The following is a 286,925-nucleotide window of genomic DNA, read 5'->3' on the forward strand; positions in this document are numbered from 1 at the left end:
TTACAACAACACAAAACAGTTTATTAGATATCTGATATCTTCCAACATCGGGGAAGTTGTAAGGTAGGAACATGTGTTGTTAGATTGTTTTGTAGGATCAATAATAAGTGATCGGTTTAAGCGAGACAAAAATTTGTCTCTAAATTTGTTTCTAAAACATTACTGTTGTGTGCTAAGTTTTGGCGCCAAGCTGGCTTACTTCCATGCACTTTATGTTAGATATCTCTACTGACATGAGTAAGCTTTTAGCGTTAAGCTTAGATTATCTCTTCTTTAGCTTCGTGCATTGTATGTTTACCTTTTTCTATATAGCATATTTTTAACTGCTGCTCTGGGAATGCCGGAAGCGTTGATACCAGTACAATTGTTATGGGTAAATCTCATGACAGACGGTCCACCAGCTACTGCACTCAGTTTCAACCCACCTGAAGTGGACATCATGAAGAAGCCGCCACGAAGAGCGAAGGAGCCGCTGATCAGCGGATGGTTGTTTTTTAGATACTTAGCGATCGGAAGTAAGTCTGTTTGTTGCTCTGTTGTCTATCTATTTGTAAACGAATGATGACGATTCAACGACTGGAGTCATCTGATCAGCATAATTCAGAAATATTCGAGTAAACACGGGTTTTAATTCCGTGTGTCTAAGAAAAATACGTTTGTTGCATCTACCAGCTACTTGAGTTCACCAAGAGTTCTTGATTACAGGGTCTGAATTTGCGTTTGGTTAGCGTTACTTCATAATGAGACCACGTGTGTAGCCATATAACGTGATTTTTGAAAAAAAGAACTGCACTTTTACATTTTTTCACTATTTGCTCGAGAAGACTGTTCTTTTTAAACATTTCCTGCTACCTAGGAGAATAGCTCCTAGCTGCTAGCCATCTGTAATTGCTCTGGAAATTTTATGCTATTTCATTAACACTACCACAAAATTAGTTTTGTATGAAGAAATTTCTTTTTTTTTTTAGTTTATGTTGGTATGGCGACCGTGGGTTCATCAGCGTGGTGGTTCATGTATTATGAGGGCGGTCCACAGATGTCTTACTATCAGCTCACACATCACATGCAGTGTACAACCGATCCAGAATCATTTGTAGGAATGTCTTGTGATATCTTTAAAGACTTGCACCCCATGACGATGGCGTTATCTGTTCTTGTGACAATTGAAATGTTGAACGCCCTAAACAGGTTTGCCACACCATCGCATTTTTTTGTCTATTGTCCATCAATATGATTTTAATCTTTTCTATAATACATCCATTACAACAGGAGATTGAGTATCCACAGATTTCTAAAATAGTATGTTCTCCCAAAATGTGAGTGGTTAAATTTTCTTAAAGATGGACATTTGAAGTGAAATTGCAGTGGAGTTGGGACAAGAACATAATTGGAGATGTATGAAAAAATACAAAAAATCACGTTACTGAGTAGTTATATTCTTTATTTAGTGTGAGCGAAAACCAAAGTTTGTTGGTGATGCCTCCCTGGAGAAACTGGTCTCTCCTTACAGCTATCACAGCTTCGATGTTGCTTCATTTCTTGATCCTCTACGCTCCTTTCATGAAGGTATGGTTCTGACGTGTTCAGGACACCAAATTATTTTTAATTATGAAATTTTGTTACTGTTTATATTGTTGTTATTTTCATGCTATTTACAGGATGCTGTATGAGCTAAATAATGTTATCAAAGGTTTTGCGTGATAAAGTTCTTGAATAAAGGCAGGATTTCGCTTAATTTGATCGATTCGACCATTTTCGTTCTAGTGGAAACTAGCCTTAAGACACCAAGATAGTATGTGGGAGTTCTTCAAGTATATATAGTAAATAAATATTCGACCTCATGTTTAGGCCATTTTTCGTGTAACGCCATTAAACTGGGTGGAATGGAAAGCAGTAGTATATTTCTCCGTCCCAGTTATATTTTTGGACGAAATTCTCAAGTTTGTCACGAGAAACTTCATGGAACCACTCGGTAAGTCGTGTTTTTGAAGCCAATTTTTTTACTACAGTTGACTTTGAACTGTAATTGACGAAGATTCTCTTAAGCCAATCAAAATCTTCAAAGGTTTTCTGCGCTTGAAATTTTGGTGGAAATTTGACTAGTTAAGTAAGGTCAAACTATGTGGCTATCCAAGGCGTACTAAACGACTAAAAAAGCTCTATCGTGGGCACACTTACTACAATTTCCTAAAACTATCGCACAAATTGTGTTTTTATAGGTCAACCAAGCAAGGATAAAACTGATTAAACCGGTCACGATGTTGGTTGAAGTCGAGTTATGTTTGTCACGTGTTCAATGCAGTTGTTTGATTGGCTAACGGGATGAAAACGAGAAGTTTGTTCCGATCGCTTGTTGTTATTATATATGTCACATTTACAAAAAAAAGTGTTATGAAATATATAAATTGTGAGTGTGCAAGCGACTGTCTGATTATACTAGCTACACATCAACACCTCTCTTGTCAGTGTTAGCTTCGTGTCATTTATTGGTGTTGCTTTTTCACCGGCACACGATCTTGTATAATCTGTAGTCACGTGCACAACATTTATCCAATCCTACAGTTTATTTTACTAAATTTTAGTTATTTTTCAATTTTCTCTTCGTGTTTTTCTTCTTGATGCACTACGACAACTAAAATTATTATTTGTCTCTTTCATTTCTAACGAGCGGTTTTCATGAAATAATGCGTTTTAAAATTAAACGGTAAACACGTGTGTAACGTCAGCATTTATTGTATCTTAGCGACCACACACTTTTAATATAGCGGCATAGCTTTCATGTTTTAAAAGATATTATTAGCACGTATTTATATGAAACAATTTTAAGAACATCGTTTTACAAAGTTGATTTATTTTAACCTGATTCCTAACGTATACATTTTTTTTTCGCTGAAACTGTACGAATTAGGCCGAAAGGAAACTTTAATATTACCTCAAACATGAAAATCCATTCACCTGTATTTTTGTCGTCTCATAAGGAATGGCTGCATAGGCGAACCTGCGCTTAAATAGAATTGACTTCAGGGCGTCAAGGCGCGAGAATTTCAGGTCGACCAGACCGCGCAGTAAAATTGAAAGTAGCTTCCAATATAGAGTGATGTAAGCGTAAGCACGAAATTGTGTGCATTTTTTAGAACATACTACTCGCTCACAACTTTTCTGTGTGATAATGGTTGTGTTGTGCACGATGATCAATGGCTGACCAGTTGCGGGATGTAAGCCAGGACTAAGTTGTATCTATATGCTAGTAGCCAGAACTGGTTTAAGTTTGTGGAAAATCCCCCATTGCTACTCATAGCTACCATAGTTGATTTACCAGTAAACACTTATGTAATATATGCTACAGAAAAATAGGAAGCCGTTTTATGTCCTAAAACTCAATAATTCGGGAGTAGCAGACGTCGATACAAGACCAGCCTGTTTAGATTTTGATATTCTTATATACAAACGTGTTTAACTTTACAATTTAGTTTGAAACCTATAAAATTAAATATTTTAGTTACTCTCAGTTTCTAGAATAGCAGTGCGATTTAAATATTTTTGTTTCTGTCGTCTGTCTGTCTGTCTCTGCACAAAATGGTACTGCAAGCAGTGAGACACGGAAAATCCCCGCAGCACTGCAGCTTTATTTTGAATCTTGGTAGACCCAGTTTCTTTAGCGCCTTTGTTTTGATCGCTTTGTCGTAATAGACCATCACGAGACTTTTCGTAATGTTAGCTGCATTAACTTCAAATGAAAAATAATTCGTTTTAGAGATTCTTTGAATCCCAAAAAAGACAAAAAAGCTGTGATAATCATTAGAAGGATGACAAATTTAAGAGAATAAATCGAAGAATTGATGACATGGTCGCAAAAGTAGAAGAAAGGGGTACAAAGATAGAGGAATTGCAAGAAAAACTTGTTAAAGTTAGCAACAAACTTCATTCTAAGGATGCTAAAAAACAGAGAGAAGTGGAAGAAGTAAGAAAATTAGAAACAAAATGTGCTAACTGTGATTTAATTATCAGGGAAGCGCAAGAGTTTTTTTTATTTCTCTAACATCTAGCAATCTGGTAAATGCTGTTTTAAAGAACGCTCTTCAAGAGAACGTTTGCCACTTAAACAAACAGCTCGCAGATTCGCAAAATGAAGGGGAAAAGGCCATAGACGAAATTGTAATTCTCACTGCTTCCAATTTTTCAGCACAAGCATCAAAAGAAATTTGGGAAGAAGAACTTGTTAAGCTTAAGGATATATTTGCTGACTGAAAATCAAGTTCGTCAAATGTAACATAACAGAGCTGCAGAAAGGTGTTCAGCAGAAGGTGTTCTAGATGTCAGTTTGAAATAGATAAATGGCGAAGTAACGCAAGGTATATCTAGTGCAGATTTCCACGACAGAATATTCTAAGAAGATGCTTTTGTATTGATGGAGTAACTGATGTCAATGGAAAAGATTGGTAGTGGTGGATTCTCTTGCAAACTAGAATGCGCAAATATCAACAACGAGTTGATAGTGAACTTTGAAACGTTCAAGATCGCGTTTTTCATGCTTGCTAAAGAATGGCAGAGAAAGATTAAACATAATCAAAGTCGACTCAAGATGACGTGATGTTTCAACGGCAGAGATCTGACATGGATGTGTTTATATACAATGGTTTGTGTGGACTGCAAGATAAGTTTACGAAAAAGGAAAGTTGTTTCAGAAGAAGATCTAAGAAAGCAAATGTTGTAGATATGTTAATAGATGCAGTCTGTCGCAAAGCTGTTATTTTTTTTTTTTTTTTGTTTGCTTTTGTCTCTTTGTTTGTTTGTTCATTTGTTTGTTGTTTTTACCTAGGACTATTTCCCGTGTTTTTGTTTATTCTTTTATTTTTTTCTCCTTTCATTTTCCGTCCACAGCAGGAGATTAGCAAAAGCAAAAAAATGGACACCAATGGACATGTAATATCCTGCTCATAGCCAATGGACATGTATTTTCCTGCTCATAACCAATGGACATGTATTATCCTGCTCATAGCCAATGGACATGTATTAATCCTCTCAAAGCCAATGGACATGTAATATCCTACTTATAGCATAGTTTAATGCTAGATGCTGTATGAGCTAAATAATGTTATCAAAGGTTTTGCGTGATAAAGTTCTTGAATAAAGGCAGGATTTCGCTTAATTTGATCGATTCGACCATTTTCGTTCTAGTGGAAACTAGCCTTAAGACACCAAGATAGTATGTGGGAGTTCTTCAAGTATATATAGTAAATAAATATTCGACCTCATGTTTAGGCCATTTTTCGTGTAACGCCATTAAACTGGGTGGAATGGAAAGCAGTAGTATATTTCTCCGTCCCAGTTATATTTTTGGACGAAATTCTCAAGTTTGTCACGAGAAACTTCATGGAACCACTCGGTAAGTCGTGTTTTTGAAGCCAATTTTTTTACTACAGTTGACTTTGAACTGTAATTGACGAAGATTCTCTTAAGCCAATCAAAATCTTCAAAGGTTTTCTGCGCTTGAAATTTTGGTGGAAATTTGACTAGTTAAGTAAGGTCAAACTATGTGGCTATCCAAGGCGTACTAAACGACTAAAAAAGCTCTATCGTGGGCACACTTACTACAATTTCCTAAAACTATCGCACAAATTGTGTTTTTATAGGTCAACCAAGCAAGGATAAAACTGATTAAACCGGTCACGATGTTGGTTGAAGTCGAGTTATGTTTGTCACGTGTTCAATGCAGTTGTTTGATTGGCTAACGGGATGAAAACGAGAAGTTTGTTCCGATCGCTTGTTGTTATTATATATGTCACATTTACAAAAAAAAGTGTTATGAAATATATAAATTGTGAGTGTGCAAGCGACTGTCTGATTATACTAGCTACACATCAACACCTCTCTTGTCAGTGTTAGCTTCGTGTCATTTATTGGTGTTGCTTTTTCACCGGCACACGATCTTGTATAATCTGTAGTCACGTGCACAACATTTATCCAATCCTACAGTTTATTTTACTAAATTTTAGTTATTTTTCAATTTTCTCTTCGTGTTTTTCTTCTTGATGCACTACGACAACTAAAATTATTATTTGTCTCTTTCATTTCTAACGAGCGGTTTTCATGAAATAATGCGTTTTAAAATTAAACGGTAAACACGGTAAACGGTAAACATAGCGGCATAGCTTTCATGTTTTAAAAGATATTATTAGCACGTATTTATATGAAACAATTTTAAGAACATCGTTTTACAAAGTTGATTTATTTTAACCTGATTCCTAACGTATACATTTTTTTTTCGCTGAAACTGTACGAATTAGGCCGAAAGGAAACTTTAATATTACCTCAAACATGAAAATCCATTCACCTGTATTTTTGTCGTCTCATAAGGAATGGCTGCATAGGCGAACCTGCGCTTAAATAGAATTGACTTCAGGGCGTCAAGGCGCGAGAATTTCAGGTCGACCAGACCGCGCAGTAAAATTGAAAGTAGCTTCCAATATAGAGTGATGTAAGCGTAAGCACGAAATTGTGTGCATTTTTTAGAACATACTACTCGCTCACAACTTTTCTGTGTGATAATGGTTGTGTTGTGCACGATGATCAATGGCTGACCAGTTGCGGGATGTAAGCCAGGACTAAGTTGTATCTATATGCTAGTAGCCAGAACTGGTTTAAGTTTGTGGAAAATCCCCCATTGCTACTCATAGCTACCATAGTTGATTTACCAGTAAACACTTATGTAATATATGCTACAGAAAAATAGGAAGCCGTTTTATGTCCTAAAACTCAATAATTCGGGAGTAGCAGACGTCGATACAAGACCAGCCTGTTTAGATTTTGATATTCTTATATACAAACGTGTTTAACTTTACAATTTAGTTTGAAACCTATAAAATTAAATATTTTAGTTACTCTCAGTTTCTAGAATAGCAGTGCGATTTAAATATTTTTGTTTCTGTCGTCTGTCTGTCTGTCTCTGCACAAAATGGTACTGCAAGCAGTGAGACACGGAAAATCCCCGCAGCACTGCAGCTTTATTTTGAATCTTGGTAGACCCAGTTTCTTTAGCGCCTTTGTTTTGATCGCTTTGTCGTAATAGACCATCACGAGACTTTTCGTAATGTTAGCTGCATTAACTTCAAATGAAAAATAATTCGTTTTAGAGATTCTTTGAATCCCAAAAAAGACAAAAAAGCTGTGATAATCATTAGAAGGATGACAAATTTAAGAGAATAAATCGAAGAATTGATGACATGGTCGCAAAAGTAGAAGAAAGGGGTACAAAGATAGAGGAATTGCAAGAAAAACTTGTTAAAGTTAGCAACAAACTTCATTCTAAGGATGCTAAAAAACAGAGAGAAGTGGAAGAAGTAAGAAAATTAGAAACAAAATGTGCTAACTGTGATTTAATTATCAGGGAAGCGCAAGAGTTTTTTTTATTTCTCTAACATCTAGCAATCTGGTAAATGCTGTTTTAAAGAACGCTCTTCAAGAGAACGTTTGCCACTTAAACAAACAGCTCGCAGATTCGCAAAATGAAGGGGAAAAGGCCATAGACGAAATTGTAATTCTCACTGCTTCCAATTTTTCAGCACAAGCATCAAAAGAAATTTGGGAAGAAGAACTTGTTAAGCTTAAGGATATATTTGCTGACTGAAAATCAAGTTCGTCAAATGTAACATAACAGAGCTGCAGAAAGGTGTTCAGCAGAAGGTGTTCTAGATGTCAGTTTGAAATAGATAAATGGCGAAGTAACGCAAGGTATATCTAGTGCAGATTTCCACGACAGAATATTCTAAGAAGATGCTTTTGTATTGATGGAGTAACTGATGTCAATGGAAAAGATTGGTAGTGGTGGATTCTCTTGCAAACTAGAATGCGCAAATATCAACAACGAGTTGATAGTGAACTTTGAAACGTTCAAGATCGCGTTTTTCATGCTTGCTAAAGAATGGCAGAGAAAGATTAAACATAATCAAAGTCGACTCAAGATGACGTGATGTTTCAACGGCAGAGATCTGACATGGATGTGTTTATATACAATGGTTTGTGTGGACTGCAAGATAAGTTTACGAAAAAGGAAAGTTGTTTCAGAAGAAGATCTAAGAAAGCAAATGTTGTAGATATGTTAATAGATGCAGTCTGTCGCAAAGCTGTTATTTTTTTTTTTTTTTTGTTTGCTTTTGTCTCTTTGTTTGTTTGTTCATTTGTTTGTTGTTTTTACCTAGGACTATTTCCCGTGTTTTTGTTTATTCTTTTATTTTTTTCTCCTTTCATTTTCCGTCCACAGCAGGAGATTAGCAAAAGCAAAAAAATGGACACCAATGGACATGTAATATCCTGCTCATAGCCAATGGACATGTATTTTCCTGCTCATAACCAATGGACATGTATTATCCTGCTCATAGCCAATGGACATGTATTAATCCTCTCAAAGCCAATGGACATGTAATATCCTACTTATAGCATAGTTTAATCTTCTTGCAAATTAAACCGCAGTCAAATACACAGAAAATTCTCTCTGCATCGATTCACTATAGTCGACATAATAAAGTCTAAACACGGTCCTACTAGCCACTTCGTTTTGAGGCTTGTTCATACGTGAAATACAAAAGAAGTAAGGAGTGAAATTATTTGGTTGCACCAGTGACACTTATTTCGCAGGAGTGAGTGCGCATGTTTAAAAATCAAAAACACAAACAATTCGGCAGGATATTCTTAAAATTAAATTCAACCCAATGTGAAACACTTTTCACTGCAGTGTGGAATTTCACTTTGGTTTTTATTTAACAAACATTTTACTGAAACTCCTTATTTTTCCAAAACTAAAGCTATTGTTTCTAACTTCGTATTCTTATAAAAAAAGTGTGTAATTGTTGCAAAAGGGACCAGTTAAGAGAGGCAACTACGACGTTATTTAATGTTGCACTTAAAAAATAAGCTTAGCTATCAAGCCTGACGATTAAGCTGGATCAAAAGTAAAAACCTGAGACGAAAATTATATTACAGCTTCTTACCTTATAGCTACACATATTTAAGAACACCTGTGGCCATATTTTGTTGGTATATGCAAAATGGTAGCAGCAGCCTTTTTCAATCTAGGATAAATAAAATATGGAGGACGTAAGAAAACAATTCCCAAAGAAAACTTTTGCAATATTTAAAAACTAAAGACCTTACAAGGATGGACCTTTTTCATTTTTTTTTTTTTTAATTCTTTTAAATTCAACGCTTATAAAATTTTTAGGTTTGAAACAGACATCCTACACAGAGGAAGGAATTTTCGTTTGGACCCTTAGTCAAAAATAAGCTGGCGACAGCTTCTTTTTTAGTTTACACTACTCTCAGTACGACAGGTCAAACGTCAATGAAGGTTTTGGGAGTAAGAACATTGAACGGCTCTCCACTATGGTATAATAGTTTCTGAGTTCGGGAATATTGTATATATACCTGTACTTTACTCGTGCTTTACTCGGATGTGATGTGGTACAGTTTACCCCGTATAAGTATTCAACCCGGAGAATTTCGCTACCATAACAATGCCCAAAAAAAGAGACTTGAAAATCTCAGAAATTTATTTATAAAAATCAGGTTTCTCTTTGATGAAAGAGAGATTTGCAGAAGGGTTCACTGCGACAACATTTTTGGCCAGCATACCTTCCAAGCTATATACTCAAGCCTTGACTGTTCACTGTTATGGGAAGATTGCAAAAAGTCCACATAACTAGATACCATATTATTAAAATTACAGAATTTCTCTCAAAATTATGCTAGCTAGCTACATTATCATGTATAGAGCTACTTGTACTTTAAACCATTATTTTAAAACAAATGTGCCTCTGGAATGGTACCATGTGGCTTTGAATCTCAAAATAAATATTATATCCAATGTAAACACCCCCATCATCAGATAGCAGAAAGGGGTCTCTGTTCTAAATTATCATTCTGGGTTGCCTCAAAATCCTGTAAATCCAATCGTTTGATTGTTCATTAAAACTCCCTCTTCTTTCACGTTTACTACTCATGACATTTATTTGCATTATCTCCAGCTGGAAGTCCTTATTTCTTAGCAAACCGTGAAGTTCAGCTGCGTCGCTTTCACAAGTATCAACGATAGCTAAGTATTGTGAACAACGTCGCAAAGCCCTGGGTAATTTCGAAAAAAATGTGGTTCTGCGTTATGATTCACAGATTTTTGCTGCTGTTATCAGTATATTTTAGCCCTCGAGTCGGCATAACAGGAAAAAAATCGTCAGCTGTTGAACAGTTCAACAAAAAAAATTTATCAGAACTAGGATCCGGGAAACAAAAAAGGAGTAAAACATAGTATGCGTATCAGGAAAGAATATTTACAGTATTTACAAACGTGTATTTATAAAATACATTAACCGTAAAAATTCGAACAAACACCAATGCTTAAAGTTTTTTTCCGATGGACATACAAATAAAAACTTAGGGTGTTTGCTCAAACTTTTACGGCATCAACAATGTGCAATAAAAAAGCGTATAATATTTCTCGTTATCATACTATATACCGTAAAAAAATTCGAATGTACAATAAAGAAAATTCAGGTATAAGACTTTTGTGTACAATAAAAAATAATTCTGGTAAAGTCTTTTGGTCATTATACTATATACCGTAAACACCTGGTGAGAAAGTTTAACTTAGTGTCCAACCGTCACAACAACGCTCACTGGAGCATTTACGGTGAGTACTATCTACAAACAAGCAAAGCAAATTTTGTATTTAACAGGTCCAGTCTGATGACATGCCAGTCAAATGCAAGAAAAGAGACGTATAACGAAAGAGAAGTAAACAAAAGCTTCATCAAACAAAAACGTGTACGCAACAAGCGGAAAGATATGTGGTCTAACCGGTTAGCGCTTCAAGTATTTATGTTTAAAAACCTAACACAACATGGTATTTCACCTTACCTAACTTTACTCTGGCATCCTCATCCATGTTGAAAATGCCACTATGTTAGATGAAAAAAAACAATAAGCTTTTTCCGATAAAACTAGACTCGCACGCTTATGTACACAATGTCGCCAATAAGAAGTCTTACCATAATTACCAACGAAAAATTTGCATTTTCAGAGACGGTACAAATCCAGAAATATTTGCATATTTAAAGATAGAAATCACTCATGAGAAGACTTCTTGTACTAGATCTTACAGTAACTGAAAATATTTGTATTTTTAAAGGGGAATCACCAAAAAAATGTATAGAAAGGAATCACTGACAAAAAGAATTTCTGCAGTTGAAGACGGTGCAACGACAGGAAATTTTTTCGTATGTATAGAAGGAAATCACCGACAATAAAGAATTTCTGCAGCTGAAGGCGTTGCAGTAACAGGTTAGCATCTGCAAAACGGAAATATTCGACAAGAACAATTTTTGTATTGATGATGCAAGTACTGAAAATATTTGCTTTGCATCGAAAAGAAAACTTCATGGATTTAAAGGGGATGAAATGACAGGAAATATTTGCATATTTAAAAACGAGAATTATCAACAAGAACAATTTTTGTATGTCAAGGTGATGCAACTACTGGAAATATTTCCATCTGTAAAGGGGGGTCATCGAAAAGAAAGATTCTTGAATTTAAAGGCGATGAAATGACAGGACATAATTGCATCTTCAAAGACGGGAATTATCAACAAGAACAATTTTTGTATGTCAAGGTGATGCAACTACTGGAAATATTTCCATCTGTAAAAGGGGGGTCATCGAAAAGAAAGATTCTTGAATTTAAAGGCGATGAAATGACAGGACATAATTGCATCTTCAAAGACGGGAATTATCGACAAGAACAATTTTTGTATTTTAAGGTGATGCAACTACTGGAAATATTTCCATCTGTAAAGGGGGGTCATCCAAAAGAAAGATTCTTGAATTTAAAGTCGATGAAATGACAGGACATAATTGCCTCTTTAAGGACAGGACAGTAAAAGTAAAAGCTCTAACTTCTAATATTTTTGTTCTCTTTAAACTTTTAACATGAGTTTTGCAAATCATATAAAGCTTTGAAAAGGTGCGCAATTTTTTTGTTTTTAAATAGTTTTCTTTTGACAACGGCTAAATGCAGCATAATATGGTAATGAGATTTCTTTCAAAAAAGCCTTAAGACCAATATTTTACAGAAATAATACAGAAAGTTCGTATTGATAATTCACTGACTAAAAAATCCATCTGTTTGAATGGCTAACAAAAGTTACAGCCACCTTAATAGTTAGCGTTATAAAGTCTATCCCAATCCAGGCACTGGATTTGCTATTGCAAATTCAAGGGAAAGTTTAAAGATGAAAGCCTAAAAATAAGTGCAACTATTGAGCACCTATCAGTTTAACTATCACCAGTTAATCTCCACCCTAACCCAATTATATGTATACTGACATCCATCCCTTGCATGCACAGTTATTTAAAGCCTCAACCAACAAACAGCTGGCATTACCTTTCTCATGGACATATGGCTATGTACTTATCTTAGATACTTACCTATGATGTTTTCCTATGTTCAAAATTGCATTCCTCTAGCCAACCTGTGTGATGCTAACTCTTTCCCAATCCCCAGTAGGTTACCATTGCTTTACAAAACATTAATAAAAAACTAAACCTAACTAGACAAATAAAAAACAAAAATAAAAATTAAAGGTTAGGTAAGATGCTGACGTTAAGTGAGACACTAAAAAGGAGAAGTTTAAAACCCGACCTTCTGCTGATTGCCTCATGCGAACAAATCTCAGCGGTTTAGAACATTCTGTCGACCATTATCATTTTAATTTTCTAACGAAAATAATTTAACCTTCTCTTAAATATATCTAGCAATTGCCTTTTTTTACACTATGACAGAAATATTTTGTGTATCAAAATGAGTGAATCTATTTTGTTATAAACAAACGAATTATCATAACTTGGAGTAGCTTTCCTGTAGATACTTGTCAGGCTTTAACTTCTTTAAACAAAGGGTACTTTAATGTTAGAAACTAGTGTATTCGATAGAAATTTTTTATTTACAAAATCAGAGTTTCCTTGACACAACATAGACAGTAAGGCAGCAAAAGAAACAACAAACAACAACAACCACAGAGATTTGCAAAGTTTCACAGCTGCAGTGTTACCTCATTTACAATTTTAAGATTTTTTGGTAACGCACAAAGCTTAGAATTTTCTTTTTCACACGAGAGCATCCAACATTAAAGTACGATATAGTTCAATATAGTGAGAAAATGCTTGTCGTGTATTAGATGACTGAATAAGTGTTCTATTTGCTATAAACATCAGTTCCCTAGTAATTCCATCACAAACGAAAAATCAAAAAACAAAAACAAAAAAAACACACGAAGCATGTCTCTATTTCATGTGTTGCGAGAAGCTAAGTTACATCGAATTCCATCGCAAAACAGAGATTTATCGAATTCCATGGCAAAACACACGTTCGTCGTTTCTATCGCAAAACACACATTCGTCGTTTCAATCGCAAAACACACATTCGTCGTTTCCACCACAAAACACACATTCGTCATTTCCATCAAAAAACACATGTTGTCGTTTCTTTCGCAAAACACACGTTCATCGTTTCCATAGCAAAACACACGTTCGTCGTTTATTTCATTAATTTGTATTGTTTTAATGGTTGACAAATAAATGGCCTGCCTGCCACATTACAGTTGGAATTTCTAACAAGAATCCTGAAACACTTATTCATTTACCGTACTCAAACCTGTGAGTTTTGATCCAAGTATATGAAGTTTTTCTTAAAAAATAGCTGATAAAAAAAAATTATTTTATTCTTAATGCTTTCCTTAATCTTTCAAATAATAAAACTTTCCCTGTTGCCGGTTAACTATGTAGTCTTGTAGTTTAATCTTAAACACGATTATATTATAGTGACTTGTTGTCATATGAGGTACCGATTTTCATGCGCTGTCCTGTATACATGGGTAACTCTCCAGTCCTTTCGCTTTTACATGAAATAGGTCAGTCACCTCTACCTTCTCGTTTTCCTTGGCATAGAAAGCATCCAGACGTTTTGCTTTTCTCAATTATTTCATGTCTACTTAATTTCACGAATTTTATTAAAACTCGCGAAAACCGCCATACGCTCTTGTCTTTAGTCGGACGAATGTGACAATTACTTAGGCAACAAAAGTTTTGGAAAACAACTTAAAAAACACCCAGTTTTATGGTCAATTTTTTGTGGCAGTTTGCTTGTTAACTGATTTCAAAGCAACAGAAAAAAATGAGTTTTAAAACTTGACAAAACAGACCACACTTTAGAAATATTATACAATCCATTTAAAAAACGCTACAGAGAATTGTAAACATAAAACGAGTTTATACAATCAGAACGGTTGCCTTTTCCACTTTAAAGTATACTGCATTGTTCATTCATCAACAAATGCTTTATATGCAAAAACGTAGTCGTCGGTGAAACACACATGTTTGGCCATTATATACACGTCGTTTGCCACTCCTAACGTCTTCTGGGAAAGAAACCTCTTCCACCTCTTCCTCTATCGGTGCCACGCCCTCTAGCAGCAACTAAAATGATAAAGTATCACATGTGAATGTAAGATTACAAATGTCTTGTAAAAATCGACTTTCTGCATGCAATGCTTAGCATCAAAGCTCAGAGAGGATGAATCACACATGGAAATATGTGAAGGGGAATCTTTCTCATCATCGCTATGACATATTTTCAAATTTTGTGTGGAATTATTTGGTTGTGATGTTTTTCGAGCGAACATCTTGCAATTATAAAGTTTGGAACAAGGAACAACAGTTGGTGCTACAAAAAATGACACTAATCATATTCAAATGTGACAATGATATGGCATCTTCCAAAAACAGGCTTTAAATAAGGTTACAAAAATTTCGTTAAGCTAAAACAATGGAAATTAGTAGAAGGATGTTCTAACGTGTGCAGTCAAATGCATGCTTTCAGGTGTGCCTCCTTTGTTAAATTTTTGTAAAACACTGATATGTTGCATCTATCGTTAGCACATCCTAATCAATTTGTGTGTGCTATCCAACACACAATTATTCCGAAACATCCATAATAACCCCATTATGTTGTTTTATATGCCAAGCAATTTTAGGTGGTCATATTAGATGTTTTCAGATTAGTTTACAAATGCCCACATTGGCTTATTCAAGCATTCCAAAAGTATGTTTCAATGTACAAAAATTTACATACCTTGTGCTTTCAATAAAGCAGATTTTCCACGTCCAACACCACCTGTTTTCTGTGTCAACATTTTCTTAAACATAGGTGCATTTTTTAACATGTCTGGTAGTATAACAAACCGAATTTTACTTCCACGAATAAATATCTGTTCTAATTGTGAAACTCGACCATCTCTAGCCGTCATTGTAATTTGAGTCAATTGACAGTTCATATTGTCCTCTGCTTCTAACAATTTGCCTCGATATACTTCACCTGTGAGTGTTTCCAGTGTAATGATGTGCCCTTCTGCTTCATGAAGTACTTTAATTGGAACACCTATAGAAGCTGACATTTTAGGCTTAGACAAGTTCCGTGTAGAAGTAAAGAAATTCTAATATTTACTTTTTAATGTCTAAAGAAAAAAATGAATATCATAAATAAACCACCAAATTAGCACCAAAAAGTAAACTTAAAATTGAAATGCAATGGCTTTACTAATTATAATTAGCATAAAATGACTTTCTTCTTTCTTCTGCAACATATATCTAAGGTTTATTTCAGTTCACCAACATTGCAAAACTTACCTAATGTTATTCAGTGAAGTTTTTTGCTGAACAATAGCCAATTCATGTTCAGTAATTTGACTCTCACCTAAATCACTCCACTTTACCACCCTTAAACCTCTAAATGAATAAAGTGGTTTTTATGGAATAAACTGTGTCCGCTAACCTAACTGCATACACATCACATACATAGGTAACATAAATGTAATTATTGTGATCCGATATGAGCCAGAAGCTTAAAGGGAACCTGAGGCATAAAATAATGTTAGACTTATGTTATAGAGCTTAAAAGTTAGCTAACAAATCTTTTTAAATTTTTTTAAAAAGCACCTTTTGTTTTCAAGATATTCACATTTAAAGAATTTCAGATTTAATTATGCTGCATGAAATATGTCATATTTCAGTAATAGCAAATTTAGACATTTTCTTTCATCAGTAATTTTAGACCTGTTACTTTATCAATGCATAGATATTATAAAGGTTAATTGATTAACATAATTTTTTCTGCAAAAATGACACTTGTTTGCTTGTCCAAGGCCTCTTAATTTTGGCTGACAAACTCATAACTTGGGATCTGCATGTCGGTTTGCAATAAAATTTTGTGAGTAAACATATAGGGCTTATATAAGCTTACATGGTGGTGGACCAACAGTTCACCACATGTTAATTGCGATTCCTGAAGTAAGTACTTATACCTTGTTGAGAGGCTTAGCTTTGATTGCATTGGGTATTCAAGTGTCAACAAAGATGGCTACTAGCATCATTAAAGGATATAAGGGCATGAACACTAGGGGCCCTCAAGGTAACTATAACCAATACTGTTGTAGATCCAGGCCCCTAAGATTGCCTTTCCTACCTATAAAGTGGGAGCAGCTAAAGTCAATTAGTTTCCATCATCACATTTTGCCAATATTTTGGTTTGTCCACCCACCCACCCTGTTATTATATATTTTTATTTTTCTTCTATGTACATCAATCACTTCATGTACTGGCATCAATGTCCACAACTGTCACCATATTAACTAATCCTACAATCAACCACGACCCTTATGTTAACCTGATAACCGGACTATCATCCGACACATGATGAGTGCATACGATACCAATTGATGTAGCCCCAGAGGGTCTTCTACATCGAACTATAACATGCAACGATACTACGAACTACAACACGCAACAATCTACAATGCAAGATGAAGGTGCTTTCACCAGTGCTCTTGCCTGAAGGTTTTCTTGGTGATCCAAATTTGGCTACTTGCGATTGACAAGTTTTTTGTCCAGAGGTAGAAGCACTGTTGACCCGCGCTGGTGGGGATGTCGGGCTTCCTTTGTCAGCCAAATGGAATGAAGATGCGTTTGTTTCACTAACAAATGAGGTGCGTTTCCACTAGATACACCATAGCAGGTAGTAGGCAATTTCCAAGCGAGTTGCTGAGGTGTAGGCAATTTCCAAGTGAGTCGCTCAGATGTAGGCAATTTCCAAGTGAGTTGTTGAGGTGTAGGCGATTTCCAAGTGAGTCGCTCAGATATAGGCAATTTCCAAGCAAGTTGCTAAGAAGTAGCAATTTCTACGATATTTGCTGAGTGTAAGCGTTTTCACGAGATAGCCAGGTGTTTCCACGAGATACACCCCAGGTGAGTTAGCGTTTCCATGAGATACGCAGACGTTTCCACGAGATACGTTTTACGAAGGGTAAGGATGGAAACACACGCATCTGGTTTGGGCCTCCCCGATACCCCCCCCTTTCCCCAAACTCAAGTGTAGTTATGACATGAAACAAGAGAAATATACTTCTAACATTAGCTGTCATTGTTGTTGTTTGCTTTCGTGTTGTTGCGTCAGAACCATAGCAATTAACCACAAAATTTGATTGCAAACCAAGTTGCAGATCCCGAGTTATGAGTTCGTGTTAGGGAGGGGTAGTTGTCAAAAATCAACTCTGACTTGCTATGGTGAATATGACAGGATTTTAAAACAATGTTTAAACAACGTTTAATACCATGAACTTTTTCTTCTTCGTGATACCACATTTTATAGTGCCCTAGAAATATTAACAAACTACGTAAACTATATTTTGCTAATTCTCAGCCTTTTTCATTATTATATTTTTATTTAAAAGTAACTCTGTGTTTGTGTCTCATCAATTCAAAAGGACATCATGTTCTTAAGTAAGATTATATTTATTTTATGTTTTAAGGCTGCTATCAAAAATATGTTTTGTTCGCGTCCTCAGACCGACTCACTTTTGGTGACAAAAACCCAGGCCCGATCCAAATGCAATAAGGTCACAAAATTTGGGTTACCCCAACTCTAAAATAGCGTCAACGACTTCATACTTTTCCAAAAAAATATATTTTCAGGATTTACTTACAGTCATTGTACAGAAGATAAAATTTGCTTCACAAGAATTCAGTGGTGCAGCAATTTCATGCTGCCATGTTTTAGTAATTAAGATAATTTTACGTGACTGACATTAATAGTGTGATACAGGTCCGATCTCGTCCCCAACAATATCGAAAAAATGTATTCCTTTAGGGTACTCCCTGTGCTGCTGACAGTGGCGCTATACTGTTTTTTGGCCCTGGGAACAAATTTACTAGCTCCGATGTAAAAAACCTCAGGAAAAAATACACCCGACTGACCGATCAACTCATTTTTGCAGGGTCTTTAGGACGCGAACATAACATATTTTTGATGGTGGCCTACGCATAGTAAATAATTAGTTTTTGTGACTATATTCTTGTGCACAACCAGAAAGCCTTATATAATGGTTGTTTTTGTGTATATAGTTTTTATTCCACCTGTACATTATAAAAAAGAAAATATATTACTTACTTACTTACTTACTTACTTACTTACTTACTTACTTAATTTATGGAGTCGTGTCAGTCCAAGAGATTAGCTATGATAAAAAGATTTTTGAGCACATTAAATATGCATGTTGACAGAAGAAGACTATTTTTTACTGTCAACCTACTTGTGTTTATCTAATATTAAAGGCACATAGTCAAAACAGAAAGCAACAGAAAACAATTTTATCAGACGATGCAAAAGATATTTGCGGATAAAGTTAAATATTACTTCAACCTACAAACGCTCGCAGCGGTTACCGCCATTATGGAAAACGTATTTTGGTCGTATTGCGTATCGTGTTGCTTGCATGCAGAAAATAGTCGCATATCATGTACGCAATACTAGACACGACATGATAATCAAAGAGCTAAACATGGTTAATTTAACGTAAAATAAGAAATAAAATATTAATTTCTTTGGGTGCCACTACTTTTTCGATCAAGATTATCTTTCTGTTCTTCCATTCATACATACATCTTTTTTGCGGGAATTTCTTAGAAAATGACGTAAACTAAAGTCAAGGTTTACCGTGCTTACAAACTGTTTTGAGAAAATATATTTTCTTTTTGAAATCTAGAAACTTTACTCTTATTATTTGCAAGAAAATATTTAAGTAAATTTACATGAAAATAGACATTTATTGAGTGATAGCATATTTGATGAAAAGAAATATGTTTTCAATAATCAAGTATTGAATTGCGTATTATGTTTTTGGAAGCTTACACATTCTCCTAACATTGATGTTCGCGCTCTCCAGGGGCAAAGTTGTCGTGCGGGAAATGTTCAACAATCGCGAAGTAACTAAAATGGCTGCTGCAAAAAATATTTTTCTTCCATAGTATGATCAAATTGCAGCTAGCTAGCTAGTAAACAATATTCTTAGCTTTTAACTTGGTCATATTATGATAATTTAATAAGAAAGGTTGTGGTTAGAATAAACTGTATCAAATGGTGGAGAAAGGTTCAGGCAATCAAAGCAGAATGAACAATAACTCTAAAAGAAGAGGAGGAAGAGGGTCAAATTCCTCAAACAGGTTAGTTTACGAAAATTTAACTAGTAACAGATCCTTATACTGTAAGTATTTTTCATACTGTGGTGCGCATATTTACATAAAGAAAGAAGGTCTAGCTGGCTAGCATTATAGATGACTTGCCAATGTATTCCTGCGGCTGGAATGTTCTCCTTTGTTGTTTTCTGATAACGGTAAAAGTGGACTTTTCACGGTCAAACCTTCATAGTAAAATTCTTAATTAAACAGAATTTACAAGTGAAAGGGCGTTAAAATGTCCCAAAATGGCAAAGATTAAGCAATATCTAAAACATATCTAAAAAATTGACTAACAAAAAGAAGAATTCCTTGAAAAATCCAGGCTGGTATTAATGAAAGTTTTACCATAAAAACATTATGATTACGGCATTTGTCTATCATTTCATAATGGCTGCTTAATCTGAATACTGACCCGTGATTGGTTCAAGCAGTATTATGACGCGAACCCAACCGCAAGAATTACAAAAGTTAAAAATTGTGTGTTTTTTGCATATAGCATTTCTATAAGTAAACAATATAAATAACAGACCACAGTAATCAAAGAAATCCATTCAAGAAAAGAAACTTAAATTAGGGAATTTTATTTAAGAAGAATCAAAGAATATTCTCTTGGTCAGAATGTCACGTCAAGTAACTTTTGGTTGAGAGAAAACACAGACGTTTCTCGGACAAATTCTCACAAAAGAAGCTTTGATTAAACAAGAACTACTTTTATCTGAATTAAAGTAAAGCTGAATTAGCAAAAACTCACCTAAAACTACATAATTGACATTTTGAAGTTAGAAAGCAAAGATTCTATGAAAAATTCATCCCCTATTTATGAGGAGGTAACTGCGTGAACAACCTTAAATGATAATGGTTGCCCTGTAATACATTGGCATTGCCTACCCAATTTCCTTCACAAATTCCCTAACTTCTGCCAGGATTTGAACCTGGATCTCTAATGAAAATTCTCCACTATAATAACTATACTTTTCGCTATAATAATACAGAGCTTCTGTCTGTCTGTCTGTCTGTCTGTGACTTATAGTGGATTATATTCTTCAAAATTTTCTTTGATTAAGTCTATAAAACATCACCTATAAATTTTTTCTGTAATTTACCAAAATTCGATGTTAAAATAATAATATTGACGTCAAAGGAAAGTTAATTATGATTTGTGAATGAAGCCATTATAGTGCACTTAAAACTTTAAGGCTAAATAACTTCGAAACGAGGTGGTGACGTCAATGATTTTTCACTGCGTGGGTAACTAGGGTTCACCTAGGACCAATTGGGTAATTTTCCCAAACCTGGGTCCCCAAATCCGTTTCGGAATGGGCAGGTTGATAACGTCATCAAAAAAGTTTAAACCCTTATATCTCTGCAACCATTTGTCAAGATACATGATGTTATACATTTCATCACCATTTTAAGATCTATACAATGAAGGCAACATGTATACAAATTTCCTAAAAAAAATTGCTTTTGACAAGTAATTGCTGACGTCAGCAAAATTTTTAAGCCCTTATATTTCATTTACCAATCATTAAAACCACACGATCATATACATCTTTTTTGACCACCAGTGTAACCTCTACACAATGGAGGAAATATGAAGAAGAGTTTTTTCATTTTATATATCTACATTATAATACCCGTATACGTCTGTCCGTCCGTCCGTCTGTCTGTCACGCAAAATGGTAGCTTAGCTGCGCAGGTAGCGAGATGCACGCAATGCAGCATAAAAAGGATGGGCAAACCCATGGCAGGCCATTTCGTAAGATTTCAGGCAGGCATCGTCGATTACAACTACTTCAACTAATTACTACTACTAATTTATTTCATAAATCAGGTTTACATAAACGTCAGCATTAGCTGCTGTGGACACTCACAAAATAAAATTTAATAAATAAACAAAAATTAAAGACCTTGATGGAAGGAAATTAAGTAGTTTATATAAAAGTTATGAATAATAAGGAAATAAAAAAGAGGTAAATGTACAGTACTGTGAAAAGGTTTGTTAACATCGTGTTCGTGTAACGAGCATGGTGCACACAAATCACAATAAAATCGTGGTCTTTATGTATAAAAAACATTCTATCATGGCCACCACGCAAATATTATTATCTCCACGAAGGATCGTGTGTCCCACGATCATTTTCGCGAGCTCCACGATTTTTATAGCCAGTATAATTTAATTTTTTTCTTTTCAAAAACGTCTTTCATTAAAGTTAATTTGTTTGTTTCAGGTTTTATCAAGTTAAAAAAGCACATTCGTAGTTTTTGCATGGTGTATACTTTTTCGTCATGGACGCGATCGTATTTTTACGAAATTTCATTTGTCTAGAAAAGTTAAATTTGTCTGGGCCGATAGAAATGCTTTTTTAGATTGCATTTTAAACGTTTAAAAACGAAAAGCTGCAATAGAAATGTTTTTTAAGATCGCATTTTAAAAGTTTATAAACGTAAAGCGCTGATAGAAATGTTTTTTAGATCGCATTTCAAAAGTTTATAGACAAAAGGTGGCGATAGAAATGTTTTTTTACATCGCATTTTGATTCACGAACGATTAAAATCTGTTATGTAGCTAGCTTTATGACAACGAGTTAAAACAAATGTTATTTTATTTTTTTGCCGTCAATTTTTGATTTAATTGATAAGCTAATCAGTCTTTGTTGTTTTACAATAGAAGTTATCTATTGTGGATACCGCGGTGTAATGTTTAATCTTTGTTCGTGTAGTCCACAAAACATGATTGTGAGGTCCACAATTGTTAAAAAATACGCATCATTGGCTATCGTGGTTCGTGCGTAATATGAAATAAACATGAACCACAATGTTAACAAACCTTTTCACAGTACTGTATACAATAAAATCTTGAGAAGACAAGAAAAAATCATGATGACTTCCTTGCCTCTTTAAAGAACTAGCCAAATAATAAAATGGCTGTGCAACAAGACACCTACAAATAACTTCCCAGAAAACTACAGAATTACAGATTAAAGAAAGTGGATTTCAATCAGTTTTTCTTTAAATAACTCACATTTCAAGTTTAAACTGATTTCGACTGGAAATATGTGTGCTTGGTTTTTTAAAATTATTTGATATGCATACGTCCATTTCTCCATAATATATGGAATGCATAAGGCAAAGTAGTCTCCTTTTAAATATGTATGATAATGGGTACCAATTTACTTGCTCTATTTGTGATCAAAATATATGGCTGGAAGGTGGTACATAACTCTTGCTGCTTTTGCATGAATTTTCTGCAGATTACTAAACTTATAAAAGGAACAGTTACCCCATACAGAAATACCATAACAAACACTCGATATGATTGCCATAAATGATTCAAAAACCAAAACGGGATAGTAGAAATCTAAAAATATTACTGTAGTTCATTTTAAAACCATTTAAATAGGATAATCGTACAAGGCAAAACATCACTAGGGATCGTCCAAAGTCTCAAAGTTGGTTTCGAAGCTATGCATATCCAATTTTTCCAGTCCATTCAAAGAAATAATCCTTCTCCTAAAAATTATAAGAATTCTGGTTAAGTGAGAAAGAAATTTCAAAATAGTTTGACGTAATAAATTTATCACGTTTTTAATTGATTTGATAAAACGACTTGTTTAGAATTCATTTTGAACTTTGTTTTAAAATTATTTCTACAATCTGGGCGAAATATATGGAACTTTGACGGAAATCCTCTTCTTGGCCACCTTCCCCTGTGAAATCTGGCCCTGTTTTTCAAAAAATTTGCTATTGGGTTATGTGAGTAAACCAAGTCAAAATAAAGTGTGGAATAAATTACGATTGATGTACACAAAATTTATGTTCACCATTTTTGTTTTTGTAAAAGATTCCGTTCTGATGTGCTCAGAAAATGACTTTCTGTGCCTTAGACTCTGGAGGTGTTAAATTTACTTAACATTACTATTGTGTTTGGTAAGTTTTAGAAACAGTGTGAATGTAAAAGCTTCAAACTTTTTTGTTTTTGTTACTATTGGACTAGAAATGGATATGTAAGTATACATGTCGATCAGAAGGCCGAAAATAGTGTTATTGAAAAAACTTGGAGGGCAAATTAACAAAGAGCATCTGTAGAGCAGAGTACATATGGCATGTTTTTTTCTTTTGATTCTCCAGTGTATCTAATTTATTGTATAGTACTGGAAAAAGGTTGTTTAACATATCGAGCGCGCAACTTGATACACGATGTACCGCGTTTATAATAATAAGAAACAATTAAAATAAATTGTCGCGATCTATCAAGAATGTAGTATCGTGACAAAATCTGTCTCGATGTGTCGCGATGGTAGATGAGAATGAGAATAAAGAGAAAGTTTTTTAATGAGAATAGAGAGAAAGTTTTTTTTATTTCAAACACATCTCTGCTTTATCTTTTTTTTATTTTTAATATATAGGTGTATAAAATTCGATCTCTAACGAAGCTTTTTTTGTCGCTGCTTCTCGTTCTTAAACTTTTAAAATGCGATCTAAATAACTTTTCTATTGCCGTTCTTTGTTCTTAAATTTTTACAATGTGATCTATCAAAGCTTTTCTATCGCCGTTCTTCGTTCTTAAACTTTTAAAACACAATCTAAAACAGCATTTCTATCGCCGCTTTTTGTTCTTAAACTTTTAAACTTCAATCAAAAAAACATTTCTATCGCTGCTTTTTGTTTATAAACTTTTAAATTGCGATCTAAGAAAACTTTTCTATAAAAATATAACACGAAGGAAGTATAATTATATTTAAACATCCGCGATCATTGTTGAATACACTCTTATTTTTAAAATAGTTCTATTATGCAAAAGTGTTAATGGCCTCAATAGCTTCAAGAATGACATCGAGACAGATGCATCACAAAGCCCTCTCGATACAATTTGAAAGTAAAAAAACGTCTATCACGGATCAAGAATACAGTCGCGATACGCGAAGCGCGATGTTAAACAACCTTTTTCCAGTACTGTAATAGGGGTTTGTTATTATTTGAATTATTAAAAAGATAAAAATAGATTAAATTGGCACACTCCACCACATTACAAATTTGCATGTTGTTTAGGTCGCCTATTTTGTAAATTATACAAGTCAGCATTAGTTAAGTAGGTGTAATGATAGATCCTTCATTCAAAGCCAATATTATTGGAAAGCATTCAATGCTGCCAGTAACACAGGAATATCACAAAAAGTGCATGAAGATTGATTACCCAAAAAATGTTGTTGAAAATGTAATGATTTTTTTTTAAATATATCTATGCATTAATAAAGTTTGAATGCACATCCCTTATAGGTCTCAAATTACTGATGACAGAAAATGTCAAAATTTGCTTCTGCTTAAATATGACATCATAATTTACGCAACATAATTAAATCTGAAATTCTTTAACCCTGTATATCTTAAGAACAAAATGTGCTTTTTAAAAAAAATTGATTGAGCTGAAAAAGACTTGTTAACCAACTTTTTTTAGCTCAAACATAAATTTAAATTTTGGGTTCCCTTTAAACCTTAGAAAACTACTTAGAAAAACTTTTAAAAAATTTGTTGTGCTATGAATGATTGTTCTTAATTTCATTAAAAAGAGTACAATTAAAACGAATTAAACAACAACGATAACAATCTCCTCTCACTTTTCTTGCACATTAATATATGTCTTAAGACAATTAGACCCTGCATTTTAAAACTATCACAGTAAATTAAGATTAGCATACAATACAATTCCTAGCTAATCAAAAGCCTATATTTTTTAACATTAGAGGTTCTTTTAAGGAAAATTGCAGAAAATTTTATCTACGTTGCCTGTTGCAGACCAACAAGCCAGTTAAGCGTTATTAATTAGATAATTTAACAATAAAAACCTCCAAAGCATGTCAAGTTAAACGAGGTATAAAGTTACCTTGATTGATGTAGTTAGCAAAGCAAAGCAGTGAAAACAAAAAGGCTTTATATACATTTTTGTGAGCAAACCTCTTGGTATTATCATGTTATAAAAGCTTCAAATTAATTTAGTTTATATAGTGTAGATTTTTATTCACAAAAGTTTGAAATGTAGTTATTAAATTCTAATGTAAACTCTCATGTTTTATTTACCTGATGACCAGATAAATGACATGTAACCTTCACAATTGATTGTATGTTTTTAGAATCAAGTACAGTTTTAAAACTACTTGAAATTTGAGATTATGTGTTGCAACAATATTGTCTTTACTGTATCTAAGCAACAAATTATATTATTAATATTAATAGACAATAGATAATCTTTTATGAGCTGTGGAGGTTTTAAAGTGTGACACGATGCAAGTGCATTGCAAATAAAAACATTTATGATATGGTTGTAGCCCTGCTGTTTGCTTCAAGGTTTGTGGTTGCTTGAATTTATTTTGGTAACTTCATTCATGGTAGAAATGGGTAAATTAGATTAACAAATAAATTTGGATGACAACAGTTTGTAAAAAAGTGTATATGACAGATTTCTTATCCACCATGCAAAGATGCTTTAGTTTTTGCTCATGTTAAGTTACATTTCATATAAAATTGTTATGATTCTTGTAATAGTTAAACTGCAAGGGGTATATTGATATTTGTATTTGCAAAATGCACATAAATAAATATGTGACTGCATTGTTGTTGCTTTTTTTTCCATAAATTGGTTTAATTTAAACTAGCTATATTTTGTAGACCTTGCAACTTACCCTATTTTTTTCTACACGTAATAAAGGCAGGTGGTTATGGGTTTGTTTTATGTGTTTGTTATCTTAACTTGATTGCCAATTGAAAGCTAGGATTAGTCTGTAAGTGATAGCTAGCTAATTTGAAAGTTTATTCATCATCATTTTTTGCTTCAAACACAGGTTGCAATGGATATGTGGTTATTTTGCAAATAAAATAAGTTTTTTTCCTCCTGTTTTCTGTTTTTTTTTTTACTTGTATTACCCATGTTTGTTAAGGACCAAACTCAGCCTCTGTCGCAAAACTGAGCAATACCTAGTGGTTTTTCCAACTTGTTAGATGTAATGTGCACTGTAGTGTGTTAGTCGTCTAGCTACAGACTCCATATTTAGTTTTTCAGTTAACTTATTGGAAATGTAGATTTTTATTTCTCTTGTTTTGCTATGTAACTTGTAACCATGGTTTAAGTAGCGTTGTTGTATAAAGAAATAAGTATCAATATCTATTAAAAGAGAAATAATTAGCTTTTTTTTTTTTAGACATTTACGAACAAAAGGAACGCCTTTTAATGCTGGCGGTTCGAGTTCTCTCAATTGGCGTAATGAATATAGCAAGGTGAGTGCTTTACTGGTGATCTAATTCCAAATGTATGGGAATACAGGGTCTGTTAAAGTTGGCTAGAATTTGTGATTTGTCTCGAAATTTAAATTTTTGAAGAACGTGTCTGGAAAGTGTCGAGAAGTTACATGTTTTGATATAAATCTAAATAACATTCTCTTTCTGTGATTTCCATTCATTAGAACCAAGAGTAAACCTGATATTTCTGTTGTATACAGGGAATTCCATGAGACGCGTGCGATCGCACGCGCACGCGCCCACACACGTGCAACAGCTATTCAGGCGTGCGATTCATCGCACGCGCTAATTACGCTCTTTACTCTCGTAAAAAAAAAATTAACGAAGGAATTATAAAAGTTGATTTTCTACAGCGTAGTTAATGTCGCCGTTTAAGGCTATGCTTTAAGTATTTAACTATTAAAAACTGTATTCCAAAAATCAATCGTTTTACATCGACAGCTTCAACTGTATCATTAAAAACAATTAATAACCACTTGTGGTTAAATTAAATTTTTTTAAAAACGTTAATTAAACGCAGTGTTTTTTTCCCGTGTTTAAATTAAATGTGTTTTTTTCTGCCTGTGTGAAATTAAATGTATGTTGAACATTTTATTTTAAAATTCCTAACTGTATAAAAGAACATAACATACTTGTTTCACTTTTAAAAATCTAAATAACAACTTTAAATTTAAAAACAACTTTAAACTATTCCAAACAAGCTGTCTCCCAAAATCTAACAAACAAAACTTGAAACCTCAATAAATAAAAAATGACTCCCATTTTTACCATTTTTATAGATAATAGATAACCCACGGAGAAAATATAACCCTGGGAACAAGGTTGGGGATAAATAGCACTACAAACAAAATGGCAGACCATTGCAGTAAGTGCAACGTGTGGCACGTGTCAGCGTCTCTTCGTCCACTGTTTAAATTTAATTATATGTTATTTACCTATTATAAATTACTTCCTACAACGAACTAAGGTGTTTTGTTAATATATTTAGCACTTTTACACCACTTAACACTCACGGGACTGATAAGAGTGAAATAAACCAGGAAAAAAATCGAAAAAACGCACGCGCAAATTTTCTAAAATAGATTTACGCGTGCGATGTGTAGCACGCGTGTTGTTTTCTTCGTGGAATTCCCTGGTATATGATTTGTGCGTTATCTGTGTTTTACTGTGTTAACAAAACATTAAAGTTATCTGAGTGAACATACAATAGGCCATTGTATAGAAATTTAGGTACGTACGCCATGAGTCACATTGCTCAATGATTTCACACGTGCAGTGTGCATGCGTTTTAAAACAATTAAACTTGCCAGAGGTAAAAGTTAAAACAAAATATCTTTTTCCCCAGTACACCGCTGACGGGTTATTGTTTTGAGGTGAGGAACATTTAAAGAGCGAGTTCCATCAAAATTCAAAGCCTGGAATTTAAACCCATGTATAAAAAATTGTAAGTGAAATGAGTAGTTCAACTTTGTAAGTACTTGTGGAACAAACAATATTACAGGAAGTAAAACGGCTAACTATATTTGACATTGATCATGAAAATCATTACTTAAAATAATGTTCCGTTATTGTCAAAAAATTTTTTTTACTTATTTTAGTTGTTTTAAGTTAAGTTTAACTCTCGAAAAGATGTTCATAAAAAGATAAAAATATTGTAGTAAGTCAGTGTGGTAAGTCAAACATATATTGCAAGTTACACACCTTTTTAATTTAATTTTCTCAGGCATGAAATGCTAAATGTTGTTTGCCTACCTATTCTGTTAGTACACTAGCAATCTTGTTTGTCAATTGTGGACTGCCTAGTGTTTTTTAAGTGAGTAATATGAAGACAAACTGAATTTTAAAGTCAAATAATTTCCTTGGTACTTTTATCTATTTTTTTGCAACACCCGAAATTGTTTGTCTGTTTAAGGGAATGTTTCCGTGGACCATATACAGGATAGCCACTTATTTCTGAAAACACCTTGAAATTCCTGAAAATGGATATACTCCTGAAAAAACCTCCTGAAAAATTGCAATAAAAAACAATTCCAGAATTTAAGTTGTTTTTTCTTTTTTTTGGTATCAGTGGTTCTTTTTTTTGTTTCTCATGGAAATTTCTGTTTTTTTCGTACAAGATTACTCTTGGAAAACAAGTGATCACCCTGGAAACAACTAGTCTCTCCTAATAATGCTCTGTATCTGTAACACAAAGTTGATGTTGTGATGTCTTATTTGCTATGCAACAAGCCATTAAGTTTATTGTGCAAGATTCATGTGTTAACTTTTATAGTCGCCTATTTCACTTGCAGCTTCGGCTGATATTAACAAATTGATTAATATAAAAGTAAAGAAAGTAAATTTTTTGTATTTTGAAATTTGTGTTATGATCAAAATGGTTAACAATCTCTTCCACTGAAGCAGTAATATAGTATTACGTAACTGTGTGTATATGTCTATAACAGGCAAAGTAGATACGTTGTTTTTCTTTAAAAAAAGCTGCAAGTCACGTTGGCTACACCATTATTTCTGTTCTGTCATTTGTATGCTCTTGCAAAATTTTAAATTTTTTTATTCAAAATAAAATGTTATATGGTAATGTGTTTTTATTGTGTACAATTGTTTTGCGGGTGTTTTTTAGACCAACTTGAATAATGAAGCAAACAATTATGGCTATAACAACCACCATTTGACAAGTGCTTTTTATATGCTTATTGTAAGTAGCAGAAAATTGAATTTCTTTTATACCTACAGCAGTGGTTTTGTGGATGTTTATTAACGTGGCCTTAGAAGATAAAGATGCCACAAAACATTTTTTAATGACAGCATTGTTTTTGTTGCCAGTAACAAGATCTTTTTAGTGGTAATGTTAGTGATAATGAGAAAACATTATTTTAAAAAGTTGTTTTTAAAACATCTGGTAATGAAAACTAGAGAATTTTCTTTTAAGAAATTTGTTATGAAGTAAACCTAATAGCGTAGAATGGATGTCATAAAAGAGTCTTAAAGTTAAAAGCTTTTATTTTGACAGTCCTCTCTTGGCAATAAATTTGTCCATTTTTTATATAACACAACTTCTTAGATAAGACTTTTGGATAATAGAAAAAAATACCTCCCAAGTTAAACCTCACCATTATGCTTAGTATATTCCTTCAGTCTGTTTTTTCCCTTTTAACACCATACAGTATTGACTATTTAGATTTTAAACTGGGATATATAAATAGTCGAAACAACAAAAAAAGTATTTTTTTTAAAAAATATGGGTTTCTGAGCAGGCTAGAACAGACACTAACATTGTGTAAATGTTTTATGTCATTGTAAAACTAAATTGGGTTTGTAATAGCTTGAAGTTAATCATTTTTAACTCTTTTTTCACCTTACTTGTTAACAATCTAGAACTTTACAGTTATTTCAAAATAATAACATTTTGTTTATAGGGTTTGAAAGTTCAAATACAGAAAAGAGATGGAAACATTTATGAAGGAATTTTGGAAACTGTGTCAAGCAAAGTAAGTAGCCTAGGGCAGTGAGGTAGTTTTTCGGGTTATTTGGTTAAGCCACAATAATCATGTGTCCTAATAAAAAACTGTTATTTTAATATCCGTCCTGAAAAATGTTTGTTATGAAAAATGTAAGCCACACACATGCAAAACCTTTGAAAAAACTACAGTTTCAGAGGTCTTCCTAAGCATTAAAAAAAAACATTAAAATGGAGGACAGTGTCACAACAACCATATTTTGCCTGTTTTAAATATATAGTGGCTTATTAAATCACGAACCATTAAAACAGACAAGTCACTGGTCTTATTTTTAAATGACATAATTTTTATTTGTTTCTTGTGTTTGTTTTTTTCAACTTTAAAATCTATATTTTTATTTTATGGTTTTTCGAAAAAATTCAGTTTTTGAGGGCCTATAGTAGAAATAATAAGTTGCCAAAACCTAATGGTAACAAAATCACCTGAATGTTCACCATACTTTTTATAATACAGCTGTAAAGGTATAGTTCATGATTTTTAAATCATTAATTTACATTTATGTTAAGGTGGCAGTAACCCCTTTTTAACCTCTCAAACAGATAGATTTTTGAGTTGGTGTGTTATCTATACAAAATTTCTTTGTTATTGCCGGAAAATGTTGACCTTCACATAGAAGGCACATAGAAGCAGTTTTGTATAATTCTTTATTTTTTCTGAATCAGCAGATATACTTTTCTAGAAATATGCAATAAAAAAAGAACGAAAGAGCTTTCACAAGCTCAACCTTTTTACAACCTCATGATTTTTTATTTGCTGGTCTTGTCAGAACTGGTTGTATCAAAAGTGTGTGCGGAAAACATTTTGTTTTTTTATATTTTTCTTGCAATAGCCTTTTGTTTGTTTTTTTGAAAGAAATCTTATCAGCATATTATGCTGCATCTAGCTGCACTCAAAAAATTTTTTATAAAAATCAAAAAAATTCCATGCACCTTTTCAAAGCTGTATGACTTACAAAATGTTTGTTAAAATTTAAAAGAGAAACGAAAACGCTATCAGAAGTTAGAGCTCTCAGGGTGAGGCTCTATGAAGATCGGAGTTTATTTCTACTATATGCGCCATCTTTGTTTTTATTATTCTTGAAATATATGAAACATTGCCTCGTGATAAAATGCTTTGAGCATTTTATTTTTAATAGATAGGTTTAATAGATGTTCTATTTTGGGTATTTCACATTACCTTTTTTGTACCTATACATTTTTATTGTGCATTATTCAGAACATGAAATATTGCAATAATTACCGTATCAAATTATCATTTTATATGATCTATTTTGTCAAGAATAGAAGAATTTGTATGTTTTCGAGATAAGTGGTCAAAATATTTTCATGTACACATAACACGAAATGTATAACTGTAATTACAACATAAAGGTACAAATTTTCAGCTGGCATACATTACTTCTGTTATTTTTCATAGAATGATTTTTGCTTAAGCCATGTGACGAAACCACCTGGCAATAATAACGAGAATGGCGACGTCTCTAACTCGCAAGACCCATTTCAGAAAGCAACTTTTCTATTCCCTGACATAGTTTATTGTAAAGCTGTGGATGTGGATTTAGACTTCGCCAGACGTGATGTTCTTTTAACTGACTCAGCTATCAGTGGTTCTAATGGACCTGCAGCACAGCGTGAATTAGTTATGTGGAAACCAGATGAAGGATTGGCACTATCAAGTGAGGCACTGGATTGTCTCGATACGGTTAGTATACAAGCTAAGGCTCCCTCTTCTAAGTTGTTTTTTGCATGCTATCACAGACTTCTTACTACTGACTGACAGGAAAATAACACATCGCTATAAGGTTCTAAAAATGTTGGAAGTTAGAATGCATCCATTTTTAATTATTTAGTTTCTAAGTTTGGTCAGGCATTTATTTTTCCATTGTATTTAGAATGATGAATCGTGGGGATTTGATGACATGATCAGTGCACATGAAGAGAAACATGGTGTTACTTCAACTTTTGACAGTTCTATGTCTAACTACATGTAAGAAGTGTTATTGTTGTTATTGTTTCATACTTTGTGTAACAAATTTTTATAATTTGGATGAAAATTCTGATAAACAATCTTTGTATTTCATGTCAGCAGAAATTGCTGATATTAACACTATTCAGGCCTGGGGTGGGGCTAAATTTGTTTGTTATAACTTTTGAAGCCCACTGCTATAGTGATTAAAATTTCGTAACTTTTCGTAATTTCTTAATTTGCTTTAGGATAGTCAATAATTTTTGGTTTATTTTAACGTCATGTCATGGTGACACATTGGTTAACAAGTGCTCTGAAAAAGTCAGACAAAAATTAAGCAACAGTTCCAAGGTCATATTTAAGCCTTTTTATGCTTCTATGAAGTAATGTTACATATTTAACATCCCCTCCGAAAAGCCTGGACTTAATAGTGTTAAGTGGTGTTTTTCTACTTCACACCTACCATGCCAGAAATAAAATTAGGAAAAAAGAAATTCTCCTTTCTAGAGCATAAGTAAGATTTTTTAACCATAAAATTTCTAGGTAAAACATCAAACAGAACTATAATCTTCCACTGCATTATTTGAAATTGTTTACATTCCCTCCTTGTGGTAAATTAATGTGAAAGACACTATATGTATTTAATTAATATTTATACTTTCAACATTAAGACTTTTTTATGCATTGGAGTTGACATATATTTTTTTTCATATAATTTGTTTATATTAATTTATTTTCTTACTTGACAATTTTAACAAAGTGTGAACCTTTTTTTGTTTGGTTGCAGGACACCTATTGAAAAACGTGACGATGAAGAATATAAAGAACAAGAAAGACGAGCTGAACAGATAGCTCGTGAAATACAAAATAGTGCACATCACAAAGAGCTGGAAATGGCTGACAGTGGTGCTGGAGAAGAAGAAATGTTCAGCTCTGTATCTCGACTATCAGCAAACAATAAACTCAATACTGTAGCCAATGATGTGATGTTTACATCTGCTACCCGAAATAATACGAACAACAACAACAATACTAACAATGAAGGCATTCCCAGTTACAATCGGTCTTATAATCAAAGAAGAGGTGGAAAAGCTCAAAATACAGTTGGTCCTAGGCTGCAACGTAATAACAGAAACCAAGAAGGATTTCAGAATGGTCCTAACGGCAGCAATGTGTCTAGTAATCGTAGCGCTCTACCTCCAAGATCACAAAATGGAAATGCTTCAAGGAACAATGGTATGTGTGTATATGGTACATATTTTTTAGGAATCTGGGCATATGAAATGTTATTTCACACCATTAAACTTAGTAAAATCTCTTGTTGATTTAGCAAGTCAATCAACCCAACTCTAACGCGCTGTTACAGTGAAAATTCAAACAACTTTCCTAATCTGTTTAAACGTTTTCTCTTATCACTGGGAAATACATTTTGTTTTTTTCTGTCCTAGTTCTTCCAACTTTGTTTAGTCAAATTTCTGCCCTCCCCATGTAACCTCACTTATCAATCTGTACAGTCCTGTACTGTACTGTACAGTCTCTCAACTCACAAAATTTCGAATCGCATAAAGGCCCTGCATTTGGAAATGAAAAAAATACTTGCAAAATTTTTTTCAGCCCTCTCCACTTTAGGTATAAAAATTCCTCCAATTTTCCAAAATATTTCCAATTTATTTAATGTGAATGTGTGGCTGTCAATTGCTAGCTAACTACCATCTGTGGCTCACAGACAAAAATAGGTATGTCAATAAGCCAGTGGATAATTCACGAGTTATTCGGCCTGAAAGTTATAAGCACAGCGGCTTCACTAATCTTATTAAACGTATTAATAATGCATCCACGTTTTGTGTCCTAATGTCAAAAAATTTAAAGTGAGACATAATTTTTTCGGCTACATGAAAGAAACATGTCCACTTTGGGCGTTACAGTCTTCACTGATGAATGTGAGGGATTAGAAATATGTATTTTTCTGCAATATATCCTTTTTATACATCAGGTTACCAGCATCCACAACAAATTGACCATCATAAAGCACCTGCCGACAATGTTTATGTGAATTCTGCTCAAGCAACATTGTCATATTCTGCTGTTGCCATGAAGACACAGCCAGTACAAAATAATAGGGATAACCCAAGACAAAAAGTTACCAGGCCGCCTCAACCATTAATGCAACAACAAGTGACTGCACCAAGTCAACAGACTGCAGTCCAAGGTGGAATGGTACCTGCCAATTTAAAATCATCCCAACTTCCTGCCATGTCAGAAGCCCTCGCTGCTGCCAAGGAGCAGGTAATAAACAACTCTAGAAATTATGCTAGTATGACACAAAGTGGGCTGACACATCCTCAAATTTCAACACAAGGTCAACATACCACCCAAATGAGCACATCGCAAGGACAAAACACTACCCAGATCAGTACATCACAACATGCTGTTCAAGGTAGAGCACCTCAAGCTGTAGAGGACCATGCAACACATCAACACCTTCATACAACAGAATCATCACCAGAAAGGCAGCGATTGGCTCATGGAAAGGAGGCCGATAAAAAATTATTACTTGAACAGAAATGCGATACACGTGATTTCCCCTCTAAAGGGTTGTCCAAATATGGAAAAATAAACCCTCCAGTTGGTGGAGAGGAAGGTAATTTCATAGATTTATGTTATTTTGATGTAGCTGAATATGTATAAAAGTTACAAATTTATTGTCTTTTAGAAAAAAAACCAAGTATAAACGAATTGAAAGATTTCAAGAACAATTTCCAGGTATAACATTCTCCATAACAATACCTTAAAGATAAGGTGTTGGCATATACCAAGCAGTGTTTACAAAATTCTAAGGAATAGAAGTTTAGATTGTCTCTGTGATCAGCAAACATTGACTTCTTCTGGTAAAAGCAAAAATCAGTGAATGTGTTAGAATTCCAATTCATATTTGTAAGATTGTATCTACCAGGTGATATCTACCAGTAAGCCCAGAGAGGATACCAGAGAAGTTTTTTGAATTTTATAGAAATAATTGCTCTCTTAAGTTCTCTTTCTCCAGATTTCAGATATAAAACAATGTATTCTTTTGGTGTAAAAATTTGATGTAATATTTATGTTGTTCATCAATTTATTGAAGCTTTGTTTGTTGTTTTTGTTTCAGCTGAATGTCAAGACAGCTAGCTCAAGCAATTCGCCTGTGAAATCAAAGTTTGACGAAAAAGAGCCTGTATCCGAAGTTGTTTCTAAAAGCACGGCACTTCTCACTGAATCAAGTAACTGTTTGTCTCACTTGTTCCATATTTTTTTTAAAAAACCTTCTTACCCCATGTCTTTATTATTGTCGGTTGTTACACATGAAAAATCAGCTTATATTGGCTACTGTTTAGCCAAAAAGTGACATATCTTGAGAGGGTAGTAGAACAAAAAAATATGACAATTCAGCTAAACGTAACGTGAAAGAACTTTCTAGCCAGCAATATACCAGCAAGGAACTTTACTTTCCGGCCCTGAAAAAGGGCGTACGGACTGAGCCATAGAAATATATTTGATTTATTTATTGATATTCTATTGTTAAAAATACATGTGGCTTAGTTCCCAGGACCTTTTCATGAAAATAGATTTAGGAACGAGTTATTAGCCTGGATACCAACAACCCTGCGGTGTCAAGGCTCTGTGCATTCCCTCTCTATCTATCTATATATCTTCCATCAGGCAATTTTAAAGATTCTGCCTCGCGTGGCGCCGGCGGAAATCAAAAACCAAAAAAAACTGTCATTTAGTGCTATTTACAATTATTTAAATGTTTTAACTTATTCCTGGTAAAATTATACCAATACGACATCAAGAAGAACGATTTTAGTTTCATTGTTGTGTTATTTTTCTTTATTCTAGTTGCGAACACCTCCTTAGTCGACTCTGTTACACCTTCAAGAACAGTAGTGTCAACAGCATCGTCTACTTCAACCACTTCTGCACCATCAACCACTGCAACTACAAGTGCACCATCTCAACCATTGTATGTTAATTTAAACTCCTGATGACTGATGAAGTTTTTTTATTTTCCATATTTGATTGTTTGTAAAAGAAGTCTTTTACATGATTGTTTATCAGCGTTTCCGAAGTAAGTAAGTTACGGGAAGTTCTAATGTCCTTCGGGATTCCATAGATACGTTTACTGATTACAAGAATGCGCTACCAATGTACCATCTCCGCAGTAGCAATAACAAACTCCAAAATATTTGATTTGATCTCTGATTTTTTACTACTCTGTATTAAAAAGAGCACTTAATAAGTTTTGTGTTAAGTATCCGGTCTTGAAAGAGGATGCTCTTTTAGCATGCCTCTTGTGTTAATTCAGACAAAAAAGCTTTGGGCTCATGTTTTTTTGTTAATAAAAACAGTTGAAAATTAACAAAATGGAATTTCTCCTTTTGAGATGCCATTAAATTGAAAAAATTGTAGTGTTCAGATATAGAACTTGTGTCCACGATTCCTGTGCTTTAGAATTCACAATTGAAATCGTTACTTTTAGAAAATCAGCACTAAATCCCACTGCGAAAGAGTTCAATTTTAATCCAACTGCTAAAGAATTCACGCCTGGAACGGCTGGTAAATCAGGCTTTGTGAAACAATCATCTTTTCCTACGGTAAGTTCTCTTCACTATGTATGAGCACTACTTCATGTTGTCAACAGAACAGTTTAAAAAATGCACGTGGTAAAGAAAGGCGTGACATGGATGAAGTGAAAAATTGTGTGACGTAATGTTTTAAAGTTAGCTTGCATTTAAATTATGCTAGTATTTTGTGTAAGAAACACAAGAGTTTAGTTGAACATTACTCTACTTTAGGAAGTCTATAACGGCGTGCATCCTCCACAGTATGTACAAACGCATCCTGGCACAGTTGTTGCTAGTCCACACCCTGGCGAGGTCATGCAACAGCCACAAATTATGAAACAAGCACAACAAATATATCGATGTAAGTTAACAAAGATTTGATTTCGCATCTTCTTAGCTTGAGGTGATGGATAATGAACTTGATTTAGTATGTGTCAAAGAACTTACACTATATATACCAGTTAATATTTTATTAGCACATACGTTTTGCACAGCTGAATCAAAGTTTTGTGGAAATAATGATAATAAAGCTGGTCTTTACTTAAATTAGTCAACTAAGGTCTTTTTTTTCTATAATGTTTTGTATGCTGTGTGCTCTGTCTAGACCCAACAGTGTTCAGCATCCATGCAGGAGATTATGCAAATCAAGGTGGAGGGCAAATAATCCAACCTGGTTACATTCAAAACCAAGGCATGCCTAATCATCAACCGCAAGTGGTTTATTTTCAGGGTGGTTATCATCAGTCTGTATGTTTTTACTCTCCATAATTTATTGATTTTATGTTCTAATTCTATTCTCAACTAGGGTGCATCTTTAAACACACAATACCATGTCTTTTAATTCGTGTCCTTAAAAATTAATTAAAAATTATGCAAATAGACCCGTGGAAAATTATTATGAAAAGTAAAAATTTAAGGCAAAATGTAGAGGTCGATAAATAAAATTATGACACCGGACTGTGTTAGGACATGTGCCTCCCCCGGGTGTTAGCGCAGTCGGTAGAGCATTCGCCGGCAAGCGAAAGGTCATGCGTTCAAGCTCCACTCGATCCTTCGCAGTACTTTGGAAGCTGATGTGCACGTTTGCTTATACTTATAAATTTATATCTGTAAATGGAAATATCAACATTACAAATAGTGGTTTAATATCTTCACGTGCGTGTTGCTTTTATTCGAATCTGGAAGGACAATGTCTTCTGTGTGGTAGAAAGTTTTAAAGTCACCAAAATGTGAAGAGGTGTCTGTATTTCTTATTCCAAGGATAAAATCAGTGTCTACGTAGGGACGGTTACCTATTAGTGAGTGTTCATGTGAATAATCTTAACCTTTTTCAAAAGAAAATGTCCTTATTAACCAATTTTTATAGTTGTACTATTATCAAAGACGGATAATGTCCACATTATATTGTTTCCATGCAGATTAGTCTCTAAAATCTCTGCATTGATTGCTTTAGGTTGTTCCCGGTCCTCAAGGTTCTATGCAGTCTCTAATACCTATGCAGTCTCCAATGGTGCGTTACATCCCACCACAACATGCAGGAAATGCTGTACCGCAAGCGTCCAATCGAATTCATCACCCAGAAGGAGTGCAAGGCGGTTACCTTATCGCAGGTAATCTTCTGCAGATTTTTGTACCGTAGTGTTAGTCATTGTCCGAACCGCTTTATTTATAAAAAATTTTAGATGCTCCTATTTCTCACAACTCTGACCACCATACCTTATCGGCAAAAAATTAGTCGGCAAAAATAAAAACGGCAAAAATATTAGTCACTTAAACACAATTTAGTCACTTTTTGCCGACTAAATCTATGAATTTAGTCACTTTTTGCCGACTAAATTTTTAAATTTAGTCACAAATAAAGAATAATTGCATAAAACTAAAAATTAGCAACAAGGAAGAAAACAGCAAAAACATGGTCGTAAGAAAAAGTCGTAAAAAAAGTTAGGCGGGAAAAAAATGTCGGCAAAAAGGTTTGGTCGGTAATAAAAAAGTCGGCAAATATTTTACTCACCTTGCGAAAATGTAGTCATTTTTTACCGACTTTTTTTTACCGATAAGGTATTACTTGTGTTTTTTCTTTATCTAGCTAACCAACACGGCGGTATATTGTCGACACAACCTGTGGCGTCTAACCAGCACAATTTTTCTACTCCACCATCGCCGTCTCCGCATATGCAGCAACAACAACAATATGTGTACTCAGCTAATAACTATTCTCAACACCAGGTCGCATCGCCTATCAATCATCCGCAAGGTAAAATGGTTATTTCTATCGATTTTGTATTCCTTCTCGGTATAATGAGTTATGAAACTTGAATTTTGTAATGTTTACTGGTAAAGAAACGCACATGAAGTGAAAAAATGAGGTATGCGAATATGGGATTGTTTTTCTTTCGCAAGAATTCCTATCGCCAATTCGAACACTTCAGTTACTTTTTGATTATTTATACGGGACAGTCACTTCAATGCTCGCAATATTGTTATTGTTTTTAATAAGGATTCATTGTTCCGAAGGTATACATTATTAGATTGGTGTCTAATTTCCCTCACATAGCATGTCTTAGGACTTGCTGGGGATGTAACCACCGGTCCTGTTATTTACGTAGCAAACCAATAACTCACCCTCACACGCTGACAAGCCAATTTATTTGCTTTTTCACTTTAAGCAATTCAGTGTATATTTTTAAAACACGTCTTTCTACAAAACTCTTTGTGTTGTGTACAGGAGGCGGGCCGCCGAACTATCGAACAACAGCATCGATGCAATCTGTATCAAGTCATCCTCCTGGCCAACAACTCGTAATGATGGGACAACACGTACCAGGTGTTGCCATGCAACCAGGCCAAGGTTTTATGCAAGGTAATAATTTAGCAATCACAACATTCATTGGCGCCATCTTAGTTGTAATGTTGTGAAGGTGTATTTGCAATGTTTAAACATTTTTCTAACTTATCGTCACCACCTGTAATTGAAAAATATATTTTTAACCATGACCAATTTTTTCTCTTTTTCTTTTCCAATCAAAAGTTTTGGCTGTTTAAGACTTACTTCGAGTAAATTCATCTTTTTCAACAACTAGGACTCAAAAGCAATATAATCACCACTTTTAAAGGCTGTTAAAACATTTTTAAACCATCTGTAATTTCTAGTCACCGCGCGATATTATAATATGTTTATCCCTTCTCTACAGGTCACATTCATTAAATACGGAAGAAATTGAGAACTCTCAAATAAGGTAAGCCTATAAAATTTTCTAATGAATTCTGTTACCATTGTTAAAACCTCATCAACTTTGATGCCAGTCATAAGTTTACCCATGAATGGTTATGATGTAATTTTTTTAATTACATGTTACTTTTTAGTTTACAAAGTTTCTCGAAGAAGCACAGCGAGGAAGTACCTTCACAAGTAAACACGTTCGGAGGTGCACACTGAAGCAAACGAATGAAAATATTACTTTCAAATAGAAAAAAAAGGAATTCGTTTGCACTTAAAAAAATAAAGAATTTATCCAGAAGAATTTTTAATGAAAACACTATTGGCATTTTTTATGTTTTTTTTTTACATTTCCCACAAATGCTACAGTCTTCTATAAAAAATTTCAAACGTGATATTACCGCAAATTGAAAGCAGATACCTTTGTAGATCAGTATGATTAAAAGACTTCAGTAGGATATGAATATAATGCACAAATGTCATCTTTATTGACTGTACGGTGAACAAATAAACAGAAAATACAACCAATAGACAAGATAATGGAAAGTTACAAAAGGAAAAACTGGAAAAATATTTTGAGTGTGTTTTGTTTCGGCCTTGTTAACCCTTTGACGACCACAGATCACCGTGACCCGAACTCAGTACTAACCCTTTAACGACTGTAAAGCTACGGGGACACGGTCAACAATTTTCATGCGAATGCTACAAAAAAAATTTTGTTGCAATCGCATGCAAAGATGTTTCCGTGTCGCATGAGTTCCAGCACGTGAAACAAAATTTATGAAAGTGAAACCAAAACATGTGTGACAGTGATTAATGATGGCCGTCGCAGTTGATCGAAGTATAATAATCGCTTCTATTGCACTTCTTCTTGATGAAGAAGAAACAAAGAAAAAACAATCCATACGATCTATTTGAACAAGGCCATGGTTACAACGATTTGCTTTCGGTATAAAATTTAATAAGTTCATTTTTTCTTTTTTCGAAAGTTTTTGCTTCGCTTGATCTTCCGCCATGTGGAAGTCTTGTCTAGTCTTGTCTAATTTGTTGTGATTGAAAAACTTTTGTTTTGATTTGTTTTTAAACGAATTTGATTGGTTAAAATAAAAAATGTTGCAAAAATTCTCCTCAAAGTGCGGGGACACGAGAAATTTCCTGAACCTCATTTGCAACATGAAAATTTTGTTGCAGCAACAAAAAAAATCCAAATTGATTTGAATTTTTTTTTTGTTAGAGCAACAAAAATTTTGAGCGAAAAATGTTGCAGAATGAGGATATTTGATGTGGGGACACAGTGAAACATTTTCATGCGATTGCAACAAAACAATTTTTTTGCTGCAATCGCATGAAAATTGTTGACGTGTCCCCGTAGCTTAAGGTTTAAAAGTTTCAAAATTTTTGAGAATTCCATTGCAAATATCTCCAGATGCAGGAGTTAAGCATTTCTTTTGTTCTCGTTGGATAGCTAATTTTATTTTCTTAAAAAAAGTCACAATTTTCTAAACAATTCTAGATTTCCTTTTGGTTATGCATGCGCAGTTGGGCTTAAATGTGCCATGCGTATAATAGATGAATGAAATGAATGCATCACGTCGTCGTTATTTTTGCCTAAGTTTTTCCTTGTTATCTTTTTATTATTCGTTTCTTTCTTAAATACTCCCAATCAAAAATCAGGTGTATCATATCCCTAAAATAAGCTGTAATAGAGGGTGTAAATTCTGTAACATGATGTCGAGTGGTTTGTAGCCAACCTTAAACAGTGTCAGCCAGAGAAAATTATTAAACAGTCGACAGAAGTAAATATTTTTCGCGAACGCATGACGTGTAGTGTTTTACGTATTGTGTCACATGCGAGGTGTTTGCTGAATGTACATGAGAAAGAATTAGTTATAAATCGTTAATCAAATTCTCTATTCAATTTTTCTGTCCGTGGAAAGCAAAATCACAGGGAAGTTATGTAAGCGGCTTTGACATCAGCAAACAAACCCTGGGAACGAGAATATGTTTAAAAAAAATTATCTATCATCAAATTAAAAGACTGAATTTTATCCCGGCATGAGTGCAAGATACACTTATCCAAATCTGATATCTCTGATATCAGAACCATTTTAAAACATATTCTACAAATTTATGTACACAAAATAAATTAATGTTGTTTATGGTTGATTTGCTGACGCAGAAAAGTGTTTTGGTCTCGATCAATCATCAGCGAGTTTATTTTAACTTCGATCTCCTCTTCCAGGTTCAGTTGTTGTCTGATCAAACCCTTTAACGAAGCTTCCGATTCTTGAAGCATTTCTCTTAATCTGTCAACGTTGTGAGAAATTTGTCCAACCTGAAGAAGAAAAAACAATTTTTTAGTTAAACATGTTTCTTTTTAACCACCTCTATACATGTAACAATCTGCTGCTGGAAAGGGGTAAATATATAGAAGAGAAAATATATGACATAAAAACACCTTTCAACGTTTTCTGCTTCGCGTGATTTGTTTATTTTAACTCCACGATTTGCAATGATTGTCAAGGTTCATGCTGATATGTTTAAAATACCAACTTTGTTTGTTTTTCTGTCAAGTAAACAAGTACATTGCTCTCACTTACCTCGTTGACGAGTTTATATTGTACACGATCCCGACAAAGTTCAACATTAGGACGATGGGTGCGAGTGTCTAGGCGAGTTTGAGCGACTTGCATTGGTGGTTCTTTCTCAGCAATGGCTTGCCGTAACAAGTCTATGTTTTTCTCCATGTCATCTATCTCACCTTTTACCTAAAAGAAATATTCGTAAATCATTTTTTCCTTACCGAAAAAAATAGTTAGGGTTATGGTTCTCTCTCTGATTAGATAACAAAATTACGCCCTAATATCCCCATATCGTCGTAACATCTACAATCCTGGTGAAAGTTTGTTAAGACAAAACAGCTAATTTTGAAATTCGCCACCACAAGTAATTGCGTGGGTTATTCACACATTTACACATGTGCAATAGCAGTGGTTTTGCAGGCTACCGGCTGCACATCACTTAACGTGCGACGCTTTATATTTGAGAATGACTTAAAAACTGCCTTTGTCTCAATATTCTTGTCCAGGATTGTAGATGGCATTGTTGTAGACATGTCATACACAAACCTTCTCTAGATGATCCTCCAGTTTTCTTTTAGCTTTCTCCGTTTCCTCGACACGTTTTGCTAAGGCTAGATTCACATTATCACATTGTTTGCTTTGATCGTCAAAACTTTCTTGCAGAATCTCATCTATCATACTGCGCAAAGTTACAGATGAGTTTCTTTCTTGTTCGCCTTTTAAAACATTTTTATTGGAAAACTGTTCCCACTCTTCAGGTGTTACTGAACTACACAACAAAACAAATTAATAAAAGCACAAATGCTTCAGGACAAGTCACATCTTGACAGGAATGAACAAGAAGAAAAATAAACAAGTTTCCATCAGGAAGTTGGTCTCCGTTTTTGTTTTATTCTGCTAGTAATGCCTTGCTGAAAAAAAAATTATAAGGTCAAAAATGTTTTAGAAAGAAAATTTCATGATTTGAGAAAGTCAAAAACTTTTGCATTTTCGTGGAATTAATTTTTTACAGTTGACTTTCAATCAAGTTTAATTCATTTCGCGATTATTTATTTCGGTAGACAATAAAAAAATATTGTTTTTTTCCAGTAATTTTATGAAATTTCTCATTTTCAACATTGAATACCCACTTAAAGATTTTTAGTGGTGCTTAGTGAAATAACGACTTTAATTAGCAGAAATTTAAAAAAATAAAATCTAGAATCAAAGAATACTGCAAAATTTATTTTCGTGATTGAAAATTTTAATTGTCTTTCTTCTTTTTTTGCCAAATCAAATTTCGCAGTTTAAGACATTCAAAAGTTTTGTGGAATTTATTTTCGTGGTTTGCAACAAAGAAGAACTTAATTCAAATTTAAATCTAAGTCTATATACAATGCTGAACAAACATTTTTTCACATTACAAGTCTTTTAGATGCTGAGCATACTGCATGAGAACACGTATAATAGTGAAAAAACTTACTTAGCTTGAATCTTGACAGAATTTGGTGCATAGTATTTATCAGGAGATGTATTTTTTAACGAAGAACACCTATCATCAATCTTCAATGCATAAAATTTATCTGTGATATCTTTACCCAAGTAATAATTTGCAGATCGTAGTAACCTAGAATAAAATGACATGAAATAAAATATTTTGATATTTGATAGATAATTTATTTTCTTCGGTTTGAATACCTAGTTACGCCATACTCAGATATTGTCAATGATCACACAAAATGTTGAAAGGTTCTTCTTGAACCTATATGCCAACACATCATTTCTCTTATTGCATAAGTATAGTGGATCATATATTTTATGTAAATATGGAGCTAACCAAAGTTTGGTTGATAGCGCTCCAGATGTATAGTAGGAAAGATTGCAATTATGTAACAGGAAGTAAAGATTGTGTTTTTTCTCTCTCCAATCTAGCATTCTTCCCCCATTTCGTCCAAATTGTTCTAAAGTTTGTGTTTTTGCTTGGAATGACAGAAATTAATCAACTCGATGTTTAATAAACATGATAATATTTTCAATAAAGTTTTATACAAAATCATAAACATATCAACTTTTCACTACATGTTTATGAAAGGTTCAAAAAATGAAACAATTTTACCTTATTTGTTCTGTTGCTTGCTCCAATGTTCTTTTTAACAAAGCTTGAACACCTTCTATCACTTCAACTTCCTACAACAACAAAAATGTAAGGAAATAAATCACAAATCAAAAAGTGTATGATGCTCTTGAGTATTCTCATTTTTCCACCAATCTTTTTCCATAGATTTGGCAACTGTTTTTGCTTCGTCTATTTTCCCCTTTTTGTACATCATTACAATTAAAAGCTTTGAAACTTCAGTGAGTTCGTCATACATGAATGGCAACATTGATTTTTTGAAAAATAGTTGTTTTATGAGGAATCACTTGAAAATGTAGCAATCTGAAAAAGCTTCAATGTTAGCATATAAGTGACTGTAAAAGGAGATGTTTCCCTTAACCTTAATTCCAGGTTTCAGAGCTACATCATGATGTTATATTATTTCCACTGAATATAATAGTATAATAAAATGTTATGAATGTAATATTTCAACTGAGTATAAATATAACTCATAGAACAAAACTTTCTAAATAAGGTTATATTACTTTCCTTGAATTCTGTCACATATAACATTATTGCAAACTGAAGGATAAATATTTCTCAGGGTTTTACGGGTTTTTTGCCTATTTTTTTTGATATTCAGGGCTTTTAGGGCCACCTAAATAAATTCAGGTCCTTTCAGGGTTTTTAGGGTTTTCGGGGTCTGCTAAACACCCTCTAGATATAGATATAAATATGTTTAGGTATATATATGGGGCCTTCGAAAATATTTTTTGGGCCCCGTTAGCAGGATATCGCCGCTAAGATTCAGGCCCCTCCCCCCTCTTTTAGCGGACTTCCGTCTGTGAATTACACACATTTGGATAAATCTTGGAAGGCTCAGGGGCATGTTTTGTAGATAAAAGTTGAAATTGATAAGAAGAGGAATCATGCTCATGAACGACAAAGAATTTTTAGGCCACAAACAAATTTTTAAAATTTCACAGTACAGTATTCGGCAATTCAGTTCAGCTCTGTTGCCCTAGTGATGATTGACATTTTGCTTAATTGATGAATCACTTTTGTGCTACATCTGCCATTTTTAAAATTTCGCAGGTTGAAAACAAACCTATTTTGTAGGAGAAAGAATGTGGAAATGAAAGAATAATTAGCTAACGAAAGGTAACCACAATAAAAATCTGTCTGGAAATGATGCTTAGCTATATCTTGATTTTGCTCTAAAAATTATCTGTGCTCAAACTTCCTAACATTGTTCTAAAACTCCAAAATGTGTCTAGCTCTACACTCTCTTCACTTAAAATACGGAAACTTTTCATCTCCAAAAAAATTGTTATGACGTTATTCTGACCCAACTTAGAACACGGCTTGTCTTAATACGGGACAGACCATCTTTTGACACAGTGGCCCATCTTTTGACACGGTGGCCCATCTTTTGACATGCTGGCCCGTCAATTGACGGGCCAGGACCAACTTGCGACATGACCTTGTATTTAACGTAAACTAACTCCAATAAAGTGAAAAACTGAAATGCTACAACTTTTGCTGAGATATTGCTGTATATGGCTAGCTGATATTAAATCGAGTTATGCATTTTAAGATTGTTGTGGGTAGAAAAATCAACACTATTTGGCAACTCTTGGTGCAAGACCATATCTGCGAACGCATTTTAAAAAGCAGTTAGCTAGAGACTTCCTTGTTGAATAATTGGAGATTTTTATGTGCATAATAACTAGCTAAATAATTATGACTCTTATATCAAAATATAACATTTAGCTCAGTGTAATCTCATATTATATATATTCACAGCAGGTAGCTTAGCTAAGCTGTTGTTTAAGCTATTTTGCTTTGTTTAATTTTCAATACAATCTTTGATGGAATTATTGCAACTTGACCTATTACGTAACTTGAGAGCGAGAATCGTTTTGGCTGGGGCATCCATGATTGAAATATTTTGTTATATATTCAAGAAATAGAAAGACTGACTATGATTTAAAGAAATATTATAAGTTAATTTATATTTTATGTGATCAGTCCTTAAGCTCCCATTTGAGAAATCTTTTTTGAAATTCTTGCCCAACTGGACAACAGCATTATGTGGGGATCAAACACACAACCACTTAGAAATGAGACGTACACTTTACCGACTGTGCTACTAATATTTGTAAATTTATGTCTGTGTTTGTTTAATTTTTAAGGTAAAAAGTTATGACATTGTATTTGTGTTGCTCATTACTTTAGCTATATTTGTAATATATTGTATTTAGAGAATTCATGATTTATTTTCCTCTGTATATATTTTTTTCCTTTGTCCTTTCCTATAGACACTGCATTTGTCCACAGTTGGGCCAGACCTGTCTTCAATTTTTTTAAAATTTGAAACAGTGTGTTTCCCATGTTACAAGGCTTAACTTTAGTCTGGGAGTCTTCAAACTGACCAATGTTGTAGCTGTTTCTAAAAACTGTCAAAAGTTGGATCTGTATTTTTGAAAACACAAGTGTCCTTTGTCAATAGTTGGGCCTGTCCCATCCTATGACACAGTCTTCCAAAAGCATGGGAATTGTTTGTCAAAAGTTGGGCCTGTCCCATCTTATGACACAGTCTTTTAAAGGCATGGGAATTGTTTATCAATAGTTAGGCCTGTCCCATCTTATGACACATTTTCTAAAATTGCAAGAGACCTTTGTCCCGTCTGATGACACGGCTTTTAAAAGCAAGAGATTCCTTCGTCAATAGTTGGGCCTGTACCAACTTAAGACGTATTTGCATACATTTGTCCAAAGTTAGGCCAGGCCCGTCAATAGATGGTTCATCCCAATTGCAAACGCCGACCCGTCTTTTGACGGCCCAGCCTGCCTAAAGACACAGGCACTTAGGTACCTTTTTAATGACATACCTTTAATAATTGAACTTCAACATCATCATGAACTAAATCAATTCCTATCCTCTTCTCCCTATTTCGAAGACATTCTTTTGCTATGTGAAGAGGAATTTGTGTGGCTTCTAAAGCTCCCTCAAGCCTCTTTTTGTATTCTAGCATATTTTTAATTTCATCTTCTGTTTCTTGGTATTGTCTATCTAATTCAGATTTCCAAAAGTTAATATCATTTAATCTCTGTTCCAGCTTTTTGTTCACATCACTTTGCGTTTTCATTGTTGTAATATGAGTTTCGTTGGCAAGTCTAACACTTTCATCTCTAATCATTTCACTCACTTTACGATCTTGCTCTGCCTTTTTATAGTTAAGATCGTTTGATAGATGCCATTCTTGAGAGGTATATTTTGTTGGAGCTTCAATAAGTTTTGCCATTTTTTACTTGGTAATTCTAATTCCTTGTTTATGTTTTAGATATCAAGGCTTTAGCCTGGTCTTATGGTAAAAAAGGTTGACCTCGGCTGACCTTTTACACATGTGTTTATGTTTCTAAGTTTACGCAGCCAGGCAACGGTGCTTCATGATGGCGGCTCTGTTTACATTAGACCCGCGTGTGTGAGACCCGCCAGGTATACAGGTCAAGAGCGATTCAAAACACCGTTGATAATTTAACAGATTTAAAATGACTGAAAATGACTTATGACTTAAACCTTTGTATTTTCCTTTCCTTATTTCGAATCTCCCTAATTCGAAAACTTTCAAATTTTAAGTTAAGAACCTTGTAAACTATCATCGAATTCTGAATGCTTAGCTTTGGCATTTTGTTTTTTTATCAATATGCCTAAACAACACAAAAATGCGCTGCAAGTAATTTCATGGATAAACAATTGTTCATTTCGTTTCAATTTCGCAATTTGACGAATAGTATTTAGAAAAGGCAACTTTGTGATTCAAATCTCTCTATATTTTCAATTTTCACGTTAGATTCCATCTTGGCGGCGATTCAGTATTGAAGAGTAAATGTTACCATAGCCCCGGGTTAACCCAAGATATGTAAAGTAAATTGGGGAGATAACACTGTGTGGGCCGTGGACGTAGCAGGGAGTTAATAGAGCGCGGAGCCTAGTTGGCTATGCGTAGGCTTAAAATGAGGATTACATACTCTAGGACTCCTTATCTAAACCATTGAATCTCCAGGAAATAATAGACAGGGTATACCCTTTGGTATTTGTGAAGCTAGGCATGTAAAATATGCACTTTTATTTATAAAACAGTCCCGTTACTTAACAGGCATTACAAGAAACATTTAGCATCCAATAGGTTCGCATTTCTCCATTTCAAGCTTTCGATATGCGTACTTTCATTAACTAACTTTCGTTAGGCTGCGGTACGATTTTGTGGATTCTTTGGTAGGAGGTATCTAATTTTAGCAACGCACGATGTCCAATAACATTCTATGCAAGGTTTTCATCAAAAGCGTTGGAGGTCAATGGATTTCAAGAGTATATTGGTATTTACGCTAACATGGAAACCACAGTCCTTATTCTATGACCTAAACTTGAATAAAAGCTTGTAATGTCAACGAATTTTAGTCAAAAAACCCTTTAATAAATCATACATCATAAAAAATATATTAATAGACAAAAAACGAAGAGTGAAAATATCTCTCAGACCATCGCAAAAGGGAGAAAGAAGGTGGCGTTAATATTGCATTTACCAGATAACTACTTTAAAAAAGTGAAATTTTTATTTTAAAATAAATACTGTACATATCTTTGTTACACGTATTCAAACCAAATATATACAACGACAATAACAATAACAACAAAATAACAGTTTCAGTTAAATGATGATAGACATACAATCGCATACCTAAAAACAAAAAAGACATTTGTTTTAAAAATAACATTAGATTGTTAAGATTTTCATTTAGGATTAATGTACCTGTAAGACATCCCTACAAAACAACCATGTCAGCACATGAAATTGTTAGCAAAGCCTGATACTTTATAAATTCTGAACACAACTAAAAAACGAGTATTTTTAGGCCACAACGCTGAAATATATGTATCTACTAAAAAAATTTCTAGGCTATAAAGCTTCGTAGTGTTAGAATATCCATCACCCATTGCGCTAACAAAGATGGAAGATTGAAAACAGGTTAATAAACCTACTCGACAAGTTAGCATCAAGTTTTTCATGTCATCCAAACCAGTGTAATCAACAACAACAAATTCTGGTTCCTGAGAACATGTGGAACTGTAAAAAACCAAAATAAAAGAGATAATGCAAGATTCCTTTCTCTGTGTGTAGCCACCTAAGCATTTATATTTCAACCCAAAAATGTATTTTATCAAAACAGGCAATCAGAAAGAAAAAATATCGAGAGAAAAAGTTTAATACCTGTGTGCAAGGATTGCATCTGATAATTGAGACTGCACATACTTTAGATCAATAGCATCATGCTAAAATTAAAATACAGATGATTGTTTAAATGTCATTTTTTGATAGAGATTGTAAAAAATTTTACCTTGATAATATTTTAATATTATCTTAGAGCAAATTTGTCTTTTAGTAAACGGTCATTATCATTTTGTTTTGCCCGATGATGGGAGAAGGATCTCCCGAAACGACCATTTTTATGCAATACCCCACGTATAAGCAAGAATAAACTAATAAACAAACAAACAAATTAAACATATACATACTTGAGTGTCAATGCGTAATCCACACATACAAAATATCACACTTTCATTCTGAAGAAGATTATTTCTAAATTGCAACGAAAAACATTTGTGAAGTTGCAAGGTCGTTCATACAGCAAGTCAACAATATTACAACCATTTCCAAATAACAAACACACAAATAATACCTCTTACAAACAGGACATGTAATAGCATCTGTAGATAATAAATCAATTGCAGCACAGAGACATTGTTCATCAAATGCGACCAAATCTTCATATTCGACCAACAAACGCTGTTCTAAATACAAACTAGTCATGCATGAATATATTATTTTCTGGTGTAGCAGTTGATCCTTCAAATATAATCTCGATTAAAGCACCTTATTTTAATCGGCCTTTTCATCAAACACATCAAAATTTTTTAAGGATTGTCGCATTTTGTATAAAGTGAAATTTAATGACTTTAAATGAGAATTTTAAACCTCTTTTGATAAGATAATAGTACTTTCATAAAAAAGAAATTAAGGAGATTTGAGGACATTTTCATATTCCTCCAAAGAAATTGAAAATATTTGAGGAGAGTTTTTAAGAGGCGTTTCAACCTTGTTTTAATAAACGTGTTCCTTCTTCAAACACTTTCTTCCAACAAAAACTCTTACATTAGCAGGGTGCTTATTAAAATCCACAGCAAGTGTCAGTGACTAACTGATATATGTTATTAACACAGAAGGTTTGCAAATAATCACACCCTCAAAAATGCTCAGACAATTAAAGAAGAAACATACTTAGTTAAACAAATTGAGCTGGTTTTATGTTTATACCTTCTTTCAAAAGCTCCTGCTGTACACTTTCAAAGACACCAAGAATTTCATCAAGTTCAAAACTATCAAGATCATCAAATTCCTAAAGATACACTATCATGTTTACGACACAATGCACAAATACACACAAATAGCAAACTTTTTAACCAAATTTTTTGACAAATTTAACCATAGAAGTATTTATTTGGTATTCATTGCTGTTAACACAATGGCTTTTGTGTTTACCATTCCTGAGTCTAAATATGAATTATGTAGAAAGGCTGTTTTAGGGAAACCTAAAGTATTAGTATCTAAATCTCTTTTAAAAAAATAATGGTTAAAAACATGTTTTTCATTGTAGAAAGAATGTGAGATTTTGCATTCATTAAACATAAATTGAAGGGAGTTGCTCACAACATGTGGCTTAATGAAAATTGATGTAGCATGTATTTACATATTTTAGGTGCAGTTCTATGTGTACATGGGTATTAAAAAGAATGTACATTAAAAATAAAACTCTTACATACAAAATTTTCCTTCGCTCCCCTTCTGCAATGTGGTAAACTCGATAACAAGGGACTTTCAAGTTTCATTTTCTTCCATTCATCAGTCATCAAATTGCTTACAAATTCTTGTGAAGAATGAGGAGAGTAAACTTTTTCTGAAGCTTGACGGATGTTGCTAACAAGTTCATGCCGTTTGCTTTTCAAACGATTCAAGCAACCCTTAATATGCAAAATGTGTATATTTATTTAAGGAATTTACATTTCCCTTAACACGATTTTAAATTCAGCCTCTTGAGTAAGTGTATTTTAATTTCTTACTGGTGTTAATTAAAACTACAATAATTAAGTTAGATGGTAATAAAATAATAATTTCTACAAATTACAAAACTAATAAAAACAGTTGTGCCAGAGTAATATCATATTTAACACTTGTATTACACCAAACAAAAACCTTGCATAAGAAAGACTAAAAATGTTTTGTTCTTACATTTTATCTTTTACATTGCTAGAAGAGTAGTTGTCTTGTATTTACTTATTAAATCTTTATGCTCTGTTCTTAGTAGTGTAAATTAAGTTGGCAAAAGACCTTTAACTTTTTTTTACCATGGTCATTCGATTGACTGCTATTTTGGAGGATGTAAATTTTTTGAAACAGTAATTTCCTATAATAGGATAATTGGTTTAATGCCTGTACCTGTCGAAATCTCTCTCGCCATGCACCTGTAGGAGTTCGATCTTTTAAACCAGTTCTTTTTTTTCTTTCAGGCGTTTTCTCCATTAAAATCTCTATCTGTGATAATATGAGGTAAATTTTGTGTTACAAAAAAGTGCGTTACAACATCATTAATAAAAAATTACAGAAATTAAGACATAATTATAATGAATGATAAACAGTATATAGTACGAGGTATATAACAATGTATTTAAGTATTTCTAATGTTGCTAACTGCAGAGTTTTTTATAGTATTAATAATTTTTTAAAGATTTCTTTTACATGCAATCTGTAGTAAAAATATAAGAGAAAAAAAAATGTTATCATTTGAGAAAACCAAATCAAGTCACTGTGTCAAATTACAAAAAGTAAAGCACTGGTTGGCTGAGAAAAATCAATACAGCCTTTTGAGTAAATGATTTGAGGCATTCATAATGATTTAAGTCACAATAGCTATCATCTATGGTAAGGAATTGTGTAAAAACATCATATTGTTTACACGCCACACTGCCAAGACTGTTAAGATCAATGTTTTTGTACTGGACTAAATTGATAAACAAGATATATCTGTGTCTGTGTGTCACAATCACATTCACACTCACATCAAAATATTTAGAAACTTTCACAATTTTGAAATTTCACGTCAGGCCCCACAAAATATAAGGCTAGTCACAAGTCAATTCTCATTGTTTTTTCTTGCTCTTTAATTTCTCCTGATGTGTAATAGTCATTGAAAAAACTCTTTTGAATCAATCCAAAATCATGTATTTTTACACGTAGAGTGCATGGAGCTCATGATAATTGCAGTTCCCAAATAATGATGTTTGTTAAAATCAAGCCCAACATGACATATGTGTAACAATATAGGTACAAACAACAGTCTTATTTACCAAAGCCTAACCAGGTAGGAAAGTGTCACTAATCACACAAAACTTAGGTCTAAATTAATTTTGGTCAGTTATCCTACCCAAATACTACCAGCCATAACAATAGTAGAAAAAGTGTCATTTCTTAAAAGATTGTTGGGCCATAGTTTAAAATAAATGGGTACCATGATTACATGATTATATATATAATGGATAGGGAAAAAATGTGGTGGTACTGGTTCTAGATTTTGCAGGTTCACTTCAAAATATTAACTGTTTGATACAAATAAATCAAGTTTTTCGTTTTCTAAAACGGTTGACAGACATTTTAGGGGATTACCAACACCCAAAGTAATTTCCTGGATTAACCCCTGAAGTACAGATTTGCAGTTTTGACAGTCTTACACATTCCTACAAGTATTTGCCTACTCAAAGCAACAATTTTTCCACCAACCCTTCCCAAATTTATTTATTTATTTTTTATGATACACCAACAATACATTGACATGCCTGTTTGATTGGACTTAATCCAATTGGTTCATCATTTATAATGTATAACACTGTTGAGCCTTCTAAGATGTCTAATTGATTTAACGTTTTATTTGGATGTCTAATTGCTCAAATATATAGAAAAATATAGTTAAAATGTAATTGCAGTTCCTCTTGGATCTTAAGCTACCCAAAAAATCTCTAATCTTCATTCAGGCTGACCACTAATAAAATTAGAACAAAAGTAAGGATATTAAGGAGAATTAAGGGGAAAATCTCACATTTTTTAAGGATATTTTGCTGCAAAAGAGAATAAAAAAGTAAGAAAATAAGGATAATTAAGGAGAAAACCAATTTTAGTTCTCTATCTTTAACGTTGCATACTATGTTCTATGATAAGAAAATTATACATATTATACAATATACATATGAATTATGCCCTGAAAGATAGAAAATATAGGATTTCAGGTAACAGAGAAATATGTCTTATTTTACTGGTGATGAACAATCCATGAACACATTTCCAAAAAAGTTAAGATCAGAAAAATAAGAAATAAGGAGAAATTAAGGAGAATAGCTAAAATTTGAATTTTTTTAAGTATACTTAAGTACTTTTAAGGAAATTTTCTTTTTCTAAGGTTATTTAAGGAATGTAACTAGTCAACTCCCGGCAACATCCAACAGCCCACACAGTGTGCCATCTTCCCAATTTACCTCACATGGCTTGGGTTAACCTGGGGCTATGGTATCATTCACTCGCCCATTTTGAATCGTTGTCAAGAGGAATCGAACCCCTGTCTCCCGCACAGAGTACGAGAGCTATAGCTAGCTAACCACTAATCTACGGTGCCACAAACTACTCAAAATTGTTCGCAGGCCCATTGTTTTCAAAATAAAATCAAAAAAATTACGTCACACAGGTCTATTTGGCTTAGAACCAACAGGGTTAAGTTCAGTGACGAAAGAGTGGATTTATAATGCAAACTGCACCTGAGTTTGAGATAGTATATCCTTGGATCCAGGTTAACATCATCATTTTAAAAAGAAAACAAAAGAACTTTTGAGGAAAATGGAGTGGCATATTTAAATTTATGAGCAAGAATTATATAAGATAGGAAACTTGGAATTTTCACAAGAGTTTGACCGTAATATTTAACAGCATTGAAATATTTTTACTGATACCACAGTTGATTTGTGTGGTCGTTTCTTGAAAAAGCTTTTAAAGTTTGGCTACATTTTATTGTTAAATTTAAATATGCTGTTCATTTTTGTTGGCTGGTGGATAACTTTATTAGTTTTGAACGACATCTAAAAATTTTGTCCCTTTTCTGTTTTTCCTCAGCAGACTTTGCAGCCGTGATGCCATATTACCGACTCCACTAAAACATTCAGTGAAATCACAGGGTCTTAGAAAGCTGTGTAAAAAAACAAACTTTTTCTTTTTTTTATTACCTCCCCCCCCCCCCTTACCGTAACGCTGTCGTTATAACAAACGCGAGCTGTATGTTTACATCAAGACGGGGGACGTGTCTTCCTGCAGGCCAAAGACGAAACAACATGGCGAACCTGAAGTCAGTCCTAAAATGTTGGATAGAGTTTAATTTGCCCGCGCTTCAGGTATAGCTAAATCTTCTACTCTGTTTTCAACAAGGAAACTAGTAAAATAACCACGAACTATCTGATTGATCACACGTCAAGCAAAAATTCAGAACAAGAGACTTTAGTGCAGGAGAAGTTTCTTTCTTTACACTACCATCATTAAGCCTAGCTAGTGTGTCAAACGTGTGTCGTGTGTTTATTTCATGCAGATATGTGATCGCACCTGCATCCAGTGGGTGACACCCGCAATCACAGTGTCCTCACCTGACTGAAAAGTTATAGATAGAATCACCTGCATCCAGCAATTTAACCTGCATTCAGAATGATATTTGGTCGAAGTTACGATTAGAAAGTCTAAAGTTTGACGTCAGTTTGACGTCATAACGATTTTTTTGGAGGTGAAAAGTTTCCGTATTTTAGGTGAAGAGAGTGCACAGCTAGACATATTTTGGAGTTTTAAGAACAATGTTAGGGAGCGAAGATTTTCGGAGCAAAATCTAAATAGCTAAGCATCATTTCCAGACAGATTTTTATTGTGGCTACCTACATTTTTTAGCATTTTTCCCACTACGAACTAGGTTTGTTTTCACCCTTTTTAAAAATGGTGGATGTAGCATAAATGTGATTCGTCAATTAAGCAAAATGTCATTCATCACTACGGCAACAAAGCTGTACCGAATTGTCGAATGTATTTCATTGCTTAGTTGCTTTGCGACTTTTGAGGAAGTTTCAAACTGTTTTAAATAGAATAATACTTTTATTGCACCCACAAAATTGCAAACAGATTACGAAATATTTCAATATATAGCGGCTATTTGTGATAAAGAACAAATTAATATTTAACGAACTTTTTTTAAAACAAAGGTAATTAATGTTTCGTCTTTTTCGCTACAACTTGAGATAGCATGGTTTCTATTATCATTAAATATATAAAAGAAATGCTTTTTTTTTCGAAATGTGTTCAAATTAGAACTTCAAATTCAACTTTCCTGAATTTATTTTCTAGCTTTATCTAAAATTTTAGTTGGGTAGTTTAAAGGGTGCGTCCGAAGGAACCCTTTGATTTCCTCGATTGATCAAAATTGTGAGGCTTATTCTTACAATACCACACTCAAACGCTGAAGAAGAGAGAGTATTTTAATCATACGAAAGAACAAAATGTGTTTCAGGCCTAAGTTAGATCATGAAGAAACTCTTGGGAGTATTGTCACAGTGAAACTAGCTATGGAATCACAGGCTGTACAGCGATTTAAGATTTCTAATGATGTTCTCACAGCTGCAAAAATTGATGCATATCAATACAAGTTGCAACACCCATCAAAAAGTACATGAACAATGTTTATATTTATACTTGAAAATAATATTTCATGTCTCCGTAGAATTAAAGATGTTATCCAGATAAGAAGATTGAATTGGCTGGGGCACTTGGAAAGAATGGAGGAGGATAATTGGGTAAGAAAGTGTAGAGACTTGATAGTTCCTGGGGCAAAGCCCAGAGGCAGACCGAGAAAGACTTGGCAGGAGGTTATAAGGACAGACTTGATTCACAGGAAGTTGAGTTTAGATCTAACACAGTCTAGATCAGATTGGAAGAGGGTCATTAATATACCCCGTCCAACCCATGCTAGCATGGAAAACGGACGTTAAGCCGAGAATGATGAATGATGACTTAAATAGGACCAGGGCATCTCAATTCTCTCATACACCTGACGCTCAGGGTGTGAATAAAAACACTATAATTAGCATTTTCCTGACACTCAGGACATGCTGATGCATTGGACACTCAGGGCATGAAGACGCCTATAATGCATATCCTGATGCTTAGAATATGCATGTTTGTGCATGTGACAAAGCATGAAGGAGACACCTGCATCCCCCCATTCTTCAAAATTTCTATAAATACACGCTTACTGAACAAGCTTGCTGAATTAGTATAAGGTCATCCCCAATCATGTGCCTCCTACATAGCAAAATCACTTTACAACTTAGTAACAACAGAGCTGTAGAAAATAATACCTTTCCTTGACCCCAAATGACTTTAAGGCGAGTGTAGAGGAAAAAAATGATTTTTTTTCGTGAAATTGGGGCAAAATATACTAAACTTTTTAATTATGAAATTTTTTTTCAAAAATTCCATCTGGATCTCTGTTTATTTTGTTTGTTTATGTTTACTCGCTAATAACGCTGTGATGATCTTTATAACACTTTTTCTGTGTCATATGTGCTCACTTGTGCATATTTCCTTCAAAACAAAACAAAATTTTGAAGAGCTGATATTTTTCTCACTTTCCAAAGAGAAAAATATCACGCTTTAAAAATGGAAAACCTGTCAGTGTAATTTCAATGCCGCAAGTAGCCGCATGTGAGTAAAAAATTAAAAACTTTAAAACTCTTTTTCTCAGTGTTTATTTTTTAATAAAATGGTATCGACATCTGAACTTTCTCTTACAAAACTAAATAACGTTTGTGTAGGAGAGCTAGTTTGAAATAAAGCTAAATAAAAGAACTAAAAAGGGTTTTTTTTATTTTTTTTGTAAAAACGTGTTTAATTTTTTTTACAGCCGTCTATGTGAAAGAAAACAAGTTGAAAAAGTAGCATTTGGAAGAATATGAAATAGTAAGAACACTATAAAATTTTGAACAAAATAGTAAAAACCCTTTTTAGATACAGCCCAGCTGGGAAGAATAGTCAAAAAATTTTTAAAAAAATCCAGCCATTTTGTAAGAGAAACATCAGTTAGGAGAGACTGGGGTAAATTTTGTATACACCTAAACCTCAAACGACCTTAATATTTTTCCAAAAAAAATATATCACTCAATTGAGAAAAATAAGAGCTTCCAAAATATCTACATATCAGGTTATGAAAATGTTATTTAGAGATGATATTTGGATTATAAAAATCATGCGCACTTTCCTTTACACTCACCTTAACCAAATATTGAATGTCTGCTTCTGTCATGTCTGTTCCTGTATTGGTTATAAGTAGCATCTATCACTGCTCTAGCTTCAAATACTATAACCTTGAATTGTCTGAGAAATATGATTTTATAACATTTTCTTTTTTAGAAAAGCCTAGATGAAACTGCAGCAGAAACAGCTCAGAGACAAGATGAGGCAGAAAAAGCTAAGAAACTTTTAATTGAGTTAACAAAAGAGTGGAGACGAGGTGCTGATGAGGTAATAAACTATGCGCTTTATGATTTTGTGTTAACATTCAAAATGATATATAATAATCATTGTGATATTGTGATTTAACAGTTTTTCAACTCAAGTTTTCTCCCTCTCTCAGAAATCAAGTGCTTTTGGATTTTTTTAATATCTATCTAAAGTAAACTTAAGAACAACTGATACTTTTTGCCATTATTCAAAATTAATAAATGATATCAGCTGGTCATTGTGTAAACTCACTTTTTTCCTCATTTTTTTTTATGCTTTGGTTCAATGTTTTCTTTTTTCAGAACAAAATGAGACGATCCTTATAACTTATTGCATTGCTTATTGCATTATTTGGAAACAAAACATCAATTTTCCACTGTGTATTCCTGTCTTTTTTCTCCTTTAAAATCAAAAAAAAAAATGGTGATGTTATATTTTAGGAAATGAAAAGTAAAGTTTCACCATTGATTAAAGCCTTTCAAAAGGAGGTTTGTTTGAATTTCAACATTATTGCATACCTTAACCTTACATACAACTTTGTTAGCAACTTGTTTTAATGCCATCTCTTTTTGATAAATATAAAAACAGAAAAATATGGGCTAGCAGGCCTATCAATAAGAAAATAACACCAGAGCAATAAATCGCTCCCCCAAGGTTACAATAATTTATACTTGGCGAGCAATCTGAATAAATAGAATAAGTTTGTAAACGCATATTTTATCACAAAGTCTTTTTATCTATTTTATTTTATTTTTTTTTTTATATATTTTGGTTCTTTTTTACTTTAATTATAAGAAAGAGAACATTGATTTCCATGTGAGATGAATTGATATTGCTCAGCCAGAAAAACTTTTTTTGGAATTGGGGGAGCAATTAATGGCTCAGCTAGTTTCTCATTTCTTAGAATTGGGAGAGCCTTTGCGTGAGCAAGAGCAATTGCTCTCCCCTTATTGATAGGCCTGGCTAGTTTTTTGTCTGAGCTGGATTTGTAATGCATTCAGGATGAAATAAAGGTAGTCAGAATGCCATCAGGAAGAGAAACATATTAAACTGATAAAAGACGTATCAAAATATTTGAAGGTTGATATGAAAGGCTTATCATAGTTTTTATAAATAAAGAAAAACATTTTGGAATGAAATCCAGCCTGTTTTTTACAAAGCACTATCAATCAACTTAAAATGATTTTGAATTCTAGGTTGATTCGCTAAGCAAAAGAAGCAAGTCTGCAGAAAGTACATTTCTGATGTTGTACAAGAACCTTCTAGAAATACCAGGTTGCTATTTCAAGTTTGATCTACCTAGGCCTATCAATATAGGGCGAATGATTGCTGTTGCACACTCCAAGGCATGCCTAATTTTGAGAAATCAGATAATAGCTAAGCCCTTAACTGTCTCCAGTTTGACTAGCTAAAGAATATATATTTCGGAACTTGTTACTCTGAATTTTTCTTTTTGAATAATTAACATATTAACACTCTGTCTTTCTCAAGTGATACTTTTAGCTATATAACTATGGCTTATAATTTATCCTTTTTATGACATGAAATAAAGTAGACATAATGTAATCTAGACCTCTAAGTTATGAGTACTAATGTTTCTGCTTCTTTATCGCAGCAGTACAAAAACAACTGAGATTTGAAGAAAACGTTTTCCTTATAAAATTAAAAAACAATTTTAATGCAAGCGCAATTATGCAGGCCTGGCTTATCCGTCTCTTCACTTTTGTACCAGGGCTAGGTATCAGCTGTAATCAGCAGTTACCAACTACTATATTTTTCTTTTGCAATACACATGCAAGAGAAAAATAAATAAACTTGGTCATGTTACATAGTTACACTTTATCGTCTTTGTAGATCCTGTCCCTTCATTGAAACAGGCAGAGAGTATTAAGAAACAGTTGGATAAAGCTAAGGTATTCATGATTTATTGAATCTACTTTTATTATCATTAAAAGACAAAGTTTTTAATTGATTATCTGCATTTGTTGTATATTTTTATGTAGGACCTTGAATTAGAAAATCAAAAATTACGTGAAACTTTGGACGAGTATCACAGTGAATTTGCTGAAGTTAAAAACCAAGGTATTTCACGCCTTTATTAGTATTGTTGTTGTCCTGTGGAAAATTAACTGGAGTTTGTCTGTCATAGCAAAGTGAAAAAACTATGTTGCATTTATTACTTGTAGCTTGAGTATTTTGTGCGTAATTAAAACAACCCGCCCTCAGGTGACAGGCAAAATGTGGCTATTATTATAGTAATAATTATATTATACTGGTTGATTTCTATCATTTGGTATTAAATAATATTGTTTTATATTTTTGTTATTATTGTAGAGGTAACTTTAAATAAATTGAAAGAAAAGATAAAAGAGTATGAAGAAGAAGCAGAAAAGAAGCTCAAGGTATACAACTTCTTGTCATTCTACTCTTCAAAATAAAATAAACACCTGAGTTTTTATAGAGCCATTTCTTTTTTAATTTCTTTAACTCTTTGCCAAGACATTCCAATCAATTGTATTACTTCAGGGAAGCTAAGGTGCAGAATCTCAAAAATACACCACTGTTCCTATAAAATACCACTTTAGTTATCTTATCTGCAAAAATAAGAACGTAGGTACTTCAAGACTTATTTAAGTGCCACCTTGATCACGTTATAAGGGCCTTACTAAAAAATTTCATATTTTAATAAGCACCACTCCTTTTTATACAGGGTGTTATCCAGAAATATAAAATAAGGGTTGCTTTATAACAAATGGGGATTTCATCTAGGTGGTCTTAGGTATTATTGAAATTTATTCCTTCACAACTTTCATAAAATGGGCTTTAAGTCCCGTATTTTGTAGTGAATATAATTAGCTCTTCTAATAAATAGGAAATTTGAAATAAATTTCAATTAGAAAATAGCCTTTTATTGGGTACTGAGAACGCTGGATTACCCTTGTAATAAAGGTAGGGGGCTTTATGAAGTCAGAGAACTAGGCTCAATTCTGCTAGAAGCAACAAATAAAAAAAGTTATGTATTGCTAGTAACTAGAAAATTTTTAAACTTGTTTTTAAATTATATATATTAATGTGTTTTTTTTTTTTTTTAGTTTTAGACCTCCTAAATAATTAAATTTGCACCAAAATATTAATTCCTACTAAAGTTGTTTTTACATTTAAGAGTAACCTTTTCTTATTTTCCTTTACATGATAAAAAGTTAGGTGTATATGAATTATACTTATTATGACTGTAATTTAAAACATAATGTTTTGCAAAATCTCCTGAAATATCGAATGTTTATTATGCATTTATTTAATGTTTTCTTCTGAAATTTTCTTTCTGTTCTAACCCTTGTCTTGAGAACAAATCTCCATATAATATTCAAAGGAGATTTTATGTCTTCAATTTTCTTATATAATGAAAAGCATACTGAAAAAAACCCTGAAATCTTAACAACACTGAAAATTAGTTTCAACAACTGAGTGTTTTTAAGATTCACCAATATACACATTAAAAAGAGGTGTTGATCTTCATTAATGTTAGAAGAAGCTATAGCAACTAATGTCTTGAACATCTACATGTTTTTTCTTAGCTTCTGCTATTAAGCCTTGTTTATCATAATGTGATTTTCTTGTCTTAACAATTGAGTTAGTTCAAATTTGATTTAAAAAAGCCATTAAAATTGTGTTCTTTCTATAGACAATGCTTGAAGAAAAGGAAAAAGAACTTCAAATGCAATTTGTTGATCGTGAAAAGTAAGAAAGTATTATTTGCCTGTCGTATGAATGCTGGGCATCTCTTTTTATGTAGCCTTGGCACAAAGTAGTGATTGGTAGAGTTTAAAACAGTCTATGTTAGAATTCCATTGCTTGATATTCAAATTATGGAGAAAAAACTAAATACGAAAAAAATTATTGGAATCTGTGTTTTTTTTCCAATGATAGTACATATTAGATTTTTGAAGACCAATAAGCTTACCTTTGCCTTCTCATTTTCTAAAATGTGTATTTGTGTTTTTACAAATGTTAACTACTGATTTATCTTAGACAAGTAATTGAGTCCAAATTGGAGCTCGCAACAAAATTGGGTGATATGGAAGCAAAATTAAAACAATACACACAAGGTATTATTATTGTTCTGAATATTTATACAGGATATAGACACTTCAGTGTTGGAAACACTGTTGTTAATGTGGGTCCTGTGTTTGAAATGTATACATTAAGTATACACCAGTAATACCTACCCAATTTCCCTCACATGGCATGGGTTGACTCGTAGCTGTGGTAAAGGCACTTCCAAACTTGCCCACGCTGTGGACCGAACCACAGATCTTGTGATTACGAAGCAAACTCCATAACCATGCATCATTTATTAATATTCTTTCAATTATAAGTAGTGATAATGAAAATCGCTTTCCCAAAGCAGGGCTAATAGTATAACTTTATTAAAAACAAAAAGTAGTTTTCTATTTTAGCCTTAGAATCTTCTACAGCGGAGATATTTGACCTAAAGGCCAAGCATGAGGAAGAATTATTGGCTCGGTAAGAATACTTGGTGCTTGATTGGTTTCTGTATTAATCTCAAATTGGCTGAAAATATTTTCAAGGACATCTGCTAAACATGTTTGAAAAAGGTCCTGGCGTCAAGATAAACAACTTTGGACGTCATAGTTCATTGGGACTGAAAGGACTAGATTGATGGCTACCTGCCTGGGTGCTATCTTATTGTTTTCTTTTTTCTAGTACATCAGAAATCGAACTATTGGAGACTGACCTAGAACGTGCCAACCAGGTGATTAAACAAACGTCTTACATAAGCCTACCCTTGCAGATTTCAGTATTCTGTTTTTCACAAGTAAACTTATGTCTATTTGTTTCGTAGAATCTGCTTACTGTAGAAAAATATGCTGAAAGTTTGAAGGCACAGTTTCAAAATGAAGCCTCCTCAACAAATGTAAGTAATATTGATTGGTTGAAAGATAAAATTATTTTCAATTTTTTCATTCAAGAACATATCTTAAATTTTTAAACACTGGAAGTTTAGTCCCTGTTTTAAAACGTTAGTAAATATAAGTATATACATTGATTTCATTATTACTTCTATTTTTTAGGCAGATGGTTTTTCTACAGTAAAACTTGAGGTGTGTTGTGGTTAAATATTCTATATTAATCTTTTTTGTGTTATACAGATGTCAAAGAGGCTGCTCTAATCAGCAGAAGAATTTTGTTAATAAAATTTGAGCTTTTTTTAAAACAATTTAATCTGTTTTCACATATTTCACATAATGTTTTTATTCTTTGGTGACAAAAACTGAGGACATCACTTCACCTTGCATGAATTATACTGCTCTCATGCAACAACAAACTTTGAAGCAGAAATGATTGTATCATACATAGCATCTCATTTGTAATCAAAAACTCAAAAGTTTTTGCTCATTGACTTTTTTGCAGGTAACCACCTTTTCTGACATTGATACACATTCGTTCACAAAAAGTACTTTCACAAAATTTTATTTTAAATAAATTTGCGATTAAAAGTATAGGGGCATTGCTACTATAAAATAGAGCACAATGTCTGCCAGACCGGGAAAACCTTGAAATCAAACTAGGTGATTGTACCTTGAGACTATGCCACGTGTGCAAACCTTAAACTATGGTAAAAATGGTAGCAAACAACTTGATATACTGCTAAAAAAATGGTAATAAGATGTGCAGACACTCTGGAGATACGTACCAGTGCAAATATGCATCATTGTTTCTTTTATCTAGCATTTTGATGTTTTAAACCACAGAAATCTAACCATTTTTATAATCTTGATAAACAAAACAATTATTTTGTGTGATATTTTCTTGTTTTTCTCCAGTCTAAAACCACAAGAATATGTACCCAGGCCACTAAGCCCTAATCTCTCCAAGTAATTGTACCAAGGGAAAATAGAAAACCCTAGGTATATATCATATGTGTGTAGCTATGTATTTTGTTGTATTTATGTTGTTGATGTTGATGTTTTATTTATTACATCATTTTAGGTTTATCCATACATTATTGCCATCTTTTTTAATTTCCATTATTATTTTTTTATGGTAGAGTGACACTGAAACAATTCATGCTTTGGAATATCAACTATTATCAAAAGAAAGGGAGGTAATTCTGATGTGTTATTCTATTTGCACCTAATTTCGACCGCCAAATTATCTTTAAAAACTATTTTAAATTTTACCAGATATTGTGTCTGGACTAAAAATGTTTTTGAAAGTCTAAATTTCTTGAATTAACAAGAGAATTGTATTTTTTTAGCATTGTATTATGATGGTTTAGGAGAAAGAGTAACAACCTAATACCAGTAATGCCATAGTATAATAGCATCCAGTGTTGCACTATGAATATTCAATTACTGTTAAACAGTATTATATTCATATCCAGCTAGACAAAAGATTAAACGTCTTAGTATCTACAAGCATTAAGAGCATGTCAGAGACAGTTTTCCATGTATATGTTATTGTGTGTAGTTAACAAGGACAGTATTATAAAAACATCAAAAGGTTTTAGATCATAGCCTGTCCATTACTTTATCAAGACGACGCTAAAGATGCTGTTGTATCTATCCCTGCATCATATAATATATTTGCATTGTATTAAGTTACTAGTGTTTACATCAAAAACACAACTTGTCTGTGACTCAAAATGGTATCTAAGTAGTATAAGTTACCTATGCAGAATGAATGTGTGAATGTTAATATTACCAAGGCCATAGGTATTTTACATGTGGCACATTATACAAGTCATATTTTATTATTTTTTTGAATTACTTTTTCGGGACATTTTGACAAACTTTTGGTACATAGTATTCTGTGGAAATTAAGTTTGATGGGGTATTTTCTGGAAATTAACCCTATTCGTACCGATTTGTGGAATGTGCCTATAATTTTTACGATAAGCTCATTCTTATTTATGTCAACTATTACAGCCAAGCTTTTATCGTATTGATTGGTTGATTGTTTGTGAGAATTTATTTTGTGCAATAGTGCAATTTCCTGTTCTTCTATATCCAGTGTGGGATGTTGAACCTGTAAGCTTTTTTGACAGTAATTTTTTCTGTATTTATATAAATACAGAAATATAATTTTTCAGCGCTCATGATCAGTGTAAAATTAGTGTTGTCTAAGGTGTGCGTATGTTGTACTTTTCACCTTGGGATAATAATGTAAGTACAACAAAGCAGGAGAGTGAGTGCAAGATTAAAATTGAAGGTAAGCTGGATAAATTTTTTAAATTTATTGTCTAGCATTTTTGAGATTTTACAAATATTCTAAAATTTTAGATGCAACAGAAGAGTCTAACAGCTCAAAGCAAGTTGAACTACCATAAATGGGTGCTAGGTTTTGCCACTTTTTCTACAATAAATATAATTTGCCTTGAATTCTAATTCTGACATGGCAGCAGTAGTACCTGAAGGCAAAGATACACTGAAGTTATATTTTTCTTTCCTAGATTTTCAAGGTTTCACATTTGTGGAATATCAAAAGTACCGAAAACAACATCATGGTCCTCTGAGTAGGACAAGCTTTAGATAGTGGGCAAAAAATGGTGGTCATGACATAGATGGCTTTAACTGGGCCACAAAAAAGAGAAAGCGCACACACAAGCACAACAGAAATAACAAAAAGTCAACACTTCTGAATGAAATACTATCTGGTGTACGGAATGTTGTGATTCAAAATTTTTATGGACAACAAACACCTTATCAGTCATTTTAAGGTTCTATGCTTCCACTATGGTATATGTTATATAATCCACTTTATTTATGCTGGAAAATGCTAAATATTCAAATTAAGTTTAGCGTGGGAGAATGAAAACTATGGTATTATTTAGTGTGGGGGGTTTCTTTAACGTCGTTTTTTTACATCAACATAGTTTTTAGCATGAAATAAAACATTACTGTTGAATTAAATCCATTATAAGACAGACAAATGTTCAAAGTCTAGAAGTTTCTGTTAAAATAATATTTCTAGTGTACAAAGTTTACCTTCCCAAAATGAATCGCTGAATTGCAAAAGAAAGTTGAGTGAAATGAAAAATTATGAAATGAAAAAAATGCTTTTTGCTCTTAAGTGACTTTAACAAATGAATTCGTAATATGTACTGTGTTCTATTTAGATGTTTGTTTCTTTTATCTAGCTAGTCGTATCTAATTTTTTTTATAACTTCTTTGTGCATTCCTTCAGCAGAAGATATTAATGTATATAAAATGTTTTAATTATAATAAATAGCTGGCTGTCATGTTGTATATAATATTTTTTACGAAAATAAAATGTTAAATCATTATTTTGAATTTTTTTCTTATCAATGTTTTGGGTATATAACCTCTTAAAGGTGTAAAAAATTAACAAAGACCAAAAGACCTGACCATGCTGCCTATGCACACTGTTTTCCTGAATTGTTATCGTTGCATTAAACAAAATTTTTACTTCTAAAAGGCGATTAGTTAATAAACTCATTCATTTCAGACACGAGGTCTGAACATATATAGTGATAATCCTAAAGCATGAATAATAATGTAGTAGAACAATGTAAAAAAATGATCACTCAAGCTGCAGCGATACTTTTCTGGGTTTTTTTTTGTGTATCGTATGGACTGTAAATTATAACACTATCTTGCTGGATAAGCGACGATTAAAATGGCTGCAGTGCATTGTTTACTGTAAGATTGAGTGGCAATCATCACATTTAAGGTAAGAAATATATCAATAGTACTTAAGATTTTTTTTTCAGGTATTATAGGTTATAGGTTGTTACCCTTTTTTCAGAACTGTCATACATCTACGGTATTAGTTTTAAAGTGAGATTTCATGCTCTGTTACTTCACAAAAGCATGGTCTTTACTTTTAAGACCACATAAGCCAAATAGGTTGTATGTCTGGATTATGGAAAATACTGATCAAAAAATAATAAAAGGACAATAGAAAATTTTTTTATATTAGATGCTTTGTTTTTTTCCAAATTGATAGCATATCCAGTTTGGTCAAAGAAAAAGCATGGTTTTTTTGTAAAGAAATTAACGTTTACTCCGTTGCTGTATTTAGATGGCAGTACCTACTCCTGCATGATATAGCGGAATTGCATTATACCCAATTGTACCAAACTAATTTAAAATACAGAAAAACTGATTGTTTCCTTTTTATTTGTCAAATTCCAGCAAGATATTTTTTTAAATTGATTGGCATCAATGCTGTATAAGGTGTACATACTTTTCACCTTAGGATACTATTGTAAATGCAACAAAGCAGGAGAGTGAGTGCAAGATTGAATGTGAGGGTAAGTTGAATAAATTCTTTAAATAAATTGTTTAGCATTTTTGAACTTTTACAAATAGTAAAGTCTAACAACTCAAAGCAAGATGAACAATCAATAGGAGAAGTTATAACCTAAAATGAGAGCTCACTTCTTTATTTCGTTACTTTTTCTACAATAAATATAATTTGCTTTCAGGTAATCCTGACATGGCAGCAGTAGTACCTGCAGGTGCTTCTAAAGGGAAAAGTAGTAAGTTTTAATAATTTAAAAATAATATGCTATGCTAAGATTTCTTTTTCTTTTTCAGAGTGTAAACGTTTATCATTTATGGAATATAAAACATACAGAAAGGAGCATCCTGGTCCCAAGAGTAAAAGGAGTTAAAAATGGTGGTTGCGATGTTTAGGGATTTCAATGGGTTTCCAAATCAAAAGTAAAAAAATCCAGAAAAGTTTTCAGAAAAAAAATGAGAAATCAGCAAGTGAAATACCATCTGGTGTACGAAATGTGGTGATTCAGAACTTTTATGGACAACAAACACCTAATCAATCCTTTTAAGCTTTAAAATTTAAGTTAGTTTAGCTGGAGTAAAAAAAGTTACTAAATTCAAGTAAATATAAAATGATATTATCCAGAACATTGTTTTTTTTTAAATTTTGAGGGAGTGGTAATTGAAGTATTACTGCAAAATATATATCATCCGTTTCAAAAAAATGAATTTACTATGTACTCTGTTTTATTTGTACGTTGTTGTTTGTTTGTTTTTTGCTAGCAACTAGTTGTATCTAATTATTATTATACCTTATTTCTTGCGGCAGAAGATATTTAATGTATATAAATTTTTTTATTGTAATAAATAGCTGGCTGCCATGTTGTATATAATTTTTAAGAAAACAAAATACTACAATCATTTTTTTAACTGCTTTTTCTTTTTCATGTTTTGATTGCAAATAGACACACAAGTGAAAAAGTGAAGTATAAGTGAAAAACAAATTATACCAATAAAAAAAGCTATGAAAGATAGATGTTCTCCTGCAACCTGCATGTTCAATGATTAGAAATAACAAGACCATACCACACCATTGTCATAATTTACTAAAGCAGAATATTTTATTTTCTAAAGTGGCATTTGTTAATTTTTTCTCCCATTCGGGAATTATAGACAGGTAGTTTAAACAGGTAGAATAGTTTGAATAATAATCAATCCAGTTGCATTGATACTTTTCTGTTTTTTGGAGTATCTTATGGATTTTGAATTTCAACAGTAACATGGTCTTGTAGCATGAGTATTTTTTAAAACCATGATATGATGGGAAAACAAATGATGACCAATGACTAGTACTATGGTGGTAAACAATTTTAATAACATTGGGATATTTTTTTCTGTTATTAAAGGTTGTTACTCTTTTTCTAAAACCGTCATACATTTAAAGATATTAATTTTAAAAATGAGATTTTATGCCCTATAACCCGCAAAAGTACACTCCTCAACAGCACACCTCGCAAAAGCGCACACCACTGCAGCTTATGCTATTGAGCTTATGTTTCAGATATGTCTGGCCTATAAAGAACATGAATTCAATAAGTATTTTCTAAATAGAAGGACAAATGAAATAGAAACAAAAATTATAATTAGATACTTCCCAAATTGGTATGAGGTCTTGTTTGTGGAGTACTAGTATAGGGCAAGACGTGTTGCCTTCTATTACTTAGAGCACAGTGCTATTTTGTGGGGTTATTGGGCAATAATTGATTTCACTAAGTTGATAGATAATATGAATACAAAATTAGTTATTAATGTTCTTTAGCTTGATTTCCAATAACATAAATTGTATTTAGCGACTGTTGTTGTTACAGTTTTATCGGAAACGATTGATATACAACAAAATTGTACAAAAACTCTTGCACAAACTGTCTTTATTGTATACCAAACTTTATGTATACATCTATGTTGTGTATTACGAAAATATTTTATAGTTGTCTCAGTTGATGGAAGAAGTACATTACCAGCAAAGTATATCAGCTAAAACGAAAGATGCTTCAGAGAGAGAGGTAAAGGTTATTAAAACTTAAAGTCAACTCAACAGGCACGGTTTAAGATGGGAAGTCGCTTAAAACTTATAGAAAGGAACCAAGTAATCGGGAGTAAATGCATTTGAGATAAAGGCACATAGAAAATAATAATAAAAAAATGTAGTCCATAAAAAAAATCCATAAAAAAATAATTTTAATTTGATTTATTAACGCTCCAATATCCAATTTTGTTCACTTCTAAACAGAATTTTTTCAATGCAGAAAGTAGCACAGCTTCGGTTTGGTACCGAATTATACTTGCCCATCATAATTAAAGATCTGTCCAGGGTGAATTTTTTAATCCTGATAAACTATTTGCAAGTGTCGTTAAAATCTTGCCGTGCATAGTATAATTAGTTTGTTTGTGGCTCATAGTTCTGGTGATTGTGGGTTGAATCCAGTCCACTGCCTGCCATGCAGAAAGAAGCACTTTCAATTTCAAAATATGTTAACAATAGGTCATTTACTTGATTTCTAATCATTCAAATTGAGGCTTGTGATTTTGGTAATAATCTATTGCACTTTTTTCTTGTCTATTGAATCAATATTCATCCACTTGTAATATCTTTTACAGATTGCTTTGCTGGAAAAGACAATAGAGGACAAAACAAAATTGGTTGAATCACTGGTATGATTATTCAGTTGGTTTGGGCTAAAAAATAATAAAAAAAGTGGTTTTGTGTACTATTTATTTTTTGTGTTTATTATATATATATTTGTATATATATTTGTATATTTGCATTGCAGCACCATCAGTTAAAGCAGCAAGAAGACTATGCTGAAATTAAAAGAGAAATCAGGTTATTTTGCACTTTCTCCCTCTATATTATCATATCCCTCCTAATTGTTCAATATTCTTAAAAGTACATGTGAACCTGAGGAAGAATTTGTAAGCGATCACTAAACAGCTATCATCCTGATATTCAAGTGAATCAAATCTAGTGTTTGATCGTAAATATGTTTTTTGATTTCTTAGTGTGCTCAAGATGATTGAATTTTCTGGTATTGAAGGATACACAGAAGGAGAAGTAAGGATTCATTGTTCTTTATGTTTAAATCTATATTATAATGCCCAAGTATCTGTGGGCCAAGGATGCCAGAAAGGAGTAAGTGACAGGTGAATTTTGTGGATTTTTGTGGGCTTACAAGAAAATGAGAATGTTCATGAATTGCCACATTTTACTCATTGTGGCAATGTTACAACTCTAATTTATATTTTATATATATAAAAAGATCAATATTTTTCATTCTATTTAGCCATCTTGTGCCAAACCTTTAGAAAAATTATTGGTAGAGAAGAACAAAAGTAAGATTGTGGAACTTTCTGTATCAACATGTGTTTTAATATTACAGTAAACCTAAGTCCCTACTAAAGGCGCTCAACAAAAAACAATGGGAAATGTTTTGTCATCTTGTCACTTTTCTTTATCTACAATTCCCAAATGTTATTGTAATTTTCAATTTACAAAACAAACAAGAAAATACTGAAAACGATAAACTCAAGCCTAATACAATAATAACTGATTCAACAGAGCTGTACCGCAAAATCCTGTATTGCTTACCTGCAAAACCAGATGGTTAACAAAATAAACAAAAGAATCAGGCGAGCTAAAATCATTGCCTCATAATCTCTTATGTGAAGACAAACTAATAAAAAATGGATTTCGTAAAAAAAGTAAAGTACTTGCAGATCAACTGCTAATTTTTGAAAAACGTCTTAAAACGCCCTTGTAATATTACATCGCAAAAGCAAAGGCAATTTTTCAAATATTTTTTCTTCTTGTCAGGTTGGGCAGGAAACATGCTCTTTAATCTTTTACAATATGGATCATAAATTTAAAAATTCATGTGTAAAAACAAGATGTGGTGTACCAAGAATACTTACTTTTTTATGTCAAAACAAACTATTATATTTTATTATTGCATATATGATATTTTAAAAAATGTTTGGCTTTTTAATTGGAGGATTAATCTATTTACTTAAAAAAGACAACAAAGAGGAGTGGTGAATGCCAAAATATTCAAAAAGAAATGTACCGCTCTTTTACCTATTTTTGGCAATTAGCTTTAAAATCATATCGTTGTTAGTTTCCATTACTTTTGCGAAGCAAAATGAAGGTTATGAGAGTTTGTTGCATTATTTAAATGTAGCCAAACATAACAGTATGTGTGACAACCATTATGTGGCTTATACTCAGTTACCTTTTTTTATAGCTTTGCAATCTGAATGTACCTTCATGAAAGTTAGAAATGCCGAATTGACTGGTAAGGTCACCTGAAACTCTCAACTATCTGTCTAACTGTATTTCTTTCTAATTTTTTAATTGAAATTATACCTATGTTACCCCCTTGGCATTCTAGTTTTAATTTTTATATAGTACTTTGGAGATTATCTGTACTTTCTGTTTTAAGTCATAATTATGTAAATTCTTTATTTTGCATTCTAAGAATCAAAATATTATTTAAAAGGCTTACAAAAGTTCAAGTATCCTGGTGTCACTAAGACCGATAGTGGTGTTTTGAAATTTTCCTAAACTTTTTGCTAACATTGGTTCTGAAATGGTTCTGAAATATGTATTGCTCATTGTTTTTTTTAAAGCAACCAAATTTATTGCTATTCTATGAACACTTAGGTAAATTTGAGGAGCTGCAGAAGAACTGTTCAGATGCATACAGAACTTTAAAAGATCAAAAGGTGTTGATCACACAATTGGAAGGAGATCTCATGAATGTGAGAGGGCTACCATCCAGTGTTTATCGAGGTGAAGGGGTTGGAGCTCCTTCGTCTGATATCAATGCTGAGCTTGTAAGCAAAGCTGTTCAAGATCTAAATGTCAATGAAGGTATTACTCAGCACTTTGTACAAAAATTATAGTTGAACGATAATCAGCTTTACAATATTGACTCCGAGGATCAGTAAGGCTTCTTCTAAGTGATTGAAGGCTTCTTCTAAGTGATCGTTACTTCACGCAAACCCACTTGTTTTATTTTTGTGGTTGTCGCTTGTTGTCGCCGTTTCTGTTTTTGTTGTTGGCGAGCCCATCCATAAAAGTCTTTGGTTGGCCTAATCCGACTAAAAACCAACCTAAAGCAGTTCTAGGAAAAACATAATAAATAAATTTGTCCAAATTTTGTCCTGATCTTTTAATTGACAGGCCATAATGTCGAAAGATGGGGAAATACATTTAAGATTGGACACCATTTTTATAGTTTGACTAGGCCATCTATAGATAGGTTTTTATTAAGTTTTGCTGCAGGAATATTGATTAACTCCTATTTCCAATGTATTAAATTTTCAATAAATTTCCGTACTGTTTTCCTGACAGAAAGTCTTCTACGAAGTAATTGAGCTCATAACTTCTCGACACTGAAATGCTCTATCCTCGAAATTTAGGATATTTATAAACAAGCCGTTCAAAACCATAGTAAAAAAAGTAGCAGCTACTTTTATATATAAAGCTGTTTCATCCTACAGAGTAGATCTCATCGTTGTGTGTGTGGTAAAGATGAATTCTTTAAACGAATTACTCTTGCAAATGTTTTTGCTGTTGTATTTGAAGTTAAAGAATAGTTTTTTTATAGTTGATGAATTAGAAAAACATAACACAGACTCGCTGCTACCAATCATATCAAGTCAACGTGAAAGACTGCGAGAGAAGAATTTGGAACTTGAATCAGTAATACTTTAAATTGATTATTCCTGTGTTCTTTATGTTTTCTCTTATTGGTTTTGCATCGAAAACTGAATATCTTCTTATATACCCAGATTATCCTTTTTCGTGCACAGTAATTGATTTTTTGGACGTTTTTTGTCCAGCATACAAGTTCACTACCCTTTTTGAGAGGGATGGTATATATTTATCAGAAATTCCGTGGATTATTTCAGTAGAGCAATATTTTGATTTTTATTTTAAAGTTTCAAAGGAGCTGCTAGATTTTAACTTGATATAAAAATACTTTTATATACTGCTTGTTAGTTTCAGTTGCTTAACTGTTGAGTCTGGCCAATTGCTTACTAGTGTAATTGCTTAGGTTTTGACCCAAATCTCAGCCTTAACCCTTCACAATGTGGTTGCTTATTAAAAACATATTCCACTTTCCTAGCAATTAGGTTCAAACTCGTGTCGCCGAAAGTTCATTAAGATTTTGATTTCTTTTTAGCAAACACGACATCAATTACGACAGATAAATATGCTTCAAAACGAAGTGGATACAGTAAAACAAGATAATGTGAAATTATATGAAAAAATCAAATTCCTGCAAAGTTACCCAAGCAAGGTAATTATTTCTTCCCACAAAATCAAAATAAGGTAGTATAATTTGATTTGCATTTGGAGCAGGAGGATTACCTTTTTTGAAAAACTCACGAAAACATGTTTTAGCAAGGGAAGAATCGGGAAAGAGATTTTATAGTAAACGAAAGTAATATTATCTTTATTTGCTTTTGATTAGATAAAAGTATATGTTTATAAAGATGTAACTTTGAATAAGAAGAAGAATTCTTATAATTTTTGCAGTAATGATTATAAATTGTTTGGCAAATTACCCGGGGCAAGTTTTCTCAAAATCCATACATCTCACATGGAAAATTGACTAAAGTATGATAGAACATTAAGGGAAACTCAAGGATATTTTTTCTAAAAATTCTAACTGAACCTTAACAAGTAGATGGATTATAACGAATTTATTACAATTTTTTGAATTACAATGCTTGTTTGCTGAAGAAAATTCAATAACTTATCGTGCTAATTCGTTCAACTTTTTACTCTCACATTACGTTGTCATTTATTTCTTGCGATTTTCTCTAGGGAAGCACTTCAGTAACTGTAGATGACGAATCTGTGAAACGATACAGTGGTCATTATGAAGAAAGAATCGATCCTTTCAATGTCTTCTCTAGGAAGGTGTGTAATGTGTTTTTCAGACGGTTTGTGTATTTGTCACATTGGAGAATATAGATTTAAAGAAGATAAGTCTGGAATCTTTCTTTTTCAAAATTACTTAGAGTCTTGTATGCAACCCCATGTAAAATGAGATTACGTTTTTACCGACAACCATCACCCGTCACACTACGATTAGATTGGACACTTTTTTAATTTCAAATTTTTCTCTTGTTGCAGACGCGGACTTGAGCCACGTCATTTGATAACTTTAGGCAAGTTCTTAATTAAGAAAACATGGAATTAAAAGAGCTTTTATAATCATGTCAGCGTTGTTATTTGGAAGCTCCTGTTTTCTTCTAGGAGAAGCAACAACGATACAGCAATTTGAGCGCTCCTGAGAAAGTAACCTTGAACATGGTAAGTGAAAGTGATTTTGTTTTTCTAAATTTGTTTCTGTTTGACATGGCGAAGTAATATTTCTTTGCAATGTCCGCTCTTCGTGATACAAACATGAATAGATAAATCTGAATATTCAACGACTGTCTATCCAATATTTGCAAAAATATTATTTCAAAACTGCTATAATGCTGACAGTCCAAAAATTGACAATAAATATTTTTTAATTTAGGCCCGTTTTATATTATCCAACAAGATTGCAAGAACACTAGTCTTCTTTTACACTATAATGTTGCACTGTCTCGTGTTCCTGGTAAGTCTTTTTAATAATAGTTGGAGTATTTTGTGTGTCACTAAAGCGATGTGGAATGCAAAATATTTTTAAGAGGCAAAATATTGACGTGACGTACAACGGGTGAATTCCAGTGGATTTTTCCACAGGCTAACAACTACAGTAGACTCCCGGTAATTCGAACCTGCACTTATTCAAAATTTTCAGTTATTCAAAACTGTTTTTATTCCCCGTATATTTTCTAACCCTAATTCAGCTAAATCTGTCTCAGTTATTCAAACTTTAGTTATTCAAGTTTTCAGTCATTTGAAACGGTTTTCTAACCCCTGTGGACCGAAATGCCCTTAGTTATTTGAAATAATTGGCAAAAGTATGGATTTTCACCTCTAAGAAAAGCTTTTTAGAAAGCAAAAACAACTGTTTGCCTGAAAAGTCTTTCAAACCCTTATAAAGTATTCATAGAGTTAATATTTACTTTTAAAGTGACGATGATTTGTGTCCATTATATTTCTTTCAACTTGTTGTGTTAAAACATTGATTACCCAGCTGTTCAATCAAATTTCTCCAAAACTTACCACGAGCAAAACTTGTCTACAATAACATATTCACTTATTCAAAATTTCAGTTATTCGAAGTAAATTTCTAACCCCCGTGGACCTTCCAATAACCCGGAGTCCACTTTATTATTGCATGGTTATTCATGTTAGGGAATTCGGATTTGCGACATTTTTGATATAGCAATTAAATACCCGGTGTTCTTTACGAGAATTCGGTGCTAGCTAAAATCTCAAAAAGAGCGTCAAGCTTCTATGTTGTATCGTCTAGGAAAGTTGAAACTGAATTTTACATGATAAAATGCGTCCGAGGTTTTTCATAGTGCTTGCTGATTAGCTCAAAATCATCAAAGGCGCATAAAATGATTTACCACGATAAGATAAAAGCATGCTACCCTGCAGCTAAATAAATACAGTGTACGCTCTTCTACATCCACATTGGCAGATATTTAGCCCACTGTTAATCTCCATTCACACTTTAAAACAAACGATTGCTATAAACCCTTTTTCCATATATTTATATGTGGATGCAAATATAGTAAACGAAGCCTATTAATATCGTCATCACGGATTAGGGATGCAACCTTTCATATTCAAGTTTTGAAAAACATATCTTTACGGGCCCTTTTCGTAGCAATTTTTATCACAAAATTTAAATTTGTGGCTGGATACTTTTACTTATCAGGCATGTAATCAAACTTAGGTAGACAAGGTTTAGACAGTAATAGCTTCTATGGGAGGTTTGTAACTGTGATAACTGAATTCTCAAAAGAAAAGCTCTTAAAATCTGTCTGTCTGTGAGCCAATTTAAAAAACCGGAAACTGTATTTTAATTGTACCAATAATCATAGAATTTCATTACTTCATGCTTGTTAGCAGCAGAATAAGACCATGAGTTCATTCTCATATGGCATTTTGTAATATTATATGGCATATGGCATTTTGAGGAGCTTATTCTGAACTTTCCTCCAAGTTCTGAAATGTAATATCAGAAATGCAACACATAATAACAACAACAACAAACCCAGAGATGCATGAAATATGGAGGGGGGAAATAAGTACGACAGGTGATTAACATAACAAAGACTAGTATAATTAAATTTGTATATAGCTAGAAGCGTGATAAAACAGAATTTTTTGAAAATTTATTAGTAGTTAAAAATAAGAAGCACTTTTGTTTCATCCTTGTTTTTATCAAAAATTTTTGGGTGTCCCCAAATTGATTTTTCGTAAAAAAGACTTTCTTTAAAATGGTGCAGTAAAACTCACGCTAAACAACGAGTCTTCCATCATGAAAAGCGCTCTACATATGCTGCGAAACAGCTACGTCTATTGTTTTAAGTTTAATGTACGCTAGTTATTTTCAGACCTGAATATCTTCCGACCCAGATTTTTTCCAGTAAAAAAGGCGACGTTTACTTTTTGTTACTCTTTTATCTATTTCTCCTTTTTTACTGTGTTAAACTAATAATTGGTGTAAACAACTCGAAATGGCGAGTGACAGTAGTGGTAGGATCGAACACCCTCTGTGCACGGTCAGTGTTCTATGCTCTGCTAAGTAACACTTTAAAGTGACAATTCTGATTAATGTTTCAACGTTATTCGTCAGAAAAAAGTGAGTTAATTGCAGTATATATTTGATATCTTTCAGGTGTTATACAAATTCGCCTACACCGAATCGTGCAAACGCCTTCTAACACCAGTTGTTCACAACATGCAGCAAACGTAAGTTGCTTTTTTATTTATTATCGTGATGTGGGGGTACAGTAAAAATTAAAACCTTAAAGATTGAAATATGACACATTGTACGATTGCAGTAGCTAGTTGCATGTGCAGTCTTTTTTGAAGGAGCTTTGATTGTTTGCCATTTTTGGAGTATTTTTTTAGAAATTGTTTTGGAGATTTCTTTGTCTTTGTACTTATAAGAACCTTAAAATAACAACAACCCTAAAATGAACCGTTATCATTAGTAAAAAACAGGTTTTGAAAATATATACGCTAATATATACACGATTTGCAAGGTAACAATTTTTCAAAGTTCTACTTCTTTAATTCCTTCATACGAAAAAGCAACTCAATTGTGTGGCATCTGTTATTTGAGCACGGTCGTTTATGATCATGGGCGGTTATTTGGGCGTGAACGGTTATGTGCGGTATTAATAACAAGCGTTTTAGTTTACCTTTTTTTTCCTTTTTTAGACTTTCATCGAATGCAATACTTGAAAACGTTCCACGTATCGGGAAAGGTGCTTCTTGATGTTCGCTTTTCGAACTAAATGTACTTTCATAACAAGTAGCTTAAATAATAATAAAAAGTTTGTAAACGTATTAAACAATAACTTATTCAAAATTCTTCACTATAATTTCTAACCCTGTGAGAAGATGTTTATTTTTACTGACGTTCGAGATACGATCATCACGTTAGATTTAATGTTTAAACTCTTTATATCCGCAGACGTAAATATTTATTTAAAAGAAGGAATCAACTTGGTCCCAAAATCTTGTTAGGGTTTTTTATTTAAACGGTCTAACAAAAAGCCTAACAAGTCCTGGGGACGAGGTTGAGAAGAGACGGGCTGGTATATAAAACCTTCTGCTCAAATAAGTTCATAGTTGACTAAATTTTTCAAAGGATATTTTTAAATTTTTGATGGGGATATCCTCTAATTTCATTAAATTTTTGATGAGGAGATTCCCTCTCATTTCATAACAACTTCTTTCTATAATAAAACTTTCACGATATAAGGTGCATTCAATGTTATTTATATTTTTTCAATTATTAACGCAAAAAAAATTAAACTTAAAAAATCTTTTGTGTATTGAATTTTCTATCAACGGAGATTGTAATGAGAGTTAGCCAGGTATATTCTGTCCAACCACAATTTTCATCAAACCGCAGTAAATTTTATCCAGTTAAAGCAAAAAAAGTGGTGCGCGTCGAAGAGAAATGTTGCTCGTGGCCCCCAAGTCTTAACTTGGCCCCCAAGGAGGTTTATCTTAAGGATCATAAAAGAAATTATACCCCGACAGTGTTATGAAACTTCTTTTACAAAAAAGAAGTGTAAAATTATGAGATGATTTTTTCCAGTTATTAAAAATATGACCTCTCAGGCGCCTTAGTTTCTTTGGTTTCCTTTAAACAGTTTTCCAAATCTCCTTTTTTTACATTTTTTTGTCCTCATTGCCTCAGGCATGGATTCTTCCTTAGTCCTATCCACTTCGTCTGCGTAGCTTAAAGTTATTTTTTAGTCTGCCTTGTTCAAGGCGGTAACCATTTGGCGAAAATCTTTAAAACTGTTTTCTTCGCCCCATGATATAATAATAAGAACAAACACAAATATGCGATAAAAAGCAAAGTTTTAGGTGTTAAAAACATTGTTAAAAAGAATGGGGGCAAGCAGGAAAAAATTAGCATCGTAACAAAAAAATATCGACGTCACCCCGTTAAGAACAGGTAACTGCTTTACATAGAATGCCTCCATAATTTTCCAATTTAAACAGTTTTTCGAAAGGAGTGCCTATCATTCGCAATAGTATATTTGCCACTTCGGACTTCGAAGACATTCGCTACCTTCCGATCACCAAATTTGAGCATTTCGTAGTTTTAATTCTAGTATACACCACATAAACAGATACCTCCGTTATAACGCAAGTTTAATGCTTTTTCAACTGAGACATTGGATTTTCTTAGCGTTCCACAGTCCAATGTATATGAAATTCTTATTTGTCAAACGTTTAAGTTATAGCTAAAATTTTTACGTCCCTTTCAGTTCGTTACCTTTCGTTAAATTTCATATCCTCTGTATAAAAATTGTCACTTTTTGATAACGGTGTGGGCGACGTTAAAATTTTGTTCTTACAACATTAATCTATACGAGTCATTGGAAAACTCGTAATTTTATAATGTATAGTAGTTTTTGTCCTAACGAACGGTGTCATATATTTTACATAACGGTATGAGATCTTACTTGTATTTAAATAACTAGTCGTTGCCCGTGGAAAAATCCACGGGTTCGCCCGTCCTTTATATTTACCCGTCGCAACAAAGTGGATAAAAGTATATCGCATTTGATATTCGTGTTTCCGTAACATCATTTTCTAACTCAGCGGGGGGTCCGCGCAGAGACAGACAGACGGAATACGGCTATTATAATAGAGATAAGGACCATTTGACGCTTTTCAAGTATATATAAAGTTTGTTATTAACCACTAGTTCACATACTTGTGAAAATTTTTTTTTGAATGTGATGACTGTTCGCACGATTTTGGAATGCTTGGTTTTTAAATCGTAATTATTTCTATAACTATTAACTGATCTTTGGGGTTTGCTGGTTTGCACAATACAAGTTGCAGTAATTAAAAAAAAGACATCTTTGTATGTATGTATTTTCGTCAACTAAAAAAGTATTTACATTATGCTTCTGTTCTGACAGTGGATTGACTGAACAAGTAGAAGAGACAGATGTGTCCAGTGATTATGCTAAAAAAGGATGCAGTTAAGATAAGAAAATTTGAAACTAGAAAATTTTTTTGTGAAAAAAAAGGAATTCTTTCAGGTGAGAAACCGTTTTGATTGGGCATGAAAGGTGATTTTCACTGCTACAATATAATTTATACAATAATGTACAATAAGTTGAAGGAGATGATATCTGATATTATACAATTATATACAAAGAGGATATAACTAATTCACACCTTTGTGTTGAAAATGCTGGTGCAAGAAACAAAAGAAGTAATATATTGTAGCAGTGGAAACACTCTTAACTGCCCTCAACTCAGTATTTTCATAGAAAACACGAATTCCATTGGAATAGAAGAAGAAAAATGGATTACTTACTACAGAGATTGCAAGTTTTCCTACAAAATATCATCATGACATCCCTGTGATTTTTACAAGCCCCAATCTCTTGCCAATCCTTACAAAAACCAAGACTTGATTCTCTAGGTGAATCTCGACATGGAACTAGAAACAATGTCAGTTGTAAGAATGGAGTGTAAGCCACTGAAGACCTGTTTTTCTTTTGTTGATAGGAGGTAACCGCTAATTAAGGTTTAACTCGTAATATAAAACAACCCACGTTAAAAGGATAATTTTATTGATTATAAAATTAATAAGAATGTCTAAAAATAGTGTTATTACTTTCCAATTGCTGAATAATTACCATGCTACGGAATGTGCTCCTGTGGTGGCACAGTGAACTGTTGATATGTCAAATGCTAAAATCCTGTCGCCGTCTTTTTGGTATAAACCCTGTCGGTTAAGAAAGCAACATTGAAAAGACATTAAAAATTGCGTCAGTTATTTTCGTTTGAATTTAACGTTGAAAAATGTTGAATTCAGGTCGGTTAAATCGACGTTATGACACAAATGTGTGTAACGTTGAATGTTGGGTGGCGACATTGCAGGTAACGTCTCACCGTTAAAAAAAATGTCGCCTTAAAGGACATACCAACCCTATTATTTTAACATTGTTTTATTCTGACGAAGAAAACAGTGCTACTTACATTTTAATGGAATTTCTGGAGAAAGATATCCATCTTCTAAGAACAGAGGTCTGTCTCGAGTCCATATATCGTCGACTTTCTTCACTGTGAACAAAAAAAAAACAGAAATAAAAGAAGTTAGCAGATAAGCATATATCCAATCTTTTCATTGATCCGGACTATTTACTAAATAAAGCTCCCCACAAAAACGTCCAATTTATTTTTCTTCGATGAACAGTTTGCTATCCAATCAAAATTTCATAAACAAAAAATGTTTGAAACCGAAGCTTTTTAAATATGTATTTAAAATAAAATCATTATTAATATACTAACCAAGTTCTTTTTCATCGAAAGCTTCAATTTCCTTGACAATGTTAAAACATAAAATTACCAGTATAATTATTTGTCCTGCCATTTTTACAGTAGTTCTAACAATGCGCCAATTCCAAAGTGATGTGTGTATACATAGCAATGAATCAAACCACTAGAGGAAAAAGAAAACCTCGTTTTCAGTCGTCTTACAAAGAGGCATGTTGTGGAGGTCATGGAAATGAAATTGGTAGAATGTAATAATCACCTCACACGTCAATATTGAACTTGACATGTGTCAAAGGTGATACAGTCAGAAACAATAAAGGAAATCAATTATTTATCTCCAAAAGAATATTTGTGTATCCTTTGCCCAAAATTAAGCCCTAAATTGTTTTTTCCCTTTTGAGATTCCTGTTATTACATGTTCATTAAAAATAAAAGTAATTAATTTTTAAAGATGCTGTGAAAAATAAATCTTCTAGGTCGGTTTGGCAGCAGAACAAAAGATAAATAAAATTGAAATCAAACTTGCACAAAAAACCCTCGATGTTTTACAAAACTTTTTTTTTTAACCTCCGCAACCTTGGGTGTCCGATTGCCCTTTGTTTTTGAAACGTGTTGTAAGAACTATGTAGCCATTATGTCTCTTTTTGTTGGAATTGACAAGTTCACAGGAAATTTTTTGAATGTTTTGTTTATTAACAGGAAAAGAAGGTCAAAGGTCTTAAATTTATAACGGTATGCAAGGAATGATTCAACAGTATTCATTTTTTTTACTGCGTAATAATATTCTCTTCTCTGTTTGATTTAATGAACGTAATTTAGCGTTTTTTTCTTGGTAAAGTTCCAAAACGATTTGATTGTAACAATTCTAGGTTTGTAGAAATTCCAGCAAAAAATACGCTTTTATTCAAAAACCACAAACCAGTCAACAGACGTAGGTTCTTATCACGAGAACACACTTTCCTTTTCAACAACATACGTGATCGTTAAAATAATTTTTTTTACGTTGAATATAACGTGATATGTACTTTATATCAAATATTCCCGCCACATGATTTGAAATTTTAGAAAGTCAAAGGGAAACAGACTTATTTCCTTCTTTTTAAAAAAATTTCAAGTATCACTTATTGTCTAGCTTAACCCTATTCTGTCCGGGGTTTTTCGAACATATAATGACCGGCGGATTCCGCCCTACCTTTTCTATGACGCCATCGAAAGCTTGAAGTTTGTTTTAAATACCACTACTATCTGCCTAAAATTCAATTACTTTAGAGTTAATTTACATTCTGGAATCCACCCTCTCCCCGGACCGAATAGGGTTAAATAATGTGTGATCATGTCCTTCTGACGAACGATTGAAGAGAGATATGAAAGTATTTTGGCGACTTCCTCTTTATTCCATGGTTGCGTCGATATTAAGAACAGTTATTTTAATCCCTTTCTGAGATTTTTCCAACTCGTTGGCTGCCTGTTACACACAAATTAGACTCGAAATTAGCATACTAAATTAAGACTACCCAATGAAAAATTGCGGAATTAAAGATTGCAAATTCATGGTCGAAAATAATCGTAAATTATCCTTCTCTTAGAAATCTACAAAATTAGATTGCGAATTTTAATTTTTTTCTTGGAATTGCGGAAGAAAATATTGCAAATTTTGTAATTTTTTTTTAGGAATTGCGGAAATAAAGATTGCGGATTTTGACCAAATTCACAATCTTTTCTTGCGCAATATTTTTTTTTGCAATAATTTCTTCTCTCAAGCTATTAAAGCCATCTTTTTACTTCCTTGGAAGAAGCAGAAAACGTTTTACTACTGCAAGATAACGTAGTGTTACAACTAATCGATCCTCTGGGGAAACAGGTACGCGCACATGATGCTTCTTGAGTAAGTTATCGTGTCCTAAACAGAACAAATAATCAAATCTTTCTGGTGACATGCGGACAAATCTAAGATATATGTATATATATATATATAATAAAAAGTCATATCCTAATTTAAATCAAGAATATTTAAAAGTGTTGCGCTTTGCATTAAAGGAAATAATTAAACCACTTTACATCAGAAATTTAAAACGTGACAATTACATTATAAGAATGAAGTACCTATAAAAATCTTGTCCATCAAATTGTTTTGCGGGAATAAACGTTGAAACGACGGCACCTAGCCCATGATCTCTTTTTCAGACGTGTTTAATTTGCTTTTTTTTACTACGGCGATTTCTCCGTCTTAAAACAAGAGCAGTTATTAAAACGTGATATTTGTTGATCGTTGCCAAACAAACTAAAACAAAAACCATGAAGTAAATTGAACAAAACCTTACGTAAGGAGAGATTTCTTACGTAAAATTCCCCGTAAGCCTTTACGTAAAATTATACGTACATGTAAATGCGGCATAAACACGCGCCACCTACTTTCGCGTATTTAAAACAAAAATAAACGCGAAATTATGGAATAAACTTTGGTGTTCCGCGGTTTTTTGAGAAATTTCGGGGAATTTTCGTGTGGAAAAACTTTCGCGAAAAAGCAAAAAATAAGTTTTTTTTTCAATTTTTATAATTTTGTTTTTGTGTAAAGTAACAATTTAATTATTAACAATTTAAATTCTACCGTGTTATATTGAGCCTATAGAAGACAGAGCCGTTGGCAACCTTTTCAATTTTGTAATGACTTTACCCCCGGTCGTGAACGCTCCACCTGTTCTACGCAAAATAGGAAAAAAGAATAAAGCTGCGACAAGTACTGGAGAAAATAAAAATATTAAAACACAATGTTCAGCATGGCAAAAGAAAAGAAAAAGACGAAAGTTATTGTAATAGATTGATAGACTGGAAAACAGAAAGAGCTGGTTGGTATACGTATTAATAATATCCATCCATGTGTCATTGATTTTTTTTGATAAAAACGAATTTCATGGAGAGGCCTAAAATTTGCTTAAAAAAAGCTTAACAAGGAGTTTCGTGTTTGGGAAAGATTTTGCCCTAATACAATATGTTGTAAACACGCTTTCATGTTTTATTTAAAAATTAGAAGATCCTGAATTCATGCGAGTTTTTTTTGGTCCTATGAAAGGCTAAGATATAAAAATATAAAATAATTTGAAGAAAAATTAAACGGAAAATTTAAACCATCTTTTATAATTCGACTTCCTATTATTCAAACATCACCTTAACAATTTCATTGTGACCCTTAAAATTTCGTAAAGCGTGTTCAAACTGACGATCAAAAGGCTTTAATTGCGTTTAAATGTTAGAAAGGGGTTGTGGTGTTAAGGATGATAAGAAATTTTGTTCATGCACTACGGCAAGACACACTGTTAACGCAAGCTTCTTCGTGGCGTAGATAAAAATTGAGGTTGCGCGAAGAAAGGCAGTTTGGTTATTTAATTTTTCTGATCTTTCGTCCTACTTTCAGCAACTGTTCTTTTGTTATTCAACACAGGATATTGCCAGACTAATTTTCGCTACTTGAAAAATTTTTTGTCATTCTCTCCCGTGATTTTTTTACCTAAAGTGTTACTGCGCTGCGGAAACACTCGCCGTAAAAGTTTGTACCCTTCCGAATACGGATGTGTTCTTCGGGAACAGGGTCATAAATATGGCGGCTAAAACTGCTGAAACTGTGTTGAATGGAACAGAATAAATGGGACCTTCTGTTTTTGCGCTTATTAAATCAACTTGTTTCTATTCTGGTTATTATTTTGGATGGCCTAGAATGTCTTTAACTCAAATATCTTTCACCCTACTTTGTTGTTTGTTGTCCCACTTTTTTCACCCTGCTTTTTTTTAGTAGTATCAAAAAGAAAAATATGTTAAGTTTAGTTTACTAGAGACTAGTAGAGGAAGGGCTAAAACAGCTTGCAATTAAAATTATAAAAATGGAGATGAAAACTAACCTCATGATGTTTTCATTGTAAAGAGGAGAAAAGAGAATTATAAACTTTTAACAAATTACTAAATAAAAGTTTCCATAATAGACAGTATCAAGGTTTTGGGTCAATTCTTTACTAGTATAAAGAACGCTATGCCATATGTATCCTGATGAAGCTTCACTTGGACAAATGACTTCATGCCAAACCGGCTACCCTTTTTGAATGTACTGTTTCCAAAAGAGGCGTCCTTTCCAAAGCAATAGTGATTCATAGTATAGTATAGTATAGTGTATTCTGACAATAATTTCAGGTTACAACAACCTCTAGGGTCAGCTCATAATAAATAATTCATCAATGCTTAGCTAGCTATATCACGTTCTGGAGTGTACAGTAATCTATGTGCTGTTGTGCATGCAAATTAGTTTTATGTAGGAATCAAAACAAACACAACAAATCGATATCTGTCACCGTGGCATGAACTTCAGGGGGGTTCCTTGAAAATTTTTAAGGCAAAGTAATTATCATTTGTCTCATCTTTTCTCTCAATGGCAATAGCTGGAGCAACAGCAAGCCTTTCTACCGGAGGTGCTTCTGATATTGAAACATAACTTGCCCTTGCTTATTTTCTGATTCTATATAAACTTCTTCTTCAGTCTCTGGTTCATCATCACTAGCAGAGTCAGTGAAATCAGATTCTCCATCACTAAAATTTTAATCAAGTATAAGTTCATGCCATATTTACAAGGATACTCTTAAAGGTTACCTCCCACCTTAGAAAAACTTTTTTCTCATATCGTAGATAATGCTGACTTATTAAGACTTCAATAATTATTTTGCACAATTCATTAGTGCAACTTAGAAATATTGTATTCTCTCTTACTATTTTTACCAAAAGTGCTGCCTTTGACAGTAATGGCAGCCTTCTTCTGCAAAACGGTCTAGCTCAGCAGATACGAGAAAAAATGTAAACAAATGATGTAGAGCTGGCTATGAAGCAGACCGGTTTTGCGGGATTAAACAACCCATTTTTAAAAAAATGTGTTTATGCGCGCAAGCAGGTTCCTATTTTTGTTCAATAAAAAATTAATTCGAAAGTAAACAAATTACAAAATTTTATTGCAATAGTTAAAATTTTAAGAATGGATCCGTCTTTCTCTGCCGTAGGCTGTCAAAACCACAGAAAAAGAAATCCGGAGTTATCATTTTTCCAAATCCTGTGTGATAAATCTACTGCTGCTACTTCAATAGCAAACATGAAAAGAACTGATCTTTCAAAAACTATTTATTTATGCGAGGAGCACTTCCAAAGCAACTGCTTTGATAAGTCTATCGATTTAAGAATTCAAATAATGCAATGTAATCATAGCATACAACGTTTTTTCTTTGTGTTAGTCCAGTTGTTTTCATTATTGGAAGGACTGGTAAGAAGGTTGTGATACTGAACACATTGTATATTGCGAATGTATGAATTAGTCGTTTGTATTGCAGGTTTCAGAAAAGCACCCCGTAAGTTGGTCTTGATGGCTGTTCCAACAATATTTGTACACAAACCTGAACATAGAAAAAGAGTTAGCGTCGTTCAGAAGTTACTAAAAAAGATGGTGAAAGAATGGGGAATTTCTGTGCACATATTTCTGGCTGCTTTTTCTTCGGTTTTTTGTTTTATTTTTTATGCAAAGTACATTAGGTTATTATGGCTGCAATAGCGACATCGGAAGCAGAGGTTTTAAATTCTGAACCAAACCATGGAGAACAGAATTTACTTCTGAATGCCGACGATAAAAGACTAATAAAAGACATCGTTAAATAAAACGAAAATATTTTTACAACCTACTTAGAAGTGTTTCGTTCACTAAAAATTCATTATTTGCCAAGGGAATTTTTTACAAACAAGAAAAGATGATATGGGGCGTCCAATCAGCTGCTTTAGATCATAACCATAACATTGATAGACCACAGGTTTGTTCTTTTTTATTTTACTTTAATCTTAGAGCGCTTCGTGTTTTAATAAATTGCCTTAACTTTCAAGTCGACAAAAATGGTCAAGACAGAGAAGTCATATCATTACTTGCGAGATATCGCCTGATATTTACTATCGCTCGCAAAGTAACAATGAGGAGAATAGGGCAAGTCTATGAAAACTTAAATTCGCCTCTTTAAATAGCCTCCTTAAAGCCAACGTAACTATCATCAAGAGATATGAACTCTGGTTTAATTCTTGAAACAACGCAAGATGGGGTAACACGCCGTGTTTTTCTCCCTATGCCAACATGTACCCATAAGGCGATAATCAGCATACCGAATGTTCTACAATATAAGAAACAAGTGTTTAGGTGTAATAATATCCGTGTTATGAAATCTGAATAATACTTACGTACTAGCAATTTACAAATTGGATACATCCCTTTGTTTGTTAGAAGGGTACTGCTAACCAAAGCTGTCCATAGTGCGTCTTTTAAAAGGATGATGTATTTGAAGTTTTAAGGTTCAGTAATAAAATGATAACTTGTAGTCCTTTTTACATCACAATGAATTGCGTAATAATATCATCCTCGTTGTTCCCTGGGTGCTAATGATATTATAATTACCTTCCAACTCTTTCATCTGAGAAATTTCCAACTTCTTGCAACATTTACACTCACATTCTAGCGGCATCCTCTTACACTTCTCGCAATAACACCACTGATCAATCAGCTGTTCAATCCGATTATGCTAGGATTCTTCATCAAAATAATTATCGCCGCTGTCATAAAAAATGCTTGATTCAGTTTAATGACTATCCTCATCTTCTTCTCTCAATTTTTTTCAACAAGGTTCAAACTGAAAGCCTAATACTTTTCCAAAATTTTTTTATAATAAATGCCTTATTATTAATTCTTTAAGCATGGTTTGTAAAAGCCGAAGAACATTTTATGATTGCTTGGCATATTTTTCCGTCTGAAAAATCATAACTTGCATTACGTAAGCAAATTCGGCATTATGAATGCAGATTTTTTAAATCAGCGTAGCCATGTGATAAAAAGAGTTAAATTTTAGTAAAATGTTTCCAATTTGGTAAAACGTTACCCAGACCAGATATGTTTTCAATAAAAGCAAAGTTTTTTTGAGGTGGGAGGTCCCTTTCAACAAAATTTTTGCTGAATTGGCATTTTAGAATAGTCTGAATGTTGTATAAAACACAGGCCATTTATTCCAGATGCAGACCATCAAGTTTTATGGTCAACAGACTTAGTAACAAACACAAGAATCAAGTCTTTAAATTATTGCTCAGTGACAGTAATATCAGTCAAAGGCAATTAAAGTTTCAACTGTGAAGGTTTGATTAAAAAGTCCACGTTTTATCACATCTGAGTGTGAGCACAACAATATCATGTGGGAAAGCACTCACGCTAATTAGAGAATTTTAGAATCCATACTCAAATTGCCATAAGAAACGTCGATTTCACTTTTTGAAAAGACCCTCAAAATTTTGATCAAAAAAGCATGTATATAATAATATCATTTTTAAAATTAAAACTGCATATACTTACTTTATTGTGGTAGTAAATTAACCCTACAAGAACTTATTAATCAGAAAAATATAAAGTTTATTTATCAACAAGATTTGTGTGAGCCACAGATTCTTCCTTAGTGGCAGGAGTTTTTACTAAAGCAAGACATTGAGCCTTATGTCCTTACGTAATATCAGACAAACAACTGTGAATAGTGCAATAATCAATTAAATATGTTGATATTTTGTTGATGAAAAACACTTAAAAGGCTGCAAATATATAATATATATACTAATAAAGTTCTATTTTGTGAACAAAAATCAATGAAAGTAAGAAAAAGCTGTTTCGCATTCTTGATTAATTTCGGTGGGCTAGACTTTAGCATAAACACTTTTATCTTTCTATCAATTAAGTTGTTGGCCTTGTTACTTTATGGCTCAATGCAATGACTTTGCTTACTCATTTTTCATTCTTAAAATAAAAGACATTCATTGCCATGACGCCACAAAGCTACACAGCTGTGAAGTCACAAATACATTGAGTAATTTAAGGTAAAGTTCTTCATTTTTTTCTTTTAATGAGTTCAGAAAACAGCAGGAGTTAACAGACAAAAATCATGAAATGTTTTAAAAAGTACCCAATATAGCCCTCATTGTTTTTTGTGAGTCTGTATCTTTCTTTAACCTTGATCAGATGTAATTAAAGATTCTGATTTAGGTTGTGAATTGTAAAGTAAGGAATTAATATGAGGTGGACAATCAATAAAAAAGTGATTATAATGTGATAAATTGTGTTCCTGGGAATACAAGCAAACTTGAAAACAAGCAGAAAACAAAGTTTAAAAGAAGTGTGGGTACCTTCTATTCTGTGAACCCTAAATACTAGATGTTTTGCATTGCTTGACTTAAATTAAAAATCATTTTTCCCAATCTACTGTAAATTGTTTTTACTTGTTCAATGCATAATAACTCATCATCCTATGGTTTGTGCAGGTCAATATAAAAATGTCACTTTTGAAGTCCACTACTTCAGAATGTAGAGTGTATGTTGGAAATTTACCGCAATTTGTTCGTAACCGAGATTTGGAAGATATTTTTGACAGATATGGTACTATAAGGGGAATTAATATTCATAACAGATTTGATCCAGCTTTTGCATTTATTGAATTTGAAGATCCACGGTATGCAAAGGTTTTCAATTACAAAAATATTTTCTAATTCTATGTTTTTTAAATTTTTATTATTATTATTATTATTGAAATTATTTAACAATGATAACCTCTTCAGTTCCTATTGGTATGCTTTCCAGGAGCGTCCAGCGAAGGGGGTCCTAGAGCATTTAAAGCTCCCATTTAAGCTACGAAAGTCACTTTATAGTGTCTAGCATGACTCGGCCGGGCTTTGAACCCAAGACCTCCCTCACTGGCAGCGAATGCTCTGCCAAAAGGCTACCTTCATTTTTACATTACATTTATAGAGATGCAGAAGATGCAGTACATGATAAGGATGGAACAAAGTTTGATGGTCAGGCTATAAAAGTTCAATTTCCAAGAGGCAACTCTTCTAGCTACGATGATAGAAATTCTGGAAGCAGTCGAGGAAGACCTGGTGGTTATACAAGAGGAAGGGGCAGAGGTCAGCCTATACGTCGATCTGAAAATAGAGTATTGGTGTCGGGTCTACCAGCCACCGGTAGTTGGCAAGATTTGAAAGATCATATGCGAGAAGCAGGAGAGGTTGTTTATGCAGACGTGTATAAAGATGGGACCGCTGTTTGTGAATTTTCTTCCCATAGCGATATGAAATGGGCTGTAAAATATTTAGATGACAGTAAATTCAAGTCACACGAGGTGAGAATAATTGTTTTTTTGTTTTTATGTTATGTGTTCATTTAGTTTATTTCTCTACAGAAGCATGCTAGCCTGTTTCTGCATTATTATAATAAACTTTCTTTTAAAGTCAATTCAACAACAAGGGATTGGTTGATGTTTTCAGTGAGATAATCTACTTGCTAAAACAAAAATATGTTTAAAACATGAACTGGTTAGCCATAATTTTTACCAAAATACTTGTTGTTTTTTGTTTGTTTTTTCAGGGTAATAGACATTTCCCGAATTTCCTAATTATATGTCAAACTCAATTAAAGAGAGGTCGATACTAAAAATGATTCTTATCCCTAAGTTCCTTAGCAAAAAAAAAAACAAATTACCTAATTTAGTAAATATTTATGTTTGTTAAGTGCCTCAATTGCAAACTGAAAAGTTACGGTCTAACCCTTCATATAGCTGAGCTTTCTAAGGATAGCCTCGTTTTCAAAATAATTATTTTCTTCAAATCTAAATAAAATCCAACCAGAATATTATATTGCTCTGAGAACTTCAGTTTTGTTATGGTTATTTGATATTCTATCTGAATATCCTTATTTGAAGAGCATAGAACCATTATAAAATTTTGGATGACGTCATAATTATTATAAAATTCGGGAAAGGTGTATTTGACATGAACTGTTTTTACATTAATTTTTATGAATTTTACCTCGTTCACTCTAGCTGGATACAATACACTAGGGAAACAGATGCAACTAAGGAAACATGTTGCTAAGGAACAGATGCAACTAAGGAAACATGTTGCTAAGGAACAGATGCAACTAATAAACATGTTGCTAAGCAAACAGATGCAACTAAGGAAACGTTGCTAAGGAACAGATGCAACTAAGAACACACTTAGGGAAACAGATGTTGTTACTGACAACGGATGTTTTAAGGAAACAGGAACTGACAAATTCGGGTTTGTAATATTTTCATGTTGCACAAGAGTCTACTGTTCTTAACGAAACTAGTAAAACAAAAGGTGACAGAAAGTCAACCAAGTATCAGAATTATGCCGTTTCAGATTTCTTTTCAGTGTGAAGTGAAAAACTGATTGTGTTTATTTTGAAGTTATTATGTTTTTTATTCTAATTCTTGTTTTATTTTTTTTTTCATTTAATATATTTTTTGCATGTTCTACTGATGCTACTGTCCCACAAACAGTGGAAATCATTTTCTTGCTAACCTGTCTGTACAGGATATCTTTTAGTTATGTTTTATTCGCAAAATGACCTTCCTGAAATCCTGATGTGATCAATCTTTAAAAAGGTTTCGGGTGTGACAAAATTAAATTAATGAACGTAAAAGAAATTTTTAAATAAGTTTTTAGTGTTTTAACTTTGAGACAAATTTTACACATTTTTGATATTAAAACAATATTAAATATATTAAAACTTCAGTAAATTCCTAATAGGAAAATAAATTTTGCAATTTCTTGTCATTTGACTGGTTCGAGGACTTATAATTAAGTTCTTTGCTTGGGTATAGCAAAAATATTGTTCCGAAAGCAAAATGTCTATTTATTTATTTTTATTTTTTTAGAATGAGACATCATATATAAGAGTGAAAAGAGATTCATCCAGATCGAGGTTAGTCTCTTGTTGTACTTTTCGTATGCATATCTTGTAAAAGGACCAAGTATATTCTCCCAACCAGAAGAATTATTGGATCATGCAACAGAGTGGCAGGCGTCAGTTACTACGTACACCCTGAGAAGAGTCTTAGCGCCCTTTCAATCCCCGCAAGTTAGGAATAACAAATGTCTGAATGCAATAGTACGACACTCTCAGGGGGCTAAAGATTGAAAAAAATGTTAGGGTCGAGGCCGTAGCTAATCAGTAAACAAGTCCGCTCGATCTTAAAAACCATAAAAACTTTGAAGAAAAACTGGGTCACCATTTATTTTAATATTATCTCTGGTTTGGCAATGACATTTTTGGGTCTATTTTTATTTGCCTTAGTTGTTCCCTGGTATTTTTTTGTGTATGTGTTCTTAAAAATACTTAAAATATTAATATTATTACTGTATTTTTACACATTTTAGTAAAACTAACTGCCTTTATCAGTTTTAAAAATATGTAAAAAGATTCATCTGCAAAAAAAAATTTGAATGTGTTAAAATGTCAAGTGTTAAAATAAATTTGGTAGAAAAAAGTTTGCTGTGAAAAAATATGGCAGTTGTGCGCTGTTTTAATTTGTACAGGAAGTGCTAGTAGAGACGCCAGCGTCCTTATGCAGGATTTTTGGAGTATGTAACGGCGGTTTAACATTGGGTGTTCATTGCGCTTTACATAATAGTTTTCTTTAATTATCGAAAGGTTTTTATACCTGTTCAGACCGATATAGCGGAATTTTAAAAGTATATTTCTTAGCCTTGGTAAATCGTTCTGATGTGTTTTTTACTTGTTATGGACTTTTTAATTAGACGTTCTTTTCTTTTTCTCTACACTCGACAAGACTTAACACCTTTCATTTCTCTCTTTGTTTTGAGAAATAATTCTATTGATTGGTATTAATTTTCATATAAGCACATTCCAGCCCGACACCGATTTTCATTAGCTTATAAAAAATATTCGTTCATTCCATAGGTCACGAAGTAGATCTCCGCGAAGAAGATCTAGAAGTCGCAGTCGATCAAGATAAGCTTGAACTTTTTACTGACCACTTCCATACATAACTTTATCATACATTCAGCTCATCGCTTGTAATATTTTTAATTATGTGTTTTTATGTATCTATTATCTCTGTATAACACATGTAATCAAATAACTTGTGTGTTTTGTTATGTTGTCGAAATTGTCGAAAGATGGCTCCTTTTAAGCGTAACCGTATTATCGACAAGCAAAAAATTTCCGTGAGAATTCACAATGAATTAATGTATAGAATTTTCAAAATATGGGCAAATGTCATAAAAATTTGATGTTTTTATGAAATGTCAGAAAAATGTCAGGAATTTCAAAGTCCCCCTGGGCCACACAACTTTATCAGAAAAGTGAATATATACCCGTTCTCAGCGCCTGTTGTCTCTATATATCGGGACGGTGAGACGAACATTTCGCATCGCTGTCCCGATGTCAAAAAAGATACAAGATGCCCTGGGGACAAGGTTGCCTGTGTACATATATATAATCTCAACTATTATTAAAATATTCTCCCTATTGCGCAGCTAAGCTACCATTTTGCGTGACAGACAGACGGACGGACAGACGTATACGGGCATTATAATATAGATCGTCTGTTAAAAAACTTTTAGAATTAAAGATTTACTTTTTTGATATAATTTGAAAATAGGTACATTTTGCGGACTATTTTTATCTTATTTTTTAGCTTGGAAATCTTGAAAATTACGAGAGAATTTTGAAAGAAATCAGGAAAGTCGTGTTAATATCAAGGAATCTTTTCGACTATGGCTGTGATTTATTATCAAAAACTCAGTACCCAGCAATTTTTGTTTCAACATGTCGCGTTTGATTGTTAAAATATTTAGGGCGATGTAGTCCTGTGGAATACTTTTATATGCGATAATTTGGTTCTACACAACGTTTGCTGTTCCAATAATTAAGTGATGAGATTAGTTGAACGAAGCAATAACAGTACAGATATAGATTTTACCGGACCAAGGTGTGATAAATTAAAATGGTATCTCCATGCCAGTTATTTACATGTCACATTGAATGCTTGCTTTCTTTTACCGAAAGAAAAAGAGTTAGGGAAATCAGCTTGTCTTATTTGGCTCCAACTTACTTTGCCTTATTTGGCTTAAGATTGCATTTTGGGGGAACATGGATGTCAACGAAACTATAAACTTAACAGTTTAGGGTGATAAAATGTTTATCCGAAATGTAAAATCCTTTAAGTTAGATTCGAAAAAGATCCATAAGTTTTATTTTACACTTTAGCTACCAGTCCTGAGTGACATGTGAATGAAATGTGAGTATAAAGTGAGTGAAATTTTAGTATAAAGTGGGACGGAAAAAGAGAAACAAACAATCTAGCTTATTGATGAAATCTATCTCTCCTGTAGTAGACACACAATACCTGATAAACAGAGGATCTCATTTCTTGCTAAAGTTTTAACCCCTTTCTTTTTCGCTGAGTAGTATCCCTTAAAGTAAAGATTCTGTTTCATCTGCTCAGCCAGGAACAAGACAAGTATTCAGATTAAACATACATTTTATTTTCAACTAAAAATTTCTACATGTCTTCGGCGTTCTCGTTTTCATTCGTGGAATCAATCTCATCCGCACCGTTGTCATTCCTTGCAGCATTCTCCATATCAACGTCAGGATCTTCCATTTCCTCAACGTTCAAATCATGCTTATATTCCCCGAAAGCAGGGGGAGGACAAAACGGATTAAAACATTTCGACGAGTATTTCTTTCCCCAACCGATGTAAACATTTTCATAAAATTCTCCTTTTGCAAATGCATATGCACCCGGCCATATGTTGGACCTGGCAACAAACACTGCGTATTTCAACATCAAATTTGTTGACAAAGCAGAAGACCATGCAGCGACATGGTGATGCTTGTCGTTAGCAGCAGTAGAAAGTAATGGCGGACCACCTTCTGCTTTGATGCTCTGAGTATTCTCCTCTTCATCCGAATCCTCCTCATCTCCATCTTGCTTCATGTAGGGATTGTACCACGAACATCTTCCTTGCGGCAAAATAAACTGTTTATGATGTACCCAACTACTCATTGAAATATCTTTCAATTCTTTTGAAGATAGACCTACAAATTCTAGATTTTTGAGGCAAGTATCGTTGATGTCGTCTTCTCCATCTTCTTCCTCTCCGAACATGTAATAGCCTGTTGGACTAATGTGTGTCGATGCTGAGATTCGAGCAATCAGTGAACGAAGGTAATTAGCCTCGTTGCCAGGAAATGGTGGACATGTTTCCATGCTGGAATCTAAACATCCAGTAAGAAGTTTGCAAATCTTACGTGAAGCGACAATCTGAGCTGGAGTAGCATGAGGGAGGCGGTGCCACGCTTCTCCTGCCTCGTTGCATATAAAGTACACGTTCTTGTTGACTCCAGCACGGTGCTCCTCCATTGGAATAGATGGTTCTTCTTTCCACTTTGATTCTGGTAAATCATTAACTTCTGCTGGAGCTTCACTATTTTCCAAAACTTTGGCAACTTCATCGAGATCCAGTTCTTCATCATTGATTGGATCATCTCCTGCACCCTCACGAAATTCCACTTCAGCAATGATGTAGTTTTGTTTTGTTCCAAACATTTTACCCCAAAAACGTGCTGAAGAAATGTTGTTTTCCAATGCCAATTTCTTCATGGATAATAAAATTCGGTACAATTCTTCATGACCCAGCCCCACTCCAGATTGTTCAAAATAAAACGATAAAAGGGATAAATTTGGTATTGGAATCTCGTATTCATCTTCTTGTTCCGCAATGGCCGTTTCTTCATCAATTGTTTTGTCAAATAATTTTATCTGAAGCTGTGCAAACTGAGATGTCGCCGAACTGCTTTCTGTGGCAGTTAGTTTACCATCTTTATCTTGTTGTTGCCAAATATTTTCAATAATTTCAGCAGCATTTCTTGGCCGTTCTGTTAACACTCGATCAAGGGTGGTTTTAATAGAATCTCGTAAAGACATCCCGTTTGTTTTGGTCATACACACAAATTTTTCTGCTTCTATTCTACTAATTTTCATTTTAAAGGTTCTGTCCCGTCTATTTTGCTGTCAAGAATTAAAAAGTACTTATAGATATGTGACGTCAAATTGATTTTTTTATCATTGACGTCAACAACAAAATGGCGCAGTTTAGATCAAGAAATTTTTTGTGTGACAGAGAAATTTTAATTTCAAGGGCACTATCACATTTAGTTTGATCTGTAGGGATACAAAATTTTACTGATAGTAGTTAGTCAAAAGGATTCCATATAAATTGACCGGTGCAACTCTACTGCAATTTTTGCCTTATTAGGAGTGTTTATTAAAAAGTTTGAAAAATGTTAACAAGGAAACAGAAAACAGCGTTTCTAATGGAGGCGCTTATTTGAAGAAGGGCGCTTATGAGAAGAAGGGAGGAGGTTAGAGGGAATACGGTTAACCCAGTTACTAAGATCTGAATTTGAGTCCTGAAACACATTGTGGAAAGTATTTTAACATTTTATCCATACTCTTGAAAATTGGGCTGCGAAATTACCAGAAACAACTTATCAATAAAAATAATATGTTCGCGAAAGGATTCTTTTTTCTTTTCTTGGTAAATTGTTGAAGGCTTTGGACGACATTAAGCATGTTTTTTGTTGTGTTCTGTTAAATCATAAGGAAATATCTTAATGTTTTTTTGTAATTGTCAGTCAATTATGTGAGCCAGGTCAAAAGAAAAATAATTTTTTTATAAAATATCTTAAAATAATTCGCAAAAATATTAACCCATGCAAAATGCATTTTTTTCACCTTGCAAAAAGAAATTTACTTATTTCTGTAATGGCCAGGAAAATGTAAAACAAGTACTTTAGCGGGAAAGTCTTTGCTTATGAAAATAAACATCAAATGTAGTTAACATGCTTCACATATCTAGAATAAATACGTAATAATTATAGCTATACTTGTTACATTTAAAAATTGAATATATATATATCAGGTGAAATATTAAAAAAACTTACTTCAAATGTGCAAGTTTAACACTAAACAGTGGAACAAATATTTACAAATTCAAAATATCGGCTAAATTTATTAACAAAGTAAATTCTTTGACGACAAGGTCGAAAGTGAAAAACCTAAAAAGGTAAATTCTACTGTTACTTATGCTTTCTTCGAGAATCTTGTTCCATGATATCGTGGAAGGCTTTTTCTTCATGTGGAAGACGGTGTTCAACACCCACGTCTTTTGATAACTTTACACCACTGTCTATTACAGCATCCACCAAACTATAACAACAACAATATATTACAATGAAACACAATGGAAATATAATGCAATCAGATGAAACAATGTTAATAACATGTAACTTTGGAAAATATCATTTCGGGCATACAATCCAGTAGACAGTAGACATCATCAGAGTCTGATGATGTCTACTGGAATGTGTAGACGAATATATAGATTCTAAAGAAAATCGTTTTACATCCCTCTGATTTTCAATGATTAAGCTTCTGGTTATTTTATTTATAAACATGTAACTTGAAATAACAGATGGGACGAAATATTTTTTATCTGTTAACGACAAAGAACGAATTTCTAACCGATCAATTGGTTTGATTATAACTGGTATACACCCAAGTCCAATTGAAGTAACCAAATATTTCTGTCTTGTTGGCGATAACAATGATGACATCATACTTCTGATTACAATATTTGACATCCAACAAATTCGATTGATTGTAAAACCAGGTATGATGACAGAAGCAAGACCTTGCCATACTGCAGCTTCAATAAACATTTCTATTGCCTTCTTATTTGGTGACTTTTTATTTGTAGATAAATCTTCCTGCATAATTTGAGAAACATTAGAAAAGATAAAATAGGTTGGCACAGAAAAGCTGAAGTTACTGCAGCTTAGATTTACCGACATATCGCCTTATCCCAGAATATTAACGAGGCACAAATTAACGATCATGAAATTAACACATACCTATAACAACTTATTTAGGCTAACTGACTTACAAAAAACATTACAATAACCGGAATCAGGAAATATGGGTTCATTAATCATTAATAAGGGTTTATTAAAAGCTAAGTTGTTGAAAAGCTAAGTTGTTATAAGTTGTTGACAATATCAGATGCCCTGCAGCTTGCCTTAATAACATTAGACTAGTAAACCGTATCAGGACAAACTAAATAACAAAGTATACATGTGCGCAAGTTTTGTATTGTAATCGCTAGAATATACATTTTAAAACTTTAATTACAGCTCTTAAATTAACTAGTCATTTTTTTAAACGTGCTGGATATATACGTTAAAGGGGTAATGAGGGGCATTTTATTAATGCGAATTTCCAAAATTTCTCGTTAATTTTGTGCTTCATTAATTTCTTTGACTAAGGTATAACATCATTTAAGTAAACAGATTTTACAATTATTAATGGTCATAAAGTTTGGTTTTGCTTATGTTCCTACTCAGTCTAAAAACTATTTACCTTCTTTACGTTGAATGCTTTAGAAGTTGCATCAGACAAACAATAAGTTGATGCCACAACATAACTCAACCTCACAAAACTCACTGGTATGAGCTGTCGGAAGGCTTCACCAACTTCATTTGCATATCCTAAATGTAAAGTATCGGCATAAGAAGCACAAATAAAAATTATGAACAGTTCAAGACTCAATCAAGTTTAAAATTCTACATAATCTAAGAGCAATGCAGAATATGAATTCTCTTACAATTCGTTCTCAAGTTACCATCTATATATAAATAAAAAGAAAATTGTTTTCTTGCTATTAAGAAAAAAATATGAACAAATCAGGCTGAAAAAGGCTCAAAAATAAGACTCGGCTTGACTCAGGGCACTGTACTGCTTCTTTAAAAAAGTGTTAATAAGATAAAATATTAGCACATGGTATGTAATATTTTGGTGACAATTTGATAATTTATATTTTTCCTTTTATATATATAACTACCTCAAAAAATTTTTGTGTTTAAAATCTCTATCTCTTTAAAAATAGCTCTATTTATGTCAAAATGGTTGTGTACAGCATTTTTAGAAAATCCCAGCAAAACCAGATTTTTACAGAATTTGTTTTGGTTGCACATAGCTTAATGTTGGAATCACTGACGCCGTAATGTATTGGGTAAAACTATCACACTTTGTGTGAGAGACTGAGTTTTGATTGAATGTTACCATGGCCCCGGATTACCAAACCCATATGAGGGAAATGGCACACTGTGTGAACCGTGAGTGGTAGAGCGCAGACCCTAATTAGGTCTGCATAGCTTAAAATGGGCATTAAATACTCTAGGGCTCCCTATCTAAGACATTGCCCCTTTAGGAAATAATAGACAGGGTATTTTATTTTTGATATTTGAGAAGCTAGCCATGTAAAATATGCACATATATCTTTCTATTTACTGCAAAACCCAAACAGAAAGCTCACAAAGGCCATTTTGTTTTGAAATAATAGTGTCTGGATTGTAGGTCTCTTTTTGACCTTTCTTATTCTAAATACTTTGTATCTATAGGATTATTCATTTTTTTCACAAGTTAAGATGAAAATAATCATCACATTCTCTAGCCATGTATAAACCTTAAACTAACTAGTTTAAACATAATTTCGAGGCAGCATCCTGCGCAAGTCAGTTAGCTAGCTTGCTACAGCTAGCCTTATTTACTCCTATTCTTTAAAGTTTTTATTCGGTTTGGTAAACAAATGGAGTTAGGTAGCTAGCGTATGATCCGCCAACTTCGTGAATCCGATAACTCCTAAAAATGCTTTCGAAGCCTACAACAACTTACCACAGCTCTGTCTACCATTTTTAATAAATGAATTCGATTCAGGGGGTTTGATACTACCACTTAATCATTTTAGGGGTGTCCGAACTCGCGCATGACAAAAATTTGGCAGTAAGTTCAGCCGGCTACACCTTTTTGTGATTTTCAAGTCAAGCGTGACAGTGGTCATTTTTTGATATATATTGTTATCTCAGTTAATTGATTATAATTATGGTCATGTTATATATACCTTTTTTGAGGGTCCAATGATTCGAGAAGGTTTTCTAATGAATATTTTAATTTTTAAAATATTTTTGCTAGTCATCAGAAAGCAACGTGTTTTTCAAATTTCAGGAGTTGAGGGATCCATCACGGCATTATCGGATGATAGTACATGTCGGATCCGGCATATTTGTCCACAAATAAATGTATTTTTTTCCTGTCATACAGTCCGCGACAGATAGCGCTACGATAATAAAAGTTTGAAATAATAATTAATAAGTTCCAAATTAAATTTTTAAGGTCTCTTTAAAGTTTAAAAATAATAATAATATTATTATTATTTTTAAGTTACAGGGAAACCATTTTGGTTTCTACATTCTTTTTTCCTTGTTGCATACCTAGTTAGGAAAAATTTAGCTAATGTAGCTAGCTAAAATGTTCGTCAGGAAAAATTATCATTAAATAACAGCTAGCTAGCTACCTAAATGGTTTCATTCAACGTTAGCGTTGATGATGTTAGCGCAGCTTACAGCAAGCAGCAGAAAATTCATGTTACATGTTTACTAAAATCTTAGCTACCTAAATATCGTACTGGAGTGTCCCTGAAGTAATCCAGCGGAACATTCTCTTTTTTCTTCTCGTTCATCTAGCTAGGTACTTTTCAGGATGTTTATGTAGGCTTCATATATTATAGCTTCGCTTCTCCTAACTTTACTTCACGTTGCACCTTACTTGCGGACCGTGCTGGAGACAGCATATTTGTTGACAAAATGACGTATTCAAAATGGCGAATTTAAAAACAAATGCTAATTTGGCGCTGGACTGAAAAAATGAAGTCAAACAACTCAGATAAAATGAAGAGTGTTGCACCTAAAAACTACAGTTTTACAATAGAAGTCAATGAAGGTATTGACAGAAAAAACCCTAAGCATAATAATAAACCTGTTTTATCGTCTTGCCTACAAAGAAAAGAAGAAACCTACTGGCTCAGAAATTGAGGAAAAAATCAAAATTGCAGAGCTTCGACGAAAGGTAAATTTATAACTTATGAAAGTTAATGCTAGATTAACTTTTGAAGGATAAATATAGGGTTCCAAGAAATATATTTGCCAGGTTTATTTTTGCGATTGTATGCAAATTTGCGCCTTTCAAAAGAAATCATGCAAAATTAATCACTGAAATTTAAGACAAGCATTACATAAATTATCTGGAAGTTTTAAGTTGAGTGCGCTGTGCAGTATATGTTTTAAGAATTTATTTAAAAAATTAATTATCTCTTTGTTTACATTAAAATAGCTGTCGAGACGTAGCCTGGAATAAACTCGCTCGTTTATGATAATATATATTATTCAATGAAAATGAACTATATATTATTCAATGACCATTAACAGATAAGTGGTAATATTTTTTTTAATTTATTGATACAACAAGCAAAAGTAAGATAGTGATTAGAATAATAATTAGTTAAGATTTCAACATGGCTGCAAAATTGGTTCCTATTCTTCTAAACTACAAAACGTATGATTTCTTATTGTTGTTACACGAGGTGTTTTATTCATCAACTTTTTTTACTTTTTCCTACAAAGCATGTCGTTTTTAATATGCACGGAAATCCTTTAGAATAAATTAATTTATTTTTTATTTTTTTGCCAAAACAAATGTTTCCGGCTTTGTTTCTTGCTTCCAGTCGAAATACGACAATACAGTTTGGTTTAATTTTTAGGTACAAAATTTTGCACGATCATAAAGTATTTTTAAGTGGCTTTAAACCCCCCCAGTCTACCAAGATTTATTTTTTTCCTCCTGACTAAACTATTCCATAGTTTCACCATAGTAACGGGCGGATCTGTCTACCGCTAAAATTTTTGACCATGGTTTTCACAAAATTCAAAAAAATGATTTGTAAAATGAAACCAGGTAGAAACCAGATTTATGATCTAATGTGAAATTTTATAGAATGAAATTGAACTTCGAGTTGCAAAGACGATCAGAGAAAGAGAAAAAATGCAGGCATTTGCATTAAAAATGAACAAATTGCGGCTTCATCATGTTGTCATGGAAAATGATAAAGCACATTGCGGGAAAACCAAGAAAAACGATGGTATTTTAACTAAAAAAGAATATGTTAAACTAGCAAGTGAACTATCTATGGAATTTGAGACTCGTGCTGAAAAACTAAACGAAGACATTAAAATTGCAGAAAACTTACAAGTTTAAATTAGAAACAGTATGTAAATACCCTTTTAAATACACTGTACACTTTTTGTATTTTTTCAAACCCATGTTAATATTAATTCTGCACTAGCGTCACTATGCGCTATTTGGTTTATTTATATATTAAACCATTATACTCGTTGTATGTTTTTAAAAAGCAAATCTTGTTTTAATGTGCAATTTTACAAATTACGCATTACTTCTTCAAAATTGTTGGAATTAAATATTTCCACAATAAATATTTCTCTTTTTGACAATCACGGATCTCATTTCTTCGCGCCGTCTCGGATACCAAAAAAGCGAGAAATTGCCCTGGGAACGAGGTTGCTGTAACCCTAAACTTGTTGGCACCTATAATAGTATAATAATAGGTTTAAAGTTTACCTACCAGTTAAAAACAAATTGATTCCATATGAAAGAACCTAAAAAATTGTCCATAAATTCATTGTTTTGGAAAATCTTTATTGATTTTCCAGTTTCCTTATTACATGAAATTAACTTTAAAACAGGACGTCATACATTGTTGAATGGTTGAAAAGCAGCATGGGTGGTTCGCGCTAGGAATGGCGCCGTAGTTAAATTTTAGAAAAATTTTACTACAACTTGTTCTAACCACGTTAATTTCATGTTTTTACAAAGCCGCATTAGTTTTATGCATCCGAAATGAAAATATGGAACGAACATGTTGCTATCATGTGCGTGAATTTTCTGAGTTGTTAATTTCCTGTAATTAGGTAGTACTTTACCGATTCGATAAATATTCAAAATTATGACATCATCAAGTAGCTCTAAAACAAATAATTGGTGTTATTAATCATAGAATTATTAAAAATTCATATAAAATGTTTAAAATGCTAAATTTAATGCCTAAAATCATTTATAAGCCTAACGCCTTAGTAAAACTGTTAAATACAACACCTCACAGCTACTTAATGATGTGATGCATGATTAGTGGAACTTTCTTAGAAATAATCACGATTTTTTAACAAGATATAAATTACTAGACAACCTTTTGAGCTTTTTCGTATGAAATCAACTTGTTTCAAAGTGAGAGGTAGAGATTTTCTTCTCAAGCGTTTTATATAGAATTAATACCGTTCTAAAATTTAGAAAGCAATGCATTTGTTGATGAAAAATTGTGGTACGAGCTCTTAGGTAGAAGTGAAAAGCGCAAAACACCAGTAAATGTAAACAGTTTTATTTTAATTCTTAAACAAACACCTAAATAATATTAAATATAAATAAAACCTAATATATAAAAATATATACAGTATAACAAAGTATTAAATAACAATTCTCACAAAAGTATACATACAAAATCTAATTAACATTTGTTTTTTCTTTATCTTTCAGTTTGATTTTCACCATTTCATCATTGCTATAAAAATCAAATGTTATGTCCCCTTAATTTTACATTTTCTAGCCGTGGGTGGACAGTTTGCGTACTCCTTAAATCTAGGATCAGAGAAATGCTCTCGTTTTATGCAAGCGCAGCGATGAGATGTTTTACCAGGTTTGAAGAACATACGAGGATATCCTATCCAGTCCCTTCGAACACCACCACTAAGATATGAAAAAATAATAATATTAAATACATAGGAGGTCAGGCAATTAGAGGAAGGATGTGGTCAACTAGTGGTTCTTTAATGATAAAAATTCTTTTTTGTTTTGTTTGAAAGATATATTTCCTTTTCATAAAAAAATTCTCTGTTTTTCAAAAGAAACAAATCAGAATAGTTTTTCTGGCCAATACAGACCAGAATATCTTAAAAACATCCTACGAAAAACCTCCTAAGAAAAATTACAAGTTATTGTGTATCAAAAAACTACTTGTACCATTGGATAAAACTTGAGAGAATAAAAATTGATATTCATAGATTGTAGTTCTAATTAAACCATTTTGATTCATATAATGCCTTTAAATAAATCACAAAGAAAACTGCTGCTCAGAAAAGTGGCACAAATGTCAAAAATACTTGAACTGTATAAAATTATTGCAGATTTGCAGAAAAATAATTCTAAAAACAGGATCTTGCAGTCTATAATAAAAACGTTATCCCAAGGTGTGTTTAATAGATAATAACAAAGATTGTGTATACCTTGCCTGTCCACACGAAATTTCTGTTCCAGTATCAGCTGTCCAATGCGAATTGCATCCTGGAAAAAGTATATTGTCATTTTCGTCACTAGCTTTTTCTTTCTTTCCTGCTTCATATCCAGCTTGGAAAACTCGGAAACCTTCCCTTTGTGTTCCTGCAGAATCATAAAAATATCCATCCACTTTACCAATATATATGTAGTCTTTATAATACATTTGCATCCAGTCCATCAAACCTACGTAATCTTGTGGCTTTAGTCCTTCAATGTTATCAGTTAAACCTTTTCCATTAAATTCACCAGTAACGAAAGCACATGAACCATCAATACCAGCAAAAAAACTGTACCCGCCATCTTTCCCATAATGTTTTCTACCTTTTGTCACATCAAATACTTTTCCTTAAAAAAACAAATACAAGTTTTTAAATTTATGTGATAGTATGGGCAAATAAATACATCCGTGGTTTAGTCAAGATAATGGCAATCGATAGATGGAGTTTGATTGAAATTTCCTAATCTCTATAACAATAGCTGTCGTCTGTCTGTCTCTGTGCGGACCCCCGCTGAGTTAGAAAATGATGTTGCGGAAACACAAACATCAAATGCAATATATGTTTATCCACTTTGTTGTGATGGGTAAATATAAAGGACAGGCGACTCAGTGGATTTTTCCATGGGCCACGGACTAGTCCCTTTAATAATAACCGAATTCCGTCTGTCCATCCGCGAAAGGCGTGTCCTGTTACGGAAACACAAAATGCGATAAATAAAGAACAGGCGACTTCGCGGATTTTTACACGGGCTAACGACTAGTCCATATAATAATACGCTAAGTGTGCCTGTCTGTCTGTAACAGGCAAAGCAGATGTGTTGTTTTTTCTAAAAAAACATCCGTGGTAACATGTAACTTTTGCTAAACTTTTATTTTTATTCTGTATTTTGTGTGCTTTTGATTTAAGATTTTTGTTTTATGGGTAATTTATTTTATTGTTCTCATAAAAACCTTTGTGAATGATGTAAACTTTATTACACCCAAGTTACAGGTAATTAATTTTTATTATTCCCTTAAGCCGAATCTCCACCAGACGATATTAGCGACGATTTTTGTGATGGAATGTAGAAACCAATTCAACTTTTTAACATGACGAAAATCGCGACCAATCAAATTCGAGTATTTATGACGATCGTCGTAATAGTCCCGTATAGTTTGTCTAGTTGTATGAAAAACACATTGGTTTTATTTATTCTCGCTTGAATGGAACTAACAACAAAATGCTTCGACAAAAAAAACTTCGCTGTTTTTTTATTTGGTATCTATAGTGGATTTCTCCACGGGACTAAATACTAGTTACAAATAATGATAAAGACCAGGTACAAGTACAAGTTTCCAGAATAAGGCAACACTGTAGGTGCAGTTTGGTTGATTGAGGGAATTTGGATGCGAATCACTTTTTAAAAAATTGTACTGTTATCGTTTTACTACTTATAGACATTTCATATAGGGTGTCTGATTGGTAATGGGAAATAGTCCAACTTTCCATGCTTTTTTGTATTAGAATAGGAAATTTAAGGGGGTTCGTGGTCACAAACCTATGTCAACATAAAAAGTTTAGAGTTTTCGAAATATTAACGTATACACACACAACTTAGCTTTTGTGAATATGAACATCCTAAGATAAAACTTCACAAAGTCAGCGTTGTGCAAAAAAAAATATGTCTAAACTACATGGGAAAAATACTCCCTTTCAATTTAAGACAAAGAGCAAATCAATTTTCCAGGAGATTTCTAGTAAAATAGCTGACACTTATAAACAACTCAAGAACATTTCTAGGACCATGCTACATATAATAGTTTTTAGGAGTTTCCAGGAGCATACAATCCTGCATAAAATAGGGTCAGGCTGTATAAATTTCCAGAATCTTTTTTTTTTTACGTAAGAAACATCCATGCTGAATCAAAAGTGTGTCAATAACCTATACCTTAAAAGAAGGAAATGTTTACATAATACTTTGTAATTTCAATAGTCTTCCCATATATATATATTTTTTTCTTGGACTGCAGATACCCCAAAAAATTGCAACATATACTTGTTATATACATGTATATATAGATCACTACTTTAATAAAAGTTTGTGTTTGGTGGATTAATTGATCACTTTGGCAAAGAAGGACATCACCATTAAGCAACAACAAATGAATCAGAAATTTCTGAATAAATGTGTAAAAAAATATTAGTTCAAGAAATTCTTACCTAATATTGCCAAGTAGATTTTATCTGCTTCGCCAGAATATTTTTTTAATTCCTCCTTAGACATAATTACTTCTTTATGCAATTCTTCAGTATTGATATATCCCAATTTGTGAAGAAAATAGTCTTTTATTGACAATTCTGCAGGGAGCTTTTCTCCCAGTCGCATGTACAAGTTCAATAGACCATAATTAAATTCCAATGGGATCAACACAGATCCTGTTACAATCACAATACTGGAATAAACAATGAAGGTTGTCCAGCTGGGACAGGAATGTACTGGTTTAGAGCAGTACATTCCTTTCTCATCATCCATCTTCTTGTAGATAAAATACAACTACCTTAAAGAATAATGAAGATCAATGGATTGGGGCTGCGTAGCTCAAAATAAGCATTAAATACTCAAAGACTCCCCCATTTAAGACATGGCCCCTCCTGGAAATAATAGACAGGGTATGTCCCTCGATATTTGTGAGGCTAGCCATGTAAAATATGTACATCTATCTTACCTTTTCGCCTTTCTATCTCCAGGCTTGGGCCCTTCAGACTAAACTGGTAGGTCTGCAGCAGCCGTGTGGTACGCTAAAAATAACGCCTTGTGTAATTTCCTGACTATAGGCCCCTAAAGTTTTTTGCACTCGAGATTCTTTTCTAAAGACTTTCTAGGGTTTATTGCCTATATGTCAAACCGCTAGCGCTAAGTTGATGGCCCCGATGTTAAAAAGCCAAAAGTCACTGGGGACGAGGTTGGGTATTGTCTTAACCCTATTCGGTCCGGGGTTTTTCGAACATACTATGACCGGGGGAAGGGGGATTCCGCCCCCCCCCCTCAATAACTTTTCATAGGGTTGTTCAAATTGAATCAAACTTGGCACACTTATAGTACGTCATAAAATGAACAAAATGGCGGCAATAAATTTTTGCTTGCGTCAGCACATTTTCAGAAGCTTGGAAATTGTTAAAAATGCCATTATCTGCTTAAAATATAATGTTCTAGAACGAATTTTTACATTCTGTTTGAAGTTTCTGAAAACTAAATAAAAATTTTTTAACATATCTTCCGGTTTTTACATAGATCGATTAAAAAATTGCCAAAAATTGTCCGAAAATCCGTTTTTTTCCGATTTTCGGGTAAAATCCGACAAAATCGGGAAATTGAATTAGTCACGTGTCAAAATTATTCAAAATGATTTTTCTTGACGAAACAAAGTTGTGTTCCAAGTTTCAAGTTCTAAGGATAATCCTAACAGGAGTTATTATATTTTCCCAATTATAAGGATTTCATAGAGATTTTAGGGGTAGTTTCGAGTAATGGCCAATATCAAAGCCTCTGAATGGTATGGGACCTAAAAATTTAGCATGCAGGTGTCTAATAGATAAATGTTGAAACTCAGTAAGTATCATAGCCATATAAGAAAGCAATCAGGAGTTATTAAAAAAAACCGTCAGGGGGGGGGCGGAATCCGCCCCCCCCCCCCCCCCCGGACCGAATAGGGTTAAGAAACATGAGTATTGAAAACCAAGTAAAGAGAATATTTTTGTATAATTGGAAGAAAAAATGCAGGGAAAGTAGAACTATTACAAAGTGTGTTTTTGACACATTTTTTTCCTTCAAAAGAAGAGAAGCCACCTCTTAACAATAACGTAATTAGCTCTCCATTATATTTATTTATTTAAATTTCTTTTGCACACGTTCACGATTATTATACAGTTTTTGTTTTTTCTTAATGATCTTTGAAGTTGTGAGAGAACTGAATTGTGATTCTTATACGTGACCATGGCTGCAGTATGGTGGCCGAGGAGTGTCAACGCGTAAAATGAATTTGGCAAAGACGAATTAAAATCTAAAATAAATGTCAAAGTCAAAGTTAAGTTAAAAATGAAAACAAAATTCAGACATAAGTTCAAAGTAAAGGTTATTATAAAGTGACGACACTATTCGGCCAGCGACGTGGCCTGACAGTGTCATGGTGAAAAAAAAGTAAAAATACAAGTTTATCGTCTAATATGTTTGTAATGATAAAATTTGTCGTTACCGTAAATTCAAAAGATAATACAAAAGCCCTGGTATGGAAGTCGAGTCTTGGAGAATATACGTGAAGATGCTGAAGGTTTGAAAAAAAAGTAAAAATGGTTAGGTTTGACTATCCAATTTCAACTGTTGTAACTGTGGAGTATACCCACTAGCAAACTTTAGACTGAATGATGCTATTTTGAGCAGATTTGAAGATTTTTTATTATTATAGAAGCAGCAGGAGGGCAATACGATGACTTCTTTGTCGGCTCAACACCCAAGTCTTAAAGTGTTAAGTTTTGTCTTCTCTGACGAGTTTAAATTATTAAGATTTTTGATTACATCCTAGATCTTATTAAAACAAGCGGTTTTTTTCTTTTCCTTCTTCTTCTTCGACCGATTTTTTAGCTTATTGCCGTAACGTCACGACTTTTACATTCCAACCTCGTCCCGCTTCGAAGTCTAAAATTTCAACTCTTTTATAGTTTTGTCTCACATATTTTTCCAGGTAATCCTTCAAGCATATATCGTTTTTCAAGGACATCGTCACTTCTTATCGTTTATTATTATACTCGCATATAAAAATATCCATAGTAGAGGCAGAGTGTACAGTTAGCTAGCTAACTTGACGTTATTTTATTTCACAGCCACCATACTGCAATATCCAGCCGAAAGTTAGTTGAAGGAAAAAAATATGTTAAAAAACACACTTTGTAACTGTTAATTGGACATATGTAACCCGCACTACTAAAGTAGAACTACGGCCGTTATTTTAATTAGTGGACACCTTTGGTGCAATCACTCTTTGCCTTATAATAAAATATATCGCGTTTAGGATGAAGTTGACAATAACTCGCAAAATACGCAAAATTAATTCTCGCGAAAATTACTACTAGAGCTCTGGAAAATGCTAGACCTTGTCGACTTAGCACGAACCAATGATCCATCAAATGTGAGTGTGAAGAAATTACCATAACATCAACGCGCGTGGTTAGGTAAATACATTCCATCGTTGAGATTTTTTAGCGATAAGCAATAATAAAAAAAACTTGTAAAATTTTGTACAATATCCCTACAGATCATTTTCGTGAAAAACGTGTTATTTTAAATAAAGACTCTAAAACAATGTATAATTTTTTTATTAGCGTTATATTCTGCAGATAAGTTTAACGAATAAATTTTTGGATGATACCCTAAAGACTAGGAGGGTCATTGTCATCCCCAGAGAGCTCTTTGAGATAAACCTTGAGGTTTTAATCTCAAAGAGCTCTAAGGACGAGAATGTAGCAAATATATCTGCACATACAATATGTTCACCCAGTATCAGGTGCGGAGAAAATCAGTGAAAATGTACGCATTACCAAATGTTCTAATTTATCAGTAGCTCTGGTGGATTTGTTAAATGAATCAATTGCGGTTGCACGTTCTCGTCCCTATACATCTAATAATTCGAGATTTTTTCTCAAAGAGCTCTGGGGACAACAATGGTTATTGCAATGTATATTCTTCACATATGGTATCTATTGTATACAAATTATTTCAGGTGTGACCAATTATTGGAAATAAACTCCTTCTCTAAAGTCAACTAACTTTAAGACCTAGTCTGGCGAATATAAAAGAATTCTGGCTACCTTAGGAGTACTAATTTTCACGGGTATTTATTTTCGCGAATCATAAAAAATTGTACTTTTTGCGGGTATAAATTTTCGCGAATTAAAGAAATATTGATTTTTCGCGAGTATTAATTTTCACGAATTTTTCGTATTTCTAATTTTTGCGGGAATTAATTTTCGCCTAAGTAGACTTAAATAAAAAAATGTAATTTATTAACTTTTCACGTGCATTTCACGAGAAACCTTCCGAAATGGGAAATTGAAGACAAGACAGTTAATTCCGATGTTTGCCACCACAAGTATAAGCTGTTTCTATATTAGATTTATCAATGTGTTAGCTGTTGGTGACGTCAGCATGTCAATGCGGCTTTACAACTAGCCGGCCCAATGAAGTTTTATTTTTTGATTGTTGTTGCGGAAATAAATGCCTAGCAACACACATAGCAACCATTTTCACCGACATAAAGTAGCTTTTCAACCAATTAACTTGAATATAACGCGTTTCAATCTATGCAGCTCCTACCACAAGTTGCTATTCTCAGAAATGCTAAATTAAATTAAGTCACAGGAACTTGGCCTGAAATGTGAGCTTGAAATAGTGCAATTTAAGCTTGGAAACCACACGAAACAGGAAATCTCGAAATCAAAGCACACTTTTGCAATTTCTTCTGCCTTTAAAGGCATTAGTGCCAACCGTTAAAATGTGCCGAAAAATTACTAGTTTCGCCCTGTAAGTCTATTCCCATCCTAGAAATACTGAATGAGTTCCCTGGAAGATGACTTACCGGAGATTAACGTGTGTTAATTAGTTGATTAACATGTGCTTAAGAATATTAAGAAATAGCTGCTTGAAGTCGTGCACGCTAATCAACAATTGATATGATTTGGTGTTGAGCGTCAAAATGTCATATTAGCAACGGGGCAACCCAGACAGCCAATCGAATATTTTTTTGTCCTCATTCTGTTGCATTTCCTTGTGAAGTAACTTGAAAAACGACTTTTTTTGAAGAACAACCGTAAGCAATAGAAATTTTTTTTTCCTATTTTTATTCCTTTTAAACAGAAATTGACGTTCAACCTCGTTTCCAGGGCATCTCGTAACTTTTTTGACATTGGAACGGCGAATGTTCGTATTCCGTCCCATGTCAAAAAGATACAAGTTTGAACGCACGTATACCACATCTCGACCACTGTCTGACAAAACGTTGCAGATCAAAGACAGATGCAGTAAACGACCGTAACTGTTCTACTAATGATTCATCTAATGATCTCCCCAATACCATTTGGTCGCACCACAGGTTTCTGGGCCAAAGAACTTAAACAGCAATCAAGGAAATCATGAAGAGATCTATCCTTGCAGACATATCATTCAAGACGCAGGTTTTTGGCATCCTTGCCAATGCATCAGATAGCTGTTGAGTGTGTTCATTAAAAGAAGAAGATGTTTAGATTAACCTCCAATAGTCAGCATCCACCGATAAAGGGTCTGCTACTCGTTTTATTTAGATTATTTTCCGAATCACAGTGTCGTGAATTTCATCTTTAGTACTTCTCCTATAAGCTACTTGCAGGAAAATGCCGTCTTTTTCTCTTCACACATTTACACTTTGACTCGACTGCAAGTTCATTAAATGAGAAACAAAATGCTATTGAATATCAATGTTGTGTTCTTACTATTGAAAACAACATAAGAAGAAGAAAATAAGGATGAAGCAAGCTTAAAAAGAGTAAGAACAGACAGGAAGAAAAATCAGTGCAGTGTGGTTCCAGCAGGCTTGGAAACGATTTACCTTTGAAAGATATTTGACTTTATCTGGCTTCCAATCTCCGTTATAACCAAACAAAGAAAATAATCTGCGCTATGGCACCTTGCCGGCTATTTACGTTGGATATAGCAGTTGGGAAAATTATTACGGAGAATTTCGTAGTGTTTTGTGCTATAGTCTGTAAACTAATTTACGAAGATGGCAGGTAGTTACTTTGCGCCTGATTGTAAAGGCTTCGTGGTTTTGTAGAACAGCTTTTTTATAAGAACCTGGTTTAAAAGGCTGAGATTTTTCTAATAATAAAGAACCTATGAAATTAATACTCAGCTTTGATTTTCTTTATATATTATAAGAACAAAAAATGTTAGATAAAATGGCAAAAGTTCGTTCCCCCCAACAAGTAGTCTTATAAAAAAAAGCCTAACAAGTCCTGGGGACGAGGTTGATAAATTATACTATTTAATTACTAGGTTCAAGCAGTTTAAGGTTGTCAAAGGTCAACGTCATCTATCTATTTCTCATAATCCTCAAAATATTTATCATCATATCTGCCGCCATATATTGTCCCGATTTTCAAAGAACACAAATAAGAACATTTATGACTGAAAAGGTGTGGAGAATCGGCACATTTCAGCCTGAGCTGAAATTTTCTAATAAACAAGGACAAACGACGCTTTTTCTTGGCTAACAAAGTGATCCGAAGCCAGAATTCTTCTTGATGGATTAACTATTATTGATTAAGGATATGGCCACTTCAGTGTTGGAAACACTGTTATCATCAATACGTGGGTCCTATGTTTAAGATGTATACATTAGGTATACACTGGCGTTGCTTACTCAATTGGGTTGACCTGTGGCTGTGATAATGACACATGATAAACATGCCCGCACTTTTGACCGAACCCTTGTGATTACGAAGCGAACTCCAGAACCACAAGGACATTTTCCAGTTCTTTAGCTGACCAGAGATCGGAAAACCGGGAATGTTTTCCCCGGCTTTTTAAACACAGCAAATAAATCATTTTTAGCGATTGTCACCGACGAGAAAAGAAAAGATTGTGATCTTTTCTTTTTTCGTCGGGTCTTACTTTTTTTATTAACATTACCTGTTATACATAAATAAGGTTGTTATCATATATAGAGGATGTATAAAACTTGATGTTTTTCCTTTTTTAGTCAATCACACTCTTGATGAATTGTCGCGTTGAATTTTTCTATGTTATTATCCGCATTTCTCGGCGATCTGGATCCTCGAATGCATCTCAATGTTGATCTTATGAGCGAAAGGCTAATTTTCGTTCTTATCACATTGGTCGCGGCCGAGTTTGAAATGCACCGCCAAACTCTCTGTCAAACGGGAAGGGGGGGGGGGCATTTTCTTGGTCTGTAATATCCTAGTCTAATGGAGAGCAAAATGTAAACATTCGCTTCGGAGAAAGATCAAAATGCGAAGAGAAAAGAAAGCAGATGTACACGATGTTATTATTATAGCTTTTGTTACCTATCAACCTATTATGGTTGTTTTTATTTAAATTATTTTCATCTTTCTTTGATTTTCATACTGTCAAATTGTACTAAACTTTCCAGTTTTTATTATATTTATGTAGCTAGATATATATTCAGCTACCCAGATAAGTTAAATTTTAATAGATATGTTCTGCCCAATCTTGGAATGCGCCCCGTCTTAAGACTGGCCAGGCCAATCTTCTGACAGTGACAAATGGGTAGCCAGTCTTAAGACTGGACTGCCCATTCTATGGACGTACATGCCCAATCTTAGAACAATAGTAAAAGACAAACAGAACAATAAATTTCTAGAATTTACCTCTTAATAGGAACTTTAAATTGAAATCTTTCTTGGAAAATCAAAAAATTTATATATACCATGTATTATATTTTTAAAAAATTGAAACTACTCAACCATATTAGCTAGCTGGCTACAACTCGCTAGCTGGCTAAACATCTCATCCAATGAAATTAAAAGCTATAGCTAACTAATAATATGGTTGAATACGATTTTTCTGATTCTTTATAAATATGAACATTTTATTTTTAAAATTTAGCCGCTATACTACAAGTGGTATATAAATGCTAAATGTATAACACGTGCTCTACCAGCTACCTAGCTAGCTAGCTACGATTTTCACTCCACTGTGTCCAAAAACTGGCCGGGTCAATTCAACAGTACCCAAAATATGATGTTTTAATGTGCCTGAGAATGTTTGTTGGGATTTGCAAAAAACAGAGGTCGTGTGGAACATCCCTTCTTTAAAATCTAAAAGGTGCCAAAGATGGGCCTAACATGGTCTTTTGCTCAATCTTGTGACGCCCTGCCCAGTCTTAAGACTGGCCAGCCAGTCTTAAGACTGGGCAATTTTATGTCCAAAGATTGGGCAGCGTCCTAAGATTGGGCAGAACAGATAGATAGATAGATGTGCATATTTTACATGGCTGGCCTCACAAATATCGAGGGATATACCCTGTCTATTATTTCCAGGAGGGGCCATGGCGTAGATGGAGAGTCCTAGAGTATTTAATGCTCATTTTGAGCTACGCAGACCCAATTAGAGCCCGCGCTCTACTAGACAACTCCCGGCAACATCAAACGGCCCACACAGTGTGCCATCTTCCCAATTTCCCTCACATGGCTTGGATTAACCCAGGGCTATGGTAACATTCACTCGCCCATGTTGAATCGCCGTCAAGAGCAATCGAACCACGGTCTCCCGCACAGAGTACGAGAGCTATAACCACTAATCTACTGCGCCACAATCATTTGACGGTTTCAATTTTAGCTACTACCTAGCTAGCTAACCATCACGCAGGTAAAGTAAATAAACTACAGTACTTTACTCCAATTAGGTGATATTAACTAAGCGAAGTTATGGCTGGCTATAGATAGTAGAATTGCTGTCAATTGTTTTTTTTGCCAATTTTAACATATTGATTGTTTTTAGAGTAACGTGAATATATATATTCTTGGATTCAAGTTAACACTTTTGAGGAAATTGATATGGGTATCTTGATTTATCAGCAAAAATTATATAAGATTAGAAATTAGGAACACTATATACTGTATAAAATTCTAATTAGCAAGAAGACCCAGCATAACAACTTAAAATATTTGCACTTTTTTCAAATATTCACTTTCCGGACGTTTACTTTTAAGTTGATGGGAAATAATATTTATATGATTGTTTCTGTCTATCCTCTTTATAGTTTTTTTCACCTACAGCAAGGTGTCCAACTGGACTTACTGTATGATTTTTTTATTATCCCAGTCAATAATATGATCATTCGATTCCAGCTGTGGTCCACAATCTCATTTTTTTTGTGTATCTGTGTTGCATTGTGCTCTTGCTCCTTGTTTAAAATTTGTTTCCACTCAACGCATTAACCGCAATCCTTACATGAGATTACCTTGAGTGTATTCAATTCAAGCCAGTACATTACTAAAAATGAAATACTCAACACAAAAATTCTGATACCATAATTTAAATACCAATAACCAACACAAATAGTCAATAGCAGTAAGGAACACAATTCTTCCCTAAAGTAGGTGCCATGTACAATGCAATTCAAAGCTCCTTCACAGCTGTGATTAGTTTGTTATATATCTGTACTAGTCAATTGTGAGATTAGACAGTGATATATTGCATACACATTGTAGCTACTGGTTCATCCTCTGCACTGTTTCCTGTCACCGTTTCTATTAGTTCTGTTTCTGATTTTTCTTTGAACCTTTCAATGGTCTTTCAAGTACCCACTTGCAAGTAATTTGTGGTTTATGTAAGATAACTCTTCTTTTTGTTCATTTTAACCCATGACTGACTGCTCTGTCCAGTAATAAGGACACTAAACTCTCTTTCCATGACATTTAGTCATTCGATGTTAAGTTGAGATATTGATCAATATGAGTTGGTTTGCAGCATACAGTACAGTCCAGATGTAAGCGTACGCGTACGCTCAACTTGCAAAAATAATTGCTTTCATTAAAAAAAACAATAGGATAGCGAGTTCCTTTCAAATTGCGCGAAAATAATTGCTTCGTGTTAAAAACAAAAGCATAGCGAGAAACATTGTTTAAAAACAATACTCTGCGCGAGAATAAATTAAACGCGACGGCCATTGAATTTTAATTTTTTTTAACAACGAAACTAATTATAGTAACGCGATTTTAATCTGATATATTTAAAATCACAAGCTCTTACTTTCAAAATGCGATCTAAAAAAACATTTCTATTGCAGTTTTTCGTTTTTCAACTTTTAAAATGCGATCTAAAAAAAAATTTCTATCGCCCTTTTTTGTTTTTAAACTTTTAAAATGCGATCTAATAAAACATTTCTATCGCCGTTTTTCGTTTTAAAACTTTTAAAATGCGATCTAAAAAAACATTTCTATCGCCGTTTTTCGTTTTAAAACTTTTATAATGCGATCTAAAATTAAATTTCTATCGCCGTTTTCCGTTTTAAAACTTTTAAAATGCGATCTAAAAAAACATTTCTATCGCCGTTTTTCGTTTTAAAACTTTTAAAATGCAATCTAAAAAAACATTTCTATCGCCGTTTTTCTTTTTTAAAGTTTTAAAATGCAATCTAAAAAAATTTTCAATCTTTGTTAAAATAAAATAATTTCTATCGCGTAAAGGCTTTATTTAACCCGCGCAACCAACAATGCCTTCTCGCTAGTCTATTTAGTTTCCACGCAAAACATTTGTTTAATAAAAATATTAAACAATAGCCCTTCGTGTCACATTGATAGAGTTGATAACATTTGCAAATATGCTATTGGGAATAGTTATGTTAACACTATTTAACAATAGTTACGCGCAGTTATAATAAGCTATTTTTTCTTCAATAATCTTTTGTTTATTACGCGCAAGTTAATGACTTACAAGACTCGCAAGATAATTAATAAGAACAAAAGACAAACAACTACCGCCTCCGAGAAAAAGGTGTGAAACTTGAGCGTACGCGTACGCTTACATCTGGACTGTACTGTAATAATCATAGCTACAATGTCAGTTTGCATAAAAAAGTTGCAGCACACAGGCTTCTCATTTTGAGGTATTCGATCGCTATTTTACGCCCTATTGCGTACCTGAATTACATGAGGTACGGGAAGAACCGCATACCTCCGTTGACAGATTACTTCCTAATGAAAGATATAATAATGAAAGATATAGTCATATTTAAAAAAATCCACATGTCTAATGCTAGCAATGTTTTAGTTTACAGTCTTTTCTTGGTCAGACACTTTTAGATCTCAGAATTATTGAATAATTCTGGTCCTTTTAATCCTTGAGCAAGCCTATTCATAGTCATAGCTGGTCATCCTAGCTAATTCACCGACTCCTGACTTAGTTAAAAGAACTACGTAGACATAACTCTCTTTTGCCTGGCCCTTCGTTGTTGGTAACCAGGTCTTACACAAGAAATCCAGCCATGTGGTTCTTAACTAATGCAGAGGTAAACGCCGATGGCGCACAGATGTTTCAAGTGTGCAAAATTGCACTTACAGGCGGAACAGACATTTTATCATGGATTTAATTGTAGATAATTTCTTCATTTGTCAAAGCAATTGATAACCATAGCTGGTCCGAATTTAATGGATTTTTTTCTTTATGCTGCAAGTGTTATTCAAACCTTTAATTTCTTAAATTTGAAAACAAAGCATATATTTGCCTATTCGCTTGTAATGACCTGAAAATTAAACAAAATATTTATAAAAATAATAGTATAGTCATGCATACTATTTCGTACATGTAGAAAAGGAAGTTAAGATTTAGAGAGTTGCTATACATAGACGCTCAATCATTGTGTTTGGGGTTCACGATTTAAAACGTCTCCCACTTTTCTACCTCAAAATAAATGCACAAAAAAGAGAGTACATTGGAGCCTGTATCGCACGCCTTTGCACTCGCGTTGTTAAACAAATAAATACCTATTTTAAAAGTCGCGTACCCAGAGCAAATTAGGTACGCTACACAATCGCATAACGTGTTCAACTGGCATATGTGATTGATCACATAAGCACATATATACAAAATGAGAAGCCTGGGTACAGTCCAAACATAAACTTCCATTCATATAAATAATTAAATTTTATAATGGACTATTGTTTTTTAAGGAAAATAATTACATCATGAGAAATTGAAAAGATCAATGAAACTTCTTGTTCAAATATTAATAACCTGTGTGTAAATTTGTAAACAACAACAATAATATAACAATAAACTTTACTATACTATGCTATTAATATAGCATAATTTTCATTTTGATGGTTTTTTTTCTTTAATGAAAATATCCTAAACTTTCAGAACACATTATAAATACACTGTTATTACATGCATTGTTTCTAACTCGTGACGCTGATCAAAAGGACTCACATGAGAAATTTTTAAATTAAGATAAATGTTTGCTGCAAGACAAACTTTTTTTGTGCTAGAAATGAACTTTTGCCACCTTAAAACCGCTGTAGTTCACTTGAATACTATTAAACAGGTCCAGCGTCATCGTTAAAACAGCGTTGTAGAAGGTTAATACAGTGTCATAAATCACTTAAAAAATTGCCTGTATTTTGCTTGAAAATTATTAAAACGGTATATACTGTAGAGCGCTAATACACCTTCTGCACAGGAAATCCCTATAACATAAGTGAAGTGAAAAGGGAATTTTTCCATCTAATATTTTCATCCATAAAGTCTGTTATATATACATTCAAAAGAAAAAACATATATCTTTTTAATAGCAATAGTTTTGTTATTTTATTCTTTCGCGCAATTAAAAAGCTATTAAGTTTTATTACTTCGCTTTAATATCTAAGAGGATTTTATTTTCAATAAGTTTTTTTGTCTATTGGGATTCATGTTTTGTTCTCATACTCATCATTTAGCGGTAACTTCCTGATGATGTATAATGTATCCTTTATCAGTACATTTGTGTACAGTGAACTATATAGAACTAACCAATCAAAATATTTGTTTGAGCCACAGTGTAATTTTTCAAAACTTACTCTTCCAATTTGTTGGTGATCAGAGAAATCACCCTGGCTCTCCTGGCCACTATACAATAACATTGTCAAAAATTAACAGCAATAATCGAAAGCAACATTGTGATATGAGATATTGTGATGCATTTGTTATGACAATTATCATTGTTATTGCACATTACACATTTACCCTTTATTTTTAGTTTATAAATATACATATATAATTTTAGAAGACAGAAGATTTTTTTTCTGAGTGATGTCTTTAAGGTATGTTTATTTAAAACAATTATATTTATATAAATATTCTAATGATTTCATGGAATTTAATAACAAATTATATATCATATAGCAGCAATTTTTGCTTATCAATGTCAAATCATCACCGCAAAGTTTATTGACAGATGATTAGAGAAAACTTTCCAATGTTTACAAAAGTCTGTACATGCCATTCTTGTAGGCAAAAAAAAACAGACCATGTAGGGTAAAATCGTATTAGTAAAATGTATAGATTTTCAAAAATAACACAAGATGAAAAAGACATTAGAATTAGTCCTTTTAGCTATCGTTTCCCTATTTTTACCCTTTCAGTCTTTGACCTCTGCCCTGCATGTGTTTTTTAGGATCTAAAATTCCTTGCTCTCCGCCCAGGAGAGTTTTGGTTTTTGTTGATTTTAGGAATGGAGTGCCACTCTTACCAAACTCATGCTATATAAAATAGAAAAATTGGTTGCAATTATGGAAAAAACCATGAGTTAATGCGATTTTCTAATCCATTTTTGCAGAAATTCAAAATAGCAAAAAAAGTTAGACACATTGGTAAAATTGTTGACTTTGTGAAATGGGAATATAAAGAAGAAAGTTGTGTGTAAGCAATTGATGAATTAGGAAACCTGAATTCCACCCCCTTATTGCTGGCCTAACTGATCGATATGAGCTAATAGAGGTCAAACTGACATTGATATAGATACTCCATTTCACTTAGCTAGCCCACAAGAAAAAACTCCAGGTAATACAGAAATATCTTTACCAGTCAGCTGTCCTGAAAGCCCCATTAGTGCCACCTGTTGAAGCAGTAGTATGACAAGTAAGCTATATGACAAAAGTGGAAGTGAAATTGAAATTGAAACCAACCAAACTTTTTGCAACCAAAGAAGACATGAACATGTGGAGGACAAAGGCAAGTTTCAACGCCTTAACGCAGCCATCTGGGTAATGGTCATTTGTCTTGACTATTTGGGTGGAAGAGTCAACTGAGAAGAACTTAGTAGAAGGTATAATAGGGACAGATGCCACAGAACATGATATTAGATTTAACACAGGCTATGTCAGATTGGAAGATTATTAATGTACCCAGTACAATCTATGCTAGCATAGAGAAAGGACGTTATGATGATGATGATGGTGATAATTATGGCAATTAATGGTGTTTGATGATAATTAAAAGTGATGATCTGGTTATGGTGGTGGTGCTGGTGTTGGGTTGTGTGGATAGTGATAGATGGTCATGGTGATTGATAGTGATAATTATGGTGATTAATGGTGATGTTAATTGATGGTGAGTGATGTGATAGTGATGGTGAGTGATGGTGGTGATGCTTAATGGTGATAGATGGTGATGGTAATTGAGGGTGATGGTGATAATTATGGTGATTGATGGTGATGTTAATTGATGGTGAGTGATGTAGATAGTGATGGTGATGATGCTTGATGGTGATGATGCTTGATGGTGAGTGATGCGTGATGGTGGGTGATGCGTGATGGTGGGTGATGCGTGATGGTGAGTGATGTTGATGGTGATGGTGAGTGGTGATGATATGTGATGGTGATGGGGAGTAATGATGCTTGATGGTGATGGCGATAATGATTTTGCAGCCGTTTTGAACTGATGAACCTTACTTTGTGAACAAAGTCTTCACAGACCAATATTAAACTTTCTTCGTTTAGGATATCTATCAAAGTTTTGGTTTTCATTTGACATTCAAACAGTAACAATACTGATGTATGGTTGTCATTACAAATACAAGCAAGGGGGAAGTGGGAAACTGCAGACGCACTGTTACATATAAAGATATTTTAATCAAGAGAGAGAATTATTATTATAATAATTATTCTGATTATTTATATATTGTCACTCTGGTATTGAAAACACTGTTATTAATGTGAATCCTGTGTTCTGAATTTTTACATTGTTTATACAACAGCATTCCTAATTTTCCTCACATGGTAGGAGTTGACCTGCAGCTGTGGTAAAAGCACTTGCCTGGGTGCCTGCACTGTGGAGTGAACCACAGACCTTGTTATTTTAAAGGGAACTCTATAATTACTAGGCCATAGACACTTGAAATAATGTTTTCCACATTATATCATCAATGCAAAGTATAAGGGATGGTCGAATTTCAATTTTAATTGCCATGACTGACATATATAACAAAGATTTACAAATATGCCTTTATTCTGGTATCAGTACAGTACCAATAGAACAAAATTCCAACATGATATCTGATGACCTATTTTTTCAAAAAAAATTATGATCTTAAGCAGGCCATAAAATTTGTGGGTAATGATTGTTCTGTTACGCCATTTCACCCTAACCGTGAAATAAATGGCATGAACAATTTTTTCACTACCCTAGTGTATTAATATTTTACGTATATAATTTTACGATTTACTTGTAACAGTTGTTTTTTTTATTTGTCAACCTTGTTCATGCTGCCATGTTTGTTATTAATAGTAATCAAGATAATTTTACATGAAGGACATCAATAGTGTGACACAAATTATACCAACCTTGCCCCAGCCAGGGACTGCAGCTGGAACTGGCAGTACCCAAAAACCTTTGACCTCCTTAAGCTTTTATCAATGGGAAAAATAGCATATGCTATAGACAAGTTTGCCAAACACCACTAGGATGAAATGTCAACAGGAATTTGGTGACCAGGTAGTGATGCAACATTTGCGTGACAGAAGTCAGACAATTGTTAGAATACATATTTTTTTGCAGTTACAAAGATTAAAACAAGTTACCTGCTATATTATCAGTATTTTCATTTATCATTACCCCATTATTGTAGATCATTTAAAAACGTTTATATTGCCAGTAAAAAGCAACACTTTTCTGATTACTAAATATGAAACAGTAAGTTACCTGTCCTGAGCTTTTTGAACCTTTCATCCCCAAGTTCTCATCTATGTTAGATGACTTCACCATGCATAATTCTATATAAAGATGTTTCAGGGTGCTTGTCAGGATTTGAAAATTATTGAATTCTCTCGAAAATATTTCTGTTTAGTTTACGTTGTCTTATAGTAACTTGTTTTATTTGCATGTCTTTGATACTCCATTTTCTGGAATGTTTGGTAATGCTATTTTGAGTCTTTTTATGTTTGACTCGAGTTTCCCTTAATTTGTGCATGTGTTCAAAGACTTTGAAATATGGAAAATATTACTGCAAAAGAACGTGAAACTAGCCATGAAAATGGGAAAAAACCTTGAAACGTTAAAAAGTGGTAAAATTTTTGCAGACATCCTTGCTTTGATACATGTGTAGGTAAATTGTTTTTTGTCAAATGAACAGCATAAGATTGTATGTTTTTTTCAATTATTGTAGGTTTGTGGTATCATCTTGGAATGTTCATGGGCTTCCACCTAAAAATGATAATTTAGACGAGTGGTTGCACTTACTGGAAGATCATCATGACAAATTAGCAGATGTCTATGTTATTGGGTGTGTAAATTGAAAATCTCTTTTCACTTTGAAAAAAAAGGTTAGGGTTCTAACCTTAACAGTGGATATATTTGTTGTGTTTGTTTGAGGTAAATCCTGTTTAACATTTTAGCATTCAAGAAATTCCATCAAGTCCACCATCACTTCTCCTTGACTACTACATTCGAAATGATCCTTGGACCAAGAGACTACTTTTGTTTCTTAGTACGAAGGGAATTGTTATGGTGAGCATATAATTTTTCATAAAAAAAATTGCATACCCTGCTGAGATATTGAATTATAACAACACATACTATTGGGTGTTAGTTTTTCTAAATATTTAAAATTCTAACCCTGGAAATTTGGTTTCTGTAAATATATTGACTTTCCCATAAAATAGATATGGTATGTTTATTGATATAAAAATTGCAGTTGTACAAGGCTATTCATAGTTTAAAATTATAGAAAACTTTGTTTTTTTTAAAAAATGTTAGGTCTTTCATTGCTTAAAATTGGAAAAAACTTTGGCATATTGACAAAATGTTTGTACAAAAGCTCCTGGCATATTTAATAAAAAATTCTGTAGCCTTGCTCAGGGTGAGCATTGTTACAGGATGGGACTTTCAAAGGTTTTAGCTTTTTAGAATTTGGAAAAAGCTTTGCTTGTTGTGATTTTATGATTGACATACCATCTTGAAGTATAAATAAATTGCATTGTAAGTTTTTACCATCTAAGGCATTTTCTCTCTAACTTTTAGGTTGATTCTGTTCGAATGATGGGTTTGCTACTGTTGGTAGCAACGAAGCCACGCCATTTACCACACATACGAGAAATCCGAACCACATACACACGAACAGGTTTCTATGGATTATTAGTAAGTCAGTCATGCTTAATTAACACCATATTTTTAAACAGGAAATCGTTTTTCTCTGATCTTGGTGTTAAATATATTGTGTTCTCTTGTGTAGGGAACCAAGGGAGCTGTGAGCATTAGATTTGATCTTTATAATGAATCGTTTTGTTTTGTAAATAACCATTTTGTTGCTGGTGATCAGTATAGCCTCCAACGGAATGATGTAAGATTTTATTTTTTAATTTGGTGTGTCTGTTATGCTGATTAGCCCAATAAAATATGAAAGTGTAAACAACTTTTATAATTATTGCATAACATATTATTGTCTTTTTTACAGCACTTCCAAGCTGTCATCTCAAAAACTCTTTTTCCTAATTGCGAATCAGCATTGATTACAGATAACAGGTGAATCATTTGTTTAGTATGTCAAAGGTATCTGAGTGGAAAAGCATAAAATAAAATAGTTAGTTTGAATTAAGTATATAGTTGAATATTTATCATAGCACATCCGTATTTCATTCTCAACAGAGAATACTTCACCCCGATCAGACCTCTGATCATGACGGGTGAGTATAATGCATGTAAGTCATATTGAAGAAGAACTACTTTGTTTATCACTAACATACTGCCAAGCAGTGAGCAGGATTCGATCCGCGGTCCCCAAAACTGGGAGCCGCAGACGAACCCACTCAATATGACTTACACGCATTATACTCGCCCGTCATGATCAGAGGTCTGATTGGGGTGAAGCATTCTCTGTTGAGAATGAAATACAGATGTGCTATGATAAATATTTACCTATATGTATACCCACCATCTGGATAAACTATCTGAGTTCATCACTAACATATTGCCGCACGTAGTGTAGTGGGTTCATCTGCGGCTCCCGATTCTGGGGACCGCGGATCGAATCCCGCTCACTGCTTGACAGTATGTTAGTGATAACAAAGTAGTTCTTCTTCAATTTCACTTAAGTAGTTGTTTACATAGATCATGTCTCAACATAAATCAGCAAATTTCATCGTAACCGCATAATTCACGTTTACCTATTAATCCTAGGGCTTAAAATATCCCTCTGAAAATTATGAAGTATACACGGTGTAGTGACAATAAATGTTACTTTATTGCAATAAATTTAAAAAAAAAATTGAAACAACTAGAGGGTTTTGAAGCAATAAAAAAATTAACAACATCTCCAATCATTTGAAGAAAATTGTTTTGTTTTTTTGCTATTTTTTTTTTGCCATTGTAACAATAAATTACCATGGCAACATTTGTTAGGACATGTCAAATGTTTTAATAATCCTGGTTAAAATAGAAACTTGCAAAATCCTAATCAACAAAACGTTTTTTTTTGGAAGTTATAAAAACTTGAGACAACATTTTAAAACATAGCAGTTGTCCCTGCTGCTGAAAAAACCTTTAATCTATAACTGGCTATTCATTTTATTTCATGTAACATTTTAATGTCAACTTTCATACTAACACAAAGAATCAGATATTTATATTGGAGTTATACGACGATTGTACAGTAGTAAATCTTTCTGTTGATCCTCTGCTTAATCTGCTGTTTTCCGCAATCACATTTTCTTTTGGTTCATGAATTTTAAAATTGTTTTTTAAGATATGTCATTATGCTTGGTGATTTCAACTACCGTATAGATGACTTAGAAATATCTAATATAAAAGAACTAGTCAATAAACAAGACTTTGAAGCTCTTCTCGCAAATGATCAGGTTTGTTATTTTCGGCTGCTTGTAGAATATTTTATAAACAACTGTGTTTTTAAGGCTGTTTTTACTTTTTGATGGAATATCAACAGTTGTTGTTCTTCATGTCAGCACTCAACAATTGTCAACCTAAATACCAACTTGTTAACTAAAACTCTTCAGCGGTATTGGTAAATTTTTCAGCTATAATTAATTTTTTAGTTTGAACGTCAATTGAACATGGGAGGTTTTTAATCTCAATTTCTGGAGAAATTTTGCTGTTGGATTTTCCACGGGCTAACGACTAGTATAATAAGTTTACTGAAGTGAACAAGCATGTGACATTTTCATGTTGGTATTATTTTTTCTATCTAAAATAAGTTGAACTAAAAAGGTTGAGCGATGAGTAGAATTTGAATAGAACATAGGAATATCCATTTGCATGCTTTTTTAGCAGTTAATATTAATATTACTTGTAAACAAGTAAAGCAAAAGTGTCTTGTGACATTTCAAGTGCAATGCATTAATCTTTTAGCTTCACTTGCCCAGGGCAGAACATTTCCTTTGAAATGTCATTCAAGACTTCCAATATTAATACCAGTAATACCATAATCGCCTATAACTTCGCCAGGATTGATACTAGAGAAGGTTATACATGCTATTAAGCTTTTAAGAAACATCATTTATCTGTACGCTTCTTTGATAACATTTCTGACAAGCATTGTTAATTTCTCTATCATAAAACTTACTTTCTACACCTTAGAAACTGAGGCTGCTACTTTTGCTATTTCTCTCAAGCCCACTATTTGCATGTGATCTACACTGTATCTTAAATTGATCTGCTTTTCATCGGAAATTGTCTTTAGTATTCATATCCTTTTTCCAATTTATATTTGATAGCACCAATTATTTTGTTGTTTGTGTCATAACTTGTTCATGTGACAATGTGCTCAGTTGAGCATCTTCAAAATGTTGCCTTCCTTTTTGCCAAATTGTTACGGATTATAATATTTACTAGCGATAATGAAAATTTTTAAAATAATTATTTTCGACTAAATACGAAATTGTATATATATGGTGGGTGCTGTGTTTTAATAAACATTTTCAAATTATTTCTGAGAGTGTAAATGTGAAGACCATGATCCACCAACTTAACAAGTTTTTAATTAACTTGCTGTCATAAAGGTTTTTTTCTTATATTAATAAGCTTTGATACAGATGTAGTTATGCTGGTTATCCTTCCATGACAAATTACCAGTGATAACTTTCGTTGTAATGCGATTTATAAGTTCTCAACGAAGGTAACTCGTTAATAAATCAATATAGATTGAACAGCATTCAAAAAACTTTGATGCTTTCTCTGTTTTATTCTTAGCATCTAGAAGATTCCTGCCGTATTTAGATCAAATAATTACTTGCTTTTTCCAGAACTTCTTGTTTTAGATCTAAGGGAAGTTCAAATCTGATTTACTTTTTGGAAGGTTGCGTTTGATGCTATGACCTGTGAAACATAAAAAACCCAACACCAGTCACTAGAACGAAAAACATGTTTGCAACAATGTTGATAGTGAAAAGGATGTTCAAACTAAAATGAGAATAAAATGTAAATTATAATTGATGGCAATTTGAAAACTGGCAAGTGTTTTGAAGGAAAAAGATAGAAAAGATAGGAAAGCTCGTGAAGGAAGCCTGTGAGCTTGTCATAAAATGTAGCTCCACAAGCAAAAATGAATTTATGCAATGCATTACTGTAGGGTGCATTTATATCACATTCAGGGAGTATTCTTTGATCTAATAAATTGTAAACGTAATTTAAAACACATATGCATGGTCGTCCAGCTTTTTTGTTTTTCTTTTAGTAATATTTCGACCTCCTTATTGTAAACGTAGTTTCTGCAGATAATTCACTTGTCTTTAAGGATTCTATATGTTCCTAAGTTAATTTTTTAAAATTTTTAAACATCTTCTATAAACATTGATTAAAATTGTGGTATGAATGTCTCTGATGGGGAGGTATTTCTTAAATCACGTTTCGCTCTTTTTAGCTATGTAAAAACAAAAATGATGAAAAGTGTTTTGTCGGATATAATGAGTACAAGATCACGTTTCCACCCACCTATAAATACGACCTCAACACAAATGATTTTGATACCAGGTATGTGATATATTAAATAAAATTTCAAAAACTTTTACGGACCAATTTTATCTTTTTAAAACAAAACACAAAGTTCTGATAGCTAGAAAAAAAGTGAATTTTGAAAAGGTCTTATAATACTAGAAAATAACGAGACGAGAATATTGGAATTCAAAATGCTACCACCTATAAAATTAGAAATTTATCTCAATTGTAAAAGAATTGTACCAGATATTTGTTACACTATACAAATTCAATGGTAAAAAATATGAATCACATGCAATAAGCAGGACTTCTAAATAGTAAATGTGTCTAGATGTTGTTTGTCTTCTGAAATGGCTGGCAGAGTTGGATTATATTCGTTTTATGATAGATAAAATGTGTAACTTATTAGCTAATTTTGTTCTTTTCACTGTCAGCTTTTCTTCAATTTATATGAAATTGTGACCTGATTTAAACATTTAGACGACAATAGAGCAAAAAAATACTTAAAAAATTTACATAATATACCAAAGCGTGCACCAAGCAGATAATAAATTAGATTTTTTATTTGAAAAACAAGCCTAATGCTTTAAATATAAAAAACTTGATGTTCGAAAAAAAAGTGTTTTTACTAGAACTAAGTTACTTAAAATAATTTATTCAACCAAAAAAAATTCATGTTAAAATGCTTTTATTATGACAAACTACACGATCTGTGAAGCAGTTCTTCTCCTCTCTTACAACCTGACTGGAAGAAGACATCTATTTGTAGAATTAGGTAGGCATTGTGGAAACACACCTTTATATCCGGCAGAGGCAACAAAGAAGGCGATTTGTTTCAATGTTTATTAGTTCTTTGATTGCAATATTAATGGTGATCGCCTTTTTTGTTGTCTGATAACCCAACACCATGTGTTTTCTACCTATAATGTCTTCTGTATAGTAAAATAATTCTTCAACACGAGGTCTTGGCAAATGCATTTTCCTTATATTCTAGTTTGAAAGGTCGTTTACCAGCTTATACAGATAGGATATTATGGCAAGAAGAAACCAAAGAAGTGTTAAGTATGGAACAAACAACATATACAAGTCATATGTCGTACTCGAGTAGTGACCATAAGCCGATAAGTGGAGAAATGATTGTTCAAATTCCGGTAAGAATTAAATCCTGTGCTTTTTTTATATCAATTTATTTCTGTGACCCTAAGTGGTAAATGAAATCCAAGTGAAGTAGAAAATTCTGCATGGCTAGCCTGCAATTCCCGTGGAGTAATTCACTTGAAAATACGAACAGATTAAAAGATTTAAAATATTTTTACTATATCATCAATTACGCGTCAATGAACAAATTTTTCTTTCTTAAGAATTTCAAAACGGGTAAGTTGGGCCGAATTTGGGGAATTTGACTATTTTTTGCCTTGGATGGTCCTATTTATCCACGCAGAAGAAAATGTTAATTTTTCCGAACCTTTTCCAATTTATTTGGGCGTTGACTTATAAGTGCAATCTGATGTCTTTAATATGTCACTGATTTAAATAAGGCCTTTAACGTAGAATAGCGTATTTTTTCTGTGCCGCCATGATTTCTAAGACCTAACTATCGGATGTAAAAAAAAGAAACCAATGATTATTATTCTGTGGCCTCACTGTGCACGCAGACATACATAAGTCAAATGTATAGATATAGATAAAATAAGAATACATTGATTTAAAATGTATATGTTCGATTCACATTGTTTGTTCACTTTCCACGATCTCCAATCAAGAAATCTACTGTGAACTTGCTTGTCCCATAACTTGCACCTCTTTTGGTAACATTGACCTGTGTTTCTATCATTCTTCAGGAATAGAAATTTTTACATGATATTTTGAGGTTATAATCCCCCCCACCTCTCTGTAAAGTTCTTGAAATGTCCTTACCTCTTACAAACCTATTTTCTTTACTATTCCAAACTTGATTCAAAATATGTTCAAATCATCCTCATGATGAACAAACAGATGTTGTCAATACCATGTTGATCAAACAGTAAAAAACGCACTACATGTGAATCAAAAAATAGATTGTTAAAAAAATATATGGAACGATCAAATGCGTTGCAAATAAAACTAAGATTGGTGGAAAGAACAATTAGGCGTGGCGTAAAAATTAATGAGTTCCGTTAAAACAAATTTCATACAAAACAAAATTAAGTTTCGAATGTAAAATCATAAAATAGAAGAATTAAATATGATATTTTATTTGCAGCCTTTTGCAGGCATATAACCTTTAGTTTAAACCACATGGTATCCAGACATGTTTCAGGCCGTTCTAAAGAATTTAAATCAATCTATGTTAAGTCCTTCACCCAATACCTACCACACTTTTCTCAGTGACAAATTAACTTGAGAAATTTTTGTACATACAGCCAGGCCAATAATTAGGGGTGTAGAATACCCGTTTATAGGGATGTGCATTTATTGTGATGGTACACATCAATGCCACTGATTTTTACATCTAAAATCGATTTTTTTAGGCAATGCTTTCAGAGTCTCCTGTTGTTGAGTTCAGATTTGATGATTCGTACATTCCATGGACATCGGAAGAGGTTAGTCAACTCTAATTTGGTGAACTATCTTTTCAAATCGAATCAAAATAATAGTCCTAATGTAAAAATGTTAAGGAGAACCTGGAAAAGCAATGGATAATATAATGGTATTTACTCCGAGTAACTAATTTTTGGTAATGCATTTTTCTTGCTATGATAAAACTGCAGTGTGGAAAGATATAAGATTGTTTACAGTAATAAAAAAGTTGATATGACTAACGCCCTGAAGCATTGAGTTACAATTGCAATCCTCCAGTAGCTATCAAGAACTTTCATTGTAAAAAAGTTTTGCCAATATGGAAAAAAAATTAATTACGCAAGTTTCTTGCTCTGTAAAAACCTGTACCTAAATATATACATAAAAACATTTATTTGGCTATAAATACCAAAATATAAAAATAAATATAAGAAAAGAATATAAATGTAACTTATTAGTAATATAGCCATGTATAAGAAAACTTAATTAACTTTTTTTGGCCAGTTGGTGTTGCAACCATTTATATTGTCATCTTTATCATTTGACTGAAACTTGCACAACTTGTAAGAAAAAGTGTAAACAAAAAGAGCGATAATAGGACACATAACACTCGTTATAATTGCTTTAGCAAAGTGTTTCCCTGTAAAAAAATGTTTATTTTTATTTCAAAGAATTTTTTAGAATATCCAGCGTCCACTAGAAAATATTTATTTTACTGCTTTTGTGTGGACAAAAAATTTTAACATCGCATTAATATCAGAGCAGATTTTATTGTAGACAGTTGTCTGTGTACACTTGGATGCAGTCAAGAAATGCACATTTCAGTGGAATGTTTCCACTGAAATGTGCATAAGTCGGAAAATATAGGGATCACCTAAAGGTTTTGAAACATTTTTTAAAATCTGCTGCTGGTATAATTGTCTCAGTATCTCGCGAAATTCGTATCATTAGGTAAAACTACAAGATGGTTCACAATGAAAATCATATACATTATCAATCTTTGTATCAACGATGTAAAAAGATCTTTTGGGAGCTATAATTTGACGTAAATAGGAGTAAAACAAACAAATTAGCAGTGACAAATTAGCGTCATAAAATGCAAAAAAAAATAGCATTGCAGGTTAATTTTTTTGGCAACTGGTGTCACACTTTATGTGGTATCTTGATTCGTTAAGTAGGTGGTTAAATACTGCTTTAAAATGACTTGTAGATTCCAGATTCTGTGTTATCGTTACTAAATAGAGAAGAAGTGTCGTGGATCGGTTTTTTTTTCCGCGAGCGTGAACAAATTGAAAAAAAGAAAGTTCTCCTTATTTTCCAGCTCGTGTTAACATTGTGAAGTTGGCTTTGCAGTTTCTAAAAGAAAATAAGGGAAGTACCATCTATGTTTGGGGGCAAATAAACCCCGTGCAAATGTTTTGTAAATCATTCTGAAACATACCATTGTAAGAGGAATTTATTTACCTTTGGGATGACTTTATTTCAAGACTAAATTTTTTTAAATTTGATGACGTCATATTTTTATCCGCGTTGTATTCTAGTGAGCTAAAAATCGTTGTTCTAACTTTTATGACAATACAATGTCTCTTTAATCACTTTTAGAGAGAGAGGGTTTTTTTATGCAACGATATTATATACGCGATTAAAAGGCATGTACAGGAATATCTTATCATGGTTGCGGTTACATATTTGCTGCAAAGTTCCTCCCTGATTAATCCAATTTCCCGATTTTTTTTTTATCTACCGAAATGCCCTCGTGATAATCTATGATTTTAAATTATATAGACAGTTGTTTGTTTGTTGGTGATATTAAAACATACAGCCTTAATCAACTAAATCTCTGCAGTAGCAACAGCAGCAGCAGCTACGTCACTTTCGCAAACACGTGAAGTAAACAACAGCGTGAAAAAGTATTAGGCGCGCATTCTAAGGTGTGCGCATGATGAAACAACTCGTATTACGAAACAACTCGCATTACGAAACAACTCGCATTACGAAGCAACTCGCATTACGAAGCAACTCGCATTACAAAACAACAACTCTTTACAACTCGCATTACGAAGCAACTGGCATTACCAAGCAACTCGCATTACGAAACAACTGGCATGGCGGCCTCAAAGTTTTGGAAAAGAGCTATGATTGTAAACAAACAATCAAAAATTCGTTGTAAACATTCACCAGTGAACATTTACGTGTAGATCTTTTTGGGTGTATTTTTCATGGTATATGCCACTTCATATTCAAGAAAGCGTGATAAGCTTAAAAAAATTGGAATATAGGTTACCAAATAAACGATAGATCGAAATAACAACACAAAAAATTATCAGAAATTTGATTACTGTGCGCCCTCTTTTTTATATTTCAACTAATATTTAGCTATTGAAGTTGGATATAAATCTTTAAGGATTGTTCTTGTTCTAATTTTTACACGTGTTTAAAATCTTTGTGTAAAAACATTTCAACCTTTTAAATCTTTCGCACACAAATTTCTATAGTCTCGTCTATCTTTGTTTCAATTAATTATCACACTAAAAACTAGACAAATTTTCAGACAGATTTCCAGACAATGGTTGAAAGAGATCTAAGTTTGTCTCAATTTTAACCAATCAAATTCACGTAATTTTTAAATCTTTCTTCTGATTGGCTAAGGATTTGTCTGGCGTGCGTTTATGTTGTTGTAAAGCTCTGGTGATTGACGCATGTGCAGTAATGAAATTAGAGAAAAACAGACATATCCACTAATGATGCAGTTCTTCGATTCCGTGTGACGTCATCACCATTTATTGTGGGCAAAACTTTTCCCCATTTAGTAAAGCCTTTTTCTTTGTTTTTTTTTGGGGAGAGCTAGGCGAAAAAAATTTAAACAGAAATTTTGTTTATATCAATACAGCTTGTATATAGCTACATGTCGTTTTTTATTATTTAGCATTTCTCCTGCAGGAATTATCTCTAGATATACACCTGCATTGGTTTTCAAATGACCAATTTATCCGTTAAGCAATCTTTACCATGTTGATGGCGTAGGTTATCGATATTAGCGAGGAAGTAATGTTTGCATCGGTCTGTCTCTTTTGCAAACAACAGGATTTCTGGAAGAAAATTGAAAATCAACAGGCCGCAAACAATTTCTTTTGCGTCACAACTGGCTGTGTTTTTTGATTGGCTGCATGCTATTGTGTTTTACTCACGTGGTCAAAATTTAGGAAACTTTGTTATTCAAATTGTTTTGTGCATGGTTTTACTCACGCAAGCAAATATCATAGTCGCCAATATTGTTTTTGCAAAGATCAGATGTGGCCACGCATGTAAACACAAATTTTTGATAAAATGACTTCCTTCCACTGCTTCCTTCCACTGTTTAATATGAATCTAAGATTTTTTCTGAAAACGATTGTTTACATCAATAGTTTGAAGAACTAGGTGGATAGAAAATGTTAAAATTTGCACAAAACTTTTCATCACCATGGTGCTGGCTTTCACCTCTACATCTAACTAAATGTTGCTGCAGTTAACATCTTTTGCGTTTGTTGAAAAAATGCGCTACTGGATTGCTATTTTGAATTTTTTGGCTTTAAATCTATAGCTCAACATCTATAGATATACATGTATCATGTTTACATTGGAAAGTCATCATTGCGACTTTTATTTGCGCTAATTTCACTACGAACGTGAGTGACTGTAGCGGCGTCCAAGAAAAGTACCTAATTTTACCTTTATATGCTTTACAATATTGAAGGTCGTTTATTTTGAAATTCAGTTGCTTTTGGTGGAAATAAAACATTGGTGTCTAACCTGTACAAGCCTTTTATAGTCTCTGGCATGACTCTGCCGGTGTGTGTATCCAAGACCTTCTGCACTTAAAAATAACGATCTAACAGAAGTCTTCCAGTGGGTTTTGTTTAACTTGTTTAATTTTGCTGAAAAAATACTCAAACTTCCACGGCAAGGACGCCATCTTTCTCTCTCCAACAAGACTTTTTTATTTAATTTTAAGTTACATTGATGCAGGACACCACGTTTTTTTAAAGTGTGTTTTGAGAAAATCGTGGCGTACACAGGATTTGGGCTTTACCCTGGATAAGTTTCGGGTGTCCAGCCTAGCTGCGCTGTCTCTATCTATATCTATATCTCTATATCTATCTTCTCAGGTGGTTTTTAAGATTCCGCCTTCGCTGTTGAAATCAATAAGCCTCTCCTCTAAACTCTTTTTATACGTTTATAAATGAAAATAACAATCCTAAGTTCACGAAATTCATACAGACCTTTTTGGTGTGATGTGTGGCTGGTATTATATTCAGGTGCAATTGATACAGCCTTATTGATACAGCCTAGTTGGTACAACTTAAAAACTTTCTTCAATAGAAATTTCTACATTTTGGCAAATTCATTCGGTTGTAACAACGTTAAATTTCACAGTCAGTATTTTCTTTCCTATCAACTGTCAAAGTTGAATGAATTTTTCTTAGGATGGTATCTGCATATTTTACGTGAAAGGATATGAAACATCAAGCTGGGATTGGATTGGTTTGTATGCGGTAAGTTGCTATGGTAACTGTTATATGATTGGTAGAATAATTTCAAAGGTTTATTAGTTTCTGTTTTTGACAGATTGTAGTGACATCAACTTATCATCATGATTGTGTAAAAAAGCTATAACTTCTAATTTGATCGACAGTCAGCACTACAGGATGCAAATTTACATTTTAAACTTCTCCTTCTCTGGTAGAAACTTTTCCACGTACTTTAAAGCACCCTTCGCCACATCTTTATTTGTCTAAATGTTGATTCGAGTTTTCCACTAGTCTTAAGTCTGTTCTCTTGTAACTGGTCTGCGTTTTATAAGATATTTATAAACTTCGAAAAAACTTTAGAAAGTCCCGAATTTTTTGCGTATACAGACGTTTTGGGAAAAATAATCTGTAACCAAAAAAATAATTTCTTTGATATTTTTTGTCGATTTGTTCAAATAAAAAGATATGGTTGTGAATTTGAGATAATCATTGACAAATGAAAGTCTTACATGGTCTGTTTTTATATATTTGAAGATTCATCTAAATATGTATGTGTAAAACGATAAATTTTTATGCAAGATTTGAACTGATGCTAGGTTTTACAGGGCTATATACCAAATTGTTTTAAAAGATCAAACAGCATTTCTCTGAATCTTTTCAAAACTTATAATAAAGTCATGTGCGTGGGCAATATTTCTTTTGCTAAATATTTAATGTTTGAGAACAAGTATATGGCGTTTCTTCGTAGCGAAAATTAATTTTCACGATATTTTATATTTTTTTAAAAATGAGTTAACTATCTCGAGCAGTAATTCTTGCGAAGTAACAAAGTCCTGAAAATAAAATTTCGCGAATTTTGAAAAAAAAGAATGTAAAAACATTTATACTGTCTCCAAAACTTCTTTTCTGTGGGAATTTACGTAATTCTTTTCTAGAAGAAAATATTATTGTAAAGGGTTTTTCAAAAAGAAAAAAAATATAAATTTTATAAAGAATAATTTTCCGCAAATTTTGCGCATAGTGAGTTGTTCTAATAATTTTTGCGGGAACTAATTTACGCGATATTGTCACCAGCTTAAAAAAGTTAATTCCCTTCAGAAGGTTGTGAAAAAGAAATTGTTGTGTATAACGTGGAAAAAATTATAAACGTCTCAAGATTTATTTTTAATTCAACGTACTTTTAAAAAACCCCAGTACGTTCCTTCATTGCACAACAGATGTTCACTAATATTAGTATTATGACTCATGTTTTTGACGTTTTTTAATGTTTACATCTTGTTAATCTGCACCGGAAAATTTCTTCTTCATTCGAAAACATGTTTTCTTAAATAAATCATGCTGTAAGCCTCTTTGAAATTTTCCTGTTTCTAAAGCGCACTCAACAGGAACCACGCAAAAAAGAGTTTTGACCTTCTCGTTGTAAAAATTCCTTTTTAAATCATTCGTATCCTTTACCCTTTCACATCTCCAACACACCTTCGGTCGTGTAAATTACTATGAATTCGTGTAGCGTGCGCACTAATAAACCATGATTTTCATACCTGAAGCATTCATGTTAATTTGCTGACATTAAAGAATTTCTTTTATGAGAAAGTAGCACTGTGACGTCATCGTTGTTAAGTCAGCCATGCTGCGTTTAATACGACGTTAAACATGGCAGACATTTCATTTGATCTCTGTAAAAACACGCGTGTATGTACGATCACGCGAAGTGTGGATATGTTTGTATCTGCTCTTGGTTTTCTGCAAATATTTTGATTCGCATGAATGTGTGAACACTAATCAAAATGTCATTTTTACAATGAGAATAAATATTTTCCCTGGACAAGCAAATCAAACCGTAAATAGAGATTTATTTTAAAGATTTTGGTTTCAGGTTTGCTTTTTTAATAATGTATTCTATCACCTGCTATCACCGAATTTCAACTATTACTACATGTTGATAAATTTCCATACGAAGACACAAGTAGCTATTTGAGTAAAAACAATGTTTCTTTATGAAATACTGACAAATTCCAGTCCAGTCAAATTTCAACTTAAACCTATTGTTATTCTAGCTGGATTTTAAGAGTCCGAAAGATTATTACACGTATGAATGGTCTGTGTCTGGCGCAGATGCGACAGGGACTGACGGTTGTATGGTATTATTTGATGATGTACCTGAAGAGCACGGCTACTATATGTTTGGCTACTGGAGCAGAAAAATGGAATGTGTTTTAGGGTTTAGCGAACCATTTCATGTGAGTTCTTTTATTGCTTCTTTGGGCTGACACAGCATCCGAATGTGATTAAAGTCAAAACGTCTCATCACAAATTCTCATTTGGCAAAAGAAACTCTGGAAATAGATAGTGGAAGATACTACGCTCCTTCCCAATTTTTTTTAATTCAATAATTTATGAATTGCTTCGTAGACGGGAAGAACGACCACACTTAGCCGTCAATTCCCCAGAAGTAGGTTGTTCTGAAAAGTGCTGCCATGTTTTAGCAAGAGAATGAATTGAGCTATCTGGCCGTACCAAACGTGAACCGTCTAATTATTTTCTTTAGCCACCATTGACAAACGTGATTTTTGATTAAAATTTAGAATTCTTGTTCAGCATTTATTTTATTTTCGTTCAGGTTGCTCCTGTTCCAGAGCCAGATGAGCCGCAGCAAATTACAGTTGAGAATCCACCCGAAGCTGATAGCGTACCACAAGTAGAGATAAATCAAGAATTAACATCCGAGCAGGCTTAAATACACAAAATACATATTAAAGTCATTTATTTATTGCTGCGCTAAGCAGCGTTTATAGTGGTTACGCATGCGCATTACCGTTTTTATTAGATAAAAATTAAACAAAACTCCAATGGCTTTTATGAAGACACACGTCAATGAAATCAATCGTTTTATTGGAACAGAGGAACATTACTTGTTGTGCATTAATGTAGCTGTATGTGGAAATATTTATTTGGCATTTCAGAAGTTTTGCAATCTTCGTATATGAGTGCGTTGTTGATTTTAAATGCGCATATCGCCTTTGTTTTGTGTGTATACTTTGCAGTTTTCTTCTTGTATCTGTGTGTAATTATGCGCACACTAGCTATATTTTGTGTATGTTTTTGTGTATGTTTTTGTTACGTGACCAAAACAATCCCAAGAAACAGGATATGGTATTTTCGAAGTCACGTTCGCATCGAGAAATTTAGTAAAAGCATAATTTCGTGAGCAAGAAACTAATATTTGTTGCTGTGGTCACGAAAGTTTATCACTGAAACTCGAAATGTTTGTGACAACGCTCCACAACGCACGTCTTTTTTGATGACAATTGCCAACCTTGAACACAAAGTAAAAAGTCAGTTTTTCAATGAAGTCATGAAAACCTGATAAAGGGAAGAGAATAAACTCAAACATTTTGTTTTCTCTTGTGTGTCACGGCAGCCAGTCATTGCTATGGTTGCTACATTTTTAACTATGTCCTTATATCAGATCCTCCGAAGCAGTTTTATAAAGATCTAAAAAATTCAGCAAATTTTGGAACAACTTTAATAGGATTTCGATATTTTGCTTTACCAATTGCAAGTCCTAGTTGGAACACTTTCTTTTTGATTTCCATTGTTTTACCTCTGCTGCTGTTAAGAAACAAATTACAAATTACCCTGTAGCTTTACTTTATTGTACAAATCTATACATGAATAGACGTAAGGCATGTGCATGCAAGATAAGAGTACGCCACACCACATCAATAATAATTTTTTAGAGTAAGAATCCGGTTTCTTTTATATCAAATTCAATAACCCTATTCAAGGAATAAAAGAAGTTGTCAGAAATACTAAAAGAAACATTCAGTTAGGAAAGTTGGCAAAATTTTAAAACAAATTATTTGTGTGTTGATTTTTTTTACTTTTATACTATGTTGGTGTTATGTGAGATTTCGTTTTTGTTTTCATATCAGCACGTGGCTTGTTGTTTTCGTGTCCGAATTTATTGAAGTATTTATTTATCATGGAATGGAAAATAAATAAATATTATAACTCCTTTGTCTCAACTTGTGGGTTTTTTTTTGTATTCTGCTTTATATGACTCCCCTTTCAAAGGCTTGGTTTCCAATAAGAGCCCTACTTGTTGCGCAACAATTCACGCGCCTCTGTGCTGTACAAAGCGTAACTCCTGCTGTGTAGTAGGTATCAATGTCTTGCCATGAAGACAACAGGGTAAGCCGTGTAGATGGTCTGTACATTCAAGACACAACTCACATTGATAACAGCGTTTGGAATTCTATAGTAGTAATTACGTGGTGCGATTTCAAATTAATTTTTTTTTCGCTTTTTTATTTGTCTGAGCAATTTAGCTACTAACCAATAAAAAGTTGGCAAAAATAGCCGGTAAAAAATACTAATCGGCAAATATCTTACTACCTTTCGCAACATTTAGCTATTTACTTTTTACTGAAAAGAAAATAATGAAACCAGTATATACCAGTGTCAGCTAAAAGCCTTTAAGCATCCTCAAGTCTGCAAAAACTATTAGAAAAATTATAAAAGATCACTAAGTTGATCACTTTAGCACATAGCGGATGATTTTGAGATGAAATAGAATGCTATGAATGCTGTTAATGCTATGGGGACTGGAAAGTATGATTTTATTTTTCGGCATTGCATTGATGGTAGCACACATTATACATAGCAGACATTGGTCGACAAATTTATAACCATCTTAGACAGTTTTGGAAGATAATATTTATCTTATGGCTTTTTCAGGTATAACGTACCTATGCAAAATTATTGGAATGGTTTTTGGGCTAACTAGGTGGTGGTATTTTGCAGACCAGAATATGTAAAAAATGAATATGAAAATAAGGGTTTATAAATATGGAATTTACATTCCAACTTGGCGAAACCGGCCTAAACTTGATATTTTTTGCTGATGTTAGAATTTCTTAATGCAATCTTCAAAGATAAAAAAGTTTTTGAAAAATAATGTAGTTTTTAACGTAGAACCAGGCCAATATGGCGTCATAGAAGTGATTAAAAGGAAAAACACAACCATTAAGGTTAAATTTGTGCGAAACGAATGCTTTTTTATATTTTATAATGGTTTGAGAATAACTTATTTGGTAGTGAAAGATAAGCTTTAAAACAAGACGTGATTTCGTATGTTAAGATTCACAATCTCGTTTCCAGTGCTCGCCACTCACACTACAAGTACGCAAGAAAATAATACTCAGAAAGTTGTTCTACAATATCAAAGACAAGTCTCTCCTTCAAAAGCTTAGTATGAAGCGCTGACACAAATTTTCATTCTTCAAACATTTTTTTCCTCTTGTCGTCCATAATAATACATAACAAATAAATACGAAATGATGTTTTTCATATCTTAAAGCATCTGCTGACATACAATATCTTGATACAAAGTTAAGATTAATCTCATTCTTCTATTGATGGTAAGATTACATACAAGTCTGCATGTGGCGGACATGTCATATAGCGGACACGTGTACATAACGGACGGTTACTAAGCTGATGAATTACAACATCTATTATATAAAAACTCGGTCAATCATTTTAGTGTGTGCATAAAATTTATACATTTTTATGTGCTAAAACTTATCTCTTTACAGAGCAAACAATTTTTTAAATACGATTTTTATAATCTGCTGAATACAAAGTTTATCCACGTGAATAATCAGTGATGATGTTATTCTCTGTAAAAAGACCAAATTTTATCTTCTTTGTTTTGTAAATATACCAGTCGTCTAACGATAGAAAATCTTTCTGAGGGCCGACGAGATTTTTCTTACCTCCAGAAAATCGGGCAAGTAACGCTTCTGGCTGGTTACTTCTGTTGTTTTCTGACCGCATAACACTTCCCTTTTTCAGTGTTTCGAGTGAATATTTTACTCACTTATTCAAACATCATTAATAATTCCCCGAATGTGTTACTCACCAAAAAGCTCTGAAAACTCTGTTTGTTTACAACGGTCATTAAAATTTAAAATATTGGCATTTGTTTGTGTCTACAGCTTTGCAAGAGAGACAAATGCATACAATTATTATACTGTATAGTGATCTCTCTCATCTCTTACTTATAAGAGACCAGGAAATTTAACTGTATTTAATTAACCCCCGGATGAAGGGTGGTGGCGACGAATCGATTTGAAATTATGTCTTTTTATCGTTGGTGACATACTGTAATATATACACTCCTCTTATCGCAGAGTTAAGTCTAGCTAGAAATCATTAAAAGAATAAAATTCATTGTAATTTATATCCATTGATTTCTTTTGACTCGCGAATGTTTGCTGCGCGGTAGATTTTCCTTTAAATCGCAAGAAAATATGTATGGAAATTAATTCATATACCGAAAACACGAAATTATTAAAATCTGAACGAGATAGTTTTAACTGGTTGTCAACCAGTTGCTAGGACTGTTACTGGAACACAAATCGTCCCCAGGACTCTTCTACGCCTATTGTATCCTGACAGACGATGAGGAAAGAGGAAGAAGAAGAAGAGGATCAGCTAAAATGTTTTATTTCCTACAAAAACGTGGAATGGGTACCGCAACCTAAAGACAACTGCAGTAAAGAAATTAAGGAGTGGGTGTAAATTAAATACTGTGCGTGATGCTAAAGCATAAATTAAATAAACAAAGATCTGTTTGTTTGCCAGGAAAAACAATTTGCTTAATTCTACTCCTTGTTTACACAAAAAAGATTGGATTGTGTTTGAAGTTGCAAACTCTCTTTTGTTGTTATAAGATATAAATAAAAAACCCTTTAAAACCTACTCCTGACAGTCGGAACAGAATTTTTTACAGAACACACCATACTTTTTAACTCCAACTAATTTTCAAGGTCCCTTACGAACTCTACGTTATAAAGGTTACTGAAGGCAAGTTTTCACTCAAACGAATGCAGTCGAATCGATCGACGTTGATGGATTCAACCACATTCGTTTAAGTGTAAACCCGCCTTAACGGAAAAAAGACAAGAAAATTATTTCGCTAATAAAAAATTTCACATTTCCACAGAACAAACCAACGCATGTTGGTGGCGTATTTTCATAACTTTCGCGTAAAATAAACTTTTGTTGTCAAGAACGAAACAGCGAAACCAGATGAAGTGTACATCGCAGAGAATTTTTCTGTTAAAGCATAAACATTGAAGAAATGATTCAGGATCAGACATCATTGTGTTTGGAATTCTCTTCTCTACGTTACTCCAAGAAATTAAATTCTTTATTGCGGCGGTCGTAATTAGAAGCCATATTTAATTAGCACAACCTATTTTCCATACCTCTTTGGATTGAAATAACAAGATGAGAGACAGCTCTTACGCAATTTTTTTCTTTTTGGAATTTTATCAATTTAGATAACAGTATAATCACATGTAAACGAGACAAGCCACACGATTGAAATAAGTAATCAAGGAAGGCACAACTGTTTCGTCTGATACGTTAAAGAAAAATTCTATGTTATAGCTTTTCTGAATTTTTCTTTTTATAAGAAAAAAAAAGAAATTTGGCTCGCCTGAAGTGTTTTTATTTTTTTCATATGTTTAGACTGAGCTTGTTCTTATTTTATTATAATTTAATCATATTTTTTTATTTTTTAGCACATCACAACTTTTTGCAAACTGAAATCTTAGTGCAAGTTTTCACACATTTGATTCTGCAAAAATGTCTGCCTTAAAAAATGTATATCTTCGCCACGGTTGTTGTGTTGTTTTAGAAAAAAAAAGAAAAAAACTTAAAAATCTCAGCCTTGCCATTGTTCCTCTTATTTCGTTTTACTCAATTTCTTTTTACAGCAAAATTTCTTTCTATTATTTTTTGTTGTTATTTTTTTAGTCATTCCTACTTTTTTAGTTTTTTTTTATCCTTCCACATTCCTTTATTTCTTAAACTTAGGCAATGGTAAAAAAACATTCGAAGAGGAAAGGAGTTTTAGCCTTATGTACCCAAAAATATGATAAAAATAAAAAATAAATAAAAGAGACTGAAAACAATTAACTGCAAAATGAATGTGAAGAAATTTATGAAACAATAAAACTACAAAAAATTGATATCATACAGCTCTACTATCACTGTCAATAACATAGTTCCTTTAACCTTCACAAAATATTTATATGTATTATATAATTATAATATAAGAAAAAAGAATTATAATTAAAAAATAGAAGTATTAAAAAATTGAAAAAAAATTTATGAACGGAAAAATGTAAAATACAATTTGTACGTATGATTACCATATACCAACAATCTTCCAATAAATGTTTAAAATAATTTTAATTTTAAAAAATATTTCAACATTCACAAATTTATTGATTTTACCGCATAGCAACCAAATTTTTTCCTGTCTGATAATCAAACCTCAAATTTACAAACATAGTCAAACATACCTGTACTTATTTATTCACCTTCATGTAAACAAAACCTGAAAACTCACAAATAAAGCCAGCTACACCAGTCCTGTTTTAATAGATACAGAATTCTGTGGATGCGAGGCGACATTATGAACAAAGGTAAAACAATTTCAGTTCAAATCATTTTCCATTTTCTAGTCAGGGGAAAAATTATACAGAAATTAAGTTGTAATAAATAATTCATTCTTTGATCTTTCTCTTCACCAATCTGACATATTCTTCCTCATAGCAAGCCTCCTTCAAAACAAAAATAGCTACTTGATCCCTGATGCATCTATAGATAGCTGAAATTTACCCATAGATTTAAAAATATTTTTAATTCTCCCTTTTTTGATCAAATCTTGACAATTTTCTTTGCTTTTTCTAATTCTGCTAAATTTCTTTATTTTTTTGGCAACAATACCTCACCAAGTAGGCTGTTGACCTGAAAGAAATCTGGCATAAATATGAGCAACATGGCGCCCTATAAATTATAAAAAAATAACAGCTTTTTGTAGTTTTACATTCTAAATTGTAAGTTGTCACCTATTTATGTAAAACGTTTTACAATTTATGAGACATTTATATCATGAATTGTAAAAAAAGCACTAACAGATTCATCAAGACATGTAACAAATAAAAAAGATTTAAAACGAACATTAATTTAAGATATTATAAAAGAACTTCAAGGTGACACAAAATCAAAGATACACTTACCTCAAACATTAAATAAATTAATTGACATTCTACACTATTCATATATTGTAGCTATTTCCGAGATTTTTTGTGAATTTTATACTGGTTTAAGTTTCTACATAAATTTTTTTGCTCTTTGTTCTTAAACAATGACAGTCACACAAAACGCCTTTCATGTAATTTATTTCAAATTATATTTCAGTGACCTCAACAATAAAGGCACTCAAACATTTTTAAAAATGCTGCCACGATTGCGTTTGCGCAGTTATTCACCAGCAGATAGATTACTGTGCCTGCATCGATTTTTCTCAGCAAGTAAAAAAAGAAATATGTGACAGGACTCATTACACACTTATTTTTTATATTTAATTTAATTTTTCTCTACTTTCTTTTCTTTCCAATATTTGTAACATTGTTTATTTCTTGATACTGTAGTGGAGGTCAACTGACGCAATTAGTCCAAAGTTTCTTGGGCTCGAACAACTTAGTTTTAAAATCCTCATAAATTTGCAAATAAGTTTTTTTGTAAGAAAAAAATGTCTACGAGTACATTTAAATTTTTGTGAGTATAAAAATACACAATAAGAAAGTTATGAAAAAGCCCCAGTACTAAAAACTTTTTAAGCAACTCGCTAATTTCTTAATCCATATTTCTTCAAAAATTGTTTCGACCATAAAAAATTGAAAAATAAAGTTCTAAGCAAATTTAGATACGCTGTTTAAGTATCTTTTATCGCGAAATGAGAGTTTAAAATTGAAAACCCTACTTGAAAAATACTCCTAATGTGACAGCATCACTTGTTCTATTATGTTTGGAATAATGTATTAAGAAAATTAAACTAAAAATTATTCTTATAAACTATTTAACACATTTGTTTTTGATTTTCTTAAACGTTGACATTATAGAAAGTAAGTAAGAATTTCAAACAATAAATTATAAATACCGTTCTTCTAGATTTCAAGAAATTGTATTTTCATTGTGTTTTTCTGAGGAAATTCTCCATGCCACTGTGTGTGACAGTACAAAAACTGTAAATTATTGTGTTATTGTGTTTAGAACTTCATGTAATCAGTCAGGTATAGTTTTGGATTGATACAGGCTAGAATAGATATTAAGAATCACTGACAAAATAAGATAAAGAAATATACCACTACACAACAATAAAAAAGGCTTCTTTGACATCATTATTTAAAAACATATGTTAATTTTGCTGATGTTTTTACATGTACATTCTCTCATCTCTGCTTGTTTGAATTTTCTTCTTCTTACCACTTTTTTACATAAAAAAATAACTTTACCTTTTTTTTGGAGAAAAAAGGGCGTCTCCCTGAAAAAAGGTTTTATCGTAAAAATATCGATGCGTGTGTAGTTTCTGTCAAGTGTGGCGTATACGCAGTAAAACGTCAGTCTTTTTTTTGAAGGTTGTCAGTAAGGCGATTGGACTTTTGTAACATCCTGATCACTTTGCTGCAGTTGATTTTATAATTGGTATGTTAAGCACTTCATTTTTATTTAAAGTAAAATTTCTTAAATATGCTTCTGCTGGCGGTGCATTCGTTTTCATAGATTTCGTGCTTCTGTCAAAGTGAAAGTTTATTGGACTTTATTTGGGTGAATTAATTGCATGCCTCCTTTGAAAGAGCTGTTGGTAGCAATACACTATTTTCGATTGGATTATAACATATAACCATAGTTGTAAATGTTGGGGCAGGGTAATTCGTGATAACTCTGTTTAACTTTAGGAATCTTCAATTTTGGCGCCAATTTTACAAAGATTGCGAATATGTTATATTTTCAAACTTACAATTACATCATATGATTTTATTTGGAAAGTAAATGCTTAAAAAGTTTATTTACGAAGATATTTTAAATGTACAAAAGCTCTGTACAAAAACATTATGTACAGAAAAAATCTTTTTTGTTTTCTATTCATCACTTTCGTTTACGCAGATTAAAACCTGGTTGTGTTCATTTTCATAACAATACAATCCCAGTTAGTTTACTTTGACTTTCAAAAGAGCACTTGATAACCAGACAGTTTTTAAATCTTCTTCCAGACATCAATTTACCGCCGTAGCCAATCAAAATCTTTACCGTTGTTCGTTAATGTGCCTAACGTTAAATATAAGTGCCCGTTTGTTATTGCATCTTTTGTAACTGCTGGACCGACTCTAATTCCACGTGTCTGTTTTATATCAGACTTACTTCAGTACAGAAATGTTTATTATGGTGTAGTTTTTAACGCAGAAGTAATTTAGTTGTAGTATATAAGATAGTATTTTTTAGATGGTCTCGTGAGAGTTAGAAAAATAATTATGGACGATGATGGACAACCTGGAGTGGATTTAAATCCCATGGAACCAGACCCAGGGTAATCTTATTGCGTAAAATGTTCGCTTGTTTAATTTGTTGCGTCTTTTATTACTCTACTTGTTAAAAATTTCAAATTACCCGTGATATTTTTCTTTCTTGGTTCTTTATATATATATTGCATCTTATTTCTAAATTGTTTTTCTTTAGTAAAATGTTCATCGGAGGATTGCACAGCCAAACAACTGCAGGTTACATTTTAAAAGTTTTAATTTCCCGCGTTTTCGAAACCAATTATGATCGGAATTTCGCAGTAACTATATGAGACGGAAAAGAAAAGAATCTATAGAAACAAGGGCAAAAAATAATATTTTCAAATGTTCGAAGTAAAAGTTTTGGATTCCTCTTCCGGTTAAACTCAGGAGGAAGCGTTTTCATCTCATTTGAGTGAAACCGAAACTGTTCTTCTTTGAATTTTCGTTACCTAAATTTATTTAGACAGTTTACAAAGATATTTCGAACAGTTTGGAGAAGTCAAAGAGTGTGTTGTAATGCGCGATGCCGTAACTAAACGATCAAGGTTAATATTCTTGTTTTTCATACATTTATAAGAAAGTTTTTGGAGTTTGGGAAGATATGCGGCAAGTGAGACTGTTTATTAAATTGCAGTCATGCTGCAGAGTACATAGCTTGGGTTGTTTAACGCGCCTACAAACAAGATCTTAGGGTCAATGGAACTATTCTCAAAACACCAGTTTAATATGGTGCGAATTTTTTCTTATTAATTTTAACTTAAATCCTTACTACAAAGTCGCCCAAACAAAATGCCCTGTTCAAAGCCAAAAGCGTCGTAAAAAAATTCTATTAATTGCCCTAAACATTTTCGTTTTTTAGAGGTTTCGGCTTTGTTAGATTTGTGGATGCAAGTACAGTGGAGCTGGTTCAAAATGCTTCCCCACATAATGTAGATGGAAAAAAGGTTTACTAATAATAATTTTATAGATCGTCGTTACTTAGTCCAGTAAAAGTAATTCCGTGACCTGCGCTAACTTCGGAACATAACAGTGTGAATATGAAAAGATGATGTTTAAGTTCGTTTTTGTTTAGATCGACCCTAAACGCGCCATTCCGAAAAGACCACCTCCTGGCCAAAATCAGGTATTATTGAAAATGTTTTTATAAAATAGATCGAACCTAGAGCAAATACACATCGACGCCGATTTTTGCGTGCGGAATTTTTTTTTCCCTTTCTTTTTCACTGTATGCGTTCTATACGGTCTAGTCAAAACAAATATGGCGCTTGTGAACATGCGCACGTGGATAAAAACGGTCATTTTTCGTCCAGAATCATGTAAAGCAAAGAATTATGTACGCTGATGATGCAGTATGAAATACTTAAAAAATGGAATTTGTTCTGCTTTTTAAGAAAACAAAGGAAAGTTTGTAAATGCATTTTTTTAATGCTTTATTAAGTAAACTAAGATAAATTTTGTTAGGGAAATATTCAGAACAGTCATACGCGACCACTCTTTTTGTCAAATTTCAGTTGTTCTGTTATAATGATAAAATTTAAATGGCAATTGGAAACAAAGTCAGGTCTTATATATCAAGCTAGCATTCTGGCATTGTAAAACTAATTTAAAAGGTATTTATAGTAAAAAAAATTATTAAGATTGCAGGGCATTTCAGGCTTATATTGAGTTAAAAATGTATTTGAGAATAAAGGAGGATTGGTTATCACTTCTGTTTACAGTCGAAGAAAAGCAAGTATGATCCAAAAAAATATGTTTTCCATGATAATTCTTAAGTAAGGAAGTTGAATTACAGGAACTGAGTTTAGTCTTTTGTTTACTTGAGTTTGATCTTTTGAACCAAACCTTTAAGTATTTGTATATTTTTCAGTATGTTTTTGTAAAATATTTTTTCCAAACAAATTTGAAAAGAAAACATTGCATGCTTTGTTGTTCTAATCTTATGTTTCTAGATCAAATATTTTAAAATCTTAGTTCAATTCATTTATAGTGAATCTATTTAAATAAATTAGGAACTATGAAAATTGGTTACCCGAGGTTTGTGTTTTCTAGAATCGCAGAAGTTTTGCCATATTTTCTGTCTTAAAAGATGCATTTCACCATTCCTGGAAAGAAAGAAAACCGCTAAGATTTTGAATATTACTCTTTGGTATATATTGTACTAAGTTTGTTTTTCATTACAAGCTATTCTCAGCCTTATTGTTCTTATAAAATTATTCTTAGAAAAGGCGAGCAGTATTCAGGAAATGTTAATTTATTAAATTCAAAACAAAAAATCTGATAGGCCTTCTAGATTATTTTTTTTTAAAAAAAAAACAGAACTCTGAAAAACATGGAAGTATTTATATGAAAAGTAAGCTTTACTTCAGTTTTCCTTTATTTTGAAAAAAAAAATAAAAAAAAAAAAAAAAAAATTTTAGATCTGTATGTTTTATACCCATTTATAAAATTTAGTTGCACATATAATCTGTGTTCCTTTATAAGCGAGTAACACATTCATTTAAACCTAAACTTTCACTCAGGGGAGAAGAATAACCTAGCCTAGCCCTCATAGAAACAAACTTTTTAAAACAGCCACGGTCAAACTCTTGTATTGTCTGTTTTGTGCAGTGATTTCCATTCCATTGCATCAAAATAAATCTAGTACCGTAACCTGTGTTGAAGTGGTGGCCACCTGACCCTATAGCATTTGTGTGAAAAATGCATGGGAGTTAATTGTGGCCCAGGTAGAAAGATGGTTCTCTTATAGAGGTGACTTAGGCAATTTGACATTCGATCAAAGCTTAATAAAGTAGTTTTTAGGCCAAAAAACTGATTGACACAGGAAGTTAAATTTTGAGTACAAATATTCTATATTATTATTTTCTCTTTTTAGTTTAAAAAAGTGTTTGTTGGTGGTTTGCCTCCAGATATCAATGCACAAGAGCTGACAGAATATTTTGAAGCTTTCGGCAAGGTATATATTTGATTTGCGAATATAAAATTATATAATGGCTAACCCTGTTTTGTTACTTTCCCTCAAAGTATACTGACTCCCTAAAGATTACTGTATAGCCATACACAATGATTTCACAAAATGTATTTCTAATATTTATAAAATTTGAATTTTATCTGCATATTTTAATAATAAAAAAAAAACAATAATGAGTTATATAATGGATGTCTGGTGGTTTTGTAAAATATTGGCAGTATAGTTAAAACCTAATTAACTAAAAAGTTTTGTGGTGTAATAATGAGCTATGTTTCATTCTGACAATTTTAAAAAACATCCATTGTTCTTTTAATTTGAAAAGTTTTAATTAGCTGGTTATGGTTACCTGTTGGTTTACATGAATATGTGCATATTTTTAACATGTACACAGTTTATAAGAATAAATTTTACATAAAATATCAAGCTGAAAGTTGATGTTTTTGTTAGTTAGAGCACTGTAAAGAAACCATAACTATGGTAGCTTGGTTAAATCATTTTGAGTGTGGGGCATATTGGGAGGGGTTAATAATGATAAATTCACAGCTTGTAAGTCCAAGGACCTAATCAAGTAATTAAAGTAGCTAAGAGTTCCATGATACTATCTACATTAATTTTTATATCAGAGAAAAAAAATTGTTTAAAAATCAGATTTAATTCCTGAGATATTAACGTTTTAAAACAGTGCACAAAATAAAATTACACGTTGACAAGTTTATTCTACCTCCTCTAACGCAGTAATATCAGTGAGACTAAAATTGACATTTAAAGTTTGGGTGAAAGAAAGTTTGAAATTTAAACTTCATTGTTTCCATGATTATTCATATATTCATATATATTCATATTACTCAACCAACTCAAATCTCACTTAACTTCCTACGAAATTGTTTAAACAAACTATAACATTTTTGTAAATGGTATTGTTGTAAATAGCAATTTGATTCCAGTCTAGATATTGAATTAGCTTATGAATTAACATAAAGGTTGATTTTGTACACTTACAGGTTACTGAAGTTTTGTTGATGCATGATAAAAATACTAAAAGATTAAGAGGTAAGAAAGGTTCCTTTTTATCTTTTAATCAATCAAAGTATTTTTTCTGGGAAATTAACTCACTTAAATATATATATTTTACTTGCAAGACATCCTAATAATACACTACATTAATCATTTGCAAGGTTATTACAATGCACTTATAAATTTGTGTGGCCCAAAAATAACTTGGAATTGAGTGAAAATAACTAAATTCATTTTCCAATAAGATGACTGCCTAATACATTGTAGTTGTAAAATGGGCTCTTATAACGAATTGTTTAAGTATGATAATTCTTGTTTTATTCGTCAGGGTGGCCACTTATCCTAAAAAACCTCAAACCTCCCAGAAATGGAATACACTCCTAAAAAACATCGTTAAAACCCTAGAAAAATAATTTTTTGGAATCAATTTTTATTTGAGATCAGGTCTTTTTAGTTATCAGGTTATGGGAGCTGTTTTCATCAAACCTTTTTTTAGCAAAGTTACCCTGAAAAATGCTCTGAAAATTTCAGTCCTGGGATTTAGGATCTAAAAGTGAGAAGCCGCCCAAAATCGCAATGTTTAGGCACTCCTCAATACTTAGATGCTTTAAGCACAATGTCACGAGGGCTTTATTTAACTTTATACTAGCAGTTCTTTTAACCCTGAACGATTTTTAAAATTGTGAGGCTTGGTGATGATTTTGAAAAAAACATTTGATATAGAGATTTAATAGTGATACTGATGCACACTATTATCCTTTATGAAATAGTCTACCACTTTTCTTGTTTGTGCGATATTAATCTCTAGACTGTCAGATACAGAAAACTGAGACAATGCAATAAGTTTCGCAAACTAAATTAAATTTGTATTGCTGTTTTGCTGTTAATTGGATTTTCAATATTGCTTTTAAAAAATAATGTATTAAATTTTATATATTTTTAACTTTTATGTCATGCAGCTGCAACCTTCCTTATTAACACTAATAAAATGACTTAATGTCTATTAAAAACAAAAAGGTTGTAGAAGGATCTTTTACTTTCGTCATAAGGCGATCTTGTATTGTAATACCTTTAATGTCTTTGACACAAATTGCATTAAACAATTGATGTATTGCATATTTAAGTTTTATCAATATGACATCTTCATTATCATTAATTGATGACAGGACGTTTTAAAACATTTGTCATGACATCTGTTTGTGTGTGCATAAAAGAGTTGAATGATATGTAATTTGTAGTTATCATAACTGATTTAACATAAATTTATGTTTATTTATAAAAGTTTTAAAAGTTGTAAAATCGATTTCTGACAGAATAATTTGGAGTAGTTGTGGGTCTCATTTTGTGATTTATAGCCTTATGTTCGAATTTTCACTAAACCCGACAAAGTTGTCAGCACCAATTTTTTGCATTTCACTAGAATTAAATATGACTTCCAAAACCACAAAATTTAGTTTCTGTTAAATTTAGTAATGTTCATGCACAACCTTGGTAAAAATATGTGTAGACAAAACCATAAATTTTGATGCTTCTCCCAATAGTAATTATGTAGGCTGTATCTTTGTTAGATTTCCATATTTTGAAGTTGTCAAAGTTCACATGTCAAATTTCACAGCAGAGTAAAGGACTCAGGTTATTTCGTTAGATCAACCCTATCTTTATGCATATATCAAAGTAGCCATTCAAAGCTGTAAAATGTTCAACATTAATTGCTTTCAGCAGAAGAAAATTATCAATTTGAAAAAAAATGTATCCAATCAGGAAAGTGATTGGAATATCCTAAGAATTCAACACTTTTAACGGTTTCATTAACAGGCATCCCACAAAGGAAGGGTGAGGTCAACTTGGGGACTTTTGACTATCTTTGAGAAATAGAAACCTACTTGGTAGAGAATGTCAATAAATTTGAAGTCAATAATATTATGCGTTTAGGCGAAAACGTACATGTGCAAAAATTAACCTAAAATTTGACATATTTTGTTGTTTTTAACTAAATTTGTGAAATGAAATGAGTTGAAAATTTACATTTACATATTATTTCAGTAGACTCTAGAGCATAGAATTTCATGGATAGTCTAATCTAAAAAAATCTAAAACATTGGAACATGATAAGTTTAAAAACAGTTTCTAAACTCCATTTTACTTATTTACAATAACTGTTAGCTTTAATTTCATCAAAAGTTTATGAGATGTATGCTGACAACTGAAAAAATTGAACTTTTTTAAGTGATTTGTATTTTAATAATCATAATTAAGAAATTTAAATGTAGTTTTTGTTATTTTTATAGAGTTCAAAAGATAAAAACTACATGTGAGTTTGTGCGAATACAAAATTTAAAATTTGATGCTGAAACAGCAGGGTGTGATAATAAGAGGGGTGCAAAAAATTAGGGAACTGGGTTAGATTAAGAGGTGGGTCAATTTTGATTATAGATCACTGATAATCCTATATTCTATATATAATTCAAACACACAGAGAATATTTAGATTTTACATTTCTATAACCTTTTTCTCTCTAGGTTAAAATAACATTGGCCAGGAACATAATTTTTTTTTTGTTTATGTAGGTTTTGGTTTCATAACATTTGAATCAGATGCTTCTGGAAAGCATGTATGTGAAACAGGATTTCACAAGCTGAAAGGCAAAAATGTAAGTACTAAGATCATATAGTTGCTCAACAAGCAGAAATGATTTTATTGCAATCTGTGTGCTGTAGTAACATAAAAGATAGAAGTATTGAAAATTTGACACAAACAAAAAACATTCCTGACGTTATTTTCTCTTTTTTATCTCACAAATTAAGGTTTCTAGTTTTCTTATATTCTGCCTTAGCAGTACTAGCAGATATAATCAATTCAGTTTATGCTCCTTTCATTTATGGTCTGTAAAAGAAAACAGTGCAGGTTGATTTGCAAGCCGAAGGTTAATTTGCATAGTCTCAATATACTAAAGTATTGGAGGCAGTATGCTTGTTTTTATAATTTAACTTCCTCTCATCAGTATTTTTCCTAATCATTGACTGAAATATTTCTTTGCATTTCCCTGCCATTGTGCAGGTATATTTTTGTTATTTTTTACTGCAAACAAGAAAAATACAGCTCAGCCAGACAAACTTTTTGTGGAATTGGGGTAGCGAATAATGGCTCGGCTAGTTTATCATTTCTCAGAATTGGGCGAGTCTTTGCGTGAGGAAAAGCGATTGCTCTTGTTGTATCGATAGGCCTTGGATGTATAAAAATATTCTTTTCTTACAGGTTGAATGTAAAAGAGCCCAACCAAAAGAAGCAATGATGCTGCAGGGAAAAGGACGTGGTTTCGTAGGTATTGATTAATTTTGATAATGCAAAGTTACTTTAACTTTCCCAAGTACAGCTACTATATAAGTGATTTGATACATGCGTGTAATGCTAAACCAACTGTTTCTTAAAGATGTTTTGATGTAAATTTCCTTAAGATGCAAACAAGAAAACAAAAATAAAGTGGTTAAAATATCAGTGTTTAAGAGTATAGTCCTTATTTTCTAAAATGTCAATGCTTATCCTTGTTGTAATCTCCTTGTTCTAGTCAATCTTGCTCCGTTTCCATTTGGAAGGGGATATCCCAATGGATTAGGAACTAGTCCAGTTGGATATGGATTTACAGGTATGAAATTGCACTCCCTTTTTTTTGTTTTTATGTGTAACTTCACACGAAACCACTTCAGAGTCAAGCTCTCTTTACTCTTCGACATGAAGGGCTCTAAAATGTCTTTAAGATTTTTTTTTTACTTTGCTTTGTAGATTTTGTTTTTTGTTTGGTTTAGTCACTTACTGTATTTTCGTAATTGTTGTTAGATTCTGTTGCATGTATAGTTCACCAGGAAAATAGTTTTATAATTTGTCTATATTTTCAACTTGATTTCTACTTGTATGTTTTATTAAGATTGGACTGTAAACCCTCAGCTATATCAACAATTAGCAAGTAAGTTCATCATATTTTTGTGTTGTATAAATATTCACGTATTCGTTTTTCATAATTTCATAATTATTTTATAGATGTTATGCAATATAGTCGAGGCCGAGGTAAGGAGAATCAAAAAACTATCTGCAATTTTTCATTACACCCCCAATAATTCTGCTAACATGAACTGTTACTATGTACAACATTGGGAAAATGACCTATTTTTTAATTCACATAGGGGTATTTTAGTAAATAGCTAATACTAAATTTTCACAAAACTATCTTCAGTGCGTTAAAAGAAAAGAAAGAAGAAGAGTATGGTTGTGTTAAAGAGCGAAAAACATTAATTTAAAGGAAGAAACTTTCGCGTATCAAAACTATATAACCTTCGCAGTTGAGCAACTGTTTTGCGCGTCTGGCGGAAGAAACTATTCCGCGAAAGTTTTAAACATAAAAAAATAGAAGATATTTTTGTGTACTGAAATAAATTTTATAAAAAATGATCAAAAATATAATTTTGTTGAATCTTCAAGCACTTGAATTCAAACTTTGTGAATATGGCTAACTGAGATAAAAGTTATTCAGTACTTCTTTAATCTCCTGGTATTTTACTATTAACGCAATGTTACCTTTAGGTGGCTTCGCTAACAATTACGCATCACAAGGCTTTTTAAACATGCCTGATCATAGACGCTCGTACACAGAATATGGTAACGTCCAAACAGCAGCTAACGCTGTCCTAACGCAAGAGCCTACTAGTGTGACTGCATCTAATGTTGTTTCAGCTGATAACATTCATGCAGAATATGATCAGCACAATGTCTACAGTAACGGTGAGTGTTCTCCATTGTTTACCTAATATTTTAAAGATATATTAGAGTCTCTGTTATTTTACATCTTTGTTTATAACGAGGGCTCTGCTAGTTTATAAATCATAATCAGAGAGTTGTGTTTTTGAGTAGATTACTTAAACACTCAATATTGGTGCATTTCATTACTTTGCCTGCTTGAAAACTCCGTTCAGGTGGATTCAGTAACTTACTAGGGTTGCAAGGATGAAATGGAGGCAAATGCTTTGCGTGTGTTTTTGCCCATTAGTGGAAATATTTTCTTCGGAAATGATGACGGCATAATAGTTAACTCTGATTTTAGCGGAGACACATTTGCAAGAAAAAGAAGCTGTTTCTCTTAAAAATTATGCTGCCTATTTTTGCGATAGGATTAAATCAGTTTTCGATTTAAATTTTTTTTTGTAAAAATTGTCAATTCAGGGAAAAGTCGCTGAAAGGAATTAACAAAACAAAAGATTGTTGTTTAAAATCATAAATTTCGTTTTAATGGATAACCCGCTGCACCTGTTTGCGATAAAAGGTTTAAAAATTTGTTCTTTTGAATTTCTGATGAATTCATACCTGCAATAACTACTTCAGTCACGCAGTCATCTTAAATAATTTTAATCACCTGCGCAATGTGCGTTAGAATAGTACTGAATTTGAAATAATCAATATTTGGACATCCGTTTCTCTTTGTTGAAACAAACTTTTAAGTCAGCCAGTTTGGTTAATGGAACGTCAAAATCGTATATAAGTATATAAGTTGTAATGGTAATAATGGTAACATTCCCTTTGCAACAGGTGTACTGTTTGTTTTTAGTTCAGCTAAATCAGTATGGTTCTCAACAAAACCCAGTTGTCACACCTGCGTCGCCTTTAACGCAAGCATTCACACAAACCACTTCACCGCGTCTTGATGTCAGTTACATGAATGCGTCATCTCGTACAGGAATTGCACCTGAACATTTATTTCACAATGGTCACACAGCTGCGTCACCGCAGGGGCCGTTTGGCCATGGGATGTCGCAGGTAGCTTGGTAATTTTTTTCTGTATATAAAACATACCGAATATCGTCTAGCCAGTAGTTATACTGAAATCACCTAATTGTGTTCATAGATAGCATTGCGACATTGAAGAATCGCATACAGCCTTTCCTTGAGAGGTAAGACTTTCAGTAATAGTCTCTGAGTTGTGTGTAGCTCATTTGATGAATTGTCTAAACGAAAGATTAACAGATTTTTATTTGCCGTCAGATATTTATTGTAGATTTTTTGCAGTAAAAAATAAGGACAGAAATATTTAAAATTGTAAACAGTGATCTGTCGAAATATTCAGTTTTAAACGTCGGTTTGTCGAAACATCGGTTGTTAAAATTCACTTTGACGAAACATGGGGTGGTAAAAATCGATCTAACGAAACATCGATTGTTAAACGTATCCGTTTTCAAACGTATCAATTGTCAACAAAACATCGCGTGAAATACAGTTTCATGTGCGTGCAAAATTGCACCTTTTGATGTTTTTGTCAATATGTTCATGAGCTGATTGATAACAAAACTACAATGTATGTTATGGATCATATTATATATTCCGTAAAATTTACAACCAACTGTTCCAAAGCCTTATGACTACTCCAGAGTACCGAATAATCGTAGCCCCCCTCACCCCTCCATTTTTACTTTTTTTATTTTTTACCACCCAACCCACGTTTATGCCACACTCCACCCCCCGTTTCGTAATTTATTGAGATGAGCTAAGTTTTGTATAGTTTTGCCGATAATGAAATTATAGACTAGTGATATACGACAGACTGTTTTAGACTAGTCATATCATACGACAGACTGTTTTAGACTAGTGATATCATACGACAGACTGTTTTAGATTAGTGATATCGTACGACAGACTATTTTAGACTAGTCATATGATACGACAGACCATTTTAGACTAGTCATATCATACGACAGACTATTTTAGACTAGTCATATAATACGACAGACTATTTTAGACTAGTGATATCATACGACAGACTGTTTTAGACTAGTCATATGATACGACAGACTGTTTTAGACTAGTCATATACGACAGACCATTTTAGACTAGTCATATACGACAGACTATTTTAGACTAGTCATATAGGACAGACTACTTTAGACCAGTGATATACGACAGACTGTTTTAGACTAGTCATATGATACGACAGACTGTTTTAGACTAGTCATATGATACGACAGACTATTTTAGACTAGTCATATCATACGACAGACTGTTTTAGACTAGTCATATGATACGACAGACTATTTTAGACTAGTCATATGATACGACAGACTATTTTAGACTAGTCATATCATACGACAGACTATTTTAGACTATTCATATCATACGACAAACTATTTCATGCAGCAAATCGCCCTGCTAGTCTTCTGGTGACCCCGTGTTTATATTACTTTCTGTATTTACTTTTGTCTAGACAGCATGTGTCGGCTTTCCTTGATGTTGCAAGGTAGATATTATTTTCGGCTCAAATTTTTAAAAACATAGATTATTATTTAAAAAATCTGGCCTCCATACCTGTTTTCAAGTTTCTACAAAGATCGACGGCCTGTTAATAACATTCTTTTCATAACAATAAGAAGCCGAATATTGGTGAAATCCATTGCAAAAGTATTTTGCGTTTTCATTTTATATTTGCACTTTTACAGAGTAGCATGCCGTTGTATGAAGATGAAACGTCGCTAGAGAAAAATATAGCGTATGCATAAAAAAGTTGTCTGCCATGATTCTATATAAGTTATGAAAATTGTTATTGGTATCTAATAAGTAGACATTGATAGAAATGAGTGAAAACAGGGTTGCGACTTTGTCAGCAGGAGAAGAAGCTTTTGTACTAGATCTTCACAAATTATGACAATCAGACTCCTGCAGTTTTAAACGAGTCAATGTTGTTGACATCTATATTTTGAGGTTTAAGTCTTCGTGACGTCATTAGGCGTAATTTTTTGTTGGAAGAGGTTTTTGTCACTTTCGTTTGCCATTCTAGTTTGATGTGATGTTTAAGAACATGCTGTATCTGGTCACTTGAAATATGTTATTTGGTTAATTTCTTGAGAGTTGACGCCGCACTATTGTGTTGGCAGGTTTAAGTCTTGATGTATCCTAGTTAACTAAGCTTTCTTTGAGTATATTAAACTCAGTTTCTCTCGAACTAAATTTTTCCCAACTTAACCATTCCGATTTCTTGACGGTAAAAAAATTATGCTTAGTCTCCTGACTATAATCTTGATATGCATTCATAGATATTTATATTGCGTTTATACTTTTTGCGAAAGACGAGTTGATTTCTTACGAAAGAGCTTGGGAAAGTTGGCCAGCAATTTCTTTTAAAAATTTTTATCTGTTCTCAGATTTCAGACTTGAACAAATGTATTTTTTTTATCTAGATATTGGCAAGCTATGGCGCCTACCTGGCGGTAGTAAAATGGTTGTTTTTAATCAAAATTATTCGTGTTAGTGCTGTGTATGTACATGTAAACTTCAAAGAAGAACTATTTTATGACAAACTGTTTTTAAAGCTCCTGTTTCCTCTACTCAAAGGTGGAGAGCTCGTAAAGACTTTGATATATATGATTGACTGTTATTTTAATTAAATACTACTATTTTAACTATTTTATTTTATTTTATTTTGGAATTTCATTAAACTTTTTTTTTAACAAGTTGGCCAGCCAACTTAATGTCATTGAAAAACGTTTAAATCTGGAGGAGAACAGGGAATTAGTATTAAAAAACCAGGTGAGATGAGAATACTAGCGTCTAATCTACTGGTGCTGATGTAAATCTGGAGTGTTAAGAAACTCAGGCTGTGTCCTGGGTAAAAACAGCAAGAAAGAGACTAATCCATTCCAGGGATTGGATCGTCACTCTGTTTGAGAAGAAAAAGCTTTTAACTGTTTAACTTAGAACACGATAAAAAAAACTTCGAATATTTGGTTTTTATTGGACCTACGAAATTTTACGGAATTTATGAGAAAATAAAAGATGTTCTTAAACAGCCTACGTATTATGAAAGAATGTGGTAGAATAATTAAAACCAAAAAAACTTTTCATGGTTTGGTCTCGCTAGTAAAGACCTTAAACAGAGCCTTGCATTCAAGTTGTTCGTTGCTAAGGTAAAATCAGGTTATGTTGTTATGCTGTGAAGTTTTGTTCCTTCACAAACCATTCACAAGTTTTTAATATGTTTTTCCCTCCAGTTGTTGTTATTGTTGTGACGTCATGTAGATAGAAAATTCAGTGACATCAAATGTCAGTATAGTTTTTTTTTTTTTTTACAGAAGTAACCGTGCATGTCGTTTGTGTTTCTTGGAAACACCAAAGCTACACCAGTGATAATTTTTTCTTTCAATTTTTTTAAATTCGAGCGTTTAACAAAATATAATTTGTCAATATTAGTGGCTGTTGAAACTGTTACAGCTTTTAATGCATGCATGGTACGACTGTAGGTACCCGTGGAACCACATCGCTATTCGAGTATAAAGTCAAGCTGACAATTGTTCTGCATGTAATGCCACTAGTTTCTACTAAAATGTTTTACTAGTGCGGATATAGATGCGGTTTCACTTCTTATGTTTAGAGTAAATTATGTTTGGTCCCTGTGAACTTGTGGCGTTGTACGAATACAAAATTTATTAAAACAAGACGGCTAATATTTTAAACCTATAACTAATTTTTATATTTTAACCACTTGAAAAAAATTGAAAATGCTTCGCTGTGGTGTGTGTTACTAGCTTTTTAAAGAATGAGTAGATGAAATAACGCGACTGTAAAGAGGGTTACAATCGGAATAAAGGTTTTTACGAAGATTAATTTTAATAACGATAGGATAATTTTTATTTTTCACCGTTAGACGGAGCGATCTACTAACGAACATTTTAACCATTTCAGTAATGTTTAGGTTATTTTTGAAAATCATCTCAATATTTGTTAGTTACGACGTAATATTTCATGTTGTATGTTCTATCATGATACAATTCCAGTTAAGACCATTCTTTAGTGCTTGTATCATTACACAACTCCCTGTCCATGCGCAGAAGCTGTCTTTATTAAGAATTTTGCGACTTTTTCCTTTTTAAATTTCTGAGTTGCGGTGTTCAGTTCAACCAGTTATGTATTTTTTTTAGCTTTAATTTGCATACCCAAATTGTAGGATGGATTTCATTTTAGTACCTGGCAGTGTAATGTATTCTTCATATCTGACGTTTTTATTGGCTTATATCGATCACGTGAGCGGGCGCTTTTTTCTGTAGCGACCGGCTAAATGTACACACAAAAAAGTAAACAAACATTCTTGAAATAGATTGAAGTTTTGAACTAATTAATTTAAGCTTTTGGCAGTACGTAAAAAAATAGATCAATTTATATTGGACCAAGAGTCTCTAAAATCGAGTATATATGCTACGACGCAATACCTTCAGTAAGTTTTGTTAAAGCCGTAAAAATAGAGCCTTCCTAAAAAGCTATAAAGTAGCAAGAACCTTACCGTCTTGCCAAATGTCTCACACCTTAAGTTCTTTAAACAAGGATAAAAGAAATCCAGTCTCCACATTTTTTTTTATATATTTCTGGTTAATTTTAACAATTGCTCGTTTAATTTCACAGCATACACAAACACTCAACTAACGGCAAATTTTAGAACTTTCAGAATAGAACTAAAAGGAATGTCATTATTGTGTTCTAAAAGAAATTCTTTTCCTTAGGTTGATCGAACGTTTATATCGTTAGAAGGCATGGTTTCTACACACACACAAGCATGTTGAATTTTATTTTTCGTCAAAATGCCAATGCTTTTGTGACTTCAGATCTACTTTGGCTATAGATTACTTTAATTCCTATGTTTTATCAGGCTACCAAGTACTACATGGCTTATAAACAGTTTAGCCGGGCTATACGGGAAAACAGCAAGCTCGGTTTTCACAATCTCGGTCGCTATTTTTCTGTAGCGTCCGGTTAAACGGTTTATAAGCTATTAAGAGTCCCTAATTGTCATGCAATATCTCCTTGCCGATTCGTTTTTCAGAAGTCATACGGCTATTGTTGTTGATTCACACTTTTTATGGTAATGGACACCGACCATAAAATTTCAAGATTTTATTTAATCCGTTTTTGAATAGGGGTCAGGTGGCGCCTAGAACTAGACAATTTTTTTTGGTGCCATTTTATAGCCTAGCCATAGGGTTTTTAAAAAATATGGCAGTGTTTACCCAGAGGATTAAAGCTATAGAGCTCTCCGTCGCAGAGGCTTTGATAATTTCAGTATACAAAATGTGACCTATTTTTAGTGTCATAGCCTGTACTTCTGTGCATTTTCAAGCCAGAAAGGCCCTGTCAATTGTTACTCAAAGAATTTATCCTGGCCTATTCCATTTTTCTGGTTACTGTCCTCCACTAGGCCTAAAAATAACATTTTTGCGGTAAATTCACATATCCAATTAAATGTTATATATATCACTGAGAATTTTAGCAGAGTCAAATGAATGAGTTGCGGCGTGATGTGATGTTTTGATTTTGCATCTAGAACCACGGACATGCGCATAGGCAAAAATATAAACAGACTGCGACGATCAAAAATATAAAGTAAGGAAAAAAAACACTGATGCTAAGATTGGTAAACTCTAGCTATTGTCCATATGCCCCTCATTCTCATCGCGCATTTATGGGAGACATGTTTTTCTAAAAAGGAATTAATTTTGAATCTGTAAAGAATAACGCTCTTCAGCGACTCGCATACGGATTTTGACGCGTGCAGTCCGAGTCTAGGTTTTGATCTTCACAATTTGGCGATCATGCAACCTCGCTCCCCGCATCTGATCTCCTTTTTTTATTAAGTAGGAAAGATGAACTTGGCCCTGGCAGAGGTCTCGTCACGCGACTGCGCAGTTTTGCTGAGTGTAATATCTAACGAGACTTAAAAACATTATAACATGTTTCGGTCTATCATTTATATTTGATATAAATAAAATATAAAAATCTAGCAATTATAAATACTCTATGTTAATTACAATAATTATAAAAAATTACAATGTAAAAGATGAGAAAAAAATGTAGAGAAAAAATATGGAGAAAAGAGAGGCGAGAAAAAACACAGATAAATAGAGAAGAAAGGTGCCAAGTGAGCAATTTGAGAATTAGAACTAGCCTTTTTCGATTAGATATGACGGGCCATAATAATATAAGCTGAGAAACATGAATCCTTTAAATATGTTTAAAGATATATGAATTAATGTCCCTTTTGATGTGTTAGTCACGGTCGTTAAGTTCCGCCTGTACACGGGAAATTCAGTCTGCGCATGCGCAACCTCTTAAAAATTGCGAAATCAAAATGTTCCGTAGCGATGATGACGTCATAATATCGACATACATTACTTAACATTCCAAAATACATAGCCTGGTGCTAAAATATTGTTAACCTTATATTTTATTATAATAAGTGCGGCCAAGTCTCTTTATAAATACCGAAAACCACCGGTTTAATTTTGTTGTAGCAACGTAAACAAAAGGGTTCTAAATGTGACAAATTTTCAGAACTTTTCTATATTCTAACAAAATTTTCATAAAAAAATAAAAATTTTTATCCATTAAAGTATATGAATTTATTTACGGTTACGAGTTGTTATGTGTTGCGGATAATTATGCAATAATTATCACGTGGCAGAGCTTTTAAAAGAGAAGTAACGCAAGAGATCCTCACACGTCGATAGCAACTTGAGCGACCAGGATGTCAACTACTTCTTCATCAGATTTTATCAGAATGGCACGCCCACTTTAACAGGCAGAACTTGAAAATTCTATGGAAATACCGCTTGTGACACAATGTGACATATCAGTCATAAACGACCAATTGCAAGAGCAACAGCAGAATTCCCCTAAGGAAATGACGGCTGATGACACGTTTTCACTCATGAAATCGTACATGGATAAGAGGTTTTCTTCTTTACAACGGGAAATGGCTGACCAAACAGCTCCTTCGCAACCTAAGAAGAGAAAAATTACTATGAAATTTAAATACGCGTCTAACGAGAAAAATAGATATGGACGATAAAATCGACCAAGCGATCTCCCTGGTGAGAGAAGGATACTAATTAATAACTGATCTTCGTCATCCTTGTTCTCAGAAATTTTTATTGCTTTTCTTTCTAAAAAGGCAAAAATTTCTGGGATCAAGGGTGCCATCTCTTTTCGATTCGGTATTTCCTTCCAAAACATCTTCGTTAAACGCCTTTTTATTTTTTATTTATCTTTATTTATTCATTTTTATTTATTTGACAAATGTTTTACAAGAATGGCCATTTCAGACATTATAAAGCCTGTTATCAACATGGGTCCTTGAAATAAATAGGATAAAAAATATTAGTGACAATAAAACAAGAAAATGTTAATGTACAATAACGGTCAGTATAAATATATAAACAACAGAAAACACACAGACAAGACGCTAAAAATCAAAATGCCACACTAAAAAAAAAGAGTTGATCAAGACAAAAAACAAAGAAAAACAAACAAAAAGCCATAAAAAAAGACTAAATACGCAGATAATATTCTCTCACTTGCGACTTAAAAATATTGTATGATTCACATTTTCTAATGTCCAACGGGAGTGTATTGTAAATATATGCTCCAGTGTAAATATTTATACAGGATATTTATACAGGATATGTGTAATTCAGTTATAAAAAACTGCTATAAATATGTGTACTGTTTAAAATATAAAAGTAATGATTCAAAAATAAATTATATATATTAAAAACTATGGAAATAAAAGGTAACGATTTGATACCTTCTCCAAAAGAGATAGATAGAATGTGAAAAAATAAAATTATGTTGAAAACTGATACGAGACCAAAGCTGTTAAAAAAAATAAAAAAATTGGGAACCTCCGTAAAAAATATTAGCTAAATAATAATCTAATATACGAAATCTTTGATCTTTTGATTAAATTCCTTCACAGTTGTTGCTTTTCGCATATCTAGTAGCAAACTTTTATATATTTTCGCTCCCATATAACAAAAACTCCCTCGTGCTACTTCCAATTTGATTTTTCGAATCTTCAGCAAACAATTTTGGTTTCTCGTGCATTTGGAGTGAGAATTTACTTCAAAGTATTTTTTCATGTTACTACATGTTTCACCGGCAATGCATTTCTTAACCGTTTTACAAGCATGTCGCAAAATAACAGTGTAAGTTGATTTGATGTTTGCGTTTTTGGTTATCTGTTTTGCACGGCTGTCCAGAGAATTCAATTTATTTATTTCATTTCTTGAGAAGTCCAAATTTACAATACTATTGAAAACTACCAGTGGTATAACCATAGTGTTGTAAATTGTTGTCTGTTGTTGTCAAAATCTGTATAAATGACGATTTTTTTCCACTACCAAATTACATCACCTCTGTTTTACCCTTCTTCAAATTTATAACTAGATCGTTATTTGCGAGATATGTCGATATATTTTTAAAGTTCATTATGGAAAGCATTTTCAATATCCTGTACGGACTTGTGCGCAACATACAACACGGTGTCATCAGCAAATTTCACTGTTTTGCTCCTACGTAGGGCTGATTTAAAATAGTTGAAGTAAATCAAAAACAATAAGAGTCATAAAATGGAGCCATGTGGAACACCGCATGCTATATTTAAAACGTTGGATTTTGAATTTTTAGCGACTTGTTGCTTCCAATTGAAAAGGTACTCGGTGAACCAATTTAACTCATTGTCGTGAATCTTAAAAGATGGTAGCTTTAATAGCAGAATACTGTGGCCGTCTGATTTGTCTAAAGCCTTCGACACTGTGTCGAAGGCTTTAGACAAATCAATAAGGGGTACCCTAACTAAATATTCACGATCAATTTCGGAACGAATGCTGTGAAGGAACACTGTAGCTGCAATATCTATCGATCTCTTACGAATTTTGAATTGTTCAAGTATTGTATTTTCAGTTTATATAAGCATATAATTTTTTTTCATAATTTTTTTAGGAGGGACCCTATGCTTGATTATTTCTCAAAAAAACAAACTACCTAAGTAAAAATTTAGGGCTTCATTTTTTAAATCACAATAGAATAGAATCGTGAAAATTAGTTTTTTTTAAAAAAAAGAATTTAAGAAAAATCCCTTATTTTGATTGTTTGCTTGAAGTCCAATGGGGTTTTCAGATAATAAAAATAATGACTTTCAGCAAAGTTAATTATTTTGAAATTACTGTCGTTATACTTGATGGAGTTAATATAGTAGATATACACTTACATGTTCATTTAAATACTCCCTCATTTAAAATCCAGCCTCATTCGAAGGGATCAGCCCAAAACTAGTTCAACATGTCTCAAACCAAGACTTGAAGATAAACACGTAGCTAAAATGACCCATTGCCATCCAATCGCCTCACATTGCGGTCCATTTTATAAGAAATCAATTGAACAAATAAACTATCTAGTGCCTCTTCGTCTTCTTCCATCACTGCTTGTTTAAAAAGCCTGACTTGGTCATACGTAACGGATATTACAAATCTTCATTTGAAGGAGTGGTCAATTTCAGTTCCAATTCCAAAGAAAATAGATATTGTAAATTCATCCTACATGCTTTGATTAAGTTATGGATAATAGCAGTTTCTTTAAATTTGTTTCGGGTTAAAAATCTCTAAAAATGCTTTTGAACTCTGTAGTATCTAGTTATTCAGAAATTTACTACTACGAGGGGAAAAATTTTTGCAGGAAGAAATTTTCGCAATTTCGGAAAAATGTAACTTTTAAGTAAAGTAATTTTTAAGAGCAAATTCAGCAGCAAATTCAAACATTGTATGGAGATCGGATTCGTCCTCTAACCATCCACATGCTTTCTCTCGAATGCATTTGTCAAAGTTTTTTGATCGTCTGCTAGCAACTTTGTTTGAATCTAGGTCCCTCACCTTCGTCTAAACTGCGACAAAATCAACGCAATTATTGACTCACCCTTCCACATTCATAGCCGAGCATCATTTTTACTTTTTTGTAGCCGCTTTTCACAGTTTTTTTACAATAATTTTGCTAATGGTTCTGGTTTAAAATGAGTGCTATCGGTGACGCTTCCATCACACAAATAGCAGTTTTCTTTTTAACTGAACAACAATACAAGCTTCCATTGCTTCTAGCTTGTGTCTTCGACTGTTTGATAGAGCTTTTTTATGACATGATCCTCTTTCTATTATTATTGTTAACTATTGTGTATTGATTTAACTATTGTTAAATCATTTTCTACAAAAATCATCAACGCGATGCTTTCTCATCAACTAAACTTAAAACACTATTATTTTCTCTAAAATTTGCAAACTCGGCAAGAGATGTTTTTATTGGTTTGTTAGTTTGACCTACTACCTTTCAGATTTACAACAGATAATACATTTACTCAGATTCCGAAGAAAAGTTTCAAGTATCTTTAGATGTCTAAAAAATCTCTAAAAAACAAACTGTGGTGAACTATGGAACGCCAATGCTGCCTTCTGTGAAATCATTTTTGATAGATCAATGCGATTGCACGCGAAAAAAGGCTATTCCATTACTCGATAAGCTTGTTCGATTGTCGGTAAATAAGTAATTCGATTATTGATAAATTTGGTTGATCATGCGATAAACTTATTTGAATATGGGAAAACTTATTCGATAAAACTTCCTTCAATAAAATGCCTTCAATAAAAACTCACTCGATAAAAATTCATTTCATAAATCGACTCAACAGTTTTCGCGACTGTGGTGGCGAATAATAAAGAGGGCGAACAGAAATTTAGAAAGAATGCTTAGGAAAAGTTAAGTCTTTTAAAATATCAAAATCAGTTGTCTGTAAAGGAAACCCTGGTATTACAGAAAGATATGTGATGAGAGCGTATAAAATTTGGTTTTCAACTTCAGAAGTCACGTTCTATATTTCATATTTCAAAAGTTTTACTGAAACTTTGATTAATGAAGGATTTACTGTCCGAGAAATAGCGGCGATATTATGTGTATCAAAAAGAATAATAAACGTTGCAGTAAACACAGATTGAGTATGAGGGACTTCACTATATTAACTCTGAACTTACAATTTTATTTCCCTTTTTTTGTCGAGGTTATGTTAAGGGAACTACTTAAAAATAACTGACTGTACGTGCAGCAGTTTCGATTAAGGGATAGCATCCATTGAATGAGTAAAGTTGGTGTTAATGCAAGAAAAACAGGAGATTGAGAAGAAGCGTATACTATGTACAAGGATCAAATCACCGGTGGCACATAGACCCTGATCACAAACTTATTCGTTGGAATTTCATTAATTTTGGTATCATAGATGGTTTCCGCAGGTTGCCAATTATTTTTCGAGTTTTATGCAAGACTTAACAAGGTTTAGACTCCCAGTAGAGAGCAGTCAGATCAATGCTGGGAAGATGTCACAGTTGTCGATTTCATGATTAGGACACGTGGTATTGGTAGGGAAAGCATGGTAACTGGTGCGTCAACATACAAACAAAATGGGTACTTTCAATGATATTGAACTAACATAGTAATAAAAGCTTAGTAAGTGAAGAGACGCATGGTCAATACACTGAGTGCGAACTATAAGAACATCTCGGTGTGAGAGATATAATTAACGACTAGAATGAAACAAACCCAAGACCAATCTACGAATCACCAACACGCACAATAAACGATCCTTAAACAAGTTTCATTAGTAACTTTTTTCAATGGTAAACTGTAGATTACCAGCTTCAATATTAATCTACAGTTTGCCGTAGACACTTTTGAAAACAAAGTACCACACTTCCTAGATATAGAAATTGCACCTGATGGTCTGTCAATTTTCCGAAAAGACACCAACACCGGCTTGTATACTAATTACAACAGCTATACACCTTGGAATTACCGTAAAACTTGGAAACGAAGCTGAGTTAATCGTGCAGCTAAAAACTGTTTTCCTAGTAAATTGAAAGTTGAAATTTACCCGATCAAAAGATTTGCGTCATGGAACAATTTTCCACGTCATGCTGTTTACAACGCCATTAAATATTCACAAAGAACGCGTCAAAAAGATAAAAAAACAAATGATGAAACTCCTGTTACCACGTTTTGACTCCGCATTCAATACGCTGGCCCTGTTGGTGAAAAACTACTATCGAACTTAAAACAGAAGATAAAGCATTGTTTTAAAAATAACACTAAAATCAAATTCAAATTACGTACTCGACACAAAAGATCGCTTTTTACACGAATATAAAAGACCCTACTCCGTTAAAATACAAGCCAAACAAGTTCACTTTTCCTGGTTGATGCTTCATGAATCGGTAAAACAGAACGCTATCTATACCAAAGATGTAAAGAACGCACCACCACCAAGGAGAGTGCTGTTTACAACCATATGTCGGAGTGCTCTGCTTTGTTATATCTAACACTTTCTTTACGCTTGGCTTGTCTTGGAATGGTGATACTAACGTAGAAACTGTTAATAACAATACAACAGTTATTGATTCAAGTGATAACAGGTCAACATTGTTAACAAAAGAAGCATTGTATATAGAACAAGAAAAACCTTTACCTAACAATGGTTTGAAAGCGTCAAGAGATTTATACTCATTTTAAACGATTTCTTATTGTATATATATAAGATTTTTTAATTACCATTTTAATTACTTTCAAAATTTCTCTTTTGAGAAGAAAAAAGAAAAACTGAACTTTTTTGTAACATTTTATTCTGCTAAAAGATGGGTTGGATGTAACACGGATATGGTGCCCATCGTTTCCATAAGGAATTTTTATTTTTATTTTTTGTTACTTATTCTATTTTTATTTTTTAATGTTTAATATCAGTTTTATTTGGAAATAGAACTGAAATAAGATGCAATATGGAACTGCTGGATCCCAAATGCTCTATTAGGCTTAATGTTCCTAAAGAATCCCTAGATGCCCACAAATCTTCCGTGTTAGTTGATCCCTGATATGAGATACTGCTTTTGACTCTTCCTGGTTTGCCTAATGCTCTTCTTTTCAACCTTTTCCAATCTTGTTTGAAGAATTCCTACATTCGTGTTCAGTGGAGGGTCGCTTTAGAAGTTTATATCCTTAAAACAAGCCTCCATCTCCATCATCCATTAAGGACTTTCGGCCAATAGCTCTCCTCTATGTGGAAGGAAAACTTTTTTTTTCAGTCTTGTGTCAAAGCGCCTAGAAAACCACATTATTCAGAAAAACCCCTTTATTAACAAATCCATTCAAAAAGGATGTATGGAAAAAGTTCCCGGTTGCTGGGAGCATATGTCTCTTGTCTGGGCTGCTCTGAGAAACGCCAAGTCTAGAAAAAATACACTATCTGCAATATGGCTTGATGTGGCGAATGCGTATCCCACTTTACCGCTTAAACTCATTTTCATGCCCTTCGTCGCTATGGTGTTTCAGAGTCATGGGTAAGGCTTATTAACACCTACTGTGGCAGCCTCTGGAGCAAGTCATTCTCTTTTACAGCCTCATCCAGCTGGCACCAACACTTTAGAGGTATTTTTATTGGATGTACATTATCAATCATACTATTTTTGGCAGCTATAAATGTAATCATTGAATATGTGTGCGCCGAAGAAAAGGTAAAAAGTTGTGTTCCGCCTGGCGATTCAGACCATCCTCCGGTTAAGGCCTTTATGGATGACATATTTTTAATGTCTTCAAGTGTCCCTTAAACTAAAAACTTGTTGGATCGTTGTGTAACAGCCCTTCATTGGGCTGGAATGTGCTTTAGACCTTCAAAATCACGAAGCATTGTTATAGCTAATGGAAAAGTTTTAGATCAGTCTCCTTTTTGTGTCCTGCAAGAGCCAATCCCATCTATTCACGCAAACCCAGTTGAGTTTCTTGGCCGGACGATAAATTCAACATTGTCAGATTCAGCTGTTGTCCAACAGGTTATTGTTAACGCTGTAGAGCAAGTCAAACTCATAGATAAGTCTTCCCATAGAGGCATTCACAAAGTGTGGTTTTTGCATCATCTTCTAATTCCCCGAATACGACGGCCTTCTTTAATTTACGAAGTTCCGATATCTCGTATTGTTTTACTAGAACAAAAGTTTTCTTTCTTCATAAGAAAGTGGCTGAGACTCCATCACTCTATTTCTAAAATAAGTTTGTATTCCGCTTCACCGCCATGCCCGTTACCTTTAAAAAGTCTATCCTCTGTACTAAAATCTGCTAAGATCAGCGGTCATCTTCTCCTCTGAGATTCGGCTGATCCTCTAGTCTCAGACTCTCCTCCAGACTGGAAGGTAGATCAAACAGTAAAATCAGCAGAGAGTCAACTCGAGTTCAAGAAAATACTTGGTTTCCACCAGTTTGGTAGAGCAGGCTTGGGACTGGTAAGCCATAAGAGTGTCCCAGCAATTGGTACCCATTCTTACCGCAAACTTGTATCAGATGTTGTGCAGGATAATGAGGAAGACATCTATTATGCTCGAGCCGTTCAGCTTCATGTCCAAGGTAACTGGACTAAATAGTGCTCGTTTATTAAATACGATCTTTCTTGGAAGAACATACTGTCTCTGCCGCAAAGTTTATCTTCGTTTTGCATCGGCGCAACCTATGACACGCTTCCTCCTACAAATCTTGTCAAGTGGGGAATTCAAAATGACAAAAGTTGCACCCTATGTAAAAAACCCTCTTGTAACGTGTCCCACATTTTAGGCGCTTGTAAATTAGCCCTTTCACAAGGTAGATTCACGTACCGCCACGATACTGTTCTATGTGTGTTAGTGACAGCCATTCAGAAGTTCTTATCCGATTATGAGCCAGCAAAACCGTCTAGATGTCATAAAATATCCTTTGTTCCAGCTGGTAAACGTCTTCCCACCAAAAGGCGTTCAAAAATTCAAGGTATCCTTCACCTGGCCTCTGATTGGAGATTATTGTCAGACTTAGATTCAACCTTAATAGTACCACCTTATCTTGCTGTAACGCAACTTCGTCCGGACATACTTTTAACTTCTGCCATGACCAAAACTGTAATTATCCTTTGAATTAACTTGCCCATGCGAAGAGAACATGGAGACTTGGAATGGAGTTAAGGTTGATAAATACTCGTCACTTTGTTCCGTCATGAGATTAAACAATTGGTCTGTGCATTTCTTTGCTGTTGAAGTAGGAGCTAAAGGATTTTGTTCCGAAACAGTTAGTCTGCCCCGTCGCCTCAGCTTTTCTAACATGTCTGTGCGTTCCACTCGGAAATCCCTTACTGAGTCATCTATGCGATCGTCGTTTTACATCTGGCTATCTCGAGATTCTTTGTCTTGGATTCATCCTGGTAGGGATCCACAGCATACCGCTCAATTGATACCAACTGTCTCAAAGAAATCATCCAAGTCACAAGCAACTTCGACCACTAGCTTTAAGGACACGAATCCCCAGGGAGTAACATAGAGCTCCACTACCTTGCCTGCACAAGAATCACTAGGCAGCAACAGCGGCTTGCTAAATTTGGGCAACACATGTTACATCAATTCCATCTTGCAATGTTTTTATGTGTTACCTGCAGTCGCCACAGCCATCTCTGCAAATGATTCCAATATGCCGATAGGTAAAAGTTTTGTAAGTATTCTACGCAAACTATCCTCCTCCAAGGTTCCAGTGAACACTTCTTCATTTCTAAATGCATTAAAAGGCCATGTTTCTAATGCAAGGGGTGCTGCTTTTAATCCGTTCTCTCAGCAACATGCCCTAGAGATTCTTGAGTATCTCATACCAGAGTTGTCCTTAGCCTTTCCTTTCTTTGGTAGATTATTCAACACTCGTGTGAAAATCTGCACTACTTGCAGCGCTTGCAATAATATTAGCACCTCTAAGCAAGTAAGTCCATTTCTTCAACTGCCCTTGACATTGACTGTACAATCTTCAATAGATAACTTTTTGGAGAGCGAAGAATTGTCAGGTGTCAACTCGTACTTCTGTCACTACTGCAATAGTTACCAAACTGCAACAGTTGAAAAAGAGGTCGCAGAGTGCAGTTCAATTTTGGTTCTGCAATTAAAGCGCTTTGCCTATAACAAAGGTCATGTGTCTAAGGTTTGTTCGCCTGTCACATCTTACCCGGGCACCGTTTCTATACCTATCACTGTAGACAGTGAAGTCTCCTGTCGCAAGCACTACAACTTAAGGGCTGTAATTAACCACTACGGAAATTTGTACAATGGCCATTACACTACTATTGCTTATAACCAAGTGCATGGTAAGTGGTTTTATTGCAACGACAGAGCAGTGGTCCCTTGCAAACAAAGCTTGCTTAATGGTGTACAACCTTACATCCTTTTCCTTAAAGAGGTTAGGTAAATTGCAGTCAGCACCACAACTTCCGGCTTATGTCAGCAAGGGGGTTTGACTATTCTTTTTTTCTTTTTTTTTTCTTTTTTTTTTGTAGTCTTTGGAGAGTGACGACTCCACTTACTACCCCAGTCAAAATAAAATCGAAAAACAAAAAAAATTACGCCAGCAAGGGGGTTTGACTGTACCAGGTCCTATCTTTGGAGAGTGACGACTCCACTTATTACCCCAGTCAAAAATAAAACAAAATCAAATAAAAATTAAGTTAGCAAGGGGGTTTGATCATAGTAGGTCTTGTCTTTGGAGAGTGACGACTCCACTTATTATACCAGGTAAAAAAAACAAAAAAAATATTGGCAGGGGGGTTTGATCACACATGATCTTGTCTTTGGAGAGTAACGACTCCACTTATTACATGAGTTAAAAACAAAGAGTAGCACAGTTGAACAGAAACTTTATTTACACCCACCGTCCCTGTAGACAAGATACTTCAGTGCAGCTTGCTGTATTGTAAACCTTTTATTGATGACAGTTGACAAAGAAACTTCATGTATCAATATTGGAGCTCTTAGGGTCTAGTAAATTTTTGCCAGCCTGATAGGGATGTATTATATCGAACGAAATTTGACTCGACCCTGCCATGATGATAAAATGAAATGAAATATATTTCCAGCCTAAAATAAAAAATAAGATACAAAATCTACCGTTAGAAAAATATCGTTCGTGACAATAAGAAAGCAAATAAATGTTACTTTACTACGGAGGCCAAGGAGTGCCAATCCGAATTTCTCGTTAAATCCGAGTTTCATGTTAAATCCGTATTTCAAAATTACAGAATCAACATTTCAAAGTTCAAATCCGCATTTCAATGATCAAATCCGGATTTCGAAGTTCAATTCCATATTTCAATGTTTAAATACATTTTTTATAGTATAAATCCGCATTTCAATGATCAAATCCGCATTTCAAATTTGCAATCTTCATTAAAGTTCAAATCCGCATTTCAAAGTTCAAATCCGCATTTCAAAGTTCAAATCCGCATTTCAAAGTTTAAATCCGCACTTCAAAGTTCACATTTTAAAATCGCTATATTATAATCATATGGCCTAATGGGGAAGGTGACTGTGAGATAATTCAGAAATGTTTTGCCATCATTGCGGAAAAGAATTAGGAAAGGATGACTTGTTTTGTGGTAGTTGTGGTACTATAAGGAAAGGAAATAATTGTATTGAGTCGTGTTCAGAACAGCAGCTTATAACAACATGTTTACAACGTGGAATCCCATACGAAGAAATTATTTAAATTTTGAAAAAGCAAAATTCTATCGTAATGAGTCTTCGCACATTTAAAAGACGTTTACAAAGTTGCGATTTAAGTAAATCTGATTACAGTAAATTCAATCAACCTAACAATCTCATTCATTCTGAGCTTCAGAAATCAGGTCCTTCGTCACAAATTGGTTATCGTAGTATATGGAATAAACTGAGGACAACGTATGGGTTAAATATTCCACGGGATACTTTAATGAACATACTTAGAGAGCTTGATCCGGATGGCTGTAAAAAAGGAAGTGTCGAAGATTAGACAGGCGAGTTTATCGTTCTGATGGACCTACTACTACATGGTATACGGACGGGTATGATAAACTAAAGCCGTACGGCTTCCTAATACATGGCTGTGTAGATGGGTTTTCCAGAAATAATTTGTGGTTAAGGGTAGTAAGGTCAAATAATGCTTCAGCTCTACTTGCAAGTCTATTCATTCAAGCAATTCAGACCTTAGAATATCGTCCTAAAAGCGTTCAAATCGACTGTGGTTTTGAGAACGCAAAATTAGCAGCTTTACAGTGTGCGCTAGCTGACAAATTAGAATTTCATAGCTATGGCTCATCTCATTCAAATCAACGAATTGAAAACTTTTGGAGTCATTTTTGAAGGGGCTACTTAAATTGGGTAATAAATTTTTTCAAAGAAATAGTATCAACTAGACGTCTCAAACTAGTCCATCATGTTTATACGGAATGTTTGCTTTGTGTTCTCGAAATCTCTGCAACAGGAACTAGACACAATGTCGGAGGAATGGAATAATCATCAAATTAGAGCATCGAAATTTGCTCAAGTTTCCGGAATTCCAGATCACCTCTTTAATTTCCCCGAAATAAATGGATTTGAAAGGATTTGAAAACCAAGGAATTAAAGTTGATTGCGAAGACATTAGGCATTTATTAGAAGAGGTTGACATACATAAAGAAGCATTAAATTTCGACGACCATTATTTGCATACTTCTCGCATTACAAAGGAAAATTTGTTATATCCATCAAAGAGTTGGCAAAATGCTTTACATATTTTTTTGTAATCATTGAACGCTGTGAATGTTAAGAAGATATTACCTTGTAACGATATACTGTTGTTGTTTAGGTGCATTCACTAGTGAAATTTGAACAAACCACTTTGGCTGTAAAAAGTAATTTGTTAGTGGGGTAGAAAATTAGAACATACTAAATTTTTTATTCCACTTGGAAATATTTTTTTCTTTATCGCAGTGTTTTTATCCTCTATCTATCTGTATATATATAAAAAAATAATAAAAATAAAAGTAAAGAATAAACTAATGTGAGATATGCCGTCATTTTTTTTAAAGTCCAAGGTAAACAATATTTACATTCACTTCTGAGCAAAAGATTAAAACTAGCTACTAGTTAGGGAAAAATTTAAACAAAACAAGCATAACAGAAACGAATTTTTTAATCTTAGTTAAAATTACGTTAACTACCATGATAACATATTTGTTTAGGCTCAATCCATATATAACCAAATAAAAAAGCACTATAAGTAAAAACTTACCCTATTAAAATATATCCAATATATAGATGACAAAAAGATTTGCAACAAAACAGAAAAAGAAAATAACATTTCAGTCCCTAAGATCTTCCAAAACCAAAGTCCATTGAAATTGCACCAATAATATTCTGCCATCTTTTTCTTCGCAATCTATGTGCGTGGGAAATGTGACATGTGTGTCCACTTCAGCTTCTCCAATGAATATTATGTTGTATAGGCAGCCAGGCTCGTTCCATTTTTTATTGAAGAAGGACACAAAATCAGCAAAACTATGCTCTTCGTACATGTATTGAAAGGTCGGTGTTACGACTGATCTTTGCTTACTGTAATGCTGAGTGGATTTTAATTAAAACATCCTCGTCTTTTAATATAGGGTTTTCTGTTTGTTCCTCTTCCATTCCTGTATTCAAATTTTGATTCTCATCTTCGGAATAAAATACTTTCTGTTCTCGTAATACATGCATTTACATGTTGCTCAATAGATGAAGCAGGGTGTTGTTTATTACAAACTGGGCATAACACTCCAGCTGTTTACTTCCATGCAAAAAATCTGAGAATATACTATCAATGTTATCTGAAATGTTGGGTAAAAGATCGTCAAACAGATTTTCATTACAAGTATCCACAGATGGTGATGCTTGTGTTGATTTAGTTGGCAACAATGGTTTATTTTCAATTGCGTCGACTACATTACTTATAGATGATAAACTTTGTTGAGCATCATTTACTTTATCATCATAGAAGGATGCAGCAAGGTGTAAATATAGATCAATTTTCGAAAATGGTTTTGCAAGTTCAGTTTTATACTTTTCCACGGTAAATAGGACAATGGATTCAGGAATAGTAATAACTTTTTTTTAGTCAGAATATAGCAGAACATAGGTATCTAAACCACAAAAAAATTGGTCATGGTTCGAATGTTTATTAACTGTTTCAGCCAGTACCTTACTAGCAGCAAATGATTTTAGTACTTTAACGGGCAGTCTGCTACCTCGTACAATTGCTAAACCATTGCTGGACTCAGAAATAATGCCAACATTATTAACAACATGCTCCTATTTGGCGTTTTTTATAGGAATTTTCTTTTTTTATCCTTCTTTGTGTTATCGCCATTGCTTGTTGTGCTTGTTTTTGGCATTTTTTGTTGGGAAAAAATTTCTCTTGCTTATTGTATTAAGTTGTTACTACCTTATATATAAATGGTTGGCAAATATACCAAAGCTCTAATTAGCATTGTCCTTTACTAACTCTTTTTGTCAGTTCGAATCTCTATCACTATCGCTGTTAGATAGTGATAGAGATTCGATATTTTGCGACCAATTCATTCACAACTGCATCAGTTTTACTTGCATTACGAGTATCTGCTTCCTTAATTAATGTACTTTCTGTTATAAAATCTTATGCCGCCACACGTTGAAATGGATGCTTTGTCGCTGCTGAGGGCTAAAAGGTTACTTAAAATTTTTATCAAAAAACTTAAAATTAGTTGGTGTTAAATCTGGAAACGACTCAATTGAAACGAACTAAAATGTAATGATTTATATTATTGTCCATTGTCCATTTGTTTTTGACGTAAGGAAGTAACAAATTTTATTCAGGTAAATTGCAAGAAGCTGCGATGCAAAGGTAATTTTTCTTTGACAACAGTCAAAGTGATTCTACCATTACTTATCTCCTTCAAAAAATATGTTTTGATGACATCCTCCAGAGACACTTATCCTCCAGAGCAGAAAATGTGACTGCCTGTTGCCTCAGAGTGACACAAAAGTTTGTCAACTGCTGCTTCTTGTCTCCATGTCTTGCGAACTAGCGTTCAGGCGTGATCGCAATAAACCTTTTCCGCTAGCTTTATTCCAAAATAAATTCAGCTGACATTTCCATTCAAGGTGACCTTTTATTTCTGCTCCCGCTAGTAAAACACATTGTTGGCAGAACCTTTTTCGTTGTCAAGCCCTTCAAACTTATTTTGGAAAAGTTGAAAGAATACAGACGCTTCTCTATATAGGTCTAAATTGAAGCAAATTGTTGCTGGTCACGATGTAGCTATGGTTTTGTGGCTAAAAACACTAACAATATTCCATTTTTCGCTCATAAACTCTTTAGTTTTTTTGTTAGCAAAAGCACCCATCCTTGCTTTGTTATCCAAGCAGAGATAAGTTAGTATACAATCTCCAACAGAGATAAACTGATTCAATGATAGAACTTTGTCAGTGGCCAACACTTCTCTAATATTCCTTCACCAATGGGATACATAGGTCGAATGATCCAATGTGTTGACCTCTTCAGCTGTTATGAACTGATCCAACTGCTCCGAATATTTCATCCATTTGTCACCTTTGGTCTTTTTCTGTACTCCGCAATACAGTTCTCCATAAGACCATCATGTGTAGACAGTCTTTGACAAAATCTTTAAAAAGTACAGGTGTATCACAAAATGTTGTGAAAATAAAGTAGCCTATTATTTTTTATATCCATTTGGTCAAAAAGGACCGGATACGTACGAAGAGTTGATGGTGTCAATGAAAGTGGCTGGTGTCTTGCGGAAGGCAGGGAATGCTTACTCGAAGGATCGCACCTCGTGTTTCCAGGTGTTTCTTTCCATACAGCCGAAATCTATAAGCTTTCCGGTAAACCCTCTAAAGGAGAGAATACAAAATTTCTCTAGTGAAACCTCTTTTTTTTTTATTAAACTCTCCGTCTTAAACGCTAAATTTAATTATACGCTCACCATCAGGGCTAACCAGCCACAATCTATATTTATCAAAATATGACTCATTCTTTCCTCTTCATCTTTACTTCCGTCAATATCTTCAGTTCTGCGATCTAAAAGCAAAAGACTTTGAAAGTTAAAGTGTGTACTTTTTATACATACGTAAAATAAAGTAGAGCCTGTTCTACCAACATTAAGCATATAAAATAAAAACTGTGCTATTTTTTCCCGATAAGATTAATTACTTTACAGAAAAAAATGCCTCAAGCACATATTTGTGAATACTAAAATATTGAATGGCTAAAATAATATAATGCTATAAATTTTTCTAATTAAAAAAGTTTTTACGGCTGAAATGATTTAACTATTTACCAATTTACCTACGGAATATTTTTTTGTGGAAAATTTACAAGAAGGACAAACCACCATTCTGATAAATATTTAATAGTTTCTTCTAAATAAAAATTGCCCAAATAATTTTTCCTTCGAAAGAAAATTCTGCTTAGTGTTAAGGTTAATAAAGTTATTAAATATAAAAATCCTGTCTAAATGTTACATGGAAAACATGTACAAAATAAATGTTGTATTTTTATTTATACACGTCAAGCTCCAATAAATGCCCAATCCTTAACCCTTTTTTATATTATAGAGGATATTGTCCAAGAACCACCACTGCCTGTTTAAAAAGAATGGATTTTCACCAACAAACTTGCTTATTCCACTGCAAATGATCTCAGTAAAATCAGTGTGAGGTCTTCTTTTGTATGGCTGGCAGATGAATCCAATGTTTAGTCAACTGACCCTTTAATGCAATTACCCAAAACCAAGCAGGCTTTGCCCAATGTTGAGACCAAGGGTGTTTCATCTCGCCAAAACGAGCCATATAAAAAGGTTAGCCAAAATAAAAATGACACTCAATCAATTAGTGTCTATAAAAACATCGTTTTTTTAAACAAAGGCAACACTTGTTACGCCAACGCTATTTTGCAAGTATTAATTACCATTCCAACACTCTGGTGCTAGAGTGGGTCAATCATTTCACTTCTCACCTATTACGAGGTCTATTTCGGTTAACATGGTGAAGCTAAAAGAATAGTTATAGGTCCAAGTTGGACAGTACTCAATTGTTATGTGTCACCAAACAGTTTCTTCTTGCCTTTTGCCTAGTGTACATAAAAGCACTTTTTTTTGCCTAGTGTACATAAAATTTTATCAAATTATTGCAGTCCAGATTTGTATTGACGTTTTAGGGTTATATTAATGTCGTTACTAACATCATTGTTCAAATAACAAGCTCATAAACATTGATTGAAAGCAAAAAATGTTTTTTTTTGCATAAGCGTCAGATGAAAAATAAATTCGTCCGATTTCATTAACATCTCTGCTTAACCTAATCTCTGACAGTGCACTTTTAAAAGTAATATTTTTGGTTTACTTGTTAATTGTAAATAGAAAGTAGGATTAGATTATTTCTTTAACTCCAGTGCGTCTTACTTCAAGAAGAAAGTAATTAGCATGACAGTGAATATCAACCCTTCATTTTTTAAACACGCAAAACAGCGTATGTTAACAAATCTCCAATTAACAAAGTTAATAATTTTCTTACTAGTTTTACTTTTCCTTTTTTTTTGCTAACGTTTTGCGAAAAACAATCTTTATCGCTGCTATCATCCGAATTCACAGGCAACATATGTTTGGCACCTTTGAAATTCGTCATTTTACCATTCCACATGGTCCTGTTTTCCTCTTCATATTTACTGCTTTCGCTGCATTACTTGTCGCACTACCTTTACTTGAACCATTTTAGCAGTAAATTCCTGATGAGAAATTGACTGTTTGGGAGCAGCCGAACAAACACGTTTGAGCAGCCCAGCACAGAGAAATATTTTTCTGTAAAGCCGAGCTTTAGTTTTCCCTTCCTCATTTGCCAATCATTTTAATTTGTTAATTAAACTGATTTCACTTTTGTAACTTTTAGCACTCTCTTCTGTTATGTGATGTACGCGAACAAGATAAACAACTAAATTAGTTTTCTCTTGAAAGCAGATTGGACACTTAAACACTTTTTGTTTTCGTTTTTGTGGCCCTAACGACTATTAGTTACGCTAGTTTCTAATATTAACTAAAACAAAGGTGAATTCCTTTCCTTTATTGCTTCAGGTAGATTTCCACTCCGAATTAACTGACACAATCTGTCTGCTACGTTCAAATCCTTTAATATTAAGTACTTTATAAATATTCTTAACAGATAAATAACATATCAGTAGCAAATAAAGCAAATGAAATAAAAATACAGATTTGATAAAGGAAATGGTTTTGTTATTACCTTTCTGGTAGTACTTTCTTGTCGTTTCACTCTTGTTTTCATTGGCGTCTTTGGAAACCGGTTATCCTGAAAAACATATGTAAAACATTTAAACATTGTGGTGTATTAGTGCTCTCGCGCTCTTTGTTGAAATGTCGTTACCCCTTGAAAGTTCCACGAGAGATCGCCGTTTTACATAATTTCCACATTTTTATTTCGCGCACCCTTGCCCTGCCTGTTAGAACGTAGTAAGAAAATTTGCTACGATGGGGTTATTACTATGATTATAACAAGTATTATAATATAGATTATTTTGTTAGTAACATGGAAAAACAGAAACATTGTAAATCTTTGATAAAATATCACCACAGTTTGGCGCCAAAAGAAATAGATAATGAGAACCTCTAAAATGACCTCAAATTGCTTTATTTTTAGGTGCGTGTTTTCCATTGCTAAGTACGAAAATAGCACAGCAATTTTTTAACAGAGATAAAAAAGAATATTACGTATACAACCAGCTTAGTTCCATTACAAAGCATCACGATCAGTGTAACATAGGAAAGAGCGTTGTCCGAATCTTGCTTTTCTTGGTTATTTAGTACCTTTGACAGTGTAACCCTTTGCGGTCTAATTGTAAACATGGTTAATCTGAGTCATAATTCACACAAGCAAAAGTTTTCAAAATCATATATAAAGATAGAGTCGATAAATGTAGATACAATTCGCAATTTTCTATGATAGTGAGTTTGTAATTAAAGTTAACAACAAGTGCGTATATGTAAAGACAAACTACCCGGGTAGATGTATTAATATGTCCTCCTTTTCAATGACATAATTTTACAAAACCTGTTAACGCTTCTGCCACCTACCTTTTACGCCAGTTTAGTAAGGTGCCCAATACTAACTTGGCCTTCAAGCTTGACAACCCTACTGTCCTTGGTCAAAATATCTACAGCCTGGTTCCATCAGGACAACCTCCTGTGTAAGGCTAAGTGTTGGAGCCTGTAACACATGGAAAGCTACAGCCAGAGTTACAAGTTCTGGCGCAGAGATCTGTAACCACTCCCGTTTATATTGTTAGCTCTGTCGGGTGTAGTATTGTTTGAGAAAATTATTTTCTCAAGGAATAGTTATTGGTCTATGTAGCACAGTACTCATGCTTGTAAGAAGCAAGAAAGTGTATTCAGCACCTTTTTCTGTGAGCCTAATCCCAGTTTTATTTACAACCACCGTCCCTGTAGACAAGATGTTTAGTGCAGCTTGCCGTATTGTAAACTTTATTCATTATTTGTGATGTCAATAGATTGCATGGATTAAAGAACATTTTGATGACAGAAGAGGATTCCAGGGCCTCCTGATGACCACTTAGTGGATCTCGGATTAGAGGTGCCCCGCCTGGAATCCTGACACCCCTTGGTTGAGCCTTTGGGGCGAAACCGTTTGGTGTCAAGTTTGGGAATGTGCAATCTGTGTGTGTGGTTTTTTTTGTGTCTAAATGAACTGTGTTGTGGGATCCGTCGTGGTACATCTGGCCTACGTTATCGTTATCGCCATAATATAGGTGCCCGCATTGCATTTATGTGCCTAAATGCGATGTCCCCTTAACTTGTGTTTAAAGTGTGTACTATTTTGTTTATGTGTGTTGTGGGGTCATGTGTATTCTGTGCGTCTTCGGTTGCGGGGACTAATTATACACACTCAATATCCACACTCGTTGTGGGACGTGTGTAAAATAATGACAATGTGTTTTAGGGACTATTTGGCTTTTGATAATTTTATCGATAATACCATGGTCTGCAGCTTAAAAAATGTGTATCAAAGAGAACATTATGGAATCAGTTCTGCTGTATTTCCAGAAAGTAGTTTGTCCAATCTAAAGTCATTTAAACCTGTGTTCGGTCGTCAAAATACCAGGGCTGTGTTGCAACATGCGATACTGTTTACATGTTTTAGGCGGGATGAAATCTCATCCAGGGGTGAGTTTATCCTGGTCAAATTGACCAAGATAAAATTTCAACCCGGGATGATACTACGCTCAAATCTCCATGTAAACAGAAAAAATATTTCATCCCGGGATGAACATACGTTTATTTTTGAATTTTATGCCAATGATTTTATATAATTTCATCCCGGCATGAAAATACTTAAAACTCGCCCCAGAATGAAATAGATATAACAAAAAAAGTTTCATCCCGGGACAAAACTGATCTCGGGATTAAATTTCATTTCGCCTACATGTAAACGTAGTCTTAATCTGATTTTTCATTTGAGTAACATGCAACTGTTTCAAACTGAGAAAATATTCGCCTCGAAGATAAAACCTATGACACCATGTTCATACGAGCTACTATTAACAAAATAAAATGTATCACAGTGTTTCCAACTATCGTAAAAAAAAAGACTGTAAAAAACCAGGAGCCATCTTTCCCTTACAATGTCACTTAACCCCTCGTTTCGTCTTTGTCTTGTGATTCCGAATAAAATCCTTCACATTCGTCCATTTCCTTCTTCTTAAAACGGGATGCGTTTCGATCAACTTTAAACATTCAGCTTTTCCAGGCAATTTTTCAGATCTATATAATAATACGCCAGTTCCGTGTGTCTGTGACAGGCAAAGTGGATGTGTTCATTTTTCTTTGATGTTGTCGAAAAATACATGTCTATTACGTCAAATTTTCTGACGTTACAGCGCGACGTCAATAATACTACTTTAACGTCAATATCCTATATTAAAATAATGAAGCCATTATAGTGCATCTAAAACTTTGAGGGCAAATAACTTGGAAACGAGGTGGTGACGTCAATGATTTTTCACCGCGTGCGTAACTAGGGACCATTTAGGACCAATTTGGGTAATTTTCCCAAACCTGGGTCCCCGAATCCGTTTCGGAATGGACGGGTTAATTACGTCATCAAAAATCTTTAAACCCTAATCATGATCCTATACATTTTCTTAATCAGTGCTTCAAGATCTATACGATGAAGGCAACAGGGATATAAATTTCTGAAAATTTTTTTTTGTGTTTTAACGGGCTATTGCTGACGTCAGCAAAATCCATTAAAGCTCCAAATTCTTAAAGTTTTTACCGCGTTTTTTTTCTTCAATTTTTTTGCATAATTAATGTGTCCCCTGGTGCGTAACTAATGTATTTGTACTAAAATTCAAAATGCTAGATAAAGATGTTAAGCATGAATGGCCAGCTATAGACCCAGTTAAGTCTCCCCAGTTTAAGTGTATTTAACTGGGTGTCTTAGCTACTGTTATCTGATAGCTAATGTTAGCTTTAAGGCTCCCATCCCAAGCTTCTTAGCTAGCTCTAACCTATCTGTTATTTTTTGAAGACGAATTATGATGTAACAAGTTAGCAAATCTTTCTTGAACTTTTAGGATGGTGTGACTCATTGTTATGCTCATAGAGTATAATGTTTTTTACATTACCTGTGAACTTTACAAAGGGGACCACAATATGAAAAGTGGAACGAATTTTATAGAATTTAAAGTGTGTGTTAAGTTATTTTTATTGTTTTGTTTCTGACATCCCGTTAAATATGCCAGGTTTTTTTACAGGGTTTTTTTACATTCGATTGGAAATTTACGTTGGTTTATGACTTTGGGTTAAAAAAAATTATGAGAGGATGGTATGATTAAGTCAGTTTATATTGTTTGTGTTGCAAAATGCTGTTTTTTAAAATTTTGTGTACATTTTTGTGGAAATAAAACACATGCAATATATACTGAATGAACAAATTTTTGTAGAATCGGACTTCACTGTAAGCTGTTGTATAAGCCGATGTCTTTATATTTCGTAACATAAACTATTGTTGGGGAGAACTAACTGTATGTGATGTAATATTTGGTGGATGAAAATTCCAGGTTTCACGGTTTTGTATTTCTTGAGAATTTTACAAAATTTTGTAGGGATATATAAATGTTTGCTGATGATAAAAAAATTACTTAATGTTCTGACTGAAACTGTTTTTGTTCTTTATATTTTCTAATCTAACGGGCGAGGACTGTATACACTGAAATTACTGATTTTTTTAAATTTTGATGTGTTTTATAACCTTTTTGTGGAAGATTAATGGGTATTGGCAATATGCGATATGCTGAATGAAATTATTTTTGTTGATTTAGATGTGTTTCTCAAAAACCAATCTGTTTTACATTTTGTGTAAACTTTTGTTTACGAACCGTATACAATGTTTCCAAAATAATGAGCCTTTTTTATTCAAGTTTATTCTTTGCTTATTGATTTTTTGACCTTTAGGTTCAAAATTGTTGGTAAAGGGCAGTACGGATTATCGCGTTATTTCTGACATTGTTATTATCCGTGTTGTGACTGTCAGTGTTGTAACTGTCGGTGTTCTTACTGTCGGTTTTGTGAGTATTGCTGTTCTTTTTTATTTTGTGTAAAATTTGTGTGGAGGATTTAATGCGATTTGACATTTAATATTTGGTGTAAAATTTTAAGAACATTTTTTTTGTATATGGACTGCTGGTGGCAGCAAAACATCTAAAGCAACCTATTTTTTCATTGGCCTTTTTCCTAAGTGGATTTTTCCACGGGCCTTATCGACTAGTAAATTAATAATGACCAGCGGATTCTGGGAATTAACACATGGTGTAAAAACCAAACCTTATGGACCCCTTTATGAAAGGACCTGTCTATAGCCATAAGTTTGTCTTCAGCATCATTTAGAAATTCTTGTAATGCAGCAGAATCAGACAAGGATGAGTTAATGGTTTTGCCTAAAAACATAATTGGATTAGAATAAATGGATGAAATTTTTTCGCTGCCAACTTTAAACGGTGAACTTTGGACGACTTTTCCCTTATCAATAACAATGCTGCGTGATTTAGAAGGCCTAAACGACATGCCTATCCAATCAAGAGTTGTTGTACACCTGTTTAATAAATTTTAAGTACTTGGAATTGACGTGGACATTAAGAATATATCATCCATAAAAGCTTTTATTGGGGGTTGGTCGGGGATTTTGTTTTTATTACCTTCAGTATCAATAAGGCTGGGGGTAACACACACGTACTCAATAATAACGTTTATAGCTGCAAGAAATAGTATAATGAAAAGTGTACAGCCGATAAAAATTCCCCTACAGTGTTGATGCCAACTGGATGGAGCAGAAGCCGAAAAAGACTTACTCCACAGGCTGTCGTAGTATAGCTGTATGAGCCCTATCCAGGATTCTGGTACACAATAGCGTCTGAGAGCCATAAAAATCAGCTTGTGCGGAACTGAGGGGTACGCATTAGCAATATCAAGCCATGTGGCTGAAAGTGAAGTATGTTGTGCCTTCGCATTCTTAAGTGTGGACCAAACATGAGACATGTGTTCCCAGCAACGCGGAACTTTTTCCATACAACCTTTTTGAATGGAAGTATTAATGAACTTGTTTTTCTTCTTAATATGCGATTCTAACCGCTTGGAAATCAAACTAAAAAAGAGCTTTCCTTCAACATTCAGAAGAGCTGTGGGGCGAAAATCCTTTATGTTGGATGGACAAGGAGTGTTGTTTTTAGGTATGTAAACTTCTGATGCAATTCTCCATTTCACAGGAATAAAAGACTTCTTTAAACAAGCTTGAAAAATGTTAAACATGCAATATGAGGACAATTCTTATATACTGTGTAAGAAATTTGGTTCAGCCCAGGAGAAGAAGCATTTCTACGAGAACGTAGGACAGCTTAGAAATCCTTGAACTTTAGCTTGGGAGAATCGAAAGCTGAGACTACATTTGGTGGTGAAGGCAATCCAGGGAGATCTGAAAGAGGTATATGGCGTGAAGGATCGTTCAAGGTTAAATGTTTGTGTGAATCCATTTCGTGCTGGGCAACTTAAAGTTTTATTGAACATTTAGGATCTAAAATATTTTTCCCAGCCTGATAAGGATTCTTAGAGAAAGCCTGGCGTGCATTCGGGGTTTTCCAACGTTTTTTCCTATTCCGCTCACCTCTGCGAAGTAACCTTAACTTGGCCATTGTATCATCTAAAAGGTAAATGCGATTAGATAAGTAGTATTAGATAAAAAGTTTACTAAGTTTACATTTTTATGGTAGTAAAGAATGTTGTATTTCCATAAGTAATTTTTCATTCATTTAGGAATTAGAAACTAAGAAGGTTGATTTGGGACGCCTTTCGGGACTTCTGTGCAGAAAAACAGTCGTTGGCGCTTTATTAAGCTCCCAAAAATACAGGTCCTGGAAGGCGTCAGGCGGTGTTTGCGTGTACACCCAGGAGGACGACCAAAGGGGAAGGATGAGCATGAAGAGGAGAGGAGGCGGTTATAGCGGAGGGAGGGGAGGAAAGTGGTTTTGTTTATTTTTTGTTAATTTGTTCTAATTTATTATAGTTATATGTATATATGAGAAAATTTAGTCTTGAATGAGATGTTCACACATATTTTTTAGTATACTGTTACGCATTTACACCATGTTTATGTTTTTCTCCCCAGAGATAATAATCAAACCAAATAGGAATGCCATGACTTCCTTATGCGGATAAAGCATTCGGCAAACTCTGAGATCTTTTTATTTGGTTATCCGATTCTAATATTTGGTTATGTGATTGCCCTAATCAGTTATGCAATGTTGTCATTCGGTTGTGTGGTTGCTTAGTTCGGTTATGATGAAGTGTCAAAACAGCTGGCTGTTGTGATATAGCTTGTCCAATGGCGGCTGGTGAGATATTATAGAGGTTGTAACTCTCTGAAGATTCTGCATAATAGCAAAACCCTCCCTTTTAACAAGGATTCTCTCAGAAAAAAACATTGACCATCAAACAGGACGCGTAAAACAGTGGTAAAGCACAAAACACTAATAAAAAAGAACATAAAAAGTCCACTATCCTTAAACGGATAAATGTTAGAATAATTCCTAAGGGAACAAATGTAAACTAAAGCAGGCAACGATCTGTGCGCCAGGACTTGTGTACCTGGCTGGGGCGCCCAACAGAATATGTTGTTTGGTTATGTGGTTACGTCGATTGATTATGCAGTTAGGTAATTTGGTTATGAGGTTTCGTCATTATGCAGTTTTGTCATTATGCGTATTCGTCATTATGCGGTTTCGTATTTAGGCGCTTTTTTCGCCCCTTTCTCTCCTTTCTCTTTGAAAGTCATAATACAGCGTTAACAAACTTTTCTCGGCGGCAAACAACGTCATATCGATATCATAGTGGCTAGAAGTATTAGGGTATAATTTACGGTAGACCCCTAGTGGTTTACCAAAGGTCTGAAATGGACATTTGCCCTGCAAACAATGCGAAGAAAAGCAGGTTGTAAAAATTGCTACTATGTCTAAAGGGCAAATGCCAAAAATAAAAGGTGCTATTTTTAATATTCCTGTCTCAGTAAATGAAACAGCAACAACATAAACGCGGAATCTACACTAATCTAAAGATGTGCTACTCAAATTAAAAAAAATAGAATTCACTGGTTATGTTTGCTTTGAACCCGTATCACCTGAAAAGGTGGAAAATGCCCTGTTTTATCTAAAAACTAATAATGCTTTTGAATGAATATTGATGTTGGTAATTTACCAATAGAACTTCTTAATTGAGATGAAAATGAAGATTTTAACATTGAGTTGGAAGAAGAAACAAGTGATATTGAGACAGCTACAAACCGACTTGATAATTTTCGTCAAAGCATATCAAATATGTGTATAAAAAAAGATTTTTCTGGATGAAAAAAAATATTTGAAATAGTTTCAATAAAAAAAAATATATATCAGAAATAAATAAAAAAGAAATAAAAATAAAACTGTAAAATAAAACAAAAAGAAAAGCAAAAATAATAATAATAAAAAAAAATGTAAAACAATTTTTAAAAATACAACAGGCCTATCGTTGCCACAGTATAGCATAATGCCTTGCAATATCTAAAAGCGCGGTCTAATGGTTTTCGGCATTTTAAAAACACGTTCGAATAATAAACAAAGATGGCCACTGCAATGCACACAGCTGAATGGAAAGACGACAGCAGTCTTTGCGAATCTTTGACACAATATGTTCGTGAGGACTTGAAAAGGAAGTTCTGAGTTTTACGGTGAAGGAATTCCCACAGTATGCATGGAGTTATCGCTCGTTAGACCGGAGAATGCGTCATTTCAACGTATACTACAGCGATGTGAACCTCTCCATAAGTGATGTAAAAAACGCCGTTAAAACGGAACTTGATGGTTGGTCAAGGTAACTTAGTTGGTTAGAATGCAACATAACCTTAACGTTCCACGAGATTTAGTATACGCAGTTATGCAAGACGTTAAGAAAGGGCTGTCGGCTAGAACTATTGGACACACGAAAGTTAAAGGTCATTTTATAACCCCCTGGTCCTAACTGGGTTTAGTCACTGAACGGACATGACAACTTTGTGGGATATCACAATAGCACGTAACCTTTGCATAGATACGGCAAGTAGAAAGATTTTATGGTTAAAAATATGGACAAGCAACAGCGACCCAAAGTTAGGACGTTGGTATCTCTACGAAAATAAATTTATTGCTGCCTTGAGGGTTGACAGAGGAACAGAAACGGGAATTATGGCAGTCATGCATGCGTTCCTTCGGAGACATCACAATGATAACGATCCAAGCGAAACTATTTTGTATGGTCCTTCCACCTTTAATCAGGTATGTGACAAGTGTCCCACGAAGTAAAATATTTATTTGAAGTGCTTTCTTCAATTCTTCCGCATTGTCTATTAGATCGAGAGATGGTGGCGGGAACTGCATGAAGAGTTGGAAATTTATTTCAAATCTCAGTTAGTATCTCAAAGAAAACAGTAAGACGGGTCGGCGGGGTAAGACGAGTCAGATTTTAAAATCTCTTGTTTGCCCGAGATTGATTCGGTAAAATAGTTATCTAAAGGGCTATTGTTTAAGTTACATCATCTCTGAGCGCTATTCAACAGCTGAAACTTTACTGTAACCAACGATTAAGATACTACAAAGAAAAAATAAATGTACCGTAATTTTTAAACTATTTGTTTATTTTTGTTATAAGAAACACATGTTAGGAAATTTCTCTATACTCCTCAAATACTGTAGTAACCACAGCATAGCTATATGTTTTAGAGACTTTACTCCTAGCTATACCTAAACATATCAACACAAAATGTCAAACTTTTTCCAATATGAAAATTATTTAGGGTTTTCTCCAAAGGGGTACATGGGGTAAGATGGGTCACACAATGGATAAAAATTAGTGAATATCTGCTCCTCTCATGCTTACATTTTACACTGTAGTTTACCCAGTCCAGGCACTAAAGAAAGGCTGGGTTAGGTAGCTAATACCTACTAGCCAACATGTGCCAAGAAATTTTGTTTATTAAATTAGCAAACTCCTTTATTAAGTCTGTGTTTGATGCAAACTGTTCAAGAAAATTTGATAAGTTTACCTGGTTCGGCTACGTGTATAGCTACCTGACTGTGATGAGCTCCTTTTCATTTCCAATATATATACACCATGTGTAAAAAGAAAAAAAAGTCGATACGAAAAGCTGCTTCATCTTTCAAGTTCCTTCCGAGTCTCTAAGTCGACGTTGTAATGGACAGCTAAAGCAACTTTCGGGAGGAAATATGCATAAAAAACAATTGGGTCCTATCCGTACTGTCCTGACTGAAGAACAAGAGACTGATCTGGAGTCATATATACTTGCTCTAGACAATTCTTTTTATGGATTATCCATAAATGAACTAAGAAGGGTTATATATGAATATTGTGAAACGAATAAAATTAAGCACCCTTTTAACAAAGTTCATCAAATGGCAGGATGTGATTTTGTGTCAGGTTTTCTTAAACGCCGGCAGACATTGTCATTACGAAAACCAGAGGCTGTTTCATTAAATAGAGTGTTCAGCCTGAACAAAACCTCCATCGACCGATATTTCGAAAATCTTAAAACAGTCTAAGAGAAATTTAACATTAGGCCACACCGAATATTTAATGTTGATGAATCTGGTTTAACATGTGTTCATAAACCAACAAAGGTGTTGGCACCAAAAGTCAAGCGTGTTGTAGCCACCGCAACAAGTGGTGAAAGAGGTGTAACCGTTGTTGTTTGTTGCAGTGCTACGGGCAGTTATGTTCCATCAATGATGATTTTCAAACGTAAAAGAAAAAGGCAAGATCTAACAGAAGGTGCTCCAGTTGGAACACTAAATGAAGTTTAGTTAGTATGAAAAAAGTAAACGACGTCATTAAGGTAGTTTATGGAACACTTGGCAAAGCAAAAAAAATTGGTCGCTTGCCATCAACTGGGGTAAGATCTCGTATAATGCAAAAAAGCCTTAATTTTACCTCAGTTTCAAGTAGCAGAAGCAATGAAAATGATGGAAAAACAATGGGTAATTGTTTTCATGGTGATGGTATTAGTAAGTATTACAAGCATTACCAAGATTCTCATACAACAAGTAGTGAAGGCAAAACTTTATATTTTGGATTGTCTGAGGTAGTCAGTGAAGACGCAGCTACTGTGCTAAGTTTTTTTGCAGACACAATAGATGATATCTGTGATGTGTTGGATGAGAAAAATACCAATTTTAATTTTGCTAAATTAGAATCAACAGTAAAAAGCCCAATGTCTGACCTTGGTCCAATAAATCCAATTATTTAATGCTCAATTGAAAACAGTAAGATAGGAGTTGCTACCAAAGGTGTTTAAAAATTGGAAAATGTTGTCTATAAAACAAAAAAATGACATTGCAGATATGGGTAAATTCTTTTGTAAGCTGCATCTATTGCAAGTATTAAATACGTTTGAAAAGATAATTATATGTGACACATATGAAACGATATTAACCCTATAATAAAAGTATATGAGGGCAATACTGGAGCTTGTGAGGGCAATACGTGACAGAGGTTAATATTCAAAGGTATTGCCTGAAATAAACAGTTATTATATGGATTATTATCCGGGTACTGCATTTTACGACAAAAAATATAACATTATAAGCAGGACATAGAAACCATGTCTTTATAAAAACTATTCACATATGGAACGTAGATTCCAACTAAAATCTAATCACAGGTTTTTATTGTAGCTGCAACATCGAATTCTTGAAAACAAAAAAGTCAGTTTCACTTATTTTTCGCGTTTTGTTTACTTTTTTTCCGTGTTTATTTACATTCAATGCTACCGTATTTAAGCTTTAAACACGGTTGCTATGTTCTAACCAATCACATTGCGCGATTCTCAGAAATATTGATGCCGCCCTTTTACCCGGGAAATAATTGCATTTAATACACAAGAAGCCGCTATAGTGAGATTAATACGGACAGCTTGTAAAGCTTTTCGTGATGAATGTGGTGTTGCATTGTACTTTAATTCCTTTTCAGCAAGTCGTCAAAAGAAATCTTATTTAGCACCATTTTTAGGTAACCGATTTAATATTTATTTTATATAGCTGCTGCACTTTGATTATGAGATAACAAAACAGCAAGCTGTAGTGATTCGACTAGTCTAATGACTCTTATTTTAAGTGGTAGAGTTTAAACCCTCTTAAGATCTCTATGCAAAGCAAGATCTCCCTTTTACAAGGATGGTCTGTACAACCAAGTTAATTAATAAAGCAACCCTCTGGACAATACAAATATTGCAACAACAAAACAAAAAAACAAGAACAACATATATTGACATAAAACGTATATATACATGCAAATAAATAAAAACTATGAGAAGGGGGCAAACAACTACCTATGCGCCAGGAGTTGTGAACCTGGCTGTAGCTTTACACGTGTTACGGGATCCCAACACTCAGCCTTACACAGGTGATTGATGCTTAGGACCAGCCTTGGTCAGGACCAGCCTAAGGTTACTGGGGTGATATGCGTGGGCGTAAAACCACGAAGAAATAAAAGAGAAATTTCATACCCCCTTGCAGAGCTTCTTACAAGAATAACTATGGGTACATTAACCCTGTAGACCCAGTGCGCAAACTTGGCCTCCCTACTGGACTGGGGTAAAAAGTGGGGTCGTCGCACCCAAAGACAAGACATAGTCGAACCCCCTTGCTATGCTTCTTATGATTACTCTATAAGAGAGTGAAGAGTGAGCAAACTCTAGGTTCACGGTAGACTGCTTGTGACAGAAACAGCCGGGGTAATATAAAACCTCTAGGGAAAGATAAGCCTCCCCATTTTATGTGAATGTTAATCAGACAATTTTTACATTTTCACAAAAAACAACACATACACAGAAGAGTTATTGAAATCGGATGGTGCAACTCTAACAAGTGCTTTATCGTCAAATCCTAACCATGAGCCACAGCTGCGATCTTCAATGAATGCCCAATAGTTACCTGCTCCTAGGGTGCCCGAATGATTATTAGTGGCAGCTAACGAATATTTGTTGTTAAATAGTATGTCATCCGTTGGCTGAGAGCGAACTCTAAAAATGTCATGTGAAGCAAGGCAGGTAACAAACTTGTTATTTTTTAGGGTTCTTCCATCAAGAAACGTAAACCTCTTCAGTTGGATAATTAGAATGTCTCCGCACTGGGTGAAAACCGTTTCGCTTGTACTGTCTTGATAAGAAGAGCACTGCGGGCAAAGCCACCTGTCATTTCCAGACAAATTTTCGGGCTGCAAAAAACAATTAATTGAACCTCAACGCTGTTTGAGATAGGGAGTGGCACAATAGGCATACTTTCCTCCCTGCTAGTTGATAAGAAGCATGCATTACATGACGTCGTAATGGTTATAATGTTGGTGATGATTTATTTGCGATAACCGAAGGGCCTGTTAATTCACCCAAGAGATGAAGCAGTATTTCTGGCACGTTCTGCTGGGTATTAATGTTGAATGGGGTCTTCCTAATCTCACGCTGCAAGGCTCTTAAGAAGGCGGAAGGGTCAACAGCTGTGGAAGACTGGGACAGCATGGACATTCTCAGCATAACAGACTTCAATAGAGGAGAAACGAGAGAAGATTCCGAAGCACAATGTAACCAAAATGATGGGATTGCAGGTAATGCTTGCAGGATGGAATTGGCGTAACAGGTGTTTCCTTTATTTATTAATCCTGCGTGAATTACTTTGCAGGCCCAGACCCACCTACCCACGTAGGTGGGTCTGGGCCTGCTTTAAGAGGTGTATTGGGCTTGGCGACTGTTTGTTGTTTGCCCTTTGGCATTAGAGGAGTGGGTATGGAATAGCTGGTTGAAATAGGAATGTGGCTGTGTTCATTCCATACCTTTGTATTTCTAGCGACCCAAATACAAAAAGAAGCTTTCATGCACATGTCACCAAGTTGACGAGCAGCTTGAAAAATTTTTCTGCGGTCCAATCAAAGTCTTTTCAAACACGAAGAAACAGACTGACGAGAGGTAGTTGCAGAAGAGAGTCACGTAAAGAAACACATTCAACAACTCTGTTGTCTTTCACCAGATGTTCACCATGTTTCAAAAACCTTTTTAAGATGCTGCAATAAGATTTCACTACTCCTGCTGATTTGCGTTTCTCTAGTACTCTCTCTATGTGCAAAGCATTGCGGACAAAACCACTTGTTTCCATTGTTTAGAATTTCTGGTTCTAAAAATTTGCTGACACAAGACTGGATGTTATATGTCCTGCATTGCGACATTTACCGAGGTGCACAGGCAGGTATTTCAGTTTACAGAGATTGAGATTTCAGTTGAGATTTTATCTGCAGCAATCGGGAAAAATCCCTTAAGTGCGTCCAAAACCACAAACATAATCTCTGCTACATCTTGCTGATTATTAAATTGGAAGTCCACTTTCCCATCAGAGCATTTGACGTTTAAGGGCCCAGAGAAAATTCGAAGGGTCAACAAGTGACAATGATTGCGTCAGTTTCGCCATGTTAAGCGAAATAGATCTCGCAATAGGTGACAAATGAAACGATTCTGACCCACTTTGCGTGTTGGAATGGTACTTAATACTTGCAAAATGGCGTTGGCGTAACAAGTGTTGCCTTCGTTTAAAAAACCGATGTTTTTATATACACAAATTGGTTTTATTTTGGCTAACCTTTTTAAAAGGCCCCTTTTGGCGAGATGAAACACACTTGGTCTCCACATTGGGCAAAGCCTGCTTGGATTTGGGTAATTGCATTAAGGAGTCAGTTCACCAAACATTGGATTCACGTGCCAGCCAGATACAAAAAGAAGACCTCGTACTGATTTTAACAAGATCATTTGCAGTGGAATAAGCAAGTTTGTTGGTGAAACCCATTCTTTTTAAAAAGGCAGTGGTGGTTCTTGCACAATACCCTCTTGCTCCTACTTCCACTGCCAAGAAATCAACTTGCCAGCCATTAACCATAATCACATTCATTAAACAGAAATACTTGGCAACTTTGGTGGAGTGCCAAGCATTCACATTTTCCTCACATGGGCAAGTGAGTTCCACAATAATAACATGCTTAAGGTCATTCGAATCATAGTCATAAGAAAAAAAGATAGTCTGGAGGCCGGTGATGGCCCATTGTTTAGCCTTTAGCTAATTATTTAGCTGGCGCCCAGACCTCCGAAAGTACACAAGAACTTCAAAATGGCTGATTATTAGTGGGCTACTCCCATCGGTTGAAGTTCTTGTGTAATATTTTGAGTATATTTACAACATGCCTGGCGCAAATTGCTCAATTTATGGTTGTTCTGTTTCTCGAAGAAATAAAGAGTTCAGTATATTCAAGATTCCATCTCCTAACAATGATTTTAATAAGAAATGGAGAAGTGAACTTTTGAATATAATTACGAAAGATCGTGTTGTTGATGACTTGCTAAAGAAGAGAATTGATGCTAGCCAAGTTTATATATGTGAAAAACACTTCAGAGAAGACCAGTTCTGGATATGTAAGTAGCGAGTATCCTTATCTGTAATCATTATTGTTAGCTTTCAAATGTTTCTTCTGGAGTGACAAGAAGCTGCCTTCCTGACTTTCTAGCTCTTGCTAGCTAGAACTGAAACAAAGGGTACATGTCTAAAAAACTCAAGGATATTTTTTTTGTAATTCTATATGTTATCTGGAACTCATGTGAGCTAAGGCATGTCTAAGGTCGTATCGCCTACCTAAAACTTCGCACTTTGACATCCTATAATTTGCGTCAGAAAAATGCTATAAGCGCGCTCTTTTTTTATTGAAAGTGTGACCATAGACGGCTAAGTTTTTGTATGCATGTGCATCTTTCCACTTCGGGACTGTCTTCTAGGAGTATTATAACAAATCGTACTTTTAGGCTTTCAAGCCATATTCGCTAGCTATGCTACATTCTCAAGTTGCGGTTCAGTATAAATAAGGTTAAACATCATGGCCTCTCACGTTTACAAACTGAGGAACTGATGTATAAGTTAATAAAAGCACAATAATCATAAGAAACCGCTATTTTACGCCAATTATAGCATTTCTTTGGGTGATTTACTGGGTTTCGGCTCACTTTTTTACATTTCCTCAGTTTCCAAAATATTCTCTGATAGCTAAATAACTCTACTAAATATTTCTCAGAAGTTAAGGGTTCGTGGAAATGTTGCGAAAGTTCAATTTGTTGTTACTATCCATTATATTTTTTCTTAAACAAGCGTTTTCCCAAAGTTGTTGTTGTACACGCTTTGTTCACGTGAACATTAAAATTTAAGCCAATCAAGTTGAACATAAATGACGTAACTTCAAGTTTCATAATGGCAGAATGCTTCTGAATAATAGCGGGAAATAAAAAGCGCTAACAAACTTATTTTAATCTAATTTATTATCAAAATAATGAGTAATTATGCATTTCATGATCCACGAATATGTGGATACTATCCCACTGCTGTTTATTTGATTTTATCAAATACCGAACTCGTTTCACCTCTTGCTATACGTAGTCAGTCCTTTAACAACAGCGAAAGTGGCTATTCAAGCTTGAACGAAATTTCTGATTTGAACAACACCCGAACAGATCTTTTGAATTTTGTTGACGAAAATGAGCAATTAAGCATAACTCGTAGCGGGATATCCGAAAACAACCTACATTCCACACCAAATGTAAAATGCAAACAAAAATCGTGTGTATTTGTTCCAATGGATGAGGGATTTGAAAAAATGAAAATACTATTTCAAAATCATTTCGACATGGAAATACTTCAGTATAATCTATTTCAAAAAAACATCCAGCGATTTATAAATACAAACAAAAAATGAAGCAGAAATAATGCAAGAAACAAAAACCAATACTATAGTTTTTTCTCTCCTACTAATTGGAAAAAACTCCAAGATAAAGAAAAATTCAAACATTCACTTATTTGTGACGAATGCACCTTAAATCATGCGGAAATGCAATCCTTATTCCCATCAAGCACAAAGAGATTTTGCCAAGCAAGAAAGAAAAACATATCCTACACTACAAATGAAATGAAAAAAATACACCCCAAAAAAAACACTCACAGACTGCACAAATACAATCTATGCTGCTATTAATTTTGGATTTAAGAAGAAATTTGGAGTTAATTTTTCAAAAGGCTTGGCTAGTGCAAAAGAATTGAATCTTCAAGAAAGACCAACTACTTATGAGAAAAAAAAAGAAAAAAGAGCTCAAGTTAAAAACGTGATCAATTCCTTGCAGAAAAATTTGGATGAAACAGCAGTTGATAGGTAAGGTTACAGCTTCTTAGCAACAATAACGGAAAAGCTTCATATATAATGAAGAATAGGAGTAACTACATCGCAATGCAGATAAAACTAGTCTTTTAAGACGGAAAGTTTAATTAAAAAAGGAGGTTTCTCTCCAAAGAATAAGAAGCTGCTGGAGAACTTCTGCATTCTCCCCTTTACAGGGATAATCGGAAAGTTAATGGATTTCGACTGTACTGAAACAAACACCTATGAATGTGGAAACACGAGGATTGGTGAAATTCACTCATGCTTGGGATCTGGTGCGGGCCCTTGAGTAAGCATCCCCTGCCTCCTGCAAGACACCAGCCACATTCATTGACACCGTCCGCCAAAACCAATAACTTTTGTTAAACTTTGGAAAAAGAAAAGTCGACAGCTGCAAATCGTATCGTTGTTGCTTTTACCTACTGACACAGAGCCCAGGGCTAAGAGAGGTAGACTTGGAACCCAGCCCTTAGAGAGGTTGTGACAAAGAATAAAAAGCAGCAAACCTGGAAACAGAAAAGCTTTCTGACCTTAGACATGAACACTTGAGAAATCGTATCGTAGTGTTGGGCTGACCAAGAAACCGCCCCTTAGAAAGGTAGACTTGGAACCCAGCGGAGGCGACCCAGAAAACCATTACATATCGTCTCGAGCTTAAACAAGTAATTCACTTCACCACCCAGTCAACTTTTATGATTCGAAATCCACCATATACAATAGAAGTGAAATATTGACCAATATAAAATACCAAAACATAATGTAAAACAAGTTTTAAAAATTAACAAAAAGCTTTTGTGCTATGCCAAGATCAGTTAAGCTAAAATCTTTCATAATATTACAATATATATTGTGAAAAATCGAAAAATACTTATAACACTAAAAATTACGTTGAGCAGATTTTTTGGTGGATAAGCGTCTGATAGAAGCAATTTCTGAATGAAGCTTTGGTGAAAAAAATGCTATAAAAGCTTAATAAACTTTTGTACAAATTTTGATTTAGAAGTTACTAACTTTCAAACAACCCAGAAATATGAATAAATACAATTTAAGTTGTTACAATAAATTTGTGTTACCTATAAAATAATATATTACTTATGTATTTAGGTGTTTTGGTATGCGTCAATCTTTAAAACTTTGGGATAAATCAATAAAAATACAGTCATTTGAAACTGTTGATACAGCAAAAGAAAGAACAAAAGAGGTGAAGAAAAAAATTTAAACTGGTCAACAAACTCTGAAAAATCACGTAGGAAATCACAAAAGCTATTCTTGGGATAAAAGTGGTCTTGAGGAAGAGGTAAATTGGTTTAAATTCAATTCTGGAGATTGATAAGAAAAGCAAATTTTCGAGTGAATTTATTTCAACTGACTTTTTAATTACAGGCAAAGTTATGGGATTCTAATACAGAAGTTAACTGGGCAGAAATTGGTAGAAAATACAAAATATTGAATAAAAGTGGCAAGTTTGCTCAAAATGGTGGACAAATAGCGAAAGAGTACCTCCTATACAAAGCGAAAAATGGGTTTAAATTAACGTATAAAGGCAAAGATGAGAAAAAAGATATCGTTAGAAGAAGATTAAAAAGAGTTGCAAATACAACAGTTCCAAATGACATCAGTGCAAAAAAGGTAATTCTTACTTTTAAACAACAATATGCCAGTTTATATAATATATATAGTATATACAACTGTATCAGATTTTATTTGCTTTTCTCAAAGGTGAAAAAACTGCTGGATGATGAGATAGCAGCAGGAAAAATCTTAATTGGCCATTTAGTCAACCCGAAAACATACACTAGATTTTCAATAAAAGATGGAGTGGTTAGTTCAACAGAATTTACAGTGAAAGGACGTAAACACACATTGCATGAGATACGCAATAAACTGCTGCTGAAGCACAAAAAATATATGAGATCACAGCCTGATAGTTATTATGAAAGTTTGTCTGAAAAAGATATATATGAACGCTTATTGTTATTACAAGAGCAGAGTGCGGACCACTCAAATTTGAAAATGAAGCTGAAACAATACGAGTGCACAAGAAATTTACAAATTTGGCATGATGCTTTCACTATTGCTAACCACAGCCACATTTTGTTTGCTGTGAATGTTTTATATGACACTGCAGTATTCTATACTGATAAGGAGTACTTGCAGATTTATGGAAACAAGGTAGATGTACAAAGTGAAATAGAGAGTCCAGAGTTGTACATAATTGGGCGATGTAAATCTTCTGATGAGCAACTAGGTTATGTTGACACAAGGGTGGAATGCTTACAAGACCTAAATATTCCAATAACTACTGATGAAGGAGTCACCATTTATGACAAAATGAGATTGTTCCATGGTGATGGACCAGCAGCACAACTCGAAGGAGGTAATCAAAAAGGTGGACATTATTTTTGTCCAACGTGTGACGTATTTCTATACCAAACGGATGATATAACTTATAGTTATCAGCTTAAATCAAACTCACTGCAAGAAATACAGCATAAAGTTATAAGTGGAAAATATGGACTGATAAACAGTAATAAAGGTAAACTAAAACCCTTTGCTGCCTTGTCAACTAAGGAACTTCAGGAGGAATTGAACTAAAGAAAAATATCCACTAATGCAACAACGAAAATAAATCTTGCTAAAGAACTAAAACAACACTTAAAGGGTACTACAAGAGTACCAATTCTTTTAAAAAATAATCCAACTAGTGACCTATCAAGTCTGAACCTGGAAAAATACGAGATCGCTATGCTGGAGCCCATGCACGACATTGGGGGCCATATAACTAATCTTTTTGAGGAGCTACCTCACCATTTGACAAAGGCTGACAAGGAAAAATTTGACGAAGCATTTGAGATTAGTCATAAACAAAAAGAAACACAACGGAATTGTGATAAACGCAAATCACTATTGACAATAATTGTAACCCTTGACGGTAAAATAAATAATAAAGCTATATGCCTGCTTAAAACATTGGCAGATATACAAAGAATACTTTACTTGAACAAATTGAAAAGAAATTCACAGGAAATATTGCGATTACATAATGCTTGTTTCAAACATGCAATTTTACTGAAAGAAGTCATTGGTTTTAATCTGAAAAAAATTACTAGGGAAAAGTTGTATGGCAAATATATGCACAATTTAATAGTACACTCTCCAATTCAATATCGTCTAATCAATGGACAATCAATTAATTGTGAAGGTGAAGAACGTTTTTTTAACACAATAAACAGATTACTGGTACTACAAGTTCTAACAGACCAGGTCACATTATTGGCAACATTATAACAAGGCATCAGATAGAGTCGCGATGCAAAGAATCATACAACCTTAACAATGAAAACAATCAAGTAAATCGAGATATACAACAACTAAATGAGATCATTGAACGATATCAATATAATACCGTTTTCACATATGATTACATAAAAAAGATTGGTGCTGAATGGCCGTCCCATTTATAAAGAATTTCCGACTTTCTTTATGCTGGTGAGAAAGTGTGGTGGAAGAGCACTGAATTTGGTGTTGAATTTCTAGATAAATGTCGGCATGAAAAATATCCGCAACTACCTAAAGTTTATCACTTTCGATCAATAACAATTCCACAAATTGAACAAAAGCTGGAAGGTATGTGGGAAAAACTGATAAATGAAAACATAGTCATACCCATTCATCAAATTTATACTGAGAATGAAGATGGAAAAAGCATATCAGCCACAAACTATTATGTCCATATATCAAAGATCAAACAACCATTCTGAAAGGTCACACTAGTGAAAATGAAAATGAAAAAAAAATTGAGCCTGAATTTGAAGAGTTGGATGATAAATGCTTGGATATACAAGAGAAAAAAGAAGACATTCCTACAGATACTGATATGAACCTGGAAAAAGAAGAGGCTATTGACTATATATATATATATATCAGTGGTATAATTTGGACTACATCCACTTGTGCTTTATTTCGTTTGAGAAGAAGACTACTGTAGGTAGCTCATCATTTCTCCTAAAAACGAAAAAATTAGCCCCTAAAATTCTGTAGTATTTACTTGAAAGACTTTTTATTCTAATTATATGAATTTTAGAAGAAGATATTCATTATTTACCTGAAATAAAAAAGTTTTAATCCACACGCTATCATCAAACACTCTGGAAATGTTTTTGTTTTCGCCAACGGCCAATATTGATATATATTTGTAAGCCTCTGATTGGTTTAAATATTTATTGCGCGACTTGCCCAAAGTAGCATTTCCTAGATCGCGGTGGAAAAAAAGACAAGCCTTAGCCGACATGAGCATGATGCTTCTTCCCTAAAGCTTGAGGTTGAATTAACTTGTATATATATAATTAATTGCTAATTTATTCTTTTCCAAATAGATCCAACACGAAAATCATTAAAGGAAGGTGCAATACCAACTATCAATCTTCCCCAAAAAAGTATTAAAACACCAAGCCTGCAGCACGCATAACCTTGGCCATTGAGAAACGTGAAGAATGTTTAGTGCTTCAGCAATTGTCACCTTTACCACCACCACGTATGTATAAAAGTTTTGCAGATTTCCAACAACGCATTCAAAAGCTACAACTTGATGAATGGAATATCAGCACATCAAACACCCTCGCTGTAATCACTTTACCTTCTCCTGATCACATTCTACCAAAATATGAAATCTTTGTTGACCAGTCGTTGTCATTTAGTCTACGCGTTTTTGGTTGGATGTTACCGGATAACCATAAACTGTATATTGATTACAAAAGATCATTTTTAAATGTCACACTTTCTATTTTTGTTTGTGATGTTATGAAGTTTAATTTTTGTACTGGTATTCAAACTTCTGATCTTGATGTGAAACTTAGCTGTCAAAGCCATGTTATTCCAAGAAAATTTGATTACCATCAATTTCAAAAAAAGGAATTCAAACCTGTTGTTAGTCAAGACGAATATTTTCGTTCTTCCATGTGTGAACTTCTGTTAAGTAATGATGGACAGAAAATATGCATTTCTTGTGATAAACATAATGTGAAGTGCTTGTATGAACGTAATCGGAAAAAGGCAAAGCTGAACGAGCCTGCAAAGCTGACTGCTCCGATAAAATTTACTTCGCCTGAAAGTACAAAACTTACCATACAAGGTCAGCTTTAAGATGTAAGCAGTTGGAACAGGAAATTATTAATATGAAAACATCAATAACTTCAGACAGCAAAAATGTGACTCCTGAACTTTCCAATGATTTCAAATCCATATTTTCAAGCTCTGACCAAGGCAAAATCCCCCCCTTTATGAAATTATTTTGGGAGGAGCAGCAAAAGTACCTAAAAGAATCAAATGCAACAAGTGTTCGGTATCATCCAATGATTATAAAATTTTGTTTGGCTCTTGCTGCTAAATCATCATCTTCATATTCAGACCTTCGGTACAACAGCAAAACCGGTGCTGGCATTTTAATACTTCCAAGTTTACGAACATTAAGAGACTACAAAAATTACATTCGTCCAAAACGTGGATTTAACAATGAAGTGATTTCAGAGTTAAAACAAAAGACAGAGCTATTTTCTTCTCCTGAAAGATTTGTTACTATTCTCTTCGATGAAATGAAGGTGCAAGAAGATCTTGTATGGGATAAACACACTGGCGAGTTGATTGGTTTTGTAGACTTGGGTGACATTTCAGTAAATTATGCAACTCTAAAAAATGTTAAAGAATTGGCTACCCATGTCCTTGTATTTTTGGTTAAAAGTGTTGTCAATCCTCTTTCATACAGCATAGCCACCTTTGCCACTACAGGTGCAACATCTTTTCAGATATTTCCATTATTTTGGAAAGCTGTTAATATTTTGGTAAATATTGATTTAAAGGTTATTGCTGCAACTGCTGATGGTGCTTCACCAAACCGCAAATTTTTCAAAATGCACAAAGCTTTGGATGGAAACCCAGGAAAGAATGTTGTTTATAGAACTGAAAACCTTTACAGTCAAGATAAACGGTATATCTATTTTTTTGCTGATGTCCCTCATCTTATCAAAACTGCTCGTAATTGCCTCTACAACTCAGGTGCTGGTCGTGGTACCAGGTATATGTGGAATAATGGTTTATTTATTTTATGGAGTCATATATCTCAACTGTATTATGAGGATTTGGACAGTGGTTTAAAAATGCTAACTCGTCTTACATCTGATCACATTAACCTAACACCGTATTCTGTTATGAGAGTTCGTCTTGCAGCACAAGTCCTAAGTGAAACAGTTGGTTCAATTCTAAACGAATTTGGACCACCAGAAGCTGCTGGTACTGCCCAGTTTTGTGACATGATGGATAAGTTTTTTGATTGCTTGAATGTCAGAAACACTGTTGAACATACATTGAAGCGAAAACCTTTTTTAAAGCCTTATGAGTCGATAGATGATGAGAGATTTGAGTGGTTGGATAATTTTCTATCGTATTTTACGCAGTGGAAAGAATCCATAGATCAACGTGCAGGAAACTTTTCTAACCATGCTAAAAGTAACATGTTTGTTTCATGGCAGACACATGAAGGATTGCAAATAACAGTCCATTCCTTCAAAGAAGTTTCTAAGTTTCTTCTTCAGCATGGTGTTCCATATATTCTTTCTGAAAGGTTTTGTCAAGACGATCTGGAAAATTACTTTGGCAGACAGCGTGCTATTGGTCATCGCCGAGATAATCCATCTGTGAAAGATGTCGGCTACAACGACAACACCATAAAATCTCAATTTTCTGTTCGCCCAATTGCTGGTAATGTTCGAGGTGCTGTTGGTAAATATAATGTTATTGATGATACTCCACTACCCAAAAGAAAGAAATCAAATCAGTAAGAACTTTTGTCCCATTAGGGAATTTCTAATAAAACAGCTATTTTTATAGCTACAGCCCTGGTAGTCCAATAGTAGGACAACCACATTGTGGTAGATCTAGGTTCAAATCCTAGTCAGGGCTTGTATTATGAAAATGCATAAGATATATTTTTTATTGTCCTTCGGACATAACAAACATATCTAAATTCAGCATAATGAACACTTAGATTATATTTTATAAAACATGATAAGATTTACTAATTTTACCAAATTTTTCTTCATGACATGACTTCTTTAAGTACCAATATTAAAACACAAATTTAAAAAAAAAATGTTTCTAAAACACATTTTAGTTATCATCGTCTCAGCTGGGAGTTGAACCCAGATCACCAGATTGGTATCTTTCCATTAGACGACTAAGACTGTGGCTATAAAAATAACCGTATTAATTTGGCAAAATACATTACTGCGTTGGTTTTGAACTGCAAGTGGAACTGGCCCTTTTCATTTCTGTCCTGAGATAACGTTTTTTTGATACCTTTTTCGCTATTTTGTGTTTTTCCCTAACATCTTTTGCATACGAGAAGGTACGAACCTTGACAAACAAACTTACCATATGTTCCAACAAATTGAGCTGAGTTTCTTCCTTAACTTTTGGACTAACACTATACCCTATATGTAAAATTGGAAACAACTAATGAATTGGTGATCATAGCACGTACAAGTCTTTGCAGTTAATAACAGATGTCACATTGATTGTGTGCTCACGAAAGATTTGCTCACATTGGTAAAAAACATCTTTGTACTTGATTTTGGTACTTCCCATCCAAAGTCCACCTCTGTTCCGAGCATTAACCAATGTCTGGGTGCTATCTTTTTCTACTTTACAAGCTTGTAGTAGTGATACATACTGCTTATAAACTTCAGAACTATGCCACTTCTTTCAAAAGCGAAATTTTGAATGCAGTTTGTGCAATATATAACCAAGCAGATATTGCAAACTCTTTTTTTCCTTATCAGGTAAAGATGCAATTTTAGTTAAGGTTTTAGCATCACCAACTTTTGAACCAGAAAGGTGGAGTAAAACATCATTAGCTACTTCAGCAAGTAAAGTGTTACTAACAGTTTTATCTTTAAACTTATCCAACAACAAATTTTCAACAAGCAACGAATAATATTTTGCATAAAATTTCTCAGCATCACCATTAAATTCATCGATTACAGACCTTATTTTGCACCAAAGTTCATGTGCCTCATCTGTAGAAAAAGAAAAATTCTTTGGTGAGAATTTATTTCTTAGCTCTTCTGGGAAACAGCAGTCTGAGACAAGTTTTTCAGCACATTTTTTCACAATCATCTTCAGTTCAAGTGGATGCAGTTTTTTCAAAGAAATTTCATCTACAGAAGAAACCACTTAAGTCTGTTGAGGGTCGTGTCACATGCTTACTGTTGATGTGCCTAGAAAGGCCACGCCTGGACTTGCATCTCTTTTCACAATGTTCGCATTGAAATCCTTCAACTATTTCTTCATCCAATGTTACCTCAGAAACAAGGTTATTAATTTCTCCATTAAAATCTTCATCTCCATCAAGAAAACCACCTTCTAGCAAGTAATACAAATCATCAAGCTCTTCTCCTGCAATAAAACTCTCTGAAAGGGTAGCCATTTTGATGAAGTTGTGTACTTTCAGCGGGTCGTCGAACTTTTTTCAGCCTTGCGCGCGCAAGACAATATTGAAGCTAATAAACGGCCCACCGTGACTAAATTTGAATATAGCACAAGGTCCGGTTTAAGCTCAGAGGTTCAAAAGGAAGCTCAAAAATGAACTTCTTCAAAGTTTCTACCAAATGGGTAAGTACAGAATCGTGTCTAAAGGTATATCTTCCCTGGGAAAGAGCAGTTTTACAAGCACCAAGTATGTGCGCAGAAACAAGATGGTTCTGTATTTATTTCCCCCCTCCTCAAGTTACTTGGTGAGGGCAGAACATCGTAAGTGGATTGCAGGCAGAAAGATAAGAGATTAGGAGGAGTTGCTAGGATGTTCTTATATGAAAGATCAAACTTTACGTAGTTCTCCCATCTCCCATCCCCCGCACCTGAAGTTGCAGTGCCTTAGATAGATAGCTTTTCTCGTCAATCTCAGCCGATGTTTTTGCGATTAACTTTCTGTACTTGTGAGTGGTTTTTGGTGGTATTACTTCCACTTTACAATTGCCAAGACCGGTTCGTCCACGCTGTAATTCATCCTCAGCTATTTCAACTGCATCGCTCACCTGCCTTTAAAGATGGATTGAGTGTTGACAGAATTGGATCTTTGGAGTGTCGCAAAAGTAGGTGAGCACTAATTTTTGCGGATTTTAAAATAGAACTGAGGCTCTTAATGGGCAGAGGGCAAGGAGAGGAGTCAGCATATAGGGATGTTTGTGATGGAACGGTGCAAGTTCAGCCATTTTCGTATGAACACTGAAACCTTTTGCTCTAGTTGCCAGCAACAGACATCGAAACCTAGTATATTAACAGTGGCCACTGAATTCGCGGGATCAAAAGATGTTGCAAGATCCAAAGTTTTTGTGCTCCAGTGTATAAGGACTTATTAATGACACCAAGCCCTTCTATCAGCTTTTCCTCTAATTCGTTGATGGACTTCTTGTCTGAGATAAAACAATCAATAATCCGGCCTAAAAATCGCACTGGCAAGGCATGAATAGATGGGATATACTGTGAGAAATGTCGTTTTCAGGGCTACTTACACTAAAAGGGGTGCTATTGATAGATCTTCCCTTGATGATCACAAAACTACGGGATTTTTCAGCGCGAAATGTCATATTGGCTTAACTTAGAGCTGTGGTGCACCTGTTAAGGAGTTCCAGCAACAGACGAAGACATGATGTTTATGTCGTCCATAAAAGACCTTATTAAAGGTAAGGATACTCTTTTAGAGGTGATGTAGCATGACACAGATGTTGCCAGCGTGTACTCCAAAATAACATTTATGCCTGATATAAACAAGACGATGTTATAAGTGAGGTCGTTACACCCAAAGACAAGGCAATTGCAAAGCCCCCTTGCTAAGCTTCTAATAATTGCTTTCTAGGAAAGCGGCGAGTGAACGAACTCGTGAATAACGGTAAACTATATCTAAAACACACAGCAGGGGTAAGAATGAAAATTACAAAGTGCACGCACAATGATAAACCCGACCAGTTAAGTCTTAAAATTTAAATTCTAGAGGTTATGCTCATATATCATTGCACGAAAGAAACAGTTTCACTAAGATATGTCTATAAGACCTTCCTGGCTTCATCAAAAAAGAGGTGATCCGTAAAAAAATAGTGGTTGGCCCGAAAGCGTGTCTTTCCTTCATGATTAATCAAACTAAGACAGATCGGTTCAATGAAGGAAGGAAGGTTATTGGAAAAAAAAATATCTTATTCAAATAATTGTCGCTTTGGTGCCTGAGAGAAGTTTAGCTATACCGTTATAAAAGTACAACGCTATCCCGCGCATATTGTTGGACATGCAAAGAATATTGAACAGCATTTTACTACAACAAAATTGTCGTCGGAAATAGGCCCTGATATAGACAATGGAGTGTGCATAGACAATGGAGTGTGCATAGAAGATGGAGTCACAATAAAAACATCCTCGCGGGAATTATGACTCAGGTTAACAAAGTTAACACTTGGACCGCAAGAGGTTACACAGTCAAAGATACTTAAAAACCAAGAAGAGCAACTAAACGATCTGGACAACTTATTAAATTCCTAAAAACCCTAGTGGCACTATTAAGGGGTAAAAGAGAAATTACACAACCGTTTGGGTTTTCGATAGTGAAAATAAGAGGGAAAATGAAACAGATTCCAATCTCTTTGACATAACACTGATTGTGTTAACATATCCGCGAGAATAATTCGTATTAAAGAATATGCGCGACTACCACGCTTCTTAAGATAATAAATGGATTAAAATTCAACAATGCCCTTATTGAGCACTTATTTTAAAACATGTAGTAAAATTGAGCTGACATGGCACTAAATAAATAAATTACGGAAGATCAATAATGTCCCTTAAAAATCGAATGACGTCAAATGTTATTAATTAAGAAAAAAGGTAACTATGCTTCCGATTTGATCTATGGCGTAATTTCTTCGTGAATGATAACATTCTAAAAGAGATGCAGCAAGCTCGTGTGGGTATAGTAGAGATTATATAATAACATATTTTTACTACAAATTGTACATAAGGCTGATGTGCATTTATCAAAGGACCAACACGGCGGTATGTTGGAAAGCAATTGAACCCATGTGATTTTTTAGGATGGGTGTCGTTTTTAGGTAATCTGTAGCATGGTTCCTGGTTGTAGCTGCTAAAATGTTTTTTGCTGTCGATTAACCACAGTATCACACTAATCACAATGCAGTATAAATCAATATGAATTACACAAACAGTTAATGAAGGCACTTGCAAGGTAGAAGTATTACAGTTAGGAGGATGTCAATTAAAATATGATCAAATAAGCCAATTGCAACAGCGTAAATCTTATTTCAGAAGTATAAATCTTTATGACAACTACAGTACGACGCTGATCACAGAAGCAGTTTAAGAAGACACTAACAAGCTAGAAAGATGAATATATTATTTTAATCAGGTAGAATTTTTGCTTCTGTAAAGATACGTAAAAATTGTTATTAGCCATGTGTATTTTGTATAGTTAAAAAATTGTGCAGACTTTTTTATTTAAACTACGAACTTATTTTTATAAACTTGCACGACTTCCTCACGCAACAGTCGCTTTCTTGCTTCAAATCACAGCAACAAAAAGAAGAAATTTTGATTCCAGTGGTCCAAGTTAGTTTAGTTTATGTCTAATGACATTGCTTATCAAAACCGTAAAATATTGTGGAATGATTAAACACTAATAAAGTAAATGAAACAACTAAGATTTGCGGTTTTACATATATCTAATCATACTGCATGTGTTCAATTACTACTTTCTGGTGATATTGACATTAAATCTGGACCTATTCAAAAGTTTGTTTGTCAGGTGTGTTAAAAACAGTGAGAAAAATACTAACAACTTTAGTTCAGACTTGTTTTAAGTGCACACTCTCTATAATGTCGTTTTTCAATTGCCTGTTGGGGGCTTCAGACGAGTTTTTCATTTTGGATAAAAAAGTTAAATAAACATTGCAACTAATTGTCAATAGCTCATCTGAATGAAAGTTTCACATGAAACTTTGATCACTTTGAAGTTATGCTAAAGAGTCATGAATCTGATGTTATAACTTTATCTGAATTTTGGTTAAGACAACGTTGCTAAAACCTTCACAAATATCGGGATAAAGTTCAGCTAAATTACCAGAGACAAAACCAAGATATATGAAAACGTCAGTACGATATAAATAGAGGAAAGAGACACATAAGCTTGATGAAACATAGAAGATCAGAAGCTCAAAGTTAAATGTAAAAATAACACCATCTTTATAGGTGCAAGTCGGAATATGTACCAACTCAGATCATGATAAATTGGAACGAACCGATCGATTGACGCCGTAGATTAGTGGTTATAGCTCTCGTACTCTGTGCGGGAGACCGGGGTTCGATTCCTCTTGACGGCGATTCAACACGGGCGAGTGAATGCTACAATAGCCCCGGGTTAACCCAAGCCATGTGAGGGAAATTGGGAAGATGGCACACTGTGTGGGCCGTTGGATGTTGCAGGGAGTTGTCTAGTAGAGCGCGGGCTCTAACTGGGTCTGCGTAGCTCAAAATGAGCATTAAATACTCTAGGACTCTCCATCTACGCCATGGCCCCTCCTGGAAATAATAGACAGGGTATATCCCTCGATATTTGTGAGGCTAGCCATGTAAAATATGCACATCTATCTATCTATCTATCTATCTATCTATCTATCTATCTATCTATCTATCTATCTATCTATCTATCTATCTATCTATCTATCTATCTATCTATCTATCTATCTATCTATCTATCTATCTATCTATCTATCTATCTATCTATCTATCTATCTATCTATTGACACAAGCAATTTATCTTCTACATCGACTAAATATCTGGATGTAACGAATTCGTTAGAATTGCACAAACCATTACGAAACTAACTGACATAGGGGATAATGCGTGAACCTTTTTAAAAGTAATTTTTGAGGTGGTCATTTCCTGCGATGAAATAAGTAATCACGATACACCTTTTTCTATTGTGAATTATTACAGTTTTTTCAAATTTATGACATCGTTGTTTGTTTTGTCGTTGTCAGATTTGTTAGAACGAGAGTTTTCTCCAAATTAATGCATATGTGGTCAGCTTTTATTACATGTTTCGAAGACGCTGCTATTACCACTAGATGCTGAAAACACGTGCAAAAATAAGTGCCTTGTTAAAGAAATTTAAGAGTTTGGAAGTACTACTAGCTGTCTGCCCAGCTGGCACAAGACGTTTTAAAGACGCCTTTTCTGGAGCTTTTTTGCGCATGAAATATGCGCGCACCCGAAATACGTCTTTTCAACGTCTTTAAAACGCATGTGTCAGACGCGCATTTTAAAGGCGTCTTTAATGCGTCTTTTTCAGGCACGGTCTTTTTCGTTTGTGATAAAAGACGTCTTGAAGACGTCTTTTTCGTGCATAATTAAGACGCGCATTTGAAAGACGCAAAAAAGATCGAAAAAAGACCGGTTTTTATTCGTGATATAATTGGTCTACTATTTCTCCGCGGGTAACATGTTTAATTACTTCTTTCATGTAAAAACGGTAATGCCAATAAAAAATATATCTCACAATAACTTGATTTTAAAAACTTGTATTGTATTAAAATAGCAGGGTATATCTGTATTTATCATTAGAAAGAGTGATTAAAGAGTAAAAAACTTAATTATTACCCCCGTCTGTACAATTTTAAATGTCTGAAGTGGCGGTAACTTTTAAACAAAACCAAGTCGAGAAAGGAAACCGGTTGGTTGCAGAAAGTAATTTAAAATTGTTTTTGTTTTTATTTGCATTATTCATCAAATGAGTTCCGGCAATATGGTAGCCCGATATAGAGCTGAGGCTTGTTTCTTCTTAAAATTGATCGTGTTTTTTCATGAGCACCAAAAAAGTTATCTTTTTATTTTGTGAAGCGAGTTTGGGGACTAAGAGCTATTGATCGTATGCAGTTAAGGTCATGTATATATATTTATTTTATTGTTTACTTTTTTTACTGTTAGAGCTAGTAGCTATGCTAGCTGCAACCCTGGAAAAATAGTGAAAAATATTTTTTTCCAGGGTTGTAGCTAGGTGTTTCTAGCCAGTTAGTGTAGCCATAAGTCTCATAGAGCTAAGTTTTACGTGCTGTCTAAAGAGAAAATAGCTAGTCACAAAAGTTTATAGTTATACCAGCTAGCTAGCAAACATTTATAAGCATTTTACACCCAAAAGCCACCACAACACCCACACAAACCCTGTTGATTCTGCGTGACTTGTACAATTGAATTTTTAAATTAAACAAAAGTATTTACATCACAAAAAGTACCTGTGTCTTAACAATATTTTCAAAATAAGATTATTAGAAAGTCATACAAAATACAGAGAAATATTTGTGACATCTTGCAGCTATTTCTTAAGGCAAAATGACATATACTTTGCCGGTCACAGACACGTTTCTGTAACTTGACCTGAACTAAAAGCTGACGTTTCTTAAAAATTATTTAACTAAATATTTTATTAAGAACATTGATGAATAAATCTTCACTTTCTTAAATAAGTCTTGTAACTATAACTTTAGAGTGGATCTGTCTCTACTTAATGGAAATTGTCAAGCTATTTTAAATTTTATCCACAGGCTAGCTATATTTTTAACATTACATCAATTCTAGCTAAGCATTAAATTTATTTCAGAAATGGATAAGTCAAAAATCTCACAATCGTCTTTTTTTTCAGACACTATTGCACGAAAGTACCCTGCAGCCACCGAGAAGGATGTGCGCAATCAAATTGCAATAAAGCTAAAAAACGCCCCTGATCAAAAGGGCGGTGCCGGTCGCCAAAAAGCAAACCAGCCAGAATGAAATATTTAATATTTTTGTTATTGTTTTTCTGTTTGTTTATTTCGCTCCACAGGATTTGGAACTGTTAGTCTTTATTTATTTATCACGAGCATTTATACAGGATAGTCATTCAAAAACTACCGTAGTTTGTCTAATTTAACACGCCCTCTAATTGTAATTTATTACCAAGACAGACTTATTCTTTTTACATATCAGTACAGTACGCTCTGGGAAAGTGGAACCTACCTGTGGCGGAAAACATTGAAAGAGCCCGAAAAAAAATCTATCCGACTTAGTAGAAGTACCATGGTTCTTCTAACAAGATTTATAAAAAAAGTAAAAAAGCAAATTATGTTTGGTCACAGTATTTCTATAACATAAGGCAGATAATATAATTTGAAAAAAATTCTTATTTTCTGAGCTTTAAATTTTTTGCCTTTTATTAACGCGTGTTTAGTTTCGTTCCAGTTTCTATTTTATTTCCCTTTAATTATTAACGCATGAAAATAATTATTTTTATAATTAGAAAAACTACGGTACCTTAACTTGTAAGTAAGTATTCAAATATAATTAGCGATTCTAGACTCACATTATTTGGTCCTTAATCTATGGGGGAATTCAGACTGAGTACTAAGCCTCAACGTTCTTTTAAACTAGGTTCTCATAGAAAGAAAAACGTGTAGTAACCAACTAATTTGAGCAAATACTGATGTTTAACTGCTGTGAATAAAATTATTGTAAATTTGTTGTTATTTATGATATTTATGATTTTAAAGAAAATATTACAAAAAGATAAAGTTATACAGTTTTACTGCATTTCTAACCCCTCTAAGGACAAAGGTTGTTTGAGCAGCTTTATAGAATGACTTTATTTACGAGTTTACGTCTTATTTGCCACTAAAAAAGACGCAAACATTTAAGACCTAAAAAAGACGCACTTAAAACGCATTTAAAAAAACGTCTTTAAAAAGCATTACAAAGACGTCTTTAAGACTGCAAAAAGACGTTTTAAGACGCACAAAAAGACGCCATAAAGACGCACAAAAAGACGTCGGAAAAGCGGACATTTAAGACCTAGAAAAGACGCATTTAAGACGCATTTGAAAGATGTCTTTAAACCGCATTTGGAAGACGTCTTAAAAACTTAAAAAAAGACGTCTTTACGACGCACGGAAAAGACGTCGTAAAGACGCACGAAAAAAGACGTCAGGAAAGCGGACATTTAAGACCAAAATGAGACGCCAAAAAGACGCACGGAAATGCGTCTTAAAGACGTTTTAAAGACGTTTTTTTTGCCGGCTGGGTGTAGTCACCTCGAAAGTTTTGAGCTTGGTATCGCCTATCTCATTAATGTTCGAAAACGATTCCCTTATGCCATATCAGATTGCTTCAAGTATTTAGAAGTTTGTGAAAAATGTAGAGAAATACATTGACAAAAATGTGGCAGAAATTAGGTGCAATGCTGAAAAATTTGTGAATTTCTTTGAGGTATTGGATAGCGAAGAACCACTCAAACTAGGAAGAAAAATGAGCATGATATAGAAGTTCTATCCAAATGCATGACATGAACAAACCAGGAAGAAAAATAATCCCTATTTCTTTTATCAGCCAAGCAACTCCTACAACAACTTGGCAGTGAACGAAAGGATTGAGACGATGACATCTTTCAACAACAACGAGCAATATGGGACGGAATTGACATGCCTGCTAGCGAACAAAAGAAAACGAAATTTGGGTTCTCTTTCTCGTTTGAGCCCATTCGTGGATGAAAATTCTATCATACGAGTTGGTGGGCGAATTGGAAAATCGTCAAGTCTGGATTGGAGGATAAAAGAATCCCATCATTTTGCCAAAAATGCATCCTATTACAGAATTGGTGATACAATATCACCACAAGACGGTGAAACCTGGTGGTCGAGATGCAACGTTAAACGACAGAGGTATCATGATTGTTAATGCAAGTTCATGTGTCCGAAACTAAATCTTTAAATGTGTTACATGCAGGAAGTTTAAAGGACGATTCGGTGAATAAGGAATGGCAGATTTACCATCAGAGCCATTTACCATTGTAAAGAAGCTGCACCTTTCACGTATTCAGGAGTGGACATGTTTGGTCCATTTTTGATCAAAGAAGGAAGAAAGGAACTTAAACGCTACGGCGTTTATTTACCTGCTTCTGTAGTCGAGCCATTCATTTGGAAAGTACAAACAGTCTCAAGACTAATTCTTTCGGACAGTAGCAATAAGAAAGTAATTTACAAAGAGGTGGCAAGCCACCGCAATGATGAACTCAACCTGTTACGTCTTTGGAAATGACCTAGAGGTTGTACTCCTCTAGAGAAAATGCCTCTAAAAGCACAATTCTCCCTTTTTACAAGGAATTAATTAAAAAATATAAAAAAATAAAAAGTACACAACACATTTGAAAAGATGAACAGAACTTTAACCAAGGGCAGGTAGATTTCGACCCATATTTCTGAACCTAACTACCCTGGATGTCCAGCTGTGTCACCTATCTTCCTAAAGTAAACTTTGACCACTTTCTGTTCAACTGTGCTATTCTTTGTTTTTAACTCAGGTAATAAGTGGAGTCGCTACTTTCCAAAGACAAGATCATGTGTGATCAAACCCCTTCCTAACTTAATTTTTATTTGATTTTCTTTTTATTTTCGACTGGGGTAAAGTGGAGTCGTCACTTTTTAAAGACAAGACTGAGTGTAGTCAAGCCCCCTTGCTGACTCATTCCGGTTAAAATATTCTTATCTCAGCTCTTCTAAAAAGAAAACATATGACTCGTGACTGTTAATAAGGCGGCCATCACAGAAAATTACTGCTCTATCGTTGCAATGTATCCACCTGTGTACCATTTGGTCAAAGGCTATGGTTGTGTAGTGACCATTATTTAAGTTGCCGTAATGGTTGATAATAGCCCTTAATTGAAAATTTTTACGAAATTTCACTTCTCCATCTGCGGTTAAAGGTATGGAAAGGGTACCAGGGTAAGCAGTAATACGAGAGGCAATTTTTGACACAAGGCCGTTGGCACTGGCAAAACGTTTTAGCTGTAAAATGAGATGGGAACCGCACGACACTACCTCTTTTTCAACTAGAGCAGTTTGATAAGCGTTGCAAACATGGCAGACGTAGGCATTGGTGTCTGACAACTCCTCGCTTTCGAAGAAATTATCTAAGGAAGATTGTAACGTAGGGTGCAGAGAAAGTTGGATGCATGGTGCTATAACTTCTGAGGAGCTGGTAATATGACATGAATTGCAAGTGGTTGATGTCTTGATGCCAATACTAAAAAGACTTCCAAGAAATGGAAAGTCTAATGACAGACCAGATAGGAGATATTCAAGAACCTCGGGGACGTCGTGCTGAGCAAAGATATTAAATGCACTTCCCTTTGCAGTTGAGATATGATGTTTTATAGCACGCAATAAATGGGAGGGATCAATTGGACTTCTAGAAACAGCCAAACTTTGAAGAACACCAACAAATGCTTCGCCTAGCTTTGAGGTTGTTTTGCTGACAGAAATGGCTTCTTTAACTTTTGGAAGGTTATAAAAACATTGTAAGATTGCAGGAGTTTGCATAACATGTGTTTCCCAAGTTTTTTAGACCGCTATTCTTAAAATCAGGGTTAGATGGAAATGCGACTGTTGTTTTGGAAGACCTTGTAGCAAGTTTTGTGTGATTTGCGGAAGATTTCTCAGATTTTTATTTCTTACACTCCATATTTGTAAGAGAAGAAACTTCAGGAATTATTGGGGCCTTTTCAGGCTCAACCCAAGTGGTAGAATTTCGAGACATCCAGATGTAAAAAGAAGCACTCATGGAGGTAAAAGTTAGGGATTTTAATAGGAAACGTAAAGGCTTGTTAGGGAAACCAAGGCGTCGAAAACAGGTCCTTACTGATTCTGAACAGAAACCCCTTGCACTTTAACAGATTGATTGCAAGACCCTGCATTGGGGGTCAGGCATGATGCATCCTGTGTACTGGTCTTTTGATGTTGTTAATATGATAGGTACTTTTTGAATACTTGTCTTAGTTAGACAGGATACCTGTCTCTCTTTTCTGCTCTCGCGCTGTCCTGCTTTTTTAACCCTGCTTTTTTTACCGCGCTATCGCTGAAAAGAGAGACAGGACTAACCTACCGTAGGAATGCAACTGCTACTTTCTGATTGGCTAATTTTTGCAGGGCAGTTGCGCAACAATTTTGTTGATCCGTGGCCGTATCAACTAAACTAATAAAGAAAGCTACACCCTTTTAATTATATTATAGTGAGGCTGATGATTAAAATTATGGATTTAATTTATTTCATTGAACATGGCGACTGTTTCGGATGTTTCAAAAGTCATCTCAAACATTTTAGTTCCACTTTCTTTTTCAATTAAACCCAAACAATTAGAAGCTGTGGTAAATATTTTAAATGGAGTCGATACCTTGTGTATTTTTCCAACGTGTTATGGTAAAAGTTTAATCTACCAACTTTTACCAAGTGTGTGTTTGGAGTTAAATATAGCACCTTCACCACTTGTTTTAGTCGTTTCTCCTCTTATTTCTTTAATCCAAGATCAAGTTTCATCTGCAAATTCGTTAAGTGCGTTAGGATTAAAGGCTTCCAAACTAGATTGCGATGATTATGGGGATATTATATCTGGCAATTTCAATATTTTGATTGGCACACCTGAATCTTGGCTTAATAATGCCAGGTGGAGAAAGTTTCTCTCATCTAAATTTGTACTGGACAATGCTGTTTGCCTTGTTGTGGATGAAGTACACAAAGTGTCATGGTATGGTATTTTTATTATTGGTGCCCCAAAGAAAGCATTTTCAGAATGTATGTTTTGTATAATAACATCGTCCATCATAATATGATGCTAGATATAACTAAATCTGACCCCATGATATTCCTCTATGCATCTTTAGTTTTTAGCGAGAGAAAAGAGAGTGTAGTTTAATGCAAAACAGCATGAACTTTACTGTACATGCAGATGCAGGCTCATTTTCTGCCACTCTCTGTAAAAGATGAAAACGTTTTCCATTTTTTGAACCAAGTTTTATTTTATAGCTTTATAATGTTTATATATCCTTATCTTAGGGGTGCCTCACCAATGAGCAATGAGGACAAGCCATTCAGAGAAGCATTTGGTAGAATCAGTGAAATGCGGTCTATCTGTCGTCAAGATTTACCTATTCTTTCCCTCAGTGCCGCTGTGGATGTTGATTTGACCCAGCTTGTTATCGGAAGTTGCGGATTATCAAAAAAACTGAGAGTAATATCAGTATGTAGTGACAGACAAAATATACGATTGTGTGTTTTGAATATTTCCAGTAGGGAAAATGTCCAATGTCTGAAAAGGATTGTTGACACTTTTTTATCAGAGGTTTCTGATACACATAAGGTAATAATTTACTGTCGATCAGTGACTTTGTGTGGTTTTGTTTACTACCACGTTCGTAAGATGATTGAACGAGAAACTTTGAAATCTACCGACTAAATTGCCTTATTTCACTGTGGAACATTGGAAGCCCAAAAATCGAATGTTTTATCAGCCCTGACATCAGACACAGGTACTATTCGGTTGGTAGTTGCAACAAGTTCACTTGGTTGTGGTGTTAACATGAAGAACGTTAAATTTGTTGTTCATTATGGTCCAGCATATGACACCGCTGATTATTGCCAACAGGTTGGCCGAGCAGGACGGAACATTGAAGGACTTTGCCATGCAGTACTATATGTCTTTCCACAGGGCAGAGGAAATGTAAATAATTCTATGGTATCCTACATTCAGAGCCATGAAAAGAGTTGCTTGAGGACATCACTGTACACTCCATTCAATGAAGACGGAAACAGTGTAATGCCTTTGTCACCTGGCCATAACTGTTGTTCATTTTGTGCAAGGAAATGTGAGTGTGATGAATGTCCGTTGTTTCCCTTTGAAATTGTAACAGAAGAAAAAGAATCCAAATTATTTGGTAAAAAGATTATACGTGAAATTTCAGAAGATGATAAACAACTTGTCAAAGATATGCTAGTTGAGTACCATGAAACTATATGTTCCAAACCAATGTTACTAGTGCTTGGAGAAGTGATGACTGGGTTATCAAAGAGTTGTATAAATGAAATTGTTTTGCATTTACCATACATAAATTCAATGGAATATATACAAAATAATCTCAATCTGGGTACAGATACTTCCAAGGAACTTATGCTGATACTCAATGATGTGTTTCAAGATATTGAAGTTCCAGATGTTCACAAAGAATGTGACGATAGCATGGAAATCGTTGATAAAACGAATCTAGAGTGTCCTGAATTTTCAGATTTCTCTGAACATGAGTCAAATGACAGTGAACTTGACTATTGATTTTTTTTAATGACAAACTGAATTTAGAACCTATTCTCACACTTAAACTCTACTAAAAATGGCTTTAATAACAAATCACAAAAGATAGGCCCTATTTCAATCTCCAAAATGTCCTACTTTATTAAGTTAGTATGTACAATATACAAAGTTATAAAATATAATGCAAAAAACGAAATATGAAAAAGTAAATAAATAGGTTCAGGTATAAAGTTCGTTGAATTCGTGTTCTTTCTGTGATAACCACTTATGTAGATGATCTGCATCTATTGAGCATAATATTGTTTCTTTAAAATTTGGAAACGATTCATATTCTCTTCCTGGTGTTTCTCTAAATACTTTAGCCTGATGATATGCAAGTGCCAACTTCTTTACGTCTTCAATAGTAGATGGCATCTTTCTATGACCCTTGACCTCAGACAATTCCAGTGATCTTTCCAAGTTGTCAACAATTCCTTTTAAATAAAATATATGTTTTTTCTTAACAGATAGTATCTTACATTGTATTATAGTAGTATTTCACATATAGCTGTAATATTTTTTACCTTTCATATTTTGTAATGTATACGACACCCTTTCAGCATTTTTTTCATTGATGTTGCTACGTAATGAACGCAGTAATTCCTTTAAAAATGATTTAAATGTTCCAGGTGAAGATCATTTGATATATTTCTTCCTTTGTATCCCTGTGTATTAATGAACCTTCCCCAGGTCAACTTGAATGCATTTTCCGGTTCCAATCTGATTCAGTATAACAACTTCAGGATGGTGTATGCGTATTTGTGATGCCGAGTTGCCTTGAAGTAAAGCAGAACCAACTTATAACTTTTGATTAATCGTTCACCATCTCCCTGTCTTATTGCATCATTCAAGTTCATGAGTAGCAGATTGATAGTGAACAAGGCTTTCTGATAACATAGAACGTGGTCCTTTATAATAGGCTGCTGTATTACATCAGGTTCGCGTCTATGAAAATATAAAAGTTTTAACATTTTTATTTTTATTTTAACTGTAAAGGTACGATATATATACTGAACATGGGTTTCACATAATAATTACATTTAAATATACATTATCTGACCTGTCCATGTTATGCTTCAGTTTCTCATGAAGATCCCTCGTACGTGCGGATTTGAAGGGGCAATGATTACATTCTTCAGTAGCATTTTTGGAGCAGACGAATATTTTCAGCTTTCTTATGCCTTCTTGTTTAAGTTTTTCTCTTACATTGCCTATGTTGTCAGCATATGCTACTGTGTATCTAGACATTTGTTATTTAGTATACGATGAAATGTAATTTTATTAGTGACGACATTACTGAACATATATTATCACATAAATCTACCTTTTTATTATATCTTCAACATGCATAGAAATCCATTTTCGTTTCTCTTCCTCACATCCTGTTTTGATATTTGTCGGTACTGGGTCATCTTAATGAAGAAATAAGTTTCAAATTTAGTAAACAATTTATATAAATTTGCATGAATAATTTGTAACATAAAGACCTTCAAATGTTGCCATGTTGAAGTGCTCCATTGTAATAGCGACTATTTGTGCATCTAGTTCTTTATCCGAAAATTCACCGTAGGCTTTCATTGCAGCATGTGGACCTTTTTTAGCATTGCTTGTACGTAACACGTTCATTGCCCACTGTGTCGTTCCAAACTCTGCGCCTGATGTCTCTTTACGAAAAAGCGAATCTTTGACCTGTTATAACGAAACACTTTATTATTTAAAACTGTCTGATACATCGGGAAAGTAGGTGAAAGTGATATCACTTCCATCAAAATTTCGGGATTTTTCAGTTTAAAAAAAAATTGATACCTCGTAAAGAGTCATTTTCAAGTGCCAGTCCTCAAATTTGGGTTGTAGACCTTCAATACGATCGTAGCTGGTATCGCCATCCAGAAAAGCGCGAATGATGTTGATAGAACGTTCCTCAGTCAATTGGTCCCCACCAAAAGGAATCGGTTGAAGTATCTGAAAAAAGAGAGAATATTTTTTATGTCAAAACGGCGAGGCAAACATATAATTTTGTGATGAATTTACTGACCTCCAATTTTCCGTTTTCGTTTATCGTTTGTGGAACATATTCTTTCTGTATATGACGTAAGATCTTAGTAATTCCAGATGCCGTGTTTTCCGACTCCAACAACAGTCCAAGACTAACCACCTCTGATTTTTTCGAAGGATACGATAGTTCTTGTTACCAAGTGCTTGAAATTATCTGCCAACATCATGAGCGTGTGGTTATCTGGTAGAACACTTGCACGCGTGTAATCTTCAAAACTTTTAGGATCTAAATCAATCAATCATGATATACCCAAACATATTTATAAAATTTAAGCCAATTCCATTTATTGCATTTGACATAAAAATAAATAATTTGAAGATGACCTTGAGCGGGGTGCACGCGATCTTTAACAGCTATGTAATGAAACCAGTGATGACTCCTATTGGGATTGTTGATTCCTTGGTGTCTGACATTAACTTCGTAGTCTAGATTATCGCCAATAATCTGCCAACATACAATACATATGCAGCTTATATTTGAAATGCAACGTTTCTGAATTACTAGAGAAAAAAAGTATTACCTGGTACCCAACACTCTCCAGATCATTGGATTCTATCATATTTTTCCAACCTTTAACGTCTCGGTCATGATTACAGGCTAATTTCTTGTTTTTGTTCAATGCAGTTTGATAACTATTGGTTACACCAAGGGCATTGAACCATTTAAACGCCCGCTTCTTAGCACTAGCGGCAATGAACAGCTGGTCATTGCGATGCGAGACTATACAGGCTCTGCTTTTATGATATCTTGCTTTGAACAGGATTCCGAAACACGCCACTTGTTGTCCAATATATACCCTGTAAAATATTAAGCGTATAGAACATATTCGTAACATTTTGTTGCTCTCCGTATCTCTTGGACAGTCATCGATCTTACCCTTTCTCTTCAGCTACTGCACCTCTTACGGCAGCCGACAGGATTGGGCAAAGTTCTTCCATCCTCTCTAAGAAATTCGCGTCGTTAAAATTGACTAAAGCATCGACAGAGACGTCTGTCATTAAATTGTCACGCTCAACTCTTGCCATTTCCTGTTTGCACTCGTTTTCAACTACGATATTTAAGGAATCTAGTTCTGAAGCATTCTATGAAAAAAACTAGTGTATATAGTATCAACGATACAAAGAAAAGAATAACACAAAAAAATCGCTTATGAATTACCTGATCGTCAGCAATTTTACATTTTCGTTTAAATCTACAGTTTTTCCACCTCAATCTGAGTTCTTCTGCTTTCTCCAGTACTCCTATTCCTCTATAGCACTTGTCACACACCGATCCATTTACACACTTTTTTTTCCTGTCGTCATTATTAACACTATCAATATCACGATTAAGGAGTTGGAAGCCAATTCTGTGCAGCCTCTGCAACTCCATAGGCCAAAAGAGATGTCTATTTTCCTTACAGTTTTATATTCTTTCACACAAAGACGGCATGAAGTCATACTTCTTTGAACTCCAGACACAAGGGTTTTTTCATATCGTAGTGTTGTTTTTTGTACATGTGCGCTCCATGTGTTTTCTTAAATTTCCCGCTTGAACTTTAAAGACATTAGTCCACTCACTCGCGGTGGTTAAAACCTTATTACAGTATACAGTTGTATATTTTTTTCAAACTTTTAATCACAGAAGGAGAGTGCTGTGAGGGAAAATAATCTATCAAGATTTCGAGATGTGGATGCTTTTTCCATGCTTAACACGAATAAGATACTATTCCTTCTTGTTTAGAAAAGACAACCAAGCAACTGTAAACAACGTTCTATCTAAATGTCATCGCTTAAAAGGTGTTTTAAATGGCGATTGATCAAGCAGGCAGCTGCATGTGCGTTGACTGATATTTTTCAATAAATGTGAGTTTGGTGGGATATTTTCAAATGTTCAAACATATTAAAAATTATTATGCGGTAACTCCATTATTCTTTTTTAGTATTTAAGCCATTTCCAGCGATTTTATTTGACTAAAGCTAGAATTTTTTGTCTTTTAGTCGCAGCTGCTAGCTACCTTAAGCTAATTAATGTTTGTTTTTAATCCGCCATGTTTTAAAGTGACTTCCAAAATAATTATGCGAATATTTAAAAACAATACTGTGAAATTTAAGTGTCTAATATTTTTGATTTTGAAATCAGTTGTCAGTTTGAATGTTAACTGTCAAGGTAGGTTATTCTAAACTCTCTTTTTTCTCTTCTCTATCAAAAATATCAAAAAGGGAAAAATGATGAGTTTAGTTTACTAGACTAATCTCAAGTGTATAAGAATGCTCATTCTTCAAATTTATAAGAAGCACTCCGTGACCAAATAATTTTCAGTCCAAATGAGCGCCTAGAGTAATTGTTCAAAAATTAAATACTCAAACTTTAAATCAAAACACGGAAAACGGAAAAAAGCAATTATGTAGGGAAAACTTAGCAATTTTCTTTGTAACTTCTTTTATAAAATGTGTATGCCGTTTTCACTTGTTATAAAAAACAAATGCCTTCAAGATTCATCATTTATAACGGGAAGGGAAAGAACATCTACTCAGATTGTTAAAGGGATTCCTGCATACAAAATGATACTATGCCAATAAACTGTAAGCAAGAATAGAAAATCAAATATTCATACCTTACTCAACGGTTTCACTTTATTCGTCAGAAATGTAAAAAATAATTTCAAAAAAAATGGCCGCCGCTATGATCTGGAAGGACAGTGTGCTTCGTCCACTAAGTAAATTCGGTCCAGTCCTCAAAGTACTTGTGATGTCATAAGAAAGTACCTAACTTTGCCGTTTAATACAAAACAAGAGAGAAAATATAAGAATCTCAACTTGCCTAACTAATAAAAGCCTTTCTAAAAGAATTAACAACTTCCTTGCAACAAGAACTTCCTCTTTTTTTTCGTAGTAATGTTTTTCTCGGAAAATCGAGGCAATTTGATTATTGCATCAGCCATAACATTAGCGCTCTACCACGGATGTCCAATATAAACAATTATTTCCAGCTTATATTTAGCATTTTTATTAACACAACGGTAGAGTTCCTTAAATAGCTAATCCAAGTTAGCCTCGAAATGATAAATCTTCTTATCTTCCGTGGCGGGACCCTTGAGCGAGACGAAGAAACGGCGGGAAAATTCCATAAACAAGACTGCCAGTCGCTATGCCGTTTTGTGTGGCTTTTGGTTGTTCAAATCAAACAGAAAACAACAAAAATGTTTCTTTCCACACCATGCCTAAAAAGCAATCATTATTTAAAAAGTGGGAAGTGGCTATTGGGAGAACAGATTTACCTCCAAGTGGAAGATTATGTTCTGATCATTTTGAACAATCGTGTTATGTCTCGACAACAACATTAAAACAGGAACTTTGTGGTGACTTGTATTCAGCACGTAAAGCTACCCGTCGCCGATTGACACCTGATGCCGTGCCAACCTTGTTTAAACATAAGGAAAATAAAAATAAGGAGAGAAGCACTTCTGTTGGCCGATCTACACGTGCTGAACATGTTAGGGTAAGATTACATTGGTAATTAATTGTAAAGTCATCTGCGTTATTATCTTGATACTTTTTAATTTAGATTGTTACAGAGGCAATGGCTTCATTCGAATGTGAAACAGATGCTCCTGTAGTTTATCACGACGATACATCTGAGATAGAGCCTATAACATCAGAGGACCATTTTCAGGTATTCAGTTACTATCCATGGCTGTAGCTGTGCATGTATTGCTACAGACTTCATATAAGTTACGTCGCATATTATTTTCAGAATGCTGAAGTTCAAACTGATAGAATTTACAACGTCCACGCTCAGACAGATACAACAAACCTGAGACGAGTAACAACTACAGATTTCGGTTGCAATTTCAAGGAAATCATTTGCAAAGTAAACGTTTCAACACAAACTGACTTTGATAATAATATTAATACACAGTTAGAACAATCCAGGTAAGCACCAACAGTTAGCAATATTAATTGAAAGAAGGCATTTTCGTTGGGGTGTTTTTTTTACTCATGATAATATATTTTATCGTAGATTGTTGCAGTTTTGCACATCGACGCCCAATCGCCGTGATTATTCTTTTAGAGATACAGAAAGTGGTTGCAGTGACGATGATATGTCATCCTCGACCTTTGGTTTTTCTTCAAGTCAGTTTAAAATTATTTATGGGTGTGTGGTGTATCTTGTTGACAGTATTTACTTACGCGTGTATTTTTAAATTTTGTAGCGAATTCTAGCATTTTGATAGATGAAGATAATTCGCTGAACGTTACTTCAGATGTTGCTGATGACAATGTTGTACCTGCATCGAATGCGGGAGAAACCGATGAAAAAAAAGATGAACGTAAAACAGATGATGGATGGAAAGAAAAAAGTGTTGAAGGTATGTACAACTCGTTCTCTGGGGACGAGAGTGAGTTTTGTATTCACTTATAATTATTTGAGTACACTGGTCTCATTCAGGTACTTCACAACTGAAGGAAAGTTTTTTATCTGAAACAAGTGAAGTTGGCAATGATACAAATGATTCCGATTTTGACCCAACAGTTCATGGTGCATCCAGAAGTTTCGAAGAAAGTGAATCCGATATCGATGAATTCGCCGAAAATATATATGATCACAACAACAGATGCTTTATCGTGTATGGAAGTCAAATTGATGTGTTATTGAACAGATGTTCAAAGTGTGGGTCGCTTGTGAACAAGTCAACAATTCGCGAATCATTTCGTAAAGGTTCCCAGCTTTATCTCCACATTACATGTACAAAGGCTGCACTTATATTTGGAAATCTCAACCAGATTTCAAATGTGTGAAAGGTAAGGGAAATCTTGATATTGCTGCTGCCGTAACTTTTGCTGGTATACCAGTTTCAAAGTTTGAAACATTTGCATGGATTATTAATTTAAAATATATGCACAGCTCGACATTTTACCGTTTACGAAAAGAATACGTAGCGCCAATTATTAGAAGTACTTGGCAGTCTGATCATGACAAAACTGTTGCTGAAATGATCAAATCTAGTGGGGTAACATTAATAGGAGACCAAGGTCCGAAATAAGGCTTCGCGATTCGCAATTTACGAACCGTTTCTCAAAAGTAACGAGTCGATGTATGAGAAAAAATTCAAAACAACGAATCACTTCTTACGCAATTTTCTATTCTATGATTTTTTATTTACCACGATAATTACTTTTGTGTTAAAAAATGAAAGAAAATACATTCAATTGCAACATGTACACCATGTGGTCAGTTTCTTTTCAAAAGATGACATGGTTTCTACAAAGGTATCACACTTTTATCAATTGTGAATTCATAAATGAAAGAAGTAATTGGTTAACATATGAACCAGGTTAAAAAAATGTTTTTTCGAAAAAAATGATCTTTTTCTGAGTTGTTCATTCAAAGGTTGTCTATCGTATGTGAGGTGTAAATATTTTTCATTGAATATATTTAAATGATGGCTTCGTTAAAAACAGTCAGAAATTGGGAAAGAGAATTCAAATCTAAATTCGATTTCGATATTGTTGGAGGCAAAGTGACGACATTGAGGTGAGATATTTTTCGATTTTTACAGAACTCAGTTTTTAAATAACATCGTTGTTAAAACGTGCTATTTTTTCTTAGATGCCAGGTGTGTCAGCGATGGGAGAGTCGCATTAAAAACAGTACAAATTTCTCCCGCAAATGGATAGCTGGAAGTCGTAGTGTGACGAAGGATAGCGTACAAAAACATACTAACAGTCAACAACATAAGGAAGCCGTCGAGCTCAAAAAAAGAAGTGAGATGGGTGCTGAAGTATATGCTCAATCAGTGCTCACAACAACACCTATCGGAAGTGGTTTACGAAAAATGGCTGCGAGTGACAAGAAAAACCTTCGCGTCAAATTCAACACGGCCTATTATGTCGCCAAAAAAGAGCGTCCTTTCAGTGACTACCCTGACTTGCTAAAACTTCAGTTAAAGAATAATGTTCCGAAGTTTGGAGAAAGTTATAAACACGAAAGAGCTGCTGCTACTTTCACCGAACACATAGCCAAGGTGGACAAAGAAAACCTTGGTAAAACTCTAGCTAAGACACGCTACTATTCTCTCTTGAATGATGGTAGTACGGACACAGGGATTTGTGAGCAAGAATTGGTCTACGTGTTGTACTTGCACGAGGGGACAGCACTCGTTAAATTTTTAAGTATCGAGACACCTAAATGTGGAGATGCGCCTGGTATTCTAGAGGCGATTGACAGTGCTTTCCAGCGTATTGGCATATTGAATTTCAACCAAAGACTTGTTGGTTTTAATGCAGACGGCGCTAGTGTAAATATGGGAAAAAAAAAAGGTGAGGAAATCACGTTCTTACTAGCCTATTTCATCGACGCAAACTTACTGCGTTCTTGTCACGAAAACACGTCTGAATAATTTCTCATCATGGTCAAACAATGTTTTGAGAACGTTTCGTAAACATGCTGCATGAATTTTCTCTTCTTTTTCTTCAGAATTAATAAACAACACGTGCCTGACTTAACTATTACGACATCAATTTAAAAATAATCTTTTTTCTTAATACCCATTGTGTCACTCTCCTTCAGCAAATATTACTGTTTGCGAATCTTTGCGAATCTTTTCTTCGCCCACTTTGCCGTCACACGGCAAGCACTTCTCCATGGAGTGCAAGGCTCTTCTACGCGTTTCCAAATTTTCTTCTTCTTTATTCTTTTATCTTCTGTTCACAATAATCCTTCAGATATTCGGCTATCCGTTTCACTTCTTCATCTGTTCCGTTCTTTATCGATCCAATGTTTCCTCCTTTTCTTCCTACTACTTTCTCCACTTCCTCGCATTCCAGCACGTGTTCAGTTGTTTCCTCTGTCGCTTTACATCCTTTGCACCTCCTTTCTACTCCTCCAAGATTTCTTCCTATATCCCACATTTCTAACCTCGTTCTTAACACCATCATCGCTTCCCTGACTCCCAATCTACCAGTGTATAATAATAAATCTAAAAGACCAATACTCCAAACAATAAATCAATGTATCTCACAAATAGTGACTAATAATGACCATCAGTGTCCAGTGAATGTACTTCTGTTCCTGCTTTCACTACACTCTATCAACTCTCAGTCCGTTTCTATACCACAATCAATCAATGTTTCAACCACAACCACAATAACCACTGTTCGTTTAACTCAGTGCAGTCACTACTTCCACTGTACAATGTTACTCATCAATGTTCAATAAATAAATGTTCAGCTCAAATCTCTCATGAATATTTTCGTATGAATATGTTTTTGTTTTAACATTTTGTTGTTGTTTTTTAAACATGTCGAAAATATTCTGTTACTACATAATAAAGAATATACTCCACGGGGAAGAGCTTTGGAATGTTGTTTAATGTTTTTAAATGTTCAAGAATTTTTCACCTGTTCGAGATTGATCTGGCGGCCACTTAATCATTATCAGTGTTCGCTACACCACTCAACTTAGGGCCCAGGTTCTTTGATAGCTTATATGTTGTTTTGACTGCTGAAACGTCCCGGAAAGGGGTATTATTAACTAAATAATAACCAGTTGATAATTAGTTTCAATCATGTTTCTTTTATAAGGAGTTGGAGCATTAATCAAGGAAACTGCGCCCTGGGTCGAGGTTGTGCATTGTTTCAATCATCGCATTGAACTTGCTATCAAGGATGCGTTTAACACTGTCAAAGCATTTCACGATGTCGACGAGCTTCTACTGAAGCTTTATTACTTATATCAGAAAAGTCCCAAAAGGCTTCAGGGACTCAGAAACTTCTCTGAAGCATTCGATGAAACAATTCCGAAGCCTGCTAAAGCATGCGGTACTCGTTGGATAGACCATCAGTTCAAAGCGATGGTATGTGCTCTTCAAAACTACGGTGTGTATATGACCCACGTAGAGGAATTAGCTATCACAGATTCACAGCCTGAAAAACGTGCTGAGCTCAAAGGTTTTTTGAAAAAATGGAAAGAGGCTGCCATTCCATTCAATATGGCTATTTACTTAGATATACTATCCCCGATACGTCGTTTGTCTTTGAGCATGCAGTCTGAGCACGATCCTGTCAAACAAGTTCGGCGTATCCAGGAATTTACTGCGACCATGGCCAAATTGAAAATAATTTTATTAGATACCCTGGACGGAAGTAGTGATATAATGACACATCACAAGCGCTTCACAGATGAGGTTATTAATGACGAAGATGGAAGTGCAACGTACCAAAACATTAAGCTTTTCCGATACGATATAGTAAACAGCAGCGCTGAGACGAAATATCATGATCTTATCGTTCGTTTCGCTGACAGCATGGAAGAGAGGTTCGAAAATTTGTCAACATCGACCATCTTCAAAAATATCGTCTGTTTACTTGATGTTTCAACATGGCCAACTACTGTCACTCCTACTTTCGGGGAAGATCGCATTGATGAAATTCTTTTGGATTTCGAAAAGCTGTTGGAAAACAACGGATGTAACGTAGGCGAAGTAAAAAAAGAATGGATCTCTTTACAATCTCACATCATCCCTATTGTGATTAATAATCCTCGAGAGTACTACTTGAAAGTATGGAAGAGGGTTTTCACAAACGAACACATTCGTAAGGATTGTGAAAACATCCTTCACATCATTGAAATATTGCTTTGTACCCCATTCACGAATGCCAAAGTGGAGCGAGGCTTCTCCAGGATGGCGAGGGTGAAAAGTGATTTTCGAAGCCATCTCAGCAGGGACATGCTCGACGCTTGTTTGCGAATAAATGAGGATGGTCCAGATATTTGTAATTTTGACCCTGATCCAGTCATTGATCATTGGTATACGGAAAAAGTGCGACGACTTGGATCATCGTCGCACAAGTATCCTAAAAAGAGAAAATCTACAACTACAACAAGCGATAGAGTGCAGGTTGATGACTTAGCCTCACTTGCACTCTCTGATATCGACTCTGATGAAGATGAAGCATGAAATCATTTTGTACATTTATTTAAAAACATTAAAATAAAAAACGTAACTGTTCGTTATAATTTTTCGTATCAAAACAAATCATTCTTGAGGTATTTATATTGCACAATTGTAAATCAAAATTTGGCTGTAGACAAGAAAGTTAAGGCTGATAGTGTCACATTACGTTGTCGCTAAAAGCTATCGTGTTTGGGGTTCACGATTTAAAACGTCCCCCACTTGTCTATTCTAAAAGTTTCGTGTGCAAAAACAGAAAATAGCGAATCGTAACCGTAAGAACGACTCGTGATTTCTAAAAAATTTTCGCCTGCGGCGCGCTATTTTTCACAAATCACTTATAAATTTTTATTTCGGACCCTGGAGACGGTCGTAGTGATAGTCCTGGCCATTCTGCCAAATATGGTACATACACATTAATGGATTCTAATACAGGAAAGATAGCTGATACTACTGTGATTTCAGTAACCGAGGTGAGGTAAACAACAATTTTGCTGGTAAGATTCGGTTAATATGTTGTTTATTTAATTCATTATTTTATTTAGGTTAACAACTCTAACGCTATGGAGAAGGCAGGGTTTGTCCGCTTACTGGATAATTTACTGAAGGAAGGCGTTCCAATAGAGGAGATTTCGACGGATCGACACATGCAAATACGAAAACTAATGCGAGAGAATCCAAAGTACAAACATATCGCCCATTCAATTGATCCGTGGCATTTAATAAAAGGATTAAAAAAAAAGTTAAATGCTAAAAGTAAAAAGAAAGGCTGTGAAATTATCGGTATAATCATTGTAACTATTACTTTTAACCCCTGTACCTTGACTTTAATGTTATACCATTATTATTATTCATTTTAAGCTAATTGGGTGGAGAGCACGTCAAACCATTTCTGGCGGAGTTTGGCGTCCTGTAGTGGTAATCCTGATGAGTTAGTAGAAAGATTTCAGTCAATTATTTTTCACGTCATAAACAAACATCATTGGCCAGGTAAACTGACAGCCTCGTCCTTCGCCCCTTGTGCGATCCGTAAAATATACATGCTGACTAACTTCTCTTATTTAGGAGCTGTTCACTTCAAACAATGTGCGCATGAGAAAATACCTGACACTCCTGAAAGGCGCGTTAAATGGATGAAAGCTGGTAGTACCGCTCATGATCAATTTAAGAAAATTATCATGCATTCTAATGTCAGGAAAGATTTACACCAAATGACAGGTGGAATTCATACTACTTTGTTAGAAGTAAGTTTACAAGATTCTAAAATTTACTTGTAAATCAAATGTATGGTTGTCTTTAATATAATGTAATTTTCATACATAGGTTTATCACAACGTAATAGCCAAGTATTTGCCAAAAATATATCATTTCGGTTTTGATCACATGGAGATCGGAACTATGCTGGCTTCGCTCGATAACAATAATAATACAGGTAGAGAACAAAAACGAACAATTGTTAAAAAAGAAGCTCTGAAAATTTCGTTTAAAAGTCATTACAGAATAGCTTATCGTAAACCATCAAAGCGTTTTAGTGCTCGCAAGTTCTACGAAAATAAAACATATGATTATCTGAAAGAAATGCTTCGTGAGATCCGTGAAAATGCTGCTCTTGGTATAAAAAACGTAAGCGCAACAAAAAGAAAGTCGATGGCTCCTATTGAAAGGGAAGCAAGGGAGAAAATGATTGCGGATAGTGTGAAATACAAACGATTTAAATATTAAAATAAAAGTGTAAATATTTTTTTTTTTTACTGTTCAGTTACCACCATCTCTCACCCATTCCATTGCATTTACAATCTCACTAGCCTTATCGTCGTGTCCTCTAAAAAAAGTGTAGTTGCCGTCTTCTTCTTCGAATTCGGCCCTTATACGGCTAACAGCGCAAGATGGTATAACCCGTCTAACATGGCGACCTAACTTATCATGTATCCACCAGGTAAACTGTCTATATGCTGCATATCTATACGATCTAAAAGTAAAAATAAATGAACCTATCTTTAATCCATAACGAAATACAGTTTCATATGTGCAAAAAGTTACCCTACTTGTTTGGAACGTTATTCCTGCGCGGCAAATAAGCTCCTTCTCTATCTGCCAAGTTCACCAGCGATGTCCACAAAACCTCGACGTTAAGGCACACTGGACTAAAACCTGGATGATCAATTATACAGCCTAATAATAAGAATATTTTTATTGTTACTATTTCTAATATGTGAAATTGTTAGATGTTTTATCCGCCGAAAAAGAAATTGACTCACCAATATTCTCCTTTTCAATCATCCGTTTTGTTTCTTCGACCTCTACACAACAAATGCATTCAATAGGAAAATACTTTTTTTGGCAATGTCCACATTTGCACCACGTTTCACTTTCCACGTCGCATCTTCCCTGTTTTCCCATCTCTCTTTCTACATCACTCTCATTTGCCTCGCTACTGCAGTCAGTCCATTCATCTTCCCCACCCTCTGATATAACGACTGGCTCAAAAAGGTATTGTAAAATATCCTCTGCCGTTTTTACAGTTGAAGATTCCGCCATTATTGACATGTGAAATGAGCTCGTTTACCACAAGAACTTATTTACGCATTTTTCTGGTACAAGAATTATCGGCCAGCTTGGTTCATACTTTCTTATGACATCATAACAAAAATATAGACTGGCGCGAGTTTGAACATCGAGACGGAAAGGAAAGCAGAAGTGGAGAAGGAGGAACAGGGAAGCTGTAGAAGAATTTGAAGGGTATGACTGTTTTCCATATCTTTCGAAGCAAAAGAATGCGACTTTCGTTATTATTGGCATGATAGGAATGTATCACTAAAATATCATTTTCAATGCAGGAATCCCTTTAAAAAAAACCTCAGAGATATGTAAACTGATATAAAAATTTCTTCTAAATTGCGCTGTTGAGTATTATATTTTGCTTGCAAACAAACATAGATGACCGCTATGCAAGCCTCATATATTGATTCTATTCACTTAATTATGCAGTTCCTAATTCGCCTTTTGTTAAACCGCTTGAGTAAATCGTTTTGCTACACGATTATTTCTAACTAGTCGATTAGGCCCGTGGAAAAATCCCCTTAGGCAGAAAAACAATACGGCTTTTCATAAATTATTGCGTAATACTTGAAAACGAGGCTAGCGATGTTCCGATTTTTAATAATGGCGGTTTCAGTAGAAAAACACAACGAAAACTGCTCGCTGACTGGTGTCTTCGACTTATCTTTTCTGAAATTCAAACTGTTACCATCGAATCATACGACTGTTATTTTACAACATCATATACAACTGTTATTTTTATAACAACATTCTACAACTGTTATTTTTATAACAACATTCTACAACTGTTATTTTTATAACAACATTCTACACAACTACTCAACCTGGCTCAACCATCAATATGGCTCATCATAGCACAGACACAGAGAATCAACCAGAGGATAATGAACTGGATTTTGAAGAACTAAAAATCGTAGGTAGGTCAACTAAAGTGTAACTTAGATTAGACTATCTCTACTACTTCTTCAGTCAGCTTTACTTCTTTTGCTAGTAGTGCTAGCTGCTTTGGCCTCTCTCTCTCTGTCTCTCTCTCTCTCTCCCTGCCTCTTTACTTTAATTTAATAATACTAATAATAATGTGATTGAGCTCACAAAAATTTTAAGATTAAAAGCAATAAAGTTTTAGGTTGGGGTATAGAAGGTTTTTTTTGACAGATTTACAATAACAACACTAACAATATAATTTTCATATTTTTTTTACAGATGCTGAGTCTATCGAGTTGACTGAAGTAGATATTGACGATCCACACATTCATGTCGACATCTCATCATTATCCAAGTACAAGGTTGAACATTTAAAAAGGTGGTTGATATATCGTGGTGATAAACTCCACAACATTGAAACATTGAAAAGTGCCCAAGTCAGAGTGCTGGAATACTTTGAAAACAATACACAAGACATTATTATTGATCCAACAACAGACAAAAAATGGATCAGAAAGAAAGCAGATTCAATGGGAGTGATATTAAGCCCCTTATGGAAGGTTAAAACTTTACCATCAACACCGGCTATACTTGCTGATCAAAAGCTAACCGCAGCTGAAACAAATATGGAAGGATGGTCGAAATCCCTTGATGGTATGCCAAATGTCACAGTTGATAATATTAAGACATATAATGACAAAATCACAAATTTATTTTGTCAAAAATCAACAGCAATTAAAAAACATTTGTTAGAGGAACACAAATACAGAAAAGAGATTTCTTGACTTACTTCACAACGATGTGCTTGGAACCAAGTCCAAATGAGGAAGCACGAGGAAAATATTGACCGAATGCCACTTAGTGAATTGACTTTTAAATCGCCAACATGCAAGCGTAAGAGATCTGACGATGAGGATAAAGAGGAGCCAGGACCATCGAAAGAGTCAAAAGGAATAATCTCGTCTCTGTACGAATCTCGTAAACAACCTATTGCATGTCCACCAAATCTGGCAGTCCTCTCTAACTTAATAGGGGGCAAAATCAACATTCCTGGTCCAAAACTGATTAATGCCAGCCCAGAATATTACCGCCAAACAACCTTTGGGAATGCACCATCAGGATCAATGTTGAGCTACCAATGCCCGTTGATGCCACCTAATTTCAAGGTGTATTGTAGCATAGTACGTAAACCTGTTGACTGTGAACCAAATTTTTTATATCCATCATTCCCTTTTGTTGAAATTAAGAAAATAACTATTTTGGAAAATTTAAAGGTTAGTGCGAGAGAGAGTGCATCGATTGAAGAGGATACCAGAGAGCAAGCAAGCAATCCGGAATGGTTCGAATACCGAAAAAACCTTACAGGAAGAAATGCCCCGAAAACCCCCAGAGGTTTGACCACTCTGGCTAAAAACATTGTTCACCCAAAGGAAGTGAACAAATTTGTAAAACTTAAAATGGATTATGGGAAATTTTATGAACCAATAGCAATAAGACATTATGAAACTGTTTTAAAATTAATGTTGAGTCTTCTGGCTTAGTGTTGGATGAGACGAATTACATTCTAGGTGCAACACCTGATGGTAAAGTAACTTGTGATGGAGAAATGGGGATTTTGGAGGTAAAATGTACTGACCAGTACAAAGATATTGACCCAAAAGCAATATGTGTCATTTCGCCCAACCCCATGGTGATAAAAGATAAAGACGGTATTTTCCGTATAAGTAAGGAACATTCTTATTATAACCAAGTGCAGATGCAATTGGCACTTACTTGTCAGACTTGGTGTGATTTTGTTTTATATACATCTCAAGGACTCATTATTGACAGGGTGAAATTTGATCCCCTGTACTGGGAAATATTACAAAAAAAAATTTTAGATTTTTATTTTACATATATGCTGCCCCAAATTGTAGATTCATAGGTATTATTTATTTTATTTTTTTATATAGCTTTTATGTCTTGTGAGCTTACAAGTTAAATCAAATAGTCCTAAAATAACTTTCATAAATACACAGTAAAGCTTTGAGCTTGGTCATGATGTTTTAAGCAAAAATGTTTGAATCTACTTCTGAAAAAGGTGCTTTTAATTTTGTATTCTCACTTTGAAAAGTAAGAAAATGCCATAAGTTTTATTTTATTTTTTAACTTTTTCAAAACTTTGTATTTTAAGTTCCACTAGGGAATGTATTTACTTCAGGATACTTTTAGAATTTTAAGAAAGTTAACTAACATTGAATCAATTTTTTCTCTCCAGTTCCTCGAAGAGACAATGCTTTCGATCTCATTCTAATGAAAAATAAAAACCTTTAAAAAAATTACATGGTGTTGTTTTGAAGAAGTCTTGAATTTTTTGTTATTATGTCAAAACCTTTTCCTGGTCTAATTTTGGTCTATCAGACTATATACTAGTAGTAATCTTTGAAACAGTTCAATAACAAAACCAGCGAAAAATTGGGGTTTGGACAATACTGTAGAATTTGAAAACTTTTAAGTCAGCAGGTTCTTCCCCTTAAAAAATTCATAAGTGAAAAGGAAAATATACCTTGTGTAGGGTTGTTCAGAATAAAATGTTTGGGGTTTATTAGTTTTAGGGTCAAACCACATATACTGTTTTTCTGGAAAAAGCTGTTGCCTGGATAATTTGAAGGTGACAAATTTGGCAAAAATTCAATCGAAAAAAGCTGATTTTTTAAATATTAATTTACACCCAGAAAGTAAAGAGAACAATTTAAATTTATATCTAAATGTATTTCCAGGACCTCAGTTGACTGGTATAATGGTATAATGAATAGTAATAATACTATATATAGTAAAACAGTGGAAAAAATGTCAAAATTGTTATCAAAAAAATAATAAAATAATAAAATATTACCTAAGCTAAAAATATTAGTCCCTCTCATACAAAAAATATGTCTTTTATAAACTAATTTATGTGATTTTCATGTTCAAAGAGGGTAGGAAAATTTCAAAATCATTATTTATTTGAAAGGAGTAGTTTTCACAGTAGATTTGCTGACTCAATTTTAACTGTTCTTGACTCAATTTTAACTGTTGTTTCAATAAATTGTTTTCCTGTAAAAGTTCATGGTATTTTGCCTACCAGTCAATTGATTCTTCAATCTCTGGTTCTATGACTGGATCCTGTTGAGGCTCAGGAAAAGGTTCTTGGGTTTCTCTACACTTCTTTCGTGGGGATGCTCTTGAAGCTGGTGGCTTTCGCTTTTTGGGATTTGTTGTGTTTGTTGAGCTGGCATCTAAAGCTTCATCCTCAGTAAAGTATGGAATGACAGTCTCTTTATTTGAAAGTCTCTTCTTTGTACCCCCTGGAGGACGATAGATATCTTCTGGTCTGAAATGTTTTTCACAAAGTACAGTTGTTTTGGTTACTTTGAAGTTGTCCTTTCCGTTTACACGTTTGATACGAGAGCACCAGTATTTGACTCTGTTTGCACTCTCAGGGAACGTAAAAAAAGATATCTTTGATGTGACTCTTTCTCCTCCTTCTTCTCTAAATGTTCTGTTATCACATCCATAAGCTGCACATTGTCTTCCAAGTGATTGTTTGTGTTTCCTTTTTGGTTTTTCATTCGATATCTCACTGTTTCCCTGCTTGCTGTCCGCCATTTTGGTTTGTTATGATTCCGTGGAACATCGCTAGCCTCGTTTTCAAATATTACGCAATAATTTATGAAAAGCCGTATAAAGCCTCATGTATGTCAAAGATTTCATCATACAAAGAGTGAAAAAAATCAGTTAAAGAAATTTGGTCGAACACGTAAATTATGTTCCAAGGATGAGTTTTTGTTGGTTTTGATGAAGTTGAGGCTAGGATTATTGTTTGAAGACTTAGCAGATCGATTCAAAATCTCAGTGGCAACAACTTCCAAAATATTTGCCTGTTGGAATAGAGCTATGTCTGAATTTTTTAGCTGTATGGTTTATATGTAACACCAGGAAAGAATCCGAGAAAATATGCCTACACGTTTCAAAAAATAATCTTGTTGGGATTATTGATTTCTCTGAGGTCTTTATAGAGACCCCAAAGGATCTGGGGCTACAAAGTGCTACATGGTCTGATTATAAACATCATAATACGATGAAGTTTCTCATTTCGGTTACTCCAAGTTCATTTATAAATTTCGTATCCGAGTCTTATACTGAACGAATTTCTGACAAAACCCTTACGCTTGACAGTGAATTTTTACATATTGTGCCACCCTACTCTCGTGTTATGGCTGACAAAGGATTTAATATTGCCAATAAATGTGCTGCCCTTGCCTGTGGAATTAGAAGAGGAAAGTGTTAACCAAGTTGCTATTGACAATGAAGAAGATGATTTTGTTAAGGCCGTTTCACATTACAGAAATATATTGAATCCAATATATTGGAAATTATTGATAACTATTGAAAAATATTCGAAATTTGTCTGTCTGAAATAAACAGTAAATGAAACATACGAAGATAAAAGATGGAGCAAAATAACATTTATTATTTTGAAAGTCAGCCACACGATTTTGCTACGAATGATCAAATACTATTTCCTCAAGCTACGACGCAACAGCAACATGCCTCACATGTCTTCACTCAGAGCTCACCAAAACCAACCTCGTCAATCTTGAGCCAAAACACACAAATATTCGGTCAGAGCGTGCCACAGCAACTTCAACCTTCACTCAGCCCCGTATTTCAAAATCCAGAAGATGAAACTTCTGCGAAACCTCAGAAGCGAGGAAGAAAAGGCTTGAAACATGAGAAAGTTTGGAGTAGTGGAGAAACTGAACATTTGATAAATTTGTGGTCACAACACGAAGTTCTATACAAAGTTAGTTGCCCAGGATATATGGACAAAAAGAAAAAACAACTGGCACTTGTAGCGATTGCAGCCGAGCTAAATTGTAGCGAGAGTGAAGTACAAAAGAAGATGCACAGCATGAAGACTTATTATGGGACATTACTTCAGAATTATGAGGAATCGAAGAGGAAAAGTGGAAGCGGGAGAGCTGATTTGAAGAAGCCTAATTGGCCTTGGTATGCACTTATGGAATTTTTGAACGATAACTTGACTTCCAAGCGCACATATTCCAACATGAGACAAAACGAGGCTTCATCGGAGATTGACGATTTAGAGTCTCACGAATCTTTCTATGTGACCCCAAAATCGAAAAACAACCGGAGTAAGGGGCAAAGTTCATGTCAACAAGATCTGCTGTACGTCAAACAATCTGCGCTTATGGACAAAGCTTTGAATGTTTTGTCTACTCCTAAGCCGAACGCACAGCCTTCTGAAAAGTCAGCTGACGATCTGTTTGGAATGATGGTGTCAAAGTCTATGTCTTCCGTTCCCGAGAGCGAAGATAAGGAGGAATTGAAGATAGAAATTCAATCACTTATTTTACAAACAAAACGAAGAATACAGCTTTTCTAGAACCCTTAGATTCGTCATTGTTTGTATTTGTTGTTTTGGTGAATAAAGTTCTATTGTCCGTATACTTGATTCCATTGCCAATGCACCTGACCTATACCTTGAAAATAATCACTGAAAGAATTTCGAATATTTTCTGCGCGTGTCCTAAAGTTTCTTGATTTTGTTCCTTCCATCGGGGACAGACTTGATAGGTTGTTAAAAATATTATCTTTGATTTCCGGTCCCTCCGCATTTGTATACGTTTGCATAGACATAGTACACAGCATATTATGTAGCGCACAAGTAGCTAACGTTACTTTTACAGCAGATTCGGGCAAAACATTTAATTTTGCAGTGAGGCAGCGAAACCGATTTACAAGTATTCCAAAAGCGTTTTCACTTGTTCTTCTTGCACGTGATAAACGATAGTTGAATATGCGCTTTGACTCAGTAAGTCCTTTCTGTGCGTAAGGTTTTATGCAATACTCAGTTAAGGGAAAAAGCATCATCAGCAACTAGAACGTATGGCAAGAGTGGCTGGTCACACTCAGGGTTAAGGAAGGAATCATCAATTCCAGATATGTTTGGCAGTTTTCTCCTTTCTGGTAAATCTATGCTGTTTGTAGATAATCCTCTGAAAAATTCACACCGCCTGAAAACTCCACCATCGCTCAGACGTCCCTGGCAGCCGATATCGACAAAAATAAATCGATAACGCGCATCAATGATACCTAGTAAAACTAAACTGAAAAAACCTTTGTAGTTGTAGTATGTTGAACCGCTAAGCTTAGGATGGTACAGAGCAATATGTTTTCCATCCATTGCCCCAATGCAATTTGGAAATTGCCACATCGTTTCGAATTCAGATGCAATTTCAAGCCAGTCGTCTTTGTTTTCGAGGAACTTGAGGAAATCATCTTTTAGTGTATCATATAATGCTTGACAAACCTGAGGAATAAATGTGGCAATGGTTGAAATACCAACAGAATAGTGATGATGTAAGCTAGTAAAATTCTCCCCAGTAGCGAGAAAGCGCAGAGTTATTGTCAGCTTCAACTCCGGCTCCAAAGGTTTCCGTAAATGCGTTGTCTTCTTCGTTAATTTACTTCTGACTTTCTCAAGTAAAAGCTAAACAAAAGGATTGTTTTAGATCAAACTCAGAATTATTTCACATGAATATCAAGTTAAAAATTATATTCACCTCATATATGTCTGGGCTCATTCGCAGGTATTTGCGGTTTTTCATCCACTCCTTCACCCAAATTCTACGCGTAACCTTAGGTTTGCAAAAGTTTGTCGGAAGTAAAGTTGTAGCAATAATAATCGCAGCAACCGCTTTTCTCTGTTCCTCAGACATTTTGAATTACAACAAAATTTAAATGGACATTTAAAGAGACATTTAAAGAGACAATTTGCAATAATTCGAAATATTTTCCAATATAATGAATTCAATAATTTTCAATTGATATCATTATTCATAAATATATTGCTGTCAATATTTTTCTATATATTGCTGTAATGTGAAACGGCCTTTAGTAAGTTTGAAAAAATATTACTTTGACTTTAATACTTTCAGTTTAAATTTTAGTAACTGATATTACTAATATCAACTAACTATATTTTTTATGCTTTTAGCAACAATGAACCGTCATAAGAAAGTGCGTCAACCTGCATCGAAAAACATTAAATGCGCTCAAAATATCATGAAAGTCAGGTTTGAGAAAAAACACAAATCTAGGAAAGCATACTTTGTTGTTGGAGATAACGTTTCTGTCCGCATTCCACTAAAGGATAGGACAAGCACAGACCTACTTCGTTTGCCATGCGTGGTTATTGAAGTAACAGGTGAAAAAATGAAATACTATAAACTTTTATCTGAGTTTGGGGTGCTGAATTGTACCTTCAGAGCTGGTGACTTGGAAAAGTATGAAGGTCACTTTGACATAAATGTGGAAGAAGCAGAAAATAAGTGTATTTCTCTGCGAAGTGCAAGCATTATGACAAACAGTAGAAACATCACAAAGACAGCCTCAAGGTAAAAAAGTTATATAACTACTTTGTTTTGTACTTAAGTTTCATGCTGTTTACACGACAATCCTCAGCAAAACAAGTATAAAACAAGTTGCTAAAAGACAATAAATATTTTTAGGGGCATGTGCCGCACGTCTTGCCTCATAGGGACATTCACAACATTAAAAAACACATGTCCTGTTGACACATGGCTAGCATTATTGAAAGTGGTACTATGCTGTTCGTCTAGCATGGAAGAACAAACACAAAAGGCCTGTGGAGAAAAAACAAAAAGGCTATTTGATTTCATTGATCAAAACAAGTATTTAGAAGTCAAACTTCAAGTAGCCAATGACCATAATATTGCTCCACTGAATAACACCATAAATTTTTTTAGAGATAAACATTTTTTAATAAAAACCTACTTAGGACCAAACATACAGCATCTAATCCAATCAACCTGTGACAGTCCATTTTGTCCACAGGCATTCGCAGAAACAAACCAAAGTGAAATCCCAACTATTAACTTCAATAATCATGATGATACAGAATGGGTTGCACCAATTATCTTTACATCTGAAGTACAATCATGGTTTATCACTAGAAATACTTCCAAGTGTGGAAAAAGATTGGCTAAGTCAACTGAAGAGGAGAAATACATGTTTTGGGATGAAAACAAAACAAATAAGTAAAAAAAAGTATGTTGATTAACATCCATTTCTGTACAAAAAACCTCTAAGTAATAATCTTACAGATATAAATAAATTAAATTGGATTTTATAACTTTTTAGCTCGTGGTATAATGGTTCAAAAACATCTGGAGATCGAATTTTTCGTCAGGTTCCAGCGTTGTTGCCAATTAATGTTGAAACTGCCATGTATGACAGAAGAATTGACACTAGTTCAATACTAAAAGATTTAATTTTAGACATCCATGATATTTCATGCAGGTTAGAACATTTTATAGTTGGAAGATATATCATTCAAAACCTTATTAAAAGAGCATACAACTTTTTAAAAATGTATACTTTAGTTTTAGGTTAATTGGACTTTTACTTTGGAATGCCTAACATTACACTGCTATGGCTTTATACAATGATACATGGCATTTATATGATGGTATAAAATCACCTAACTTTTTACCATGTACTGAACATTTTGAAGCAATATACAGACCAACATACTGTCTATATGGTAATGGTATATATATAAATGTCATAAAATATCTGTTGAAAATTATTTTCTGTTTTATATCTTTATATTGTTTGAGATATATATAAATCTTTTTTATTCTTCAGCATTGACAAATTCACATTCTGAAACACAAAAGCTACAAGAACCCAATACTAATGGTGTAGATGATTGCTCTGATACAGATATGCTTAAAGCTGCAATGATTTTGCAAACACTTTCAGCAGAGACTCGAGGTAGGAAAATGTAAAGTTACCTAACTATAAATTATAAAAATCACAAATGTATACAACTATATTTATTATATGTTTTTAGTATATGAAGACACAACACCTCTAGTACAAGACAAACCAGTGGATATTGTTGAAAGTGAAGCAAATACAGGTAAAACATTGTAAACAAAATTGCCTATTCAGTGACATGGTATAGCAATATCTGCATTAATGTATATGTATTTCTATTCATTTGTAGGTACACTACAAGCTTACTGTGACATGGATGAACATAACAAGCGTAAAATGCTGTTATCTTGGTTTGTTGGATCCAAGAATGCCTCCCTTATTGTTAGCGAAAGTGAAGAACCAGATACTACAATGCTTCCTAAATCTGCAAGAAACCTTCCCGACTCTATTCGCGACTCAATCATAGCAACTAATATTTTAAAAAAATTTGCGAAACCAGAATTTATTTTGCACATTGATAACTTAGTAGCACAAAAGCAGAGAAGTAAACAATCAATGGAAATGTGGGATATGCCAAAAAAATATTGGGAATGAACGATGCATTGCATGTGACAGATGCTTAATGTGGAATCATTTTCGTTGTACGAAACTAAAAAAAAAGCCACACAGCAACTGGTTTTGCACAATATGCATAGAGGACGTGGGTAAGTTAACGTAATACATTTTTTAAAAATATATACTCAATCCATGTTTTACTGGTTTTAAAATTTGGTACAAATTATTTTAAATTATATTATCCATTGCAGCTGATCTTGGATTGAGTTAAGTGATTATCTCATGTTATGTAATTATAGCTCCTTCAGACAATTCAGATGACGAGAATCCTAAGACAGAAGAATGGAACAGGGTGCTTGGGAATCTGAACAAGAATGGCATTTTAAAAACAATTGTAAGAAAATCGCTAAATCCCCGATTAAATCCACTGCTTGCACATAAATCTGGCGGAGCGTATCAGGTGGCTGCTAACATGGAGAAGCTGAAAACAGACGACCCAGAATTGGCTAAGCAATTGGATAATTTCCTCAAAAGTTCATACAGCTCAGAATGGTCTGAATTCTGCCACAAATTCATAAAAACAAACTTTCCAGACACATTACCATTTGGGAAAAAATATTGTGATACACTATTATATATAGTTGTTAAACTTTTTTCATTGCTATGAACAATGAGCTAGCTATCTAAACTAGACAGATTAATTTGACAAGTCTTGCATCCTTTGTTTTCTTCTCTTTTTGTTCTTTTAGCTATTACATCTTTGTTACTTTCTGGCAAAAGTCCTATAATAAATTCAATGAGTGTTTTGTTTGCCCCCCAAATGTGATGTCATTATCCTGCCACAAGAATAAATTTTGGCTAACTAGCTAGCTGTAGCATATGCCCTTATAACTTGTAGTAGCTAATTTAAAAAAAATGCTTACAAAGTTGTTCTTTCTGAAGAAAAGGTTTATTATGAAGGTTCTTTATCCATTTGACTACCCCAATCCCCCAGCTAGCCAAGGTGCATATCTTTAATTTCTTTTGTACTGAGATAAAGTTTCATATCAAACGTACCTGATATAATATGTCAGCTTTTTAAATTAGGAAAAAAATTCAACAGTTTATGGTATTGTAGAACTTATATAGTCTAAAATTTTACTTGTTCAATGGCCTTCTCCACGCGTTCTAAGATTGGGCATGTGCGTCAGAAGATTGGATGGGCCCGTCTTAAGACCGGTCGCCAATTTGTCACTGTCCAAAGATTGGCCAGGCCAGTCTTAAGACAGGGCGCGTTCCAAGATTGGGCAGAACAGTTATACCGTTCCATACCGACAAGAAACCAGATTTTATTTCATAAAATTTCCGTCGATATAATGCTGAGTCATCCAACCCTATAGCGCTAGAATAAGCGCGGCCCTGCGGGCCCCACATATCCTCTTTTTCCAACCTTCGCTAGCGAAGAAAGACGTACCTTGTTTTGTTTACTAAAGGAAAAGGTATTTTATCTTTTATTATCCTAGCTAAACTAGAATTCTTGATAGAGTTAGCTTATAAAAGCAACTCTCCTAATACTCATTGACATATGTGATGAGTCATTTTGTGGTTAAAACATTTCTCGGGATGTGAAAACAAAGTTTTCTCTTATCTTCAGATTTTCAAAAATGGCTACCAATGTTACCGAGAATGAACCTACCAATGTTACTGAGAACGAACCTGTTTGTACTGGGACAGAAATTAACGCCAGTCAATCAGAGAAAGCATCCAGGAAGAGGGAAAACTCCCTTCCTGGGACAAGGGGATTATTGCCCACCTTTAAAGAAATTTGAGGTGGTTCCCTCAGAAAGAGAGTATAGTTATAATTTTACAGAAGATCAAAGAGACTATATTGTTAAACATTTTGCAACGTATATTAGTGATCATGATTTAAAATCTTGTATTTTAAATAAAAGTCCTGTCCCAGAGAATGTACCTGGCCCATCAAACTTGGACAGCTATCTGAGAGCATTGCTGGAGGAAAAGACCAAGTCCCCAGTTGTTGCAGAGGACAAGTCGAGTCAAAAAGTCCAACAAAAAAAAACTGATGTTTTAGGGCCCTTGTCTAAAATATGGTCATTAATGCAAAGGGCATTATCAGCTCAACCAGGTGAAATAGAAGTAGCTCTGGAGGAAGTGAATGAACTGGTAGAACAGTCGATTTTGCTGTTGGGACAAGCGAACAATGCGGTGACATATTTGCGTCGTGTTCGTGTTTTATCTGCTCTCATGAAAGATACGAAAAGTAAACAATTGCTAAAAGAAAAATCTTCATTGCTTTCCAACATGGGAGAGGATCTATTTGGAGAAAAATTTCGGGATGACTGGTGCTTAAGCATGAAAACTAAGCAGAAGTGCCAGGAGCTTTTGAAAAAGGAATTCAAAGGAAGTTATACTCCCTTTCGTGGAGGCTCTCTCAACCGTGGAAGAGGTTCGAGAGGGCGTGCATATTTTGTCAGAAAAGACTACGGTTCTTCCAGTACAACAACCAGTTCCAACTCAGGAGGTAAGAATACTTTCAGTTTACAATTCACACCTGCCAGAAATAATGCAAGTGAGTATAAACCATGTACATCCTCTAATAAGGTCCATGTTTTCAAACATAATTCCAAGAGTACTATTAGCAGGAAGGTTACAACATTTTGCAAAGAATTGGGAGAAATTGACACAAGATCAAAATATTCTGTCTGTAGTAAAGGGTATGTGATCCCATTCCTTTCTGTACCTCAGCAAAATCAAAAACCTCTGACTCCTCATATAAGTCAAGAGGCAAGGTTACTGCTGAACAACGAAGTATTAAGCATGGTACAAAAAGGAGCTATTCACAAAGTGAGTCATGTACCAAACCAATTTCTGAGCAACATGTTTGTGATACCAAAAAAGGACGGTGGAAATCGTCCGATAATAAACCTGAAACATTTGAACAGCTTCATACCATATTCCCATTTCAAGATGGAAAGTTTAGGGCTTCTCAGGGATCTGCTACAACAAAACGACTTTATGTGCAAAATAGACCTGAAGGACGCATACTTCTGCATACCAATAAGCAGTCAATCGAGAAGGTTTCTCCGGTTTCTTTGGGAGGGAAGCCTTTACGAGTTCCTCTGCCTGTGTTTTGGTCTGGGCCCAGCACCTTTGATCTTCACAAAACTAATGAAGATTCCAATATCTCTTCTTCGAAGAATAATGGTGCGAATGGTAGTGTTTTTGGACGACATGTTACTGATGGCAAAAACTTTGGAGTCCATGCGGGTAGCAAAGGAAACATTGATTTTTCTGTTACAAAATTTAGGTTACATAATAAATCAGAAAAAATCTCAGTTGACACCAGTGCAGAAAATAGAATTTCTGGGACTTGTCATAGATTCGCAAAAGATGACCTTGTCTTTGCCACAGGACAAAATGATACAAATTGTAAAAAAGTGTACTCATTTGATTGCAAATCCGGTAACCAATATCTTGGAATTGACAAAACTGATAGGGAAACTAACTTTCACCACTCAAGCAGTTCTTCCAGGAAAGCTGCAGCATCGGTATCTGCAGTTTCAGCAAATAGAGCAAAGCGGATTACACAATCTAAACAGACGCTTCCATGAAAGGCTGGGGGGCAGCTTGTCAAGGAATTTCCACAGGGGGGAAATGGTCAGTACAAGAAAGGGAATACCATATCAATGTGCTAGAACTTTTGGCGGTAAAATTAGCCCTGAAAACTTTTCTGAAAAAGCAGATCATAATTACTGCGGAATATCTTCCCAGCAGTTTGAATGTAGTAGCGGACTGGGAGTCACGCAACAATACGGATCCGAGCGATTGGCAATTGGATCAAACAGTGTTTGCAAGACTTATAACAATCAGACAAAAGCCAGAGATAGATCTTTTTGCGTCCCGTCTAAATCATCAGTTGGAGACTTACATGTCCTGGCGTCCGGATCCAAACAGTGTGGGGACGGATGCCATGCAACAGGAGTGGGGGGAACTGTACGGGTATGCCTTCCCTCCATTTTGCTTGATTCCAAAAATTCTAAAGAAAGTTGCCCAAGAAGGCACAGTCCTTCTTTTATTAGCACCAGCTTGGCAAAGTCAACCGTTGTATTCTACACTACTGGAAATGTCAATTCAAAGTCCAGTACTTCTTCCCAAGCACCCTCAGTTATTGACGAATTCTCAGGGTCAGATACACCCTCTAGTCAAACACAATCAATTAAGACTAGCGGCCTGGACTGTTTCAGGGAATACTTGGCTTCAGAAGGATTATCGTCGAAAGCTACAGAGCTTATCACAAATTCCAGACGCAAAGGGTCAATTTCTAATTACCAATCGGCCTGGCGTAAGTGGTCTGGCTGGTGTATGCAACAACAAGCTGATCCTGTTCGATGTGATGTAAATGTAATTGCAAACTATTTAGCTATGTTATTTCATCAAGGTTATGAATATAGCACAATTAATGGTCATAGGTCAGCTATTTCCGCTTACCATGAACCAATAAATTCTGTCAATGTGGGGGAACATCCTAGAATTTGTTCTTTGATGACAGGTGTATTCAATTTGAGACCCACTAAACCACGTTTCACATTTATTTGGGATGTGTAAGTAGTGATTGATTATTTCAATACACTCCCAATTAATAACAGCTTATCTACAAAAGTTTTGTCTCACAAATTAGCGATGTTGTTAGCACTGACTTCTGCTTCAAGGTGATCAGAAATTTGTTACTTGAATATTAATCACATGGTTAAGTCCGAAGACAGTTATGTATTTACATTTGATAAGATAACCAAAACCAGGAAGAAAGGCTCTTCCGCTCCATTTCTCGAATTCAATAAGTTTGAGAGTAATTCAAAATTGTGTGTTGTGAATGCTATTGAGTGTTATATTACAAGAACTCACAAGTGGCGAAAAAATGATGAACATTCACAGTTGCTTTTGAGCACATTGCATCCCCATCAGGCTGTGGTACCATCCACAGGCGCAGGATGGATGAAGTCAATCTTGAAGGAAGCGGGAATTGATACTGATTCATTTTCCGCGCATTCTACAAGATCTGCCTCCACTTCAAAAGCAAAGGCAATGGGTCTTTCAACTGCGGATATTTTGAAACGGGGAAAGTGGTCTGGTATAACAACTTGGCAGAAACATTATCATAAGACTGTCAGACCTGTTTCACAAGTATTTCAAGAGACAATAGGACTGGGTAGCGCTTTGAACTGAGGATATGTGGGGCCCGCAGGGCCGCGCTTATTCTAGCGCTATAGGGTTGGATGACTCAGCATTATATCGACGGAAATTTGATGAAATAAAATTACTAAATTACGTAAGGCCGCGTAGCGGCCGCAATGTAATTTGGATTTTATAAATAAAATTGAAGTACGATATAATGCTGTCCCGCCCATACCCTACCCAGTGTTTATTGGATGTATTTACTTAGTATTTTCTCGAAATCGTGGTTATTGCGGTGGCTATCGAGGTGGATTACCGTGGATCGTACCGTGGATCAAATTAATGTTTAAATTATTCTTTTTCAGTGAAATATCACGTGTGCATTTTACATTATTTAGTATTTTATTTTCGATTGTACCCTCCGGTTTCTTACTTATTCTAGCGCTATAGGGTTGGATGACTCAGCATTATATCGTACTTCATTTTTATTTATAAAATCCAAATTACGGCCTTACGTAATTTAGTAATTGTTGAGTATTAGAAATAATCGTGTAGCAAAACGATTTACTCAAGCGGTTTAACACAAGGCGAATTAGGAACTGCATAATTAAGTGAATAGAATCAATATATGAGGCATGCATAGCGGTCATCTATGTTTGTTAGCAAGCAAAATATTATACTCAACAGCGCAATTAAAAAGAAATTTTTATATCAGTTTACATATCTCTGAGGTCTTTTTTAACAATCTGAGTAGATGTTCTTTCCCTTCCAGTTATAAATCATGAATCTTAAAGGCATTTGTTTTTTATAACAAGTGAAAACGTTTTCCGTGTTTTGATTTAAAGTTTGAGTATTTAATTTTTGAATAATTACTCTAGGCGCTCATTTGGACTGAAAATTATTTGGTCACGGAGTGCTTTTTATAAATTTGGAGAATGAGCATTCTTATACACTTGAGATAAGTATCCAAAAAGTACGTATCATATTAACAACATCAAAACCAGTACACAGGATGCATCATGCCTGACCCCCAATGCAGGGTCTTAAAATCAATCAGTTAAAGTGCAAGGGGTTTCTGTTCAGAATCAGTAAACACCTGTTTTCGTCGACTTGGTTTCCCTAATAAGCCTTTACGTTCCCTATTAAAATCCCTAACTTTTACCTCCATGAGTGCTTCTTTTTACATCTGGATGTCTCGAAATTCTACCACTTGGGTTGAGACTAAAAAGGCCCCAATAATTCCTGAAGTTTCTTCTGTTTCAAATATGGAATGTAAGAAATCAAAAACCCCTGAGAAATCTTCCGCAAATCACACAAAACTTGCTACAAGGTCTTCCAAAACAACAGTCGCATTGCCATCTAACCCTGATTTTAGGAATAGCGGTCTAAAAAACTTGGGAAACACATGTTATGCAAACTCCATCTTACAATGTTTTTATAACCTTCCAAAAGTTAAAGAAGCCATTTCTGTCAGAAAAACAACCTCAAAGTTAGGCGAAGCATTTGTAGGTGTTCTTTAAAGTTTTGCTGTTTCTAGAAGTCCAATGATCCCTCCCATTTTTTGCGTGCTATGAAACATCATATCTCAGCTGCGAAGGGAAGTGCATTTAATATTTTTGCTCAGCACGACCTACCCGAGGTTCTTGAATATCTCCTACCTGGTCTGTCATTAGACTTTCCATTTCTTGGAAGTCTTTTTAGTATTAACATCAAGACATCAACCACTTATAATTCGTGTCATATTACCAGCTCCTCAGAAGTTATAGCACCATGCATCCAACTTTCTCTGCACCCTACGTTACAATCTTCCTTAGATAATTTCTTTGAAAGCAAGGAGTTGTCAGACAGCAATGCCTACTTCTGCCATGTTTGCAACGCTCATCAAACGGCTCTAGTTGAAAAAGAGGTAGTGTCGTGCGGTTCCCATCTCATTTTACAGCTAAAACGTTTTGCCAGTGTCAACGGCCTTGTGTCAAAAATTGCCTCTTGTATTACTGCTTACCCTGCTACCCTTTCCATACCTTTAACCGTAGATAGAAAAGTGAAATTTCGTTAAAATTTTCAATTAAGGGCTATTATCAACAATTGCGGCAACTTATATAATGGTCACTACACAACCATAGCCTTCGACCAAATGGTTCACAGGTGGATACATTGCAACGATAGAGCAGTAATTTTCTGTGATGACCGCCTTATTAACAGTCACGAGTCATATGTTTTCTTTTTAGAAGAGCTGAGGTAAGAATATTTTAACCAGAATGAGTCAGCAAGGGGGGCTTGGCTACACTCAGTCTTGTCTTTGGAGAGTGACGACTCCACTTTACCCCAGTCAAAAATAAAAACAAAATCAAATAAAAATTAAGTTAGGAAGGGGTTTGATCACACATGATCTTGTCTTTGGAGAGTAACGACTCCACTTATTACCTGAGTTAAAAACAAAGAATAGCACAGTTGAACAGAAAGTGGTCAAAGTTTACTTTAGGAAGATAGGGATGTCTAGTTTCTGCTGATGACCGTCCGCGGACCTCTTTGAGGTGACCCAGCTGGACATCCAGGGTACTTAGGTTCAGAAATATGGGTCGAAATCTACCTGCCCTTGGTTAAAGTTCTGTTCATCTTTTCAAATGTGTTGTGTACTTTTTATTTTTTTAAATTTTTTAATTAATTCCTTGTAAAAAGGGAGAATTGTGCTTTTAGAGGCATTTTCTCTAGAGGAGTACAACCTCTTATTGTTGCTTCTTATTCTTATTGCTACTGTCCAAAAGAATCAGTCTTGAGACTGTTTGTACTTTCCAAATGAATGGCTTGACTACAGAAGCAGGTAAATAAAGCGCCATAGCGTTTAAGTTCCTTTCTTGCTTCTTTGATCAAAAATGGACCAAACATGTCCACTACTAAATACGTGAAAGGTGCAGCTTCTTTACAACGCTCTGATGGTAAATCTGCCATTCCTTATTCACCGAATTGTCCTTTAAACTTCCTTCATGTAACACATTTAAAGATTTAGTTTCGGACACATGAACTTGCATTAACAATCATGATACCTTTGTCGTTTAACGTTGCATCTCGACCACCATGTTTCACCTTCTTGTGGTGATATTGTATCACCAATTCTGTAATAGGATGCTCTTTTGGCAAAATGATGGGATTCTTTTATCCTCCAATCCAGACTTGACGATTTTCCAATTCGTCCACCAACTCGTATGATAGAATTTTCATCCACGAATGGGCTCAAACGAGAAAGAGAACCCAAATTTTGTTTTCTTTTGTTCGCTAGCAGGCATGTCAATTCCGTCCCATATTGCTCGTTGTTGTTGAAAGATGTCATCTTCTCAATCCTTTCGTTCACTGCCGAGTTGTTGTAGGAGTTGCTTGGCTGATAAAAGAAATAGGGATTATTTTTCTTCCTGGTTTGTTTATGTCATGCATTTAGATAGAACTTCTATATCATGCTCATTTTTCATCCTAGTTTGAGTGGTTCTTCGCTATCCAATACCTCAAAGAAATTCACAAATTTTTCAGCATTGCACCTGATTTCTGCCACATTTTTGTCAATGTATTTGTCTACATTTTTCACAAACTTTTAAATACTTGAAGCAATCTGATATGGCATAAGGGAATCGTTTCCGAACATTAATGAGATAGGCGATACCAAGCTCAAAACTTTCGAGGTGACTACAGTTATGTAAAACCGCAAATCTTAGTTGTTTAATCATTCCACAATATTTTACGGTTTTGATCAGCAATGTCATTAGACATAAACTAAAATAACTTTGAACACTGGAATCAAAATTTCTTCTGTAGATCCCATTTTTTGCTGTGATTTGAAGCAAGAAAGCGAGTGTTGCGTGAGTAAGTCGTGCAAGTTTATAAAAATAAGTTCGTAGTTTAAATAAAAAAGTCTGCACAATTTTTTAACTATACAAAATACACATGACTAATAACAATTTTTACGTATCTTTACAGAAGCAAAAATTCAACCTGTTTAAATTAATATATTCATCTTTCTAGCTTGTTAGTGTCTTCTTTAACTGCTTCTGTGATAGGTTTTGTATTTTATTGAGGTCAGCGTCGCACTGTAGTTATCATAAAGATCCATACTTCTGAAATAAGATTTACGCTGTTGCAATTGGCTTATTTGATGATATTTTAATTGGCATCCTCCTAACTGTAGTACTTCTACCTTGCAAGTGCCTTCATTAACTGTTTGTGTAATTAACATTGATTTACACTGCATTGTGATTAGTGTGATACTGTTGTCATCTTGTTGTTAATCGACAGCAAAAAACATTTTACAGCTACAACCAGGAACCATGCAGGGTACAGATTACATAAAAACGACACCCATCCAAAAAACAGTTGGGTTCAATTGCTTTCCAACATACCGCCGTGTTGGTCCTTTGATAAATACACATCGACTTTATGTACAATTTCTAGTAACAATATGTTATTATAAAATCTCTATTATACTCACATGAGCTTGCTGCATCTCTTTTAGAATGTTATCATTCACAAAGAAATTACGCCATAGATCAAATCGGAAGCATAGTTACCTTTTTTCTTAATTAATAACGTTTGACGTCATTCGATTTTTAAGGGACATTTTTGATCTTCCTTAATTTGTTTATTTACTGCCATGTCAGCTCAATTTTACTATATCTTTTAAAATAAGTGTTCAATAAGGGCATTGTTGAATTTTAATCCATTTATGATCTTAAGAAGCATGGTAGTCATGCATATTCTTTGATCTAATACGAATTATTCTCGCAGATATGTTAATGAGTTAAGGCAACACAATCAGTGTTATATCAAAGAGATTGGAATCTGTTACATTTTCACTCTTATTTTCACTATCGAAAACCCAAACGGTTGTGTAATTTCTCTTTTACCCTTGAATAGTGCCACTAGGGTTTTTAGGATTTAATAAGTTGTCCAGATCGTTTAGTTGCTCTTCTTGGTTTTTAAGTATCTTTGACTGTGTAACCCCTTGCGGTCCAAGTGTTAAGTTTGTTAATGTGAGTCATAATTCACGCGAGGATGTAAAGTTTATTGAGACTCCATTGTCTATGCACACTCCATTGTCTATGCACACTCCATTGTCTATATCAGGGCCTATTTTATTTCCGACGACCATTTTGTTGTAGTAAAATACTGTTCAATATACTTTGCATGTCCAACAATATGCGCGGGATAGCGTTATACTTTTATAACGGTATAGCTAAACTTCTCTCAGTGACCAAAGCAACAATTATATGAATAAGATATTTTTGTTTTCCAATAACCTTCCTTCCTTCATTGAACCGATCTGTCTTAGTTTGATTAATCATGAAGGAAAGACACGCTTTCGGGCCAACCACTATTTTTTTACGGATCACCTCTTTTTTGATGAAGCCAGGAAGGTCTTATAGACATACCTTAGTGAAACTGTTTCTTTCGTGCAATGATATATGAGCATAACCTCTAGAATTTAAATTTTAAGACTTAACTGGTCGGGTTTATCATTGTGCGTGCACTTTGTAATTTTCATTCTTACCACTGCTGTGTGTTTTACATACAGTTTGCCGTTATTCACGAGTTTGTTCACTCGCCGCTTTCCTAGAAAGCAATTATTAGAAGCTTAGCAAGGGGGCTTTGCAATTGCCTTGTCTTTGGGTGTAACGACCTCACTTATAACATCGTCTTGTTTTTATCAGGCATAAATGTTATTTTGGAGTACACGCTGGCAACATCTGTGTCATGCTAATCACCTCTATAGAGTATCCTTACCTGTAATAAGGGCTTTTATGGACGACATAAACATCATGTCTTCGTCTGTTGCTGGAATTCCTTAACAGGTGCACCACAGCTCTAAGTTAAGCCAATATGACATTTCGCGCTGAAAAATCCCGTAGTTTTGTGATCATCAAGGGAAGATCTATCAATAGCACCCCTTTTAGTGTATTTAGCCCTGAAAACGACATTTCTCACAGTATATCCCATCTATTCATGCCTTGCCAGTGCGATTTTTAGGCCGGATTATTGATTGTTCTATCTCAGACAAGAAGTCCATCAACGAATTAGAGAGAAAAGCTGATAGAAGGGCTTGGTGTCATTAATAAGTCCTTATACACTGGAGCAAAAAAAACCTTGGATCTTGCAACATCTTTTGATCCCGCGAATTCAGTGGCCACTGTTAATATACTAGGTTTCGATGTCTGTTGCTTGCAACTAGAGCAAAAGGTTTCAGTGTTCATACGAAAATGGCTGAACTTGCACCGTTCCATCACAAACATCTCCCTATATGCTGACTCCTCTCCTTGCCCTCTGCCCATTAAGAGCCTCAGTTCTATTTTAAAATCCGCAAAAATTAGTGGTCACCTACTTTTGCGACACTCCAAAGATCCAATTCTGTCAACACTCAATCCATCCTTAAAGGCAGGTTCTTGGAAGGTGAGCGATGCAGTTAAAATAGCTGAGGATCAATTAAAGTAAAAAACCATAAGGGGTCCTGTACAGCGTGGACGAACCGGTCTTGGCAATTGTAAAGTGGAAGTAATACCACCAAAAACCACTCACAAGTACAGAAAGGTAATCGCAAAAACATCAGCTGAGATTGACGAGGAAAGCTATCTATCTAAGGCATTGCAACTTCAGGTGCGGGGCCAATGGACAAGATGGGAGAACTACGTAAAGTTTGATCTTTCATATAAGAACATCCTAGCAACTCCTATTCTCTTATCTTTCTGCCTGCAATCCACTTACGATGTTCTGCCCTCACCAAGTAACTTGAGGAGGTGAAAAATAAATACAGAACCATCTTGTTTCTGCGCACATACTTGGTGCTTGTAAAACTGCTCTTTCCCAGGGAAGATATACCTTTAGACACGATTCTGTACTTACCCATTTGGTAGAAACTTTGAAAAAGTTCATTTTTGAGCTTTCTTCTGAACCTCTGAGCTTAAACCGGACCTTGTGCTATATTCAAATGACCTTAAGCGTGTTATTATTGTGGAACTCACTTGCCCATGTGAGGAAAACATGAATGCTAGGCACTCCACCAAAGTTGCCAAGTATTTCTGTTTAATGAATGTGATTATGGTTAATGGCTTGCAAGTTGATTTCTTGGCCGTGGAAGTAGGAGCAAGAGGGTATTGTGCAAGAACCACCACTGCCTTTTTAAAAAGAATGGGTTTCACCAACAAACTTGCTTATTCCACTGCAAATGATCTCGTTAAAGTCAGTATGAGGTCTTCTTTTTGTATCTGGCTGGCACGTGAATCCAATGTTTGGTGAACTGACTCCTTAATGCAATTACCCAAATCCAAGCAGGCTTTGCCTAATGTGGAGACTAAGTGTGTTTCATCTCGCCAAAAGGGGGTTAGCCAAAATAAAAATGACACTCAACCATTTTGTGTATAAAAAAACATCGGTTTTTTAAACGAAGGCAACACTTGTTACGCCAACGCCATTTTGCAAGTATTAAGTACCATTCCAACACGCAAAGTGGGTCAGAATCGTTTCATTTGTCACCTATTGCGAGGTCTATTTCGCTTAACATGGCGAAACTGACGCAATCATTGTCACCTGTTGACTCTTCGAATTTTCTCTGGGCCCTTAAACGTCAAATGCTCTGATGGGAAAGTGGACTTCCAATTTAATAATAAGCAAGATGTAGCAGAGATTATGTTTGTGGTTTTGGACGCACTTAAGGGATTTTTCCCGATTGCTGCAGATAAAATCTCAACTGAAATCTCAATGTCTGTAAACTGAAATACCTGCGTGTGCACCTCGGTAAATGTCGCAATGCAGGACATTTTAACACTGCCAATGACATATAACATCCAGTCTTGTGTCAGCAAATTTTTAGAACCAGAAATTCTAAACAATGGAAACAAGTGGTTTTGTCCGCAATGCTTTGCACATAGAGAGAGTACTAGAGAAACGCAAATCAGCAGAAGTGAAATCTTATTGCGGCATGTTAAAAAGGTTTTTAAAACATGGTGAACATCTGGTGAAACACAACAGAGTTGTTGAATGTGTTTCTTTACGTGACTCTCCTGCAACTACCTTTCGTCAGTCTGTTTCTTCGTGTTTGAAAAGACTGGGATTGGACCGCAGAAAAACTTTTCAAGCTGCTCGTCAACTTGGTGACATGTGCATGAAAGCTTCTTTCTGTATTTGGGTCGCTAGAAATACAAAGGTATGGAATGAACACAGCCACATCCCTATTTCAACCAGCTATTCTATACCCACTCCTCTAATGCCAAAGGGCAAACAACAGTCACCAAGCCCAATACACCTGTTAAAGCAGGCCCAGACCCACCTACCCACAGCAAAGTAATTCACGCAGGATTAATAAATAAAGGAAACACCTGTTACGCCAATTCCATCCTGCAAGCATTAACTGCAATCCCATCATTTTGGTTACATTGTGCTTCGGAATCTTCTCTGGTTTCTCCTCTATTGAAGTCATGCTGTCCCAGTCTTCCACAGCTGTTGACCCTTCCGCCTTCTTAAGAGCCTTGCAGCGTGAGATGTCCAGCATTAGGAAGACCCCATTCAACATTAAGCAGGACGTGCCAGAAATACTGCTTCATCTCTTGGGTGAATTAACAGACCCTTCGGTTATCGCAAATAATATCATCACCAACATTATAACCACTACGACGTCATGTAATGCATGCTTCTTATCAACTAGCAGGGAGGAAAGTATGCCTATTGTGCCACTCCCTATCTCAAACAGCGTTCAGGTTCAATTAATTGTTTTTTGCAGCCCGAAAATTTGTCTGGAAATGACAGGTGGCTTTGCCCGCAGTGCTCTTCTTATCAAGACAGTACAAGCGAAACGGTTTTCACCGAGTGCGGAGACATTCTAATTATCCAACTGAAGAGGTTTACGTTTCTTGATGGAAGAACCCTAAAAAATAACAAGTTTGTTACCTGCCTTGCTTCACATGACGACATTTTTAGAGTTCGCTCTCAGCCAACGGATGACATTCCATGTAACAACAAATATTCGTTAGCTCCCACTATTAATCATTCGTTCACCCTAGGAGCTGGTAACTATTGGGCATTCATTAAAGATCGCAGCTGTGGCTCATGGTTAAGATGTGACGATAAAGCAGTTGTTAGAGTTGCACCATCCGATTTCAATAACTCTTCTGTGTATGTGTTGTTTTTTGTGAAAATGTAAAAGTGGTCTGATTAACATTCACATAAAAGTTGGAGGGTTATCTTTCCCTAGCGGTTTTGTATTACCCCGGCTGTTACTGTCACAAGCAGTCTACCGTGAACCTAGAGTTTGCTCACTCTTCACCCTCTTATAGAGTAATCATAAGAAGCATAGCAAGGGGGTTCGACTATGTCTTGTCTTTGGGTGCGACGACCCCACTTTTTACCCCACTCCAATAGGGAGGCTAAGTTTGCGCACTTGATCTACAGGATTAACGATCCTGCTGTACCCATAGTTATTCTTGTAAGAAGCTCTGCAAGGGGGTATGAAATTTCTCTTTCATTTCTTCGTAGTTTTACGCCCACGCATATCACCCCAGTAACTTCAGGCTGGTCCTGACCAAGGCTGGTCCTAAGCATCAATCACCCGTGTAAGGCTGAGTGTTGAGATCCCGTAACACGTGTAAAGCTACAGCCAGGTTCACAACTCCTGGCGCATAGGTAGTTGTTTGCCCCCTTCTCATAGTTTTTATTTATTTGTATATATATACGTTTTATGTCAATATATGTTGTTCTTGTTTTTTTGTTTTGTTGTTGCAATATTTGTATTGTCCAGAGGATTGCTTTTTCAATTAACTTGGTTGTACAGACCATCCTTGTAAAAGGGAGATCTTGCTTTGCATAGGGATCTTAAGAGGGTTTAACCTCTACCACTTAAAATAAGAGTCATTAGACTAGTCGAATCACTACAGCTTGCTGTTTTGTTATGTCATAATCAAAGTGCAGGACCTATATAAAATAAATATTAAATCGGTTTGCCTAAAAATGGTGATAAATAAGATTTCTCTTGACGACCTGCTGAAAAGGAATTAAAGTACAATGCAATACCACATTCATCACGAAAAGCTTTACAAGCTGTCCGTATTAATCTCACTATAGCGGCTTCTTGTGTATTAAATGCAATTATTTCCCGGGTAAAAGGGCGGCATCAATATTTCTGAGAATCGCGCAATGTGATTGGTTAGAACATAGCAACCGTGTTTAAAGCTTAAATACGGTAGCATTGAATGTAAATAAACACGGGAAAAAAGTAAACAAAACGCGAAAAATAAGTGAAACTGACTTTTTTGTTTTCAAGAATTCGATGTTGCAGCTACAATAAAAACCTGTGATTCGATTTTAGTTGGAATCTACGATCCATATGTGAATAGTTTTTATAAAGACATGGTTTCTATGTCCTGCTTATAATGTTATATTTTTTGTCGTAAAATGCAGTACCCGGATAAAAATCCATATAATAACTGTTTATTTCGGGCAATACCTTCGAATATTAACCCCTGTCACGTATTGCCCTCACAAGCTCCGGTATTGCCCTCATAAACAGTTATTATAGGGTTAATATCGTTTCATATGTGTCACATATAATTATCTTTTCAAACGTATTTAATACTTGCAATAGATGCAGCTTACAAAAGAATTTACCCATATCTGCAATATCATTTCTTTGTTTTATAGACAACATTTTCCAATTTTGAAACACCTTTGGTAGCAACTCCTATCTTACCGTTTTCAATTGAGCATTAAATAATTGGATTTATTGGACCAAGGTCAGACACAGGTCTTTTTATTGTTAATTCTAATTTAGCAAAATTATAATTGGTATTTTTCTCATCCAACACATCACAAATATCATCTATTGTGCCTGTAAAAATTAACACAGTAGCTGCGTCTCTACTGGCTACCTCAGACAATCCAAAATATAAAGTTTTGCCTTCACTAGTTGTTGTATGAGAATTTTGGTAATGCTTGTGATACTTACTAATACCATCACCATGAAAACAATCACCCAGTGTTTTTCCATCATTTTCATTGCTTCTGCGACTTGAAACTGAGATAAAATTAAGGCTTTTTGCATTATACGAGATTTTACCCCAGTTGATGGCAAGCGACCAATTTTTTTTGCGGAGAGAAGCGGAGGGCGCGTCAGCGCCCGGAGCGTAGCGGAGCCCATTTCCTCATTAAATAAGCCAAATATAAGGGACGGTGGAGGGTTATAGGGTTTCCGCACCTATACATTAAAATTTTCAATTTTCGTCAACTTTTTGACTGGGTTGCCCAGTAGCTTACTCTGGTCATTTTCCCCGTAAATTTATGATTCAACGAGACAACATCAAAGGCACGGTGATGGAGTGCTTTTGTTACTTTTAAAGATGGCCTAGAGGGGATTTCCAGTTGAGATTAAGCTACCCTTAGCCACGTGAGATATAGTTACTTTGACTAATATCACGTGACTTTTTCTCGAATAACATAGCGCCTCAAACTCAAACTTCCGTTAATCTAAGCTAGCTATATCGCAGCTGAAGGAGGAAGGGCTTGTTCAAGAAAATGAAGAAAGGGTATGTTTAGCTCGCTTGTATATCACTATTTTTTACATGTAATGAACCTATTCTTATTCTCACTCACACCTAAAGCTAGCTAGCTTAAAACTGCAGATTTAGAATAATAATAGAACTTAGATAGCATTTAGCTACCTAGCTACTGTAAGAGTTAGCTAGCATAAAAACAAACAAACAATGCAATATAGCTAGCATCAAACTAGCTACAAGGCTAGCATAAAATTAACTACTTAGCTGGGATAGAACTACCCATGTAGCTAGCAATAAATTTCTATTTTTGCTGGCATAAAATCAGCAACATAGCTAGCATAGAAAAATTGTTTGAGACTGATTTTCTACCTATCCTCTATCTAGCTAGCTATTATACATAGCTATATACTACAGAGTGAGTGAGATAATTCTACTCTGTAGGAATGTCCCATCATACAGCTTGTTCTAGCTACAATCGTCCACAAAATGGCCATACATAGCCAGCTAGGTATTTTGCAGATAGTAAATGTTTATATACAGGTATGTCATGTGTAATTGTTTACGTTGCTTAGCCACAAATGAGCAGTTCTTAACATTAAGGGGGAATAGAGAGCTATATTTTCGTGGACGGTTGTAGCTAGCTATATATATTGTACACACGTCAGGAAATAAACTTTTTTAACCCTGCCGCTGAGCATACACCAGTGCGGCTGAAGTTACAGAAGGGGAAATTATTTCGATAGATAGATAGATAGATAGATATAGATATAGATATAGATATAGATATAGATATAGATATAGATATAGATATAGATATAGATATAGATATAGATATCTCGTTCAATCGTCAACATGTATTGAAAATCTCCAAGTGTATTCATTATTTCTTACCTAATTTCACGATATGTATACAAATAATGTCCCAATAATTTCTGTTTTTGTAACTTGACCCGATCCTTACACATGTGGCTCTAATGATGTTTTTGTTCAGTCTGGAATAAGAGATTTTTATCCTACTGTCATGAAAACTTGTTTGCAAACAAAACACATACTGCTATTTGATTTTTAGTTGCACAGGCTAACAACAGGCTTTTTTTCGCTGTGTTTTTTTAAACCGAAGTTGCAGTAAAGGTTTTTTTAAAAATGTATTACGGCTGTCTGATTTTATGATTAATTTTTGATCTAGCACAAACTTTTCCCATAAAATATTGCAGGATTCTTTAGGAGCATAAAAACAGGTTTTGAGCAGTGTTTTTATTTTTAAATGTTACAAAAACTTTTCCGCAAAATAAAAGTGCTGCATGATTGTTTTAGCTGTGTAGGATAACAACAGGGTGTTTACTGTCTGTTTATTTGAACCAAAGTTTTTCGGATGTGCGCCACAGTATATTTGTACTAATCACTCAGCCTAGTGTTAACGACAAGCTATTACCTGTGTTTCTATTTAACAGAAGTTGTGCTAAAGTTTTTTTGAAAGGGTTTGTTTACCTATACTAATGGCGCGCCACAGATTAAAGTACATATATATTTTAAGTTTTACCGGGAACATTTTTTGAAACAGTTTTCGCTATGACATGGCACAATATGTAAATTGTGTTTCTATTCAAGCTAAAGTTGAAGGAAATATATATTTTGTGAATCTGAAAAATATAATTACACACCCGACACACCTTTAATGTTGTGTGTTTCACTCGATTTATGATATACTGCACACCTGTACTAAAGCCAGCCACCTGAATGTGTGGTACAGTTTAAAATTTGTATTAATTGTTCCATCAAGCGTTTAACGCCAGGTAACACAGTTACTTGTGGCTTAACCAGCATAAATTCCTAAGTGTATATAATACTCACCTGTAAAGTTTTGTATATATATTTATGTTTATGCCCTGCTGGTCTAATGGCTATGACACTCATGCTAATGAGAGATCCAGGTTCAAATCCTGGACAGAGCTAGGAAAAACATAATTATCTTGCACCTACAACAACCAGGTTTTCATATAATAGGTAACCTTTGAGTAGGACTTCTCTGATTATTTCTATATCTTGACTTTTTAATGTTGTTGTCATTGGAACCAAGTTAATCTCAGATTTATGAAAAAATGATATGTCGTTATGACCGATTGTTTAAATACTTGTAATGGCACATAATTCTGCTATGATTCACTGTGTATTGACCTGAGATAAATTTGAGACTTTTTTTTTGAGATATTGAATTTGAAACATTTGCACCTCAATATTTTCTATACTCCTGGACTAATATGATACTTAACTTAGACATATTGAATATACGCAATCTTTGAGTTGTGAGGTGGAGATTTTCTACTAAAGTCATGCACCCCTGCCTTGCCGTTCCATTGCCTTTCCAGCACTGACCGTGCCTTTCTTTGCCTACCCTTCCTATGCCTTTTCTGGTGCCTGCCTACTATGTCCTTGCCTGTGGCTCCCATGCCTTGCCTACCCTTGCCTTCCTGATTCCTCTTCCTATTTCCTTGCCTGCCTTTGCCCTTTCCTTGCCGTGCTTAATGCCTTTGCCTTGGCAACCTCTCCGCAACACTTTCTATATTGATTGCCAAGTGTTCCAATAACTACCTTAATGACGTCGTTTACTTTTTTTATACTAACTAAACTTCATTTAGTGTTCAAACTGGAGCACCTTCTGTTAGATCTTGCCTTTTTCTTTTACGTTTGAAAATCATCATTGATGGAACATAACTGCCCGTAGCACTGCAACAAACAACAACGGTTACACCTCTTTCACCACTTGTTGCGGTGGCTACAACACGCTTGACTTTTGGTGCCAACACCTTTGTTGGTTTATGAACACATGTTAAACCAGATTCATCAACATTAAATATTCGGTGTGGCCTAATGTTAAATTTCTCTATGACTGTTTTAAGATTTTCGAAATATCGGTCGATGGAGGTTTTGTTTAGGCCGAACACTCTTTAATGAAACAGCCTCTGGTTTTCGTAATGACAATGTCTGCCGGCGTTTAAGAAAACCTGACACAAAATCACATCCTGCCATTTGATGAACTTTATTAGAAGGGTGCTTAATTTTATTCGTTTCACAATATTCATATATAACCCTTCTTAGTTCATTTATGGATAATCCATAAAAAGAATTGTCTAGAGCAAGTATATATGACTCCAGATCAGTCTCTTGTTCTTCAGTCAGGACAGTACGGATAGGACCCAATTGTTTTTTATGCATATTTTCTCCCGAAAGTTGCTTTAGCTGTCCATTACAACGTCGACGTAGAGACTCGAAAGGAACTTGAAAGATGAAGCAGCTTTTCGTATCGAATATCTTTTCTTTTTACACATTCAATTGGTGTTTTCATTTGATCCTCGTTCCAATTTTCACGATTTGTCTTTCGTACATAGTTTCGCATCTTAAACACACAAACAAATGAGAAATAAGAGCCACATATTAGCAGCTACATAGTAAGAGGTCACAGGCCTTGGTGGTGTATATATATTGGAAATGAAAAGGAGCTCATCACAGTCAGGTAGCTATACACGTAGCCGAACCAGGTGAACTTATCAAATTTTCTTGAACAGTTTGCATCAAACACAGACTTAATAAAGGAGTTTGCTAATTTAATAAACAAAATTTCTTGGTACATGTTGGCTAGTAGGTATTAGCTACCTAACCCAGCCTTTCTTTAGTGACTGGACTGGGTAAACTACAGTGTAAAATGTAAGCATGAGAAGAGCAGATATTCACTAATTTTTATTCATTGTGTGACCCATCTTACCCCATGTACCCCTTTGGAGAAAACCCTAAATTATTTTCATATTGGAAAAAGTTCAACATGTTTGCGCCAAAGATTTAATGATATTCATAAAACGTAAAATTGCCGTTTCTTTTATGATTATCATTAAATAAACGGCAACCCGCGGCGTTGCATACCATTATGCTTTGAGCTGCTTCTATATTCAAAATGGAGGATTGTAGTACCAACAACAGTTCATCCAGACGGAAAAAGAAAGAAGGTTAGTAATTTCCCCCGTCCTCGTTACTTTAATTTTTTGTTAAAAATAAGTTAGAATTTGGTTTATGGTACAAATAAGTGTTGGCTAACTTCGTTTTATTAGCTAATATATATATATAGAGTAACAATGTGTTCCAGCAGGATGTGTAAATGTAGCTATAGTTTACGTTGTAATTAACGTAAAGTATAGCTTATAATACACATAGCTAGCTAGCTAGAGCTAGCCAGCCTGCCAGTTCACCTTACCCTTTACCCTAGCTACATGGTTTTCTTTAGTGCATAGAGGGTTAACACGAAAAGGCTATAGATAGCTAACAGAACCAACATTTTTAGCCAAAAGTGAATAGTTATATACTTAGCTGGCTAGTGTAGAAACAGTAGACTACCCTTGCTAAGTCCATAGCGTAGCTTTTTCATGTATATATTCCTCCTACGCAACATATATAGCTGTATTTTATGTATATATCATGAAACATTGACTGTTTTTACACTTGTGAGTTGATGCTTTGACTTTGTAGATTAGGGCAGAATTTATTCAGAAACAATAATAAGAAGTGCAAGGTTTTTGGTGCAATTTTGTGTTTTCGTGTGATACTTTTAGCAGTAAGCATAAGTCATTATAGCTATATATTTGTAAAGTGTTATTTGTTACGTCTGCAGGGGCACACATTGTGTATATATTATTGGAATCTCGTTTTTTCTAGTGTTGATAAATTGCAGTGCCTTCAGATAATCTGCGTACCTTTAAAGAGCAAAAATTTGAATTAATTTAATGTGATAATTTGTAAGTTGCCTTTTCCACTTTCGCACATCCTTGTCTTCATTAGTGTAAACTAACCTTGTCGTGTCACAACCAACAGGTATTTCAATTCTGTGTTGAAAAGGTTGCCCTAAAAAAATTAAATATTTAATTAGTTCAGTGTTGTTAAACACAAAGAAATTAACGAGGTTAATATAACGCTGTGACCTATGCCTTCACTAGTGATTTTGTCCATATGAAATCCACAAGCAAAGCATCAATTAACACACTGAAATATAGTACAAAAGAAACAGTTAAGAATTTTACCTGGGTAAAAATTTTTATCCCCTGTGTATTCAAATTTTAAGCACTCAACTTGTTGGTCACGTGCAGTGCCACTCATTACTGAATTGCTTGTTTTATTTTCACTAAACGATAATGAAAAATCATTAATATGTTTTGATCAGTAGCTCAAAATTTCAGAATAGGCTTGCGTATAATGAGTAAATGCTGAACAACAACAGACAAAGCTACACTTTCATATTGCAGTCTAAACTCATGCTTAGTTTCACCTTAGTTTAAAAATACTATTTTTCAGAAACACGAGACCTAAATGGGAAAAAACTTAAAGAAACATTGCCAGCTTAATAGTTGGGAAATATAACAAGACCTTCTAAATCGTACGTACATGCAGCTTATACATAAATTTGAGAAACACGAGGCTCAAAATGATTAAAAAACTTTGAAAATATTTCAGTCGCAAATAAATGATTTTTTGAGAATTATCGAGCACGCCTTACAAAACTAGTTTTTTATAAAAAAATAAAAAAATACATGACGCCTAAAAAGGTCTGTCACATTGTTTTGGGTAGATTTAACATACCATAGAGGATTATAAGCATAATCAATAAATAAAAAGTTGGTTTAAAATTGGAAAAAATGTCATGACACCGCTATAGATCAGAGCTTTATATACTTGCAAATGAGATTTATGCATTGAAAATGATATTTTAAGAAGAAGAAAAGATTTCACAAAACTTGAAAAGCAGCTTTTTATCCTTCATATCATTTTCAATACACAAATACTTTAAAAAATACTTTATCTACAAAGTGCTTTTAATGCATCATTGCATTATTCAGATATTGTGAACATTCCATTTGCTGAAATAACTTCAAGCTTGTAAAGTATGGTAATGGATGATCCTGGTCGAACTAAATTTTTCCATAATATTTTGGCATTATAGCTGTTCGCATATTCTCTTTCATTCACTTTATTTAACCAAGCACCTTCCACTTTCCTTGCTGACCATTTTGCAACTCGAAAAAGCCAAAAATTTTCTGGATCATCCGGTTGGGAAGACACTGGAAAAACATCCCCTACCTGGATTTCTTCTTTGGAAATCACTAAAAATATGAGATCAGTTGAACAAGATCGTTATATGAATCGCAGTCACACTTCAGTGAACTTGCATTAGTGTATTTCAGATTTCAAACAAGGGACAGACTACAATTATATCATTTTAATTAATTAGTTTTTTTTTTTGCATAACAATCAACTTCTTAAGTAAAATACATAAAATATAAGCATACCAGATAGTCCTTGCACAAAAGATGAAGCTATAAAAAATTAAAATAAATCATTGCACAAATGCAATTTTTAAGTTCACAATGAAGAATTAACCAATTATCAATGATTAATAACGAGTTACAAAAATTTCTAGTAAAAGTATTTATCATTTCTTCTTCAAATATATATTTATTAAAATAATAGAAGATGGGATTAATTCTAGCTATACCTTGAGGAGAAGCTAGATGATATTAAATATGTTTTATAATCAATAATAATAATCATGATTCAAATATGTTTAAATCAATGAATCACTTTTCATAATTGTGCAGACACAAAAAATGTGGTGCATAACTGGCATATTTACTGGTAATCCAAACAAAAGCCATATACGAAAACAAAGTTACAATGTCAGAAAGCCAGAACATATGCTACACACCCTTTTCTGGATAATGTTTTTTTGTGCAGTCACATTTGTTTTTCCAACTGGAATAGCCTGGCTTAATGTTTTCTTTTTATCAAACACCTTGCCACAAGATTTACAGTTCTTGCGGCCAACTTCATTTTTTTCATCGCATTCAAAACATTTCTAAATAAATAGGATTAGAAAAGACAGACTTGCTACAACAACAGTTTCTCAAATTCTATATCAAGCATTCTTATTCAACATTTTTTGCTGAACTCGGTATTTACTGAATTAGGCAGTATGTATCAAATCATCACAGAGCTCGTCCATAAAAATATGAACAAAGGAAAGATAAAAATACTGACCTTAAATCTAATGGCATAGTGCACAGAAACTTTTTTTCGATAATTTTGTGTTGTTTCTCCATCTAAAAGACGACAAGGATAAAAAATGGTTAAAAATGGTTAAAAATTGTTTATCTTATCAACAAACCATTTTGGTGTTTGTCTTGAGAAATATTGCCAGACCCCTCTCTACTAAACTTAAACATAATCCTTTTACTTTTTTACTAAAAAAACTCCACCCGTGGCACAACAACTTCGTTTACTTGTTTTTTATAATTTAAAGAACATATTAACTACATTGTTAGACATGACATTATTAAGCTGTGAAACCAAGAACATACAGAATTTTTTAAAGGAACACTGTATTAGCTTTCAACATCCTCATACCGCAGTTTACTATAATATATCGAGGACATTGTACCAAATGTAGCCTTTTTTGAGAACTGTATATACGCCAACAAACTAGGTTCATTATATACACCATCGCTATGGATCTACCATTATGTTTTTTTATCAAGATTAGATGAAGGACTCTTAAGATACAAGGCTCAGTGTCCTGCTCTTAATAAAGTGTTATGTAAGTAACATTCCTGTAACTAGGACACTAGCACACACAATTCCACATCACACAATGTTTTTTTTAACTTTTCAAATGGATGCAGCTTTTTTAAGTGAAATTTGGAGGTTTTTTAAAAACACCAAACTTACCCAAAAGATTCCCAAGTTTTTATGCCTTTTTATGGTGAGTCGGCAACCTCAATAGCAAAGTAGGTACGCAAAAACATAGATTAATTTCATTGTGATGTTATTTGTTTACTTTGTAGCGGTAAGCTCTTTGGCTCTGGAATTTGCGTGGTAGGAAAAAAGATGCTAGAATTTGGAGAAGATAGGTCTTTTCCTGTCAATTTTTTGTTATGGGAACATCGTTTGAGGTTTTAAACTGTTATCGAGTGTGGATTTCTAATTTATTCGAATTCAAGTCCCAACAAAACAATGCCTTTGTGTAACGAAATGGACTGAAAATAACTTTGCTTCACCTAGTGCCGCAAAAAATTTTCCTTCCACACCAATGCCAGAGCCAAAAGAGGCTGCTGCTGGAAATGTAAGCAACGGAATTCATCTATAAAGTCGCAATACACCTTTGCGATGATTCAATTGTACATGAATTCCTACGGCTCTCCATCGTTTTACAATATCGGAAATGGAGGTAAAAAAAGTTTTTTTATAGAGTTTGTTAGAGACGAAAGCGTGTTTTCTCAAGTTTTTTAACTTCCTTTGTATCAATTTCTTTCAAATTTTCAGGAAACGTTAATAATAATAAGATACAACTTATGTGTACTTTTCATTAAAAACAAAAGGCGGCAAGAAAAGTTATCACGAAAGAACGTGTTTTCTCCTTAATAAACTCTTATAAAAGTGTGATGTTTACCTCCTCCGATGACAAAATAAACTGTGATGGAGTGTTAGTTTCCCGAATTATCGTAAAAGGTGTATTTTCAAAAAGGCTGCTACGAGAGAGAATTGAAAAGAATGAAACAAGCAAAATAAGTCCTGCATTGCACTACCATCAACAACAGTTTCATACTGAAAATTTATTAGAAGTTATTGTAAGTCTAGCTAGCTAACTACCCCAGTAAAACAGAGCTTTCTGTGAAGGATATTTAAAGGGCTTCTCTCTACTAGCTAGCTAGCTAGTTAGCTACAGCAGCTAACTTCAACAAAAAATATCTAATTGTTTTGCTGGAGTGGGTTTAATACGGTAACTTAATTAGGTAGTAAAATAATAGCAAATATGAGCATTTGGTGAATCAGACAGTAAAAAATAAAGGTGAAAAGCTGAAGAATGAGAAAGCCCCTCACTTCACTTCACAATAAAGCTCAGCCTTCACTTGTTACTTCAATCAGGAAAATTTTTTTACCTTTAGTTTTCTTAGCAGTCGATGAAGACGTTGACGTTGTCATTGTGGATGAGGATTCATTTTCAGATGCGGTAGACACACGTGAAGCCCTTTTGAAAGTTCCTGTTCCTTTGGACATGCTTTCACTTGTACGGCAATATTCAACACGGTTAGTGATGGATGTAATAGCGTACACGGTTGTTGATGAACGTTATTATAACTTTTTAATGATAATCATAAAAGAAACGGCAAATTTGCGTTTTATGAATATCATTAAATCTTTTGGCGCGGATGGGTTGGTAGTAGTAGCCAGAAGTAATATTTGCTTGGAGCAGGAAGATCTAAAGTCTCCACCTTAGTAAAGGGAAAATTGTGTCACACGGAGGACACTTAGTGTAATGTGTTACAAACCCAGTGGAGCGCTTATTGCATTAAAGATACAGTATATTTTTCATAAACCAACATTCACACCAGTTATGATGAAGCCAATTGATACTTTTGCAAAGCAAATACAGTTGTTTAGCATTTTTCTTTTTGCATAAAAAGTTCCTGTGGATATTCAAAAATTAAACTTTCTAACCACTTTGAATTTATACGGCATAAAATTTAGCATATGTATTTCGCATTGTGCTTTAGAAGCACATTCCCACTTTCTCTGAGGTGGATAAGGTATTTGGTCCTAAACCTGGGACACATTTTATCTGTTTGAATTATTTTTAATCCTGAGAATCATTTTGAATGTTTTCTGTACCCATGGCTTGTCAAAGTTGACATGCTTGTCAAGAATAGTTTATCAGCGTCTCTAAAAATGGCTAAATTCAGGAACTCAGAAATTATGATAGTAGTACAAAAATGTTTTGGTTTCATTTCATCAAACTGGTCTAAAAACATATAATACTAGTTTTAAATCATTATTTCATTTTTTACTGAAGTAATATGACTTTTACTTAGTATAGCTTTTCACACCGCTGACACCAAAATGGCTGCAGGGACTAATCGGTTTGAAATTAATATATATTATTCTATAACAGACATCAACCACTTGTAATTCATGTCATATTACCAGCTCCTCAGAAGTTATAGCACCATGCATCCAGCTTTCTCTGCACCCTACGTTACAATCTTCCTTAGATAATTTCTTTGAAAGCGAGGAGTTGTCAGACAGCAATGCCTACTTCGGCCATGTTTGCAACGCTCATCAAACTGCTCTAGTCGAAAAAGAGGTAGTGTCGTGCGGTTCCCATCTCATTTTACAGCTAAAACGTTTTGCCAGTGCCAACGGCCTTGTGTCAAAAATTGCCTCTTGTATTACTGCTTACCCTGCTACCCTTTCCATACCTTTAACCGTAGATAGAGAAGTGAAATTTCGTAAAAATTTTCAATTAAGGGCTATTATAAACACTTGCGGCAACTTATATAATCGTTACTACACAACTATAGCCTTCGACCAAATGGTACACAGGTGGATACATTGCAACGATAGAGCAGTAATTTTCTGTGATGACCGCCTTATTAACAGTCACGAGTCATATGTTTTCTTTTTAGAAGAGCTGAGGTAAAAATATTTTAACCAGAATGTGTCAGCAAGGGGGGCTTGACTACACTCAGTCTTGTCTTTGGAGAGTGACGACTCCATTTATTACCCCAGTCAAAAATAAAAACAAATCAAATAAAAATTAAGTTGGGAAGGAGTTTGATCACACATGATCTTGTCTTTGGAGAGTAACGACTCCACTTATTACCTGAGTTAAAAACAAAGAATAGCACAGTTGAACAGAAAGTGGTCAAAGTTTACTTTAGGAAGATAGGGATGTCTAGTTTCTGCTGATGACCGTCCGCGGACCTCTTTGAGGTGACCCACCTGGACACCTTAGGTTTAGAAATATGGGTCGAAATCTACCTGCCCTTGGTTAAAGTTCTGTTCATCTTTTCAAATGTGTTGTGTACTTTTTATTTTTTTATATTTTTTAATTTCTTGTAAAAAGGGAGAATTGTGCTTTTAGAGGCATTTTCTCTAGAGGAGTACAACCTCTAGCTCATTTCCAAAGACCTAACAGGTTGAGTTCATCATTGCGGTGGCTTGCCACCTCTTTGTAAATTACTTTCTTATTGCTACTGTCCGAAAAAATCAGTCTTGAGACTGTTTGTACTTTCCAAATGAATGGCTCGACTACAGAAGCAGGTAAATAAAGCGCCATAGCGTTTAAGTTCCTTTCTTCCTTCTTTGATCAAAAATGGACCGAACATATCCACTCCTGAATACGTGAAAGGTGCAGCTTCTTTACAACGCTCTGATGGTAAATCTGCCATTCCTTATTCACCGAATCGTCCTTTAAACTTCCTGCATGTAACACATTTAAAGATTTAGTTTCGGACACATGAACTTGCATTAACAATCATGATACCTCTGTCGCTTAACGTTTCATCTCGACCACCATGTTTCACCTTTTTGTGGTGATATTTATCACCAATTCTGTAATAGGATGCTTTTTTGGCAAAATGATGGGATTCTTTTATCCTCCAATCCAGACTTGACGATTTTCCAATTCGCCCACCAACTCGTATGATAGAATTTTCATCCACGAATGGGCTCAAACGAGAAAGAGAACCCATATTTCGTTTTCTTTTGTTCGCTAGCAGGCATGTCAATTCCGTCCCATATTGCTCGTTGTTGTTGAAAGATGTCATCGTCTCAATCCTTTCGTTCACTGCCAAGTTGTTGTAGGAGTTGCTTGGCTGATAAAAGAAATAGGGATTATTTTTCTTCCTGGTTTGTTCATGTCATGCATTTGGATAGAACTTCTATATCATGCTCATTTTTCTTCCTAGTTTGAGTGGTTCTTCGCTATCCAATACCTCAAAGAAATTCACAAATTTTTCAGCATTGCACCTGATTTCTGCCACATTTTTGTCAATGTATTTGTCTACATTTTTCACAAACTTCTAAATACATGAAGCAATCTGATATGGCATAAGGGAATCGTTTTCAAACATTAATGAGATAGGCGATACCAAGCTCAAAACTTTCGAGGTGACTACAGACAGCTAGTAGTACTTCCAAACTTTTAAATTTCTTTAACAAGGCACTTATTTTTGCACGTGTTTTCAGCATCTAGTGGTAATAGCAGCGTCTTCAAAACATGTAATAAAAGCTGACCACATATGCATTAATTTGGAGAAAACTCTCGTTCTAACAAATCTGACAACGACAAAACAAACAACGATGTCATAAATTTATAAAAACTGTAATAATTCACAATAGAAAAGGGTGTATCGTGATCACTTATTTCATCGCAGGAAATGACCTCCTCAAAAACTACTTTTAAAAAGGTTCACGCATGATCCCCTATGTCAGTTAGTTTCGTAATGGTTTGTGCAATTCTAACGAATTCGTTACATCCAGATATTTAGTCGATGTAGTAGATAAATTGCTTGTGTCAATCGATCGGTTCGTTCCAATTTATCATGATCTGAGTTGGTACACGTTCTGACTTGCTCCTATAAAGATGGTGTTATTTTTATATTTAACTTTGAGCTTATGATCTTCTATGTTTCATCAAGCTTATGCGTCTCTTTCCTCTATTTATATCGTACTGACGTTTTCATATACCTTGGTTTTGTCTCTGGTAATTTAGCTGAACTTTATCCCGAAATTTGTGAAGGTTTTAGCAACGTTGTCTTAACCAAAATTCAGATAAAGTTATAACATCAGATTCATGACTCTTTAGCATAACTTCAAAGTGATCAAAGTTTCATGTGATACTTTATGCATTCAGATGAGCTATTGACAATTAGTTGCAATGTTTATTTAACTTTTTTCTCCAAAATGAAAAACTCGTCTGAAGCCCCCAACAGGCAATTGAAAAACGACATTATAGAGAGTGTGCACTTAAAACAAGTCTGAACTAAAGTTGTTAGTATTTTTCTTACTGTTTTTAACACACCTGACAAACAAACTTTTGAACAGGTCCAGATTTAATGTCAATATCACCAGAAAGTAGTAATTGAACACATGCAGTATGATTAGATATATGTAAAACCGCAAATCTTAGTTGTTTCATTTACTTTATTAGTGTTTAATCATTCCACAATATTTTACGGTTTTGATAAGCAATGTCATTAGACATAAACTAAAATAACTTTGAACACTGGAATCAAAATTTCTTCTGTAGATCCCATTTTTTGCTGTGATTTGAAGCAAGATCGCGAGTGTTGCGTGAGGAAGTCGTGCAAGTTTATAAAAATAAGTTCGTAGTTTAAATAAAAAAGTCTGCACAATTTTTTTAACTATACAAAATACACATGACTAATAACAATTTTTACGTTCAAAAATTCAACCTGTTTAAATTAATATATTCATCTTTCTAGCTTGTTAGTGTCTTCTTTAACTGCTTCTGTGATAGGTTTTGTATTTTATTGAGATCAGCGTCGTACTGTAGTTATCATAAAGATCCATACTTCTGAAATAAGATTTACGCTGTTGCAATTGGCTTATTTGATCATATTTTAATTGGCATCCTCCTAACTGTAGTACTTCTACCTTGCAAGTGCCTTCATTAACTGTTTGTGTAATTCATATTGATTTATACTGCATTGTGATTAGTGTGATACTGTTGTCATCTTGTGGTTAATCGACAGCAAAAAACATTTTACAGCTACAACCAGGAACCATGCAGGGTACAGATTACATAAAAACGACACCCATCCAAAAAAACAGTTGGGTTCAATTGCTTTCCAACATACCGCCGTGTTGGTCCTTTAATGAATACACATCGACCTTATGTACAATTTCTAGTAACAATATGTTATTATAAAATCTCTATTATACTCACATGAGTTTGCTGCATCTCTTTTAGAATGTTATCATTCACAAAGAAATTACGCCATAGATCAAATCGGAAGCATAGTTACCTTTTTTCTTAATTAATAACGTTTGACGTCATTCGATTTTTAAGGGACATTATTGATCTTCCTTAATTTGTTTATTTACTGCCATGTCAGCTCAATTTTACTATATCTTTTAAAATAAGTGCTCAATAAGGGCATTGTTGAATTTTAATCCATTTATGATCTTAGAAGCGTGGTAGTCACGCATATTCTTAGATCTAATACGAATTATTCTCGCAGATATGTTAATGAGTTAAGGCAACACAATCAGTGTTATATCAAAGAGATTGGAATCTGTTACATTTTCACTCTTATTTTCACTATCGAAAACCCAAACGGTTGTGTAATTTCTCTTTTACCCTTGAATAGTGCCACTAGGGTTTTTAGGATTTAATAAGTTGTCCAGATCGTTTAGTTGCTCTTCTTGGTTTTTAAGTATCTTTGACTGTGTAACCCCTTGCGGTCCAAGTGTTAAGTTTGTTAATCTGAGTCATAATTCACGCGAGGATGTAAAGTTTATTGAGACTGCTTCTTCTATGCACACTCCATTGTCTATGCACGCTCCATTGTCTATATCAGGGCCTATTTCCGACGACCATTTTGTTGTAGTGAAATGCTGTTTAATATACTTTGCATGTCCAACAATATGCGCGGGATAGCGTTGTACTTTTATAACAGTATAGCTAAACTTCTCTTAGTGACCAAAGCAACAATTATATGAATAAGATATTTTTGTTTTCCAATAACCTTCCTTCTTTCATTGAACCGATTTGTCTTAGTGCGTCTTTCCTTCATTATTATTTAAACCTATTTTTTTTACGAGACTTTTATTTTGATCATGTGACGTCATAAAAAAGATGTAAATTCTAAGAGATATACTAATTGTTGAAAAAATAATACTTCTATTTTATCACATGACATACATTCACCATCTGAAAATTGTGAAATTATTAAAACACAGAAATGTATATCGTATGAGAACATCCTTAAACAGCTGATAGTAACAGTTCACAAATTTTTGTGTGTTGCAATAAACCATCTATAATACCAATTGACTCCAGAAGAAAATGAAAACATTTAAAATATTTCCAATGTATATTTAAACACAAAAATGTTTCTAAAACATTTTAATGTGTGTAATAGACCAGTAATTGAAACAAAAAAATAAAGTTAAGTTCCAAGGCTTTACTGAAAAATAGGGTATCATAAAAATATCCTATTAACTTCTCAGGAACTTCTCTAAACATGGTAAATTTTTTCGATTTTTCTGCGCTGTTAACTTTCTAATTCTTGCATCCTTGATTCTTAACATCATTTCTCAACTAGTTTACTAGTTCACTCTCATCTCGTGTTTGTAGATTTTAATTGATGTCCAGCAGGTAAATAACTTATTATCATAATTAAACTTAAGTTTTCAAACCGTTCGCCCCATTTAAATTCTGTCTACGGTCACCAACCACTTTCGTTTTGTTGTACAGTTTCATATTACACTTAACTGACATGACATGTTTGTAAAATTTCAATTGTGCCAAAATTGTCTGACATCTAGCAGTCTCTGGAACATTGGTAATTGATGATTCAGCTTGTTTAATTGGTAATCCAGGCTGGCAAACCCAAGGAAACAAGAATCTTCACATTGTCTGCTTTTTTAAAGATGTTTTTTCTTCAGTCATTCTTTTCTCTTCTTGTTTTTTTAATAAATTCAGTCGTTTTTGTTCTTTCCAATCAGCTTTTCTAGTGTTGTATTTCTCTTTCATATTTGTTACTTGTGTTCTTGCTTGTTGCATCAATTTTTCAACGTTCCTGGACACCACAAGAAGATCTAGAACAGCAAAGTCACTTTCAGATCCTTTATTGGTTGCGGGTACAATTGTTGATGACTCTTTCAGAGTTGTAGAAGAATCTCAATACTTTCCTCGAGGTAACTGGTCAACACATTGCCTTTCCAAAATTGGAACCAGGGCATGACAAATAACTTCTAAGCATTCCTGTGTTAAAGCATGAAAATCATCATCTTAGGTATAGTTAAACAACTTTTTGAAAACCTCATCATCGTGATTCACTGCATTATTCGTATCAAATATGTTTTCACTTAGGAAGGATGAAGCATCTTTACAAGGATCAGAGTGCTGGATTTTAGGTCAGAGTAAGAATGGTTTTAGTTCTAATATGCTTTTACAACTTTCTATAATTCTCCAAAGTAGGCCTGTAACTAATTTATCAATAATTCCTAATGCTCTAGCTTCAGCATAGAATAACTTTGTTAAAATATCCTTACCAACCGCTTTTGGAGATTATTAGGATTTAACCAATTTTTCAGAAAATCAACAATTGCATCATGATGAAAATAAAGTGCAGCAGCGATATAAAAATAAATATTAAATCGGTTACCTAAAAATGGTGCTAAATAAGATTTCTCTTCACGACCTGCTGAAAAGAATTAAAGTACGATGCAACACCACATTCATCATAAAAAGCTTTACTAGCTGTCCGTATTAATCTCACTACAGCTGCTTCTTGTGTATTAAATGCAATTATTTCCCGGGTAAAAGGGCGGCGTCAATAGTTCTAAAAATCGCGCAATGTGATTGGTTAGAACATAGCAACTGTGTTTAAAGTTTAAATACAGTAGCATTAAATGTAAATAAACACGGGAAAAAATTAAACAAAATGCGAAAAATAAGTGAAACTAACTTTTTTGTTTTCAAGAATTCGATGTTGCAGCTACAATAAAAACCTGTGATGTTTACACGATATTCGATGTTGGAATCTACGTTCCATATGTGAATAGTTTCTATAAAGACATGGTTTCTACATCCTGGTTATAATGTTATATTTTTTGTCGTAAAATGTAGTATCCGGATAATAATCCATATAATAACTGTTTATTTAGTAGGTGCAGCTTACAAAAGAATTCACCTATATCTGAATGTCATTTTTTTGTTTTATAGACAACATTTTCAAATTTTTAAACACCTTTGGTAGCAACTCCTATCTTTCTGTTTTCAATTGAGCATTAAATAATTGGATTTATTGGACCAAGGTCAGACATTGGTCTTTTTATTGTTCGTTCTAATTTAGCAAAATTAAAATTGGTATTTTTCTCATCCAACACATCAAAGATATCATCTATTGTGGCTGTAAAAAAATTTAGCACAGTAGCTGCGTCTCCACTGGCTACCTACCTCAGACAATCCAAAATATAAAGTTTTGCCTATACTAGTTGTTGTATGAGAATTTTGGTAATGCTTGTGATACTTACTAATACTATCACTATGAAAACAATTACCCATTGTTTTTCCATCATTTTCATTGCTTCTGCTACTTGAAACTGAGATAAAATTAAGGCTTTTTGCATTAGACGAGATTTTACCACAGTTGATGGCAAGCGACCAATTTTTTATTTTTTTTGCCCGTGTTCCAATAACTACCTTAATGACGTCGTTACTTTTTTATACTAACGTTCAATGACAACAACTCCATTACTACCTCACGTATTTCATCACAATATCTTCCTCCTTTAAAAGTTACTATTTCTTCATCAACAAAAAGTTCCACTAACATCTCCAGTTCCTTATTTTCCTTTTCTAAACTTTTAGCATTGACTACTAACTTTTCATAATCTTTAATATTTTGTAAAGCTTATGTCATCACATTTGACTTGTTCTGTTCTGTTAGAACCTCCAAAACTTCTGAATGAAGAGCAGTTTCTTCTAACTGATCATCAGAAACCTGAAATATGTTATAATATTATACTCTTTAAACATTTACATACAGTTATTTTTGCAACAGATACATATTCAGACATTATTGTATCATGAACGTATACTTAGAATATATTCTTTTTAGATTTTTTGATTATCCGTAATTCACAACACATATCTATTCATGTTGAAAAAACCTACCACACTCTTGCAGCATGTATTCTTCTGGGAAAGAATAAATATGGTTGGGTATCCCATCAGATAGTTCAGTGTTGCTTTGGTGCCTTATGCGGTGACTATTCCATGTGTCTTGAAAGATGCAGAGTTCCCTTTCCATAACAAGGATCATTATGTAAACAAGAAGCATTCTAACAAAATAAAATGGAATTAAGTCTTTTTAATTCTTTTTAAAAAGTAGTGAAAATATATATTTCATACCTATCAAGTTCACTGTGTGGGTCATAGTAGCTTAATTCGGGGCAGGAGGAGTCACTTAAGGGAACAAACGTAAAAAAAACTAAGAAGACAATGGTTTTTTGAAAAAAAATTAATACAGGCTTAAACAATGATAAAAAACCTTAAAACAAACCAAAAAAAATTTACAGAAAAAAATCAACATGATATACTGCAATAGTGTGCTAACTCATCTTACCGCCAAAGTTGGGGCAAAATGGGACACGATAGAAATCCAGGAACAAAGGAGAAAATATCGAGTTTTTAAACTTCCATTAGATGTCTGACAAAAGTAAAATTTGTACCACTACTTAGTAGCAGCAAGCTAGCAGGTTAAATGAAAATAAAATATAGCTATAAAAATCCTAACCGTATATAAATCGTGTATAAAATAATCAAAATAAAAAACAAAGAAATACAATTAATCACAGAAGTCACAAATAGTTTTATCTGAAGAACAACATAGTTCATGAAGCCATGCTGAACACTTTATACACTGTGTCCAGTTTTCTCCTGGCAATGACTCGTGCCACCAATCACCGCAAACATTCGCAATATTCTACAACTGGTGGTGTCGTTTTTGTTTTAGTCGTTTTTTTCTTTTTAATGTTTCTTTTTTCGCGTTTGGTTGTTTTTTCGAATTTGATGGTTTCTTTGTCTCAGTCTCAGATTTCTCCAAAGATAACTTGTATGGTGATCCTGTAATAATTTCTGATTCTTCACTTCGCTTCTTTTTTTTTTTCAACAATATCGGGAACTTTTAAAATTTCCCTAAAACTCACCGGCGTTGAATGAACAATCATGTCAATGGCATCAACACTGGATCCAGCTTGCGATGAAGATGCAATAGGCTCTTCTGTAATGCTGCTAATATCTGGGGTAGCAAGTGGTTCTCTCGGGTCTGACAAAAATTCTTTTTCTGGCAAAATTGATGCATCGTAAGGAACAATTCCAGTGCATCGAAAACCGGATATCGCGTTTTCAATTGTGGCTGCCTTAATTGTGGCTGTCTGTAAGTCCAATATTTTTTTTATGGCTTCTGTGCCCATCTAAAATTAAAATGACACGATCATCCTTTGTCGGCTTTGTCATTGTCGATAATGTCTGCCGGCGTTTAAGAAAACCTGACACAAAATCACGTCCTGCCATTTGATGAACTTTGTTAAAAGGGTGCTTAATTTTATTCCTTTTACAATATTCATATATAACCCTTCTTAGTTCATTTATGGATAATCCATAAAAAGAATTGTCTGCACAGATAGGACGGCTGAAGCTGAAATGAAGGTTAGATCCGTATTAGGTTCACCTCAACATGGTAAAAATGGCCTAGGTATGCATCCCAACCCTATAAAGTACCCAATGTCAAGGGATGTTACCGTTACAGAAGATTGGTAACAGAACCTGCTAGAGACATCGATGCAGAAGACCATATAAGTAAGGCTATGTAATTACAAGTGCAAGGGTACTGGACCAGATGGAAGAATTACATTAAAAACGATCTCTCCTAGAAATCCTTGCTGGGCATGCCCCCAAACTTGCTTGCTTTTTGTTTAGGCACCACCTACGATGTTCTCCCATCACCAAGTAATTTGAAGAGGTGGCGTTTGCGCACTGAAACCTCCTGTTTCTTATGCGGTAAGCAAGTGTGCACCAAACTGCCCTTACACAGGGTCGGATTACATTTCTCCACGATTCTGTTTTGCGTCTACTTTTAGAGCTTTCTGAGTTTATTACTTCTATCTCTTCCCCGGTAAAGCAACTAAATAACATCAAATTTGTTAAAGCAGGTGTTCGTCCCCCTAGTAAAAAGTCTAAGCCCATAGGTCTCTTACATCTTGCCTCCGATTGGTTGCTTCTTTCTGACTTAAAAGGTGGATTCGTTTTCCCTGGTCATATCGCAATAACATCGCTTAGACCAGATCTTGTCATGTACTCTAACAACAGCAAACGTGTAATTTTGATAGAGCTCACCTGTCCATGTGAGGAAAATATGGAAATCTGGCATTAAAAGAAGCTTTCGAAGTATTTACCCTTAGTTGAAATTATTAAACAGAACGGATGGAATGTAGATATTTTCGCAATTGAAGTAGGTGCTCGAGGTTATTGCTCCCGATGAGTGTCACTGTGTTTAAAAAGATTAGGGTTGAACAACAACAAAACTTTCCGAGCTGCGTGTAACCTTGCTGATGTATGTATGAAATCCTCTTTTTGTATTTGGATTGCAAGAAATTCAAGTGAATGGAATCAAGATGGACTTATCTCCATATCCTCCACACTAACGGGGCCTGATTCTCAAATGCCAAAAACAAAAACCTTGCCACAGAAACAAAACCGAACTTACTGTAAGAGCAACCAGTCTGAAAAGACTTTCCCTGATTTGCCTAACCACTAGACTGCTTCAATAACTTTACATGCAGGGCTTATAAATAAAAGTAATACGTGCTACGCCAATTCTATTTTGCAAGCTTTAACTGTAACTCCTACACTTTGGTCACAATGTGCATCTGAGTCCTCTTATGTTTCTTCTCTCTCCGGTTATTGCAAGCAATAGCATTACTAATATTTTAACAACGACCATGTCATGCAATCGTGTCTCTTTTCATCTAGTAGGGAGAAGAGTATGACTATTGTGCCACTTGCTACCTCAAGTAGCGTTGCAAACTCCTTTCACTTGTTTTTCCAACCCGAAGAGCTGACTGGCAATGACATATGGCTTTATCCACAGTGTTCTTCCCTCCAGAGAGACAGCTTTTAGTCGGTGTGGGGATTTGTTGATTTTCCAACTAAAAAGATTTACCTGTGTCGAGGGAAGATCAGTAAAAAACAACCAATTGTTAATTGTATCTCTCATTCTGGCAACATATTGGAGGTACCTTCACATCCTGCAGATGATGTTTCTTTTACCAACAAATACAAACTAGTGGCAACTATAAATCATTCAGGCAGCAGGTCATTATTGGGCATTTATTAAAGATCGGAATGTAGACGAGTGGTTGAAATGCGATGACGGGGCAGTAGTTAAGGTTTAGCCGTCTGATATAACTAACTAGTGTATGTGTTGTTCTTTCTCAAGCTGTGAAAACGCAAGTTTTGCTTTGTAAAAGGGGGAGGATTTCTTTTCCTAGCGGTTTTATTACCCCGGCTGTTATTTTCACCGGCAGCCTTCCGTAATTCAGGTGTTCGCTCACTCTCCACTCTCTTACAGAGTAATTAAAAGAAGCTAAGCAAGGGGGTTTGACAATCTGTCTTGTCTTTGGGTGTGACGGCCCCACTTTTAACCCCGGTCCATTAGGGAGGCCAAGTTTGCTCACTTTGTCTACAAGGTTAACGATCTTGATGTACCCACAGTTATTGTTATAAGAAGCTCTGCAAGGGGTTTGATTTACGCCCACTCATTTTACCCCAGTAACTTCAGGCTGGTCCCAAGCGTCAATCACCTGTGTAAGGCTCAGTGTTGGGATCCCGTAACACATGTGGAAAGCTACGGCCAGGTTCACAAGTCCTGGCGCATGGGTGGTTGTCTGCTCTTATTTATAGTTTTATATTTATAGTTTGATATTTATTTGTTTCTTTCTATCTCGTATAGCAATTTGTAACTGTCAGTAGGTGTTTGTGATGTAATGTTTATAGAGGGTCTATAGAGGCATCTTAAATAAACAAACAAATAAGAAATAAGAGCCACATATTAGCAGCTACATAGTAAGAGGTCACAGGCCTTGGTGGTGTATATATATTGGAAATGAAAAGGAGCTCATAACAGTCAGGTGGCTATACACGTAGCCAAACCAGGTAAACTTATCAAATTTTCTTGAACAGTTCGCATCAAACGCAGACTTAATAAAGTAGTTTGCTAATTTAATAAACAAAATTTCTTGGTACATGTTGGCTAGTAGGTATTAGCTACCTAACCCAGCCTTTCTTTAGTGACTGAACTAGGTAAACTACAGTGTAAAATGTAAGCATGAGAAGAGCAGATATTCACTAATTTTTATTCATTGTGTGACCCATCTTACCCCATGTACCCCTTTGGAGAAAACCCTAAATTCTTTTCATATTGGAAAAAGTTTGACATTTTGTGTTGATATGTTTAGGTATAGCTAGGAGTAAAGTTTCTAAAACATATAGCTATGCTGTGGTTACTACAGTATTTAAGTTGTATAGATGAATTTCCTAACATGTGTTTCATATAACAAAAATAAAAAAATAGTTTAAAAATTACGGTACATTTTTTTTTTCTGTGTAATGTCTCTATCGTTGGTTACAGTAAAGTTTCAGCTGTTGATTAAGAGATGATGTAACTTAAACAATATCCCTTTAGATAACTATTTTACTGAATCAATCTCGGCCAAACAAGAGATTTTAAAATCCGAATCGTCCTACCCCGCCGACCCGTCTTGCTTTTTTTCTTTGAGATAGGCTAATTGAGATTTGAAATAAATTTCCAACTCTTCATGCAGTTCCCGTCACCATCTCTCGATCTAATAGACAACGCGGAAGAATTAAAGAAAGCACTTCAAATAAATATTTTACTTCGTGGGACACTTGCCACATACCTGATTAGAGGTGGAAGGACCATACAAAATAGTTTCGCTTGGATCGTTATCATTGTGATGTCTTTGAAGGAACGCAAGCATGACTGCCATAGTTCCCGTTTCTGTTCCTCTGTCAACCCTCAAGGCAGCAATAAGTTTATTCTCGTAGAAATACCAACGTCCTTCTAACTTTGGGTTGCTGTTGCTTGTCCATATTTTTAACCTTGAAATCTTCCTACTTACTGTATCTATGCGTCCATAAATAGCCAAAGGTTACGTGCTATTGTGATATCCCACCAACTTGTAATGTCCGTCCAGTGACTGAACCCAGTTAGGACCAGGGGGTTATAAAATGACCTTTAACTTTCGTGTGTCCCATAGTTCTAGCCGAAAGCCCTGTCTTAACGTCTTGCATAACTGCGTTCACTAATTCTCGTGGAGCGTTGAGGTTATGTTGCATTCTAACCTTTCTCTGCATTGTCCGATACCCAACTAAGTTACCTGGGCCATCAAGTTCCGTTTTAACGGCGTTTTTTACATCTCTTATGGAGACGTTCGCATCGCTGTAGTATACGTTGAAATGACGCAATCTCCGGTCTAACGAGCGATAACTCCATGCATACTGTGGGAATTCCTTCACCGTGAAACTCAGAACTTCCTTTTCAAGCCCTCACGAACATATTGTGTCAAAGATTTGCAAAGACTGCTGTCGTCTTTCCATTCAGCTGTGCGCATTGCAGTGGCCATCTTTGTTTATTATTTGAACGTGTTTTTAAAATGCCGAAAAGCATTATGGTAACTGCCCGCGCTTTAAGATGTTGCAAGGCATTATGGTATACTGTGGCAGCGATAGGCCTGTTGTATTTTTAAAAATTGTTTTACATTTTTTTTTTATTATTATTATTTTTTTTTGCTTTTCTTTTTGTTTTATTTTACAGTTTTATTTTCATTTCTTTTTTATTTTTTTTTTTGTATTTTATTTTTTTTTGCTTTTTTATTGAAACTGTTTCAAATATTTTTTTTCATCCGGAAAAATCTCTTTTTATACACATTTTTGATATGCCTTGACGAAAATTATCACGTCGGTTTGTAGCTGTCTCAGTATCACTTGTTTCTTCTTCCAACTCAATGTTAAAATCTTCATTTTCATCTCAATTAAGAAGTTCCATTGGTAAATTACCAACATCAATATTTATTCAATATTCATTCAAAAGCATTATTAGTTTTTAGATAAAACAGGGCATTTTCCACCGTTTCAGGTGATACGGGTTCAAAGCAAACATAACCAGTGAATTCTATTTTTTTAATTGACTAGCACATCTTTAGATTAGTGTAGATTCCGCGTTTATGTTGTTGCTGTTTCATCTACTGAGACAGGAATATTACAAATAGCACCTTTTATTTTTGGCATTTGCTCTTTAGACATAGTAGCAATTTTTTTGAACAACAAACGTTTTGCAATTGAAGCAAGCTCAACTTGTTTAAAATAGCTAACTCTTCGGGAATATCTGCAACATTCAGTTTGTTGGCTACAGCCTGACAAGGAGCTTTTATTTTTTTGAACATGTTAAACAATAGATGTTTTCTTGCACGTACTAAATTTAACTTTTGATCGTTTTGACGCATGTATTTGTGTTTGCCCTTGTATTTGTATTTTTGAGGTGTCCAACATATTTATGATGTTCTTTTAAAAATCTGAGGTTTGATTTCTTACAAAATAACGTTTAACATGGATATCGATACCCTGAATTAGTATGACAAGAAATTGCATCTCGTACTGTGTACGAATAAGTATTATTTTGCCAAGCCCGTTCCCTTGGCTGTGGTTTCGCTAGATATTAGATAGGGACAGTGGAGATCTTGCTAATCTATTCATGCGTGTCACTAATTAGATGACGAGGCATTTGGCTAAATACTTGTATAATCCTGTTTTAATTTGGGGTCGATGCCCCGTATATAGATAGTGTATATTTATGTAACCTTGAATTACGTACACATTTTTTATTTACGAATCTTCTCCAAGTTTAGATAGTATCGACGTTGAAGGTAAAGTGTTAATCACCTCGCTTTGCACTCCGAGTGCATAGACGTAAATTACAACCTGCTCTTCTTCGCATTGTTTGCAGGGCAAATGTCCATTTCAGACCTTTGGTAAACCACTAGGGGTCTACCGTAAATTATACCCTCATACTTCTAGCCACTATGATATCGATATGACGTTGTTTGCCGCCGAGAATACCGTTGCCGTCAAGAATAACGTATCTCTAGAAACAGGGATTTTAATAACAATAATTTAACAACAACTGCTTCTGTTGAATCTATAGCTTCCGTAACAAAAAGAGAGAGAGCACATGCTCGCAAACAAATATATACAAGGTGCGCAATGCATGTGGACAAGTTTCACAGTTTATACGTAACCGAAAATAAATATATACAAAATATGGTTCGTATTTTTACAGTATTGTTGTTTTGCAAGCACCAGATTCCTCTCAATGAAACAATGATGGCGCCGAATGTAATGTTCCATATGTTAAATTTATCGGTCAGCGCTTTTCTTAAGCCTGGTCTATCCTAATAACCCACCTTTTGTTTATATGCTTCAGCATGTTGAAATCTTATTAGTTCTGTGACGATTGGAACATCTACGACGATAACGTTATCCGGCTTTGCAGCCACGAGATCAGGTTTTAGTTTGATGCCGCCAATAGTGAACACGGGTTCGACAAACACTTGATATTTATTCTTTACTGCAATCTTTTCGATATAGTCGACAATTGCGTCATGCCTTTTCATTCTTGAAAAATGTGTTTCCCCACCCTCTGACAATGTCTATACTTCTTGTCTACTTTGGGTCCTCTATTACAATTCTCCAGCGTCGGAAGTCGGCCAATGCGCAACTTTACAAACTCGATATGGCAGTCCCCTGATAATATGGACGTAATGTCCTTTTGCCAAAGTTGGCGCTGGAGTTATTCCGTAGTTCGCATAATGGTTTACCGTCGATTGTAGTGTACAGCTGGGTGCTTAAGCCAGGGTCTTTATTCAGCGCTTCTTCGGGTGTAGCTTCACAAAGGATTATCGCGCATTTTTGTTTAAGGGCGTCGGTGGCATGCTCATTTAAGCCGTGAACTTCAGAAATTTTGCTCGCGCAAGCAATTTACGAAATTTCAAGATGTTAGTTGCAATTTGTTTTGATTTGTATGCTTATTTGATGTTCAATAAAAGATCTATTTAATTGTTATTAAAATATTATTTTTGGCTTCGGAAAGTTTGACCATATACCTTGAAATTTTGATCAAGCAGAAACAAGGAAGAAAAAACTTCGGAAGTATGTCGGTGGCTGTTCAGGGAAATATAGAATAAATCAAGGTTTCGTTTTTTCCCATCCCAGGATAATCCTCAAGTAATCAGAAGTTTTTCTGAACAAATGAATTGCATACTTGTATACAGGAATACTTGGTTATTGTTCTAAAATAACCGAATCTTATTAGAATATTTTTTACGAGAAACGTGAGTGCAAAGCTTGGAAACTTTCGTGGTCGTTTAAGTCAGTGGAAAAGTCGAAAAATCAACATGGTGTCATTTCCAATGGATTAATAAGCTGATAATTTTCCAGCAACAACTAAAGCTAAGTGTTATACTCATGCTAATTTCCTGGTATATGCATTCCTCACTGGCTATGTAGCTAATAGTCTTAATATTAAAATTACTGCTATATACCTTCTTCACTGGCTATCTCAGCAAAGTCTGAATCATTCTACGATTTGGAGTTCTTTTTTTCGTTTTTTAATCTCAAGGATATAGCTTTTGCATATTGGTTTTACTTTCAAGTGGTGTTGTTCCATAATGACACGCACTCTTGATGCTGGTGTGGTCTCACACTACTATATGTGTTTCTCAACATATTGAACTCAGGGTGAATGCTCTTCCCGCCTTGTCCACCATGCAATCCCAAACCGATCTTCCATTTTGAAATAAAATCTACAACGTGATTTTCCAGCCTGTGTAGTTTGGGTGTAATAGATTCACCTGGGAAGGTTTTCATCAAAAAATGCATCAAAGTTTTGATAGGTGTATCTGAAATAAAAAAAAGTCTTAAAAAAATTGACAGGAATTTTTACTAAAGATCCAAACCCCAAAGCAGTCGCAATCAATATAGAAATTATTGCGGAGATGTTGCCAAGGCAAAGGCATTTAGCACGGCAAGGAAAAGACACAGCAAAGGCAGGCAAGAAACAGGAGAAGGAAAGGCAAGGGTAGGCGAGGCGAGGCATGGGAGGCACAGGCAAGGCACCACAAAAGCCATAGGATGGGTAAGAAAAGGCACGGTAAGAGCTGACAAGGCAAGTAAATGGCAAGGCAGGGGCAGGCCTTAATAGAACCTCTCCCCCTACAACTCAAAGATTACGTACATTTAATATCTCTAAGGTATATATTAGTCCAGGAACATAGAAAATACTTCAAATTAAATACAAATTATATCTACAAAAAAAAGTTCGATGGGCAACATTTAATTTTGTTGAATTTGGGGTATTTAAATATTACCTGGCCGTTGTTAGATGCATAATTAGGTTTCCTAGCTCCGTCCAGGATTCGAACCCGGATATCTCATTTGCATCAGTGTCATAGCCATTAGATTAGCGGGGCATAAAATTATTCAGTGTCTTAAGTAAAAACGGCATATCGAAAAAATATACGCATTTTTATAAGAACAATTTCATAAGAGAGGAGCTCTCAAATTTTTCCAAAAATAAAAACAAAATAAAAACAGATTCAGGCTCAAGTAATTTTTGTTAAATTTTCCTTTTTTAATTAAAAAAATTATTTTGATATAAATGAATGACACCTATAAAAGTGAAACAAAAAGAAATTTCAACACTTTATGGATTAATATTCTCTTAAAAATGTTTACAAATTTTATTTTATTATAAGTTAAGGGGGTGCTAATTTTTTATTTAAAAAAAGGCGCTTATTAAATAAAATCAAGGACACCACAATATTTAGTTTTTATTTCCCTCTAAATAAAACAATGACAGTAATAAATCTAACAAAAATGTATGTATCAAAGAAAGATGGCTAAACTACACGCTCTTTTTTATAAGAATAACTTCTTTCGGTGATGCGGTTTCGTCATAATGCGGTTTCGTCATTATGCGGTTTCATCATTATGCGGTTTCGTCATTATACGGTTTCATCATTATGCGATTTTGTCTTTATGCAAGTTTTGTGCATTTTTCTTAAATGCTCTACTGGGTTAAGTATTTCATTCGAGACCACTGGCACTGCGAGCTCCCCCTCTTCTTCTGGAGGTAACCAACATATTCCTTTCTTCCTGGGGAGAACAAAACCTAGCACTATTTTGATCAGCATTTAATGAGAGAAAGCTGTTTGTTAACGCTGTATTATGACTTTCAAAGAGAAAGGAGAGAAAGGGGCGGAAAAAGCGCCTAAATACGAAACCGCATAATGACGAATCCGCATAACTGAATGAAGAAACCTCATAACCAAATTACCTAACTGCATAATCAATCGACGTAACCACATAACCAAACAACATATTCTGTTGGGCGCCCCAGCCAGGT

The 286,925-nt window shown here is 34.2% G+C and overlaps 26 protein-coding genes, 2 long non-coding RNA genes and 1 pseudogene across 35 annotated transcripts in view; 17 read left to right on the plus strand and 12 right to left on the minus strand.

The window, feature by feature from the left end:
* The window catches only part of LOC130623554 (sarcoplasmic/endoplasmic reticulum calcium ATPase 1-like), a 12,447-nt gene extending 9,584 nt beyond the window's left edge, over positions 1-2,863 (plus strand). The window contains exons 20-25 of the mRNA XM_057439046.1: positions 1-63; positions 313-515; positions 969-1,188; positions 1,449-1,566; positions 1,849-1,972; positions 2,220-2,863. The exon at positions 1-63 is cut by the window's left edge and continues 109 nt beyond it. Of these exons, the coding sequence (XP_057295029.1) occupies positions 1-63; positions 313-515; positions 969-1,188; positions 1,449-1,566; positions 1,849-1,972; positions 2,220-2,248 (757 nt within the window). The 3' untranslated portion in view covers positions 2,249-2,863. The remainder of the gene's footprint in view (positions 64-312; positions 516-968; positions 1,189-1,448; positions 1,567-1,848; positions 1,973-2,219) is intronic.
* Positions 2,864-3,385: 522 nt separating this feature from the next.
* LOC130623565 (uncharacterized) lies at positions 3,386-6,329 on the plus strand. The gene is made up of 2 exons (XR_008981149.1): positions 3,386-5,386; positions 5,634-6,329. It is a non-coding gene; the product is annotated as an uncharacterized LOC130623565 (long non-coding RNA).
* A 7,900-nt stretch (positions 6,330-14,229) lies between these two features.
* Positions 14,230-15,554, minus strand: LOC130622903 (small nuclear ribonucleoprotein Sm D3-like). The gene is made up of 2 exons (XM_057438363.1): positions 15,173-15,554; positions 14,230-14,517 (listed from the first exon to the last, which is right to left on the minus strand). Exons 1-2 carry the CDS (start codon positions 15,492-15,494, stop codon positions 14,450-14,452), a joined length of 390 nt encoding a protein of 129 aa, XP_057294346.1. The 5' UTR covers positions 15,495-15,554; the 3' UTR covers positions 14,230-14,449.
* Positions 15,555-19,334: 3,780 nt separating this feature from the next.
* Positions 19,335-40,521, plus strand: LOC130622901 (ataxin-2-like). Of its 2 annotated transcripts, none has more exons than XM_057438360.1 (19): positions 19,335-19,593; positions 26,805-26,880; positions 29,522-29,596; positions 30,318-30,389; positions 31,836-32,120; positions 32,311-32,405; positions 33,172-33,620; positions 34,378-35,025; positions 35,098-35,147; positions 35,530-35,641; positions 36,261-36,384; positions 36,901-37,015; positions 37,217-37,346; positions 37,590-37,732; positions 38,439-38,595; positions 39,072-39,239; positions 39,711-39,845; positions 40,177-40,221; positions 40,349-40,521. In XM_057438360.1, the coding sequence occupies exons 1-18, from the start codon at positions 19,508-19,510 to the stop codon at positions 40,188-40,190; spliced, it is 2,934 nt and encodes a 977-aa protein (XP_057294343.1). In that variant the 5' UTR covers positions 19,335-19,507; the 3' UTR covers positions 40,191-40,221; positions 40,349-40,521. The 2 variants fall into 2 exon arrangements, with proteins under 2 accessions (XP_057294343.1, XP_057294344.1); XM_057438361.1 differs by lacking the exon at positions 19,335-19,593 and adding an exon at positions 25,881-25,953.
* Positions 40,522-42,227: 1,706 nt separating this feature from the next.
* Positions 42,228-48,281, minus strand: LOC130622902 (tektin-1-like). The gene is made up of 6 exons (XM_057438362.1): positions 47,753-48,281; positions 44,880-44,950; positions 44,247-44,390; positions 43,331-43,553; positions 42,803-42,970; positions 42,228-42,537 (listed from the first exon to the last, which is right to left on the minus strand). Exons 1-6 carry the CDS (start codon positions 48,164-48,166, stop codon positions 42,349-42,351), a joined length of 1,209 nt encoding a protein of 402 aa, XP_057294345.1. The 5' UTR covers positions 48,167-48,281; the 3' UTR covers positions 42,228-42,348.
* A 1,178-nt stretch (positions 48,282-49,459) lies between these two features.
* On the minus strand, positions 49,460-146,885 carry LOC130622911 (RPA-interacting protein B-like). 2 transcript variants are annotated; one of them, XM_057438371.1, is made up of 9 exons: positions 146,881-146,885; positions 52,418-52,514; positions 51,745-51,942; positions 51,239-51,320; positions 50,604-50,715; positions 50,440-50,503; positions 50,135-50,196; positions 49,906-49,990; positions 49,460-49,603 (listed from the first exon to the last, which is right to left on the minus strand). In XM_057438371.1, the coding sequence occupies exons 2-9, from the start codon at positions 52,499-52,501 to the stop codon at positions 49,574-49,576; spliced, it is 717 nt and encodes a 238-aa protein (XP_057294354.1). In that variant the 5' UTR covers positions 52,502-52,514; positions 146,881-146,885; the 3' UTR covers positions 49,460-49,573. The 2 variants fall into 2 exon arrangements, with proteins under 2 accessions (XP_057294354.1, XP_057294353.1); XM_057438370.1 differs by lacking the exon at positions 146,881-146,885 and having other exon boundaries at positions 52,418-54,406.
* LOC130622904 (protein CASP-like) lies at positions 55,263-78,373 on the plus strand. The gene is made up of 28 exons (XM_057438364.1): positions 55,263-55,407; positions 58,457-58,567; positions 58,987-59,034; positions 59,743-59,821; positions 60,401-60,459; positions 60,550-60,628; positions 60,881-60,948; positions 62,229-62,284; positions 62,576-62,652; positions 63,004-63,070; positions 63,272-63,320; positions 63,411-63,482; positions 63,640-63,669; positions 64,617-64,673; positions 69,801-69,875; positions 70,471-70,524; positions 70,644-70,696; positions 70,873-70,924; positions 71,154-71,202; positions 72,111-72,161; positions 72,530-72,739; positions 73,479-73,573; positions 74,058-74,174; positions 74,705-74,800; positions 75,140-75,196; positions 75,408-75,488; positions 77,673-77,746; positions 78,221-78,373. The coding sequence occupies exons 1-28, from the start codon at positions 55,294-55,296 to the stop codon at positions 78,276-78,278; spliced, it is 2,088 nt and encodes a 695-aa protein (XP_057294347.1). The 5' UTR covers positions 55,263-55,293; the 3' UTR covers positions 78,279-78,373.
* LOC130622915 (uncharacterized) lies at positions 66,540-68,043 on the plus strand. The gene is made up of 3 exons (XR_008981113.1): positions 66,540-67,261; positions 67,790-67,844; positions 68,019-68,043. It is a non-coding gene; the product is annotated as an uncharacterized LOC130622915 (long non-coding RNA).
* On the plus strand, positions 85,467-93,819 carry LOC130622910 (serine/arginine-rich splicing factor 1-like). Of its 2 annotated transcripts, XR_008981112.1 has the most exons (6): positions 85,467-87,651; positions 90,176-90,363; positions 90,660-91,032; positions 91,732-91,969; positions 92,593-92,639; positions 93,639-93,819. XR_008981112.1 is itself a non-coding variant. In XM_057438369.1 (5 exons), exons 1-5 carry the CDS (start codon positions 87,592-87,594, stop codon positions 93,691-93,693), a joined length of 723 nt encoding a protein of 240 aa, XP_057294352.1. In that variant the 5' UTR covers positions 86,821-87,591; the 3' UTR covers positions 93,694-93,819. The 2 variants fall into 2 exon arrangements, 1 of the variants encoding a protein (XP_057294352.1); XM_057438369.1 differs by lacking the exon at positions 91,732-91,969 and having other exon boundaries at positions 86,821-87,651.
* Positions 95,206-97,384, minus strand: LOC130622905 (radial spoke head protein 4 homolog A-like). Its single transcript, XM_057438365.1, has one exon. The coding sequence runs from the start codon at positions 96,727-96,729 to the stop codon at positions 95,245-95,247; it is 1,485 nt and encodes a 494-aa protein (XP_057294348.1). The 5' UTR covers positions 96,730-97,384; the 3' UTR covers positions 95,206-95,244.
* LOC130622912 (mitochondrial fission process protein 1-like) lies at positions 97,540-101,398 on the minus strand. Of its 2 annotated transcripts, XM_057438373.1 has the most exons (4): positions 101,257-101,398; positions 99,166-99,293; positions 98,272-98,516; positions 97,540-97,956 (listed from the first exon to the last, which is right to left on the minus strand). In XM_057438373.1, exons 1-4 carry the CDS (start codon positions 101,321-101,323, stop codon positions 97,827-97,829), a joined length of 570 nt encoding a protein of 189 aa, XP_057294356.1. In that variant the 5' UTR covers positions 101,324-101,398; the 3' UTR covers positions 97,540-97,826. The 2 variants fall into 2 exon arrangements, with proteins under 2 accessions (XP_057294356.1, XP_057294355.1); XM_057438372.1 differs by lacking the exon at positions 97,540-97,956 and having other exon boundaries at positions 98,018-98,516.
* On the plus strand, positions 101,575-102,990 carry LOC130622914 (uncharacterized). The gene is made up of 2 exons (XM_057438374.1): positions 101,575-101,709; positions 102,634-102,990. Exons 1-2 carry the CDS (start codon positions 101,578-101,580, stop codon positions 102,892-102,894), a joined length of 393 nt encoding a protein of 130 aa, XP_057294357.1. The 5' UTR covers positions 101,575-101,577; the 3' UTR covers positions 102,895-102,990.
* Positions 104,069-107,902, minus strand: LOC130622909 (neuferricin-like). The gene is made up of 4 exons (XM_057438368.1): positions 107,747-107,902; positions 107,241-107,578; positions 104,991-105,387; positions 104,069-104,454 (listed from the first exon to the last, which is right to left on the minus strand). Exons 2-4 carry the CDS (start codon positions 107,551-107,553, stop codon positions 104,286-104,288), a joined length of 879 nt encoding a protein of 292 aa, XP_057294351.1. The 5' UTR covers positions 107,554-107,578; positions 107,747-107,902; the 3' UTR covers positions 104,069-104,285.
* On the plus strand, positions 119,796-139,105 carry LOC130622906 (inositol polyphosphate 5-phosphatase K-like). Its single transcript, XM_057438366.1, has 13 exons — positions 119,796-119,888; positions 123,230-123,346; positions 123,459-123,570; positions 124,084-124,200; positions 124,295-124,402; positions 124,517-124,584; positions 125,804-125,915; positions 127,934-128,043; positions 129,002-129,158; positions 130,518-130,589; positions 135,033-135,101; positions 137,135-137,317; positions 137,698-139,105. The coding sequence occupies exons 1-13, from the start codon at positions 119,878-119,880 to the stop codon at positions 137,812-137,814; spliced, it is 1,353 nt and encodes a 450-aa protein (XP_057294349.1). The 5' UTR covers positions 119,796-119,877; the 3' UTR covers positions 137,815-139,105.
* LOC130622908 (RNA-binding protein Musashi homolog 2-like) lies at positions 145,120-160,297 on the plus strand. 4 transcript variants are annotated; one of them, XR_008981109.1, is made up of 18 exons: positions 145,120-145,646; positions 146,445-146,529; positions 146,679-146,719; positions 146,967-147,048; positions 147,363-147,447; positions 147,576-147,626; positions 149,376-149,456; positions 150,473-150,521; positions 153,053-153,135; positions 153,741-153,807; positions 154,051-154,128; positions 154,408-154,446; positions 154,521-154,547; positions 155,061-155,258; positions 156,079-156,287; positions 156,376-156,421; positions 157,726-157,758; positions 158,696-160,297. XR_008981109.1 is itself a non-coding variant. In XM_057438367.1 (16 exons), exons 1-15 carry the CDS (start codon positions 146,474-146,476, stop codon positions 156,391-156,393), a joined length of 1,164 nt encoding a protein of 387 aa, XP_057294350.1. In that variant the 5' UTR covers positions 146,343-146,473; the 3' UTR covers positions 156,394-156,421; positions 158,696-160,297. The 4 variants fall into 4 exon arrangements, 1 of the variants encoding a protein (XP_057294350.1); XR_008981110.1 differs by lacking the exon at positions 145,120-145,646 and having other exon boundaries at positions 146,342-146,529; positions 156,376-156,420; positions 157,720-157,758; XR_008981111.1 differs by lacking the exon at positions 145,120-145,646 and having other exon boundaries at positions 146,435-146,529; positions 146,971-147,048.
* An 11,023-nt stretch (positions 160,298-171,320) lies between these two features.
* Positions 171,321-176,437, plus strand: LOC130623197 (putative ubiquitin carboxyl-terminal hydrolase 50). Its single transcript, XM_057438679.1, has 2 exons — positions 171,321-171,579; positions 171,721-176,437. Exons 1-2 carry the CDS (start codon positions 171,321-171,323, stop codon positions 172,599-172,601), a joined length of 1,140 nt encoding a protein of 379 aa, XP_057294662.1. The 3' UTR covers positions 172,602-176,437.
* A 15,537-nt stretch (positions 176,438-191,974) lies between these two features.
* Positions 191,975-193,144, minus strand: LOC130623198 (ubiquitin carboxyl-terminal hydrolase 51-like). Its single transcript, XM_057438680.1, has 4 exons — positions 193,112-193,144; positions 192,635-193,047; positions 192,525-192,579; positions 191,975-192,043 (listed from the first exon to the last, which is right to left on the minus strand). Exons 1-4 carry the CDS (start codon positions 193,142-193,144, stop codon positions 191,975-191,977), a joined length of 570 nt encoding a protein of 189 aa, XP_057294663.1.
* Positions 193,145-216,246: 23,102 nt separating this feature from the next.
* LOC130623200 (uncharacterized) lies at positions 216,247-217,421 on the plus strand. The gene is made up of 2 exons (XM_057438681.1): positions 216,247-216,713; positions 217,022-217,421. Exons 1-2 carry the CDS (start codon positions 216,247-216,249, stop codon positions 217,419-217,421), a joined length of 867 nt encoding a protein of 288 aa, XP_057294664.1.
* A 1,851-nt stretch (positions 217,422-219,272) lies between these two features.
* On the minus strand, positions 219,273-220,517 carry LOC130623853 (uncharacterized). The gene is made up of 4 exons (XM_057439382.1): positions 220,345-220,517; positions 220,116-220,271; positions 219,797-219,998; positions 219,273-219,721 (listed from the first exon to the last, which is right to left on the minus strand). Exons 2-4 carry the CDS (start codon positions 220,128-220,130, stop codon positions 219,630-219,632), a joined length of 309 nt encoding a protein of 102 aa, XP_057295365.1. The 5' UTR covers positions 220,131-220,271; positions 220,345-220,517; the 3' UTR covers positions 219,273-219,629.
* A 2,977-nt stretch (positions 220,518-223,494) lies between these two features.
* On the plus strand, positions 223,495-224,357 carry LOC130623201 (uncharacterized). Its single transcript, XM_057438682.1, has 3 exons — positions 223,495-223,845; positions 223,912-224,019; positions 224,101-224,357. The coding sequence occupies exons 1-3, from the start codon at positions 223,495-223,497 to the stop codon at positions 224,281-224,283; spliced, it is 642 nt and encodes a 213-aa protein (XP_057294665.1). The 3' UTR covers positions 224,284-224,357.
* A 1,041-nt stretch (positions 224,358-225,398) lies between these two features.
* LOC130623540 (E3 SUMO-protein ligase KIAA1586-like) lies at positions 225,399-227,374 on the plus strand. The gene is made up of 2 exons (XM_057439033.1): positions 225,399-225,882; positions 225,958-227,374. Exons 1-2 carry the CDS (start codon positions 225,788-225,790, stop codon positions 226,745-226,747), a joined length of 885 nt encoding a protein of 294 aa, XP_057295016.1. The 5' UTR covers positions 225,399-225,787; the 3' UTR covers positions 226,748-227,374.
* Positions 227,358-229,306, plus strand: LOC130623202 (zinc finger protein 862-like). The gene is made up of 3 exons (XM_057438683.1): positions 227,358-227,373; positions 227,449-227,601; positions 227,931-229,306. Exons 1-3 carry the CDS (start codon positions 227,358-227,360, stop codon positions 229,304-229,306), a joined length of 1,545 nt encoding a protein of 514 aa, XP_057294666.1.
* Positions 229,307-229,692: 386 nt separating this feature from the next.
* LOC130623539 (uncharacterized) lies at positions 229,693-231,022 on the plus strand. The gene is made up of 5 exons (XM_057439032.1): positions 229,693-229,773; positions 229,846-230,083; positions 230,162-230,290; positions 230,366-230,544; positions 230,624-231,022. Exons 1-5 carry the CDS (start codon positions 229,720-229,722, stop codon positions 231,020-231,022), a joined length of 999 nt encoding a protein of 332 aa, XP_057295015.1. The 5' UTR covers positions 229,693-229,719.
* LOC130623541 (P2X purinoceptor 7-like) lies at positions 230,995-232,343 on the minus strand. The gene is made up of 3 exons (XM_057439034.1): positions 231,559-232,343; positions 231,346-231,472; positions 230,995-231,269 (listed from the first exon to the last, which is right to left on the minus strand). The coding sequence occupies exons 1-3, from the start codon at positions 231,845-231,847 to the stop codon at positions 231,056-231,058; spliced, it is 630 nt and encodes a 209-aa protein (XP_057295017.1). The 5' UTR covers positions 231,848-232,343; the 3' UTR covers positions 230,995-231,055.
* A 340-nt stretch (positions 232,344-232,683) lies between these two features.
* On the plus strand, positions 232,684-234,018 carry LOC130623542 (uncharacterized). The gene is made up of 2 exons (XM_057439035.1): positions 232,684-232,776; positions 233,063-234,018. The coding sequence occupies exons 1-2, from the start codon at positions 232,701-232,703 to the stop codon at positions 233,566-233,568; spliced, it is 582 nt and encodes a 193-aa protein (XP_057295018.1). The 5' UTR covers positions 232,684-232,700; the 3' UTR covers positions 233,569-234,018.
* A 993-nt stretch (positions 234,019-235,011) lies between these two features.
* Positions 235,012-236,410, minus strand: LOC130623203 (THAP domain-containing protein 1-like). Its single transcript, XM_057438684.1, has 3 exons — positions 235,887-236,410; positions 235,329-235,418; positions 235,012-235,072 (listed from the first exon to the last, which is right to left on the minus strand). The coding sequence occupies exons 1-3, from the start codon at positions 236,408-236,410 to the stop codon at positions 235,012-235,014; spliced, it is 675 nt and encodes a 224-aa protein (XP_057294667.1).
* Positions 236,411-238,261: 1,851 nt separating this feature from the next.
* On the minus strand, positions 238,262-239,547 carry LOC130623204 (uncharacterized). Its single transcript, XM_057438685.1, has 3 exons — positions 239,392-239,547; positions 238,707-239,318; positions 238,262-238,651 (listed from the first exon to the last, which is right to left on the minus strand). The coding sequence occupies exons 1-3, from the start codon at positions 239,545-239,547 to the stop codon at positions 238,262-238,264; spliced, it is 1,158 nt and encodes a 385-aa protein (XP_057294668.1).
* A 16,203-nt stretch (positions 239,548-255,750) lies between these two features.
* On the plus strand, positions 255,751-258,034 carry LOC130623205 (ubiquitin carboxyl-terminal hydrolase 51-like). The gene is made up of 4 exons (XM_057438686.1): positions 255,751-255,999; positions 256,053-256,468; positions 256,691-256,754; positions 257,966-258,034. Exons 1-4 carry the CDS (start codon positions 255,751-255,753, stop codon positions 258,032-258,034), a joined length of 798 nt encoding a protein of 265 aa, XP_057294669.1.
* A 23,082-nt stretch (positions 258,035-281,116) lies between these two features.
* LOC130624303 (uncharacterized) lies at positions 281,117-282,219 on the minus strand (annotated as a pseudogene).
* Between the last annotated feature and the right edge of the window lie 4,706 nt (positions 282,220-286,925).

This window comes from Hydractinia symbiolongicarpus, chromosome 13 (genome assembly GCF_029227915.1).
Source record: "Hydractinia symbiolongicarpus strain clone_291-10 chromosome 13, HSymV2.1, whole genome shotgun sequence".
Classification (NCBI taxonomy): Eukaryota; Metazoa; Cnidaria; class Hydrozoa; order Anthoathecata; family Hydractiniidae; genus Hydractinia; species Hydractinia symbiolongicarpus.

Excerpts from the sequence above, each read along its gene's own strand:
- LOC130623205 (XM_057438686.1), top strand. The coding sequence starts at position 255,751 with ATGCTGTCCCAGTCTTCCACAGCTGTTGACCCTTCCGCCTTCTTAAGA. Across the intron at positions 256,469-256,690 it reads GTGTTGTTTTTTGTGAAAAT|GGAGGCTAAGTTTGCGCACT; the intron begins GTAAAAGTGGTC and ends CCACTCCAATAG. Across the intron at positions 256,755-257,965 it reads CTGTACCCATAGTTATTCTT|ACAACATTTTCCAATTTTGA; the intron begins GTAAGAAGCTCT and ends TTTGTTTTATAG.
- LOC130622912 (XM_057438372.1), bottom strand. The coding sequence starts at position 101,323 with ATGAACGAGAAGAAAAAAGAGAATGTTCCGCTGGATTACTTCAGGGAC. Across the intron at positions 99,294-101,256 it reads CACTCCAGTACGATATTTAG|GATATGCAAATGAAGTTGGT; the intron begins GTAGCTAAGATT and ends CTTTACATTTAG. Across the intron at positions 98,517-99,165 it reads AAGCATTCAACGTAAAGAAG|GAAGATTTATCTACAAATAA; the intron begins GTAAATAGTTTT and ends CAAATTATGCAG.
- LOC130623201 (XM_057438682.1), top strand. The coding sequence starts at position 223,495 with ATGCCGTTTTGTGTGGCTTTTGGTTGTTCAAATCAAACAGAAAACAAC. Across the intron at positions 223,846-223,911 it reads CACGTGCTGAACATGTTAGG|ATTGTTACAGAGGCAATGGC; the intron begins GTAAGATTACAT and ends TTTTTAATTTAG. Across the intron at positions 224,020-224,100 it reads CATCAGAGGACCATTTTCAG|AATGCTGAAGTTCAAACTGA; the intron begins GTATTCAGTTAC and ends TATTATTTTCAG.
- LOC130622908 (XM_057438367.1), top strand. The coding sequence starts at position 146,474 with ATGGACGATGATGGACAACCTGGAGTGGATTTAAATCCCATGGAACCA. Across the intron at positions 147,627-149,375 it reads CACCTCCTGGCCAAAATCAG|TTTAAAAAAGTGTTTGTTGG; the intron begins GTATTATTGAAA and ends TTCTCTTTTTAG. Across the intron at positions 154,129-154,407 it reads AGTTGGATATGGATTTACAG|ATTGGACTGTAAACCCTCAG; the intron begins GTATGAAATTGC and ends TGTTTTATTAAG.
- LOC130622909 (XM_057438368.1), bottom strand. The coding sequence starts at position 107,553 with ATGGATGATGAGAAAGGAATGTACTGCTCTAAACCAGTACATTCCTGT. Across the intron at positions 105,388-107,240 it reads AATCTACTTGGCAATATTAG|GAAAAGTATTTGATGTGACA; the intron begins GTAAGAATTTCT and ends TGTTTTTTTAAG. Across the intron at positions 104,455-104,990 it reads ATTTCGTGTGGACAGGCAAG|TGGTGGTGTTCGAAGGGACT; the intron begins GTATACACAATC and ends TTCATATCTTAG.
- LOC130623203 (XM_057438684.1), bottom strand. The coding sequence starts at position 236,410 with ATGGCGGACAGCAAGCAGGGAAACAGTGAGATATCGAATGAAAAACCA. Across the intron at positions 235,419-235,886 it reads ATTGAAGAATCAATTGACTG|GCAACAGCTTTTTCCAGAAA; the intron begins GTAGGCAAAATA and ends CAAATTATCCAG. Across the intron at positions 235,073-235,328 it reads TCTGAACAACCCTACACAAG|AATGAGATCGAAAGCATTGT; the intron begins GTATATTTTCCT and ends ATTTTTCATTAG.
- LOC130623539 (XM_057439032.1), top strand. The coding sequence starts at position 229,720 with ATGGATTCTAATACAGGAAAGATAGCTGATACTACTGTGATTTCAGTA. Across the intron at positions 229,774-229,845 it reads CTGTGATTTCAGTAACCGAG|GTTAACAACTCTAACGCTAT; the intron begins GTGAGGTAAACA and ends TATTTTATTTAG. Across the intron at positions 230,084-230,161 it reads GAAAGGCTGTGAAATTATCG|CTAATTGGGTGGAGAGCACG; the intron begins GTATAATCATTG and ends ATTCATTTTAAG.
- LOC130623197 (XM_057438679.1), top strand. The coding sequence starts at position 171,321 with ATGGAGACTTGGAATGGAGTTAAGGTTGATAAATACTCGTCACTTTGT. Across the intron at positions 171,580-171,720 it reads TTTGTCTTGGATTCATCCTG|AATCACTAGGCAGCAACAGC; the intron begins GTAGGGATCCAC and ends TGCCTGCACAAG.
- LOC130623853 (XM_057439382.1), bottom strand. Across the intron at positions 219,722-219,796 it reads CAACATGGCAACATTTGAAG|ATGACCCAGTACCGACAAAT; the intron begins GTCTTTATGTTA and ends TTCTTCATTAAG.
- LOC130623542 (XM_057439035.1), top strand. The coding sequence starts at position 232,701 with ATGGCTCATCATAGCACAGACACAGAGAATCAACCAGAGGATAATGAA. Across the intron at positions 232,777-233,062 it reads TGAAGAACTAAAAATCGTAG|ATGCTGAGTCTATCGAGTTG; the intron begins GTAGGTCAACTA and ends TTTTTTTTACAG.
- LOC130622911 (XM_057438371.1), bottom strand. The coding sequence starts at position 52,501 with ATGGAGAAAACGCCTGAAAGAAAAAAAAGAACTGGTTTAAAAGATCGA. Across the intron at positions 50,716-51,238 it reads GCAGGAGCTTTTGAAAGAAG|AACAGCGTTTGTTGGTCGAA; the intron begins GTATAAACATAA and ends GTTTGTATTTAG. Across the intron at positions 50,197-50,439 it reads GATTACGCATTGACACTCAA|CATGATGCTATTGATCTAAA; the intron begins GTATGTATATGT and ends TTTTAATTTTAG.
- LOC130623540 (XM_057439033.1), top strand. The coding sequence starts at position 225,788 with ATGATGGCTTCGTTAAAAACAGTCAGAAATTGGGAAAGAGAATTCAAA. Across the intron at positions 225,883-225,957 it reads GGCAAAGTGACGACATTGAG|ATGCCAGGTGTGTCAGCGAT; the intron begins GTGAGATATTTT and ends ATTTTTTCTTAG.
- LOC130622910 (XM_057438369.1), top strand. The coding sequence starts at position 87,592 with ATGATATGGGGCGTCCAATCAGCTGCTTTAGATCATAACCATAACATT. Across the intron at positions 90,364-90,659 it reads ATTGAATTTGAAGATCCACG|AGATGCAGAAGATGCAGTAC; the intron begins GTATGCAAAGGT and ends TTACATTTATAG. Across the intron at positions 91,033-92,592 it reads GTAAATTCAAGTCACACGAG|AATGAGACATCATATATAAG; the intron begins GTGAGAATAATT and ends TTATTTTTTTAG.
- LOC130622903 (XM_057438363.1), bottom strand. The coding sequence starts at position 15,494 with ATGTCAGCTTCTATAGGTGTTCCAATTAAAGTACTTCATGAAGCAGAA. Across the intron at positions 14,518-15,172 it reads TGCTTTATTGAAAGCACAAG|TTGCTGCTAGAGGGCGTGGC; the intron begins GTATGTAAATTT and ends TTATCATTTTAG.
- LOC130623541 (XM_057439034.1), bottom strand. The coding sequence starts at position 231,847 with ATGTCAATAATGGCGGAATCTTCAACTGTAAAAACGGCAGAGGATATT. Across the intron at positions 231,473-231,558 it reads GATTGAAAAGGAGAATATTG|GCTGTATAATTGATCATCCA; the intron begins GTGAGTCAATTT and ends TCTTATTATTAG. Across the intron at positions 231,270-231,345 it reads AGGAATAACGTTCCAAACAA|ATCGTATAGATATGCAGCAT; the intron begins GTAGGGTAACTT and ends TTTTACTTTTAG.
- LOC130622906 (XM_057438366.1), top strand. Across the intron at positions 124,201-124,294 it reads CAGGTTTCTATGGATTATTA|GGAACCAAGGGAGCTGTGAG; the intron begins GTAAGTCAGTCA and ends TCTCTTGTGTAG. Across the intron at positions 129,159-130,517 it reads AAATGATTGTTCAAATTCCG|GCAATGCTTTCAGAGTCTCC; the intron begins GTAAGAATTAAA and ends CGATTTTTTTAG.
- LOC130622904 (XM_057438364.1), top strand. The coding sequence starts at position 55,294 with ATGTTTACATCAAGACGGGGGACGTGTCTTCCTGCAGGCCAAAGACGA. Across the intron at positions 62,653-63,003 it reads ATTAAAACAATACACACAAG|CCTTAGAATCTTCTACAGCG; the intron begins GTATTATTATTG and ends TTTCTATTTTAG. Across the intron at positions 72,740-73,478 it reads AGATCTAAATGTCAATGAAG|TTGATGAATTAGAAAAACAT; the intron begins GTATTACTCAGC and ends GTTTTTTTATAG.
- LOC130623204 (XM_057438685.1), bottom strand. The coding sequence starts at position 239,547 with ATGTCTGAGGAACAGAGAAAAGCGGTTGCTGCGATTATTATTGCTACA. Across the intron at positions 239,319-239,391 it reads TGAGCCCAGACATATATGAG|CTTTTACTTGAGAAAGTCAG; the intron begins GTGAATATAATT and ends CCTTTTGTTTAG. Across the intron at positions 238,652-238,706 it reads CACTCTTGCCATACGTTCTA|AAAGGACTTACTGAGTCAAA; the intron begins GTTGCTGATGAT and ends CCTTACGCACAG.
- LOC130623202 (XM_057438683.1), top strand. Across the intron at positions 227,602-227,930 it reads AATCTCTCATGAATATTTTC|GAGTTGGAGCATTAATCAAG; the intron begins GTATGAATATGT and ends TTCTTTTATAAG.
- LOC130622901 (XM_057438360.1), top strand. The coding sequence starts at position 19,508 with ATGGTGGAGAAAGGTTCAGGCAATCAAAGCAGAATGAACAATAACTCT. Across the intron at positions 35,026-35,097 it reads TCCAGTTGGTGGAGAGGAAG|AAAAAAAACCAAGTATAAAC; the intron begins GTAATTTCATAG and ends ATTGTCTTTTAG. Across the intron at positions 35,148-35,529 it reads ATTTCAAGAACAATTTCCAG|CTGAATGTCAAGACAGCTAG; the intron begins GTATAACATTCT and ends TTTTTGTTTCAG.
- LOC130622914 (XM_057438374.1), top strand. The coding sequence starts at position 101,578 with ATGAAGGTATTGACAGAAAAAACCCTAAGCATAATAATAAACCTGTTT. Across the intron at positions 101,710-102,633 it reads TTGCAGAGCTTCGACGAAAG|AATGAAATTGAACTTCGAGT; the intron begins GTAAATTTATAA and ends GAAATTTTATAG.
- LOC130623200 (XM_057438681.1), top strand. The coding sequence starts at position 216,247 with ATGGCGACTGTTTCGGATGTTTCAAAAGTCATCTCAAACATTTTAGTT. Across the intron at positions 216,714-217,021 it reads GAAGTACACAAAGTGTCATG|GGGTGCCTCACCAATGAGCA; the intron begins GTATGGTATTTT and ends TCCTTATCTTAG.
- LOC130622905 (XM_057438365.1), bottom strand. The coding sequence starts at position 96,729 with ATGAAAATTAGTAGAATAGAAGCAGAAAAATTTGTGTGTATGACCAAA.
- LOC130623198 (XM_057438680.1), bottom strand. The coding sequence starts at position 193,144 with ATGCATGCTTCTTATCAACTAGCAGGGAGGAAA. Across the intron at positions 193,048-193,111 it reads ATCAACTAGCAGGGAGGAAA|CCCGAAAATTTGTCTGGAAA; the intron begins GTATGCCTATTG and ends TGTTTTTTGCAG. Across the intron at positions 192,044-192,524 it reads CAGTCTACCGTGAACCTAGA|AGGGTTGCTTTATTAATTAA; the intron begins GTTTGCTCACTC and ends TGTATTGTCCAG.
- LOC130622902 (XM_057438362.1), bottom strand. The coding sequence starts at position 48,166 with ATGGCAAAACTTATTGAAGCTCCAACAAAATATACCTCTCAAGAATGG. Across the intron at positions 44,951-47,752 it reads TTGAAGTTCAATTATTAAAG|GAAGTTGAAGTGATAGAAGG; the intron begins GTATGTCATTAA and ends TTGTTGTTGTAG. Across the intron at positions 43,554-44,246 it reads TCTGTCAAGATTCAAGCTAA|TTCAGTAACACCTGAAGAGT; the intron begins GTAAGTTTTTTC and ends TTTGTTGTGTAG.